We start from the raw sequence: 288358 nt of genomic DNA on the forward strand, positions 1-288358 counted from the left end.
TTCAAGACCAGCCCGGACAACATTGGGAGATTCCATTTCTACAAAAAGAAAATTAGCTGGGTGTGGTGATGCTGGCCTGTAGTACCAGTTACTTGGGAGGCTGAGGCTGGAGGACCTCTTGAGCCTGGAGGGTCGAGGCTGCAGTAAGCCATGATTGTGCCACTGCACTCCAGCCAGGGAAACAGTGAGACTCTGTTTCAAAAAAGAAACCCAAAAACAAACAAACAAAAACCCAACAGAATCCTGCTCTAAGAACCTACAGTTAAAAAAGCAGCAGTGTAGGCTGGGCACAGTGGCTCATGCCTGTAATCTCAGCACTTTGGGAGGCTGAGGTGGGCAGATCACTTGAGGCCAGGAGTTCAAGACCAGCCTGGTGAAACCCTGTCTCTACTAAAAAATACAAAAATTAGCTGAATGTGGTGGTGCACGCCGGTAATCCTAGCTACTATGGAGGCTGAGGCACAAGAATCACTTGAACCCAGGAGGTGGAGGTTGCAGTGAACTGAGATTGCGCCAGTGCATTCCAGCACTCCAGCCTGGGTAATGAGAGACTCCGTCTAAAAAAAAATAAATAAATAAATAAAAAAAACCAGGCCTGTAATCATGGCTGAGTAATAAAAAAGGTTTTGGCTGGGCGCGGTGGCTCATGTCTGTAATCCCAGCACTTTGGGAGGCTGAGGCAGCAGCAGATCACGAGGTCAGGAGTTTGAGACCAGCCTGACCAACATGGTGAAACCCCGTCTCTACCAAAAATACAAAAATTAGCTGGATGTGGTGGTGGGTGCCTGTAAGCCCAGCTGCTCAGGAGGCTGAGGCAGGAGAATTGCTTGAATCTGGGAGGCGGAGGCTGCAGTGAGCCAAGATTGTGCCACTGCACTCCAGCCTGAGTGACAGAGCGAGACTCCATCTCAAAAAAAAAAAAGGCTTTGACCAATGCAAGATCAGTGTGTGCTAGAGTGGCTAGAAGAAAGTCACAGAGTTCGGCTGGGCGCGATGGCTCACGCCTGTAATCCCAGCACTTTGGGAGGCCGAGATGGGTGGATCACAAGGTCAGGAGATCGAGACCATCCTGGCTAACACGGTGAAACCCCGTCTCTACTAAAAATACAAAAAAAAATTAGCCGGGCGGGGTGGCGGGCGCCTGTAGTCCCAGCTACTCAGGAGGCTGAGGCAGGAGAATGGCATGAACCCGGGAGGTGGAGCTTGCAGTGAGCCGAGATCGCGCCACTGCGCTCCAGCCTGGGCGACAGAGCAAGACTCCGTCTCAAAAAAAATAAAAAAATAAATAAAAAAAAGAAAGTCACAAAGTTGACCTTAAAGGCTGGGCAAGATTTGGAGTGTGCAGTAGACGGAAGGGAGCAGGGGGAGGGCCAGCAAAGGAGCAAGGAGGCAGACAGCATGAAATAGGTGACGGGCCAGCCGGAAGGAGGTCATGTTCATGGCAAGTCTGGGTTCGGACTTCACCTGATAGATTGACCAGGGTTTCTCCACAGTGACACTGCTGACATTTGGAACTGGACAGTTCTTTGTTGTGAAGGCCAGTTCTGTGCATTGTAAGATGTCCAACAACACACTTGACCTCTGCCCACTAGATGCCAGTAGCATCTCCCAAGTCATGACAATCACAAATGTCTCCAGACATTGCCAAAGATCACCCTATTTGAGTATGACTGTCACAGCATATTTGAGCTTGGCAATGTTTTCCAAAGTTTAGTCATTCAGGTATCACCTTCACGAATTTTGCCAGATCTTGGTGCCTCCTTCTTGGCTATCTCCTGTATTTATTTATTTATTTAGAGACAGAGGCTGAGGCAGGAGAATCTCTTGAGCCCAGGAGGCAGAGGTTGCAGTGAGCCGAGATCAGGCCACTGCACTTTCAGCCTGGGTGACAGAATGAGACTCCATCTCCAAAAAAAAAAAAAAAAAAAAAAGTAAGGATTTACTTCTCCTCAGATGTTGGCAAAAAAGGTGGATGCCAAAGACGATTTGCCTCTTCCTCCTACAGAGAGGCCAACTCATTCCCTGTGCCATCATCATGTTAGTAGCTCTCGGGGCAGATTGCAAGACCCCTCCTCTTTCAGGATTGAATTCCCCCTTGGCATGTGTCACATCTTCATTTGCCTTTCTTTTCTGATGAGAGGGTCATCACCACTTCCTGATCTCCTTTCTTGGCAACAGAAGGGTGATGTGAGATTTAATTTCTCAAAAAAACTAAAAAAGATGCCAAGATCCCCAGGATCCGTCCCACGTGGGCCAAGATCTTCTTTGGGTGCAGAGGGTCAGTGCAGACAAAGGCACTTGGATCGCTTGCCATGGTTCCTCTCTCTCTAATTATAGAAAGTATTTAGCTATTGTTCCCTAATTGCTCACTGCAGTTGGGTTTGAGCATTTTTTTTTTTTCTGACAAAAGGCTGGTTTCTGATGAGTTGTTCTTTTCTTTCCGCCTTGGTCCGCTGCCATACCAGTGCCTGGCTCTTCCACTGGAAAACTGCAGGAGGTGGTATGGTATTTCTGGGGAAGCCACTTTACCTCATCCAATTGCTTTCATGGCTTCCCAGTTGCCTAATAGGAAGGGAATTAACATTTACTGGGCATCTATTTAGTATGTGCCAGGCACTGTGCTAAGTGCTCACGTAGGTTGTCTTATTCAATCCTTGCAGCAAACTTGAGAGGCAGATATAATTATTCCCAACTTATAGATGAAGAATCTAAGGTGAAGGTAGTCTCAGTCAGTATGTGGCTGAGTCAGAATTCAAACCCAGGTCTTTGTGTGTGAGTCCTTTTTTTTTTTTTTTTTTTTTGAGACACGGTCTCACTCTGTCACTCAGGCTGGAGTGCAGCGGTGCAATCTTGGCTCACTGCAGCTTCAACCTCCTGGGCTCAAACAATTCTCCTGCCTCAGCCTCCCAAGTAGCTGGGACTACAGGTGTGTGCCACCACACATGGTTAATCTTGTTTTATTTTTTAATGAGACGGGCTCTCACCATGTTGCCCAGGCTGGTCTTGAACTTCTGGGCTCAAGCAATTCTCCTGCTGGAGTCAGTCTGGGCACAGTGGCTGAGGCTTGTAATCCCTTCCCAAAATGCTGGGATTGTGAGCTACTGTGCCCAGACTGACTCCATGTTTTCCTCTCTCAAAAGTTTTTCTAGACTTCTGGCTGATAAAACATTGGTGTTGGAGACTCCCGCTCTCTTGCCCTAAAAGTGCTTATTTCTAGGTCCTCTGCTAGTGGTAAGGCTTGGTGGGGATGCCTATAGGATGCTTAAAGGAGCTCTAGGTTTCCTGTTTTGGCTCATGACACATGAAGGAATTTCCAGTGTCATGGTAGCAAGGACGAGGAGGAAAGCCATCCCTCCTGGGGCTGTAGCAGTAAGGATCCTATGGGAAACAGAGGGCACATTCAGGGGTTTACATGCAGAACAGAACATTCAATGAATGGACTACTTAGCAGAGTTATGGGCAGTTAAAGGAACCAACAAGCAATGGGGAAGCTACCGGGTACTGGCAGCAGCAGGAAGCCATCACCACCCCTAGGTTTAAAGGGACATGGTGTGAGAATGGTGTTCCTGAAGCCCAATGACAGCTGGGGGTATGGCAGAAGCATCCAGACAGGAGCTGTGACAGGAGGGAAACCCAGCCACTGCCCGAACACCAGCAGGAAGGGCAGCAGCAGCTGGTGTGTGAGTGTGTATATATACAGACATCCAGGTCTCTCCCTCCTCTGCCTTCCCATCTGCTCATGCTACCACTGGCCAAACCCAGCTAGAAGACAGAGAGTAGGGGAGCCTAGAGATGCAGCTCTTGCAGGTCAGCCTCCTGAGGCACAGGGCAGGAAGGAAGGGTGGAGAGAGCACCTGGGAAGATACAGAGAGTGTTCAGCACAGGGGCTGACTCACCTGTGCCATCCACAGCAGTGTCTTTTTTTTTTTTTTGAGATGGAGTCTCTCTCTGTTGCCCAAGCTGGAGTGCGGTGATGCAATCTCAGCTCACTGAAATCTTTGCCTCCCGGGTTCAAGCGATTCTCCTCCCTCAGCCTCCCGAGTAGCTGGGACTACATAAGTGCACCACCACACCCAGCTAATTTTTGTATTTTTAGTAGAGACGGGGTTTTGCTATGTTGCCCAGGCTGGTCTCAAACTCCTGGCCTCAAGTGATCCACCCTCCTTGGCCTCCCAAAGTGCTAAGATTACAAGTGTGAGTCACCACACCTGGCCCAGTGTCATTTTTTTGGTGAGTGGAGACATACTCTACAGGAAGTGGGACATTGTTTACAGGCTCAAAGAATCATGGAATGTGAGAGTGGGAAGTGCCCTTAGAGCTCTACCTGTAAAATTCCTTTACTTTATAAAGAGGATCCTGAGGCCCAGGAAGGGGAAAGGACTGGTCCAAGGTCAGTTGCTAATTCGTGGCATGGGCAGGACTGGAAGCCAGCTTGCCTAACTTCCAGTCCATACTGCTTCTTAGTTTTGAGCTGTAGTCAATTAATGGTTGGTAATAAAGGATCACTACTGAGCCACTTGACCTATTTCCTGTTAAGACCTCAGGGTATAGTTTACTTTGGCCCCAGACATTTGCCTCAAATGATTCTTTCTCTAAATATATCTATGATCAGAGTAGGCTGCCCATTTCAGAGTGTGGGCTCTGGAGTCAGGCTCATGGGGCTGAATCCCAGCCCTATCCTTACAGAATGGTCTTGGACAAGTTATTTAACCCTCCACCTTATTTTGCTCAACTGTAAAATGAGGATAATAATGATGTCTATCTCATATCTCATGACGATTATATAAGAAGATATATTTAAAGCACTTAGACTAGCATCTGCCAATAATGAGTGCATGATAAATAACAGTATACATGTGGGGTGTGTGTGTATATATATATATGATGTAAACAAATGTGTGTGTGTGTATGTATATGCATGTATGTGTATATACATGCATGTATGTGTGTGTGTGTGTGTGTATATATATATATATATATGTATATATATTCTACCCCCCAAATTAGTTTAGAATTCTGGTTAAGAATTCACATGGTTTGGCTGGGTGTGGTGGCTCATGTCTGTAATCCCAGCACTTTGGGAGGCTAAGGTGAGCAGATCACTTGAGGTCAGGAGTTTGAGACTAGCCTGGCCAACATGGTGAAATCCTGTCTCCACTAAAAGTACAAAAATTAGCCAGGCGTGATGGTATGTGCCTGTAGTCCCAGCTACTTGGGAGGCTGAGGCAGGAGAAACGCTTGAACCTGGGAAGTGGAGGTTGCAGTGAGCCGACATTGCACACTGCACTCCAGCCTGGATGACAAAGCGCGACTCCATCTCAAAAAAAAAAAAAAAAAAAAGAGAATTCATGTGGTTGGCTGGGCAAGGTGGCTTATGCCTGTAATCCCAGCACTTAGGGAGGCCAAAGCAGGTGGATTGCTTGAGCTCGGGAGTTTGAGACCCACCTGGGAAACTTGATGAAATACCATCTCTATCAAAAATACAAAAAAAAAAAAAAATTAGCTGGGCATTGTGGTGTGTGTATGTGGTCCTAGCTACTTGGGAGGCTGAGGTGGGAGGATCTCTTGAGCCCGGGAGGTGGAGGTTGCAGTGAACCAAGATTGTGCCATTGCACTACTCCAGCCTGGGCGACAGAGACCACATCTAAAAAAAAAGAATTCACATGGCTGTGATTGAGGTCAGGCATGGTGGTGTGTGCCTATAGTCCCAGCTACTTGGGAGGCTGAGGCAGGAGAAACGCTTGAACCTGGGAGGTGGAGGTTGCAGTGAGCCAACATCACGCACTGCACTCCAGCCTGGATGACAAAGCGAGACTCCATCTCATGCCTGCACTTTGGGAGGCTGAGTAGGGAGGATGGCTTGAGCACAGGGGTTCAAGATCAGTCTAGGCAACATAGGGAGACACTGTCTTTGCAGCTACTTGGGAGGCTGAGGTGGGAGGATTACTTGAGCCTGGGAGGTCAAGGCTGTAGTGAGCGCGGCATGATTGCGCCACTGCATTCTAGCCTGGGCAATACAACAAGACCCTGTCTCAAAAAACAAACCAACCAACCATACTTTTTACCCTTATTGAAATATATCAGTTGTTCTTTTAAACATTTTTTTCTTTTAATTTTTTTTTTAGTAGAGACAAGGTCTCACCTATGTTGCCCAGGCTGGTCTCAAACTCCTAAGCTCAAGCTAACCTTCTACCTCTGCCTCCCAAAGTGCTGGGATTACAGGCATGAGCCATGGCTCCTGGCCTTATCAGCTGTTTTTCACATGGAATTTTTCCTTTCCCTATAACAGATAAGAACTCTGAAGGGCTTAGGTGATGTGCCTTTTCTGGGATTCCTCAGCAGTCAGAGGCAGATAAATCCTTGTTCTCAGGCTGGGCACTGTGGCTCACACCTGTAATCCCAGCACTTTGAGAGGCTGAGGCGGGCGGATCACCTGAGGTCAGGAGTTTGAGACCAGCCTGGCTAACATGGTGAAACCCAGTCTCGACTAAAATACAAAAATTAGCCAGGCATGGTGGTGCATGCCTGTAATCCCAGTTACTCGGGAGGCTGAGGCAGGGGAATTACTTGAACTTGGGAGGCGGAAGTTGCAGTGAGCCGAGTTTGTGCCGATGCACTCCAGCCTGGGCAACAGAGTGAGACTCCATCTCCAAAAAAAAAAAAAAAAAGAAAATACAAGTCTGACTCTTCACATCATAAGCTGGCTGTGGTGGCTCATGTCTGTAATCCCAGCACTTTGGGAGGCTAAAGCGGATGGATCATTTGAGGCCAGGAGTTTGAGACCAGCCTGGCCAGCATGGCGAAACTCTGTCTCTACTAAAAATACAAAAAATTAGGCGGGCGTGGTGGCAGGTGTCTGTGATCCCAGCTACTTGAGAGGCTGAGGCAGGAGAATCGCTTGAACCGGGGAGGCAGAGGTTGCAGTGAGCCGAGATGGTGCCGTTGCACTCCAGCCTGGGTGACAGAATGAGACTCGGTCTCAAAAACAACAATAACAACAACAACAACAAAGCAACAACAACAACAACAAAGCAAGTTTGATTCTTCATATTAAGCCTGTACCACTGTTGTAACATGGGAAGACATGAAGAAGAAATGATCTGAGCTTTAATCATTTATATTCGGACATAAGGTCCACCAAGATAAAGAACATCTGTACCAAACTGCCCCCTCCCCACAAAATTCAAGTATTGATAAGTGATTTTAAATAAATTTTATAAATAAAACAGTGTAAGGAGGTAGAGTGTGTCTCAGGGAATGTGGGGGTGAGTGGGGAGATAGGGGTAATTGGGGATGACCTCTCTGGAGGGTAACATTAGCACAGAGAACAAATTGCCAGGATGGAGCAGACCATTGAAGATATGCAGGAATAGCAAGTGTAACGGCTGCCCAGATAGCAGCCAGCTTGGCAGATTGAGAACAGAAAGGAAGCTGATGCAGTTGGAGTGGAGTGAGCCAGGGAAGAGAAGGGTGGGAAATGAGGCTGGAGAGAGGGAGTGGAGCCAGCCTCTGGGGAGCCAGGAGGGTCAGGCTGAAGGGGTGGGTTGCCCCTCCACACCTGTGGGTGTTTCTCGTAAGGTGGAACGAGAGACTTGGAAAAGAAAAAGACACAGAGACAAAGTATAGAGAAAGAAATAAGGGGACCCGGGGGACCAGCGTTCAGCATATGGAGGATCCCACCAGCCTCTGAGTTCCCTTAGTATTTATTGATCATTCGTGGGTGTTTCTCCGAGAGGGGGATGTGTCAGGGTCACAAGACAATAGTGGGGAGAGGGTCTGCAGACAAACACGTGAACAAAGGTCTTTGCATCATAGACAAGGTAAAGGATTAAGTGCTGTGCTTTTAGATATGCATACACATAAACATCTCAATGCTTTACAAAGCAGTATTGCTGCCCGCATGTCCCACCTCCAGCCCTAAGGCGGTTTTTCCCTATCTCAGTAGATGGAACGTACAATCGGGTTTTATACCGAGACATTCCATTGCCCAGGGACGGGCAGGAGACAGATGCCTTCCTCTTGTCTCAACTGCAAGAGGCATTCCTTCCTCTTATACTAATCCTCCTCAGCACAGACCCTTTACGGGTGTCGGGCTGGGGGACGGTCAGGTCTTTCCCTTCCCACGAGGCCATATTTCAGACTGTCACATGGGGAGAAACCTTGGACAATACCTGGCTTTCCTAGGCAGAGGTCCCTGCGGCCTTCCGCAGTGTTTGTGTCCCTGGGTACTTGAGATTAGGGAGTGGTGATGACTCTTAAGGAGCATGCTGCCTTCAAGCATCTGTTTAACAAAGCACATCTTGCACCGCCCTTAATCCATTTAACCCTGAGTTTGACACAGCACATGTTTCAGAGAGCACGGGGTTGGGGGTAAGGTCACAGAATCTCAAGGCAGAAGAATTTTTCTTAGTACATAACAAAATGGAGTCTCCCATGTCTATTTCTTTCTACACAGACACAGTGACAATCTGATCTCTCTTGCTTTTCCCCACATCAGGCAAAGAGTTTGGATTTTCTTCTCAGTGTCATGACACTCCTCTGAACAGCAACATTCAGCTTCCAAAGCACTTGCACCATTGCACTTGATCCTCACAAGCCCTTTGAGGTAGGTAGGACTGACAATAGTATTAACTCCATTTTATCAAGACAGAAACTAAAGCTCTGCCAAAATTAGAAAACCTGCTGTGAGTCACCCAGTTCAAACAAGATTCTTTGACTCTAAATCGGGGTTTTTAACCTCAGCTGTGCATTGAAATCCTACAGGGAGCTCTACAAAATACCTATGACTCAGTCCCATTCCCAGTAGTTGAAGGGGTGCTAGTGCCAGCTATGGCCCAGGAAGACTTTTAAAGCTCTCCAGGTGATTTTTTTTTTAGACTGGGTTTTTCTCTGTCAGCCAGGCTGGAATGCGGTGGTGGTGCAATCATGGCTCACTGTACCCTTGACCTTCTGGGCTCAAGTTATCTTCCCACATGAGCCTCCTGAGTAGTTGGGATTTTAGGCATGAGCCACTGTGCCTGGCCCTTATTATTTTATTTTCAATTTATTATTATTTTTTGAGATGGAGTCTTGCTCTGTCACCCAGGCTGGAGTGCAGTGACATGATCTCGGCTCACTGCAATCTCTGCCTTCTAGGTTCAAGCGAGTATCCTGCCTTAGCCTCTCGAGCAGCTGGGACTACAGGCGTGTGACACCACGCCCAGCCAAGTTTTGTATTTTTAGTAGAGACGGGGTTTCACCATGTTGGCCAGGCTGGGCTGGAATTCCTGACCTCAAGTGATCTGCCTGCCTTGGCCTCCCTAAGTGCTGGGATTACAGGTGTGAGCCACTGCACCTGGCCTAATGCTCCCTTTTTTCTGTTCCTAAGCCACTTTGTTCATACCTCAATCTTAACACTTCTCACATTATTTGGAAGTTATTAATCTTCTTATCTTAATGCCTATACATTGCAAACTTTAGATGGTGGGGGCTGTGTTATTTAACTCTATACTACTGCTACCTCTGTGCTGCAATTATCTTTTTTTTTTCTTTTTTAGTGACCGGGTTTAGCTCTCTCTCTGTTGCCCAGCTGGAGTGCAGTGGCAAGACCCATCAAAGCTCACTGCAGCCTTGAACTCCTGGGCTCAAGATCCTCCCTCCCTGGCCTCCAGAGTAGCTGGGACTACAGGCATGCGCCACCATGCCCAGCTAATTTTTAATTTTTCTGTAGTCTCATAGGGTCTGGCTATGTTGCTCAGGCTGGTCTCTAACTCCCGGCTTCAAGCGATTCTCCTGCCTTGGCCTCCCAAACTGTCGTGGTTACAGGGATAAGCCACTGTGCTCAGTCTATGCTGCCTTTCAATAAAGACAAGTGCTTAAATTTAATGTAGTTTAAATTTATCAAAGTTTTATTTACAGTTTGTGATTATGGCACTTAATAAACCCTACCCTGAGATCATAAGGATGTTTTCTTTTCTTGTAAAAGTTATAATTTTGGGGAATGATAGTAAGAAGAAAAAAAAAGTTGTAATTTTAAAATGCTTTAATTTCCCCTGTAAGTCTTTAACCTACCTTGAATTAGTTTTTGCATAGGGGATCCAACAGGTAACTGGTTGTTCCAGCCCATGTACTGAATACTCTATCTTCCCTCACTGAACTATAATTCCAGCCATACCTCATTTCATAGATGCCTGCATGTTTGGGCTCTGTAGGTGGTTCCATTTCCCCCTCTGCCTTTCCCTATTCCAATATCACATGGTCTTAATTTGTATAGCTTTTAATACATGTTGACATGGAAGGGTGCGTCCTTGAAACACATTTTTCTTCTTCAAGAGTGTTTTGGCTATGCTTTGCCTTAAAGTGGTGTTTTTTTTGTTTTTTGTATTTTGTTTTTTTTTTGAGACAAAGTCTCGCTGTGTCACCCAGGCTGGAATTCAGTGGTATGATCTTGGCTCACTGCAACATTTGTCTCCCAGGTTCAAGGATTCTCTTGCCACAGCCTTCTGAGTAGCTGGGATTACAGGTGTGCACCACCACGCCTGGCTAATTTTTGTATTTTAGTAGAGATGGGGTTTTACCATGTTGGCCAGGCTGGTGATGAACTCCTGACCTCAACTGATCCACCTGCCTTAGCCTCCCAAAGTGCTGGGATTACAGGCACGAGCCACTGCGCTGCCCTTTGTTTTTTCATACACACTTTTGATTAGTTTGTGAAGGTCCAGAAAAAATTATGTTGGAAATTTGATTGGAACTGCATTGGACTGATAGATTAATTCCCCCATGAAAAAAGTAGCTCAAGAGACGTTTATAGAATAAACAAACGTCTGAGGCCTGGCGTGGTGGCTCACACCTGTAATCCCAGCACTTTGGGAGGCCAAGGCCAGAGGATGGCTTAGCACAGAAATTCGAGACCAGCCTGGGCAATATAGTGAGACCACACCCCCCAGCTTTTCTTGAGAAAAAAATTAAAAAATTTAGCCAGGCGTGGCAGTATGTGCTTGTAGTCCCAGCTACTCCACAGACTGAGGCAGGAGGGTACCTTGAGGACAGGAGGTTGAGGCTACAGTGATGGAGCCTCTACACTCCAGCTTGGGCAACACAGCCAGACCCTGTCTCAAAAAAAAAAAGAGAAATGTTTTTGATACATGTCTTCAAAGTGCATCTTATAAGTCAACATTTGATAATGGAGATCAGTGAATGAATGAATAAGGGCCAAAGATAACTAAGATTAGCTAGCATATTATATTTATTTATTTATTTATTTTGAGACGAGTTGCCCAGGCTGGAGTGCAGTGGCCCAATCTCAGCTCACTGCAACCTCCACCTCCCGGGTTCAAGCAATTCTCCCACCTCAGCCTCCCGAGTAGTTGGGATAACAGGTGCCCGCCACTATGCTGGGCTAATTTTTCTTTTTCTTTTTTTTCTTTTTGGAGACAGAGTCTCACTCTGTTGCCCAGGCTGGAATGCAGTGGCGTGATCTCAGCTCACTGCAACCTCCGCCTCCCGGGTTCAAGCGATTCTCCTGCCTCAGCTTCCTGAGTAGCTGAAATTCCAGACGTGCACCACCACACCGGGCTAATTTTTGTATTTTTAGCAGAGACAGGTTTCACTATGTTGGCCAGGCTGGTCTCAAATTCCCGGCCTCAAGTGGTCCGCCCACCTTGGCCTCCCAAAGTGCTGGGATTACAGGAATGAGCCACCGCACCCGGCTTAATTTTTCTATTTTTAGTAGAAATGGGGTTTCACTATGTCGGCCTGGCTGGTCTCCAACCCCTAGCCTCAGGTGATCTGCCCGCCTCAGCCTCCCAAAGTGCTGGGATTACAGGTGTGAGCTACTGCGTCCTGCCCAGCCAGCATTATTATTATTATTTTTGAGACGGAGTTTCGCTGTTGTTGTCTAGGCTGGAGTGCAATGGCGTGACCTCGGCTCACCACAACTTCTGCCTCCCGGGTTTCTAGTGCCTCAGCCTCCTGAGTAGCTGGGATTACAGGCATGCACCACTAGGCCTGGCTAATTTTTGCTATTATTAGTAGGGACGAGGTTTCTCCATGTTGGTCAGGTTGGTCTCAAACTCCTGACCTCAGGTGATCTGCTAGCCTTGGCCTGCTGGGATTACAGGCGTGAGCCACCGCCCCGCCAGCATACATCAATTGTCAGTAAATTTCTTCTTCGCCTACTAGTTCCAATATCTTATTTAAAATCTATGGCCCGGTGAGGTGGCTCAGGCTTGTAATCCCAGCACTTTGTGAAGTCAAGGCGGGTGGATTGCCTGAGTTCAGGAGTTCAAGACCAGCCTGGGCAAAATGGCGAAACCCCGTCTCTCCTAAAAATACAAAAAATTAGCAGGGCGTGGTAGCACACTCCTGTAATCCCAGCTACTCAGGAGGCTGAGGCAGGAGAATCACTTGAACCCGGGAGGCGGAGGTTGCAGTGAGGCGAGATGGGCCACTGCACTCCAGCTTGGGTGACAGAGTGAGACTCTGTCTCAAAATGAATGAATGAATGAATGAATGAATGAATGAATAAAATCTACGAGGTCGGGCGCAGTGGCTCACTCTTGTAATCCCAGCACTTTGGGCGGGCGGATCATTTGAGGTCAGGAGTTCGAGACCGGCCTGGCCAACATGGTGAAACCCCATCTCTAAAAAAAATACAAAAATTAGCTGTACTGCTTGGGCGACAGAGGGAGACTCAGTCTCAAAAAAAAAAAAAAAAAAATCTACAAATCCACTTCATCTTTCATTAAACACGAACCTGGGACGTAGTTAGAATGTCTTGAAGAAAATATTTCAGTAAGATTCCAAGTCCGTCGCCCTGGCAAAGCAACAAGGCCACCTAACGGAGTAAGCCCGAGACCCCTGTGCCTCCACAGTGCTGCCCGCGGGATCGCGGCGTGGGGAACCAGGAACTACAAGTCCCGGCAGGCCGCGCGCGCCTCGGCTTCACTAAGCGCAGTCAGGTGGCTGTCCCCGCACGGTTCCCAGCTAATTCCCCGCTACCGGGTTGCGGCCGGAAGCCGGGCGCCGCGGCTCTGCTTCCCTCGGGGTGAGTAGGGGCAGCTCGCCGGAGGCCGGCGCAGAGCTCGGGCCGACCACCCTGGCAGGGCCGCACCGCGCCTGGAGCGCGAGGGAACCGGCATGGACACGCCGGGAGTCGGCCTCTGCTCCGGTTGTGCAGCCGCCCTGGGCGCCGGGAGGGACAGCCCCATGACCTTGTCACCTGGGCCCGGCGCGCGGCCACGTGGCTCGGGTGACTCGCATTGCCCCGCCCCCCTGCAGTGACTTCTCCAGTTTGGCACACCAGTGGGCTTTCATGTGACCTGTCCACTTCAGTGGCACAGTCTTGCAGGCACCCGAGTGGGCAGAGCTGGAGGAGGGCCGGAGGTGGCTCACCCAGACGCCTTCACCCCCTGGTGGCCCTGTGAGTTCCGAGGCAGAAGCAGCTGGAGCTGGAGCGAGGTCTGGGCAAGAGCAGGGGGCGATGCCCATATCCTGGCCCTCCACCCGGTCTTGCGAACGTGCCCCAGACCGCTGCTTATCTCCAGCATCTTGCAGGGCCCTGGGCTTCCAGATCACACAGTAGATATGTGCTAACAGCAGCCAGTGTGTGTGGAGAGCAACCTTTAGATAAGACACCTAGAACAGCCCTCTCCCAGGGTTAAGTGGCATTTACTTTCTACTAACAAGAAAGTCATTCAACAAGTATTTATTGATTACCTCCATGATACTTGGCACTTAGTAGGTGCTCAAGAAATATTTGCAGAGTTGAAGTGAATTAGACTTTATCTGTGGCTTCATATGTTTTATTTAATAATTTTCTTGGGGCTGGGTGTGGTGGCTGATGCCTGTAATCCCAGCACTTTGGGAGGCCAAGATGGGAGGATTGCTTGAGGGCAGGAGTTCAACACCAGGCTGGGCAACATAGTGAGACTCCCGTCTGTATTAAAAGAAAAAAAGAAAAATAAATAAAATAATTTTCTTACTACAGTGGTTCTCAAACTTTAGCATGCACCAGAGTCACCTGGAGAGCTAGTAACAACACACAGTACTGGACCCCATCCCCAAAGTTTCTGATTCTGTAAGTCTGGTATGAGGACCAAGAATTGGCGTTTCTAACATGCACCCAAGTGATGCAGTTGCTGTTGGTCTGGGGACCATACATTGAGTACCACTGCTTTATAGGAAAAAAAATCCTGTGAACTTAAAGCACTATCTCTTCACACCTGGTTACGGGTCTTTCTGTCTTTATTTGCCAGTTTTACTTTTTTGGTGATTGTAAATATGTGCATATTACTTTGTACACTGTTAACTCCCTCCGTATTGATTTATATACAGATTTTAATGTAGTCTATACTTGTCATTTTTCCTGGTTACATCATATTCTACCTTATTGGGTCATTCTTTGCTTGGCCATTTCTCAACTGGCCTCAGGGATGTGCGATTTGATCTGTACTAGAAGAGTGTGCATATTCTTACTTTCTGATATGCAGTCATTTTCTTGTCAGACAAAGGACCTGTAAGAATATTAGTTGGGGCCAGGTGCGGTGGCTCACACCTGTAATCCCAGCACTTTGGGAGGCTGAGGTGGGCGAATCACTTGAGGTCAGGAGTTCAATGCCAGCCTGGCCAACATGGTGAAACCCCATCTCTACCAAAAATACAAAAAAATTACCTGGGCATAGTGGTGTGTGCCTGTAGTCCCAGCTACTTGGGAGGCTGAGGAGGAGAACAGCTTGAACCCGGGAGACGGAGGCTGCAGTGAGCCGAGATCGTGTCACTGCACTCCAGCTTGGGCGACTGAGCAAGACTCCGTCTAAAAAAAAAAAAAATTAGTTGGGTCAGCCATCCATTTCTTCACCAGGGTAACTCACTAAATATGCCTCCTGGGTTAAGGTTTCCATGTTGCAGGGACTCCAGTGGCCTATTTCAGGGCCCAGCAAGCTGCTTGTTCTTGTGCACTTTTTGCTCTCTTGGTGGGAGCAGTCATACGTGGATTCAAGTTCTGCCTCCATCACTTACCAGCTCCTTGGCCAAGTTTTCTACCTTTTCTAAAACACCACTTCCTTATCCATAGATTGAAGCTCTAATAGCATGCACCTCGGAATCTGGTTGTGTGAGTTAATGAGCTAATAAGTGCTTGGTACTGTAGCTCTCCCATTGGAAGCTCACTCTCTTCTCTTACCTGCTGCTTGCTCTTTGCATCTGGCTTTGCCCTATTCTCCCTCAGTCTGCCTTTCCTAGGATGAACTGAATGGAGGATTTCTATTCCTTGCCTGGGTGAGAATTATTTTTGTTGTCTATTCTGGGACCTTGGCAACAGTCAGGGATTCCTTTTTTTATTTTTTGAGACAGAGTGTTGCTCTGTCGCCCAGGCTGGAGTGCAGTGGCACGATCTTGGCTCACTGCAGCCTCTGCCTCTCGGGTTCCAGCAATTCTCTTGCTTCAGCCTCCCAGGATTCCTTTATTTAATCAACATTGATTTAAGGACCTTGAGTGCTTGGGCATCAAACACTAGGAAAGGGAGTTTGATTAAAATTTGGTTCCTAGCCGGGCGCGGTGGCTCACGCCTGTAATCCCAGCACTTTGGGAAGCCAAGGCGGGCGGATCACGAGGTCAGGAGATCGAGACCGTCCTGGCTAACATGGTGAAACACCATCTCTACTAAAAAAAATACAAAAAAATTAGCTGGACGTGGTGCCGGGTGCCTGTAGTCCCAGCTACTCGGGAGGCTGAGGCAGGAGAATGGCTGGAACCCGGGAGGCGGAGCTTGCAGTGAGCCGAGATTGCGCCACTGCACTCCAGCCTGGGCGACAGAATGAGACTTCATCTCAAAATAAATAAATAAATACAATTTGGTTCCTGGACTACATTACTATCTTAGGGAGGGCAGACTGTAAACCTGCTCAGGCCAACTTCACACAGTCCCTTGCTATTGACTTGGTGTCTTTGGCGTCTTTCCAGACTTGAGGCATGATGGTATCATCCACTTTGTGTGCTTTCTATCCATATCAGGGACCAGGTTCTTCTGAAGACCCTATCAGTCTCTCCAAGGGTATTTTTGGGTCTTTTTTCAGTTTTGGGGGCAGACTAGAAGAAATAATGCTCATTGGTCTAATAGTCTCTCTAGGAAATGGGAGGAGGCCATGGTCACTTTTCATGGAACTAGAGACCTAAGTGCCTTTTCTCTGTGGTAATTCTCATTTGTGCACCAAACAGGGAGAGGTGATTCCAGGCCTTTAGTCCTGAAATGTAGCATAGGGAGAGGGCTGCCAATGGATGGAAACTGAAAAGGCCTAGCTAGTCACCGACTCCGATGAACAGTAAGTGCTTGGTTTCCCATTTAGTTCTGTCAAGGGGACAGACATTTCGTGTGACCATCAGCTTCCCATTTGTACGTCCCAGACTCTCCTGTTGCTTCATTTTCATAACCTACTGGGGTGTTTCCTGTGGTCCAGCGAGATGGATTCCATTCTTGTCATTGATTTGACAATAAAACAGCCATGTCAGCTTTGCAGCTCTCCTAAACATTTGATAGACTGAAATGGCTTGTTTCTAGTGGGAGGCATTGGTTGATCTTGTGACATCCTGTTGATTTTGGGGGCTCCAAACAGTGCCTCCCACATGCCTGGCACTGGGTCAGAAATCACAGTCTCTGCCCACAGCAACAGTTGCATTTACTTGAGAACAGCAGTAAGGACTTTAGTGAACAGGAGTCCAGGTGTTCCTATCAAAGACGTTACCTGTCATAAAGAGAAGGGCTGAATACTTGGAATGAGTGGGAAGGCCCTGCTCAAGCTCTTAGCCATTTTACTAGCTGAGCCACCTGGGACAAATCTCTCACCCTCTCTGCTCCTTGGTTTCCTCATTTATACCTGGGGATGGTAATAATATTTGTCTCTCCTCACTGGGTTGTGTGGAATATCTAATGAGTTGAGTGTAAAGGGCTCTATTTTAATATAAAGGCTAGTTCTTGCTAGTGTTATTATCTAGTGATTAGGTTTAAGGGTTTTGGTGGCCTCAGACCCCCTGTAAGGTATGTACTGTTAGGAGAGGTGACTCAGTTGAAAGTCAAAAAGGCTAGTAAGCAGAACAGGGCAGGTGATTCATTAACAAAGGGTTTAATAAGGAAAGATGTTTTCAATTGACAGACATATTTCACGCCTGACAGGGTCTTTTACAATACCCCGAGGGAAGCAACTCATTTGCATGTTAAAGACTCAGGGACACCTTATGGAAAACTCTAGCTCCAGTCTATTTAGATGCCATTCGGCTCCTGTATCATCTATTTTATGTATTTCAATTTCCATCTCTTTTATTACTGAGGACATTTGCACGAAAACAGGGTTTTGAGAGTTGTGTCTGCTTCGCTGTTACTTCCCACCCAGAGGTGGTCTTAAGGGTAGGGGTGGCCTCATTGCATACAGGGGACAGGTGTGGAGGTTGGTGTAACAGGAAGAGGGGGTTCAGGGGAGGCAGGGGCTGGGAGGTGGTGTTGGGGTGGGATGGGGTGTTGGTGATGAATTGTCAGCCCAGGGCATGTGGTTTTCACCTGGGGACCTGCATTGTTCCTTGCTCTTCACAGGTCTCAGGCCTCACTGGCTGTAGTTTGTCCATTCATTGATTCATTCGTTCAGTAAATGCTTTTGGAGCGCCCCCTATGTGCTAGGCCGGGGTTTGGCAAATGACAGCCTGAGGGTCAATTCTGGCCACACCTATTACTTTATACATCCTCTGTTTGCCTTGTGCCACAATGCAGAGTTGAGTAGATGCATCAGAGATGTTATAGAATGCAAAGCCAAGGCTGGGCACGGTGGCTCACGCTTGTCATCCCAGCACTTTGGGAGGCTGGGGTAGGCGGATCACCTGAGGTCGGGAGTTTGAGACCAGCCTGACCAACATGGAGAAACCCTGTCTCTACTAAAAATACAAAATTAGCCGGACGTGGTGGCGCATGCCTGCAATCCCAGCTACTTGGGAGGCTGAGGCAGGAGAATCGCTTGAACCCTGGAGGCGGAGGTTGTGGTGAGCCGAGATTGCACCACTGCACTCCAGCCTGGGCAACAAGAGTGAGACTCTGTCTCATTTAAAAAAAAAAAAAAAAAAAAAGAGTCATTTTTGGCTTTGCATTCTTTTTTTTTTTTTTTTTGAGACAGAGTCTTGCCCTGTTGCCCAGGCTGGAGTGTAGTGGCACGATCTTGGCTCACCGCAACCTCCGCCACCTGGGTTCAAGTGATTCTCCTGCCTCAGCCTCCCGAGTAACTGGGATTACAGGCACCTGCCACCACACTTGGCTAATTTTTGTATTTTTAGTAGAGACAGGGCTTCACCACGTTGGCCAGGCTGGTTTCAAACCCCTAACTTCAAGTGATCCACCTGCCTCGGCCTCCTAAAGTGTTGGGATTATAGGCGTGAGCCACTGTGCTGGCCCAAAAATTACTCTTATATGGCTCTTTATAGAAAAATATTTGTCAACCTCTGTTCTAGACAGAGAACAGCAAGTGCAAAAGCTCTGGGAGGTCAGAATATGCCTGGTATGTTTGAGGAATGGCACAGAGGCCAGTGCGTTTGGAGTAGAATGAGTGAAGGGGAAAGTGGTAGGGCATGAGACCCTAGAGGGAATTGAGAGTTAGACCATGTAAGAACTTGTCCAGGGGGCTCAGTCTGAAAAAAATCTCAAAAAACCTCCCAATCTTAGGTTCTACAATAGTGATGTTTATATATTGTATGGGAACAATTAGGAAAGTCACAAATCTTGTGACCTTTGATCACGTGACTCCTGAGCAGTAAGGGATTATAGAAACTATGCTACATGTTAGCAGAGTTCTGGTTCCTCCCATAATCCTATTCTTATGGCTTTTTTTTTTTTTTTTTTTTTTAAAGCGATGAGGTCTTGTTGCTGGGTGCGGTGGCTCACATCTGTAATCCCAGCACTCTGGGAGGCTGAGGTGGGCGGATTGCTCGAGGTCAGGAGTTTGAGAGATGAGGTCTCACTATGTTGCCCCGGCTGGTCTGGACTCCTGAGCTCAAGTGGTCTTCCCACCTCAGCCTCCCAAAGTGTTGGGATTACAGGTGTGAGCACTCGCTGCACCTGGCCTTGTTAGTTTTACAAAGGTGGTTTTAGGTCTCTGAGCAAGAGGGATTAGTTTTAGGGAGGGATGGTTATCATCCTTGCTTTCAAATTAAACTATAAACTATATTCCTCCCAAAGTTAGCTTGGTCTATACCCAGGAGTGAGCAAGGACAGGTTGGAAGTCAGAAGCAAGATGGAGTCAACTACGGCAAATTTTCTTACTCTCATAATTTTGTGAAGGTGGTTTCAATTATCAGTGGTATTGTTGTATTTGCTTTTAATTTGGTCTTGAGGTCTCTCTCCAGAGAGATCTAGCTCTGCCTTGCCTGGAATCCAAGGGCTTTGGTCGTGGACTTTTTCAGTGTGCCTTTCGTGGAGTACTTCTTTATCCTGCTGGACAGCCTAATGCCTGTGTCTGACTTGTGCCTAGGTGTCTCTCCCACAGTAAACTTGTTTAAACTGGCAGACGCCCTGTGGCTCATCTGACCTGTGTCCAGGTTATTCCCACCAAGATAGCCACTCTTTTTTTAGACAGAGTATCGCTTTGTCACCCAGGCTGGAGTGCAGTGGCATGGTCCCAGCTCACTGCAACCTCCTTCTCCTGGGTTCAAGTGATTCTTGTGCCTCAGCCTCCTGAGTAGCTGGGACTACAGGTGCATGCCATCACATCCAGCTAATTTTTGTATTTTTAGGAGAGATGGTGTTTCACCATGTTGCCTGAGCTGGTCTTGAACTCCCGACCTCAAATGATCCAGCCGTCTCAGCCTCCCAAAGTGTTGGGATTACAGGCATGAGCCACTGCGCCCGGCCTAAGATAGCCACTCTCTCTCTCTCTTTTTTTTTTTTTTTTGAGACAGAGTCTTACTCTGTTGCCCAGGTTGGTGTGATCTTGGTTCACTGCAACCTCCACCTCCCAGGTTCAAGTGATTCTCCTGCCTCAGCCTCCTAAGTAGCTGGGATTACAGCCGTGCGCCACCACGCCCAGCCAATTTTTTTTTTTTTTTTTTTTTTGAGATGGAGTTTCGCCCTTGTTGCCCAGGCTGGAGTGCGGTGGCATGATCTTGGCTCACTGCAATCTCCGCCTCTGGGGTTCAGGCAGTTCTCCTGCCTCAGCCTCCCGAGTAGCTGGGATTACAGGCATGTGCCACCACGCCCGGCTAATTTTGTATTTTTAGTAGAGATGGGGTTTCTCCATGTTGGTCAGGCTGGTCTTGAACTCCCGATCTCAGGTGATCCACCTACCTCGGCTTCCCAAAGTGCTGGGATTATAGGCGTGAACCACCATGCCCGGCAATTTTTGTATTTTTAGTAGAGATGAGGTTTTCCCATGTTGGCCAGTCTGGTCTTGAACTCCTGACCTCAAGTGATCCACCCGCCTCAGCCTCTCAAAGTGCTGGGATTACAGGCATGAGCCACCACTCCTGGCCTGAGAGTCACTCTCTAAGAGAGACCTGACCAAGACAGGAATTGGCTTCAGGTGTGTTGGTCAAGTGAAACACAGACACAGGCAGCACAACAAAACATACGAAATAACAGAAGCCTTTCCTGACAGATCCACTGGAGAAAAGGGTGCCCATGAGGGTGGATAGGAAGCCTGGAGACAGCAGGGAGTTCAACCAGCAGGTGGGTGGGAGCGAGGAGAGAGAGATCAAGAGAGGAGACCTGTGCACCAAAGCCTTTTTTGGGGTCAAGAGTGTTAAGCCAGGCAGATTTCTCATGGGGAGTTCTAATTGGTGGGTTTACAATAAGCAGGCATGAGTTCTGTAGAGTCACACAGTGACTGAGGGGTGGTCACTGTGGTATATCTGCACAGTCCATGGTGGGTGTGCAGGTTGGTGGGGTGATTAAAGTAGGTTGTAGGTAGCTGTCCCATAGTGGGGTGGTCACCAGGAGGCATTGTCTAAGGCAGATTTCTGGATCAATCACATTGAGGAACTGGGAGGAGGTAGAGAACTGAAACTGTCAAGGGTTTAACATGCCTCTGGCCTTAGAATGGATGCCAAGGCAACATAAAATTATAGACGTTCACTACATTTATTTATTTATTAATTTATTTTGAGACAGGGTTTCGTTCTTGTTGCCCAGGCTGGAGTGCAATGGCGCGATCTCAGCTCACTGCAACCTCTGCCTCCTGGGTTCAAGCGATTCTCCTGCCTAAGCCTCCCGAGTAGCTGGGATTACAGGTGCCCACTACCACGCCCGGTTAATTTTTGTATTTTTAGTAGAGACGGAGTTTCACCATGCTGGCCAGGCTTGTCTCGAACTCCTGACCTCAGGTGATCCACCCGCCTTGGCCTCCCAAAGTGTTGGGATTACAGGCGTGAGCCACTGCACCCGGCCCACTGCAGTTATTTTTTCATTTATTTGTTAACAGAGTCTTCCTTTTGGATCTAGTGGAGAGGGCAGATATAAGACCCAATCATTATCCATAAAAGCAGTATATAATTAGACTAGTGAGGAATGAATGAGGAATTCTGAGTGATTGGCTCACAAGAAGCTTCATGGAAGGATAATGAGGGATTGAGTGTGGAGGTATATTTTGGGAGAAAAAGGCTGGAAAGGCAAGTTGGGGTAAGAATTTGGTGGGCCTTGCAAGGAGTTTGGGCTTTGTGGTAGGTGGAGAGGTGATAAGAATGGTATGAATACACTTGAGGATGACCATGATAACTTGAGTGGCAGAGTAAAGATTAGATGGGATGTGGAGAAGTCTGTTTGGAATGGAGAATGGTTGAGTAGTTCAGGCAAGATATGATGGCCTACTTCCCCTGTTTATGTTTTATTTTTTAATACAAAAATTTTTTGAGATAGAGTTTGGCTCTTGTTGCCCAGGCTGGAGTGCAATGGCGTGACCTTGGCTCACTACAACTACCGCCTCCCGGGTTCAAGCGATTCTCCTGCCTCAGCCTCTTGAGTAGCTGGGATTACAGACGTCCACCACCACGCCTGTCTAATTTTTGCATTTTTAGTAGAGACAGCATTTCATCATGTTGGCCAGGCTGGTCTTGAACTCCTGACCTCAGGTGATCTGCCTGCTGGCCTCCCAAAGTGCTGGGATTACAGGCGTGAGCCACTGTGCCTGGCCTCCCTGTTTATTAATTATTTAACGTTATGCCAAATCCTGGTTCCTTAGGTGCTAGGAGTTTTTCATAAGCTCTTTGACTTTTGACTTTTCAGTAACAAATAAATGAGGTTTAAAATCACAAGAGAGGCTGGGTGTGGTGGTTCAGGCCTGTAATCCCAGCACTTTGGGAGGCCAAGGTGGGAGTATCACCTGAGGCCAGGAGTTCGAGACCAGCCTGACCAACATGGTGAAACCTCTTCTCTAATAAAAATACAAAAAAATTTAGCCGGGTGTGGTGGCACCTGCCTTTCGTCCCAGCTACTCAGGAGGCTGAGGCAGGAGAATCACTTGAACCCAGGAGGCGGAGGCTGCAGTGAGCCGAGATCATACCAATGCACTCCAGCCTGGGTGACAGAGTGAGACTCTGTCTCAAAAAAAAAAAAAAAAAAAAAAAAAAAAATTACAAGAGAGTCTTATTTACTGGGTATGTCAGGCATTGCCTTAAAGTAGTATTCAGTTAATTACTTTTTTTTTCTTGAGTCTTGCTCTGTTGCCTAGGGTAAGTGCGATGGCACTCACCACTACACTCACTGCAGCCTCGACCTTCCAGGCTCAAGTGATCCTCCTACCTCAGCCTCCTGAGTAGCTGGGAGTTCAGGGACACACCACCATGCCCAGCTAACTTTTTTATTGTTTGTAGAGATGAGGTCTTGCTGTGTTCTTCAGGCTAGTCTTGAACTCCTGGACTCAAGCAACCTTCCCACCTTGGCCTCCCAAAGTGCTGGGCTTAATGGCATGAGCCACCACGCCTGGCCAGTTAATTCTTACAATGAGCCTAGAAGGTGGGTACTCTCAAGAGCTCCCCTTCATAGATAATTATGCAGAAGCTGCAAGGAGTTGTGACTTACTCAAGGTGTTCAGAGGCTGGGTTCTTTTTTTTTTTTTTTTGAGACGGAGTCTCGCTCTGTCTCCCAGGCTGGAGTGCAGTGGCACGATTTCAGCTCACTGCAAGCTATGCCTCCCGGGTTCACGCCATTCTCCTACCTCAGCCTCCCGAGTAGCTGGGACTACAGGTGCCCCCCATCATGCCTGGCTAATTTTTTTGTATTTTTAGTAGAGACGGGGTTTCACCGTGTTAGCCAGGATGGTCTCGATCTTCTGACCTCATGATTTGCCCGCCTCAGCCTCCCAAAGTGCTGGGATTACAGGCGTGAGCCTCCGCGCCCGGCAAGGCTGGGTTCTTTACCCACGGTCTCTTCATACTGCCTTCCTAACGTGGGCTTCTCTGGATGCCCACAGGAAGGGTCCCTGGATCACTCTCATAATCTTGACTGAAGAAGGAAGCTGTGTAAGGAGCTTAAGTCACTCAGTCTAATTTAAGGTCGGTTTCTGGATCTGATTAGGAACCTGTGTCTCGGTGGAAACAAAGTAGAGGGTGAGCCTGTTGCCCCTTTCAGCAGAAAATACTCCAGGCTGAGGGTGTAGAGAGCAAGGAGAAAGGGTAGGGTTAAGTGGGGGCCACCTAGAATGTTGGAAGTAGGGTGTGCAGAATTCCTCTGGGAGCTGATAGGCAGGGGAGCATTTGTTAAAGCCTGGTACTGGGTGAGGAGATAATAATAATGATAATAATACTAATGCTAATAATGGAGGATAATAGCATCTGCCACTCTTGAGTTCTTACTGTGTAGGTGGCACCTTGCTAAGCATTTTACATGATTTATCTCATTTCCCACCACTCCATCAAGCAGTTATTGCTGTTATCCCCTTTGTGTATGGACGAGATCATGAGGTTCAGAGAGATTTAGCAGCTTGCCTATGGTCACCCAGTTCATAAGTGGCCATGCCAGGACTCAAACCTGGGCTGATTGGACTCCAGAGTTTATGATCTCCGTCAGTACACTCTCCTGTCCAGAAAGAATCCTTGCCTAGGTGCAGTGGCTCAACGCCTGTAATCCCAGCACTTTGGGAGACCGAGGTGGGAAGATTGAGTCCAGGAGTTCAAGACCAACTTGAGCAACATAGAGAGACCCTGTCACTACAAAATTGATACAAAACAATATTAGCCAGACATGGTGGTTTGTGCCTATGGTCCCAGCTACTTGGGAGGCTGAGGTGGGAGGATTGCCTGAGCCCAGGAGGTTGAGGCTGCAGTGAGCTGTGATTGCACCACTGCACTCCAGCCTGAGTGGCAGAGTAAACCCCTGTCTCAACAACAACAACAACAACAGCAAGAAAAACAACGATAACACCCAAAAATAATCCGTGGCTTATTAAAATATTGGCATAATAAAATGGGGACAGGGAAATTTTCATAAAATAAAGAGAAATATCAAGGAAATAAAGAGCATGCTAGAAAGCAAGGTTTTAATTTATTCTTTTAATTTATTATTTTCCAGCTTTATTGAGGTGTAATTGACAAATAATTGTATCTATTCAAGGTGTACAACTTGATGATTTGATATATGTGTACTGTGTAATGATTACCACAATCAATCAACATATCCATCACCTCAGATAGTTACCCTTTTGTGTGTGTGTGGTGAGGACACTTAAGATCTGCTCTCTTAGCAAATTTCAAGTAAACAATACAGTAGTATTAACTAGAGTTTCCATGTTGTACATTAGATTCCCCAGAACTTATTCATCTTGTAACTGAAACTTTGTACCCTTTGACCAATATCGCCTAATTTCCCTCAAACCCCCAGCCCCTGGTAACCACCGTTCTAACCTCTGCCTCTAAGAGTTTGACTTCTTTAGATTCCACCTAAGAGTGAGATCATGCAGTATTTGTCTTTCTGTGTCTGGCTTATTTCACTTAGCAAAATGTTCTCTAGGTTCATCCATGTTGTCACCAATGGCAGGCTTCCTTCCTTTTTATGGCTGGATAATATTCCATAGTGTGTGTGTGTATATATATATTTCACAATTTCTTCATCCATTTGTGGATGGACACTTAGGTTGTTTCTACATCTTGGCTATTGTGCATACTACTGCATATTCTTTTTTTTGAGACAGAGTTTCATTCTTTTGCCCAAGCTGGAGTGCAGTAGCGTGATCTTAGCTCACTGCAACTTCTGCCTCCTGGGTTCAAGCAATTCTCGTGCTTTAGCCACCTGAGTAGCTGGAATTACAGGAGTGAGCCACCATGCCTGGCTAGTTTTTGTATTTTTAGTAGAGATAGGGTTTTGCCATGTTGGCCAGGCTAGTCTCGAACTCCTGGGCTCAAGTGATCTGCCCGCCTCGGCCTCCCAAAGTGCTGGGGTTACAGATATGAGTCACCATGCCCGGCTGCATATTCTTTTTATTTACAAAGTCACAATCTCATTCTTGCAGAGGTAGGAACTGATCCCAGGAGTTGGGAGAGATTGAGCATTTCTGTTTAGGGAAAGAAATAAGTAAGTTTCTTAAAATTTTTTTTTTGAGACGAAGTTTCACTCTTGTTGCCCAGGCTGGAGTGCAATGGCGTGATCTTAGCTCACTGCAACCTCCACCTCCCGGGTTCAAGCAATTTTCCTGCCTCAGCCTCCTGAGTAGCTGGGATTATAGGCATGCGCCACCATGCCTGGCTAATTTTGTATTTTTACTAGAGACTGGGTTTCTCCGTGTTGGTCAGGCTGGTCTTGAACTCCCGACCTCAGGTGATCCACCTGCCTCGGCCTCCCAAAGTACTGGGATTATAGGCGTGAGCCACTGTGCTGGCCTTTTATTTTATTATTATTATTTTTTTGGAGATGGAGTTGTGTTCTTGTTGCCCAGGCTGGAGTGCAATGGCATGGTCTCAGCTCACTGCAACCTCCATCTCCTGGGTTCAAGCAATTCTCCTGCCTCAGCCTTCCGAGTGGCTGGGACTATAGGCGTGCATCACTACGCCCAGCTAATTTTTGTATTTTTAGTAGAGATGGGGTTTCACCATGTTGGCCAGGCTGGTCTCGAACTCCTGACCTTGTGATCCGCCCGCCTTGGCGTCCCAAAGTGCTGGGATTACAGGCATGAGCCACGTGCCCAGCCTGAGTTTCTTAAATTATTTCCTTAAAAATCGTTGCTTGCAGTTACCCTTGTAGAGTGAATATAGTCCTCTGGTGTTGGGGAAGGGGAGGCGTGTTTTTGGGGAATATTCACTGATGAAGTTGAACACTAAATTTCAGCAAAGCCTCTCTTTGTTTTCCTGTTTTTTTTTTTTTTGAGGAGTGTCATACTGTCACCCAGGCTGTAGTGCGCAGTGGTGCAATCTCGGCTCACTGCAACCTCTGCCTCCTGTTCAAGTGGTTTTCCTGCCACAGCCTCTTGAGTAGCTGAAACTACAGATGCATGCCACAACACCCGGCTAACTTTTGTATTTTTAGTAGAGACAGTGTTTTGCCATGTTGGCAAGGCTGGTCTCAAACTCCTGACCTCAGGTGATCCGCCTGCCTCGGCCTCCCAAAGTGCTGGGATTACAGGTGTGAGCCACCACGCCGAGCCTTATTTTTTTTTTTTAATTTTATTTTTCTGAGACAGGGTCTCACTCTGTCATTGAGGCTGGGGTGCAGTGGCGCAATCTCAGCTCACTGCAACCTTTGCCTCCCAGGCTCAAGTGATCCTCCCACCTCAGCCTCCCAAGTAGCTAGGACAAGAGGTGCATGCCACCACACCCAGCTGATTTTTGTATTTTTTGTAGCGATGGGGTTTCGCTATGTTGCCTAGGCTGGTCTTGAACTTCTGGGCTCAAATGATCCTCACATCTTGGCTTCCCAAAGTGCTGGGATTACAGGTGTGAGCCACTGCACCTGACCCCTTTTTTTTTCTGACCCATTGGTAGACAATGAAGCCTCTCTTTACTGAAAAAAAAACCAAAAACCAAAAATCCTTTCTGAGCATGGTAGCTCACATCTGTAATCTCAGCACTTTGGGAGGCCAAGGTGGGCGGATCGCTTGAGCTCAGGATTTGGAGACCAGCCTGAGCAAATGGTGAAACCCCATCTTTACAACAAAAATTAGCCCACTCTGGAGGCTGAGATGGGAGGATTGCTTGAACCCAGGAGGTCAAGGCTGCAGTAAGTTGAGATTGTGCCATTGCATTCCAGCCTGGGTGACAGAGCAAGACACTCTCAAAAAAAAAAAAAAAAAAAAAAAAAAGAAAAGTAGAAGTGTGGCTCTCAAACTTGAGCTTTCAGACAAATCACTTGTTATCTTATTAAAATGCACATTCTTGAATCTTACCCCTAGAGTTGGTAGTTCGGTGGCCCATGGGGTGGACTCTAGGAATCTACATTTATTTATTTTATTTTACTAAAAAAATTAAAAAAAATTTTTTTTTTTTGAGAAGGAGTCTCTGTCACCCAGGCTGGAGTGCAGTGGCACCATCTCAGCTCACTGCAACTTCTACCACCTGGGTTCAAGCAATTCTCTTGCATCAGCCTCCCGAGTAGCTGGGATTACAGAGGCACGTGACACCATGCCCAGCTAATTTTTTTTTTTTTTTTTTTAGTAGAGACGGGGTTTCACCATGTTGGTGAGGCTGGTCTGGCATTCTTGACCTTCCTGCCTTGGCCTCCCACCAAGCCTGGCCCAGGAATCTACATTTTAAAAAACGTTTTAAAATTTTGTTTTGTCTTTTTTTTTTTTTTTTCTTTAAAACAGGGTTTTACTGTGTTGCCCAGGCTAGAATGCAGTGGCGTGATCATGGCTCATTTCAGCCTCGAGACCTCCTAGGCTCAAGGGATCCTCCCACTTCAGCATTTTGAGTAGCTGGGACTTATAGGCGTAGGCTATCACTCCAGGCTAATGTTTAAAGTTTTTGTAGAGATGGGGTCTCCCTTTTTTCTTCCCCAGGCTGGTCTTGAACTCCTAGGCCCAAACAGTCCTCCCATTGTGGCCTCCGGAAGTGCTGGGATTATAGGCATGAGTCACTGCCCCCAGCCAGGCACCTGCATTTTTTTTTTTTTTGAGATGGAGTCTCTTTCTGTGGCCCAGACTGGAGTGCAGTGGCATAATCTCAGTTCACTGCAACCTCCGCCTCCTGGGTTAAGTGATTCTCCTGCCCCTGCCTCCCGAGTAGCTGGGACTACAGGTGCACACCACCATGCCTGGCTAATTTTTGTATTTTTAGTAGAGACAAGATTTCAGCATATTGGCCAGGCTGGTCTCGAACTTGTGACCTCGTGATCTGCCTGCCTCGGCCTCCCAAAGTGTTGGGATTACAGGTGTGAGCCACTGCACCTGGCTTGTTTTTTTTTTTTTTTTTTTGAGATGGAGTCTTGTTCTGTTGCCCAAGCTGGAGTGCAGTGGTGCGATCTCAGCTCACTGCGACCTCCACCTCCTGGGTTCAAGTGATTCTCATGTCTTAGCCTCCCAAGTAGCTGGGACTACAGGTGTGTACTACCACACCCAGCTAATGTTAATAGAGATGGGGTTTCACCATGTTGGCCAGGCTGGTCTGGAACTCCTAACCTCAAGAGATCCGCCTGCCTGGTCCTCCCAGAGTGCTGGAATTATAGGCGTGAGCTACCTCTCTTGGCCCAGGAATCTGCATTTTTGAAATGGCATCCAGGCTAATATTTTTTCAGGTGTTCCTCTGATTATACTTTAGAAATACTAGATTAGGAAATGAAGGTTCCAAAGGGAAGAGCAATGGAATTATAAAAAAGGACTATTGTGGTGTTATTATATATATTGGTTTTTGTCCGCTGTTCCTGGTTCATAACTCCCACAGCCCTTGTTACAGTTTTTGTTGGTGTGTGTTAGGCCTCAGGGCCAGGCCTTAGGAATCAGAATCTCTTTCCTGCCCTCCTCTCACCTGCCCCAAGGCAGGATCGTGGTCTTTCCCCACCTTTCTGATTGTGGATCTTAACCCTCCCTAGAGTAGGTTCTGCCCTATACACTGAGGGAAGGAATGCTGATATCATGAAGCTTCCATAACAACCCAAGAACCCAAGAGGGCTGATAGCTGAGCACTTGGAGATTTGCGGAGTGTGGTGCGCCTAGGGAAGTCCTGGAAGCTTCACGCCCTTTCCCTGTTAACTGACCCTGCGCATCTGTTAATCAGTATTTTTTGCAGTCTCCTTTATAATAAGCCGGCAAACGTAAGTGTGTACCTGAGTTCTGTGAGTTGCTGCAGCAGCTTGATCGAACCCAAAGAAGGGGTTGTGGGAACCCCAGCTTGAAGCTGGTTGGTCAGAAGTTCCAGACACCTGGACTTGTGACTGATGTTGTGGGGGGAAGTGGGGGATGCAGTCTTGGGGACTGGGCCCTCAACCCATGGGATCTGACACCATCTCCAGGTAGTAGATGGTAAATATATATATATATATATATATATATATATATATATATATATATATATATATATTTTAAAAATGTGGCTATATTATAAGGCATAAGTCAAAGTAGACTTTAAAGAAAATGAGTAGGGCGTGGTGGCTCACACCTGTAATCCCAGCACTTTGGGAGGCTGAGGCAGGCGGATCGCCTGAGGTCAGGAGTTTGAGACCAGGCTAGGCAACATGGCAAAACCCTGTCTTTACTAAAAATACAAAAATTAGCTGGGCATGGTGGTGGCCACCTGTAATCCCAGCTACTCGGGAGGCTGAGGCAGGAGAAACGCTCCAACCTGGCAGGCGGAGGTTGCAGTGAGCCGAGATCGCAGCACTGCACTCCAGCCTGGGCGACAGAGCAAGACCCTGTTTCAGAGACAAATAAAATGAAGATAAGCTTGTTTGTAATAATAGTTTCCATACAAAGGGGAAACAGGCACAGAGCAGGGAGGTGACAGGCACAGACTCATTCCAGAGCAGAGGGATGAGGGTACAAGGCGTGCAAGGCTGGTGCCTGCAAGTGGCTTGGTGGCGTGCCGCTGCTCTCGTGTGGCACTTCTCTCCTGGCAGCTGCAGCTGTGGTCATGGACTTTAGTCTGACATAAATTGCTCAGGAATTGAAGGGGAAGCACTCTGTTGGGTGCACTGGCCGCAAAGAGTGACTGTGCAGCCACCTGGTGGACTGAGCAGGTACAAGTAGGGTGGGGAAAGGTCACATTGACCAGGAGTATGAATTTGAACAGATCAAATCAGCAGGTAGGCATTAAGCCTCTAACTGTAAAAAACTCCACAGGACTGTGAGTGGGCAGAGTAGTGACAGTCATGGTGTCTGCCCTCAAGGATCCTCCATTCAAGACAAGGGGTAGTCTTCTTTTTTTTTTTTTTTTGAGACGGAGTCTCGCTCTGTCACCCAGGCTGGAGTGCAGTGGCGCAATCTCGGCTTACTGCAAGCTCCGCCTTCCGGATTCACGTCATTCTCCTGTCTCAGCCTCCCGAGTAGCTGGGACTACAGGCGCCCGCCACCACGCCCGGCTAATTTTTTTTTTTTTTTTTTTTAGTAGAGACGGGGTTTCATCGTGTTAGCCAGGATGGTCTTGATCTCCTGACCTTGTGATCTGCCCGCCTTGGCCTCCCAAAGTGCTGGGATTACAGGCGTGAGCCACCACGCTGGGCCTCAAGGGGTAGTCTTCTCTAACCAAAGTAAATGTTTTGAAAATCAACCATACACAGAGGGCTCACCTGGCTGCTCCTGAGTGGCCACCATTTTGGCTGTGGCCTGACCACTTTTGACCTGAGTGTAGTGGGCTAGTGATGCCTGTATGTGCATTGTGGTATCATGATAGACACAGTAGCGATGGTTAACCTGCTCTTCTGCTTTGCTTCTAAAATAACATTCTTCCTCTCTCCTGATCCCTTAGCCCTCTCTGCTTTTTTTTGAGACGGTCTGGCTCTGTCACCCAGGCTGGAGTGTGGTGGCACGATCTCAGCTCACTGCAGTCTCCTCCTCCCGGGCTCAAACCATCCTCCCACCTCAGCCTCCTGAGTAGCTGGGACCACAGGCACGTGCCATGATGCCTGGCTAATTTTTGTATTTTTCGTAGAAACGGGGTTTCGTCTTGTTGCCCAGGCTGGTCTGGAACTCCTGGATTCGAGTGATCTGCACACCTTGGCCTCCTAAAGTGTTGGTATTACAGACATAAGCCACCATGCTCAGCCTCTCTCTGCTTTTCTTGTCAGCATTTATACCAGCTCTGATATTCTATAGTGATCTATCTGTGTAAGCTCCAAGTGGGCAAGAACTTTGTTTTGTTCACTGTCTTTCCCCATGTCTAGAACAGTGCCTGGCACTGTTGAAGGAAGGACTTTGAGGACTGACTTGCCCTAGGTACTATGCTAAGGATTTTATGTACATTATTTCATTTTATCCCAACTACTTTTGAGGTAGGTATTATCCTGTTTTACAAACGAAGAAACTAAGGCTCAGTGAGATTAATGATCCAAGGTCATATAATCTAAGTGGTAGAGCTGGGATTTGAACTTCAGTTTGACTAACTATGAAACTCTTAACTGCTATTCTTTCTCAACTTTCCTTTTTTCTGCAGGATCTGGCGACATGGCCAGAAAGGCTCTCAAGCTTGCTTCCTGGACCAGCATGGCTCTTGCTGCCTCTGGCATCTACTTCTACAGTAACAAGTACTTGGACCCTAATGACTTTGGCGCTGTCAGGGTGGGCAGAGCAGTTGCTACGGTAGGTTTTTCCCTTTTGGGGGTAGCAGAGAAGCTGCAGGATTACTTGCAGGTGTTCATACATGTAGCAGATAGACATGCCTGCTATGCATATGTGGAGATACTTGTGTATCCTTACATGTGCAAAAGCTACATCTGCACGGGTGTACACATATGGATGTGTGTCCTCATATTCCTTTATTCCTGAACAGACAACCTCAAATTCCTTTATTCCTGTACCTCAGGGGTTCCTGTGATCCTGAGGTAACATAGAATGGGACTGCACTGGGTCTGTGTTCTGAAGCCTTTACATTTTAAGTTCTGTATCTTATTTTAACAACACACCAAGAGGGGCCGTGCTCTTCAGTAAATGCATGTGCAAGGAAGACTTTACAGTTTTGATTAAATTCTACTAGAAAACTCGATCTCTCTCCAGTGAGCTAGGATGAATGGTTCCTGATGCAGGACTCATACCCAGATGGTCTAGCCCTCAGACAACTTTGAGGGATCCCCTCCAGTCTCCAAACTGACAGAGAACCTGAGTTGAATATTTTATGTTTAGAGGTTTTCTCCAGTGGCTCAACAGGAACGTCATCCTGGTGTGATCAGGTCCTCTTAATTCTGCTGACAACAACTCTCCCAGACATTCCTATAGAATTGTCCCATTGGTGGGTAGATGGCCACATGCCTCATGCTTGCTTTCCTCCTTTATCTGCTGCAGGATGAGCTCAAGCTTTCTTCCCCTTCACGTAGATTCAATCTGATGCACAGTCTATTGTGGTTGTTATCTCACCATCTCCCTAATACTCAGTGTTGTCAGGTGTCCTTTGAGCCCTGGCTCACAGGGGAGGGCACTGATGTGCCTGTCTTCAAGGCTGAGCTGAGTCGTAGAACCAATACTGACAGATAGACTTTGGATAATCAGGCTACGGAACATGAAACAATTCCCAAGTGTTTACCGAATGCCTTTTTTTGATTGAGCATTGTCTTACATGCTTTGAGGGGCAGAAACAAACTGTCCCACCTAGACCCAGCTACAAAGTAGCTTCTGGTTGAGGAATGCCTACATGAATAGGTTAAAAAACAATCTAAATCCATGCATTGTGCCAAGGTGGGTGATTCAGATTGCCCGCTACTATGGTCAGACACTAGAGTGAGTGCTGTGGCCTGGGAGTCAGGATTGGTATCCTAGGGGTAGCAGGTTTTATTTTATGATATATATATATATATATATATATATATATATATATGTATATTTTTAAAAATCTTTATTTTTTTGAGACAGGGTCTTGCTCTGTTGTCCAGGCTGGGATGCAGTGGTGTGATACCCACTTACTGCAACCTCCACCTCCTGGGATCAAGAGATCCTCGTGCCTCAGCTTCTCGAGTAGCTGGGACCACAGATGCCTGACACCACACCTGGCCAATTTCTGTATTTTTTTTGTAGAGATAGGGTTTCACTATGTTGCCCAGGATTGTCTTAAACTCCTGGGCTCAAGCAATCTGCCCACCTTGGTCTCCCAAAGTGTTGGGATTATAGGTGTGAGCCATTGTGCCAGGCCAATTTTACGTGTGTGTGTGTGTGTGTGTGTGTATACACACATATATGGTTGAGTAATGCCTACAGTAATAGGTTAAAAAACAATCCAAATCCATGCATCCAAATCCATATATATATATATTTATTATTATTATTTTTTTGAGACAGAGTCTTGCTCTGTCATCCAGGCTGGAGTGCAGTGGTGCGATCTCATCTCAGCTCACTGCAGCCTTCACCTCCTGGGTCCAAGTGAGCACATCTGGCTAATTTCTGTATTTTTAGTAGAGATGGGGTTATACCATGTTGGCCAGGCTGGTCTCGAACTCCTGACCTCAAGTGATCTGCCTGGCTTGGCCTCCCAAAGTAGTGGGATTACAGGTGTGAGCCACCACACCCGGCCTGTATATATATATTTTTAGACTAGTCAAGTGCAATAGTGAGAAGGGGAGAAAGAGTAGAGCAAGGAGTTTGATCTGTGACTGACTGTGAACAATCAATTGAGATAACTCAATACCTTCAGGCCAGCCAGAAACAGGTTTTAAATGGAATCTTAGAGATTTGAATAGTTGGAAAGGAGGGAGGCAGATATGGATCAGGAATGGAATCTTAGAGATTTGAATAGTTGGAAAGGAGGAGGAAGATACGCTTTATAAACCAGCCACAAAGCTGTCCATTTTTTAAAGGCCAGAGCTCTGGTCTGGATTGTCCTTGAACACTACTCAGTGACCAAGTCTTGCTTGTGGTTGGTGTCCAGCAAGTATATGTCGAATAGGATAAAGCTTTGTAGAGTGCAAAGGAAGAAACTCTTCTTAATATCAACTTTGTAAGTCCCTGAACTTCTAGGGTCCCAGTTACTCAATTCTATAAAGGAAGGTTTGGGGTAGATAATCCCTAAGGCCCTTCCATGCCTAGGATATCGTGGAGATTGGAATTTTCTGATTCACTCTGGATAAGGGAACACAGAATCAAGACTTATGCTATTAGGGCCAGGCGCGGTGGCTCATGCCTGTAATCCCAGCACTTTGGGAGGCTGAGGTGGAAGGATCGCCTGAGGTCAGGAGTTCGAGACCAGCCTGGCCAACATGGCGAAATCCCATCTCTACTAAAAATACAAAAATTAGCCGAGTGTGGTGGCATGTGTGTGTAATCCCAGCTACTTGGGAGGCTGAGGCAGGAGAATTGCTTGAACCTGGAAGGCTGAGCCTGCAGTGAGCCAAGATCACCGAGATCATGCCAGTGCACTCCAGCCTGAATGACAGAGCAAGACTCTGTCTCAGAAAAAAAAAAAAAAAAAAAGACTTATGCTATTAGAGCAAACATACATATAAAATAATGTTTATTTGTGATGTGGAGAAGTGGGCTAAGTTTATGTAACAACTTTATTCAAGTAGCTTTGATTGAGCATTTACTCAATGTGCCTGGCAGTGTAAAAGGTGCTGTGGTAAGTGATGGACAGGAAGGACAAGCCCCCGTGCTTCTAGAGCTTAGAGTTTAAGCTTATAGGAAGAGACAGTTCATAAACAAGGAAACAAATGAGCAAGGTAATGTTGGATGGTAGTTTGTTATGATAAATAATTGAATGTTTCAGGTAAGAGGGGCAATTTTGGTGTGGGCCCCTGCAGAGGTGGCATTTGCACAGAGTCCTGAATAACAGGAGGAAGCTAGCTAGAATAAGATCCAGGGGCCAGGCATCTTAGGGGTGGGACTGGCCACTCCCCCAGACATAGCAGCTGTGTCAGGGACCTGTACTGCGAGGTTTGGGCAGAGTAGTAGTACTTAATGTCCAGGTGCTAAGCTTTTCTCCACTGCCTCGGTTCACAGACGGCTGTCATCAGTTACGACTACCTCACTTCCCTGAAGAGTGTCCCTTATGGCTCAGAGGAGTACTTGCAGCTGAGATCTAAGGTAAGTAACCCATGGGACCCATCTGAGCCAGGCCAGGACTGGATAACCCTTGAACTGCTATGCTCTAGTGATCCTCCCACCTCAGCCCTGCAAAGTGCTGGGATTAAAGGCATGAGCCACTGTGCCTGGCCTAGGATTGGATAAATCCTGAAGCAGCTGCCTAGCCACGAAGCTTTCTGTGTACAGCTGGAATTGGGCAGAGGGCAGTGTAGGGGATTGAGGCTGGGGGCATTGGCCACTGAGGGTTTGGAAGGAAGGAGAGGAGGACCACTTCCTCCTTCACATAGAGGTTTCAGTGCTTCTGAGGGGTGCTGTCAGACTGTCATCAAGCTGGATGCCATGGTACTGAGGTTATCAATTTGCAAGGTGCTGTGGGAGAGGCCAGTGTGTGTTTCTGGGGAGTACAAGGGTCTGGGATGACTCAGGAGGGATGTAGGCTCTGTCCCACAGATAACTCAGCTGGCTTCTAAACTGTTTTGTCAGGCAAAACCCAGTTGAAAGAGGTTACTTGCTGTCCTATCCTCTGAGGGATACTCTGGGGCCTCTCGTAGGCCTCTGAGTTGAGCTGTCAACCCCAAACTCTCTGTCGTCACTTGGAACAGGGTAGTTGATGTTGATATGTGTTTAGATATCCCGGAGACTTGGGAGATCAAACAAGAGGGCATTTTTTGTGGATGTAGGTTGAGTTTGAGGTCAAGTGTAGATACCTTTGGCTCCTCCAGAGAGAGGTTTGTGATAGATTGGCATGTCTGTGCTCAGGCAGTCCTCTCAGCCAGGAATGCAAAGGAACCCCTTTGCCCCTTAGAAAAGTCCTCGTCATCCTTCTGGACTCAGCTCAAGCTCTCCTCTGTGATGCTTTTCTTCTCAGTTTTCCTATGTGGATGGAATAATTAATTTCTAAATTTTTATTTAAACTTTTTATTATGACAATTTCAGCCATCCACAAGAGTAGAGAGAACAGTAGAATGAACTCTGGTGGAACTGTCATATAGCTTCAGAAACTATCAACATTTTGCCCATCTTGTTAGTCATCTTTCCCCCCTTTATTTATTTATTTATTTATTTATTTACTTATTGAGACGGAGTCTCACTCCATCACCCGGTCTGGGGTGCAGTGGTGCAATCTCGGCTCATTGCAACCTCCGTTTCCTGGATTCAAGTGATTCTCCTGACTCAGCCTCCTGAGTTGCTGGGATTACATATGCACACCATCACACTTGGCTGATTTTTGTATTTTTAGTAGAAGCACGGTTTAGCATGTTGTCCAGGCTGTTCTTGAACTCCTGACTTCAAGTAATCCACCTGCCTTGGCCTCCCAAAGTGCTGGGATTACAGGTGTGAGCCACTGTGCCAGGCCTGTTTCATTTATTTTTTTATTCATTCATTTATTTGTTTATTTTTTGAGACAGAGTCTTACTCTTTGGCCCAGGCTGGAGTGAAGTGGTGTGATCTTGGTTCACTGCAACCTCCATCTCCCAGGTTTAAGTGCTTCTCCTGCCTCAGCCTCCCAAGTAGCTGGAATTACAGGTGCAGGCCACCACGCCTGGCTAATTTTTGTATTTTTAATAGAGACAGGGTTTCGCCATGACGGCCAGGCTGGTCTTGAACTCCTGGCCTCAAGTGATCCGCCGCCTCAGCCTCCCGAAGTGCTGGGAAAACAGGTGTGAGCCACCATGCCCGGCTTCATTCACTTAATTTTTTTTCCCAAAATATTTAAATGCAAATCTCAGGCATCACATTGTTTTATCTGTAAATACTTTAGTATATACCTGCAATAGATAAGGACCTTTAAAAAAATATAACCAGAAGACCATGATCATACCTAACAAAACTGACAATTCCTTAATAATCTCTAATAGATAGTCCATATTCAATTTCCCTTGTCCCCAAAATGTCTTTTCCTTTCTTTCTTTCTTTCCTTTTTTTTTTTTTTTTTGAGATGGAGTCTTGCTCTGTTGCCCAGGCTGGAGTGCAGTGGTGTGATCTTGGCTCACTGCAACCTCCATCTCCCGGGTTCAAGCAATTCTCCTCCCTCAGCCTCCCTAGTAGCTGGGATTACAGGCACGCACCACCACGCCTGGCTAATTTTTGTATTTTTAGTAGAGACTGGGTTTCATCGTGTTGGCCAGGCTGCTCTCGAACTCCTGACCTCAAGTGATCCACCCACCTCGGCCTCCCAAAGTGCTGAGATTACAGGCGTGAGCCACCATGCCCAACCCCAAAATGCCTTTTTACAGTTAGTTTGTTCAAATCTGGATCAAAATGTCCAAATAAGGTAGATATATTAAGGTTGACATTTTCTACATCTTTAAAAATCTATAACATTTCGTCGCTCTCCCTCTTTTTTGAGTTGTTTGTTGAAGAAACCAGATAATTTATCCTGTAGAATTTCCTACCTTCAGGATTTGGCTGATTACATCTTCAAAGTGTTATTTAATGGGAAATACATTCAAATAGTACATAAATCAAAATATACGGTATTTGAAACATACAAAATGACCCTCCTACCCTTGTTCCTCAGGTACCCAATTTTCTTGCCTGGAGGCAATTATTATTTCTTGTGCATTCTTCCAGAGACGTCTTCCTATTTGAATTTAATCATTTTATCTTTATTCTTGCCACAGACGATAGTTGGTTACATGCCTTTCTTTTTAGACTATCTGTTCCTTTAGATCAGGGATTGAGTCTTTGATTTTTCGATCTGTATCTCTAGCGATGATGCGTAGGCCTGTGTTGATTTAATGTCTGTTTCAATGCCAGCCTGTATCTTGCCACCTCCCTACCTTTGGGGAGGTCCCAGACAGAGCACGAGGTTAATAGTTAGAAGACCCGAGTTTGTGACTTAGCTAAGCCGGCTTTGGGATATTCATTTAGCCTTTTGGAGATGCCATTTGTCATTAGAGATGGTTATGCCACTTACTCAGGATTATGTAGATAATATCTCAGTGCCTTGTGAAATAGAAAGCAGGTATCAAAAACAAGTCAGATGTCTCCTACAAGGTATGTTCCATGAGGACAGAGACTTGGTCTGTGCTGTGAATCTCCATGTCTGCAGCATCCATCATCAGGATGTGACAGGTCCTGAATAAAGGTTTGTTGAATGAACGAATGAATGAAATGTTAGTTCTTTTTTTTTTTTTTGAGACGGAGTTTTTGCTCTTGTCACCCAGGCTGGAGTGCAGTGGTGCGATCTCGGCTCACTGCAACCTCCGCCTCCCGGGTTCAAGTGATTCTCCTGCCTCAGCCTCCCGAGTAGCTGGGACTACAGACACCGAAATGTTAGTTTTTATGGAGGATCTCAAAGTCCCTGCTTCTGAGACATAATTGCCCACTGCGCTTCCCTGCCCCTCTTTCTCCAGCTAACCGGTGCTATGGGCCTTGGCATCCACTGGTGTAACATTCTACGGAGAGCTTGCAGGCTCGGACACAGGGGCAAGGCCTCTGCTTTACGGAATCTGCAGAGGAGGCAGGTGATGGGTGTCAAAAAGACAGTTGCCTGTCACGTGTCACATGTAAGTCATCTGAAAGGCAGTGACACTGTAGCTCCTAGAGAAGTTGACAGTTTTGGGGGATGTAGTAAGGAAAGTGCAGCCTGGCATTTGACAAGAGAACAGCACGTGGCGGCTGGCACCAGATAACAGGGTGTAGGCCCGTCTCTGGGAGTTGTGCCTGGGAAGGGGGAGCTGGCTGGCACTAAGAGCATGAGTAAATACCGCAGGAGTGTTTTCTTCCATTGGAGCGCTTATCCCTTCTCGTCAGCGTGGCTGATAAAGGAATGAGTGAAGGGTAAAACATAGTTATCTCAACTGTCAAGCCAGCATCTCCAGGTCTCAGAGTATGTCAGAGCCAGGAGGCTAGCTCGGCAGGCGGTGACTTCAGGAACTTTCAAGGTTGGCGCAGGAAGGCTGGGATCTCAGTGACTCAGATCTGGAAGCAGAGGGCTGAGAGCCAACGTGAAGTGTGTTCTAGAGGCATAGTGGCCCTTTGCTAGGCAGCCAAGGTGGTGGGGAGGGGCTCATGTGCTTTGGAGAACCAGATCCCTGGTGTTCAAGATGCTTATAAACTGAGATGTGTGTGAGCTGGCTTATTCATAAAGCATACAGAAGTCACTGCTGGTGTAGACATCCAGGAATGGGGCTGGAGGAGAGAAGATAGAATTGATTCTGATGAGGGTTTGTGATGTAGTAGATATTTGTTAATTTTTCAGTTTAGAAGCCATTCTCATTTTGGGGAACAGCATATAAACTTTCCTCTGGGGAGCCGCTGTATTGATGTCCACTCTATGAGTTTGGGAAGGGCTCACCCGACCCTTATTAGCCAGGTGATCAGCGGAGTCTATTCTGCTGGCCCTGGAGATTGATTCAGGAAACCTGAGCACCTGAGCCAGTTCTGGCCAGTGCGCAGGACTTTTCTGGGAAGAGCAGCTCTCTCTTTTCTGCTGAGTGAGCTGAGAATGTAAGATGTTGGCTTGGAGCTGTTGGCAGCCATCTTTGCCACCATGAAGGGAAAGCCTGTCTGTGAATGGAGCTAGTATTGCAAAGAAATGCATAATTTGGCTGGGCATGGTGGCTCACGCCTGTAATCCCAGCACTTTGGGAGGCCGAGGTGGGTGGATCACGAGGTCAAGAGATCGAGACCATCCCGGCCAACATGGTGAAACCCTGTCTCTACTAAAAATACAAAAATTAGCTGGGCGTGGTGGCAGGCGCCTGTAGTCCCGGCTACTCGGGAGGCTGAGGCAGGAGAATTACTTGAACCTGGGAGGTGGAGGTTGCAGTGAGCCGAGATTGCGCCACTGCACTCCAGCCTGGCTACAGAGTGAGACTCTGTCTCAAAAAAAAAAAAAAAAAAAAAAAAAAAAGAAATGCATAATTTGAGTCCCTAGATCTAGCTGAAATTGAAGCTAGACTACTGCTGGAATTTCAGTTATAGCTACCAGGAAATTCTTTTTTTTTTTTTTGCCCAAGGTGGTTTGAGTTAAGTTTGCTGTTTCTTGCAGCCGAATGAGTCCTTATATACTGTGGATTCTTGGAGAAGCATACTGGGGTTATTTTTTTTTCTTTTTCTTTTTTTCTATGGCCCTCAGTTTGCCACTTAAACATGCTGGGTCTTTTAAGCATAAGTGGAGTTTTGATAGTCACAGGAGGGCCCGTAACTCAAGGGAAGAAATGAAATTCAAAAATTTTAGTGCCTAAGGAGGGTGCAGACAGGTTTGGATGGTGCTGGGTAGAATTGAAGCCATTTTGGACCTGGAGCCAGGTCCCCTGGCACCTAATCCTACTCCACTGCCAAGCACCTCTGCTTTTATTTTTTTAGTTTTTAAAAGGCTTTTTTTTTTTTGAGCTAGAGTCTTGCTGTGTCTCCCAGGCTGGAGTGCAGTGGCGTGATCTCGGCTCACTGCAACCTCTACCTCCTGGGTTCAAGTGATTCTCCTGCCTCAGCCTCCCAAGTAGCTGGGACTACAGGTGTGTGCCATCATGCCCGGCTAATTTTTTGTGTTTTTAGTAGAGACAGGGTTTTACTGTGTTAGCCAGAATGATCTCCATCTCCTGACCTCGTGATCCGCCCGCCTCGGCCTCCCAAAGTGCTGGGATTACAGGCATGAGCCACTGCGCCCAGCCCAATTTTTGTGTTTTTAGTAGAGATGGGGTTTCACCATGTTGGCCAGTCTGGTCTTGAACTCCTGACCTCAGGTGATTCACCTGCCTTGGCTTCCCAGAGTGCTGGAATTACAGACGTAAGCCACCATGTTTGGCCAGCCTCTGCTTTTCTATCCGCAAAATGATGGTGGTAGCCTTTGCCCCTGTTCCGTTTATAAGAATGGAAATGAGAAGCTTTGCTTAGTTTAACATTGTGGATTATTTAAACCAGCCAGAGAGGAGATCCTGAGCATAGGGTTAGCCTTGATAGCTCCTTATCATTTTAATGAACATGTTAATGATATTCTATTTTCCTCATTTCTTCTATACATTTATTAATTGGAATTCTTCTGTGAGAAAGACCTTTCCGTTCTCCCCTAGTTATTTAATTATTGTTATTATTATTGAGATGGAGTTTTGCTCTTGTTGCCCAGGATGGAGTGCAGTGGCGTGGTCTCGGCTCACTGCAACCTCTGCCTCCCGGGTTCAAGCGATTCTCCTCCCTCAGCCTCCCTGGGCTTACAGGTGCCCACCATCACACCCGGCTAATTTTGTATTTTTAGTAGAGACGGGGTTTCACTATGTTGGATAGGCTGGTCACAAACTCCTGACCTCAGGTGATCTGCCCTCCTCAGCCTCCCAAAGTGTTGGGATTACAGGCGTGAGCCACTGCGCCCAGCCATTTAATTATTTTTATCACTGTGAACTCATGGATATTTATTTTATTCTATGGGGTCTATGTCCCATATATAATCCAGACAATACTTTTCCTTTATATCCAAAACAATCATTATTTTATTGCTCAAATGGTTCCACCTTTGGCCACTGGGAGCTCTTTCAGGTTGGCTCCTGTGTCCTTTTGATATACCCCCAACCTATTTTGAGCACTGCCTTACATTCTTGTACTGAAAGATACTTCAGGCTTATCCTGTATTTTCCTTGCCCTGGAATCAATTACTTCTCCAAGGAGCCCTGGTTCCTGTTATTGGAGAATGGTATTTAGAAACCAAGATGTAGAGGTTAGGTATATCGTTTTGCTACTGGGGTACCATTGCTTCTAGGCCCTTCTAGGAGACAGAGTGAGGATATATATGTGTGTACACTCACTCACACATACACACACTTCTGTCTTTCTACTAAAAAACTAAGATTTTTTTTTTTTGAGACATGGTCTTGCCCTGTCACGACCCAGGCCAGAGTGTAGTGGTGCGATCATGGTTCACTGCAGCCTCCAACTCCTGGGCTTAAGCTATCCTCCCACTTTAGCCTCCTGAGTAGTGGACTACGGGTGTGCACCACCATGCAGGGCTAATTTTTTAAAGTATTATTTGTAGAGACAGAGTCTCACTATGTTGCCCAAGCTGGTCTTGAACTCCTGGCCTCAAGTGATCCTGGTGCCTTGGCCTCCCAAAGTGCTGGGATTATAGGCATGAGCCACCGTATCTGGGCAAAAAACTATGAAATGATGCTTATATCTCCAATTTTAGTCCAACATCACAGAGTCCATATTAGCATTCTCCCTTTTTTAAATATCACCTCTTTCTCTGACAGTGATAAACCTGCCTCTTATCTACAATATATTTCCTTATTTGTTTGACTCTCTTACACTCTAAAATAGTTAAGACCACTGAAGCATTCATGAGCAGAGACAATGGTCTAAAATAGGTGAGGTTGAATGAGTTAAGTTGGTATGGGAGCTGAGTTTGGAAAGGTGGGTTGATTGAAACATGTAGCCTTGGGGACAGGGTGATTTTGGCTGAGCGTGATGGGTGAAATTTTGGGGGTTGTCTATAAGAAAAAGATTAATTCAATGTTACTGGAGACTAGGAGAGTGAAGGGGCATAGTGGCAAATAGGATTAGAGCTAGGTCACAGAGGGACTCAAGGCCAGGTTTTAAGCCATAGACAATAGGGAGCCATGGAAAATTCTCCAGTAAAGTTATTTATTAAGCCTTTGGTGATTGAGAATGCTTAAAGTTATTAAATTTTCTTTTTTTTTTTAGACAGGGTCTCGCTCTGTTGCCCAGGCCGGAGTGCAGTGGTGCGATCTCCGCTCACGGCAACCTCCGTTCACTGCAACCTCTGCTTCGCAGGTTCAAGCGATTCTCCCACCTCAGCCTCCCGAGTAGCTAGGACTACAGGCATGCGCCACCACACCCAAGTAATTTTTGTATTTTTTGGTACAGACAGGGTTTCACCATCTTGGCCAGGATGGTCTCGAACTCCTGACCTCAAATGATCTGCCTGCCTTGGTCTCCCAAATTGCTGGGATTACAGGTATGAGCCACCGTGCCTGGCCAATTTTTTTTTTTAATTAAATATGAGACAGAGTCTTGTCATGTTGCCCATGCTGGTCTCAAACTCCTGGGTACAAGTGATCCTCCCACCTCGGCCTCCTAAACTGCTGGGATTACAGGCGTGAGCTACTGTACCCAGCCAGTTATTGAATTTTTTTTTTAACACCAGTGCCACTTGCCAAAAATATTTTTTGAGCTTCTGTGTTGGACAGTGGGTAGAAGTGTGTGAACCTGCATGTTTATATGTGTCTGTGTGCTTATGAGAGAGAAAAAGAACAGGAACCTTTTCTTTTTTGAATCAAAGTTAAATGTCGGAGGTGACCTTGATTGCTACTTTGAGTGTGAAGTTTTTTTAGCTAAGCTCAAATTCTTGTTCCCAGGTAGGTCCCTGGGCTTCTGTGGTATCAGATGATTCAGGTCAGTAGTATGTGTTTGTTTGGTTAGTTACTATAGCGCCTAATATTTGGACTACAAGTAATGGTTAATATCTTCTTCCTTACCTGAGAAGCAGAGTCAGGGAGATGCAGGACCCTGCCAGGTGGTGATCAAAATTCATCCGCTTCATTACTGATAGACACAGGGCTGAGCATATAGTTTGGGGTCTGGAGGAGGTGGGCTTGCTGAACTTCACCCCTGAATTTGAGAGGCTTACCTACCCAGGCAGACATGGCTGGACAAGCCTCTCAGTTGGGGGACTGCCTCTTAGAGGAGGAAGGAGCTGAAAATCAATGCTTTGCAGATAAGCAGATCCCAAACAGAGAGGAGAGAGGAAGGGGTGAGATGAGCAAACTCTGTTTCTTCTCCTAAATTCCTTAATCTGATTGGTGATTATCTCTCCCACAAGGAGTGAGGGAGTGGGACAGAGAGGTCAGGAGTGTTATGCATATTAGGGCTCCCTCCGCATGGTTGTGTGAAACATAGGGATAGAATGTTCTCCTGTAGTACTGATTGTGGGAGGGGAGGTAGCTGTAAATTTGCTATAAGAACCATTTGTTTCTATCAAATTCTGCTAATCTTTACATCTAACTTTGTTTAGGAACATAGGGTGTTTTGGGTTGGAGTATGGGACAGCTATTTTGGCATTACTAAAATCTGCACTTAGAGGCAAGAGTCAGACACTGTCAACTTTTATTTTATTTATTTATTTTTTGAGACAGGGTCTTGCTTTGTTGTCCAGGCTGAAGTGCAGTGGTGTGATCTCGGCTCACTGCAGCCTCGACCTCCTGGGCTCAAGCAGTCCTCTTGCCTTGGCCTCCCAAACTGTTGGGATGGGATTACAGGTGTGAGCCACAATGCCCAGCCTCCTGCAACCTTTAGAACCATGGGATATGGTAGAGTGTTTTGGAGAAAAAGGGACTCAAATTTCTGGCCTGTGGATATTGGTTGGAGGGGCAGAGTAAGGGGCTAAGGTCGGGTGACAACTCTATAACTATTCCACTGCACTTGAGAAAGACATCTTGGGCATCAGCAAGCTCAAGCCTCTAATGTACACATGTGGAAGTAGAGTTCTGTAAAGGTGATGTGATTTCTTTTTTTTTTTTTTGAGACGGAGTCTCACTGTATCACCCAGGCTGGAGTGCAGTGGCATGATCTCGGCTTACTGCAGCCTCTACCTTCCGGGTTCAAGTAATTCTTCTGCCTCAGCTTCCTGAGTAGCTGGGACTACTGGCGCATGCCACCATGCCTGGCTAATTTTTGTATTTTTAGTAGAGACAGGATTTCACCATATTGGCCAGGCTGGTCTGGAACTCCTGACCTCATATGATCCGCCCGCCTCGGCTGTAATCCCCAAAGTGCTGGGATTATAGGCGTGAGCCACCGTACCTGGCCAGTGATGTGATTTCTTACATCCCCAGCAGGTGTATAGCACATCATGAACTTGATCTTGATGTTCAGATACTGCCCAATCTCATGTTCTTTGCACTTTATACTCTGTCGTTTCCCTGTATATCTGCTTCCAGTCTGGGGAAAAGCACCAAGTTGGACAGAAAGTAGACACAAAGATGCCTGTGCAGCAGCTCTTGCCAACTGGCTGCTGCTGCTGGAGTTGCTCCTCCTGCCTCTTCACCCTCCCTCCTCTGAGCCTGAGGCTCTGCTGCTGCCTGGGATGGATTTGGGAAACACCGGGGGAGGAAGAAGGGCAATAGAGCCACCTCCCTGAAGTTCCTTTACTCATTTAATCAATAAAACAGTTAACAAATATTTAGCATTCTCCTATGGAGGGGAGGGTAGACCCTTCAAAAGGAATTGATAGGTGCTGGCTCTTTGCTTCAGGAAAGAGTTTCAACTCTGAAGCTATTGAACAACTGCCAGTTTTGAGGATAACCATCCTACCAGTCTAGTGAAGATATAATTCACTAAGCATTTTAAAGATCCTGTTTGTCTGCAAAGGGAACTGTAGCAATGTCTGGTTCTTCAGGAATATTCCCTGAAACCTGGGATCTGGTCTGGCCAAACCAGGACATTTCTTCACCATCCTTCCATCCATCTATTACATTAGCTAACGTTAACTGAGCCTGCTCTGTGTCAGGTACAGGGTGAGGCTCAGAGGAGAAAATGGGAAGTAAGACTCAACCTCTGGCCTCAAGTTATCATAGTTGAGGGTCGGGGGTGGGGGGGCAGAAGGCATGAAATCACCAGCTACAGGACTGATTTGTCTATTAGAACTCTGGCCCCTGTTCTGGAATTACTTCTCCTGATCCCTGACAGCAGCTAACTTCCAGGCAAGGTGGGCATGTTCAGGGGTAGCTTTTCTTGGGAGATGGGGCTGGGATGTGTTCTTCCTGGAGTAGTGGTCTGGGTCTCATTGAGCTACAGCTCCTTTGCACGTGCAGCACCTGTCGACCTGGCATGGAATCTTTTCAGTGAGTTTTCAACACTGTGCGTCTAGACCCGCTTTTGCTGCTTTTGTTTGTCACCACGGAATGTTTGCCTGAGAGTGTTCTGCATAGAGGAGGAGAGAAATTGAATCCTTGCTATCTTGGTGACTGGCTTTCTCGGAGTTTGTGATAATTTCTGCAGGAGCATGAGCTGCATTTAATTCTCTCTGGTTGGGTCATCTAAGGACCAGTTCTTTGGAATTAGGGAGACAGAGTCTGTGAGTCTAGCACCTCCTTTTTAGCTTTCTGAATACTGCATCAAAATCTGTGCAGTTTTCTGCAGTGGCCCTGACCTCAAAACCGTTCTGATTCTGGAGGATTCTGTAGGAGTAGGTTCTTGAGCCTTGATGTGACCTGGGGAGAAACTTGGTAGGGCCCATGGCCATCAGTGGGAGTCCTGGGGGTAAATGTGGGCCTGGGAGAAAATGTGATTCTCCCTGGAGATTGGGCTCACTGTGTAGTGGCTTCTCTGTAGGTCCTAGGCAATCAGGGAAATGCCAGCTACCCTCTCAATTGGTCTAGACTTGTTAGTTACCTAGGGACCATGGCCAACACCAGCGTTTTATTTTTCCATATCTGTATACAGCTTGTATTTTAAAAAATGTGTAATATTTAAGACCTAAGACAAAGTGTAAAAAAGAATTCAGTGATCACCCTCATGCTTATTGCCCAATTTCAGAAATAGTACACTTTACCCATGCAGTTATAGCCAGTGGGTACTTCCTCCCTGACTCCAACTTTCTTCCTGCATATCCAGAATTAAGCAGTATTTTCAATTCATTGTTTATTATTCCCATACACTTCTTTATAACCAACTATTCAGGTATTTCTGTGATATTTTTCATCCTGTCAACACTTTTTCCTTTCTTGGCTTTGTTCTAAGCAAAAATATCTGTGAAATTACAGGTTTGATTTTCTCTCTCTCTCTGTCTATCTAATGCATATGCAAATAAATATTCTGGGTACCAGCTGAAATTGCCTCTTGTACCACCTTTTGCATACCATCACTGCTGCAAGGTCGTACTTTGAGAAACAAGGCTGCAGCATCCGTAGCAGATGCTACTGGGCTATGCCCTGGCTTGCACCCACTCTTGTCTCGATCTTTACCCCGCTGTTTTTGGCTACTCTCTTTCCGGCTCTTCTCTTTTCCTAGCTCACACCATTCATCTCCTGGGAATGCTTTAGGATTGGAGATGCCTGATGTGATGGTGTTTGCTGCTGTGGTTCTAAAGCAGTGATCTTTTCCAAAGGCCACAGCTATAATGAAACAAAACAACCCCCTGGGTTTTTGGTAGTATGAGCCCGTTGCTGTGTGCTGGGCATCTCTCCATTCTGATCAGCACACAGTTCCTCTCGTGTGCATGTCTGCAGCTCCCTCACCTATGTGGACTGCCTGGACACATGGGTGGGCTTCCTGCTACTTCAGAGCTGCCCTCCAGTTGCCCCTACCACCTGGTTCTACAGGGTAAGTGGAGCAGGCACAACACCCAGCTCCACAGAGAAGGTCCTGCATTGTGAGGACCTACACTTCTAACAAGGCCCTCTATGGGGCAGGAACTGGAGTAACCCTGGTTTCAGCCTGCCCTTGCCCATCTCAGACCCTATCCCAGACCAACCTAGGCTGGGCTTTTCATTGCTGATTGCTTTTCCCACTGAAAACCTCCAGCAGTTTTCTGACCCGCCCTGGACTGGGTGCTTCGGAGCTGTTTCCACCTCTGCTGGAAATGGATGTGGCAACATCATGAGAGATGCGGGGTAGGCATAAGCTAGGACTTCCCTGTGGCTGAGGCAATTTAGTACTGGAGTGCATAGAAGTATCCTCGGTCTAGACTTATTAGTTACCTAGGGACCATGGCCAATACCAGCATTTTATTTTTCCATATCTGCATACAGCTTGTATTTTAAAAAATGCAAAATATTTAAGACCTAAGACAAAGTGTAAAAAATAATTCAGTGATCACCCTCATGCTCATTGCCCAATTTCAAAAATAATACCTTACCCATGCAGTTGTAGCCTATGGGTACTTCTTTCCTGACTCCAGCCTTCTTTCTGTATAACCAGAATTAAGCAGTATTTTGGATTCATTGTTTATCATTCCCATGCAACAAAGCCAAATGTCCTTCACCCAGAACAGCTGTAAAGCAGCTTTCCAGAAACAGAAGAGATTTTATGTCTGTCATCAAGGTGGGAATGGGACAGCACCCAGGTGGTTCACAACCTGTCAGACAATCAGTCACCTGGGGAGCCTTATAAAGCACACATTCCTTGGTCCTGTACACTAAAGATTTATTGTCAGTGATTCTGAGGTAAGGCCTGGAAAGCCTCACTCTGGTGTCCAGGCTGGAGTATAGTGGCTTGATCATGGCTCACTGCATCACTGCATCCTCTACCTCTTGAGCTCAATTGATCCTCCCATCTTAGCCTCCCGAATAGCTGGGACTGCAGGCTTGCACCACCACGCCTGGCTAATTTTTGTATTTTTTGTAGAGACAAGGTTTCGCCATGTTACCCAGGCTGGTTTAGAACTCCTGAGCTCAAACAATTCCCCTGCTTCGGCCTCCCAAAGTGCTGGGATTGTAAGCATGAGCCCTGCCAAAAGCCATATTTTTAATGAGTTCATCAGGTAGGCTCCTACTAATGGGTATCTCCAAGTTCGTGTTTTAGAAACTTAATCTGCAAAGCAAGAGCGTTGAGAAGTAGGACCTTCAAGAGATAATTAGGTCATAAGAGCTCTGCCCTCATGAATGGAATAATGCTGTTACCGTGGGAATGGGTTCATTTTGGGTACCTTCCCTCTCTCCCTCTCTGTCTCCACCCACAACCCCCACCCTTTCATGGGCTCTCTGACTCTTCTACCTTCCATTATGGGATGACCCAGCAAGACGGCCCTTGCCAGATGCGGGTCTCTTGGTCATGGGCTTCCCAGCCTCTAGAACTATTTAAAACAATGTTTTGTTTTGTTTTTAAAAAGTGATCCAGTCTCAAGGATTTTGTTATAGAAGCACAAATGGATGAAGATGGCTTCTGCTGCACTGTACTTAGGGGTCTCTATTATCTCATTTAATTTTTACAGTAGCCCTATGAGGTAAATACCATTGTTATCATCCCTGTTTTACAGATGAAGAAAGTGATGAACAGACGGATGGAGTGACTTGTTCAAGCGTCCACAGCTAGCAAGCGGGTGTACTAATTTCCTGTGATTGCCATAACAAATTACCACAAATTGGGTGGTTTAAGGCAATAGAAGTTTATTCTCCTACATTTCTTAAGGCCAGAGGCCCAAAATCAAAGAACCCCCAGGACCATGCTGCTGGTGGGAAGCATTCTAGGGAAGAACCCTTCCTTGCCTTTTCTGGTGGCACCAGGCATTCCTGTGGCTGCATCATTGCAATCTCTGCAATCTAAGCCTCTATCTCCTCTACCTTTTCTTTCTTTCTTTCTTTTTTTTTTTGAGATGGAGTCTTGCTCTGTCATCTAGACTGAAGTGCAATGGTACGATCTTGGCTCACTGCAACCTCTGACCCCGGGTTTAAGCGATTCCCCTGCCTCAGCCTCCCGAGTAGCTGGGATTACAGGTGCCTGCCACCTCATCCGGCTACAGGGGAATCAACTAATTTTTTGTATTTTTAGTAGAGACAGGGTTTCACCATGTTGGTCAGGCTGGTCTCGAACTCCTGACCTTGTGATCCACCTGCCTTGGCCTTCCAAAGTGAGCCGCCGTGCCTGGCCTACCTCTTGTTTTTAATAAGGACAACTGTCATTGGATTTAGGGTCCACCTGGGCAATCCAGGATGATCTCATCTTAAAAATTCTTTTTTTTTTTTTTTTTTTTTTGGGACAGTCTGGCTCTGTTGCCTAGGCTGGAGTAGAGTGGTACAATCTCTTTTGCCTCCTGGGTTCAAGTGATTCTCCTGCCTCAGCCTCCCAAGTAGTTGGGATTACAGGCATGCATCACCATGCCTGGCTAATTTTTGTATTTTTTTGTAGAGACAGGGTTTCGCTGTGCTGGCCAGGCTGGTCTTCAACTCCTGGGCTCAAGTGATCTGCCTGCCTCAGCCTACCAAAGTGCTGAGATTATAGGCGTGAGCCACCATGCCCAGCTTCATCTTAAAAATTCTTAATTATATCTGCAAAGACCCTTTTTTCTGAATAAGGTTACAGTCACAGATTCCAGGGGTAGGACATGGACATATTGTTTTGGGGGCCACCATTCAACCCACTGCAGGAACTTAGAATTAATGCCAAATGGTGCAGCTCCTCAGGCTGTGCCTGTAACCACTCTACTCCCCGGCTCACTAATCTGGACTGGATGAGCTCCCAGGGTTCCTCCAGGCCAGTGGTCCATACAGCATGGGGTTCCGTGTTGTATCAGGGCATCAGAGCCATCTGTCAAGCCTCGAGACATCAGTGTTTTTTTCTCCACCTCTCTCCCATCCCCTCAGCCCTCTGCAATTTTTCCTGAAACCCTTTGGGCTGTTCATCTTGGACTCAGAAAATTCCCGTGTATTAACATGTTGACAAAGTTAGGCTGCAGGTGCTGTGAGGACAGACTCATACTGGCTTGGATGAGATGTGTTTCTCTTGCCTCAGTGGCCACAGCCCCAAAATGGGAATTGCTGGAATAGCAGGGCTAGATGGAAGGCCGTAATATAACTAATAAAATTGACGGAAGGCACTCCGCAGCCGTAAGGGTGATCGAGATGCTTGTTAACAGCAGTAATAATCTAATAGCCTGTTCTTGATTTCCCACTTCTCACTGTCTTGGCCCCAAGCAGCTATTTTCTACCAAATTAAAATCCACTCAGCTCTCTTCCTGTCCCTGAATAAAACTACTCTCAAAGCTCTTGCCTGTTACAGCAAGACTTTTTAATAGACTTTTCCCTGTAGAACCGTGAGACATATGTCCAATTAGCCGAATAACTTCACTTAAATATACAAATAAACTGTTGACTGATAACAGCAAGACATATGTGAAGCTAATTTAAGGCAAGGTGGTTCAGGAACTGGGGTGCTGTACCTCCCACAGCCCCAATCTGTCTTTAAGCTTCTCTTCCCTCCAATCTATTATTATTATTTTTGAGACAGGGTGTCACTCTTGTCGCTCAGGGTGGAGTGCAGTGGTGCAATCATGGCTCACTGCAGCCTGGACTTCCCAGGCTCAGGTGGTTCTCCCACTTCAGCCTCCCAGGTACCTGGGAATACAGGCACGTGCTGCCATGCCCGGCTAATTTTTTGTATTTGTAGTAAAGATGGGGTTTCACCATGTTGCCTAGGCTGGTCTCGAACTCCTGGGCTCAAGCTATCCACCTGCCTTGGCCTACCAAGGTGCTGGGATTATACTCGTGAGCCACTGCACCTGCCCCCGCTCCAGTTTTTTGCTTATGGAAAAGATCTTTACCCCCTAACCCCCAACATGTTATAGGATGAAGGGGGATGTCTCTCTGCTGTGCCTGGCCACAGTGCAGACTATCTAAGCCACTATTCATTCAGCCAATTGTTCAGTGATATTTATTGAATGCCTACTATGTTCCAGGCACTGTGTGGGGTGCTGGGTGTACAATGGTCTGTTCTTGGGAGGACAAGAGGTAATTCACAATGATGGGACTCAAAAGCACATCCGCTCCAGGAGGATAGGGGACTTGTTTGTATTGCTTGCTGCTGTGTCTGCAGCACTAAGAACAGTGCTTGCCACACACAGAGTGGTCTCAGTGTACACTTTTCAGGAAATCAATGTGGGTCTAAGTAAACAAGGTCATTTCAGCTCTTGCTGAGTGCCCTAAAGGAGATAAAATGTAGTCATGGGATAAAGAGGGGCTGAGGGAGAGTCTGGGAAGGGCTCTCTCGCATGATGTTTTTCAGCTGAAACTGAAGAATGATCAAAGGACTAGCAAGTGAAGGGCTGCGGGGAGACTGTTAGAGGAAGAGGCAGGGCTGGCCATGTGATTACGAGGACTAGTGCAAAATGAAAATGCTGGGCTCTGGCTGGGCGTGGGGAAGCCTCCCTTCCCATGGCCCTGCTGCCCCAACCTTCAAAGGATGGGCAGGTCCCGGGAAATGGCAAGCTGTGTGCTGGGGCGAGCTCAGGATCTGGATGGGGGTGGGTGAGAGGTGCCTGCCAAGCTGTGTGCTCAGCTTGCTGTGGCTGTTCTAGTTTAGGATGGGGCTGGATAACATGTGGCACCTGTGTGACCCCAACCCTCCCCATGCCTGTGTCAAGGCCACCTGCAGGGATAGAGAGCAGTGCACAATGCAGGCCTCCCCTTCCCGGTGCACTGCTTGCAGAGAGCAGCAGTGATGGCAGGTAGAAGTAGGGAGATGGGGCCCGATGTGGTGGCTGGCCTGTAATCCCAGCACTTTGGGAGGCCGATGCAGGTGGATGACGTGAGATCAGGAGTTTGAGACCAGCTTGGGCAACATGATGAAACTAAAAATACAAAAATTAGCCAGGTGTGGTAGTGCGCGCCTCCTCAGCTACTTGGGAGGCTGAGGCAGGAGAATCGCTTGAACCTGGGAAGTCGAGGCTGCAGCAAGCTGAGATTGCACCACTGCACTCCAGCCTGGGGGACAGAGTGAGACCCTGTCTCAAAAAAAAAAAAAAAAAAAAAAAAGGAAAAAAGAAGTAGGGAGGCGGGGAGGAGCTGGGGTACTGGGGGCAGGGAATGGTCAGCCAAGGAGGTGGGACTGTGTGGAGCTGAATCTCCTGGCGCACCTTCCTTTGTCCTATCAGACTTCACTTCCAAAACACAAATTCAAAAATTTCAAATTCAAGAATAGCGTGAACCAGGGAGGTGGAGGTGGCAGCTACTAATACAGTAGCTTCCTATGACTATTAGTTTCCTGTGACTGCTCTAACAAATGTTCACAAACATAGTGGCTTCAAACTATAAATTCATTCTCTTATAGTTCTGGAGGTCAGAAGTCTGGAACGGTTCTCACTGGGAGAAAATTAAGGTGTCAGCAGAGCTGCAATTCTTCTGGAGGCTCTAGGGGAGAATTCTTTTCCTTTTTTTTTTTCTATCTTGAAAAGGCTGTCCACATTCCTTGGCTCATGGTCCCATTCCTCCATCTTCAAAGCCTGTGACATCTGGCTAAGTCCTTCTCCCTCTCCCATCTCCCTGGCTCTCTTCTGCCTTTCTCTGCCACTTATAAAAGCCATGGTGATTACACTGGGCCAATCTGAGTAATTCTGGATAATCTCACTGTCAAGGTCAGCAGATTAAGAAATTAAACTGGCCATGTGTGGTGGCTCACGCCTGTAATCCCAGCACTTTGGGAGGCTGAGGGGAGTGGTTCACTTGAGGCCTGGTGTTCAAGATCAGGCTGGACAACATGGTGAAACCCCGTTTCTACTAAAAATACAAAAATTAACCAAGCATGGTGGTGTGTGCCTGAAGTCCCAGCTACTTGGGAGGCTGAAGCACGAGAATAGCTTGAACCAGGGAGGTGGAGGTGGCAGTGAGCTGAGATGGTGCCATTGCAGTCCAGCCTGGGCGACAGAGTGAGACTCAATCTGAAAGAAAGAAGGGCGGCAGGGAGGGAGGGAGAGAAGGGAAGGGGAGGGGAGGGGAGGGGAGGGAAGAGGGAGGGAGGGAGGAAGGAAGGAAGGAAGGAAGGGGAAAGAAAGAAGCCTTCATTTCTTCTGCAATCTTCATTCCCTGTGCCATGTAAGGTAACACATTCATAGATTCCAGGGAGCTGGAAAATGGACATCTCAGGTGGCAGGGGCATTATTCTGACTTCCACAGTGACTGCAGGGCATTAAACCACACACGCAGGCCTTCCCAAGTGCAGGGCAGCTGCATGCCCTTGAAGCCAGCCCTGGAGAGGGAAACTGCAAGCCTAAAAGCCCCGATGTGGCAATGAGCTTGGCTCACTGAAGGACATGGAGGGAGGCCCGAGTGATAGACTAGAGTGAACGATAGGGCATGTGGTACAAAATGAGACGAGAGAGACTGGCACAGGTCAACGGAACAACACGGAACCCCATGCTGTATGGACCACTGGCCTGGAGGAACCCTGGGAGCTCAGGTCAAGAACACAGGGCCTCCTAGGTGACAGTGAAGAGTTAGGAACAGCAGGCTGGGATCTGCTATTGGATCTTTAGGGGAAAAAAAACTCTATATAAAAAATTGCAAACGTAATTAAAAAGTGTGGAGAATAATAGGCTGAACCCCTATACCTGGCACCTAGATCTGAAATTTGCCAGGCCAGGCTTAGTGGTTCAGGCCTGTAATCCCAGCACTTTGGTTGGGAGGCTGAGGCGGGTGTGTCACTTGAGGTCAGGAGTTCAAGACCAACCTGGACAACATGGTGAAACCCCATCTCTACTAAAAATACAAAAAAAAAAAAAAAAAAAAAAAAAAAAAAAAAAAGCTAGGCGTGGGTGTGTGCCTGTAATCCCAGTTACTTGGGAGGCTGAGGCAGGAGAATAGCTTGAACTTGGGAGATGGAGGTTGCACTGAGCCGAGATCACACCACTGCACTCCAGCCTGAGTGACAGAGTGACAGAGTGACACTCTTTAAAAAAAAAAAAAAAAAAAAATTTGCCAGGCCAGGCATGGTGGCTCATGCCTGTAATCCTAGCACTTTAGGAGGCTGAGGCAGGGGTGTTACTTGAGGCCTGGAGTTCTAGACCAGCTGTAGTCCCAGCTACTTGGGAGGCTGAAGCAGGAAGATCGCCTAAGCCCAGGAGTTCAAGGCTGCAGAGAGCTATGATGGCACCATTGTACCCCAGCCTGGGCGACTGAGTGAGATCCTGTCTCTGTAAAACAATCAAAGATGACACACAAACAAACAAAAAATTTGCCATAATTCTTTCATTATTATTATTATTTTTTTTGCTGACAAATTTAAGCAAATTATAGAAATCATGGCATGTCACCTGTAATTTCAGTGTGCATCTCTAAAAACTGATATTTTTCTAAGTTATCATGTGATTATCTCAGCTAATGATATTAACAGGAGTTCTTTAATTTCATCTAATTTCTATGTGTGTTCACTTGTCCGCCAAATGTGCTGCCTGTTGGTCTTCACATTGTCCCTGAGCTTTGTGCCTATTTTAGCCGTCTCTCTGAGGTTAGAGTGAGGCCTTCTTCCCTGTATCTTTCAGGGTATTTTTTTTTTCTTTTCCTTCCTTCCTTCCTTCCTTCCTTCCTTCCTTCCTTATTTCCTCCCTCCCTCCTTCCCTTCCTCCCTCCCTTCCTTTCTATTTTTTTTTTTTTTTTGTTTGTGATGGAGTCTCACTCTGTCACCCAGGCTGGAGTGCAGTGGCACAATCTTGCAATCTCCGTCTCCTGGGTTCAAGCAAATCTCCTGCCTCAGCCTCCAGAGCAGCTGGGATTACAGGCATGCACCACCATGCCCAGCTAATTTTTGTATTTTTAGTAGAGACAGGTTTCACCATGTTGGCCAGGCTTGTCTTGAACTGCTGACCTCAAGTGATCCACCTGCCTTGGCCTCCCAAAGTGCTGGGTTTACAGGTGTGAGCCACTGTGCCTGGTCGAGGGTATTTTTTCTTTTTCTTTTCTTTTCTTTTCTTTCTTTCTTTCTTTTTTTCAAGACTAGGTCTTTTTCTGTCATCCAGGCTGGAATGCTGTGGCTGAAACATGGCTCACTGCAGCCTCCACCTCCTGGGTTCAAGTGATTCTCCTGCCTCAGCCTCCTGAGTAGCTGGGATCACAGGTGTGTGCCACTACTCCTAACTAATTAAAAAATTTTTTTTGTAGACATGGGGTCTTACTAAGTTGCCCAGGCTGGTTTCAAACTCCTGGCTTCAAGTGATTCTCCCATCTCAGAATCTCAAAATGCTGAGATCACAGGCGTGAGTAACCTTGTCTGGCCGGAGTTTTGTTTTCTATTCTTTCCCACCAGCCCCCAAGAGCCCCAGGCTTTGAGGAAATGAAAAAGACTCCTGTCCCACATTCAGGCCTGTGGCCTGAGCAAGCATGGTGGGGAAGGGAAGCAGGCTGGCTGCTGCATTCTGCTCGCGGCCTAACACTTGTTTTTCTTGACTGTAATTGCCATTCCAGAGATGCCCTCACTCTTCTAGCCGCTGAACAACTGTTGAGAACAAATTAATTATGCATCTTCTCAGTGTGTGTGATTAAGGGGCAGATGGAGGGAAGGGTCCTCTTCAGCTTTTCTGGCAACTGGGTTCCCAAATGGATGCTTTCCAGACCAAAGAGTACATGTCCTGGGCTCCTGTGGGCATCTGGGTTTGTCTGTGTGATGGCAGGCTTGCTCACTGGCAGGCAGAGTCACAAGTTGCCAGTAATAATATTATTAATCCCTTAAATTTGCAGCCCATTTGCTGTTTGCTGAGGGCTTGCACAGTCACATCAGCTCATTTGTTGGGATTTCAGGGATGCTGGAACAACTTTCTTTGCTTAATTCTTCCCTAAATCATTATTGATGCTTGTAATTCCACCATTAGAAAGTAATTCCTTTGGCTTAAACTCTGTTCTCTATTAAAATGCAAGTATCCTTGGCAGCTGTGTTGTATGTTTTATTCATTAAGCTTTCTTAGCACTAGCAACTGCCCTCTCCAGATACCCCCATCTGCCACCTTCCTTTTAGGATGGGCTTCTCTGAAACAGAACTTACATTTGGAAACTGTCCCATTTCATAGAAATCTGCTCTAGGTTACTTGCTCTGGCTGGAAAGAGACAGGTAAAGAAACTCCTGCCAGGATGTCAATGACTGATCATAATTTCTTTCTTTCTTTTTTTTTTCTTTTTTTTTTTTTGGAGACAGAGTCTCACTCTGTTGCTCAGGCTGGAGTGCAGTAATATGATCTCGGCTTACTGCAACCTCTGCCTGGAGGTTCAAGCAATTGGGTTCAAGCAATTCTTGTGCTTCAACTTCCCAAGTAGCTGGGACTACAAGTGCACACCACCATGCCCGGCGAATTATTTTTGTATATTACTAGAGACAGGGTTTCACCATGTTGGCCAGGATGATCTTGATCTCCTGACCACGTGTTCCAACCACCTCGACCTCCCAAAGTGCTGGGATTACAGATGTGAGCCACCACGCCTGGCCTGATCATAATTTCTTATGTTACCATCTCTAGGGAAGATTCTTATTTTGACTGGAACCTTCTGGAAACAGTGCTCAATGCAAAGGAACCGGTGTCCCTTCATCCTATCATGTCAGTGGCGTTGGTCTTAGCTCTCCCCTCTGTTGGACTCCCTTAGAGAGGCAGTGTGGGGAGCCGGCCCCGTCAGGTCCACCAAGAGCAGACTCGGTCTGTGTAACTCAGATTGGGCGTTGGCCTGGAGTGTAGTTCATTGGGACAGGGGAGAAAGTGGAGCTGACCACATAGATGATGGTGTGACAGACTGTCCATCTTGCAGAAGGAAGACTGAGGCATAGAGACAATAATCTACTTGGAGTTGGGGCTAGAATTAAAATTTTGTCTTTAGAACCCCAGTAACAGTTATAGGTTTTTAAGAGTCAGAAGACACCTTAGAAACATCTAGCTCTGGGAAAGCAAAGACATTTCATTTGCAAACTCCAGTTGATTAGTAGTGGTTGTCTGAGTGCAGGTTGGAGAATAGGCAAGTCGTCACCTGGACTCAGAGTGCGTGCTGTGGTTGATTAGTGATGTCTGATGTGTGCCAGGGCACAGTAACATAGGAGAGGCGCATATGCACTCACTTCCTATTCCTGACTCTGCTCAACTTCTCAATTTACAGATGAGCTGAGGCCCAACAAGCTGAGATGATTTGTTCAGGATTGCATAAGTAGGGGCAGTAATTGGCAGAATTGTCCCAGAATCCAGGTCCCTTGAGTCTTGATTCAAAACTTTTTCTTCTGAATTATACTGGTATTCTAAGAGGTATTTCATTATGGTCTTGGAGTTAGACTGCCGGGATTCAGATCCCAGCTCTGCCACTAATAAGCTGTGTGGCCTTAGCCAAGCCATTTAACCTTTCTGAGCCTTAACTTCATCTTTAAAAGAGAGGATAATAATTATGCCTACCATATAGGATGGTTATGGAATTAAATGAGAAAATACATGTATAAAGGGTTCAGAGTAGGGCCTAACACATAGTAAATACTTAATCCATGATAGTAGCTCAATTAAAATGTTCCTTTTTTTTCTTCCTTTTTGTTGAGACTGGGTCTTGCTCTGTCACCTAGGCTGGGGTGCAGTGGCACAATCTCAGCTCCTTGCAACCTCCATCTCCCGGGTTCAAACAGTTTTCCTGCCCCAGCCTCCTGAGTAGCTGGGACTACAGGCACATGCATCACCACACCCGGCTCATTTTTGTATTTTTAGTAGAGATGAGGTTTCACCATGTTGGCCAGGTTGGTCTCGAACTCCTGGCCTCAAGTGATCTGCCCACCTCGGCCTCTCAAAGTGCTGGGATTACAGGCATGAGCCACCGCACCTGGCCAAAATGTTCCTTTTTAAATTGCTTTATCTTTCTAGATTCTTGGTGGACACAGACACAAAATCATCCCCTGCTCACTCCCTCTGCAGCATCCCTCAGAGTTGCCTGTCAGAAATACCTGCTTCTCTTTCTTTTCCATGGTATGCTCTGGAATCATTTGGGTTTGAAGTGCTCCTGGAATTTGTAATTTCATAATGAAAAGTCCCACAGTACTAATAACCAGGTGTGAGATGGTGCTGGATCTGTAACTACCTGTGGCTCTGGGGCAGCTTTTGCTATCGTACTTCACACTCCAGAAGTTCATTTTGGTTTGGGTGTGTGATGCAGCCCTGGAGGCTTGGCTGTGGTTCCCCAAGAACCAGCTGCCACATGGGGCCTCTCTTGGCCATTTTGCTTAGTTGCTCCTCTGACCGGAACATCACTATAATATCTCCTTCCGACCATCTCTGCTCCCCTAAGCCAGTGTATCTTCTCCCACCTACCCTGAACCTCGTTCTTAGACTGGACTTCAATAGCCAGCTGGTGCCACCCCCGTCTTCTCACAGCTGCCTCTCCTATAGGCTTAGAAAGCAGGGCCTAGTCAAAGCCTAGACCCAAAGCTATGCTATGGTCCTCTCCCCATCTTAATCCAGCCATGCAGGACCCTGGGTAACAGTTCCCTTTGGGTGACCCTGAGGGGGACCCAGGGAAGCCTTGAGAAGCAGTAGGAGTCCATGACTGTCCTGGAAGCCAGGCCTGGTGTGATGGGGCTTTGAGCTGACCCCTGCATGATTCAAGACAGGACTGTGGAGGGCTTTCTGGGTGTCTTGTGATGGGCAGGTGGCTCTCATTGAGTGAATCATCTGTGATTCCACATCCTGACTGGTTTTTGGGAAAAACCCCTGTTCTGGATCCTCCAACAGAGACCCTCTTGTGATCTGCCCAGCTGATCCCTGCTGAGAAAGGGCAGAGTGGGGGCTGGTGGGAAGGAGGCCTTCCCACTGGGGAACAGTCAAGTCATTGTCCCTGACATTGGGAAGCTCTGTTGCTCTGGGTCTCTCACTGGGTCCCAGACTCGTTTGGTTGCAACCTGGCCATGTCTAGGGTTGCTCCCCTGCTTTTTCTTCTGTGGGCCCGAAGCGGAGAAGCTGATCATATCCATGGAGCTGCCGCATGGGCAGAAGCCCCATCTTCTCCAAGAGAGGCTCAGACAAAAAGAGGATTTTGAGCCACACTGGGGGGAAAGGAACTCCTTGCTCTGCCCTTCATCCTGGGATTGTGGAAGGCAGTAACATCACTTGTGAGAGGGGAGAGGTGTGGCACGGAGAATGGGTCAGGTCAGGACTAGGAGGAGGTGAAGGGAGGCAGGCTTGGGTCCAGGCTGAGAGGATTTTTCGCAGGTGAAAAGGAGAGTGGTGTGGTGAGATTATGGAGATGCTATGCAAAGGCCTGGGGGCAGGGGATGGCACAGGAGAGAGCTGATAACTGTGGTTGGAGGGTAGAGAGTGAGGTGGGGAGTGTAAGAGATGAAGCCGCAGGACAGCTGGGCTGCCTTGTATGGGCCTGTCAGGAGTTTAAACTTCATACCAGGCCGGGCGCTGTGGCCTACACCTGTAATCCCAGCACTTTGGGAGGCTGAGGTGGGTGGATCACTTGAGGTCAGGCGTTCGAGATCAGCCTGGCCAACATGGCAAAACCCCATCTTTACTAAAAATACAAAAATTAGCTGGACGTGGTGGCAGGCGCCTGTAGTCCCAGCTACACAGAAGACTGAGGCAAGAGAATTGCTTGAACCCAGGAGGTGGAGGTTGCAGTGAGCTGAGATCCTGCTAATGCCCTCCAGCCTGGGTGATGGAGTGGGACTGTCTCAAACAAACAAAAAACCCCACAAAAAACCCACTTCATACCAGGGCCAGTGAGGCAGTGAGGACCTTTGAAGGGTTATCGTTGAAGATTGTTTCCCTTTTCCCACTGTGGCCAGTGTGCTGCCCTTCCTGGCCCTGCCTTGTTGGGCTGCACAGTCCTCTAGTGTGGCCCAGTTGCTGTCATCAGAGACCCCATGCTTCTAGGGCTTCCCTGGCTTCCTTCTCACAATGATTCCCAATCTGTTTCTATAACGAGGCCTTCCAGATCCCCCTGTGTGTTCATGAATTTGTTCCCAATCTCAGAGTTTGTTTTCTGGCTTACTGGAACAGTTCCCGGGAGCCCAGACGTGGCCAGAGCCATGGTGGCCGTGTGGCCTAACCCTGAGACTTAGCTGGGGCTCAGCTGGGGACCAGGGTGAGTGGGTGTTGTGAGGAACCGGGGAGGGCAACACTGAGGGCCCCATAGTGGGTAGTGGCCACCTGGATGTTTTTCTTCTTCTTTAAAAAATTTTTAAAAATAAATAGAGATGGGGTCTCATTATGTTGACCAGGCTGGTCTTGAACTCCTGGCCTCAAGCAGTCCTCCTATCTTGGCTTCCCAAAGTGCTTGGATTACAGGCATGAGCCCCGGCCTGGATGTTTTTCTTCTCACTTACAAGGAATGTGTAATGGTGTGGATGGGCAGCAGAGTGTAGAGAAAGACAGATGTTTTGCAATTAGAGGGCAATGTTTCAAACCCTGAATCTACTATTTACTGGCTGAGTAAGCTTGGTAAGACCTCTAACTTTTTGGAGCCCAAGTTCTTGCATCCGTGCAATGAGGAGAATGATAGTACCTATCTCAAGGGCTTTTACCTGGGTCAGGTGAGATAATGTGTGTGAAAGACTTCATGCATTTTATTTTATTTATTTATTTACTTTAGATGGAGTTTTGCTGCGTGGCCCAGACTGGAGTACAGTGGTGCGAGCTTGGGTCACTGCAGCCTCCACCTCCTGGGTTCAAATAATTCTCCTATCTCAGCCTCCTTAGTAGCTGGGATTGTTGGCACGTGCCACCATGCCTGGCTAATGTTTTTATTTTTAATAGAGATAGGGTTTCGCCATGTTGGCCAGGATGATCTCCAACTCCTGACCTCAGGTGATCCTCTCACCTCGGCCTCCAAAAGTGCTGGGATTACCAAGGCATGAGTCACCGTGCCCGGCCTATTTATTTTTTTTGAGACAGTGTCTTACTCTGTTGCCCAGGCTGGGGTGCAGTGGTGTAATTTTTTTTTTTTTGAGACGGAGTCTCACTCTGTCGCCCAGGCTGGAGTGCAGTGGCATGATCTCGACTCACTGCAAGCTCCGCCTCCCAGGTTCACGTCATTCTCCTGCCTCAGCCTCCTGAGTAGCTGGGACTACAGGCACCCACTACCACGCCCGGCTAATTTCTTTTTGTATTTTTAGTAGAGACGGGGTTTCACCATGTTAGCCAGGATGGTCTCGATCTCCTGACCTTGTGATCTGCCCGCCTTGGCCTCCCAAAGTGCTGGGATTATAGGCGTGAGCCACCGCGCCCGGCCACAGTGGCATAATTATGGCTCACTGCAGCCTCAAACTCCTTGGCTCAGGGGATACTCTCATCTGTGGCTCCTGAGAGTAACTGGGACCAAAGGCATATGCCACCACGCCCAGCAATTTTTAAATTTTTTGCAGAGACAGGGTCTCTCTATGTTGCTTAGGCAGATCTTGAACTCTTGGCCTCAGCAATCCTCCCGCCTTGGCCTTCCAATATGTTGGGTTTATAGACATGAGCCACCTTGCCTGGCCAACTGGTACTCTCTAATTTACCTTTGATTCTTCTTTGCCCTATGAGTTCTTTAGAACGGTGTTATTTAGTTTTCTTTCTTTTTTTTGAGATAGGGTCTCGCTTTGTTGCTGAGGCTGGAGTGCAGTGACATGATCATGGCTCAGTACAACCTTGACCTCCCGGGCTCAAGCAGTACTTCTACCTTTCAGCCACTCAAGTAGCTGGGACTGCAGGCATATGCCACCATGCCTGGCTAATTTTTCTTCATTTTTATTTTTTGTAAAGATGGGCTCTCATTATGTTGCCCAGGCTGGTCTTGAACTCCTGGCCTCAAGTGATCCTTCCAGCTCAGCCTCCCTAAGTGCTAGGATTACAGGCATGAGCCACTGAGCCTGGCCTTGGTTTTCAAATATTTGGGAATTTTCCAGAGATTTCGTGGTTATTGATTTATACTTTGGTTCTACTGTGGTCAGTGAAAATATTTTATACATTTTGATCCTTTTAAATTTACTGAGATCTGCTTTATGACTCAGAATGTGGTCTGTCAGCTGCATGTGGTGGCTCATGCCCGTAATCCCAGTGCTTTGGAAGGCTGAGGCAGAAGGATCATTTGAGGCCAGGAGATTGAGACCAGCCTGGGCAACACAGTGAGACCAGCCTGGGCAACATAGTGAGACCCTGACTCAACAAAAAATTTTAAAAAATTACCTGGGTGTGGTGGTGTGTGCCTGTAGTCTCAGCTACTGGGGAGGCCAAAACAGGAAAATCCCTTGAGGCCAAGAGTTCAAGGCTGCAGTAAACAACGATGGTGTCACTATACTTCAGCCTAGGAGACACAGTAAAACCTTGTCTCAAAAAACAAACAGAAAGAATATGGTCTCTCTTGGCAAATGTTCCTCTTATACTTGAAAATAATGTATATTCTGCTGTTGTTGGACAGTGTTCTATAAATGCCAGTTCAGATTGGTTGATAGTGTTCAAGTCTTTTATATCCTAACTCATTTTCTATCTATTTGTTATATCATGTATTGAGAAGATATTGAAATCTCTGCCTATAATGTGGATTTTTCTGTTTCTCTTTGCAGTTTCATTAGTTTTTTTACTTCATGTATTTCGAAGCTGTTATTCGGTGCATAAATGTTTAGGATGGTATATCCTCTTGATGGATTGATCCCTTTATTGTTATGAAATAATTTTCTTTATCCCTGATAATATTCTTTTCTCTGAAATCAATTTTATCTGCTATAAATATAGCTGTTTCAGCTTTCTTTTGGTTAGCATTGGCATGATATATCTTTTTTGTTTGAGATGGAGTCTTGCTCTGTTACCCAGGCTGGAGTGCAGTGGCGCAATATCTGCTCACTGCAAACTCCACCTCCCGGATTCACGCCATTCTCCTGCCTCAGCTTCCCGAGTAGCTGGGACTACAGGCGCCCACCACCACGCCTGGCTAATTTTTTTTTTGTATTTTTAGTAGAGACGTGGTTTCACCATGTTAGTCAGGATGGTCTCGATCTCCTTGTGATCCGCCTGCCTTGGCCTCCCAAAGTGCTGGGATTACAGGTGTGAGCCACCACACCCGGCCCGATATATCTTTTTTTTATCCTTCTATTGGGTTGGTGCAAAAGTAATCAGTTTTTGCCATTACTTTTAATGAAGACAGCTATTACTTTTGCACCAACTCCGTACATTTAACCTATTTGTGTTTTTATATTTGAAGAGCGTTTCTTTTAGGCAGCATACATTTGGGTCTTTTTTTTTTTTTTTTTGAGACAGAGTCTTGCTCTGTTGCCCAGGCTGGAATGCAGTGGCACAATCTTGGCTCACTACAACTTCCGCCTCTTGGGTTCAAGCAATTCTTCTGCCTCAGCTTCCCGAGTAGCTGGGACTACAGGTGCGTGCCACCACGCCTGGCTAATTTTTGTATTTTCAGTAGAGACAGGGTTTCACCATATTGGCCAGGCTGGTCTTGAATTCCTGACCTCATGATCTGTCCACTTTGGCCTCCCAAAGTGCTGGGATTACAGGTGTGAGCCACTGCACCCGGCCATATTTGGGTCTTTTTAAGAGTAGTTTGACAATCTCTTACTTTTAATTAGGGTGTTTAGGGATAGTTGATAAGGTTGGATTTATGTCTTTGTTCTAGTTATTTGTTTTCTGTTTGTCCTATTTGTTCTTCATTCCTGTTTCCTTTATCATGCCTTCTTTTGGACTGGGTATTTTTCATGGTTGTATTTTACCTCCTTTGTTGGCTTATGAGTTATAATTCTTTTTGTTAATTTAATGATTGCTTTAGTTTATAGTATACATCTTGTCAGTCTATATTTAAGTGATATTATAGTACTTCAAAGAGTATAAGAATCTTAAAATCGTATACTTTCATTTCTTCTGAAGTTTTATGCTATTGATGTAATACATACTTTTATGTTATAAACACCACATTACATTGTTAATAATTTGGTTAAGCAATCATTTGTCTTTTAAAGAGATATAAAATATAAAAAAGTTCTTGTATATTTACTCATAAAGTTGCCATTTCTGGTCTCTCTGTTCCCTTATATAGATTCATATTTTTATCTGGTTTCATTTTTCTTCTGCCTGATGAAGGTTCTTTATTATTTATGTATTTATTTATTTAATTTTTTTTTTTTTTGAGACGGAGTCTCGCTCTGTTGCCCAGGCTGGAGTGCAGTGGTGCAATCTCGGCTCACTGCAACCTCTGCCTCCCGGGTGCAAGTGATTCTTCTGCCTCAGCCTCCAGAGTAGCTGGGACTACAGGTGCGCGCCACCACGCCTGGCTAATTTTTATATTCTTAGTAGAGGTGGGGTGTCACCATATTGTCTAGGCTGGTCTCAAACTCCTGACCTCGTGATCCACCTGCCTTGGTCTCCCAAAGTGCTGGGATTACAGGCATGAGCCACCAAGCCTGGCTGGTTCTTTAACATCTCTTGTAGTGCAGGAGATGTTATCTCCTACAGTTTTCCTACATCTGCAAGAACTTTTATACCTTTATTTTTGAAAAATTTTCTTTGCTGGGTTTAGAATTCTTTGTTTTCAGAGATGTTGCTATACTAACTTCTGCTCATATTGTTTCCAGTGAAAAATCTGCCATCATTCATATCTTTATTCTTCTGTCTGTATCTTTTTTCTCTGTATAAATTGTTTTAAAATATTATGTAGCTTTCTTCATGTTTCTTGTGCTTGGGGCTTGTTGAGGTCCTTGAATTTATTAGTTTATACATTTAAAAAAATCAAATTTGAAAAAATTTCAGCCATTATTTCTTTAAAAAAATATATATATATATATATTTCACTCCTCATCTCTTCTCCTTTGGGGACTTCAACTACATATTTACTAGGCTGCTTGAATTTGTTCCACAGTTCACTGATGTTCTTTTCAGTAAGAAAAAATTATTTTTACTTCTATGTGTTTCATTCTGAATAGTTTCTATTGCCAGGTTTTCAAGTTCACTAATCTTTTATATATATATATATATATATATATTTTTTTTTTTTAGAGACAGGGTCTTGCTGTGTTGCCCAGGCTGGTCTCAAAATCTCTGGCTCAGGCAATTCATCGTCCCCCTTGGCCTCCCAAAGTGCTGGGATTACAGGTGTGAGCCACCATGCCTGGCCTGATATTTTTTTCCCCCTGCAATGTCTAATCTGCCATTAATTGCATCTTGTGTGCTTTTCATCTCATGCATTACATTTTTAATCTCTAAAAGTTTGATAGGGTTCTCTTTCTGTCTCTTTTATGTCATCCATGCCTTGGCTTACTGCAACCTCTGCCTCCTGGGCTCAAGCAATTGTCCTGCCTCTGCCTCCCAAGTAGCTGGGATTTCAGGTGCATGCCACCGTGTCTAGCTAATTGTTGTATTTTATGTAGAGATGGAGTTTTGCCATATTGCCCAGGCTGGTTTTGAACTCCTGAGCTCAGGTGATCTGCCTGTCTCGGCCTCCCAAAGTGCTGGGATTACAGGTGTGAGCCACTGTGCCTGGCATTGTGCTTTTATTTTTAGGGTGGTAGATATTTTTGTATTCTTATAAATATTGAGCTTTGTTCTGGGACACAGTTAAGTTACCTGAAGTAGTTTGCTTTTTTTGGATCTTGCTTTTAATATTTGTTAGATGGGAATGGAACAGTATTTGTTTTGGGATATATGCCATTACTGACGCAAGGCCCTTCTGGGTATTGCCACAAATGTCCCATGAATTATGAGATTTTTTTCAGCTTGGCTGGTGGAAATAGGTCCTGTGTGAATGCTGGGTACTGTTAACCCTAAGCTTTTTGGGTTGTTCTTTTCCTGGACTCAGACAATTTTTGGATATGCAGGTGCTGATTGGTACTCAGCTGTATATGCGGTGGGGTCTCTGCAGATCTTTAGTGTTCTTTTTTTGTACAGCTCTCTCCTCACTGCTCTGTCCCTTGAACTCTTTCTGGACTCTCAGCTGTATCTCCTCAATTGAGGAGTCTTCTGGTCACTGCCTGGCTTCCCCTCCCTGCCACTTTAGCCTGGAAACTCCCAATGCAGTGAACTGGGGCATTCATCATGTTCACCTTGTCACCTTGTTTCTTTCTCATCTTTCAGGAATCACTGTTCTTCCTTGCCTAATGTCAAGTGTCTTGAACACCATTGTTTTATATATGCTGTCCAGTTTTTTCAGATGGGAAGGTAATTTTAGCTCCTGTTTTGGAAGAAATGTCAAGGTTGACATCATGATTTATGGCCTGAAAAAGTCCAAGTTTAGCCTTGCCATTTTCTAAGATGGAGAAGACTGGGAAGAACAGGTTTGGTGGTGTGGGAGTGGTGGGAAAGTCAGGCTAAGTTTGAAGAGCCTGTTGGATATTGGAGTAATTGATGTTAGAGAGGCAGTTGTAATCAGCAAGCTCCAGTAAGAGGAGAGGTCTGGGAAGGAGATACACATTTGTGTGTATCAATGTGCAGATGGTATTTACAGCCATGATACTGGATGAGATCCCCAAGGGAATATAGTTAGAGTATTGGATTAATCCTGTTTTTTATTTTCTATATTTTCTGGTGCTTTGACATCTTGAAGTTTTGCTGGCATTGGAGGGACTGCTCCTCCCAGGGTCAACTAATTCTTAGAGATAGGTAGCAGCTCTCTTCGGAGTGGGCTTCTTTTTTTTTTTTTGAGATGGAGTCTCACTCTGTCATCCAGGCTGGAGTGTAGTGGCGTGATCTTGGTTCACTACAACCTCCGCCTCCTGGATTCAAGTGATTCTTGTGCCTCAGGCTCCTGAGTAGCTGAGATTGCAGGTGCCCTCCTCCACGCCCAGCTAATTTTTTTATATTTTTAGTAGAGGCGGGGTTTCACCATGTTGGCCAAGCTGGTCTTGGACTCCTGACCTCAGGTGATCCACCTGCATTGGCTCCCCAAAGTGCTGGGATTACAGGCGTCAGCCACCCACTCACAGGAGTGTGCTTTTCATATGCAAATCAACAAATTCAGAGCCCTACCTCACAACCACCTACTTTATTAGGCTCTTGAACTCTGGACTACTATTCTCCTGCCCTAATTGCCCCATCATTAGGTAGTAGACAAGTAGGGAGAGCTCCCATGCCAACTAACCAGTCCTAATCCTGTTTACCCTGCCTTGACCTTTCCTTCGCATGGAATAGCAGCAAAGACTCTTGTCCACATTTTCCTGCTTTCCCCCTCTGCCTTTGACTCTGGTGCTTCTTTCCCCACGTGGCCTGGCATGGCATGCCATCATGCCGTCTATTTCTAGAGACTTGTGAGTAAAGGCTTCTGCTTTCATGGTAATCATTTCTGTGTTTGTGTGTCTTACCACGCGTGATTGAAACAAATCCCAATCCCCTTGTAGTAAGTATAGAAACACCAGCCCTGGCTAAATGGATACCCCATGTAATCTTCGTAGCAGCCCTATGAGGTGTAGGTACTATTATTATCTTACTTTTATAGATGTGAAGACTGAAGTAGGGGACGGTTATGTAACTTGCCCAAGTCCACCAGCTTCTATGTGGTGAAATTGGGATGTAGCCTGAGACACTCTGAAGTCCTGTGTTCTTAACTGCAGAACTATCCCATGTGTGGTCAGGGTGGGGTTCAGTCTGAGGTTAAACTCTTAATATGTTTACAAACTGCAACTTGTTTTTTCCCCTAAGACATGATAAGCTTTACTTTGCTGTCTAAATGACAACGTAAAGATTAGCATCTAGAAAAGAGACCTTGCGGACAGTGTGGGCCTGATTTCTTGGGGATGAGGGGTTACAATTTCATTTTTCTGATGGACAGTACACATGTGTGCCATGGGACCCTGCCAAATTAGGAAAGAGATGCTGGATTCTCTCTAATCAAAGCTGGTCTAGTCTGCGTGGCAGAATCTTGTCCATTTAGAGCTGAAAAAAGTAATCAGCTGGACTTTCCATTTTCAGAAGATGCTGAAAAGGGATGATAAAAAAATTTCCCCCATTATCATAATATTTATTATTCATAAGAAATTTGGGAAATACAGGTCAGGTGTAGTGGCTCATGCCTGTAATCCCAACACTTTGGGATTACACCCACCAAGGTGGGTGGATCACTTGAGCTCAGGAGTTCGATACCAGCCTGGGCAACATAGTGAAACCCCTTATCTACTAAAAATACAAAAATTAGCTAGGCATGGTGGCGGGCCCCTGTAATCCCAGCTACTCAGGAGGCTGAGGCAGGAGAATCATTTGAACCCGGAAAGCAGAGGCTACAGTGAGCCGAGATCACGCCATTGCACTCCAGCCTGGGCGACAGAGCAAGATTCTGTGTCCAGAAAAAAGAAATTTGGGAAATACAGAAAAACTTATATAGAAGAAAAAAATACTCTTATAATTTCACAGCCCAGAGATAACACTGTTAATGTTTCATTCCTTTAGGGCTTAAGTTTCTGACTAGAAGAATTAATCAAAGGTCAGTTTGGGGTCTGTTGCCTTCTCTTTCCATGTCTGCCTGTCTCTCTGTGTGTGGGGTGTGTATGTATGACTGTCTGATGGTCTCTTTCCACTCTGTCACTTACACACCCCTAAGCCCCATTGGAGATATTGCCCAGTTCTGAAGGGGAGTCCCATGGATTCAGTGTGACATTGATACCTTTCTGCCTAGCTTGGGGACTAGGGCCCCTGCTCTTGGGGCTTTAGATATGGGTAAAGGATTGCCCTCCTTGGGCTTTGACTCCATCTGACCTAATCAATAACTAATCAACACTGAGTTGATCTTATTAGCTATTCACTGCCTCCCTCCCAAACCCCAAACCAAGCTGGCTATGACAATGCTTTTAATTAATATGAGGCAGGTTAAAACTCATTACATAATCCTAGCACTTTGGGAGGCCACGGCGAGTGGATTACTTGAGGTCAGGAGTTCAAGACCAGCCTGGCCAACATGGTGAAACCTCATCTCTGCTAAAAATACAAAAATTATCCGGGTGTGGTGGTATGCGCCTGTAATTAGTTACTCAGGAGGCTGAGGTAGGAGAATCGCTTGTATCTGGGAGATGGAGGTTGCAGTGAGCCGAGACTGCACCACTGCACTCCAGCCTGGGTGTCTCAAAAAAAAAAAAAAGTCTAGCAAAGCTTGAAGTGGACAGGCCCCTGCGGGCCTAAGGATGGCCTGCTAGTGCCTGGAGTCTGAGGCAGCCCCTCTGCTGTGTCGGGAGGTGGGCGGATGGGCCCTCTGGCTGCTGGGTTGAGGGTGTTCAGGGCTGCAGCAGTCTCTTCTGAGCAGCAGTGATCTGGGCGTGGTGGCTCATGATGGTAATCCCAGCACTTTGGGAGGCCGAGGCGGGTGGATTGCTTGAGCCCGGGAGATGGAGACTGCTGTGAGCCATGATTATGCCACTGTACTTCACTCTGGGAGACACAGTGAGACCCTTTCTCAAAAAAAATTGTGCAAATTTATGGGGTACATGGGAAATTGTTACACATTTATAATGTGTGGTGATTAAGTCAGGGTATTTAGGGTAGCTATCACCTGAGTACAATACAGTTTTCTAAATATAGTCATTCTCCTCTGCTATCAAACATTGAATTTATCCTTTCAAGTTTACTCTATGTTTGTACCCTTTAATCCACTTCTCTTCATCCTCTGCCTGCCCAACACCCATACTGGCTGGTTTGTTATCTGTTTTTCCACTCTCTACTTCCAATATCACATGTTCTCTCTTACATGTGGGAGCTAAAACAAAAACAAAAACAAAAAAACTTCTTAATTTCTAAATTTCCTGTGTGGTTCACTTGGCAACTAATTATACAGGATCTTTGAATGCTTTTTCCACCTTTGTTGTCAACTGTTATTTAACTCCTTGCATGATTTTATGGCCCCCAATATGTGTTATTACATCAGCGTCCTACGTGGCACTGAAGAGTATAAGTCCATCCTCGTGGTTCACTCTCTTGGTTGACTGAGTTGGGAGAAGGCAGGTACCAGGTCCCCACAGGGTACTGGGGTCCCTTGTCTTCTGCATGTGCCCATGGCCCCATCCTGCCTCAGAGGCTTTAGCTCCTAGAAGGTAGGACCTTCATAGTACCAAGGCCCTCAACTGGGCAGGGGGGATGACTGTGGATATGCAGCCTGGCGGCAGATGGGGCCACCTCCCAACTCTGGAAGGACCGGTGAGCATCCGGATGTTAATTAAGGCTACTCTGTCCTAGGCAACCTGCCCAGATGCCTTCTCCATGTGCCTCATACCCCCCACTACAGTGACTCCTCCAGTTAATAGGAGACCACTGCTAAAGTTTGCCGCACTAAAGAGCCCTAGATTTTGGAGTGTTTTCTAGACCTTCCTTTGATATTTATTAGTGATTTCTTTCTTTCTTTCTTTTTTTTTTGAGACAGAGTTTCACTCTGTTGCCCAGGCTAGAGTGCAGTGGTATGATCTCGGCTCACTGCAACCTCCGCCTCCTGGGTTCAAGCAATTCTCTGCCTTAGCCTCCCAAGTAGCTGGGATTACAGGTGCCCACCACCATGCCGGGATAATTTTTTTTTGTATTTTTAGTAGAGATGGGGTTTCACCATCTTGGCCAGGCTGGTCTTGAACTCCTGACCTCATGATCCACCTGCCTTGGCCTCCCAAAGTGTTGGGATTACAAGCGTGAGCCACCGTGCCCGGCCTAGTGATTTCCTTAGCAACAAAACGACGGAGTTTATCTTCTTTAAAGATACCAAAACTTGCTTCCCTGAGGTGCTGTGAAGATTAAAAGATACCATACATATGACCATGTTTTATAAAACGTAGCAATCCAAACAAACAAAGCATAATTGGTATGTCTGAGGGGTGGGTGGCAAATACTTTAACTCTGTGTCCCTTGAATGAGTCATTAGTAGGTTAGACTTGGTTAAAAGCCTTGAATGCTTATTTCTAGGGAGTGGGACCCAGACTAGGTAAGTTTTGATGAAGAGGAGGAGATAGGAAGCACTGGGCCGTGTTTGAAGGGCGGCCTCTGTATGAGGTTGGAGTTGACTGCCCCGTGTACCAGGAAGCTGAACACCAAGGGAGAAGGTGTGTGTGTGTGTGTGTGTGTGTGTGTGTGTGTGTGTGCATGCACCTGCCCTGGGCATTGTGGGGTAATGAGGGTTTTCAAGCAGAGCAGGAAGGTGAAGGGAACAAGGTATAGGGAACAGTCTGCACTCATACCTCTCTGGTCCTGGCCTGTCTTCCTGCAGGTGCACCTTCGCTCTGCCAGGCGTCTCTGTGAGCTCTGCTGTGCCAACCGGGGCACCTTCATCAAGGTGGGCCAGCACCTGGGGGCTCTGGACTACCTGTTGCCAGAGGAGTACACCAGCACTCTGAAGGTACTGCACAGCCAGGCTCCACAGAGCAGCATGCAAGAGATCCGCCAGGTCATCCGAGAAGATCTGGGCAAGGAGGTACCCACCTTTGCAGGGGGGATGGGCCTGGGTTGGGATGCTTCAGAAAAGGCTCCGGCCGAATTCTTGCAGCCTCGGCCAGGGTGCTGGGGATCCACCAGTGACACAAAACCAAATGTCACAGCCACTCTCAGTGCTGAAATCAAAGAGGTTAGAAGGAATCTCAGTGGCCCTCAGTGAAACATACCAGTTCAACCATATGAAATAGTTCATATGAGACTGTTATTGACCTGAAACCTATATATCATTCATATGGTTCAACCTAATAATATCTGTCACTTACTGAAGGTTAAAGGCCTTATTGAAGCTTTATCCTCAGCAGGGCTTTGAAGCCCCATCCCATCTGGTTTCAACCTACCTGTCTGTAAGTTGGTGGGGCAGAGTGACACTGTGGTTTAGACTCTAGAGCCAAGAGCTTGGACCTTGCACAAATGATTGATCTTGGCACCTCACTTTCCTTATCTATAGCCCACCACATAAGGTTGCTGTGCAGATTACATGGGATAATGAATAGAAGGTGCTTAGTATAGTACCTGATGTAGAGCAAGTGCTCAACAAATATTAGCTATTATTTGTATAGTAATGGTGTTCTATACTATTGTGGTTGTTGTTTCCCTACGCTCTGGTCCCATTGTGCTACCTGTCTCAAACTCACTGTGTTGTCTTAGTCCTCAGTGCTTGTGCCGTGGTCTACCATCTGCCTGATGTCTTTGCTTCATTCTCTACTTGTCAAGTGACTTCAGGCCATCTGCCTATCTGTCCACCCAGCTAGCAAATCCCAGGCAGGGTGCTAGGTGCTGGGTTTCCCGTCCAAACCCCAGCTCTTCTAGGAAGTCTTCTGTGACCCTCCCTTGACCGATCTTATCCCTCCTTTGGGCTCTGCAGAACTTTGCTCCCTGCACTTGTGCAACTTGTGGCTTGATTAGTTGTGTCTAAGGATTTCCCTGCAAGTCATAGTCTTTGAGGATGAAGACCACGACAGTCCTTTTACTCTGTATTTACAGCTCTGGAACAGTACCTAGCAGGTGCCCTGGGTCTGCTTAAAGAGCCAATGGATGAACTAGAAATAGTGTCGTTAGGCTACTTGGCGCAGGGCCAGGAGAGTAGGGCAGAGGTTTGATAAAGACCAGTGGTTCCCTTTTTACAGGGAGCTGGCACTGACTATTGGTCCCTTAATGTGGAGCTGGCCCCAGGTACACAGCATCCATCCAAAGGTGTCCCACTTCTCAGTGATATCCTGGCCTGGAGCGGGGGTTGGATCACACAGCGGGTGAACATAGAAACATCTCTGAGTCCTCTGCCACTGAGGAACATGTCCTCCAAAGGGAGAGACATTGAGTGAAAGGTAAACCCGAACTGTGACTGGAGTCAGGGCGCAGGCTGCAAGCTGGGAGGAGCAGGGTCAGGAGAGAGGGACCCCAGGCAGAGGGGACTGAATTGGCATAGTGCCGGCCCACTCATGGCTTTGCCTCTTGCCAAGACTCTTGGCCCCCAGCTTCTAACAGCACGAGATTCACCCCCAAATTAAAACTAAATAAATCACGGTAATAACAGTGTGAAGTGCATCATTGCTGGCGTGTGGCAGCTCTCTGGGGGTGGAAACAAGGAGCAGGAGGCAGCAGGTTAACCCTTGGAGGCTGGTTTGTCTGGAGAGCTGGGGAGGGAGGTGGGACAAGGGCAGGTCAGTGGCTGTCCCCAAGCCAGGGTGGAGTGAGGGAGGTTTGGAGTGTCAGCAGTCATGGTGGCCCACCCAGCTGGCTAAAGAATGTTTGGGGTTGGAGGATGTTGCCTGCTCTTCAGGGCCCCTTCTCCAGTCCCCTCCACCCCCTGCCAATTAGCCCTGAGCACAGTGGCCATGTGGCTCCTGCCCCACAATGCTTCTTTAGACCCCTGAGGAAATGGGCTACTGTCCATGTCGTGGTTCTGAGGGGTGTCCCTCGCAGCTGGGGAGCTTCTTCAGAGCCCTCTGGGTTCTTACCAGGGCCCCACAGGCACACACTCTGTCTTCCCTGCCCTCTTCCTCCTCCTCCCCCTGGGAAGATGGCATTTGTTCCCTGGTGACACACTTTCCCAGTGTGTGGGTGGAGGGAGGGGAGCGGGGCCATGTGGGAAGAAGGGTGGGTGCGTGTGGGGGTGTGAGGGCGGGGTAATGTCACTCACTTGGCATTTCCAGCCTCCTCCAGCCCCTCCCATGACACTTCTCGGGGAGCAGTCTCGCCTCCAGGATGCTTGAGTGGGCCCCACTCATCCTCAGCTCCATGCCAGCCCTAAGACCTTCTGCAGAAAGCTCCATTTCATCCCTGGCTTAAAAGACGCTGTCAGTTATGCCTCACCACCTTCCTAGGTCCCAGTCCTCGGATAGGCTTTGAGGTTACCTTGAGCTCAGAGATTCCATAAGTGCTCCTAAAGCTCAGACTGTAGAGAGTGGTGGTGTGGTGAGGGAGGCGCTTGGATGGTCAACAGCAGTGTTAGAGGTCACTATGTCCTCAGACCCATCCCTGTTGCAGGCAGGTGGGGCCCAACCCTGTGGGGCATTCCCAGCATAGGTGTGGGGGTAAGATTGAGGGTGCAGTACTTCTGGACCCCACGGTTCATATGCATTTCTGGATCAGTCAGAATTTCTGCACATCAGCTGGCACCATCAGTGCAGAGGTGAGGGCACTCGAAGGGGCACTATCCTTGCATAGCATTGGCTCAGGCAGGGAGTGTGCTGGGGCCACATTGCTAAGGGAGGGCTGGTGACAAGCAATGGGATGAGACCTCATGTCCTCTAATTCCCAGGCTGGTGATTCGTCCCCTACATAACAGCTTCTGTTTGGCAGGAAAAAAAGCAGTTGTGTGTGTGTGTGTGTATCTTGGAAGTTTCTCAGCTAGTATTACCAGAAAGAAACTTACTTTTTTTCCTTTATTTGGATGTTAGGCTTATATCCTGAAAGACAGGTTCCAGGAAGCAATCAGGAGCCCAGCCTCTGGGAGGTGGGGTTGTTTCTGCCTCCTCAAAAGTGACCTCGTTCTGGACTGGGTCAGGGGTGGTCCCAGCCTTGGTCCCCTTGACTGCCCTTGGGGCTGTGGGTCCAGATGCAGTGCTGACCTTGGCCAGCAGATGGCGCCTGAGCTTGCAAGTCAGGGATGGTAAAGACCTGGCCCTTCTCTTTGTAGGGGGATCCCTGACCAGGTGGATGAGACTGGGGCTCTTTCTGCTCTTGGGCATGGTTCGTGCTGTTGAAGGAACGCAGGCTGACATCTCTACACCCTGAATGGGCATGCACAGCCTCAGCCACGAGGCTGTTGACCACCCTGGGTGCCTCAGCCCTTGACTCCATGTTGGAGGACGTGGCATTGGAGTCAGGAGTTCTCTGATGCTCTGCAGTCTCTGATGGCCAGTGATTCTGTGCTTCAGCACCTTTTCCTTCATTCCTTCTCTCTCCTGCTGGTCTACGCGGTTGGCATTTAGTGAAAAAGGACAGTGCCGGACACTTGGGTGTAGCCAGGGATGGGTACGACCTCATTCCAGTCCTCACAGTCCAGGGCCATGGGAGGTTCACTCATCATGGTAATACATGGCCACGTAGTGCCCAACGAGCTTGCAGAGGAGAGAGAGGTTGCCTTGGGCAGATGGAGGCTTTCTGAAGCAGGTGGCCTCTGACCCAGCCCCTTAGAGATGGATGGAATTGGAGGAGGTGGATGTTGGAGGAAGTGATTACTGATTAATAAGCTGGGTTCAGCAGAGGTGCAGGGACAGGAAAGCATAAAGCATGGAGGTGAACAGTGAAGTCTTGTTGATTACAATGTGGCGTTCAGCCGGTGAATAGTGGAGCAGAGGTTGTAGGATTGGGGCTGAGATCACATTATGAAGGGCCTAGAATGTTCTTTTCAGAATGTGAGCCTGAGGGAGAGGAGGACTTGGGGAGGGACCTGATCAAAAGAAGGATGAAGAGACTGAGATATACGGAGTGGGGTGGGGCATGTGGTCGGGTGGTTGAAGGAATTTGGCTAATAGGCTGAATTTTTAGTAATGTGGGAGATGAGGTCATCTTTGAAAAGTGGAGGAAGATATAGATGGGGAGGTTTGAAGTGGGTGGGAAGCTTGGGGATAGAGTTATTGTGGGAATTAAGGGATGATCTTTGAATTGTCAGCCACGCTGTGCTGTTATCTTTGGTCATGCACACACATGCACACACACACTCACACATCTATACCTGCCCCCATGACATACAGACAAGTCAGATCTTGTTACAGCCTATTTCAAGAAATGGTCCAAGCCGTGCATGGTGGCTCATGCCTGTAATCCCAGCACTTTGGGAGGCTGAGGTGGGCGGATCACTTGAGGTCAGGAGTTCGAGACCAGCCTGGCCAACATGGGGAAACCCTGTCTCTACTAAAAATAGAAAAATTAGCTGGGTGTGGTGGTGGGCACCTGTCATCCAAGCTACTTGGAAGGCTGAGGCAGGAGAATCACTTGAACCCGGGAGGCGGAGGTTGCAGTGAGCTGAGATCAGGCTATTGGACTCCAGCCTGGGCAAGAGAGTGAGACTCTGTCTCAAAAAGAAAAAAAAAAAGAAATGGTCCAGTTCTGTCCTAGAATATAGTTATATCAGATAAGGTTCTGTCCACCTCTGAAATCCCATGAGAAACTGAAGGAAATGAGGCCAGCTGCTGGCATGGAGCACAGAAATACCTCTGTTAGGGGCAATGCTTATATTGGTGTCTGGGTGGTGTGGTTTGGCTTTTGTACTCTGAAATTTGTTTTTATCAGTTTTTCACCCCCTGGTCTTTCCTCCCAGGGGACCTTATTTTTACAGCTCCCCATAGTACGTAGGGACAAGCATATGCTGCAGGTGCTCTGTGTTCTTGATGCACCATCTGACTGGAGTTTCAATGAGAATGAAGGAGAGAGAAGGTGCAGGGGTACCGTTGTGCAATGGGTAGAATAATTCATATCCAGTTGTTTTGTAAGAGCCTGTGGGTGCAGTGGGAGGGCAGCTTGTCTTGTTTGCTCAAGGTTTAAGCAAATGTTCAGAAAAGAGATAAAGAAGCCTTTCCTCCAAGAATATAAACTGTTTATCCAACTTGTTGGTGGTAGAGGCAGAGAGAAGGCACTGTAGGCGCAAGGACCAGCATGAACAAGGCAGAAGTGGAGAGATGAGGCAGGAGAAGGCCTGCCTGGGTGAGGGGCACACAGCACCTCTGCTGTCCCATGGAGAACTTGATGGGAGGGGGTAAAAGGCATCCTCTTTTTGCATCTCTTCCTCCAGGCTATGGCAGGTTGGCCAGGGCTGGGCTGGATTTCATTCCTGTATAACTCAGGGCTCTCTAGAGAAACAGAACCAATAGGATATGAATGTGTGTGTGTGTGTGTGTATGTGTGTTTGTGCATGCATGTGTGCTTGTGTGTGTGTATGTAGAGCTAGAGAGAGAGAGAGAGACTGATTGATGTTAAGGAATTGGCTGATGTGGGTTATAGAGGCTGGGAAGTCCAAAATCTGCAGAGTGGCCCAGCAGGCTGGAGACCCAGGAAGAACCAATGGTGCAGTTCAAGTCTGAAGGCTGTTTGAAGGTTACCTGCTGGCAGAATTCCTTCTTGCTTGGGGAAGGTCAGTCTATGTTCTGTTCAGACCCTTATCTGATTGCATGAGGCCCACTCATGCTATGGAGAGTAATCTGTTTTATTCAAAGTCCACTAATATAACTGTAAATCTTGGCTGGGCACAGTGGCTCATGCCTGTAATCCCAGCACTTTGGGAGGCTGAGATGGGAGGATTGCTTGCGCACAGTTCAAGACAAACCTGGGAAATATAGGGAGACCCCATCTCTGTTAAAAAACAAAAGTTAAAAAAATTGAATTAAAAAAACAAACAAACTGTAAATGTCATCTAAAAATACCCTCACACAGCTGAGTGCGATGCCTTATGCCTGTAATCCCAGCACTTTGGGAGGCTGAGGCAGGCAGATCACCTGAGGTTAGGAGTTCGAGACCAGCCTGGGCAACATGGTGAAACCTCCGTCTCTACTAAAAAAAATACAAAATTTAGCCAAGTGTGGTGGTGCACACCTGTAATCCCAGCTACTCAGGAGGGTGAGGCAGGAGAATCCCTTGAACCCGGGAGGTGGAGGTTGCAGTGAGGCAAGATCACTCCACTGCACTCCAGCCTGGGTGACAGAGTGACACCCCGTATCAAAACAAAAACAAAAACAAAATCCCTCACAGAAGCATCCAGAGTAATGCTTGGCCCAGTATCTGGGTGCTGTGGCCCAGCCAGGTTGACATGTAAAATTAACCATCATGATTCCCTATGTGGCCCTCAGCCAGGATTGCACATGTGTACCCTCGGTCTGCTTTCACACGGCCTGGAGCTTCATAGCGAGCCTTGGCGGTAGACAGGAGCCAAACTGCCTGTTGGTATATTGGCTTTGTGGCCTTGGGCATATTACTTACCCTCTCTGTCCTGTCCCTCCATTTCCCGATCTCTAAAATTGGAATCATAACACTACCTGCCACCTAGGCTTGTTGTGGGGATGGATTGAGTTAATGATTGTGGAGCATCTAGTGCAAGCTTGCTGCAGGGCAAGGGGCAGTAAACGTTAATAATTATTTCTGTGTATTGTGCTGTGTGCTTTTTATGAGCAGGTACTGGGGTTCTGAGAGACTCGTAAATGGCAGAGTTCCATCTTTACCTGGGCTTTCTGATAACTGGTACAGCTCTCTGTCCCATATTCAGTCATATGTTGCTTAATGATGGTGATATGTTCTGAGAAATGCATCATTAGGTGATTTTGTTGCTGTGTGAACATCATAGAGTACTTACACAAACCTAGATGGGACAGCCTACAATATACTTTGGATATATGGTATAGCCTGTTCTTTTCAGAATATGAGACTGAGGGAGGCTTGAATCTAGGCAATTGTAACACAATGGTGCTTATTTATCTGTCTAAACATAGAAAAGGTTCAGTAAAAATGTGGTATTATTAATATAATGGATCGCTTTTGTATATATGGTCCGTTGTTGACCGAAATGTTGTTATGCGGCACATGACTGTACTGTTTTGCTAGAATAATCCTCCTTTCTCTTCCTCTTCCTGATCAGTACCCAGCACTCTATCTGGTCAGCCTCTTCCCGCTACTTTTAGAAATCCCCACAGGCTCCCAGGCAGCCTGGGTTTCTAGGGCTCTGTCTCCCACTTTGGGGGGTTACCTGGGGGGCAGCTCAGCTGGTTAGGGTTAATTGCTGCAGTTTCCCAAGGCCCTTTGGCAGCTCTCCTCTGGATTAGGGACTCTGAAGTATGTGCTCTTGGTCTCCAGGCAGGGCTAATTCCATGGATGAGGGGTGAGAGGAGGTGGAAGTCTGGCCAGATCGCCAACAAGGAGTCACAGGTGCCCGTAGTCATGGAGTTGGTGGTTGTGCTGTATTTAGGACCCACTCACCTAACCCTCTTCACTTGCAAGGTGGCAGCCAGATTCAGCTTCCCTTACAGTGTCCTGGTGGGGCCGGGTGTGGGCTATATCCAGGGCTGAGCATGCCCTGGGCTGGACTAGGAGTAGGGAAGTGGTTAGAGCAGAAGCGGGGCAGGAGAGCCCCTCCTACCCTGGGGTCTGACTCCACCTGTGCCTGCAGCCCCCGCAGGGGAGAGATGCCTCCAGGCTCTCATATTGTTTGCTTCTTTCCAGCCCTGGCTATGCCCCTTGGAGTGCCATTCTCCCATGCTGGCAGGGTCCAGCTGAGGTCAGCTCACCTTCTAGCAGCCCAGGCTGCATCACGGGCCCAAAGCTACCTGGAAACCTTTGGCGGTCTGTAGACTTGCTTCTCCTGGTCCTGAGCACCACCTTTGTTTGTTCAGGCATCTAGTTTGTCTCCCCAGGCTGTCCCCAAGAAGGCTACCAAATGAATATTCTGGGAATGGAACAGAAGGATCTGGTGGCCATGAAGCCATGTACAGGAGGACTAGGGGCCAGGGAGTGGGATCACCTCCTCCCGGCTGGGCCTCATCCTGCCTTCCCAGCAGCTCTCAATAAAAAATACATTTGTATTAAAAACATAATGAAGAATAAAAAAACCCATTTCCCCCCCAATAATGCTGACATCAAAAGAAGATTTTTATCAATTATGAGAGAGATTTCAGCCATAAAATTGCAATTTAACTAGTGGGAGATGGATGGCAGGAAGCATTGCTGTCAGCACGGACGGATGGCCTGCCGTTAGTCACTGCGGGAGAGGCAAGGCAATGGTCGAGGTGGCCCTGGCTTGTGCTTCCTGCTGATGCCCCATCTGGCCCGACCTTCTCCCTGTGACCACTGCCCTCCTGCAGGCCTGTACCCTGTCTGTGCCCTGCTCCCAGCCTGTGTCCTGCACCTTGAATCCTGGTGTCACCATGTTCTATGTCATCCTGGGTAAGTTTTGTGATTTTGCTGAGCCTTGGTTTCCTCATGTTTAAACAGGGATGATAAGAGAGCCTTCACATGAATAGGGCTGTGGTGAGGATTGAATGCTATAGCCCAGCCAAAGTGCACTGCCTGGTGAATGGTAAATGCCAGTTCACTGTCAGCTGTGCTTGTTACGTGTAGAGTTGTTGCGAGAACGAAATTTGACAGTTAAGACCAGCACCCTCATCTTGTATCCAGCACCTTGCCTGGTGCCTCGATCTTCCTGAGGTTTAACAAATACTGACTCTGTTTGTTCACCTTCTGTTGTTCAGTGGCAAGTGCTTTGGACAACAGTTATCTGGGAGAATCACTCACGGCTTGTGAGGGCTTATAAATCATTTAGTGCAACCCCCACATTTCACAGGTGAGGAAACTGAGGCTCAGAGAGGGGCAGTCACTTGCTTAATGACACAACTGGTTGGTGGTAGAAACAGGACAAGAACCCAGGTCTCCTGATTCCTGATCCAGTGCTCTTTCTCCTGGACTATTCTGTTTCAGATGGAAGCTCAGTGCCCAGAAGAGAGGGCAGCACTCAATCGAGCAATCGGGCTGGCCTTGCTGTCAGAGCCACCCAGTGGGCCTCCGTAGCTTGCATTGTCCTTGGGACCTTGTAGTTTCCTGCAGACTTTGAGGAAGCCATATTTTCCTAAGTCCAGGATCCTATGGTTCTTTTTGTCCTTCTTCCAGTCTTTTGTCTTGCCAGTGGTTTGGGGTGATTATACTAATGTGCTCACCAGTTCACTCTCAGTCCACAGGCTGCACGTGGGGTGCCTCCCCTTTGTTGGGATCTAGTGCTCAGGGTCGTGCCCAAGCCCTCTGATCGGCTCGTGTGTCTGGATTGTTCCATACCCACTTCCTGCAGATAAAAGGCCTCAACCCATGGTGGCCCCATTCACTAACCCCGGGAAGGTTGGGACCCACCACTTGTTGGTTTGCTTACCTAGAGAATACAGATTTGTAGAGCAACTGCTATTCTCTTACCCATGTGCCACTGCAGTGGGGGATATACAGAATGTTAAAGCTGTGCCCCTCCCTCCAAAGCCAAGCAGGCAGAACCGTGCACAGAGGGAGTAATTAGAGAACAATTAAGCCCTCAGCTGTGGGGCTGATGGTTGGGAAGTTCAGGGGAAGTTCAGAGGCGGGTTCCTGGTGGTGGGGGTTTGGGCTTTGAACTGGTCCTTGAAGGGTGGGTAAGATTTGAGGAGGGGAATTCTGAGGGCACACAGGGTTGGCAGTTGGTGGTGAGTGATGACCACAGGTAATTCAATGCCCAGAGAGCCGACAAGCTGGCCTGGAGTGGCAGGGAGCTTTGGTTGGATGGCGTATTGGTTTTCTCGGGCTAGCTGCAAACCTGTGGCTTAAACAACAAATGTATTGTCTCACAGTTCTGGAGGCCAGAGGTCTGAGATCAAGGTATCAGCAGGGTGGGTTCCTTCTGAGGCCGCGAGGGAGGATCTGTTCTAGGCCTCGGCCCTAGCTTCTGGGGGGTTTGCTGGCAATCCTTGCTGTTCCTTGGTTTGGAGATGCATCTCCCCGATCTCTGCCTTCATCTTCACATGGTATCCTCTTTATGTGGGTGTCTGGCTCTGTGTCCAAATTTCCCCTTTTTATAAGGACACAGTCATGTTGGATTATGATTGTGCTATTCCAGTATGACCTCATCTTAACTAATTATTAATATATCTGCAATGACCTCATTTCCAAATAAGGTCACATTCTAGGCTGGGGTTAGGACTTCCACATATGAATATTTATGGGGCACAGTTCAACCCACAACAGATGGGTGCATTAGGTCTTCTGTGGTTGTAAGGATCTTAACTCCAACTTGAACTAGCTAAGGCAAAAAAGGAGATGTGTTACATTGTAGTTAGGGTTGGGCTAGAGTTGGGCCTTGGGGCGTCTTCTGGGACTCTTGTATCTCTCCCGGCAACTTCTGTCTGTGGGTCAGCCTCCTTCACAGCTGCTTCCCTCCATGACCAGCTGCCATTGACAGCTTTTAGCCTCACCTCTTCTCAGCTTCACACCTAAGAGGGCCTGACCCTGCTCCCCAATTTCAGGACTCTGATTGACTTAGCCTAAATCAGATGTTGTACCGGGTTAAATAGTGTCCACTCCACCCAGCCCCACTTTTCTTTATAAATTACCCAGCCTCAGGTATTTATAGAAACGTGAGAATGGACCAACACAGATGGGTAAAGGCAGACAAGATGGTAGGTATTAGTGTTGGTGGATAATAACATATGGTTGTGTTTATTTGGTACTTGTTATGTAGTGTGCATTGGCTGGATGTGTTACAGATATTGTTTGTAACCTTTACAATAACTCTGTAAGGCTGGTAGATTACCATTCTGGTTTTCCATCTGAGGAGGCAGAGGCCCTGAGAAGGTAACAGCTATGTTCATGTAGCCAGTAAGAAGCAGAACCAGGATTTGAGCTCTGATGACATCTCCACTCTTCCTGCTATGCAGCTCCTAGCCCTGCAGAAGGGCTGGTTTCTGGGGGACGTTAAAGAGAGCCATAGGCATTGGGTCTTGCTGTGGCAAGTTTTAGGGTATCTTCTTAGGCCCCAGGTCTTAGAAGTAAAGTCAAATCAGCTAATAGCCTGTGTGTTCTTGTGTGTGCCCAAGACTGATAAAGAGACATTTTAGGCAAAGTGAGCTAATGGTGTAGGACGGATGGAGGGAGCCAAAGGAGGGGCCCTGTGAGGAGGCTCTTTCCATCATCCATATCTTGCAAAGGTGAGCTCTCCCTATGGAACCTTTTTAGCTGTCTCCCTAAGCTGGGGCAGGTGCCATTTTTTTCTCCCCTCAACATCCCCCTGGAGCTCAGAGCGTGAGTGTCCCAGGTTGGGCAGTGAGTCAGGAGGCCGTAGCCTGGAGGACAAATGCCATGGTTATGGCTCTTGAAGGACTTGCCCTGGCAGTTGGCCCCATGCCTTCTAGGACTGCCACAGGGGTCACAGAGTCCTCATTTCCTCCCTGACTGGAACTCGTGGCCTTCCCTCTCTTCTCCAGGGAGAAGGGGAACAGGTCTCCCCTGCAGGCCACTCAGGGCTGGGGCTGTCAGTATGGGCAGGGTGGATGTGATTGCAGTGGCTTCTGATGCCTCTCCCTGTCTCCTCGTGACCCAGAGGTCTGTTCTTCCTTGTGGCAGTCCTGGGAGAGGGGATGGCTTTTTGGAGGAGCCTCAGGCCTGCCCAGATGTACAATGAACATACTGGCCAACATGGCCAAATAAGTGAGGAATACGTGCTTGTCTTAGTTTGGGCTTTCCTAAAAACAAACAATAATTTGAGTAAAAGTGATGTTGTGGGATGCTCAGATGTTGCCAGTAGGGAAGTGGGGACGTGGTTCAGGAAGGGGGAGGCAGCTGGTAACTCTCTGCTCTTAAACCAGTGGCTACTGTGGGCAAAATCAGGTTAGTCCTGTGGGCAGACTGGGAAATGGTGTCAAATACGTACCTTTCACCCATCCCACCCAAGAGCCAAGGTAGGATATTCATTCATACACCAACTTCCTAACTTCTTTTTTTTTTGAGACAGAGTCTCACTCGGTTGCCCAGGCTGGAGTGCAGTGGCATGATCTCTGCTCATGGCAACCTTCGCCTCCCGGATTCAAGCGATTGTCCCGCCTCAGCCTCCCAAGTAGCTGGGATTACAGTCATGCGCCACCAAGCCAGGCTAATTTTTGTATTTTTAGTAGAGGCAGGGTTTCTCCATGTTGGCCAGGCTGGTCTCAACCTCCTGGCCTCAGGTGATCTGCCCATCTTGACCTCCCAAAGTGCCCGGCCCTAACTTCTTTAACTGACAGCTGCTCCTGGGAGCTGATACTTCCTGAGACTTGGAAGTCCCAGGGAGTCTCTGGTACAGATGCAAATCCTGGGGATCATGCAGGAGCTGAAGGGGAGGTCTGAGGGGAGCAGGTGGAGCACTGTCAGGGCTAGGCCAGCATCATCTCAAAGAAGCCTCACAACTGCTCTGTGAGAGTAAGTACTGTTTTTATTATTCCTATTTCACAGGGGTGCAAACTGAGGCCAGAGATGTTAGGTCTCATGCCTAAGTCACTCAGAGAGCGTGAGCAGAGTCAGGTCTGGCTTCAGAACCCAGGCTTCTAACCCCGGCATTCCATGGCTCTTTGCAAAGGGTCCTGCGCTTTTCACAAAGTTTTCTCATCCTAGCAGCTTACGCCTTCTGTCAGCATTCCCAAGTGGGAGGCAGGGCAGGCAGATGAGGAAACCTCGCAGGTCAAGGAACTGAATATTTAGCATTTCCTCTGTCCTGGGCATGAATTAGATGTTTTCAAACACATGGTCTCATCTAGTCCTCACAACAGCTCAGAGAGATTGGCGTCCCTTTCCCATCACTTCCAGACATAGAAACTGAGACTCTGAGACGTTAAGTAACTTCCTCAGGGTCACACAGCAGGATGGTGGCTGAGCCAGGAACTGAGCTTGAGTGTCACCGGACTCCAGAGACACACACTTCAGTCACACAAGCTGCTTCTGGGAGGCGAGTGACCTGAGAGATCTGTCTGTGAGGTTGGGCGGGGCCAGCACCTTTCCTCTGACCCCACATCTTGCCTTCCGCTCCGGGCTGGCCTCTGACCTGTGTTCCCTAAAAGCCAATGATAAGGTGGCTGAGGAGGTTCTTGAAGAAGAGGGAAGTAGGGTGTTAGGCTCTTCCCTGTCTTACCCCTGGGAAAGGTGCTGCCTCTCTGTGCTCTCAGATGCGGGGCTGGCCTTGGGGGGAGAGTGGGGGTGCCCTCTTGCTCTCCCGCCTGCTTCCTTAGAGCTGGATCTTCTTGCTCTGCCGCCCCCAGGTCCCCTTTCCCCACTCCTTTTTTTTTTTTTTTGAGATGGAGTTTCACTCTTGTTGCTTAGGCTAGAGTGCAGTGGCATGGTCTTGGCTCACTGCAACCTCCACCTCCTGGGTTCAAGTCATTCTCCTGCCTCAGCCTCTTGAGTAGCTGGGATTACAGGCATCCGCTACCACGCCCAGCTAATTCTTTGTATTTTTAGTAGAGACGGGATTTTGTCATGTTGGCCAGCCTGGTCTCGATCTCCTGACCTCAGGTGACCTGCCGGCCTTGACCTCTGAAAGTGCTGGGATTACAGGAGTGAGCCACTGTGCCCGGCCTCCCCACTGCTTTTAAAAAAGTTTTAATGTTTATTTTAATAGTTTTTAGGGTACAGGTGGTTTTTGGTTACATGGGTAAGTTCTTTGGTGGTGATTCTGAGATTTAGTGCACCCGTCGCCTGAGCAGTGTACACTGTAACCAATAAGTAGTCTCTTATCCCTCACCTCCCTCCCCACCGCTTTCTACCTGCTGCTGCCACTTGGCAGCAGAGGGAGCTGAGCCCTCCATGTCTAGCTGATTTATGTTCACTGTTAAAACAATAATGTTTAATCTGGAAAGGGCTAATCAGTTTTTTATGCTGATTATGAATAGGCCAGCTGTGCCTGCTTCTTTATTCATGGAGCTTCAGAAACAAGCCCATTTCCCAGGCCAGGCCTCCTTGGTGATTTATGCCATGGGAGGCCCTGTTCAAGGGGAGCTCAACAGTGGCTTTACCTGTGCCACTTTGGAAGGGAAGCCTCGGCAACTGCTGGCATGTGCATAAGTGTGCGTGTGTGTGCCTGCATGTAACCGGGCAGTGTAGCCTGACCCCAGGTGGAGAACTGGACTTGAGTATGTACTTGTGTTTGAATGTGTGCACTTGTGTGTGTGTGTAGGTTGGCTGGGATGAGGCTGGGTGATATGCTTTGGCTGTGTCCCCACGCAAATCTCATCTTGAATTGTAGCTCCCTCATCCTGTTCTTGTGATAGTGAGTTAGTTCTCACATAATCTGATGGTTTTATAAGGGGCTTCCCTCTTCACTGGGCACTCATTCTTCTCCTTCCTGCTGCCATGTGAAGAAGGAAGTGTTTGCTTCCCCTTCTGCCACAATTGTTAGTTTTCTGAGGCCTCCCCAGCCACACCGAACTGTAAGTCAATTAAACCTGTTTTCTTTATAAATTCCCCAGCCTTGGGTATGTCTTTATTAGCAGTGCGAGAACAGAATAATACACTGGGCTACCATTAGGATGGAAGGTAGGAGTTACAGGATCATGGTATTAGAAAGGCTAATCAGGATCAAGTACTCTAACACTCTGCTTTTACAAGTGAGGAACTAAGACCCAAGGTGAGGTGACTTCGCTGAGGTCCCACAGCTGGGTGGTGGCAGAGGGGAGACTGGGACTAGACTGCCCCCCCATCCCCGTACTCTTACTGAGAGTGCAGAACTCTTTCCACAGTGGTACAAATGGGGCAAGAGGGTTGGGAAGGAACTGCATGGGCTGCTTTGCTTGAGTTCTCTTGATTCATCACAACCACCCTGATGCCTCTGAGGAGCTTACATTTTATGGTACAGAAAGAGCTATAGACTTAACTTTGAAAGAGGTCAGCACAAGAAGAGAGAAAGTTATCTGAGGTTTAGGTTACAGCATTTGGGTGTTCTTGGAATCCGCAAATAGGGTTGTAGGAGGGGTGGATGGGGCTTTCTGGAGGAGGTGAGAGGTGAGCAGGACTTTAGTGTGGTCAAGAGGAGAACGTACAGAAAGGCATGGAGAAGGCCTTTGGGGCAGGACTGAAGAAGTCCTTTATGGTGTCACCTGAGGGTGGGGTCTGAAACTTGAGGCCAGACTAGGGAGGCCTATGTCTCCCAGGCCGGGGTAGGGCAGGTGCTGGGCCTGGATGGCTTGGGTGTCCACAGGCAGGGGCTACTGTATGTGGACTCTGCGTGTCCCCTCTCCCTGCTGGGGCTTCACCAATCATTTGTGTATTCATTGTTTGACTTTGCAGGTATTTAGTGCGCTTCTATGTGCTGGCCCCAGGGGTTATGAGGGTGAACAAGCTACCATCAGGGCACTATGATCTATTTATAGGGGAATAGCAGCTGTTAAATGTGTGAGGAGAAAAATAAAGCTTTAATAACACCTGTGGTAAGTGCCCTAGACTTTTCCTCTTGGCATTTGAGTGACTGCAGGGAGGTTGCAGTATTGAAGCTGAGACCAGAGGATGGTTAAGGGACAGGTGGATGGGACAATGAGAATGAGAATGCAGAGACCTCAGGATGGGAAAGAGCCTGGGTCTGTCCAGGGACAGGAGGGGCTTGGTGGCAGCAGGGCAGACAGAGACCCTGAAAGATGAGGCTGGAGAGCTGAGCTGGGTGTGCTGAGGGGGTCTGAGGCTGGTGTGGGGAATAAGAGTAGAACTCACTGGAAGACCAGTTATGGGGCAGTTATGGTCATCCAGGCAAAAGGGGACGGTGGCTTGGACATAGGGAAGTGGAGGGGAGAGGACTGACATATTTGCAGATGGAAACCACAGGACTCAAGGATGGGTTACATGGAGAGGTGTGGAGGAAGTGGAGGTGCCACAGTCACCTCCCCGGGTTCTGGCATGGACGGTTGTGGGTGTTAGCAGGTCATCCTACTGGCAGTTGGGGAAGGAATTTTCTATAATGCTGGAATTTGCATAGTTGCCCCCTCTTTCCTCAGGGTAGGAGCGAGTGGGTTGTGGTCAGAATGTCGGCAGGTGGCACCGAGCAATGTGGGGTTCAGCATTGAGAGGCTGAACAGCCTACGGTCCCTGGTTTCTAGATATTAAAAAAAAAAGAAAACTCCTCAGCACCCTGATCTAATGAGAGCTCTGGGGTGTGAGTGTTTCCCTGTCACCGGATTTGTGGATGGAGAGGCTGTTATTTCAACAGCTAGAGCTGCTCCTGCACGTCAGCCACGAAGTCCTCATAGTGATGAGAGTCTGGCCTGGCCCCGCTGCTGTGTGTGAACTATGGACTGTTGCCTGCACATGAGCGGCAGAGGAAATTGGGCTCCTTGGGAAGAGAGGAAGATGTCGCTTCAACTGAGCAGGGCTGAGCATTTGGCCCTGGTGCTGGGAAGGAATGACATTGAGGAGGAAGCCCGGGAGGGAAACAAGGACTGGTTTCAAGTGTCCTCGCCTGGCATGGCAGAACTAGGAAGCTGTGATGTTCCCCTTCCTGGTCTCACATCTTGGGGTTCACACTTGACCTATGTTCCCCTCATCTCATTCCCCAGCTTTCCAGCCCCACCACGACCCTGCAAGATATTGCAAAAGACTAACACTAGTGCTGTAATCACCGGTCTGTAAAATTTGTAAAGGGCCTGTATGAGGCTCCTATTGGCTGCTGTCACAAATTACCACACATTGCATGGTTTCAGTCAACACACATTTATTATCTTATCCTGCAGGCCAGCAGTCTGAAAATTAAGGTGTTGACTGGGCTGTATTCCTTCTAGAGGCTCTAGGGGAGATTCCCTTTTCTTGGCTTTTCCAGCTTATAGAAGCCACCTGCCTCCCTTGGCTTGTGGCCCCTTCCTTCATCTTTACAGCCAGCGGTATAGCATCTTCCAGTCTCCCTCTGCCTTTTTTACCCTGTCACCTCTGCATCTGTCATGTCATCTCTTTCTCTAATTCTGCCCTTCCTACCTCCCTCTTGTAAGGATTCTTGGGTTGATATTGGGCCCACCTGGATAATCCACATTCATCTTTCCACCTCAAAAGCCTTGCCTTTGGGGCACCTGCAAAGTATCTTTTGCCACATAAGGTGAACATCTTTGGGGGGCTCATTTTCTGCCTACCACAGTGTCAGATAATAAATGTTTTAGGTGTTGCAGGCCATACCATCTCTCTGTCACAACTGGTTACCTCTGTAGTGGTGGCACAAGCGCAGCCATAGGCAACATGTCAACGAATGAGCATGCGCCCCAGTAAACCACAGGTCTACCAAGGCAGAGAGAGATGGGTCGCTGATCCCTGCGCTAGTGTTCTTAATCACTGCTCTGCTTGCTGAACTGAGCCAGTAGAGTTATGTTGACTGCCACCCCCCGACCTCCCAAGTGTGGACTTCGTCTCCCCAGTAGATCCATGGAGCCTGGGTTTACCTCCCTTTAAAATTCCTGGGCACTGCTGGTATCATATGCCAAGTGAATCCAGAAAGCTTTTTACTGGGTGCAACATCCTTGCGTGTACAAAGAGCTTTGGGGCTGGGTGCAGTGGCTCACGCCTGTAATCCCAGCACTTTGGGAGGCCAAGGCGGGTGGATCACCTGACGTCAGGAGTTCGAGACCATCCTGGCCAACACAGTGAAGCCCTGTCTCTACTAAAAATATAAAAATTAGCCGGGTGTGGTGATGCGCACCTGTAGTCCCAGCTACTTGGGAGGCTGAGGCAAGAGAATCACTTGAACCTGGGAGGTGGAGGCTGCAGTGAGCTGAGATCATGCCACTGCACTCCAGCCTAGGCAACAGGGTGAGACTCTGTCTCAAAAACAAACAAAAACACAAAGAGCTTTGGTATTTACTTGCTTTTGGCTCTGAGGCAAGCATCATAGCTTAGGCACATTTGCTGTGTGGCATTTTGCTACCTCCTGAAGCCCAGGACGTCTGTCCTGATAGCAAATGGAGCTGCTGTAAGTGAAGAATGCTATGCTTTGTGGATGCAGGAACAACTGAGGGTTGTCGGAAAAGGCCTTTGGGGTTTTGTGAGGGTGAGCTTGTCAGGTTTTAGAATTCACGGCTCTCATCAGAAATGAATGTGAGCCTTTGTGGCTGGGCGTTCACCTCAGTGGGCAGGAGCTGTGGATGGGGACCCCTTCCCAAGGGGGAAATGGGGAAACCAAGTCTGGATTCCTAGTTTGGGAGTTGCTGGCTTTTGTATTTCTGGCTCTCTCCAGTCTCTGTATCTCATTCTCCTTATTCGTGGTTCACACATGCTGTTCCCTTTGCCTGGAAGGCTTCTCTACCTCCTGGGTTCAAATGATTCTCCTGCCTCAGCCTCCCAAATAGCTGGGACTACAGGTGTGTGCCACCATGCCTGATTAGTTTTTTATTTTTTTATAGAGATGGAGTCTCGTTATGTTGTCCAGGCTGGTTTTGAACTGCTGACCTCAAGTGATCTTCCTGTCTTGGCCTTCCAAAGTGCTGGGATTACAGATGTTGAGACACTGCACCTGGAAAGCTTCTCCTTCCTTTCTTCAGCTAGTTAACTGGCTCCTCAGCCTTCAGATCTCTGCTGTTTGTCATCTTCTCAGAGAAGCTCTCTCTGCTCTCCCTGAGCAGGTTCAGCCCCTGAGCATAGGCTCTTATGGTGCCAGCTTTCCCTTCATTGCACTTGTCAGAGTTGGCCATTTTACTTTTATTTGTGATTATGTGGTTACTTTCTATCTCCTTCCCTTGACTTTTAAGTTCTAGCTGTAACTCCGGAGGCTGGTGGCTGTACCCACTTTGGATTTACTCCTCAAATGCCCAGTGATTAGCATCGTGCCCTGCACATATTAGTCACTTAGTAAACATATGTTGGATAGATAAATGAATGATCCATAGCGAATATATTCTCCTTTATAAAATGTAGGCAATAATCTCTCCTCTAACCTCAAGAGAGGGTTGAGAATTACATACGAGCATTTTGAAGGGACCAGACCTTACCCAGATATAAGGAACTACCCATGGTTGAGCATTCAGTCCGTGCAGGGCAAAGATATCCTGACATTCCCTTGTATTGACCCAAGCTCAAATTCAAGGGGGAGGTGGTGGGTTCTCACGTGGGCAGGCTTGCAGTGCTGGGTGCAGGGCCCATCTTGCCTGGGTCTAATCTCCTGGTACCACCTCTCTCAACTGTGGTGGGGCATAAGCACTTGGCCTCTGGGGCTCAAGGCTGGCTCATTGCCTCAGTACTTGGATCACCCAGGGGTTACCTGCCTGGCCTGGGCCCTGGCTCTGGGTGTCTCTGGCTTCATACTGTACTCTGTCCAGGACCTCTGGTCTCTTTTACCCTAGAGATCTCTGTTACAGGCAGGGACATAGATATGTCACCCTGTGAGGCTATAGATGTTATTAAGATGGGGAATGCTGAAAGATTAGATTTATGATAGCCAACAGTGGATTATGAAGAATAATTTATCAAATGTCAGTGCCTGTGGCCTACAATTTACAGAAGGTTTGCTTAAACTGGGAGGTCTGATTGGACTGTCCCTTCCCCCACCACGAATGAATGACAGCTCTACTGGATGGCTTCCCAGGCTGGCCAGCCACACTGGGTGTTTATCTGCTTTTTATTAATCATTATTATCACAACATTTCCATAGAGTCCCTTCATCCACAGCTCTCAAGGTACCCAGCACCTAGGAGGCTCCCTCAGCCACCGTGAAGGAACTGTAGCTACTTCTGGGAGGTGTTTCAGCTCCCCTGGATCAGCTGGAGGGCCCAAGGTCCCCTCTCCCTGATGAGGACAGGGGAAATCTAACCTGAATTCCATTCATCTGTTAGGAAATACTTACCGAGTACCATCAGGTGTAAGGTGCTTTTGATGCAGTGCTGAGCAAAAGCAGATGTCTATAGTCTAGAAGAGAAGAGGGAGATTAAGCAAATATGACGAGGTAAATGTGCAGCTGTGGCGATTGCTCTCAAGGAAGGTGCATGAACCCTGAGAATGTACGCAGGGGAGACTTCTCTGAGGAGGTGATGGTTCAGCTGTGATTGGAAGAATGAGTGGGGGAAGGGAGCCTTTTGGCCAGAGGGGACATTGTGTGCAAAGGGCCCATGGTGCATGCAGAGAGCATGCTGGTGGCTGAACGAGGTCATATGTTTCTAGCAGAGGGAGGAGGGTGGGGCAGGAGAGGTAGGCTGGGTCAGACCCCATGGGTCATGTTCAAGATTTTGGCTCTGGGAAGCTGGTGTAGTGACTTATGCAGAGAGAAGTGACATGATCAGCTTATGTTTGGGAAACTCACCCTAGCTGCATGTGGAGGCTGGATTGGAAGAGATAGGGCAGGCTGGTGAGGAGGTCATTGCAGTCTCTGGGGAAATGAGGGTGGTGGCTTACACTCACTGATGGAAGCAGACTGAGAGCCCGAAACTGCTGACTCTGTGCCCAGCACTCTTCACTGTAGCACTCTGCCCTCATAACTGGAGGTGTCATGTGAGGCACCCACTACTATGGCAGTTATTGGGGGGCTACTATAGGCTCTATTCTAGACCCTTTATGTATGTGGTTTCATATGACCCTATGAGGTCAATATTAAAATAACCATTTTACAGATAAGGAAACTGAGGTACAGTGGATTTGAGCCTTGGCAGTTTGACCTAGAGCCTGCTCTGGAATCACCAAGCCTTACAGCTTCTCAGGCTAGACTGTCCTGATGAGCTGATGGACGTGTCTCAGAGTGTGCACACAGCCATCCTGGAGTATGGGTGCCCCTGGCTTCTTTTCTTCCCTACCTGTCAGCCGCTGGTCATCATCTTGAGGGAAGAAAGAAGCTTGGTCTGACCTGTGATGCCCTTGACAGAGCCAGGTGGGTGATGGCCTTGTGCCAGGAGGCCGTTCAGCAATTGGCAAGCATTGTGCCAGCCTCAGTGCAGGAACAGTTTTGTAATTTCTGGGGTTGGCCCTTGTCAGGAGGGCCTCAGGTTCTGCTGCTGGCCCTTCATTTTCTTTTCGGCTTGGCAACAGCAATAGCTAATGGCTCTGCAGAACCAATAGTTTGATCTTTTGGAACCCCAGAAAGAACACAAACTCCATGGAAGACAAGGTCGGCGTGTCCTTGAGCTGTTATTGCCATTATTATTTTTATTATAATAAATTGCTCTGAGTGGGAAGCTGGTGGTGAGGGTATTCCCACCTTGAGGCAGAGCAGCTGTTGAGTGGGGCGGAGGCCCAGACAAGGAGTGAGGAGGGAGAGAGACACTTCATGCCTGTTCTCCCCTCTGATCACCATGGTCACATCAGAGGTCTCCTCTTCTTACCTTGCCGAACATTTCTTTCAGGATTGGAGGAAGCAGCAATGTGCAGGAAGCACTGTCTCCAGCAGGCCCTGCTAAAATACAAGTGTGTTTTTCTGAGAGACTGTTGCCTTTGGACGTCTCCTCATGGCCAGAGACTGTGTTAAGTACACCCTATGTAATTAACGTGGTTCCTGTCATATGATGGTCCTGCAGTAAATATGTGTTGACTGATTGGCTTAGGCTAAGGAATAGCAAATTGGTTTCATTTCATATATGAACTCTGGTCAATTTGTAGTGGCTGCCTGGAGCACTGTGTTGAGATTCCAAGGCACCATCTGGGATCATCAGGAATGGACTAGTGATGTCTGGCATGGGTGTGCTTGGGGTGTGTTAGTTAGCTATTTCCACATAACAAATTACCCACGTCCCACCTACAAAACTTAGTGACTTAAATCAATAAACATTTGTTATCTTACAGTTTCTGTGGGTCAGGAATTTGGGAGGCTCTGGCTGAGTCTCTCATGAGGTTGCAGTCCTATGGAGGCCTGGCAGGGGCCGGAGGATTGTTTCCGAGACGGCTCACTGTTGTCAGGAGGCCTTGGTTCCTTGCCACATGGACCCCTCTGCAGGCTGCACCAGTGTCACCATGCCGTGGCAGCTCACTTCTCCCAGAGCAAGCAGCTCACTTCTCCCAGAGCAAGCAATCCAAGGGCGAGTGAGAGGCTCGTCACAGCCTTTATGACTAGGTCTTGGAAGTCCCATGCTATCGCTTCTTCCATGTGTTCTTTGTTGGGAGTGGATCATTAATTCCAGCTCACACTCAAGGGAGGGGAATAGGTGCCCCCTCTCAAAGGGAGGAGTATTATTTAAAAGTTTATGGACATGTTTTATTTAGTTAATTAATTAATTTTTAACATCCAGTTGGTACTAAAAAGATTCTGTTAACACCTATCAGGGCATGTCACTTCCATGCTTAGGACACTGCAGTGGTTTCTCACCCTTTTCCCCCCTAATAATTAATTAATTGTAAAGACAGAATCTTGCTATGTTGCCCAGGCTGGTCTTGAACTCCTAGCCTCAAGCAGTCCTCTTGCTTCAGCCTTCCAAAGTGCTGGGATTACAGGTATCAGCCTCCATACCTGGCCATTGTGAACATATTTTAAAGCTATCACGGGGAAATGAGTGTGCTTGTGCCACTTGCTGTTACCGTCAGGTCACCTTGGAAGATACAGGAATAATTCTGAAGAGGTGGGTTACAAATCAGACATGTTTAAAGGAGAGGGGCAGGAACTGCAGCAAAAGCAGGTATTGGCTGGTAGGGCAATGACAAGATATAGGGGTATCTGGGGCAGGTCCCTGGGAAGTGGTACAGGGAGAACTGGATGGGTTCCAAACAGAGGTGTTGGAGAGGTGGTGGTGGGTTTTCTGCCCAAGGCAGACATCTGAGTTTTGCAGAGTCCTAGATAGCTGGAGTTATTGTGTCTGCCTTAGGCTGGGGGTGGGAAAGGGTGGGTGAAACTCTCTCCAACCACTTCCATTAGTGTGGACAGATACTTGTCTCTCTGCTCACCAGGCTCCAGTGGATGGCAGCTGGCACCCAGCCAGGTGTAGGGGGGGCCAGCTCGAGACTGCAGGAGCCAGATGTTGTTTGCTGCTGATGCCATGGTAACCTGCCCTGAGTTGGTTCTGCCCCAGGTGCCCTAAGTGGGAACTGCTTGGTCTTGGCATCTAGGCCTGGGCTTGCCTGCTTTGAGGCAGGCTTCCGTCTGCATCTGGAGCCAGGCATTTCAGTGTTTGTGAGACGCATTATTGATACGGTGATGTAGTTTCTAAAACCAAAATCGGCCTGACGTGACGGAGTATGGGAACAGCAGGCTGGAATATTTGAAAGTGGGCCATCTTGGAAGAATTCAGCCGTCCCCCATCCTGTGATTGGGGAGCCCCTTCCCTGAGGGCCCTGAGGCTGGCCACGCTGCGGCATCTGGAGGGGCTGTTTAAGGTACTCCAAGCAAAACTCCTCAGGAGGCGTCGTGTGGTTTCTCCAGAAGATCCTGACTTCCTGTCACCTTATTTTGGTCTTGGCCAGTGCTTGGCTGCTCAGTGTGGCAGTTTGGAAACATTGTCCAGTACCCTGGCTTCATGGGACTCTGCAGGGTGGAGTTTCTGGATAGTCTCTTACTCTGCCCTTTGACTCGGGTATGAGGTCACTTGGTCTCCTGATTCCCAGGCTCATGAAGCCAGACTGCTGAGGACTTAACTGCCCCAGATTTGTCAAGCCCCTAGGGGATGACACATTTTTTCTTACCCCACCCTCCCCGTGCTTTTTTGCTCATTAAATGACAAATACTTCCCCCCTTCGCACATGTGTGCACACACACATAGAGAAAGAAACCAAACGATAAAAAGCCAGAGAAACTCTTTTTCTGATTATTTTTCCTTTTCCAGACAGGGACATCGATATATTTGAATCACGGGCCGACAGTAATTAAAAAGCACATAACTAGTCATATTAAAACGCAGTTGTTTTACTTAACTGATTTTGCCGCTAGACCCAGAGCGGGGGGAAAAAAAGAAAAGGGGAAAGAAAGCCTTAGAAAAGGAGGCAAGTTTCTGTGAGTGACTGGAGGCAGCTGAGGGCCCTGCTTGAATCTAATTGCTGCAAATGCTGCAGTTTGTTTCTGGTAATGGTTTTCTGCTGAAAGGGCTGGGGGACGAGGCCTGATTGGAGGGGGGTGGTGTTTGTTTCAGCTGCATGGGGGGTATAATTCTGCTTTCGGGACAGGGTCTATTTTTCCTTACCATCTATCAGCATAAAGTACTTCCACTGAACACTTTGAATCAAGGTTCCATTTAGAGATACTTTATTCATATTTAATTACAGGCTGCAGCACCAATCTTTAATTACCTTTTTTATAAGCCAGCTAGGAACATCCACTAGCAATCAATTATCATGTGTGTGTATGTGTGTGTGCTTGCTTAAGCACAGGAGGGTGTAGGCGTGTGACTTGCTTCCTGATAGAGAAGGAAAAGATGGCTGCAGGGACACTGGGGAGGTGGTGGGGTGGGGTGTCTGTGTGACAGGTTTCTGGTGCCCAGTGAGGGGTGCATCCTCATTCCCCATGCCTATCTTTGCTTCTCCTGGTGGAACTGGGGATGTGGGCAAGTCCTCACAGCTGGCTCTTGTTCAGGGTGCTGAGTTGGCCACTGGGCTTGGGTGGTATCTTGGGGCCCCCTTGATTCCCCTGGTGGGGATGGGGAATTGTGGGAGGCCTCCTTCATGTCCTCTGGGGATGTGGTGGACCAGGCTTCCTCTCGCCCTGGAGATTAGGATCTGCTCGCCTCAGCTCTTTCTTTCCCTCACCTCCCTGTGGGGTGCTCTTGGCAGCTGTTCCTGCTACACAGCCCTAGTGATGCCATGCCACTCTTCAGTTGCAATGACTCTGCAGTGCCCCTGCAATGACACTGGCTTGAAGACTGGTTGTCCTTCTCAGACAATGAGCACATGTTCCTGGGAGTCAGGTGGAGGCTTGGGGTAAGGATTGATGTCAGATGACCCCCAAATCCCTTTTCAGTGGGAAGATTGGGCCATTTTAGCTGCTTGAGAGATGAGGGTGTGAGTTCACAGCTCTGCTCCAGAAAACCCTCTGCTTGGTGCTCCTTCAGGAACTCCAGAGGGCTTGCAAAGGGACTTGGTGTTGATCTCATTTTGTAACAGCTGGGGACATTGCCGAGGCTCTGCCTTCCCTTCCATTCCTGGGTCCCTGTCCCAGCAAGGGGGTGGGGAAGGGATGGAACTCACATTTACTGGGTCTTGTGGGGGGCCTGGGCACCAGGTCTGTGTTTTTTTCACTTATCCCTGCTGGGGCCTGAGAACACTATATCCATCAGAGACCCTTCAGTTGTGTGTGGCAGATAACTGAGACTGACCTAAGCAGGAAAAGGAATCATAGGGTGGGTACTCAGGCATGGCTGGATCAAGAGGCTCAAACACCGTGGCCCGGGTTCACTCCCTCTTTCTCTTGGTACTCTGCTTTCTTCTTTGTTGCTACTATGTGACCCTCAGCAGTTCTACCCCAGGCTTATATTTTTATGTTCAGGTTCAACTGAGAAAAACATCTATATCAAACGAAAGTAAAATGATTGAGTCTGATTGGACCAGTTGAGTTACCTGTACATCTCTGAACTAATGCATGTGGCCAGAGATATTCAGGGTCCTGATTGGCCAGGCCAGGGCCTCACACCTGCCTTGGAGGAACAGGTGTGCTTTTTCTATTTTGGAAAGCTCCATGTTTGAGGTCTTTGGATTCATAGGAATGTGGGGACAGGAAGGTCTAGCCATTTCAAAGGGAAGAAAAAGTTGATTCAGTTCTTCTCCAGTGGAATAGTGGATTCAGTCATTCAACAAATTTGTTTGGCACCAACTAGTTCCAGCCCTGTTCTAGGGAGTTGCAGGGAATTCAGCAGTGAACAGAACAGACAAAAATCTTTGCCCACTTGGAGCTGATGTCCTAATGGGGTTTATAGAGATGATGATCCCATTGTTTCCCCATCCCAAACCCAGGCCCAAGATAAAGGGTTCTTATGCTGAGAAACTCAGGGTGATTGGGTGGATGACAAGGGAAGAATTTTGCCATTGGGAGTCTAGAATTCACGAAGGAGGAGAAAAGACAAGTGTGTTTTTGGGGGAGCAGGGAGAACCAGACGCTGGGAGAGACACAAATAACAAACCAACCAGGATGAAGGGGGCCAGGGAAGCGAATCCCATACCCATCTCTCCTGACAGAGAAGCGTAGGCCTTTCCTCATGTGGCCTGGGCCTTTCATCTGGGCAGGTTGTTGATAAATGGGGATGGAGTTTAGTGAAAGCTACAACAATGATGACAGGGCTGGAGGGAGTGATTTATGAGATGAGATTAGGAAAGTGATGGTGTAGCCTAGCAGATGGGGTGGGATGGTGGCTGTGGGTCATGTGACATCTGAAGTCCAAGGAGAGGAGTGGAGGGGCAGGGCAGAGTGGCTGCTGCAGTAGCAGGGACAGAGGGAGGAAGGGCTGTGCAGACTGAATAGACTTCAAAGCATGAGGGCCTAGGAGGGTGGGCCAGGAGAGCAGGCAACTATACATGCTTGTGCATGTGTGTGCACATGTCTGGACTTTCCAGGATTGTGAGGCTGCACAGAGGCTTAAAGAAATGGAGAGGATTAGGATTTCAGCCTTGGCCAATCTTGGAAAAGACCTTTAGGGGCCTCTTTCCTAGTTGGCAGAATATTTGGATCTGGACCATGTAGGTGTGACCACTCAAGTCAGGGAATTTTATTTCCGTCAGGAATATTGGTATGGCATTTCTAAGAGGGAAGGAGGGAAGGAAGAAAGAAGAAGGAAGAGTGAGGAGTATATTTTCTACTTCATAGAAAAAGAAAATTAGGCACAGAAAAAGCAAGGGGCTTTGTCCAGGCCTACCTTCAAGTGGCATTGCAGGTGATGACCTAGAGCAGAGTTCTGGCTTGCAGCCCTGGGGTTGCTCAGGCCGGAACAAAAGGTGGTTGTTGGTCTGGAGCCTCTGCCCAGGATTCTTTGAGCTCCCCTGGTTGGTAGAATGGAAACATCCTCTGTCTGATCCCTGAGATACTGGGGCTGCCCCGGGCCCACATTCTGTTAATGCTGGATTGTCCATATGTAAGAGCCTAGAAGGCACAGTGGTGGATAGTTCAATGGGCAGATAAAGCTCAGTTCTGAAGAGCACTTCTTTGGCCTTTGATGGAGGTGCTTAGGGGCCCGTGCACGAGTATGAGGATGCGCCTTCCATGTACGTCTTCTGTCCCCCTCCCTCTGTATGCTTACCGTGAATGTCCAGCAGTGGAGGACCAGGCAAGACCCTGGGCTAGTACACAACTGATAAAGCACAAAAATCTGTCCTGGAGGCTGGGTGCAGTGGCTCACGCCTGTAATCCTAGCACTTTGGGAGGCTGAGGTGGGCGGGTCACTTGAGGTCAGGAATTTGAGACCCCATCTCTATTAAAAAATACAAAGATTAGCTGGGTGTGATGTCACATGCCTGTAATCCCAGCTACTCAGGAGACTGAGGCAGGAGAATTGCTTGAACCTGGGGGGCGGAGGCTGCAGTGAGCCAAGATCATGCCACTGCACTCCAGCCTGGTCGACAGCGTGGGACTCTGTCTCAACACACACACACACATGCACAACACACACGCTCTCTCTCTCTCTCTCTTTCTCTCTCAAATCTGTCCTGGGGGCACTAGGCAGCCCTGACTCTGGCCCATCTTCCTGGCTCCCTCTCACTGAACTGCGTCACCTTTTTCATTGCTCTGTTCTCTCCACTCCCGACAGATCCATGATTTGTTCCAGAGCTTCGATGACACCCCTCTGGGGACTGCCTCCCTGGCCCAGGTCCACAAGGCAGTGCTGCATGATGGGCGGACGGTGGCTGTGAAGGTCCAGCACCCAAAGGTGCGGGCTCAGAGCTCGAAGGACATTCTCCTGATGGAGGTGAGAGCCCTCCCTTTCTCCTTCCTGTGTCCTCAGTCTACATTTCCCTGGGATCCAGGCCGCCTAGGTGGAACTGGTTCAAGCTGGTGAGTGGAGTGTGGCCCTTCAAGCAGCAGAGGGAGAGGAGAGCTGAGATTATGACAGAGGAGGTGTTATGACAGCTCCGTGACCATGAAACCCTGTGGCAGCATGGGTTAGTTCTCGATTTGTCCCTGGAGTTCCCAGAAACTGCCTGTGATGGTCTCAGAACACACTAAGTGGCTGCTAGGGGCCAAGGGGACCTCAGGGAAGGGATGTTGTAGAAATGAGCTGAACCAAAGGTGTGTTTTTTGTCTACCAAAGGGATAGGCAAAATTACATCTTAATTTGTTAAATTGTAACAAAAGGGAGCATGTGGTCAACAGGGATATAAAAATGACATACAGATTACATAGAAACATCTCTGCAGGTTGCAGGTTTGCTTCTCTGGTACTTATTTGGAATGAAGAAATTCACGTGTCTGAACGGTCCTAGGAAAACCCTTAGTGGAGTTTTCTAGCTCTGTGCTCAGAGTAAGGGCGGAAGGGGCTGAGCAGCCACTGCTTGAGTCAGTAGCCATCACCCCCTATGGGGAGGTCAGCAATCTGTTTAATTTGTCAGTATGTCCCTTTTCTTCCTTTTCTTGTTTCCCTTCCTTTGCTCCACTTCCTCACTCTGGACTCTTAGTTTATTCTTTCAACTCTAACCAAACTTGATGCATATATTGAGGGTCTTCTGCACCCTATGCTAGGTGGGTGCTGGGGACATGAGAGTGAGTGAGCCCCATCTTCATCTTGGGGTAATCCTCATTTAGTGGAGACAGGCGTGTAAACAGTCACAGCGTGTTTGCACAGTGCCATGTAGCACTGTGCCTGGATGGATGGGGCACCAAGGGGGCTGCAGCAAGATGGTGACTCTTGAGATAGCCAGGCAGCGGAAGGACAGCCCCGCGGGTGTGAGGGCCTGACTGCTTGGAGGACAGAGTGTACTTGGATAACTTCAACCTGTTCAGATGGTATGAGCTCGAAGTGGAGATGAGGCTGGGAAGGTAGGTAGGACAGCACACGGGGGGTTTGTATTCCAGGCTAAGGCGTAGACTGGTATATATGGTCAACACTCACTACATATTTGTGGATCTGAGCAGATCTGATTTTTTTCCTGTAGTCAGTGGGGAACCATTTAAGAATTTTAATCAGGGGACTGTCATGATCAGATTTGCATTAGAAATAAAAATCTGTTGGGAGTCTGGAGAATGGATCGGAAGGCAGAAAGACTGTAGCCAGGAGACGAATTGAGCTGCTGCATGGGTCTGAGAGAGAAATGATGTGAAGTGAGGAGTGTAATGGGAGTAAGGGAGATGGATGGGTTCAAGGGGCAGAATCATCAGGATTTGTGATCAGCTTTACACATGGGGTGGGGGCAAGGACTGGTATGAATGAGAAGGAGACAAATATCTTAGGTTTCTGGCTTAAGTGATTACGTTTAGGTATATTTAACTATATACAGTAGTTCCCCCTTATCTGTGAAGATACATTCCAAGACCCCCAGTGGATGCCTGAATCCTCAGATAGTGCCCAACCCTATATACGCTGTTTTTTCTTATACACACTGGTATGGTTTGGCTATGTCCCCACCCAAATCTCATCTTGAATTGTAGCCCCCATAAGCCCCACATGTTGTGGGGGGGACCTGGTGGGAGGTAATTGATTCATGGAGGCATGTCTTTCCCATGCTGTTCTCATGTTAGTGACTAAGTCTCACAAGATCCGATGGTTTTATAAAAGGGCAGTCCCCCTGCAAAGGCTCTCTTGCCTGCCACCATGTAAGATGTGCCTTTGCTTCTCCTTGGCCTTCTGCCATGATTGTGAGGCCTCCCCAGCCATGTGGAACTGTGCGTCCATTAAACCTCTTTCTTTTATAAATTGTCCAGTCTCAGGTATGTCTTTTTAGCAGCGTGAGAACAGACTAATACACATACATACCTATGATAAAGTTTAATTTATAAATTATGCATAGTAAGAGACTAATAATAAAATATAATTATAACATATAATTATAATAAGAGTGAGGTGAATGTGGTCTCTTTCTCAAAATATCTTGTTGTATTGTACTTACCTATTTTCAGGACACAGTTGACCTTGGATAACTGAAACCTTGGAAAGCTAAACTATAGAGAAGGGGGACAACTGTTTATCAGTCAGGGTACAGTTGGGGAAAATACCTTGCTCTGTGTATTTCAAACAGGGAATTTAACACAGAAAATGGAGTTTACAAATGATGTAATTGCCAAAAAGCCAAATGGGATGGAGAGACAATTGCCAACAGCAGGAAGCCAAGGCCACCCTCAAGGCAGAGGGACAAAGAGAAGATGTAGTTCTCTAGTGCCCAGGGGCAGGGACCACCAGGTAGTAGCTGAGACTGTGGTGAACTTGTTCCCTGGGAGCCAGATCACAGACATAGGGCCCGTCACTTGGGAGTGGGAGCCGCAGATGCTGTTTGAGGCAGAAGAGTTTCCATCTCCTCTTGCCCCCCTAGTATGCCAGTATCCCTCAGTGTTGCCTCTGGGCAAAACCTAGCTGGCAGCAAGTTGGCAAGGGAGCCTGGGAAATGGAAGTTCTTATAAGAGTAAGGGGATCGGGATGCCTCTCAGAACAAAGTGAAATGGTCAATGCAGCAACCACGTAGGGTAAAATAATGCTCTTGGCAGTTTTGGATAGGGATATCCCTGTTGATCTGGAATCCAGGCTGGAATACAAATTCAGCATTTGTGAGTAAAGATACTTTTGATAGATGAATGTGGTGGAGTAGTTAAGATCACTAGAGAAGGTATATAGAGTTCAAAAAAAAAAAAAAAAAAAAAAACAGAAGAAGAAGAAAGAAGGCAAGGAAAAAAAACTGTGCAAAACATTGGGGGGTGAGCCCAAGAGGATAAGTTCATGAATCGGACTAAGAAAGCATGGTCAGAGAGATTGGAGGAAAACCAGGATTGAGCAATGCTGCTATATTCAGTGGAGAAAAGTTAAAGATGAAAGCACTATATTAGTTATCTAATGCTGCATAATGAGTCACCTCAAAACACAGTGAGCTTAAAACAACAGTCATGTGTTTTGCTCGTGAATTCGCAGTTTGGCCGGGGCTTGGTAGAGAAACTCATCTGTTTTATGCAGCTCTAGCTGGAGTAGCTTGACTGGGGGCTGGAGTGGCTCATTTCCTGGCTGGCAAGTTGGTGCTAGCTGTTGTCTGGGAGCTTAACTGGGGCTGTGGGCCAGGGCCTTAGTTCCTCTCCATATCAACCTCTACATGGCTGCTTGGTCTTCCTCACAGCATGGCGGCTGGGTTCTAAGAGCAAGTGGCCCAAGAGAATAAGGCTGAAAGTACATCACAGTTTTATGACTCAGCCTTGGAAACTACATAGAATTACTTCTTTCTTACTCTTTTGGATGAAGCAGTCACAAAGGCCCCCTTAGTTAAGTTCAGGGTTGGGGAAATAGACTCTACCTCTTAATGGGAGAGTGGCAAGGTTCTAGAAGTGAATTAGAATGGGAGGTACTGTTGCAGCCATTTTGGAAAACATAGTCTGCCAGAATTCCTCAACGTTGTCATATGGGAGATCAAATCAGTAAAGCACTGGAAAGGGTATTTTGGATCTGGCGATTTAGGGTGGTTAGAAGGAGCAGCTACAGTGGCCTGATCAGGGTGAAAAAGAATTGAGACTCAAGGAAGTGGAGACTCTTCATGGAGAATGTACTGTTTTCAAATATTTAGCTGTGGAAGGTTTGGGAGAGTTAGGGTAGTGGTCAGAGCAGAGCATAGGATTAAATACTGAGGAGACTTCAGTGGAATCGTAGCTGATGGGGAAGGGGGCAGGTTGGGGATTCAGCAGAGAGAAGTAATTGCTAGATCAAGTCCTAAGGGAGATTCAAGCGACTGGGAATGAAGAACACAGGTGGAAACCTTAGCCTTTGTTTCGAGCCCAGTGGAAGGTGGGAAGGCTGGGTACAGATGAGTGTGTGGGGCAGAGGAGAGGGGGAGGGAAAGTGGGCAGCAGAGTGTGTAGCAGCCTGATAGCCTCTATTTTTTCTCTGAAGTGGGAGGTAAGACCATCTGCTGAGAATGAGGGGGTAGAAGGTAGCATTGGAGACTCAAGGTGGGTGAAGGTTTGGAACAGCTACTGTGTGCAGTGGAAAGGGAGCTGACCAGGGCAGGAGAGCAGGATTGCCGGGTGGCCCTGAGCATCCACCTACAAACCTGATTTTTCTAGCACACCTGTCAGCAGCTGTGGAGCAGCCATAGCTAGGAGAGACCTGGGAGACTTGGAGGATCCCAGGGTTTCCTGAATCCCAGAAGCCACTCCTGAGTCAGGCAGGAAGCTGCCTCTGCGTAGTAAAGCCATCAGGGCTCACTTGGACAGGGAGGACAGCTGTCACTTTTTCTCTGCGTTTTCTTGCTGGCTCCCTAAGTAATGGTTGCTGTAAGGTCAGAGCAATAATAGCAGTAATAAAGATTTGGCATCTTCCTCCCTGAGATAAGCATCACATGTTTTTCTTGGGAAGCACAGCCTGGCAGGCTGTGTGCAGAGTACAGAGTGGCTCCTTAGTAGTGGCTGAGGCAGTTCTGGGGCTGGGACCACAAGGCAAACCTGAGACCCGCACTCATACCCTTCAGGAGAACAGCTGGAATGGAGGCCTGAGGCCACCACCCCATGGACCGTCAGGATTAGCAGCAGCACTGGGTAACACTGTCATCTCACTGGGCTTCGTCTCTGGTGGGAAAAGTCCTGCCTGGGTCTTTCTCTGGTACAAAACCAAGAAGGGCCCAACTGGAAGGCTCGTACTTGAAGTGAATATTTTGTTTTTCTGTGTTGAGACCGAAATGGTGTCTTATATTTAGGAATGACAATCCCAGAAAGGTATTAAGCATTCTTGGCTTGAAGAATGATTTCTAGGGGACATTTAGGGCTACCAGAAACTTAGGGACAGAGAGGAGGAAAAGCTACTTTTCTGCATAGCCTCTACGTCTCCTTTCATGCCAACTCCAGGTGTGGTGTGCCCTTATGCTTCTCTCCCACTGTTGTGCACTCTCCTCTGCCCCATAATTGATCACAGCCTGGTCTTAAGAGGAAAGCAATCTGATGAAAGCAATTCACAGTAAAGAGAGTGACTGATAGGCTTAACCTCTTTATATTTGCATCTTAAGAGGTGACCTTCTACACCCAAACTCATAACTACTGTGCATTTACAGGGTGATAGAGGTCTACAGGGGTGAGACTTTTGAGAGCAAGGGGGTGGTGACTACTGGTTGTGTCAGTTGGGATGCTTTCAGTTGGCTCTAAGAATCAGAAAATCCAACTGAAAGTGGTATAGCTAATACTAACCCATATTATCTCACATGTGAAGATGTCTGGAACTTGGGTCAGCTGTTCCAAGGCTGACAGCCCAGCACCTCATTGTAATGACTCAGACTCTTTCCGTGTTTCACTCTGCTATCTCAGCTTCCTGGCTCGCCCTCCTGAGCGAGCACCGCACATAGTCCCAACACAGCTGCAACAGTTCCTGGTGTTACAAGTAGGGGACATCCTCATATTCTTTATCAGAAAAAAAAAAAAAAAAGATCCCTATCAGAGTTCCCTTCATTTGTTATTGTCCAGAAGTAATGCCCACTCCCAAATCAGTCTTGGCAAGAAAACTGAGACCACCTTGATTGGCTTAAACCAATCATGACTCACCTTCTCAGACCTGCTATCCTTGAAGGACATGAAGGATGTACAAACTTGGGGTTGTGTTAGCCAGGATGATGGGGGAGATGGCTGTTGGTTTGGCCTCCAATAGCATGTACTACCCTAGAGTTTTGTGTCTACTGTGAACCTGGCAGTTTTGTGTCTCCTGTGAACCTTCTCCCTTGGAGAGGGGAGAGAGCCTCTAGGATAGACTGTTGAAGGATGGCAGGGAAGGGAGGCTGATTCTCAGTAAATGGTGTTCAGTGAATCTGATGGTGTCGATGACTTTGCACAAAAGAAAAAGGCAGAGCCAGGGATGTTTTTTCAGCTTTGTCATTATCACCTGATATTGTCCCTTTAATAGTTGGGGCAACTCTACTTCTAGATGCACGGCCAGTGACTCTTATTGATTTGAATGGCTGTCCAGAGCCAGACTAATTGGGCCCAGAGATTGGAATAATGATTCAGCAGGAGGGGGTGAACTGATGAAGCATAGTCCATCCGTCTGCTGGCGGGCTGGCTTTGCAGCAGTTCTTTTCTACCCACAATATTGGGGAGCTTAGCGGGCCATATCTCACTGCCATTCTCACTGCTTGAGGGCAGGGTAGGACTCAGATGATCCCTGAGCTGGGGGACTACCATAATCTCCAGGTCCTAATCACCCTGTATCACTCCCAGTTATTTCTCCAGCTTCTGAATTGATGAGGAACACTCCCTTGCCCTCTCACCCTAAGGAATCTAACTCATTGCCAAGTACTATGCCCTTCATGCACTACTGGGCCCCAAGGTGCTCGGCTATGTTGGGGTGGGACTCTTTGGCCTGAGCACTAAATCTGATCTATTGCTTGATGTCATCTGGCCCATCCCAAGGGTCTCAAAAAGTGAAAACCCATGGCAGTCATGTTTTTGACCTTTTCTGAGCAGCATTTTCAGTGCATTCTGTCTACCATCTTGTTTCTTCCCTTCCTTCCTTCCTTCCTTCCTTCCTTCCTTCCTTTCTTTTTTTTTTTTTTTGACAGAGTCTCACTCTGTTGCCCAAGCTGGAGTGCAGTGGTGCGATCTCGGCTCACTGCAACCTCCACTGCCTGGGTTCGAGTGATTCTCCTACCTCAGCCTCCCAAGTAGCTGGGATTACAGGTATCTGCCACCACGCCTGGCTAATTTTTGTATTTTTAGTAGAGACGGGGTTTTGCCTTGTTGGCCAGGCTGGTCTTAAACCCTGACCTCAGGTGATCTGTCTGCCTCGGCCTCCCAAAGTGCTGGGATTACAGGCGTGAGCCACTGCGTCCAGCCTCATCTTGTTTCTTTACTAAATGTGTTGTTTGAACAGTGGGTGGCTAGGCAATGTTTATGTCGGCACAGAATCCAACAGCGATTTTATTTTTTAAAATATTTATTAAAAAATATCCAGAGACGTGGGCCACCCAAGGAAACTTCTCTTCACCCTATAAATCTGTTTTCTAAAAAGCGTGTACTTTAATAACTTATCAGAACAAAGATAAACCCCGTGAATGGCAAGCTATGTACATCACTCTGAATTGATTTTCGATCCTTGTTGAACGTTCATTTTTACCAGTTTGGATCGGTACAGGCATTCTACTTAGTGTGCTGTTTTCCCATGGAACATTATTTCTTTTATAATGTACAGTAACTTGATAACAGTAACTTGCATTTCCAGTTGCATTTTACAGTTTACAAAGCTCCTTCTCTGCCTTATCTTGAGCTTCCTATTGTATTGTCCTATGTCGTTGTGTTGTGTTGCATGAGGCAGGGCTGCATAAAGAACGAACAAGAAAAGCCCAGGTCAGAGTTTGTTTTGACAATTCCTGTTTTCTACTATGTAAAATTGGCAAGAAAAGGATTAAATGAAAGTGTATGTGTAAAGTGTTCGTAGCACAGTGCCTGGCATGTAGTAGGAACTAAATAATGATAATTCCCTTTCTCTTTTGCTATTGTAAATAACAGTCAGTCGTTTTATTTCTTTTTCTTTTCTTGTTTTTTTTTTTTCTATTTATTTATTTATTTATTTATTTAGATGGAGTCTCACTCTATTTATTGCCCAGGCTGGAGTACAGTGGCATGACCTAGGCTCACTGCAACCTCTGCCTCCTGGGTTCAAGCAATTCTCCTGCTTCAGCCTCCTGAGTAGCTGGGATTACAGGCACATGCCACTACACCTGGCTAATTTTTATATTTTTAGTAGAGATGGGGTTTCCCCATGTTGGCCAGGCTGGTCTTGAACTCCTGATCTCAAGTGATCTGTCCGTCTTGGCCTCCCGAAGTGGTGGGATTACAGGCGTGAGCTACCACGCTTGGCCCATTGACTAGTTTTCAAACTTATGTGTGACTCTTCATTTTTTCCATTATATTTCTGTGTGGCCCATGATTGATTTTTCCTCCTGCAAGCCAATGACCCTATAGGAAGATAGTCTTATTATTTTACCTTGAAGGAAGTATTAATTTTTAAATATACCTTGATTGATTCATAAGGTTCTAGATCAAGTAGAGAATTCTCAGGCATTCTGAAATTACGATTCCCCCAAATTCAGAAGTTATGGCTCTTTCCACTAAAACCTCAGAAATAGAAAAACTCATTTTCTTTGGATAACACATGTGAACATATAATTATCTCAGAGAAGCAGACAAACTCTTTGAAATATTCATTTGTTCATTCATTTACTCATTCATTCATTCATGTGAGTATTCAATAAACATCTGTGGAGTGTTGAGTAGGTGGTAGGCACTGGTGAAAACATTGGCTGTTAGAAGAATTTTATGGAGAAGATGCATTTTGGGAGAAAAATCAAAAAGTCAAATTGATAACAACACCTGTTTTATTTTAGTTGATTGCATGTGTTGTCAAAAAGAAAAATTGAAATGAATCTGCTTAAGGTGGGCTAAGTAGATTCATTTAAGAAGGGAGTTGAATGAAACCAGACGGTGAAACTGAGTTTTATTTTACTTTCTTCAGCCAAGAAAAGTGTAAAATGGCAGCAGCCCGAACTACTTGAACCTGACGACTCTTAACCTGACCCCCTCCCCACCCACTGAATTTCAAGGGGTTGGTGAACCCCTTGAATTATGTGCAAAATTATGTATGTTCATTTTCTGGGCTTCGTAGCGGGTATCAAGTTTTAAAATTGGTGACCTCCTATAAAGGGGATGATGACATTCCATAAATCTGAGAACCACTGACTTCTATTCAAAGAACCCCCTTCATTTTAAGTAACCAAGGAAGTGACCCACAACCCACAGGATGCCTTAGAAACCAGTTCGATGAACACTGTAAAGTTTTCTGTGTTATGAATTAGCTTACTAATTAGTTACTAGCAATTAATATTAGTTAATATAATTGACTGCTTATGATTAATGATGTCAGGTATTACCAAGTGTTAATAATAATGAATAGTATTAATAATGACTAATTATGTAATTGATTAGTAACTGGAAAATCTTTAATGTGCCTTTCAGTGCTGCTTGGATATCAATGATAATTAAAAATTCCACAAAAAACAGTGACCATACAATAAATGATGAGGAATTACTGTTTGGCCAGAAGCTTCACCCCCAAGTAGAGACCTCACTGGGCTACAGGTAGCTCTCTGTGCATATCCAAGTCTGGCCTATGGTAATTACCTAGAGGGTAATCAGTAAATATTGATTGGACAAATGAGAGAGCCTCATTGTGGCCCCTTTCCTTGCCCCTCTCGGGCGAGACCCTCTGGAGTTGAGATTGGAACAAAATGCTGGAGAGCTTTTCTTGCCTGCATTCCAAGCCCAGAAAAGTGGAATTCAGGTGACTTAGATGGCATGGCTGGCCTCCGCCTGGGCCTGGGGGAATCACTTCTGTTTCCCGTTCACTTGCTCTGCATCTGCTCTGGTTGCTGCCAAGGGCCATCTGAGGGCACTGTGACGAGATGTGATGTCTGGAGGCTGCGGTGCCCAGGTGCCAGGGCTTGAGGCATACACTCCAGGCCTCTCTGTTGCCCCCTCTCCCTTCTAGTCTTGCGTGATACAAACAAAACATAAACTAAATCAATTATCATAAGGTCACAGGTCTAGCCCATGAAAGACCAGACAAAACTCAAAAGAAATTAAACTACAGCCAAATGTAATTAAAAGAAGTTTTGGTAGAAATTGAGCATGATAACACGGTGCGATGACTCTTTTTGGAATGGCGTCTGGTACATCACCCAGGACATAGGGCTTGAAAACAAAGCTGTAAATGCCTTGTAGTTAATAGTCTGGCTTTAGATTGATTTCTTTTGCCAACACAGCATTGGGCAAAATATCACAGAACAGGGCAAAAAGAAGCATGAGACAAGGCTTTTATTTGGGGCTCAGTAAGTCTTTCTGGAAAGATGGGAAGGGGAAGGTCTTTTGGTACCAACAGGCCCACAGCTTGTTAGTTCTTATTGCCATCTGCTATAGCCAGGGTTAGAGATGGTTGTTCTCAGGTAACTCGGACTGTCATTTATACTAAGAATTACTGGGTCAATCAGTCAATGTTCTCCCCAGGCCTGGCTTCGAATGCCAGCAGGAGAGCTTATGGGAGATCAGGGCCCTTCTGTTTCCCTCTCAGAATTCTGGAACACCTCCTATGTCCCTGGTATCACCCTTGCTCACCCACTACAGAGCCATCATCCAGGAACTTGGGCACCCATCTCAAATCCAGGGCCCTGGTGGTGGGGCAGCCTTAGGATTGTGTCCCTGCTCATGGCAGGGGCTGTGGTATGCTGTGCACAGATCACTAGGCCCTTCTTTAATTTCACATCATTAAACTGACCCCTGAATGCCAGATACATCTTCTAAAACACCCTCTTAACATGTCGTCACTCAAGAATCCACAGTGGAGTCAAATTGCCAAAAATCTAAGCTTTTCATCCAAGTGGTCAAATTCCTTCTCTCTGTCTCCTCTTGTCTTATCCAGCCTTGTTTTCTTATTCCAATTTAGTTTTTTATTATGAAACGTTTTAGACGTACAGAAAGTATAGAAAATAGTATTATAAATGTTCAAGCACCAAACATTCAAATTAAGAAATAAAGTAATGACAGTTACATTTGCAGCACCCTCCCAGTGCTTTGTGAACAGAGCAGAACAGATTGGGGAGCAGCCACAGCAGCAGTTGAGCTAAGTGTTTCAGAGCAAGGGCTGTGGAGTTGGCTGTGGAATTCCCAGGGGGAATTCTAGCTCGGTACTTCCTTGCTGGGCAGATTTTGTGAAAATCATATAACCCCTCAGAGCCTCAAATTCCTCATCTATAAAATGGGATAGCACTTTGGTAGGCTGAGGCAGGAGGACTGCTTGAGGACAGGAGCTTGAGACCAACCTGGGCAACACAGTGAGACTCTGTCTCTCCAAAAAAATTAAAAAAATTAGCTGGGCATGGTGATGCACATCTGTAATCCCAGCCACTCAGGAGGCTGAGGTGGGAGGATCAATTGAGCCTTGGAGGTGAACTGTGATCGATCAAACCACTGCACTCCAGTCTGGGCTACAGAGTGACAGCTTGTCTAAACAACAGAAAAGGGATGATAAGATGTGTATCTGTGTGCCTCCCAGAGTTGTTGCAAGGATTAAATTTAGTAGTAAGTAAAGTGCTTAGTTTACTATTCACAGTAGCAAAGATGTGGAATCAACCCAAATGCCCATCAATGAGAGACTGGATAAAGAAAATGTGGTAGATATACACCATGGAATACTATGCAACCATAAAAAGGAACGAGATCATGTCCTTTGCAGGGTCATGGATGAAGCTGGGAGCCATTATCCTCAGCAAACTAATGCAGGAACAAAAAACCCAAACACCGCTTGTTCTCACTTATAAGTGGGAGCTGAACAATGAGAACACATGGACACAGGGAGGGGAACAACACACCTGGGGCCTGTTGGGCGAGGGTTGGGGGGTGGGGGAGAGCATTAGGAAAAAGAGCTAATGCATGCCAGGCTTAATACCTAGGTGATGGGTTGATAGGTGCAGTAAACCACCATGGCACACGTTTACCTATGAAACAAGCCTGCACATCCTACACACATATCCCAGAACTTAAAAAATAAAATAAAAAAAAAATAAGTGCTTAGTTAGTGCTGGGCACGAGGGGAACCCTCAGCAAGTGGTAGTCATGGTTACCGATGCTGGCTGTTGGGCTATCATCATCTTGGACTTGGTGCAGAGTACCAAGCTTATGGGAGAGCAGGAGCCTACTATGTTTCCCTCCTGGAATTCAGAGGAGGGATGGGCCCCAGGGGAGCAGTTTCCCTTACTCTAGGGGAGAACCAGGCAGGAAGTAGGGAATGTCCCTTGGTGTGTGCTGTGGGCCAAATGACTGGGGTGCTTGTTGGATTTCAGGTGCTCGTTCTGGCTGTGAAGCAGCTATTCCCAGAGTTTGAGTTTATGTGGCTTGTGGATGAAGCCAAGAAGAACCTGCCTTTGGAGTTGGATTTCCTCAATGAAGGGAGGAATGCTGAGAAGGTGTCCCAGATGCTCAAGCATTTTGACTTCTTGAAGGTAGGTGGGACGATGCAATGCGGGGTGTGGTGGTCTGGTGGAAGAGTGTAGCGGTATATGGGTCCCTGCCTTGAGCATCCCTTTCAGGACATAATTGGGACATCTTCTTCCTGAGTCCTCTTACTGAGGATGAATGACGTCACTGGTGATGTGCATTAAATCCCTTGAAGGCAATTTGCAAAGAAATATCAAGTGTGATTGTTGACCCATTAGTCAATTAAACAGATGTTTATTGAATAATCGACAACTACAAGACACTGAGCCTTAGCCAAGAACCTACATGCCGTGGTCTCTGCCTCCGTGAGGCATGGGATGGTGATGATGATGGCGATGCTGATAGCTAACACTACTGTACGCTGGGACTGTTTTAAACACGTGTGTTTTACCTTGGCTCATACAGTTGGTTCTGCTATAACAAAACATATGTGTCCCTAGAAATACTGCAGTTATGGAAAATCACATAACAGAAACCACACAGCTTATGGGGAAAATAGAGTTAGGGGCACAACACTCAAAAAAATTCATCAGTGGCTGGGCACAGTGCCTCACACCTGTAATCCCAGCACTTTGGGAGGCTGAGGCAGGTGGATCATCTGAGGTCAGGAGTTCGAGACCAGCCTGGCCAACATGGTGAAACCTCGTCTCTACTAAAAATATAAAAATTAGCCTGGCGTGGTGGCGTGTGCCTGTAATCCCAGCTGCTTGGGAGGCTGAAGCAAGAGAATCAGTTGAACCCGGGAGGTGGAGGTTGCAGTGAGCTGAGATCACGCCACTGCATTCAAGTCTGGGCAACAAGAGTGAAACTCCGTCTCAAAAAAAAAAAAAAAAAAAAGAAAAAAAATTCATCGGTAATACAGTAATATAGGAAAGAAAAGAAGATAGGAATGAATAAAAACCAGTAGCATAGTTTTACACATGTTAAATGGCTAAGAAATACATAAGACCACAATACACATGGCACTTTACCTTGAGCCTGCTGTGGAAGTGGGCATCAGAAGGGTTGCTGCTTGTTAGTTTTGTGGGGTGGTGGGAGGAGTCCTTTGAAATGGGACAGAGGCCGGGCATGGTGGCTGATGGCAGTAATCGCAGTTCTTTGGGAGGCGGAGGTGGGCAGATCACTTGAGGGAAGGAGTTCAAGACCAGCCTGGCCAACATGGTGAAACCCTGTCTCTACTAAAAATACAAAAAGTAGCTGGGCATGGTGGTGCACTCCTGTAATCTCAGCTACTCGGGAGGATGAGACAGGAGAATCGCTTGGACCCAGGAGGTAGACGTTGTAGTGAGCTGAGATCATGGCATTGCATTGCAGCCTGGGCAACAGAGCGAGACTGCGTCTCAAGGAACAACAACAACAACAACAAAAAAGAAATGGGACAGAAAGTTGTAAGGCCAGATGTGGGTGACTCACCGACTCGCAGCGATGTCGAGGTGTGTTTGTTTTGTGTATTCCAATGTGGCACGGCTCTGCTGGATGCAGCTTTCTGCATTCACAGTGTTTCTCACAGATGATAGTACACATAAGCACATCCAAAATTTGCATTATGATCAAACTGTTCCCTAACATATCAATTGCATTGGAACAAATTTGTGTTTTCAAAACAAGTATTATAGCAGAACTGTTCTATGTAATAAGAGACACTTAATGTGGGAAACAATATCAGATAATATGAAGTCGCAGCTGTCAGTGCCCCATGAGAAGTACGGCTTCTACGTGCTCTGAGGATTCAGAAGTAGGGACTCCCATGGCCTACTGGGTCAGGGCAGGCTCTGCTGAGAAGTTGGCACTAGAGCTGGTGTTTTTTTTTTTTTTTTTTTTTGAGACAGAGTCTCGCTCTGTTGCCCAGACTGGAGTGCAGTGGCGCGATCTCAGCTCACTGCAGTCTCCGCCTCCTGGGTTCAAGTAATTCTCCTGTCTCAGTCTCCCAAGTAGCTGGGATCATAGGCATGTGCCACCATGCCTTACTAATATTTGTATTTTTTTTTTTTTAGTAGAGATGGGGTTTCACCATGTTGTCAGGCTAGTCTTGAACTCCCGACCTCAAATGATTTGCCCACTTTGGCCTCCCGAAGTGCTGAGATTACAGGTGTGAGCCACTGCTCCTGGCCCTGGAGCTGGTCCTTTTTTTTTTTTAATTAATTATTTTATTATTATGATTTTTCTGAGTCAGAGTCTCACTCTGTCACCCAGGCTGGTGCACAGTGGTGCAATCTCTGCTCACTGCAACCTCCACCTCCCGGGTTCAGGCGATTCTCCTGCCTCAGCCTCCTGAGTAGCAGGACTACAGGTGTGTGCCACCACACCTGGCTAATTTTTGTATTTTTAGTAGAGACACGGTTTTGCCATTTTGGCCAGGCTGGTCTCAAACTCCTGACCTCAAATGATCCGCCTGCCTCGGCCTCCCAAAGTGCTGGGATTATAGGCGTGAGCCACCGCGCCCGGCCGGAGCTGGTCTTTAAGGACCATCCTGGTGTTCTCTCAGGGCACACAGGAACTGGGGAGAGAGATGTATGCCACACCACTGTTCTTCCAACACATTTGTCCTTCCTGAGGTGTATGCCTATTAAAACAGGGTTACCCCCTTTATCCCAACAGTGCAGGGCTTGGAGGGCTCTTCTGGTTGTCTACACTGAGCTTAGCTTCCAACTCTAGGACGGATCACCCTTCCCTCTTCTTTACCAGGCCTGGAGAATGCACGAGAGGGGTCACCAAGCCCTCAGGAGCTCCATGTGCAGGTTCTAGAGCCAACAGTCAAGCTGTGCTATTCTTGGGGAGGATGGCTCAGAACATTGGATCAGGGAGAAGGGACTCTCTCATTCTTCCCTAACGTGTCCTTTTGGCTTTTGAAGACATCATGAGAAATGGAGGAAGTGTTTATATTTTTGCTCTCCTGATTGACTAACAGGGATGGAATGACTGAAGATGTGTCTATTCTAACCACTTGAGAATCCACAGGAGGAAGAACCGCAGCTGTGTTGATCAGTGCAGTGTATTGACACATTGACTGTGGTGGAAGATAGAGCCCATGAAGTTTAGCTCTTTGTGTGTGGTGAGGGTTGGGTACGTCTCCATACTCCCAGTATGCTTGACTGGCATTTTGTTGGCTGCCATTGTCGGTGTGGATGTACAGACCCTCTTGTGTGTGTAAATCCAGGAGTGCAGCCTAGATCTGGTGTCACTGCCCCAGCCTTGGAGCTCAAACCACCAGTTCAGTGAAAACTTGGCTCTTTGAGACAAGTGATAATGTTAACTAATTAGCATAATGCTATAGAGTCTAAGACATGCTTCTACTTGCTTATTCCATTTCTTTTATTCCCGAGCTTGTTGCTGTGCTGGGAGCTGAGGTTTGTCCCTGCTCTGGAAAACTTCTTATCTAGTGGAGGGACAGACACAGCAATGTGTTGTTGTAGTGCAGGTTTGTTAGCACCATGACAGGCATTCATCTGTGTTTCTGTGGATTCCCAAGAGGAAGTACGTAATTCTACCCAGGATAAAGGGCTCTGGTGAGTGCTTCTAAGAAGTATTGACTATAGGCAATATATATTGATTATTTCTTCTTCATCAGGAGCTGCTGCATTGAACAGTCTGCAGGTACTATGGTGTTGAGTCCTTCCAGCAGGCATCAGCCCATATTGCAGAGGACAGTTTGAGTAGAGGAGCTAGGGCAACATCCCAGATTTTCTGACTTCAAGTGTGGTGCTCCTCTCAGGATACTCTGCTGCCATTTACCGGCAGGGGTGCCCCTCAGAGCCAGAACTATGAGCCAGACAGAACCGTCTCCTCTACTGTTCCCATGGAAACAGCAAAATTGTCTCCTGGCTGGGGCCAACTGGCAAGTGCCAGACCAAGACATGCAATAATAACAATAACACACATTTTTCAAATGAAGATGCCAAATGGGTAAATAATGAATATACCAATTTGACCTGCTGTTTCCAAAACTTGCACACCCTTCCTAAGACAGTGGTGGAATTAAGGCTCTTGAGTAATTAATTTTGCCTAAACACATAACAAGGGGGAAGTGAATTTTGCACTGTGAACCCAGTTCAGCTCTTAAAACTGGAGATAGACTGCTTTTGCACACTGGCTCCCGAACACAACATCTGTGCATAATTAAGCCTCAGCAAAGACTTTACCTCTCAGTGTGTGAGGCATCTTCCGGTGCTTATGTGCGGTTTAAGAACCTCAGCCCTGTGCTATAAATCTCCCAGGCTCAGACAAGCACTGAATGCAAATATGGCGTCAGGGGGACTGGGAGAGGGTGAGGGGGCAGCTAGGCTGAATGATTAAGGCCAGGCTTAGTGGATCTGGCAGCAGAGCGTATGTGCCAGGGGATGGAAACAGGACAAGTGGTAGGGTTTGTGACTCACCTGGGGACAAGGTGGCAGGGGAGAAGCTTTATAACCACAGGGTTTGGGACTGGAAGTGATGAGAACATTTCTATATGTGTGGAGGTGGGGATAGGTGTGCAGGGCCATGCCAGGGTTCCTTAGTGTGAGGTAAGGAGCCCAGGACTCTAGAAATTGTGGACAAACCCTGAGGAGATGTGCATGCTTTTTGGGAAGTATGATAACTTCCCATGAATCTCACAGATTAGGAACTACAGATGGATAGTAATTAATATATAACTTTTTTTTTTGCAGAGTGCTTTATATTCTTTAATTCTTTAATTCTTACAACAGCCTCACAAGGGAGGTGCCATAATCACCCCCATATCATCAGTTGGGAGACTGAGGCTCAGAGCTATCAACCCTTTGGGCAGGGTCACAAGGCTTACCACTAAGGGGAGGGAATAGAGGTAGCCTGCTCCAGAGCCTGCATGTTCACCCTCCATATGGTTTTGCTCTGTGGGGAAGTTGTGAATTCCAGTGAACCGTCTAGAGCATACCTCTCAGCCCTGGTGTGTATCAGAGCCCTCTGTGAAACTCGATGTGGCTGTCCTAAGAGCAATCGATGTTTTTTCCAGCAGCTGCTAGTGTCTGGTTCCATGTTGAGTGCCAGTACTCTGCTCATAGTAGTGGGAAATGGGGGCGGAGGTGGGGTTGTGCTTCCACTGTAACCATTGTCACCATATTTTTGGTGGAGAAACTGGTGTTCAGAGAGGTTATATAACTTACCCACAGTCACACAGCTTTTAGGTGGCAGAGCCGGGGCTCCAGCCAGCAGCCTGACTCCAAATCTGCCGGTCTGACTGCAGGTCTCCAGGCCTTCTGCTGTGCTGGACTCAGGCTCCAGGAGGACTGTGGGCCTAGGGTGATGGGCGCTGTCTCAGACAAGCCAGGTGCAGCCTGTTTCGTGGGCACGTTGACCAAAGCATAGAAACAAAGCAGAAATGTGAGGTCAGGGCCAGACTGTGAGGCTGAGGCCCAGGGTCTTGGGCTAAAACTTCTCTAATTGGTGCCCTCCTTCTTGGGGTCCAGATTGGCATCCGTGTGGGAGGCAGGAGGAGCCCACAGGAGGGAGGCCTCTGCTCTGTGGCAAAGAGGTAGAACCTGGACCCAGGGGTCCTAATGGTCAGGGTGTGACCCTGCTGGTGGGGCTGCTGAGCACCCTGGCCATGAGCTCCTTAGAGTTTCAGTTTGCTTTGTTTGGGGGTGGGATGGGGGAGTGCGGGGTGCTTATTGACTCTTTCAAATTTCTCTTTTTCATTTTTTCCTTCTTTGATGGAAGAAGCATAGGACAGGAAATGTGGGCGCTCACTTCACCCCACACCCCCAGGTCCTCCTGCCCATCTGGTGATTTAGGCGCAGCTCACTTTTTTAACTGAGCAGGAGCAGTTTGGCATTTTGCAGTCATGTCCACGTTATGTCTGTCCAGGGGCACCTGTGGTTCTGAAGCTCCCATGACAAATTCCACTGTTTCCCAGGTTTGATATTTTAGTCATTTCAGATTTAAGCAGCAGAAGCAAGGGGCACATTCTGTGGTTAGACTGGAATGGTGATGTTTGCAGGGAGACCAAAAAGGGGGAAACCGCAGTACACCCAGGACCCTGATGCACAAGCACAGAGAAGCTCCAGCCTGTGGGTTTTCTGTTTCCACCTGTGACTCTTTACTAGCTGGTTTTTTTTTTTTTTTTTTTTGAGATGGAATCTCACTCCCTCTGTCACCGTGGCTGGAGTACAGTGGCGTATTCTTCACCCACTGCAACCTCCGTCTCCCAGGTTCTAGCGATTCTCTTTCCTCAGCTTCAGTGATCTGCCCTCCTCGGCCTCTCAAAGTGCTGGGATTACAGGTGTGAGCCACTGCGCCCAGCCCCTCGCTGTTTTTTAAGCTGCCTCTGGCGGGGCTGGCTAGAGATTTGACCTCTTGTCTCCAGAGCCTTAGGGGCCCACTGTCAAACGTAGGTTTACAAACAAACCCAAGGGAAGAATTTAACCCGAAAATATGTCCCATTCATTTGGAAGCCATGAACAAAAACAACAGGCAGGGCACGGTGGCTCACGCCTGTAATCCCAGCACTTTGAGAGGCTGAGGCAGGAGGATCTCTTGAGTCCAGGAGTTCAAGGCTGCAGTGCGCTATGATGATGCCACAGCATTCCAGCCTGGGTGACAGAATGAGACCCTGTCTCTAAAGAAACCGACAAAGCAACAATAGCAAACATGCACTCACTTTTTTAAAAAGAAACTTTTTGAAAAATGCCAAGCAAGTCTAAATTTTAAGTTCAAAGTATCAGTTTCACAGATTTCTCTATTGGCCCAGATTTTCAAATGGCAGAAACCGCAGTCAAGCAGCAAACCAAAATAACACCTTGCTTTCTGGTGGAAACTTTGTTCCAACTAGAGCATTTCACTTGTATGTACAGCCCCCATTTATCCTCAGAGGTCCTTACTGAGATAGGGCAGAAACAATTCTGCTTTCCAGTGAGGAAGACTGGGATGTAAAGAAGTTAAGTGGCTAGTCTAAGACACAACAGTATTAGCAGAATTAGGAACAGGAAATAGGTCTGTTGACTTGAGGGCCACTATGTTATTGCTAGATGAATTTGGGTGGTCAGGGTAAAGGAAAATCTTACTCTCCAAAACATTTGAAAAAGCTGCCCATGTTTCTTTATTTGTAAGAGGAAATAAACTCCTCACAATGTGGGGGAAACTCGGCATGCTGGAAGCCCAGTAACCCCTCCCTCCTGGCTGTGGGGGTACTGGTGGGTGTCCCTTGCTCACATGGCAGCCTGGTTGCATTCTAGTCTCTTGCCCGCTCCTGGAGAAATCTGTTCTCTTTTTGGTTTTTGAGTGTTGTGAGAGTCAGAGAGGGTTGGAGAGTGTATGTTAGTAATGCATTTGTCTGTAGGCAACTGAAAGCCTCATTTAGAGTGCCTTAAACAAAAGAATTTGTTGTCTTCACATAGCAAGAAGGTTTGCAGTGGTTGCCTACTGACATATGGTTTTGGTGGTTTAACAGTACCAGAGCTGGCTTCTCAGATTTTTAAATTTTTTTATTTTTCCTCATTGTTGCAAGATGGCTGCTACAGCACCAACAGTCACATTCACATTCACTTTTGAGGCAGGAAGAGAAGTGGAAGAAGAGTAGCACTATGCAAATACCCCCTTTTTTTTAAATCAAGGAAATAAAAACCTTCCCAGAATCCCCTAGCAGGTTTCCATTTTTGTTCATAAGTCAGAACTATGTCACATGGCCATACCTACTATAAAGCAGGCAAGGAAAGTATTTAGGTTTTTTATTTGTTTGTTTGTTTTCAGACAGGATCTTGCTCTGTTGTCCAGGCTGGAGTGCAGTGGTGTGATGTATAAGGTCACAGCACACTGTGGCTTTGACAGCGATCCTCCCACCTTAGCCTCCCAAGCTGGGATCACAGGCACGCACCACTATGCCTGGCTAATTTTTGTATTTATTGTAGAGACAGGGTTTCGCCACGTTGCCCAGGCTGGTCTTGAACTTCTGAGCTCAAGCAATCCACCTGCCCCAGCCTCCCAAAGTGCTGGGATTATAGGTGTGAGCCACCCCGCCTGGCCCCAGTATTTGGTTTTTTTCATCTCTAGGGAAGAGGAGGGTTGGGAATAGATGTTGGGTTAATATCCAATGTTGTCTGCCCCAGGAAACATGTTTTCCTACAGGAAACAGGCATGAGAAACAAAATTTATCATCTGGTTAAAACTCAGTCATTTGCTCAATACACACAATGCACCCATTACCTGGGTGAAATATTGGAGGCAGAGGGAGGAGTCCGAAGTAGGCCTGGTGGCGGGATGGGGAGAGGAAATATCCTTAACAGCAATGCCCAGGTGTGAGGTGTTCCAACATTTTCCTCCCAAGTCCCAACTTTAGTTTTGTCTCTTAACAGCATTAGAAGGCACTGAGGAGAGTTGGCAAAGCCGGTATCTAAAGGAGTGGGCGGAGGCCTGCTGAGCAGAGGTGGAGTAGCCGGCCTCCCTCTTGGCCTGGCTGTCCCATCCCCACTGTCACCGCTGAGGTCCCTCCCGGGCCTCTTCTCCCTTGCTCTGGGAGGAGCCTCTGTTGCTGTCTGGCTCACTGTGCTGCATTGTCATCCTTGCCCGATCCCCAGCTTCCCCAGACCATCTGACCTGTCCCTTCCTATCCCAGGTCCCCCGAATCCACTGGGACCTGTCCACGGAGCGGGTCCTCCTGATGGAGTTTGTGGATGGTGGGCAGGTCAATGACAGAGACTACATGGAGAGGAACAAGATTGACGTCAATGAGGTGAGGTCAAGAGCTCAGGGCTGCTGTGCCGGGGAACGTGGGCTTGGTCAAGGCTGCCCAGGAAGTGCCTGTGTGTCCAGGTGAGGCCTCAGAGTCTGGCCCCCTTGTCTTTAATGGGGCCCATTGTCTGGAGAATTATAAACTTTGAGCAAGAAAGATTCTTTCAGGTCATTTAGGCCAACCGTGTGCACACAGCGGCCTGCAGGGACATGCTGAGCCCCTTCTGCCATTACCTGCTTTTCCTTTGTACCATCTGAGCCCCACAAAGCTAAGCGGCCACAGAGAACAATGATGCAAAATCAGTGGGACTTAATCCTTTTGGCTCTGTGGGGCCTGTCTGTTGTCTCTTCCCTCTTCCTGCCCTTCTCTCTCCTTCCCACTTCCCAGATCTCAAGGGATCAGGCAAAAAGGGGACAGCAGCAACCAACTGCATCAGCCTCCTAGAGCAGGAAAAAAGAGGTGGGCTTTGTGTGTCCCCCCTCCCATCCCCCTTGTCCCAGGGAATACTGGCCAGTGGGTAGGACCTGTCCCTCACTTTCTGCTTCTTGGTTGCACAGGGTCCCACAGGAATGGGTGGAGTTGTACTTTTTCAACAACATTCATAATTTCATTTTTATGTTTTCAGAGATGGGGTCTTGCTCTGTTGCCTAGACTGGCGTGCAGTGGCACAATCATAGTTCACTGTAATCTGGAACTCCTGGGCTCAAGCAGTCCTCCCACTTTGGCCTCTCAAAGTGCTAGCATTACAGGTGTGAGCCACGTGGCCAGGCTCAACATTGATCATTTTAATAATGTCTGCTATATGCTAGGTATGGGGGCTCGCAGGGGGACCAGACCTAGTCCCCAGAGCTTAGCATCAGAGTCAGACACACATCTAAATCCTTGCTGTATCTCAGGCAGCGAGAGGGTGTGAGGAGAACCCCAGGGAGAGTGAGGAAGAGGCACTGAGGCCTGCCACAGGTTGGCGTCCCCAGCAGGATGAGTAGGAATTTTCCAGGGAGTGGCTTTGCAAGAAGGGGAAGGGAATGGGTGAAGTTTGGCAGGGCTGGGGCAGGGTTCCTTGGGGTGTGTGGGGAGATAAGGTAATGGTCTTGGGTGTGACCTTGAGGCACTGTGGAGTCACTTCAGGGTTTTGGGGAGTGCAGCAACATGTTCTGCCCTCTGGGATGGAAGGAAGGAAGTGGGCCACGCCCAGTGGAGGTAAATGCTTTTTTTTTTTTTTTTTTCCTGAGACGCAGTTTTGCTCTTGTTGCCTAGGCTGGAGTGCAATGGCGCAGTCTTGGCTCACTGCAACCTCCACCTCCTGGGTTCAAGTGATTCTCCTGCCTCAGCCTACCAAGTAGCTGGGATTACAGGCATGCACTACCATGCCTGGCTAATTTTGTATTTTTAGTAGAGACAGGGTTTCTCCATATTGGTCAGGCTGGTCTTGAACTCCTGACCTCAGGTGATCCGCCTGCCTCGATCTCCCAAAGTGCTGGGATTACAGGCGTGAGCCACCGCGCCTGGCCGTGAATGCTCTTTTCTATTCCACTCCCCATGTCCACAGGCAGTGCACGAAGATGAGCGTGAGCATGTGGTCCCAATGGGGAGTTGGCCCACAGGAGAAAGCCATACCTTGGTTCAGCAGATGAGCCCAGGGGGGTGGCAGGGGAGTGTGGTGGTTGCACAGGCCTCCTGGTGGCCATGTGACCGCTGTAAATGGGGTCAGTATCTGCCTCTAAGAGGGGTTGTGAAGACTATGTGAGTTAGGGTGCAAACAGTGCTAAGCACAGTGCCTGGTGTGTGGCTAGCGTTCCAGAAGAGTAGCTGGGTGGTGATTGTTGATTTCCTTATATTATCTTTGGGCTGTGTTCTTTCTTTCTCCTTTTAACATTAGCATTTATTGCATGCCTAACTTGCCTGTGCCAGGCCCTTTTCTCCATAATAAACTTATGAGGGTGGTCTCATTGTCTCCATTTTGCAGACCAAGAATCAGAGTCTCAGAGAGAGGTCACACAGCTTAGCAGAGGTGGGATTGAGACCTGAGTCTCCCTGATTTCACTCTTCCTGTTAGGCCACAAAGGAGGGGCCGCATCAAAGTGCACAGAGCTGCTGCCAGGAGCATGGTGGGAACGTTTCTATGTGGCTGGCTCAGGCCTTCTAGGAAAGCTGCTGTCCCCTGACTTAGGGAACAGTGCTTCAATAACCCATTCAAGGGCCTTGGGGTGTGTGGGGTATGGGCAGGCTACATGAAACAGATACCACTCTGTTTTACCCAGGGCAGCTTTGCCAATGCGTGAGCTGCCTATTGGACTTTTCTGGAAGAGTTCTGCTGCTTGGAGGGAAAGGGATGAGAAAAAGAGTTCATCCTTCTATTTTACAGATGGGGTGAAAAGTTCTGAGAGGGAGCAAATGTCTTTCCTGAGGTCACTTGGCCAGTGACACAAGTCAGGGCTTCTGACTCTGCTGCCTTCACTGGTGGCTTCTAGGGTGGTACATGGGAGGTGTTCAAGCAGAATACAGTCTTTGGTTCCAGTGGCGAAGGGATTCGATGGGATGGGAGGCCACCTCTGGCCTTTCCTGAATGGCCTTAAAGGGAAACAGGGTCTGTCACCTGCTGATCAGGAAATATCCCAGAGGCCTCATCCCCGCCAGATTCCTGGCATTTACTTACTACCAGCTGTGGAGGCATTTTCATTCCAGCAACACCCTCAAGTCCATTAATCTCTTTGGATCCAGTGAGCCCAGAGCCGTAATGGCGTTTAATCAGAGGCAACGTTGATTTTCCAAACAAATGCAAACACAGAAAGGTGCGCTCTGGGTAGTTGTTTGCTTATGGCTGAGTGCTGTGCCTGGCCAGAGGGGGCAGCTAGGCTGGAGCTGGGCAGTAGGAGCTGGGCAGGGCGTGCCCTCTGAGGGCTGGTCTCATCTGCTCCTGCCTCCCTGCTCTTTTGATACCTTGTAGATAAAGCCAGTGGTCTGTGCAGAGCAGATCCTTGGTAGACATCCTTAAATTAGTGAATGGGTAAACAAACCAGCCTCACACCCTAGATTGGCCTCTACCAGGCAGGCCTAGGGGAGAGTGTTGGTTGTTTTCTTGTGGACATGCAGAATGGGGCAAGCTGATATCAGAGTTATTTGGGGAAAAACAATAACTAATAATAATTATAAGCAACTAATATGTGCCAGGCATATGACACACATAATCTCTACTCATTACAGCTCTCCTATACAGTATATATTATTAACCCCATTTACAGATGAGAAAGCAAATGCTCAGAGAGGTTAAACAACTTGCCCCATATCACACAGCTAGCAGGGGTAGAACCAGGGTTTGAACTCAGGTCTGCATGACTCCAAAGTCCTTGCCCCTCTACCTTCTCCATTTCCCTGCCAGGGATCTATAGGTTGGTGCAAAGGTAATTGTGTGTTTTGTTTTTTATTTCGGGCCATTGCAAAAACCACAATTCTTTTTGCAGCAACCCAATACCTTGGGCTGCTGGAACCTGGAGCCACTTGGTAACTAACTACTCAGAGGAGCTGGAGCACCATCTGAGAAGCATTGCTCTGCCCCAAGGCAGTGTCTGAATGTAACACCTCTCTCTCTGGCTTACATCAAGGATCACTTCATAGAAACATTTTTCTGTTTTGTCGTACCTATCTCTAAGTAAGTGATTTTGTGAGGACTGTGTGAGTTAATGCACAAACAATGCTTTGCACAGTGCCTTGCATGTGCTAAGTAAGTTCCCCAAAATGATAGTGAGATGAATGTTGTTGTTGTTGTCATTGGGCTATTTTTTTCTCTTCTACCTCCCCAGCTTTCTTTTTTTTTTTAAACCATTAATGTTTACTGACTGCCTGGCTCTATGTACCAGGAGCTTTCTGCATTATCAACTTATGAGGGAGGTCTTATTGTCTCAGATTTGCAGATGAAGAATCAGAGACTCAGAGAGGGAAGATAACTTACCTGAGGTCACAAATTTTAATTGTATACCTCAGTAAGTTTCCATGTGAATATAATATGTAATCACTGTCCAGATAAAGTTACAAGTCATTTCTAGCTCCCTGGCAAGCTCTCTCACGTCCCTCCCAGAGCTAATGATCTTCTGAGTTCTGCCACCATAGATGACCTGCACCCATTATTGAACTTCACATAAATGGAATCATACAGTTTTGGGATCTGACGTCTTTGTCATCAATGTGGGGCTCTTCTGGAATCTATTTTGTTTCATTGGTCTATCCTTGTAATGCCACACTATGTTAATTTCTTGATCCCCAGTCCCTGGCTTTTAGGCTTTGCGTGACTTGGTAGCTCTTTGGCAGTCTGAGATGATGTTATTAAATACTTCTGCAGAAACCCCACAGTGGGCTATGGGCCACTGTGGTGCTCTAAGTACTGTCACTTACCATCAGTGGTGTTGGGAGTAGATTACGGACAGGCCTTACTCTGAATAAATTAATCTATCATGTCTCTTACCAACCAACATCAAAGCCACGGCCTTGAAGACTACGGAGGAGTGTGTGTGTGTGTGTGTGTGTGTGTGTGTGTGATGAAAGAGTCCACAATCCTGAAAGTTTCAGATAGACTCCTGAGGTTCTAAAGTCTCCCTAGGACTGTGGTACTCAGCGAGCCAGCCCTGGAGTGACTCCCTTCTGAGGGCAGCCTGGCTGTGAGCATTCCTTGGGGAGGGAGGTACAAGGGCTAGATAGGAGTGACAGGGGCGAAAGTCTTACTCTGAATCCTAGGGTGTAGTGTGATTAGTGGCATCTTAGCTGCTATAAGCAGATGTCTATCCTGGAAGATGGCTGTAGAAGGGACCCCTCTTGAGGTGGGTGGGGATGGCTCCAGAGCCCCCAACCACTTGTTGTATCAGCCTCACTCCACTTTGAAGAGGCCTCCTCACCCTACAGCATCCCAGTCCCACTCGGCCCAATAGACTTGGATAGGGAAACAACAGTTTAGCAGGCAAGAGGGATAGGTTCAATCTCTGTCCTGCTGGTAGCTTGCTGTATAACCTTAGGCAAATCACATCCTCTCTCTGGTCCTCAGTATGCTCATTGAAGGTGTGGAACTAGCTAGGCTCTAACCAAGAACATTGATTCTTCAGCTTGGTGGGAGCTAAGACTTGTTCACCAACCATCTCTTTTAGAATCACTATAGGGGAAAAAAAGGAATCACCAGGGGAGCTTATTTAACAATGCAGATTCCTGGGCCCTACTCCAAACTCACTAATCCAAATCCGGGGTGGAAAGGATTGTAGAAGTTTGCAAGAATCTGCATTTCAACAGACTGTCCAGGCGGTTCAGACACTCACTGAAGTTCAGGACTCCCCATAATCAAACATGAAGCCAGGGGCCCAGGCCTTTCCAGAAGTGCCATCTGCGCTCACCCTGCTGATCTGCACCTCCAGGCCCGAGACAGCCCTGCCCAGGGGTGCCCACCTGCCAGCAAGCACGGGCCTCGGGAGCCAGCAGCCTGCAGAGGCCCTCATTTGTTTGTGTCTGTGAGCCCAGAAGCAGATATTACCAAGGGCCTGACCTGGTGATCATATTTGCCAGCCACTTTAAGAGCTGGCGACAATGACTGTCATTGATCTCATTAAAAGTAAAGGTCGTGCAGGAGTCCTCTTTCCCGGGCTGGGTGGCGCCTCCCCAAGCCACAGAATGACTATTGATTGCTGGACCTTTATCGAAGGTTAATTGGATTTCAGTGAGTGTGTGTTTAAGATCCTGCCGAGGCTGAGGTTCAATGTAATTTGTGTGAAATTAGCCAAGAAAGAGGTGACAGAGACGGGAGTGTAGGGGCAGCAGGGACGGATGACTGGAGGTCTGGTGGGCAGACACTGCTGTCCGTGAAGATTGGGGGTAGACCTGGGATGGGGTTTTAGAAGGGACACCAGCCTGGCTGTCCCAGAGACGTGGGATCCAGGAGGCGAGAGTGCCAGAGCTCCTCAGTGGTCATTATGTGGACTTAGGTTCAGTCCCCTGTCCTTGGGTTGGTGCTGCTGGTGTGTGGTGCAGCCTGCAGAGCCTGTCTGTTCCCAGAGCATCAGTCTCCATCTTCTGTCAGGGTCGGGTGGGGATCTGGGGGTTTAGCTGGTACTTTTAAAGTCTTTCAATTAATCTTTCTTTTTCAGAACCCCCAAATCTCATTTTCAGAGGTGCCAGAGTCCCTCAGTTTCTGAGCCTGCTTGAGGCTCAGCAGTAATAATTATAAAGCTCTCCTATTGCCAGCTTAGGGGTCCATGTTTTCTAGCCTGCTGAGTCACTTCTCAGTAGCTCCCTGCAGCAAACACAATTTTGCTTATCTCACTTTGCCTTCTGTTGTTGCCTCTCTATTCTTTTCTTGTTGTGGTGGGGTCTTTGCCTTCTTTACTACTTTTAGAGTCACTTTAGTGGGGTTTGTGAAGGAGTAGAGTCAGTGGCCTGGGTTCCACCTGCCATGCTTAGCCAGAAGCCCTTGCTATGCTTCTTCTAGTAGTTCTTAATTCCATTCTGTGTCATTGCAGGAGCAGCGAAAAGGTCTCACATTTGCTTTCAGCAAATGATTTCTTGAGCAGCTACCATGTGCAAGCACTGAGTGCACTTGCTATAATAGAGGTGTGAGCAGAGTGTGGGAGAGGGTGGGGCTGGGTGAGGCTTTATAGAGGTTGGGTCCTGGGTGGGAAGAGCAGAGGGTTTCAAAGTTAGGGCTCCTGAGATTGTGTATTGGCTGGTGCCCTTGGGTAAGCAACGTCCTCTGAGTGTGAGTTTTCTCATCTATGCAGTTGGAGAGATAACATCACTTACTGCATAGGGTCATTGCGTGAATTTTGCAAACTGTGAAGTTTTGTAAAAACAATGTTACTGTTACTTATAATTCATGAGTTCATGGTTCACAGAGGCATGTCTTCCTCCATAGAATCTTCGAGAATCCTCTTTGCCCCCCTTCCTGCCCACTTACCTCTATTTTCTGAGTATAAAGACTTGGAGTTGGGTAATAGTCATCTATTAAGCATATGGTGAACCCCCCTTACCCCCACTGTAAAAGCCATGCTGAAGTTTCTACCTTTCCCCTTGTCACCACCTCCAGTTGAATAGGACATTTGCATTTTGGCTCAGTGTCATTTTTCCCCTGCTGGGCCTGTCTGGCTCTCTGGTAGAAGATGCCCAGTCCAACATAGAGCAGCTGCGGAGGCATGAAGACCTTCTACCAAAATCACCAGAAGAAAACATCTTCTTCCATTGTCCATCCCTTCATTGCTTCTTGGACCAAATCTTTTTTTTTTTTTTTAATACTTTAAGTTTTAGGGTACATGTGCACAACGTGCAGGTTAGTTACATATGTATACATGTGCCATGTTGGTGTGCTGCACCCATTGACTCGTTATTTAACATTAGGTATATCTCCTAATGCTATCCCTCCCCTCTCCCCGCTACCCCCAGCCTACAACAGGCCCCAGTGTGTGACATTCCCCTTCCTGTGTTCATGTGTTCTCATTGTTCAATTCCCAACTATGAGTGATAAATCATGCTGCTATAAAGACACATGCACACATATGTTTATTGTGGCACTATTCACAATAGCAAAGACTTGGAACCAAGCCAAATGTCCAACAATGATAGACTGGATTAAGAAAATGTGGCACATATACACCATGGAATACTATGCAGCCATAAAAAATGATGAGTTCACGTCCTTTGTAGGGACATGGATGCAATTGGAAACCAACATTCTCAGCAAACTATCACAAGGACAAAAGGACCAAATCTTTAAAAGAGCTCAGGGATATTAGAGGGGTCCAGGTGTATGAGATGAGTTCCTGGAAATTTATTTCCTCCACAGCAAAGGTGTCAGGAGTGGGTAACTGTGTTGTTGTGGAGTTGGCCTTCCTGGATTCAGGTGTTGGCTCTGCTACTTATAAGCTGTGCCACCTTGGTGAAGCTACTCACCCTTTTGGAGCCCCAGTTACCTTTTGTAAAGTGGGATACAAGAGAGTAACCCACTGAATCGTTTGATGACTGAAACAGAACGCTTGGTACGGTGCCAGGCCCAGCATATGTCCTCATCACATGTTGAATTATGCTGAATTCCACCCCTTGGAATTTTGTGGTGTCATGTGGTGCTAGTAGTACATTATGTGCCAAAAGACGGGGGAAACATGTAGGGAAGAAACCCTTTCCCCATTTTTCATATTGACCCAGGTAAGGTGGAAAGATAGGAAAGTATTTCTTTGGACTGAGTTGTTGTCCAAGGCCAGAGATGCCAGATGTCTCTGCTTTTCCTCCCTTTCTCTGTGTCTTCCCATAGCCAAGGTCCCTAGGACCCCTCCCACCTGCTCTGGTATCTGGGTAACTTTAATGAATGTCTCTGGCCAGAGACTTGAGGAGGCTCTCTGGCCAGAGAGACTCATTAAATACCCCATGCCGTGCCTCTCTGTGATGTTCCTTTTCAATCCTAACCTAGAGAAGCTTTCACTAGGTACCTAGAAGCTCCAAAATTAGAGTAACTTCCCAGTTTCCTGTGATTTTACTCAGCATCTCTTCTTTCTATTTATTTATTTATTTTTATATAGGTTTTCACTCTCACCCAGGCTGTGGTGCAGTGGCATGATCTCATCTCACTGCAGCCTGGATCTCCCCAGGTTCAGGTGATCTTCCCACCCCAGCCTCTGGAGTAGCTGGGACTACAGGTGCACGCCACCGTGCCTAGATAATTTTTGTAGTTCTTATAGAGGTTTCACCATGTTGCCCAGGCTGGTCTCGAACTCCTGGGCTCAAGCCATCTGACTGCCTCGGCCTCACAAAGCCCCTCTTCTTTCTTCCTCACTATCTCTCCCGACACCATGTGTGGTCGAAGAGGTTCCCAGCACCTTTGCGCTTACAGACTCCACCTCAGCGTTTGTTAGTCCAAGATTGCTCCACCCATGGACAAGTTTGGACGCCATGCTGGGCAGCTGTTTTTAATCGAGGCTTACAAATCCCAAAGGTGGTTCCTGGGGACAGGGGTGGAGATTATGGTAAAATGCTCTAGGGCCAGCACTAGTGGCTCATACCTGTAATCCCAGTGCTTTGGACAGGGCTGAAGTGGGAGGATCAATTGAGGCCAGGAGTTTGAGACCATCCCATCCTGGGCAACATAAAAAAATAAATTAGCTGGGCATGGTGGCACATGCATGTAATCCCAGTTTTTCTGGAGGATGAGGTGGGAGTATCATTCGAACCCAGGTGTTCGAGGCTGCAGTGAGCCATGATGTTGCCACTGCACTTAAGCCTGGGCTACAGAGTGAGACCCTGTATTTTTTTTTTAAAAAGCTCTAGGTCTGGTCTAGTCTTTCAAGCTGTTATGCCTCAAAAAGCCTGGGCAGAAACTGGAGGAAAGGCAGAGAGAGTTTGAATGATTAACCTCCTTATAGTTAATATCAGGCTACTCATGTGATTATCAATATCCTGTAACACCAACCCCCTGTTTCCTTCAGAGATCTTGGCCTTTCTTTTAAGACGCCCCCCAGGAACATGAATAGATTTTCTCTTGAGGGTGGGAATAAATTAATCCATGTAATTATAGAATAATTAAAGTACTTTTAGTCAATTCAAGTTTTGAGAAAAGTCCAAAAATAACTCATTGATTTAAATATTATTTACTAAATTAATTCTCTACTCAGTCTTTTTATAGATTCCTGGTTTTTTTCCCCTCCCTACTGTTAGAGAATAAAGGCATTGCATAATAACTGAAATCACTTATCGTGAAAGACACATTCTTTTTATGTGGAACAATTAAAAGATTTCTCATTGACTTTTTTTTTCTAAATGGCACTGTACTGTAGCTTTAGTTAACAGTGTGGTTTTGGTTAGCTGACAGTCCTGGATTTCCCACTGAGACTCTTTTTTTCAAAATGGAACATTTTGCCGGCTTCTGGGATTGGAGTGGGTTGGTGTTCAGACGTCTTTGGTGCAGTCTCTGTCTCCAGGAGGAGCTTCCCTGTGAGTGGAGAGGCAGGATAACGGGGCGATTGAGGCCCGTTCTCTGGAGCCAGTGCTCCTAGGTTTAGACTAACTGCCGACCAAGTGACCGAACTTTCTATTTTGTGTCCTGATTCCTTCACCTGTTTAATGCAGAGGATGGCGGTGAGTGCTGAATCTGTTAGTGTAAAGTGCCTGGCATGGTGCCTGGTATAGTGTGTTAGCCATCATTATTTGTCATGCTGGACCCCTGTCAACTTCAGTAGGGATGGCACCAGGTTCAAGAGGCCAAAGAAGAGACGGTGAGTGAAACATAGATTTAAACAAATGGTTTATATGGGGGAACTTACAAGACAGTTCAGTGGCAGCAGGCTGGACAGGAAAACCACCACCACTTGTAAAAAGCATGCAGTTCATATTGTATTTTCACTTAGTACCCTGTCCTCAGCAACCTTCACCTAGCAACCCATATTTCTGAAGTTAAGTCAGGTGTGTCTGCCTTAATTGTCTGCTTAAGTTAAGTTATTACTGTAGGATATGTCTATCATGCCCCATTCTAAAAAGATGGTGCATCCTGTCATTATGCAGATGCCACCGTTCACAGGGCATGGGGCAGTGTTAGGGACACAATGATCTGTTCTTAAGCAAGACACATACTGTATTATAGAAGGGAGAGAGGGTCGTGTGCCCAGTAATGGCCTTAGGTTGCTCCTCAATGCCTCTGAGTAGGAGGGGGCTGGCTTCCCTCTTCTGGGAAATTCAGTTCCTAGAAAGACTAACACAACTCTAAGAGCTGTTATCCAACACTTAGAAATAAGGCCAGGAGAGTGTGGTGTGACATTCTTGGGCATTGTTCAACCAGCTCCCTAGAGGATTTATTTTAATATCTAGGGAAATGTACTTTTGTTTGACTTTGCTATTGACAATTAATTAAAGGCACAGACTGGTCATACATCAACTTGAAGATCTTATCCAGTAGAGATGCAAATAATTTCTGTCTAGTATAAAAGATAACCTCAAAGGTTGTGACTTTTTTTATGCCTCATAGAACAGTAACCTGTTTTTCAGCTAATCCAGAAACCTTAGTCTCTTATTCCTGTTTAAATGCCCATAAACACCTACTTCCTCAAAATTCTCTTTGAACCAGCTCTACCATCTTACTTGCCCCCTTACTTATTTATTTATTTTTGAGATGGAGTTTCACTCTTGTTGCCCAGGCTGGAGTGCAATGGTGTGATCTTGGCTCACTGCAACCTCCATCTCCTTGGTTCAAGCAATTCTCCTCTGCCTCCCAAAGTGCTGGGATTACAGCCGTGAGCCACCGCGCCAGGCCCCAATGTGTAGTCTTTTATCCCTCACCCTTCTCCCCAAGTCCCCATAGTTCATTGTATCATTCTTATGCCTTTGCCTTTGTGTCCTCATAGATTAGCTACCACTTATAAGTGGAAACATACGATACTTGTTTTTCCAGTCCTGAGTTACTTCACTTAGAATAATGGTCTCCAATTCCATCTACGTTGCTGCAAATGTCATTATTTCATTCCTTTTTATGGCTGAGTGGTACTCCATGGTCTATGTATACCACGTTTTCTTTATCTACCTGTTGGTTGATGGGCATTTAGGCTGGTTCCATATTTTTGCAATTGTGAATTGTGTTGCTATAAACATGCATGTGTAAGTGTCTTTTTCATATAATGACTTATTTTCCTCTGGATAGACACCCAGTAGTGGATTGCTGGATCAAATGGTAGTTCTACGTTTAGTTCTTTAAGGAATCTCCACACTGTTTCCCATAGTTGTTGTACTAGTTTACATTCCCACCAGCAGTGTAAAAGTGTTCCCTTTTCACCACATCCATGCCAATATCTATTATTTTTGATTTTTTGATTATGGCCATTCTTTCAGGAGTAAGGTGGTATTGCATTGTGGTTTTGATTTGCATTTCCCTGATCATTAGTGATGTTGAGCATTTTTTCATATGTTTGTTGGCCATTTGTATATCTTCTTTTGAGAATTGTCTATTCATGTCCTTAGCCCACTTTTTGATGGGATTGTTTGTTCTTTTCTTGCTGATTTGTTTGAGTTCCTTGTAGATTCTGGATATTAGTCTTTTGTTCGATGCATAGCTGTGAATATTTTCTCCTACTCTATGGATTCCTTCCACTCTGTGGATTGTCTGTTTACCCTGCTGATTATTTCTTTTGCTGTCCAGAAGCTTTTTAGTTTAATTAAGTCCTGTCTACTTATCTTTGTTTTTGTTGCATTTGCTTTTGGGTTCTTGGTAATGAAATCTTTGCTTAAGCCAATGTCTAGAAGAGTTTTTCTGATGTTATCTTCTAGATTTTTTATGGTTTCAGGTCTTAGATTTAAGTCTTTGATCCATTTTCAGTTGATTTTTTATAAAGTGAGAGGTGAGGATCCAGTTTCATTCTTCTACATGTGGCTAGCCAATTATCCCAGCACCATTTGTTGAAAAGGGTGTCGTTTTCCACTTTGTTTTTGTTTGCTTTGTGGAAGATCAGTTGGCTGTAAGAATTTGGCTTTATTTCTTGGTTCTCTATTCTGTTCCATTGGTCTACGTGCTTATTTTTATATCAGTACCATGCTGTTTTGGTAACTATAGCTCTGTAGTATAGTTCGAAGTTGGGTAATGTGATGCCTCCAGATTTGTTCTTTTTGCTTAGTCTTACTTTGGCTATGTGGACTTGCCCCCTTATTAACGAGTTAAAAAAACTTTGACACATGTTCATTCTGTATTTATTTAGTTTTACTTTTTATTTATGTATTTAGAGAGAAGGTCTCGCTGTATCACCCAGGCTGGAGTATAGTGGTGCCATCATAGCTCACTGCAGCCTGGAACTCCTGGGCTCAAGTGATCCTTCTGCCTTAGCCACCCAAAGTAGATAGAACCATATGCATGCTCCACCACACCTGGCTGAATTTTTAATTTTCTTTAGAGATGGGGTCTTGGTATGTTGCCCAGGCTGGTCTGAAATGCCTGTCCTCAAGCAATTATCCCTCCTGAGCCTCCCAAAGTGCTGGGATTATAGGTGTGGGCCACTGTGCCTGGCACACATTCTATATTTATATGAGCCGTGCTTTAAACTTTGAAAATTAGGCTTTGAGGGTGATAGTGGGTAAGTATTTTTTCTAAGTTAAATATGATAGGCCAGGCGCGGTGGCTCACGCCTGTAATCCCAGCACTTTGGGAGGCCGAGGAGGGCAGATCAAGAGGTCAGGGAGATCGAGACCATCCTGGCTAACACGGTGAAACCCTGTCTCTACTAAAAATACAAAAAATTAGCCGGGCGTGGTGGCAGGCACCTGTAGTCCCAGCTACTCAGGAGGCTGAGGCAGGAGAATGGCGTGAACCTGGGAGGCGGAGCTTGCAGTGAGCCAAGATCGGGCCACTGCATTCCAGCCTGGGCGACAGAGCGAGACTCTGTCTCAAAAAAAAGAAAAAAGAAAAGAAAAAAGTTAAGCTACTGCATGAAAAACAAACTGTGGTGTGTGTCTTATAGTGTGTAAAGTGCTTTCTCATATGTGATCCTATTTTGACATTGAATCTCAAGGTTGCTCTGTGAGCAAGTAGAGCAGGTGGGGTTAGTCCCACGTAGTTGCTAAGGGAACTTGGACCCAGACTGAGAAGAGAGGTGCCTTATCCCCAGATCTCCCATGCCCAGAGTGACAGAACCATGCCATTGGCAGGGACTCCCCCTCCTGTCTCTGTCTATGCTGGTGAAATCTGGTTAAAACAAACATTAGGAACAGCCCCAAATGGAAAGATACGAGTTGGAGGCAGGTGGATTGGGGGTGTTGAGATGGAGCGGGCCACTCTGGTGGCTCTTCTCATGTGGATATGAGCAGCAATTGGCAGCCCCCACCCTTCCCAACCCCACCAGCAGCAGCTCACTCCTCAGAGGCAAGGGCTCCCAATCCGGAGCCCCCAGACCCTTAGGGGCCATCTTTCAATGTAGTAATAGGGGGCCCAGAGCGATTAGCAATATTTCAGAAAGCTTAAGGGAGATCATACATCTCCCCATGACAGGCCTGCCCAGACTAAATGAAATGTCATTTCTCTCATTTTTTGGCTGGAATTCTGTCAGCTCAGTCTGGCTGCACTGCTTATCTTGGGCTGATCAGGAGCCCTGATTGGACCTTATATGCGTCCTTGACAAATAAAAATGAATGATTACTTAATAAATGCAATTGGTTTGGCAGATACAGCCTTTCAAAGCATGGCTCCATGAAGCTCCAAAGAGCCTCACAGAAGAGGTTCTTGGTGGCATCGAGATGGGGACTGACTTGCTGGCCCACCCAGGACCAGCCCTGGCTGCGGGCCCCCTCTCCAAGGAAGCAGACAGTGGTGGCCCTGGGGCATCTGGCATCTCAGCCTGAGTCTGAGAACTTGACCTGGGGCAAAGTCCTGCTCCTAAGGCCAACAGACACTGAGTACTGGGATGTCTGTTTCACCCCAGGAAAATGGCAGGAGCTGGAGGGCTGGCGTGGTAGCGGGCACAGTGTCTTACATCTCTTCACCTCTTATAAACGTACAATGAAAGCTAGTCTGCTCACCTTCCAGGGGTGTTATGAGGAATCGGGGGCGCTTATGAGAGTCACCAGGGCACAGCACCGTGGCATTCTCGTTTACCTTCCCAGTGACCCCTGAGAGTGGGACTATTATTATTTCCATTTTACTGAAGCTGATGGCATAAGGAACTTGTTTAAGGTCACAGCGCTCAATTGAAAAGTGCAGAAGTGGGTGCAAGCCAGCGTAGAATAGCAGTTACTAGAAGGCTGCGGGGTCAGCTGGTGTGAATCTTGGCTCGACCCTTTTCTAGCCATGAGTAAGTTAAACCTTGATGAATCAGTTTCACATCTGCAAATGAGGATCATAATTGTCCCTACCTTTGGGAGGCTAATAAGGATGTCAGCTGGTTGTTACTAAAGTAGGGTCATTCTTGATGATTTAATTTGGGGCAAATTATAATTGATTGAGATTCAGAGGAGACGAATGGGGTTAGAATAAACATCGAGGCAGGAACCACAGCATCTTAGGAAAACAGAGAGATGAGGGTCTCACTCATGTTGAATGCAGAGTCGTAGTCACGTGTTTGCCACTGTTACAAGCAAGTGGATACATAATAGAGCCAGTCTGTGGTCCATAAATTATACCTCAACAAAGCTGTTTAATAAAGCAGAGCGAGTCCTTCCTATCTTGGGAGTTTATGATAGTGGGATAGATGGTCATTAATCAAATAATCACACAAATAGTGAGTTAGTGCCCCGAAAGAAAAGGCCTTTGAGAATGTATGGCAAGGGAACCTCATTTTGCCTGGGAGGCCGGGGAGGGCTTCCTCAGAGAGGTGATGCTGATCTGGGATGGGAAGGAAGAGAGAGGGTAAGCCAGGTGAAGGGGAGATGGCAAGAATGCTCCTGGCAGCAGGAATAGCATGTGCAAAGGCCCTGAGGCCAGAAAGCACAGGGATTGCTGGGGAAGAGAAAGAGTGAATATGGCTGGAATGTCAGTGTGGTGTGAGATGAGACCAGGCAGGAGGCAGGGCCTGGCCAGGTAGGACTTTGTAGGCTGGGGGAAAGAGGAGAATTTTTAAGATCCCAATCCTGTGTTCCCCACCCGTGGGCCCCAGCTCCTCTCCCCTCTGACCAGGTTAGGTTTGTTAATGACCATGGGGTCTAGCCGAGGCCGAGAGGGTTGCCTAGGGCAGCTTGTGTCCTGGCGTGTCAGCTTTCTGGGTCGAGCATCTCTTTGTTCCCTGGAAACCTGTCAACAGACCCTCTATGGGCCCAGGTCTGGCTTTATTCAGCAGCTGTTCCTTAGCTGGGAAGAGGCTTTTAGCTTTAATAAAAAAGGGACTAGAGATAAGAAGACTGCCTCGTCAGGGAGAGCAGCAGTGACAGGATGATTTAAACGGCTTCTCTAGTGTCATTTCTTCTGTGCAGACATCATAAATCAGATTAGCATTGGGCTCTGGCAGGGAGGGGAGCAGGGAGAGGGGAGGCGGGCCTGTGACTCTGGGTCCACCTAGCACAGGCCTGGAGCAGGTGGGGCAGCCCCAGAGGAGGCGGTGGGGTCACCTGCTCCTCATCCTCAGCCCCCTCACCCTGTTCTTTGGAGAAGGGGTGAGTGGAATGACTCCCTCAGCCCAGCTGTTCAGCCCATTCTCAGCTTTGGGGGAAAAATGGAGAAGGACTGATAAAAGGGTATGGAGGAGAGAAATGGGGGACAAGTGGAGGGGCGGGTGTGGGAGGTGGAGAGTGCAGTTCTCCTACCTAATCACATGTTCACATCACCTCGAACTTTAAAAAATACTGGTGCCTTGTACCGCCCACATGGTTTCATGATTCTAAGGTGCAGCTAAAGTTAAGAAATCTTAAACTCAAAAAGTATGTCATCTCAAACAATCACTCCCACCACAACCGCTCTGGCCCACCGATTTTCTCTGGCCTCCCCTTAAAAGTGACCACATTGAGAGACCAGACAGAGATCCCTCAGATAGATGTGAGTGGAGAGGAGCTCCCACCTGCCCCTCTTCTCTTTCAGATCTCACGCCACCTGGGCAAGATGTATAGTGAGATGATCTTCGTCAATGGCTTCGTGCACTGCGATCCCCACCCCGGCAATGTACTGGTGCGGAAGCACCCCGGCACGGGAAAGGCGGAGATTGTCCTGTTGGACCATGGGCTTTACCAGGTAGAAGAGGCCTTTGTTACCCAGCCCTGGGGCCTCTGGGGTTAGAGTCTGCTGACCACTCTAATTAGCTGCAGAACTGGGAGGGAGATAGCGAGGGTAGCTGGAAAGGACGCTTCCCTCTCCCTTGGAGCTGTCATTTTGTGCAAGTCACTGTCACAGAGCTCTCAGAGCTTCAGCTGCCTCCTCATGAAGGTGAGGGTGACGGTACCCCCTTTACAGGCTATTGTGAAGAGTAGATGGAAATAGGCTTGTATGTTAGATTATACTTTCCCATGGAGCCCCAGGCCAGCAAGGATCCTCAGAAGTGAGCTGTCCTCTGCATGAGCTGGGACTTTACGGGGAAGGAGTAACTACATGTTTAGGCCTACTGAGGATATACTACCTAGTGGGAAAGGGGGCAGGCAGCCAGTGGGGGCTGGAGGGCCTCAGACTGTGTCCTCAGGATGCAGATCTGGTTCAAAGGAGCCAGGAGCTCCTACTTGGAAGATGGGAAGTTCACTGCCAATCTGGGCCCCAGGGGATTCTGCTCCTTCTCTCAGTGACCTGATCCCACATCCCAGAATCTTGGCCTCTTCTGAAAGGCTTAACGAAGTAGAATGCATTAGTTTAGGGTAGGCTAGCTGTTTTCACATGTGGCCCCAAAATGATGGACCAGATACAGCAGAAGCTTAATTGCTTGCTCACATGCCAGTCCTGGATGGGTGGAGGAGACTGCCAGGCTCTGCCTCCCAAGCCTCACCAGAGGTGATGGTGCTGGCAGCTGGCGGCAGGGTGAGGGCTTGGAGGAGACTGCCAGGCTCTGCCTCCCAAGCCTCACCAGAGGTGATGGTGCTGGCAGCTGGCGGCAGGGTGAGGGCTTGGAGGAGACTGCAGGGGAAAGTTTCTGTGGGCCAGGCCTGGAAGTGGAGCTTCTGCCACATTCCGTCAGTTGGGCTCATGCTGAGGACCACATCTAACTTTGAGGGAGGCTGAGAAAGGAGGCTGTACCTGGGAAGAGGAGGAGAATGTAGACTTGGTTGGGCAGTTAATAGTCACTACCACCCAGGGTCAAGGCTTGCCAAAGAGTCGCTTTGAACTTGAAGCTTCAGGGATGGCAGAGCTCTAGGGGAGAAACAGATGTCGTGGGAAGGCACAGTCCTCACCGTCGTCTTTTGCAATGGTTGGCATCAGCCAGGGACTTGGGCCTTTGGTGGGGAGACGAGGCTTAGGTCCCACCGCTGCCGCCTCCACCCTAGGTGCTCACGGAAGAATTCCGCCTGAATTACTGCCACCTCTGGCAGTCTCTGATCTGGACTGACATGAAGAGAGTGAAGGAGTACAGCCAGCGACTGGGAGCCGGGGATCTCTACCCCTTGTTTGCCTGCATGCTGACGGCGCGATCGTGGGACTCGGTCAACAGAGGCATCAGCCAAGCTCCCGTCACTGCCACTGAGGTAGGGGGCCCCTCCAGGCCCTGCCTCTTCCTAAATGCAGAAGGCAGGGCTAGAGGTGGCCTGTGGACCCCTTCCAAGTAAGGTCTAAGAGTCTAGACTGGTGGGCTGTGTGTTGGGGGAGGGGAAGAATTGGAGCTATATTGGACAAGAAGAGAAAGACAAGGAGAAATAATGCCCTGGATGGAAGGAGGGAAAGGGGGTGATACCTCCCGAGCTCCCCTCCAAGTCTTATCAGTCTGGAGGAAACAGGGGCACATTAACCATAATAACTCAGACTTCTGTAGCTTTAGCTCTGACCTGCTCACACTAGATTCCAGGCCTTCCCCAAGTTCTCCCACAAGACCTCTGGGAATCCTTAGGGACTATCTCTTAAATAAATCTGGCAGTACTTCTGCTGTGTCCTGCCTGGCACTGTCTCCCATCACATGGCTCCTCTAAGGCACCAAGCTGAGAGAGCCCTTCACTTCTCAGGTGGCACTCAAGCAGGGGTGCTCGTCTCATTGCAGACTTTTTTTTTTTTGTTTGTTTGTTTAATGAGACGGAGTCTCGCTCTGTTGCCCAGGCTGGAGTGTAGTGGCATGATATCGGCTCACTGCAACCTCTGCCTCCGGGGTTCAAGCGATTCTCCTGTCTCAGCCTCCTGAGTAGCTGGGACTACAGGTGCACATCACCATGCCTGGCTAATTTTTGTGTTTTTAGTAGAGGCGGGGTTTCGCCATGTTGGCCAGGCTAAAGCAGCTTTTTTGTGGTCATTATTTGTAGCTCATTTCTCTATTTCACTAGACAAGAGTCTCATGGAGTCTGGGCTAGGAGACACATCGGGAGCACCTCCACCCGGTACTCAGACCCACCTCTGCTTGCACGACAGAAGCTTATGGGGGCGAGCTCATTCCTTCTGACTCAGGGTGGGCTCCCTTCCAGGGGGCTTTTCCAGCCTCCAGAATTGGCTGCTGTCTTCACAGCCTATTAATTTGCCAGACCCACTTAGACTTGCCTGAATCCACGTGGGGGATGGCCTTGGGCTCCAGCTGAGGCCCCTGCTCACCATCAGGGACAGGGTTCTGCCTGTGCAGTCAGAAAGCCCTGGGCTCCAGCGCCTCCTCTTCCTTACAGTGTGACCTTGGGTGGTCCTCATCACCTCTTTGAGCCTCAGGGTAAGCTGCTTACCCTGTAAGCTGCTTTGTGATAGGCAGCTTTGGGAATGGCTAGATCCAGATTCTCAAATGATGTCATCAAAGAGACCATCCGTCCCCATCTCTCGGCTCCGCTTTCCTCCAAGTTGACATCCTTCTCCAGCAAGCTTGGTGGCAAAGATGACGACCAACTCTCGGCTTCTACAGCCTTGAAGCCCGTCATCTCAAAGGAAGACAGACAATTTTCCTCTTTTGTAAAATAGGGATAGGGATGATAAGGATAATTTCCGCTTTATTGACAGTGCACGTAAAGTGCTTACCCATAGTTCCTGAAGTTCGTTCTTTTGACAAACATTTGTTTTTGTTGGGCTGTGGGTATGAGCTGAGGATCCCCTGATGAACAGGCAGACAGGCCTTCTGTGTAATTTACACTTTGGTTGAGGGAGACAGACAGTAAACAAGTGAACAAACAGGTGAATGGAATAATTGCAGGTTGTCAGTGCCCTGGACGAAACAAGTAGGGTGCTGTGAGTAAGGGGGTGGGGCAGCACTCAGAGAAGACCTGGCTTGAGGAGGTGACATTTCAGCTGAGGCCCAAGGACAGGAAAGGCACCAGTTCCAGGAAGAACTTGAAGGACACATTCCAGGCACACTCAAGCCAAGGGGAAAGAAAGCGTTTGGTATGGCCCAGAGCGTGGTGAGGAGGACGGTGGGATGAGAAGACGGAGGAGCTGTGGGCAGGAAGATCATCACGCAGGGTCTTAAAAGCCACGGGAAGATGTTCCAACTAATTCTCAGCACAAAACAAAGCCCTTCATAGGCTCTGAGCAGGAGAGGGAGATGCCCAGGCTTGCTCTTTTTAAGTATCTCTCTCGAGTGGGGTGAGATGAGTGGTGGCGATCATTTAGGAGCCTAGGCTGGGACTCCAGGTTGAGAGATGACAGGGGCTCAGGCTGCACTGGTGGCAACAGAGATGGAGAGAGGCAGTGGAGCCAAGGTGTGTTTTGGAAGTAAGATTGAGTTTCTGTAGGGTTGGATGTGGAGAGAAGGGAAAGGGCAGGGCCAAGGCTGCATCATAGCTTTTTGGGATGAGTTTTATGGTGGGGGATGGTGCTACTTCCTGTCGTAGGGAAGACTGGGAAGGACATATTTGGGGTGGGGTAGTCAACAGTTCTCTTGAGCAGGTAGAGATGTCATGGGCAGCTAAGACTGGAGTTCACAGAAGAGGTCTAGACTTAAAATACAAATTTAAGAGTCTTCAGGGTAAGGTGATATTTAAAACCTCAGGCCTGGATGAGGTCACGTGGCATGTACTAGGTTCTCAGTATATTTGTTTTTATTAACTAAGATAGAATTTTGTTTTTGCATTTTTTTTTTTTTGAGACAGAGTCTGTCTCTCTTGTCCAGGCTGGAGTGCAGTGGCACAATCTTGGCTCACTGCAACCTCTGCCTCCCAGGTTCAAGCCATTCTCCTGCCTCAGCCTTCTGAGTAGCTGGGATTACAGGCATGTGCCACCACACCTGGCTAATTTTTGTATATTTAGTAGAGATGGGGTTTCGCCATGTTGGCCAAGATGGTCTCGATCTCCTGACCTTGTGATACACCCATCTCGGCCTTCCAAAGTGCTGGGATTACAGTCATGAGCCACCGTGCCCAGCCTGTTTTTGCATTCTTATTTATTGATAAAGACTCAGTTTAAATGCCAGTCCTTTGAAAAAGTCTTGTCTCTTCCAGAAAGCCTGTTCTTATAACCTTTGCCAAAAGTCACCCCTTAATACTTGTATTACTAACAAGGCAAGTACACCATGCCCCTTGTAGTTATTTGTCTGCACGCCTTAACTCTCCAACTATGTGGTGAGTACTTGGAAGGCAAAGACCCCGTCTTGTATATCTTTTTATAAGGTCCCTGCCATCCTGGGACTGGGTCTGGTAGAGGGGCATTTGTGAACGTTCTGGAGACACTTCCTCCATTTGCTCACTTTGGACAACCCAGATAGATCATAAAGTTAGCTACTCCAGGTCAGCCTGGTCTCAGGGATCCACAGGCTCAGTCTTTCTGAGCCCTGCTCTCATTGAGGATTAGGGGAACCTCCAACATTGTATGAAGGAGAATGTTTTCCCCAACTAACTGTGGCTTAAACATAAGGAATTTGTTCTTTCTCCTACAAGAAGCCTGGAGATGGGTGGGTTAGCTCAGTGGATCAACAAATTCAGATCCCTGGGCTAACTTGTGATTCTCTGGGCTTTCCACCACAATTTCAAGATGACTGTGTGGTTCCAAGCTTTACATCTTCATTCAGTGTGGCTAGAGGCAGGAATAAGGCGCTATGTCTCCTTATATCATTTAAGAGCAAGAAAACCTTTTTTAGAAGTGCCGGCCTCCCTCCAACAGCTTCCTCTTGCCTCATTGGCTGACGCAGGTCACGTGTCCATGCCTAAACCAGTCATGTGGCAAGGGACTGAGAGCTCAGAGCTAGCCCTGGCTGAACTCAATCCAGATTCCCTGCTGGGGCCAGGGAGGGGCTGCACCTCCCTATGGAGCATGACCCCAAGGGATCAAGTGAACAAAAATTTTTTTTTTTTTGAGACAGAGTCTCGCTCTGTTGCCTAGGCTGGAGTGCAGTGATCTCAGCTCACCACAACCTCTGCCTCCCGGGTTCAAGTGGTTCTCCTGCCTCAGCCTCCTGAGTAGCTGGGACTACAGGTGTATGCCACCATGCCTGGCTAACTTTTGTATTTTTAGTAGAGATGGGGTTTCGCTATGTTGGCCAGGTTGGTCTCGAACTCCTGACCTCGTGATCTGCCCATCTTGGCCTCCCAAAGTGCTAGGATTACAGGTGTGAGCCTGGGTTCTTTTAATAAAGGAGATTGGGGTGAAGACTTAGGTAGATACCCAACAGGGTCTACTGCAGACACCCACCATCAGGATGTGTCTTAGCTGGAGACTCTGCTGCTCTGAGAGCTGTCCCCCGCTAGTAGCCTGGGTGACTGAAGGAGCTGAGAGGCTGTTGCCAGGCCAGTCCTGACCGTGCTGAGAGGGGGGTCCCTGTGGTGAGCAGGGGACTTGTAGCTGTGGCCATAGGTGCCTCTTGAGGTCTGGCATTGTGTTGAGATGTTCCAGTCTGATAGTTCCTGCCTGAGAGGCAGTTCAAGACATTTCAAGTTTTGCAGTGACTCTGTTCTCAGCAGCCCACACGTGCTCCTGAAAGGACTGAGAGCCCTGCTGCTTCGGAGAGGAGTGGGGTGGTAAAGCCTTTCAGCAGCACCCCGGGTCTCCTCATTATGACTTGGCACTGATTGCTTCCTCAGACCTTATCTCTGGTGACCTTCCCAGTGCTGCTGGGAGGCGGGCACAGAGGGTATTGGCATTCCCAATTTTTGGGTGAGGACACTAAGTTGAAAGAGATTAGAGGACTTACCCAGAGTCATGGAGTCCTGGAGTGAGGTGAGGAGGTGTGGTATTGCTAGATGGTGAGGGCACAGGCTCGGGAGCTGGACTGCCTGGGTTCACGTCCCATCTCACCACTTACTAGCACTTAACTTCTCAATGCCTGTGTTTCCTCATCTTAAATGGGGATAATACACTGATAGGGTTGTTGTGAGGACTAAATCAATTAATACGTGCCAACATTGTCAAAGTGCCTGGCTTCTTTAGTAAATGCTCAATATATGGTGCTTATCATCACCATCATCATCATATCTATGGAGACTGAAAAGGGGTCAGAACCACACTTATATTTAGGATTTGGCTGGGGGCATTTATCTGCTTAGAGCTGTGAAGAGTGTAGGGACAGGGATCGTGGGGAGGCCAGACCCCAAACTTAAAGACCAGGTAGGTCAAGGGCTGTGGTGATGACCAGCATGAAGGGCTAATCCTGGATCCTAGGCCAGGGCATCAGACCTTGGGCCACAGGTGGGATGAGACTGGCTCTCATGCGAGGACAGTGGTAAGCAATGGAGTGTGAGCAGCAGCATGGTCTGGCAGGGTGCAGGCTATGGGGCAGGACTTTGGAGTTGGGTTGAAGTCAGGTCAGCCTGAGCTAGGCTTGGAGGGGTAGGAGACCAGACTCAGCTGGTACTGGCTTCTGGGGGTCCTTCCAGACCTGATGTAAAATTGCGGCCAGTGAAAAAGCCTTGGAGAATAACCTGGTCTCTCGCAATGTATACTGTGTCACATCCAACGCTTTCCTAGAAGTTTGGCTGAGACATCCCCTTCCGGGTTTGTCAGGCTATACATTGCCTTGTGCTAGACATCTCTATGGGGAGTGCTCCTAGCAGTGCCAAGACAGCGGTGCCTGAAGCTCCCTCCTGGGGCTTTTTTGCAGCCCTCTGGTCACAGCCTGCCAGACCCCTGCCACCCCTGGCCCCACTGCCCATACCAGCCATCTGTTTCTGTTGCCCCATTGCTGCCTCAGGACTTAGAGATTCGCAACAACGCGGCCAACTACCTCCCCCAGATCAGCCATCTCCTCAACCACGTGCCGCGCCAGATGCTGCTCATCTTGAAGACCAATGACCTGCTGCGTGGCATTGAGGCCGCCCTGGGCACCCGCGCCAGCGCCAGCTCCTTTCTCAACATGTCACGTTGCTGCATCAGAGCGCTAGCTGAGTGAGTGTGGGCTCCTCCCTCTCCTCCCCTCCTAGCCCCCTGGCCTGCCCCAGGGGTCCTGCTTTTGCTGCCACCTTTCACCACCAGTCTACAGGGCCCTGCCTGAGCTTCCCAATCTCCAGATATCCCTGCAGGAAAAGTTAAAGTTTGAAATGTTTTCTGAGAGTCTCAGCCCCATCTAAGTATCCCAAGTTTGAAGTCAGGAAGCCCTGATGTGTATCTCTCCACTAATTGGTCCTGGGACTTGTCAGCCAGGCCAGTGCTCTTTGTCCTGTAGGTGAGACTGTGACTCAGGTTCTCTTGATCTCAGATCTTTTTATTTATTTATTTATTTAATTTATTTATTTTCTTTTTTGAGACACAGTCTGACTCTGTCCCCCAGGCTGGAGTACAGTGGTGTGATCTCGGCTCACTGCAACCTTCATCTCCCGAATTCAAGCGATTCTCCTGCCTCAGTCTCCCGAGTAGCTAGAATTACAGGCGCCCACCACCATATCCAGCTAATTTTTATATTTTTAGTAGAGACGGGGTTTCACCGTGTTGGCCAGGCTGGTCTTGAACTCCTGACCTTGAGTGATCCACCTTCCTTGGCCTCCCAAAGTCCTGGGATTACAGGCATGAGCCACCATGTCCAACCTCAGATCTTTTTAGATGCCTCAGCACCTTTGGACATTAATGAGGAAGAGAAGTGTGCTTCCTCAGGGAGCTAGTTCCAGAGGAAAGAGGGTTTCAGTTCTATTACTGAGTGTGACGAATACGTCGGAAGGGCCACGCTCTGAATGATTGTTCTCACTCAAGAGAGAAAGCCTAGATGATGCTCAATTTCCAGCCCTTCCATGCTGGGAATGGACCATTCTGGGAACCTATCTGGTGAAAGGAGATTTGACCACGTATATCACGTACCCACTATCAAATATTGAATTAGTTTACAGCATAATATACTGCATACTGAAAGGGCCAACTTTGATTTATTCTTCTTCTGAGGGTTCAGGAAATGAAGTCTTGAATAGGTCATCATCATAAACACCAGTTTTCATCATGTCCTTTTGTTGGTGCAGAAGGGATTGAGCTGGGCTGAATTCATAATGGCCTTAGCCTCCCAGGACCACCTGACCAGGTTTCCAAGTGATTCTTATCCTTAGAAAGTTTGGAAAGGCTTTGACTATTTTTGAGTTTGGGGGATTCTTGGTTGGCATACATTTACTATGCTTTTGGAGAAAGAAACATTGGAATGTTCTACCCAATGGGTTTATTAGACCATTGATGCCCTGTGAAACAACTGCTTTTGTTTATTCCACTTATTTGAAAAACTCCTTTGAAATATTTGATTTCCTCTGGCTCCCGATTGGGTAGTGGTATAGTATGATCCTGTATCCAAGAGTAGTCCCTAGGGGCAGGGAGCTGGTGGGTTGGCCAAAGCCACCATCTTTAGTTTTTCTAAATGATACAGAGCTAGTGTTTCTTGCCTCTTTATCTCTTTTCTCCTTTTTTCTTTCCCTTCTTCCAGGCACAAGAAGAAGAATACCTGTTCATTCTTCAGAAGGACCCAGATCTCTTTCAGCGAGGCCTTCAACTTATGGCAAATCAACCTCCATGAGCTCATCCTGCGTGTGAAGGGGTTGAAGCTGGCTGACCGGGTCTTGGCCCTAATATGCTGGCTGTTCCCTGCTCCACTCTGAGTGGAATTGCTCTCCCTGCCCCATTCTGGTGTCTTTCCACTCCTCAGCCCCTCATCTTGCCTCCACCCAGCTGCTCCATTTTTGCCACATCGTGGCCCACAGCCCCAGAGTCACTGTCCATGTCACCATCCTCCTCCTCCTTTGGAATCCTCTCCGCACACTGTGGCCCTTGTCTCAGGGCCCACAAGCTGAACTGTGGCATAGCTCTCTCTTCTTCTCCAAGAAGACTCAGCAGCCTACATTCCCATTCCTGGTATGTGCCATTAGGTTGTATGTCCCCACTACTTCCGTTAACCCTTCCCATTGTCAAGATGTGCCACGGGTGCCACTGGGGGCACACTGAACTTGTAGGGAGTGTGATTTTGTTGGAGGTGAACATGGTCTCTGAACTTGACAGAGAACACCTTCCCTTTCCTTGCCATGTCACCCTCCAGAGGAAGTCACACCTCAGCGAGGTGGTTTGGCATCTGGGGCCAACTCCATTATAGCTATGAGCTCACTGCTGTCAGTGACCTTTGGTGTTTTCTGTACTGTGTTTCAATAAAAACTGCTTCAAGGTTGCAGGGTTTGTCCATCATAACTCACTGGCCTCCCACCTGACCCCAGGCACGTGCCCTTCCAGAATGTGCTCATGGTCCTCGCCAAGGGCTTCTGGTTCCTCTTGGTTGCTGCTTCCTCAGGGTTTCCCAAGGAGATCTAGGGAACAGAAGGCCAGGGGCTGTTTGGTGGGATTTTCCTTATAGGTTGGGAGTTCACCTACAATGCCCATTAGGTCAGAGTGGACCTGAATCGAGTATTGGTGTGATCTTCTGCTTGGCTTCTTGCTCCTGTAATCCTTCCAACCTGTGGGGCCACTTCCATTATGGGGCCACTTCCTGCTTCTTGGGGGTTTCTCTTACCTTCCAAGACTCAGACTCTGGTTGGAGGAGTTAAGAAGCCCAAGGCCAGGAACTCAGAGGCTCAGCTGAAACCTTGGACCTTGTTTTTCTGTGACCTGGGTACCAACCTTGTTCTACTGTTTCCTGACTTATCCCTTTGGTTCTCATTCAGTGGCCCCAGTTTTAGGCCTGGAATTCTACTTGTCTCACCCCAGTCCTTCTGGAGACCTTAGTCCTCTTGCTGAAACCTCCGTCACTGTGGCTGGGTTTTCACTGGGAAACTTCTGTGTTTCTACCCCATTGCTTGCTGCCAGCACTGCCTCTCCCCCCAGCCTGGTTGTCTGCTTCTGTTTCTTGGACATCCCTAAGCTCCTGCTCTAATTCCCATGTCTTTGTCTTTGGCAGGTCCTACTGTCTGCTTTCACGGACAGTAATTGTATTTGAGCCTCTCTGATCTTACTTCACCCAATTCACAAGGGCAGAAAAAATCCTGAATTTGAGCCTAATTTTCTGTACTCTTTATTCATAGTACAGCAAGCAGATTTTTCAGTGATCAGTGACAATTCACAATCCTTTTATTTCCCAAAAGAATTAATTGTTCTTAGTGACCAGTTGGATGCACCAGGGACCTGAGAGTATAATTTGCAATATCTGATTATTAATCATGAGGATGTGTGCTGCATAGTATATTTTATGGTGTCTTTTATAGCCACTGAAGTAAATATAAATGTCCTTTCTGTTCAAGGTCATGGTTACTTGCTTTTTAGTTTGGGTATGTGTAATGGTTGGCTTCCTGCTGTCCTGGGATCTAAAACATCAGCATGGTGCCAGTGGGCCCAGCACCCAGAACAGTTAGCTGGGGTGAGCAGAGAGGCAAGAAGAGTTGGGAGTATGGGACTGTGTGAGGATAGCAAGGGAGGAGGTAGATGTTTACTGAGTGCCTTCCATATGTGAGAGTCTGTGTTAGGCTCTGCAAATATGTTACATCATTGAGTTGTCCCATCACCTCTGTGATGGAGGGGTTATTAGCCTCATCTTACTGAGGTGGGAACCAATGCTCAGAGAGGTTTAGTAATTTGCTTGTGGTCACACAGCTGCTGAGTAGTGGCCTGTGGTTTTTAGTTTTTTTCTTTTAAATTGTACAGTGCTGTAGAGATGGAATACATTTGCTCCTTGGGCTGTCTTATATGCCTGAGTTTGGGTCTCAAATGTCCTGAATTCAGAGGAAATTGGATTTACAGGAGTAGGGTAAGGGGAGGAAGTAGATGGGTAAAGAAGGCAAAAGCCCTGGAAAATGCAGACCACCACCAGATGTTACCCAGGGCCTCAGACAGGATGGACCTGGACCACTACATTTCTGCAGTGCAGTTCTGACACTAACCAGCTGCAGTTAGTGCAAACTCTGCAGTCTTGAGGACACAGTTCCCCACCAGACTGCCCTCACTTCAGCCACAAGCTTCAGGTGTGGGGGGCCCCAGACCACCTGTACCTCTGACCAACTACAAATTTGGGGATTCCCGTAGCCCCTTCGTGTTTGATAGTTTGCTAGAATGATCCACAGAACTCAGGAAAGCACTCTACTTGTAATTACACTTTTAATATAAAGGATACAACTCAGGACCAGCCACATGAGCCACACAGGGGAGATCTGGGAGGGTCTTGAGTGCAGAGCTTCCGTGTCCTCTCCCCATGGGATTAAGGGGCATCACCTTCTTGGCACATCAATGTGTTCACCAAGCTTCAGTGTTCAGAGTTTTTATTGGGGTCCCATTACACAGGCATGATTGATTGACTCATGGGCCACATTAAAGGAACTCAATCTCCAGTTTCTTTCCCCTCCCTAGAGGAGGCTGGGGTGATCTTGCCCCCATTCAAAGTCATCTAGTTAGTATAAACTTAGGTGTGCCACAAGGGGCACACCATGAATAACAGACATTCCTATCCCTTGGGAGTTTCCAGGGATTTAGAGGAACCAGCACAAAGACCAGGCAAATTCTTTATTATTTGACAACCACTGTGGTGTGTTCTTGACTTATCCTGGGGCTGTGGTAAGCTTTTATTGACTGGCTGCTGTCCTGGGCCTTCTACTTGGCTTGGGAGGAGTCATCTCTGGAGTTCAAATCCATAGGAGAACCCTCTCTCCCGGATCTTGTTCTGCAGTTCAGAAACACTCGGGTGAACTTTGCACTGATCCCTTCTCTCTCCTGTGGAATTTGCCACGAGGGCTGGCCATTGATTTGGGTTTGGTGCTTTTCAACAAAATTCTGCAACTTCCCCCACCCCCCAGCAGTGATAATGTCTCTCTGCAAGGCATCGCCAGTTTTGATGAATGTTTTCTCTTTACAGGTGGATACTTCTTATTTAATCTAGTTGTTGGCCTCTTTGATTTAGGCAACACAGCTATTATTCCTCCTCCCTCTTCTTAGGTGGAGGGAAGAGGAATTCTGACCCTGGCCCATTTTGTCCAGAGCCTCTCAGATATGTAAATGTAGATGTCCTGGCTTATGATACAGTGCTCATAAGCATGCAAGTATTTAGAATTGTACCATTTGGCTGGGCATGGTGGCTCATGCCTGTAATCCCAGCACTTTGGGTGGCTGAGGTGGGTGGATCACGAGGTCAGGAGTTCGAGACCAGCCTGGCCAGTATGGTGAAACCCCATCTCTACTAAAAATACAAAAATTAGCCAGGCATGGTGGCGCGTGACTTTGCTGTGGAAGCAAGGTCTATTATAAAAATACAAAAATTAGCCAGGCATGGTGGTGCCCGCCTGACACCTCCCCAGCTACTCTGGAGGCTGAGGCAGGAGACTCGCTTGAACCCGGGAGGTGGAGGTTGCAGTGAGCTGAGATTGTGCCACTGCACCCCAGCCTGGGTGACAGAGCAAGACCCTGTCTCAAAAAATAAAAATAAGAAACAGAATTGCACCATTCTTTGTGTTTTTCAGGGGTGTTGAAATCTGTGTATTTAAAAAGCGGCGCATGCTCTCATCTGTCATGAGGTGCTGCTTGGTCATCAGGTTAACTTCTGCAGCATTCCTAGCCTACTCTCAAGATCAGAGATGGTCTGTTTCAGCATTACAGGATGCCCAGGGCCCTGCTGCCACAGCTGCAGGGCTCTAAAACTGCGAGCATCTAATATTATCTCAGAAAACATAGTGGCTCCAAGAGGCACCCCAGCAAATCCTGGGCAATGGAATTTGTTGGGAGGTTTGGAGTAGCCCTCAGTTTAGGCAAATGTGTGTCTTAAGTGGAGTCACACAGAGTGGCACTTGGACTTAAGTGGTTAGGAAGAGTGTAGCCATGAGGAGCTAGGATCCAAGCTGGGAGCTGGTGATCACGTATGATCTCAACAGGATGAAAGAACCACAGAGGGTGGTGTCTTCCTGGCAGCCTGCCCCAGTGGAGCAGTGCTATTTCTTGGGCTAGATCAGGAGGGCCCATATTTAAAGAGAGGTCCTGAGTGCCGAGTGACCGGGTGCCACTGCCACTGGTAACTCGTCAAATGGGAACTGTGGGAAGACCAGCTCCCGTCACCCGCCCCCCACCACCCCCCGCCGCAGCCCACCCTACAAGCCTTAAGTCCACAAAACATTTCGGTAAAAGCTGTTTGGGGCTGGGGGTGGTGGCTGACGCCTGTAATCCCAGCACTTTGGGAGGCTGAGGCGGGCGGATCACTTGAGGTCAAGAGTTCGAGACCAGGCTGACTGACATGGTGAAAATCCGTCTCTACTAAAAATACAAAAATAATGAGCTGGGCATGGTGGTGGGTGCTTGTAATCCCAGCTACTCGGGAGGCTGAGGCAGGAGAATCGCTTGAACCCGGCAGGCGGAGGTTGCAGTGAGCCAAGATGGCGCCATTGCACTCCAGCCTGGGCAACAAGAGTGAGAAACTCCATCGCAAAAAAAAAAAAAAAAAAAAAGCGGTTTGGTAAGGAGCCATTTGTTCAAAAAGCCTCTGCCCTTCTTCCTGTTTTTCCTTTTTGTCCCCTTCCTCCTTGCTTCCTTCTCCCTGTCTCTCCCACTCTTTCCTTCCTGGGAAGCAAAGTCTATTATAGGGCTCCACAGGCTGACTTGGTTTTCACTCCTTTACTGAAGGAAGGACAGGATCAGCCCTCGGAAGGGTAAATGTCAAACCCCGGACTCTACCTGCCGTGTCCTTTTCCTTGCAGTCAGTACCTCCTGGCCTGGTTTGCTTGGTTTCTGCAGAAGCTACCTCAGCCCTGCCATCAGCTAGGTAGGACACCCTCCCAGCCAGGTCACTGTGCTCCTGGCCAGCACTGCTGGGGGCAGTGAAGGCTTTTTCTGCCCATTTCTGCTTTTGGCTTGATTATTGCAGAGTTCCTCTGATGTTTGCTCCTATTTTTCACTTTCCTGTGTGCGAGAAGAAAGGATAGACTCTTCAGACTGGTGAAATGATGGATATTAAGCCTCCCTGACCCCTACCATTTCAGCTCCTATTTTCTCATTCCCTCTCCCTGCACGTTCATTCTAGAGCAATCCCTCTCAGATTTTCATGCATAAATGCATAACTTGGGATCTTGTTAAAATGCAGGTTCTGACTCAGTGAGTCTGGGATGAGGCCTGAGGTTTTTGCATGTCTAACCAGCTCCCAGGTGATGCTGATGCTGCTGGTCCATACTTTGAGTTGCAAGGATCTAGGTCAGTGGTTCTGAACATGTGTTCCCAGGACCAGCAGCACACTCATCACCTGGGAACTTGTTGAAACATGCAAATTCTCAGGCCTCACTCCAGACTCACTGAATCAGAAACTCTGGGGGAGACCCACCCATCTGTTTTAATAAGCCTTCCTGGGGATTCTGATGCTCACACTTGGATTCAAAATCACTGATCTATGGTTCTCAACCCTCCCTGCCCAGAGCAACCACCTGGAAAGCTTCAAATGCTCACAATTCTGATTTAATTGGTTTGATTTGGGGCCAGGCATCTTTCTGAGACAGGGCCTCACTCTTGTCACCCAGGCTGGAGTGCAGTGGTGCGATCACAGCTCACTGTAGCCTTGACCTCCTGAGCTCAGGTGATCTTCCCACCTTAGCCTTCCAGGTACCTTGGACTACAGGCATGTGCCACCATGCCTGGATTTTTTTTTTGCATTTTTTTTTTTTTGGTAGAGATGGGGTCTCGCTATGTTGCCCAGGCTGGTCTTGAACTCCTGGGTTCAAGTGATCTGCCCGCCTCGGCCTCCCAAAGTGCTAGGATTACAGGTCTGAGTGGCTGCACCTGGCCAGGGGCCAGGCATTTTTTTATAATTGTGTTTTGTCTTTAGATTGCATCAATTTCCTCACTAATGTCCTCTGTGTCCCAGGACCCCATCAAGGATTCCCCCTGGCATTCCGTTGTCATGTCTCCTTAGTGTCCTCCTATCTGTGACAGTTTGTCTGACTCTCCTTGTCTTTCATGGCCTTGACACTTTTGAAGAGTACTGCTCAGGTGTTTTGTAGAATGTGTCTCAGTTTGAGTTTGTCTGGTGTTTTCTCATGATTAGACTGGGTTAGGGGTTTTGAAACAAACACAACACAGGTGAAAGTGGCCCTCTCATTGCATCCTATCCAGAGAACAAGATATCAACATGACTTACTGCTTTTGTTCTTTAATGCTCACCAGTCAGGGTTGGGACTCCTGCTTCAGGCTCTCACCCCTTCCAGGTGTCTTCCAGAGAAGGAAGAAATGCAGCTCATGAACCCCACCTGTGGGCATTAGGCAGCACCTCTTTGAGATTAGGAGAGGCTGGCTACTCCCAAATTAAAAGGCGCTCTGGAAACTAAAAGCTGCAGATATGCTGAAGAAGGTAATACAAAGGGTGGTGTGGCTTTCATATTTATATTGACCACAAATTCACTCTTTATGCATACACACAAATGTAATGACAAATGGATATAACATCAGAAACATGACCATTGAGCCCTTCTTCCCAAAAGGTAGGTCTGGCACTACGGATTTTGTTTTCCAGGCATATTTGCAGTTCTAGAAATGGGATTCCCCAGTGGGGTGTTGGCATGGAGCTCTCTGATCAGTCCCCATGAGTAGTGGGCTTGGAACCATCTGCACCAACCCAACCTGGCAGCCACCTGTTGGTGCCCAGCAGGGGCCAGCCAGCGTCTCACCTGAGCTGGTGGCCAGCTGTATCAAGCCCATGAGCCCCGGGTAATGAATGTTGGAAGTGGTCGGTGGCCCTTTCTATAGGAGGGTAATCATGGAGAGGGATGGCTGGAGTGACAGATGGTCAGCAGTGTGGACTTTTCTCTCCAAAGCTGACCTTGGGTGGGACATGAAGCCCTTCCTGTCTCCCCAGGCTGCTGAACTGGGGACAGAGGTCAGGGGCTCTGGCTGTTCCCCATCCTCTTGGAGCTGTCAGGACAACTCAGCTGTCAGGGCTCTGTAGTGGGTAGGAGGTCTCCTTTCCTGCCCACTGCTTGCTTGTAGTGGGTGGGCGGTCTCCTTCCCTGTCCACTGCTTGCTTTCTCTTGCTAAAAGTAAGCATGTACACATCAGCATCTACAGACCTCTGTTGATGGATGGTGAACTCAAGGACCCAGCCCTTAATTACGACCCCACACTGCCTGTCTCTGAGGCAGCATAGGGTTGTAATTAAGGGCTGGGCCCTTGAGTTGGCCTAAGCTCAAATCCTTTTGCCCTCAGGGTTCTGTGTGATCTTAGGCAAGTAACCCAACCTCTCTGGGCCTCAATTCCCAAATTTGAATGGTGGAGATAATAGTACCTGCCTCAGGGTACATTGGGAGGATCAAGTTAGATAATAGATACTGTGTACTTGGAGAAGTGTTTGGAGAAGTATTTGGAGAAGATAAACCATAGTAAGTCCTCCATAAATATGTTTTATTTTTATTATTAGCTCCTGTGGCAGACTATTTCCAACCCCCTTAGCTCTTGCTTTCCCAGCCTCCCTTGCAGCTAGAAGTGGCACATGACATGTGAGGTGAAGGGGAATCTTATGGAGGGCTTCTGGAGAAGTTGTTCTTTTCTTTTTTTTAATTAGAGATGGGGTTTCATCATGTTGGCCTGGCTGGTCTTGAACTCCTGGCCTCAAGTGATCTGCCTGCCTCAGCCTCCCAGAGTGAGCCACCATGTCCGGTGGAGTTTTTCTTTAGAAGTTGATAAAGGTATAGTTTGTTAGTGTTGCCCCTTGCTCTTTCTTCCTGTAGGGGAGACTGATGTGTGGTTTTGGACGTCTGGAACTACAGCAGCTATTTTGTGACCTTGAGGCAATAAGCACAGCATGATGTTTTGTTCGGCCACTGTATGGACTGAATTATGTTCTCCCAACATTCTTATGTTGAAGTCCCAACCCCAAATGTGACTATTTGATTAGGCCTTAAAGGAATTAATGAGGTTAGATGAGGTCATAAGACTGGGGCCCTAAACCAATAGGATTGGTGTCCTTGTAAGAAGAGGAAGAGACACCAGAGCTCTTTTTCTCTCCACACGTGCACAAAGGAAAGGCTCTATGAGGACATAGTGAGAAGGTGGCTGTCTGCAAGCCAGGAAGATGGCACCAGAAACCAACTGGGCTGGCACATTGACTTTGGACTTCCAGCCTCCAAAACTGTGAGAAAACAAATTTCTGTTGTTTAAGCCATTGTGCTTTATGGTACTTTGCTATGGCAGCCTGAGCTCATACAGGTACTTGCCTTCTCTGCTCAATGCTGGGTGGTCCCCCCTCCCAGAATTTATGGATGTTGGACTGAGGCCTCATAGGCACCAATGAATTAATGTGAAATAAATTTTATTACTTATGTAGTAAATAGCAAAAGGATTCCCCAAGGAGAAGGGCTCAGGTTCCGTCTGGAGTGAAACCTGAATGAGAGGTACTTGAGGTAGAATGGTTCTGGTTTTCTATTGTGGCTGGGGTGGAACCAGGATGGGGGTTCCCATGCATGGCCAGGGTTTGCCTGGCTTGAACTTCCCCACCAGCAACAAGTGGGAAGGCCTTGAGCTTTCTTATGGGCTGGCCAGACCTGGGCAAAAGGGTAAGTGGGAGAGGCGCAGGGCTTGAAAGCTGTCAGAGGTCAACATCAGAAATGGAGTCAGACTCTATTGTACATGAGAATCCAACAGGCTTGGGGAGCCCACCAGAAGGATGGGAAGAGCCTGGGTCTCTGATGATCCCTCCTGTCCTCTGTCCTTGCTCAGTGTAGCTGTGGGCATGGGTTACGTGCAAGAGTAGACACATGATAAATATCTGTTGAAGAAATGAACATGAAAGGGATGCTTTTAGATGTGAGGAGCTTCCTTCTGAGTGTTCTTTAATCAAATGCTCCCTACACCTATGGCTTGGAGGAGGTGGTCAGGAGGCCTGTGTCAGGACACAATGATCATTTGTATTAGTTTGTTACTGCTGCTAAAACAAATGACCACAAACTTAGTGAGTAGCTTAAGACAACACAAATTTATTTTCTTATAGTTCTGGAGGTGAGAAGTCCAAAAATTAAGGTATCAGCCAGGCTGCTTGCTTTCTGGAAACTCTGAAGGAGAATCTGTTTTGTTGCCTTTTCTAGTTTGTAGAGGCTGCCTGCATTCCTTGGTTCATGGCTGCATCACCCCAACCTCTGCTTCCCCTGTCACCTCTGACTCTGACCCTCCTACCTCCCTCTTAGGAACATCCTTGTGATTAATTTGGGCCCACCTGGATAATCCAGGAAAATCTCCCAATCTCAAGATTCTTAATGTAATCACTTTCCTGAAAAGTCCTTTTGATTTTCCTGTAAAGTCCTTTGGCCATGCAAGGTAACAGTTACAGGTGCCAGGGAATAGGAAGTGGATATATTTGGGGGGCAGGGAGGCTTTATTCTACCTGCCACACCACTGAATCCTGTGGTAGGCCTGGGAATGCTAAGGTAGGCTTCATTCTGAGTGGAAGAATTAGCTATCAACAAATGACACAGTAATAATAATAATAATCATGACAGCTAATACTTACTGAGCACTGACCACATGCTAGCTTCTTTGCATGGATTCAGTTTCAACTCATGTGAAACTCTGTGAAGTCAAGAGACCACCATTGTCGCCTTTGTACAGGTGAGTAAATTGTTTTTAGGAGGCAACACAGGCAATGAATGGCGGGCTCAGGCTTTGAACTGAGGCAGTCTGTAGCCAAAGCTTGGCCTCTCACCCTCTGACCACAAGCGATGTGTCCTTGACTTTCTATTTTCCTTTGCTGGAGTAGGCTGCTTCCACAGAGCCCAGTCCTGCCAAGGCTGCTAGAGGTTGGATGCTTTCTACCTTCCCACTGTGTCCTCAGTCTGGAGCTGGTGGGCTCCTGCAGCAGCGGTGGGCTTCTGTGGCTCTGCATGTTAAGTCTGTTCTTGCATTACCATAAAGAAATAACTGAGACTGGGCAATTTATAAAGAAAAGATGTTTAATTGCCTCATGATTCTGCAGGCTGTATAGGAAGCATGGCACTGGGCGTCTGCTCAGCTTCTAATGAGTCCTCAGGAAGCTTATAGTCATGGCTGAATGCAAAGGGGGAGCTGAAACGTCACATGACCAAAGCAGGAACAAGAGCGAGAGTGGGAGGGGAATTGCCATACCCTTTAAATGACCAGATCTCGCGATAACTCACTATCACGAAGACATCACCAAGCTATGAAGGACCCGCCTCCATGACCAAAACACCTCCCACCAGGCCCCATCTTCAGCATTGGGGATTGTAATTCAACATGAGATTTGGGCAGGGACAAATATCCAAACTATATTATTCCTACAGTGGGTGCAGCTGGTCAGGGGTACCCTGCTGAGCAGTCATCTCTTTGCACAGAGCAGGGGCCTGTATAGCCCAGAGCTCACCCAGCCAGCAGGGCATCAGACCCCCACCACCCTGGGCCTCTCTGGATGCTGGGACATGCCCCTTTCTAGGGAAATCTTTGTAAGGGGAGTTAATATTGGCAGAAATTCAATTCTGCCCAAAAGTAAGTAGGAATATAGAAGTTCTTCCTTTTTCTTCTATTTCTCTCCCTCCCAAGTGTTTAGGGAGAAGTGACAATACTGTGAAGGTATTTAGGGGAGAAATCATAAACATTCAGATGTTTTGATGAGCTGATTAGAAGTGAGTTCTGATTTGTAGTAGTTTATATCCAGAATAATCTGATGGCAGGAGGTGTCCCCAGTAGGCTCTGATCTTTCCCTACCTTTGGCCTGGAATGGATTCTCTGGGCAGTGGCCAGTGTCACCCACACTGGGCCAGGCTGCAGGAGGTCTGGTCCATCATCCTAGTTCTACTACCACTGGGAAGGTGGCTTTGTTCCCTGAGCCTCCACTTCCCCTGCTGTGAAATAGCCATGGTTATCTGCAGGTTGGCCTTCTCAGAGGGCTATGGTGAACATGAATAGATAGTGCCAGTGCCAGTGAGCGTGACGCTAAAAGCAACAGTAAAAAACCAACAGATACACAGCTTGGTAGTGGACAGTTTATCTACCTAGCATCCCTTGCAGCTTTAATAGGACTCCCTTCCATTCCTGCAAGTGTGCTGACCTCTGCATCTCCCACAGGCCAGGGGAGTATACAGACAGCCACCCCTCTGGCCACAGAGATTGATTTCAGTGTGGGCTCATGCCTTCAAGCAGAACTTCCTGTATCTTTCAGCTGGAGCTCTGAAAAATAATTAATTTTCTGCTGGTTGTGAAGATCCAGGGACTCTCTCACCTTCTTCATCGTTTGAACCTCTGGATGTAGTCATTCCTGCAGGCCAGATCCACCCCTATTTTTTCAATAATATGAACCAATAAATCTGCAATCTTTCCCACACCCCCATTTTTTTGTGTAAATTACTTTAAATTGGTTATCTGATTTTTAACTGAAAGAGCCCTGAGCATTGCAGCTATTATCTTTAAGGGCCCTGGATCCATCTGGGAACTGTAAGAGCCTGGAGAAGTCTAGAGGAAAATCTTCATATGTCTACAGGGATAGAAAATAAGAAGACATCAACAGACTGGACACTCTCCAGAGAGCTGAATAAGAGCAAACAGGGTTAAATTGCAATGAGTTCTTATTGCTGTTGTTGAGATTATGAGAGTAAGGGCTACTGATCAGTTACTTTATATTCTCCATTTTCTGGTCAAAAACAGCAGAAAGGAAAAAAAAAAAAAGCAGAAAGGCCCATGTAATTCTGGCTGGATGCCAGTTGTGTGGATATATTTTTGTCAAATCATGCCTGTGTTCAAATGACCCATAGGGTTCTTAGAGCTGGCTATTTAGCTGGAATAGGCTTACTTTCTCTTATTGATTCTGCTAGTTACTGTCCACACTGGTCACCCCCCAGAGAGTTGCCAGGAGCTGTATTCTTAATCACAGTATTACTTAGATATAGACATCCCTGGGAGCATGTAACATAAGGACAGTCTCACATGGGTGTTCTCTATCTGCCTACAAGCGAGGCTGGCTGGTTCGTAGGAGCCATACTGAACCAGGGACAAATTTGGGAACTTGGATTGTAATTGTGTTGTGTGGAAACCTCTCTTTCCCACTCTGTTCTTCTTAATCTCATATGTCTGGTTGAGTAAAGTGAGAGCTTGAGTGAGGGTGAGGGTTGTCACCTCTCTCTCTCTGTCCCCGGTTATGCCATCATTTAGAGATTCCTGAACAGGCTGGTCTTGGTGATTTATAGACACCAGGCTCACCCACATCTATGGTCTGGCTCTTTGCTTTCTGTACTGGTGACAAGTCTCAAATCCTGCCTTCTATGGGGAACCTCCAAGACCACTCTGCCCTTACTGCCTCCCATCCTGGTTCTCTGGACACTTCTTTCCGCTCCCACCTTCCACACTCAACTGTCTACCTGCCTGGTGCAGTCCTTGGAGAGCAAGGGTTGTTTCTTCCTTGTCTCTTGCATGCCTTTTTACACCATGATAGTGGAGGCTGTAGTCAGCCTTTCATTCATTGTGTGGCCATTTATGTATGCCTCAATCCATTTCAGTGCCCATTTATAGGAGAGGGAAGTGGAGAGACAGGATGAATCTGGCACAGTGCCTGCCTTAAGGAACTGTAGTCCCTGATGAAGGGATGCAGGGGTGAGCCAGGAGCCTGGAGTCTGGGAGGAGAGAAAGGGATTTAGACAACTCTTGGGGACCAGTGTGCTAGTCAGCAGCCCTATCTGGAAGAAAGATTTGAGGAGACCATCTCTATATTTCTCTTTAGTGCCAGGATCTCCCAGAATTTCATTTTGACCAGGAGACCTGCTTTCATTATCTCAGTGGATGGTGCCACCAGCAGTCATGTGGTCCAGAAGCCAGAAGAGTCAGTCTTTACACCTCTCCTTGACCTTTATAGCAACTGATATGGTTTGGCTCTGTGATCTCACCAAGATCTCATCTCCCTGACACATGTAAACCCTATGTGTCAAGGAAAAGAAGTGACTGGATCATGGGGGTGGTTTCTTCCATGCTGTTCTCATGCTAGTGAGTGAGTTCTCATGAGATCTGTTGGTTTTATAAGTGTTTGGAAGTTCCTCCTTCTCACTTTTCTCTCCTGCTGCCTTGTGAAGAAGGTGCTTTGCTTCCCCTTTACCTTCTGCCATGATTGTAAGTTTCTTGAGGCCTCCCCAGCCATGTGGAACTGTGAGTCAGTTAAACCTCTTTTCTTTGTAAGTTACCCAGTCTCAGGTATTTCTTTATAGCAGTGTGAAAAATGGGCTAATACAGAAAACTGGTACTATGGAGAGTGGGGCACTACTATAAAGATAATTGAAAATGTGGAAGCCACTTTGGAACTGGGTAATGGGTAGAGGTTGGAACAGTTTGGAGGGATCAGAAGAAGACAGGAAGATGTGGGAAAGTTTAGAACTTCCTAGAGACTTGTTGAATCATTTTGACCAAAATGTTGATAATGATGTGGACAATGAAGTCCAGGCTGAGGTGGCCTCAGATGGAGATAAGGAACTTCTTGGGAATTGGAGCAAAGATGACTCTTGCTATGCTTTAGCAAAGATACTGGTGGCATTTTGCCCCTGCCCTAGAGATATGTGTCACTTTGAATTTGAGAGAGATGATCTGAAATGGAAACATATGTTTAAAAAGGAAGTGGAGCATAAAAGTTGGGAAAATTTGCAGCCTGGCATGCAATAGAAAAGAAAAACACATTTTCTGGGGAGAAATTCAAGCTGGCTGCAGAAATTTGCATAAATAATGAGGAACCAAATGTGAATCACCAAGACAATGAGGAAGATATCTCCAGGGCATGTCAGAGATTCTGGTGGCAGCCATCCCATCACAGACCTGGAGGCCTAGGAGGAAAAAATGGTTTTGTGGGCCAGGCCCAAGGCCCTGCCTGTGTGCAGCCTTGGGATTTGCTGCCCTGTGTCCCAGCAGCTCCAGTTCCAGCCATGGCTAAAGAGGCCAAGGTACAGCTTGAGCCATTGTTTCAGAGGGTGCAAACCCCACGCCTTGCCGGTTCCATATGGTGTTGGGCCTGCGGGTGCACAGAAGTCAAGAATTGAGGTTTGGGAACCTCCACCTAGATTTCCTAGGACATATGGAAATGGCTGGATGTCCAGGCAGAGGTCTGCTGCAGGGGTGGAGCGCTAATGGATAACCTCTGCTAGGGCAGTGCAAAGGGGAAATGTGGAGTTGAAGCCCCCACACAGAGTCCCCACTGGGGCACTGCCTAGGGGAGCTGTGAGAAGAGGGCCACTGTTCTTCAGACCCCTGTAGATCCACCAACAGCTTGTACTATGTGCCTGGAAAAGCCATAGGCACTCAACACCAGCCTGTGAAGGAGTTGCCCAAGGCTGTGGGAGCCCACTCTTTGTATCAGCATGCCCTTGATGTGAGACATAGAGTCAAAGGAGATTATTTTGGAGCTTTTAGATTTAACGACTGCCCTGCTGGGTTTTGGACTTGCATGAGGCCTGCAGCCCCTTTGTTTTGGCCAATTTCTCCCATTTGGGACAGGAGCATTTACCCAATGCCTGTATCCCCTTTGTATTTAGGAAGTAACTAACTTCCTTTTGATTTCACAGGCTCATAGGCAGAAGGGACTTGCCTTGTCTCAGATGAGACTTTGGACTTGGAATTTTGAGTTAATGCTTAAATGAATTAAGACTTTGGGGAATTGTTGGTAAGGCATGATTGATTTTGACACGTGAAAAGATATGAGATTTTGGAGGGGCCAGGTGTGGAATGATATGGTTTGGCTCTATGCTCCCACCCAAATCTCATCTTGAATTGTAATCCCCATGTGTTGAGGGAGGGAGGTGATTCAATCATGGGGGTGGTTTCCCTCATGCTGTTCTCGTGATAGTGAGTGAGTTCTCACAAGATCTGATGTTTTATAAGCGTTTGGAAGTTCCTCCTTCGCTCTTCTCTCTTCTGCTGCCTTGTGAAGAAGGTGGCTGCTTCCCTTTTGCCTTCTGCCATGATTGTGGGTTTCCTTAGGCCTCCCCAGCCATGTGGAAGTGTGAGTCAATTAAACCTCTTTCCTTTGTAAATTACCCAGTCTTGGGTATTTCTTTATAGCAGTGTGAGAGCTGACTAATACAGCAACCCTTTCCCCACCCCCACCCCCTCCTTCCCTCCCCACTACCTGGCTGAGATCTGGTCTCCTTACAGGTCTCCTGGTCTCCTATCTTGTGCCCCTTATCCTCCTTCCCCCTCCCCCTTCCCCTACCCCTCTGCCACCAAATTGGTTCTTCTTCACCTAAAGGCAACTCGCCTATAAGCGCATTGCCAAAAACTTGTTTGCCTAAGGATCAATTCTCCCAAAGGCCAGTTTACTTAAAATCAAGTTTGTTTTTGTTTTTTTAAGACAGAGTCTTGCTCTGTAGCCCAGGCTGGAGTGCATCTTGGCTCACTGGAACTTCTGCCTCCTGGGTTTAAGCGATTCTCGTGCCTCAGCCTCCTGAGTAGAGGGGATTACAGGTGTGTGCCACCCCATATGACTAATTTTTGTATTTTTAGTAGAGATGGTGTTTTCCATATTGCTAGGCCGGTTTCAAACTCCTGGCCTCAAGTGATCCACCTACCTTGGCTTCCCCAAGTGCTGGAATTACAGGCATAAGCTACTGTGCCTGGCCAAAATAAAGTATTTTTGATTATTTTTAGAGCCATTCACCCTTCTATTACTTCTTGCCTTGCCTTTGTCCCCCCTTTGGCATTTTAAAGGTTTTAAAAACCAATTCATGAAAGAGCATTTGATTTAATTTTGTGTTTCTAATAAATATTTATTAAACATGCAGCTTTTGGTGAATGATTATTGTATATTCTGTTAGATTTTTTTTCTAAGTTAGCAACTTTAATGAACTTTAAAGATAACCAATATTTAGCTATTTTGTTTAAAGACACTTTCCTCAAAATATAGCTGTCCAAGCAATAAATATTCAAGACACTAATTATAATCAATTGTTATACACTGTCATTATTGGTCCCTTAACTGAGGGTATGTTAATTTCAGATAGAAAAATGGTGGGTATTAATGTTGAGTTTTGTGTGGCACATAATATTTTATGAATTAGCAACCTTGAAAAATAATTATTCTTATATGCAATACCACTGGTTTGCTAAATCTCTCCACTTCCAATGACTGGCATCTAGCGGACACTCAACTTGTGCGTACTGAGTGTATGAGTGAGTGAGATTCTGAGATGAGGTCCTAGTACCACCATACATAGCAAAGCAGTTTATCCCGCAGTTCAACAGTGTCAACTATCACAAAGGAGACATTTGCCTCAGATTTTATACAAGGAAACTGGTGGAATGAAACAGACTGGCATTGGTGGAATGAGTGAGCGTTTGTCCCAGGAAAGTAAATCAGATTTGTTTGGGGTTCTAAAAGAGACATGGCAAATGCCTGGCATGGTGCTGCCACCCTTACCATGGCCAAAGCAGACTCCACATATTGATCACTGCACCCTTTCAGGTTGAGCTAGGACAGGACCCCAGAATCCTACCTAACACAGCAGATCAGTCAACTGCTACTGATTGAGCAGGGTTGGCATGTAGTGCTTACTTGCTGTTTTTGCTCTCTAACTGGGAGCCTTTCTTTATCTGGGATAGTTTTAGGGCTCTCATAAATAAAGGTAGGAGGATGTTCTGCTTAATTTCTACACCATTCCAGAACATTCCTAGCTTTCTGATGATGTGGAGCAGACATCTTGGGCTCATTTAGGAAGATTAATTTAATGCGATAACATTTCCTAGTTCAGAGGACTTTCCCACCAACACTTATAGCTGTGTTTTCTTTTGTAAGGAGTTTGATTTTCTGGGGTATAGGAATCCTCCTGAGTCATTTGCACTGAAACCCAAAAGAGCTCTGAGCAAGAGTCCAGTCTCCTCCCACAGTGTTCAGCTTGGCAAGCTGCCTCATGGAGCTGGGAAGCATCCTCAGATGGGAGTCCAGAGAACTGTTGATGCTGGCACTTAGGGAAAATCTCCCCCTCGCCTGTTTTCTGATTTCTCACCTGCAAATTAGGAAGATTGGGTTAAATCAGTTGTTCTCAGTGGGGGTTGTACTGCCTCCAGGGACTTTCTGGAAATGTGTGGGGACATTTTTGGCCATCACAATGATGGGGAGTGCTACTCTCATTGAATGGGTGGGGTCAGGGATGCCAGATGTCTTCCTGTGGGCAACACAGCCTCACTCAACAAAGAATTTTCCTGTGACCTGTGTGGTTTCCAAATGCTCCACCGGATATGCATGTAGTGAAAAATCCTGGTTGTAATGAACTAAATCAACAACCTAACTCCATTTTACATGTAAAGGCAAAGGATTTTTTTGCATGGTTTTAGTATCTGTTGAAATTTTCAGGAATGCAATTACCATGAAAGTTGGATGATTTGTTTCTATGGGAGTTATTGTTCACCATTTTGGGAAACCACATAACCAATGGCAAGGCAGAGCCTACACACTTGAATGGCCAGTGCAACCTGCTGTATCAATGTGACTTTAAGAATTATGTGTAGCCAGTCTGGGTGCAGTGGGGCTTATGCCTGTAATCCCAGCACTTCGGGAAGCTGAGGTGGGCAGATCACTTGATCTTAGGAGTTCAAGACCAGCCTGGGGGACATGGTGAAATCCTGTCTCCACCAAAATTACAAAAAATTATCCAGGTGTGGCAGCACACAACTGTTGTCCCAGCTACTCAGGAGGCTGAGGTGGGAGGATCACTTGAGCCAGGCAAGTCCAGGCTGCAGTAGGCCATGATCATGCCACTGCACTCCAGCCTGAGCGACAGAGCCAGACCCTATCTTAAAAGAAAAAAAATTATGTGTAGCCAGGCACAGGCTACTGGAGAGGCTGAGGCAGGAGGATTGCTTGAGCCCAGGCGTTCAAGACCAGCCTGGGGCAACATAGCAGGACCCCATCTCAATAAAAAACTAAACAATTATGTGTGTGGGTACATTGCCATTTTTATGAATTTCACTTCAGGACCATAAGGGGACATTACCAAACATTTGTTGTAAAAATGGTGTGTTAGGTCTGATTGGGCTAAAAACTACTGGTCTAAAGATGCCTGAAGATCCTTTTTCACTCTTACATAGTCTGTGTCTGTGAGAGTGGAAGGGAGATTAGGTGGCATGAATAATGGAAAACATTCAGTGGTGGAAATGGGTCAAGGCACAGAGTGTCTCAGAAAACATATCTCCCATCATTAAATCCCTCCACAAACCAAGAACTTTAGAGACGATTGCCCTTAATAGGTGTCCAGGATTAGAGGATGAACTGAAAAAACATTTACAGGGGATTTGAGTGGCAGCTGACCCCTGAGGACAGTTTCAGAATAAGGTTGAAAAGTAAAAAACCCAAAATAAATAATTTTAATATGTCATTTTCATGATGTAAACTTCAGCATGCTATAAATTCTTAAGAATATTGGATGGTGGCTGGGCACGGTGGCTCATGCCTGTAACCCCTGCACTTTGGGAGGCTGAAGTGGGTGGATCACTTGAGGTCAGGAGTTCAAGAACAGCCTGGCCAACATGGTGAAACTCCATCTCTACTAAAAATACCAAAATTAGCTAGGCGTGGTGGCAGGCACCTGTAGTCCCAGCTACTCAGGAGGCTGAGACTGGAGAATTGCTTGAACCTGGGAGGCGGAGGTTGCAGTGAGCCAAGATTGCACCATAGCACTCCAGGCTGGGCAACAGTGAAACTCCATCTCAAAAAAAAAAAAAAAAAAAAAAAAAAAAAAAAAGAATATTGGATGGCAAAAATGAAAGAAATGTATCAATCGAAAAAAAAAAAAAGAAATGGGTCAAGGTAAATTTATGTTCCCAAATTGAGCACGTCCACTGCTGAGAGTGACCACTGCTGCATAACCCGGGTACTGATGTATTTGGTTTTGGACTTCATGTCTAAATGGGCTTCAGGATCAGAACTCCCTTGTTATGCAACTCTGTGAATTTTGTATTGTTGGCAAGTGTTATAGACTGAATGTTTGTGTCTTCCCTAATTTGTATGTTGAAGCTTGAATACCCAAAGTGATGGTATTTGAAGTTGGTGTCTTTGGGAGGTAATTGAGTTGTTAGAGTGGAGCCCTCATCAATGTGATTGGTGCCCTTTTAAGAAAAGACACAGGAGGCTGGGCATGGTGTCTTATGTCTGTAATCCCAGGGTTTTGGGAGGCCAAGGCGGGAGGTTTGCTCGAGGCCAAGGGTTCGTGACCAGCCTGGGCAATATAGTGAGACCCCATCTCTATATAAAGTTTAAAAAATTAGCAGGGTACAGTGGTATGTGCCTGTAGTCCTAGCTACTTGGGAAGCTGAGGAGGGAGGATTGCTTGAGCCCAGGAGTTGAAGTGAGCTATGATCGTGCCATTGTAGTCCAGCCTGGGTGACAGAGTAAGACCCCATCTGCAAAAATAAAAAATTAAAAGAGAGATGAGTTCTGTTTTAGACATACAATGAACAGGCTGCTGTCTATAAGCCAGGAAGCAGGCCCTCACCAGACAGTGAATCTGCTGGTGCCTTGATCTTGGACTTCCCAGCCCCTAAAACTATGAGAAATAAATATGTGTTGTTTCAGCCACCTAGTCTATGAGTTTATGTTTTTATTTTAATTTTTTAAACAGATGGAGCCTTGCTGTACCACCCAGGCTAGAGTGCAGTGGCACCATCATAGCTCACTGCAGCCTCTAACTCCTGGGCTCAAGTGTTTCTCCAGCCTTGGCCTCCTGAGTAGTTGGGAATACAGGCATGTGCCATCATGGCCAGCTAATATTTTCTGTAGAGATGGGGTCTCACTATGTTGTCCAGGGTAGTCACAAACTCCTGGCTTCAAATTAACCTCCTGCCTCAGCCTCCCAAATTGCTGGGAATACAGGTGTCAGCCACTGTGTCTGGTCTTAGTCTATGGTTTTCTTGTTATAGCAGCCCGAATTGACTAAGACAGCAAGGGATCCAATTCAAATGTGTGCCTACTGTGTGGAAGCATTACTGATAGCTTTTTTCCTTTTATTTGTAATCCTTCCTCATGCCCTGTTTCCATGAGGTAATTTTAGTGGAATTAAACTTGAACAGCCCCAAATTATATAATTAATTACATTCAGCTTCAATTACAGTCACTAATTGATCCGCGCCTGCTAGCACAACACTTTCATTATTTGGCACACAATTATTGAGCGCCTACTCTGTGCTGGGAATAAAGGAGGAAACGGTCAATTTCTCCTGTGGAGGGAGGATGGGGGTGAGGCTGGGGTTGTTAAGAAAAGCCTCCTAGGGACAGCTGGTAGTAGTCAAGGACTTAGTGAGGGAAGTGACAGGTAGATAAAGTCCCACTGGCCTTCTAGATCACCCGTGAATGTCTGTATGCTAAAAAGTCTCAAGTGCACCACACTGTGGGATTCAGCAGGCTGGTTTTGGCGCCAGATGTCACATGTACTCTAGGTCTCTCTGGTTTTTTCTTTCATTGACTCTTGAATAATAATTGGTTAAAGAATTAATAGATACAATGATCATCTGCCGCCCAAAGTACTTTCAATCTCCTCACTAGTCTTCTCACTGCTAACCCCCTCTCGGGGCTCTCCCCATCACACTGTAATCTGAGGCCTTGCTTCTCAGCCCTGAATATGCATTTGGATCATCCAGGCCTCTATTTTTCTTTTCTTTAAGACAGGGTCTCACTCTGTTACCCAGGCTGGAGTGCAGTGGTGTGATCACAGTTCACTGCAGCCTCCCAGGCTCCCGAACTCCTAGGCTAAAGCAATCCTCCCACCTCAGCCTCCCAAGTAGCTGGGACTACAGGTGTGCACCACCACACCTGGCTAATGTTTCCATTTTTTGTAGAGACAGAGTCTTGCCATGTTGCCCAGGCTGGTCTCAAATTCCTGGGCTCAAGTAATCCGTCCGCCTCAGCCTCCCAATGTACTGGTATTATAGGCATGAGCCACCATGCCTGGACTGGGCCCCTTGTTAAGTGCAGAGTTTCCTGCAGCAAGCCTCGGGTGGAGTCTGAGATTCTGCATCACTAGCAAGCTCCCGGTGCAGGATGCTGCAGTGTGCAAGTGATGTGGATGCTGTGGTCTGCAGACCACATGTCTAAGTCCCAAGGTGCTAGGGCCACTCGGTGACCTTTCCGGCAGGAGTTGTCATTCCTTGAGGGAGAAGTCAAAGCGAGGTTATTAAACACTGAGGGTCTTAGTCCGCTCAGAATGCTATCACAAAGTACCACAGACTGGGTGGTTTATAGACAACAGAAATTTATTTCTCACAGTTCTGGAGGCTAAGAAGTCCAAGATAAAGGCACTCACAGATTTGGTGTCTATTGAGAGCCCATTTCCTGGTTTGTAGATGGTGACTTCTCACCATGTCCTCACACGGTAGATGTGTCAGGCTAGCTCTCTGGGGCCTCTTTCTTTTCTTTTTTTTTTTTTAATGTATTTTTTATTATACTTTAAGTTCTAGGGTACATGTGCACAATGTACAGATTTGTTACATATGTATACATGTGCCATGTTGGTGTGCTGCCCCCATTAACCCATCATTTACATTAGGTATATCTCCTAATGCTATCTGGGGCCTCTTTCATCAGGGAACCAGTCTCATTCATGAGGACCACACCCTTACGATCTAATCATCCCCCAAAGGCCCTGCCTCTTAATGCCATCATTTTGGGGGTTAGGATTTCAACATATGAAGTTGTGGGGGTGGGAGACACAAACATTTAGACCACAAAACTGAGGTTCTGTTGTGGAGGAGACCGCACTGTCCTGATTCTCCAGAATGGGACAATTACTGTCTCATTGGATTGGGGATTACTTCCTTCTATCCTTCTATGTTCTCTTTTTGGAGGAGGGCATGCATTCTTACTTTTCTTGGTAGTAGTTCACCAAGTGAGTTCAGATGTGGTAAGAAAGGTGACATGTCCTAGAGATTGGCTAGGTTTTTTTTTTTTTTTGAGACAGGGTCTCACTATGTTGCCCAGGCTGGTCTTGAACTCCTGGGCTCAAGCGATCCTCCTGTCTTGGCCTCCCAAAGTGCTGGGACTACAGGCATGTGCCACCATGTGCTGGGCTTGGTTAGATATTTGTTAAGTAATTTATTCACGTAGTATTTATTAATACTTCCTGTCTACTTAGAAGGAGCTGGGCCCTAGAGAAAAAAAGGAGATACAAAAGAAAAAAAAAAAGATCCCCTCTGGAATAGGAGAAGTAGGCGTGTAACCAAACACATGGTGGTACAATGTGATCTGCATCCTACGTGGAGCAAACTGTCCTGGTCGCTCTGTTCCAAGGAACGTGAAGGGCCAGCTACGGCTGGCGCCCGGGTGATTGCATATCCACTTTACCAGGGATGCAGGCAGCCTGGGCTGTTTGAATGAGAGTCAGAGGACCCTCTGGGAACCAGCCAGCCAAAAAGGAAAAAGCCCTACTCCCAGAGCTCTTCCGCCTCAGTCTCTTTCACCTTTATCTCTGCTTTTCTCCTTGTCCTTGGTCCCCCTTCAGCTTCTAGTAAAACGGAGGAATCTAGCTGCTGGGCAATCAACAAAGAAAGGGGATTGGCAGTGGGCTGTTTCTCCAAGAGGAGAGAGGAAGAGCTGTAATCACGTCTATTGTCATCACAGCCTGGTCTGATAACAGCTCATCAGGTTGAGAATCCCAGGAGTGGTGGGACCCCCTTCTCCCGGCCTCTCCTCTCAGATGCTGCAGCACAAACAAGTGCTGCTTTTCACGGGGAATGCATTTCATCCCCCCACTCCCCTGCCTGCCCGGGCTCCCTAAGCAGTGCTACAGAGCCACGTTCTGAATCAAATGAGGCTAAGGCCACTGGATCTCCCCACTTCACAATCAAGTTCACTCAGCCAGGAAAGAGATATTCATCATTTCTCCCTGCTCTTCCCTTGGATGACATTCTGGTCCTGCAGGTTTCCATCTTGCCTTTGATGTTGTCCAGCCGTGCAGACATCCACTGGGGATGGTCTGGTTCTCAGTCAGATTGAGCATTGGTTTTGCCTTTCCTGGAGACACTTAGCTTGTAAACCTCTAACACTGTGCTTGCCTGGGTGATGTTCCTCATTCCTCTCTGCTTAACCTCTTCAGGGAAGGTGACTCTATTACGACTTCCGCGCACAGCAATCACAGTAGCACTGTTCCTGAACCATGCTGGGACACGGGGAAGCTCTGAGACCGTAAATCTACACATGCCACATAACCATTTCTTGTCTGGGGTCTCACCTCTAGTCCAGAGGCAGTTCTACCTATGAAGTGGCCACAGGTGTTCTAGGACTTCACACCCCTCTGGACTCCTGAGAGTGGGAGGGTAGAGAATTCCTTCTTTAGGATCCACTGATGTCCCAGCTTTCACAATTTTCCCCCTGACTGTCTCCCTCCTCCCAGCCTAGAAAAAACTATATGTATATTTTATATATGTTTTTGGTTGGAGTTGAGGATGGGAGGTGGTAGTGAGCGTGGGGAGGGGAGAAAGGAATCTCCATCGTGTTTTTGCCCAAATCTTTTGCTTCCATTATGAGTCTATTCCATTCTCTTAAGAAGGATCCAAATAAGTAGATTTTTGAAATCAAAAGCCAGTAAGAGACTCCTTCTTGTTCCCCCATCCCCAGCCTTCTGCAGCCTCACCTCTTCCTGAAGAAAATGCAAAGAAAGGCCTGGTTGCTGCTGGATAATGGGGGACAAGAAGAAGGAGGTGAAAAAGGAAAAGTGGGAGGAGGGGGTCTCATCACTGAGTTGTGAAAAAAAATCTGAATCTGTCATAATTATGTCAAGTCTTCCATTTGCTAAAGAATCTCTAGTGAGGTATTCCTGATGTTTTGGTTCTTTTTTGGCTTGTGGGAGGGTCCAATTGCCAAAGGGTGTGTCTCTCTTCCTTTTTGCCCTTTTTATCCACCAGATGATATGCCATGCTCTATTCTAGTGGGACACCCTTTATTGGTTTGCATTTTCATGCTCTTTTGACAGCAGTTTTAGATCAGCCTTAGGTTGGTCGCTGGCTCCCCCCTTCCTGTCCCCCAGTTTTTCAGGCCAGCCCATGCCCACAGGAAAGCCTTGTGGTGAGGCAGGATGGGCAAGATTGCTCACTGGGTCCTTCTTTCTTTTCTTTTCTTTTCTTTTCTTCCTTCCCTCCCTCCCTCCCTCCCTCCCTCCCTCCCTCCCTCCCTCCCTGCCTGCCTGACTGCCTGCCTGCCTGCCTTCCTTCCTTCCTTCCTTCCTTCTCTTACGTTATTTTGAAGCTTAGGCATTCCCTATCTTCACGTTATGCTGAGGGTGTGTTTTTTGTGTAGCTTTATTCTTTCATCTTGTTCTTGGTTGGTTTTGGAGGAAACATTGAGAGATGACGGGACATGGCAGGTGCCATCGTCTCCATGAGATGGAAAGGAGAGGTGTCCCCTGGAACTTGGGGATGAAGGGGACGAGAAACAAAAAGGGGCCATTTAAGATTCTACAAGACAAAAAATAACCCCCCAAATCAGATGGCATATAACCCTCCCTTCACCTCCAAAAAGAATCCACTAAAACCCTGGACTTTGTTATACTGGTAGAAAAGGTGCCATTGAACTAGACATCTGGTAAACCACTCCCAGATCACTGAAATGAACAGGGGGAAAATGAATAAATCTATACGGAGTCATTATATAAATCAGAAAACTAGATTCAACATGCCTGAACTCATAAAAATTACTCCCTGGGCCGGGCATGGTGGTTCACACCTGTAATTCCAGCACTTTGGGAGGCCAAGGAAGGTGGATCACTTGAGGTCAGGAGTTGGAGACCAGCTTGGCCAACATGGCGAAACCCCATCTCTACTAAAAATACAAAAATTGGCCAGGCGTGGTGGCGGGCATCTGTAGTCCCAGCTACTCAGGAGGCCGAGGCTGGAGAATCACTTGAACCTGGGAGGTGGAGGTTGCAGTGAGTTGAGATCGCGCCATTGCACTCCATGCTGGGCGACAGAGTGAGACTCTGTCTCAAAAAAACAAAAAACAAAATCAAACAAAATTACTCCCTGAAAAATCACCATGAGGCCGAAGAAAACTGTAAGACATTCCTCCAAACTGATTTAAACAGACTAAAGCCAGCATTTGGGGATATGAAAAACCACTATGAACCAGAAATTCAAAAACTAAGAACAAAAATGGACAAAAGCAGAAACTTTCTGTATAGCTTTGACTTTTAGAATCATGTTAATGGTTCACATACTCAAAAAATAAATAATTCAAACCTATCTGGATGTGGAGGAATCCAAATGGGATACTAACAGTAACAAATGAACCTAACTCTATCACTACTGAAAAATATAACCACACCAAAGGGAAAAAACTAACATAAATAACTTAGGGAAACAGAATTTTGACTATATACTTCAAGGCTACAGATGAAAAAGAACTCTACACAAATACTGTCCTCTAGTTAGTAAATTTATTTTTCAAAGGGGATATGAGTTAGTGATGCTGAAGCTAGTAGGATTGAACAAATAAATAAATATATTGGGGATAATGAAAGTCAGGTTTCTTACTGTCAGAGAAAGACATTACAAATGAAAAAAGGGAATGCTAAAATGAGCCCTGAAACTGATTGATGGTAACCATATTAACTAATAGTTGTTAATAGGTATATAGATATTGGTACATGTACATATACATATTTTTCCTGACTATGCTAATAAAGTCTAGAAGCAATGACATTCCAGTAGCAATGAGCACAGCTAATATCTAGATGCTGGTTTCTAAACCATTCTCCAGTTAAAAAAAACCCTGTACCTCTTAGAGTAATGGGTGATTCCAGGGCTGGGGTAGGGAAACTCTAAGAAAAGACTGGAACAAAATTGTGATGCTAAATAGTGAGAAGTTCTCTATAAAGTGATGGGGGCACATTGAAAGGACACAGAAGCCAACATGAAGGAGCTCCCAATGGCTAGATGTGGTCAATCTGAACAACCAAGTAAATAATGGCAGTATTGGATTATAATTTGTAGAATAAAATACATGTCCATGAGTGTGTACTGATATAAATAACTGAATGATATGGTTTGGCTGTGCCCCCACCCAGATCTCATCTTGAATTCCCACATGTTGTGGGAGGGACCTGGTGGGAGGGAATTGAATCATGGTGGCAAATCTTTCCCATGCTGTTCTCGTGATAGTGAATAAGTCTCACAATATCTAATGGTTTTAAAAAGAGGAATTCCCCTGCACGAGCTATCTCTCTCTCTTTGCCTGCTGCCATCCATGTAAAATGTAACTTGCTCCTCCTTGCCTTCCACCGTGATTGTGAGGGTTTGCCAGCCACGTGGAACTGTAAGTCCATTAAACCTCTTTCTTTTGTAAATTGCCCAGTCTTGGGTATGTCTTTATCAGCAGCATGAAAGCAGACTAATACACTGAACAAGAAATAAACGGAGGAGAAAGGACAGCTCTTACAGTAGAATTTGAATTAATTGTTATGGACTATTATCATTTTGGTATACTTTGGTCTTGATTTTTTTTCCCCTTAAATAATCTTTTACCTCCCCATCTCCCTCACTGTAACATAGGCACTTTTCTTTCTGGTCTTACAAACCTTTTATATACATGTTTATTTCTCATCAGATAGATGTAATACACAATATAAGTCTTTTTAAAAATAGATATTTCCCTCTATTCCAGAAATGCCAAAATTTAATCAAGTATATTTTTATCTTTTTTTTTTTAGATGGAATCTTGCTCCTGTCACCCATGCCGGAGTGCAGTGGTACGATCTCGGTTCACTGCAACCTCCGCCTCCAGGTTCATGCAATTTTCCTGCCTCAGTCTCCCTAGTAGCTGGAATTACAGGCCCAAGCAACCACACCCAGCTAATGTTTGTATTTTTAGTACAGATGAGGTTTTGCCACGTTGGCCAGGCTGGTCTTGAACTTCTGACCTCAAATGATCCACCTGCCTCGGCCTCCCAAACTGCTGGGATTATAGGCGTGAGCCACTGCACTTGGCCTGGAGCAAGTATCTTTAATGCCATATTTGAGCTATATTTCCATTTAAAAAGTCCAATTCCTTCCAAAAAATAAAGAGTCTATATGACTATTAGGGACTAAACTGTGTTCCTTCAAAATTCATATGCTGAGGTCTTAACCCTCTATGTGAGTATATTTGAAGGTAGGATCTTTAGGGACATAATTTAAGTTCAATGAGGACATAAGGGTGGGTCCCTCATCTGATAGGACTGATATCTTTATAAGAAGAGAAAGAGACATCAGAGAGCTCTCTCTGTCTCTGAGCACACACAGAAGAAAGACCCTGAGAAGACCCAGGAAGAAGGCAGCTGCCTGCAAGAAGAGAGGCCTCACCACACACCAACCCTAATGGCACCTTGGTCTTGGACTTTTGGCCTCCAGAACTGTGAGAAAATAAATTTCTGTTGCTTAAGCCACCCAGTCTGTGGGTAGCACAGACTCATGGTAGCCTGAGCCAACTAATATGGTGCTATTCCTCACTCCTATCCCTGTTGCCCATCAAGTTAAGATCTCGGCCTGATTTCAAGGCTCTCCAAATGGTCCACTCTACTTCTCCAGTGTCCACCTCCTAATACTCCCCTGGGATCGTCCTGCCCTCCATGAGGCCCATCTTCATGCTGCCTCCCTTATTCACCAAAGATGGACCTGCCTCTAGGCCTCTGGGTATGCGGTTCTCCCTTTCTGGGGTCTAATCCTCCACCGTCCAATCCCTCACACCCCATCTCCATGAAGTCATCTCAGACTTTCTGGTCCACACTACTACTGACCACCTCCAATTTCAGCCCTAACGCACAGTCTGGCCAGAGCGTTAAACACAGAGCGGCTGTGTCTGGTAGTCTGCTAACCATAGTGTGTGTTAGTCTTATCTTTATAATTGCTTAGTTGTAACTTAATAACTTTTGATATCTCAGCGCCTTCTAGGAAGGAAGGAGAGGGAAATTGGACTTTCAAAGCTTCTACTCCTGTTGCCAAATATGTGGCAGAGGTGACACCACAGTCTACACTTTGCTCTGAGTAGACGGCGCCAATTGATCATGGCACGCATCCATTAAGATGACAGCAAGAATAAGGAAAAACACCAAAAGATTCCGAATCCCATCTACCTTAGAGCTCCATGTAGCCATTACTGGTTGGTCCAGGCTGATGAGATGAAAACTTGTTTGCTTTCCCTCTTTTGTGCTGGACATTTTGCAATACACTGATTCAATGTCATCCTCCCATTTCACACAGAAGGAAGCCCAGCTTTACAAGTAATTGTTACTGTCCAAGAGTGTATGGCTTGCAACTAAATAGTGGACCCAGGATCTTATCTCTGGTCTCTCTGAGATAACCTCTGTTTTCCTCCCCTTTATGCTGTGTTGTCTTCATGGGCAGGGCCAAATGACTTACACTTTTGTTGAACTGCTCCCTCTATCGTATGTGCAGTATCTAATTATACAAAGTGTTGGTTGGTTAGTAGGCACTTTTTTTTTCCTTTTTTTTTTTGATACAGGGTCTCACCCTGTTGCCCAGGCTGGAGTGCAGTGTGCAGTGGCGTGATCTTGGCTCACTGCAACTTCTGCCTCCCGGGTTCAAACAGTTCTCTCGCCTCAGCCTCCCAAGTAGCTGGGATTACAGTCATGTGCCACCATGCCTGGCTAATTTTTGTATTTTTGGTAAGGACGTGGTTTCACCTTGTTGCCAGGCTGGTCTCGAAATCCTGTTCTCAAGTGATCTGCCTGCCTCAGGCTCCCAAAGTGCTCAGCCCCTGCACCCAGCCGAGTGGGCACTCGTAAGTCCTGCTTAGCAGGTGGTTCATCTGAACAATGCTTTCTGAATATGCCTTGCTTGGTCCTCCTGCCATACGTTTAACTGTGCATGGCCTTCCTGTTCCAAATCACTGCCTGTTTACATCTTATCCACCAGCCAAAGCTACCTCAGATCCCACCTGCTTCATGGAACCATTCCTGATTCCCTGTCACGCTTCTCCCCACACCAATAATGAGTATGACAGTTACTGGGGCTCAGAAAACAGTACCGTGAAGTGAAGGCCTTGGGAGTAACCTCAGAAGCAAAAGTTTTCTCTGACCTTCTCCTGCCCTCCTGTCTCTCCATCCCATTCTCTTCCAGGCCAGCTATAGAAACTAGAATCCCTCTATCCCCAAGGCGGGTCAGAGAAACCGGAACACTTTTCTTGAAAGCCAGCCATAAAACCTAGAAATGTTCTGTGTAAAAACTGGTCATAAAGAAATTATGTGACTTACATTTTTTGACTGCAGATTATTCCAGAGGTCTCATTCCAGAGAGGGCCTTACCCCATAACCAGAGAAAGAAATGCAGGCTCAGAGAGGCCAAGAAACATCTAGATAGACAGATCTTGCTGGGTTTCCCCTGTGTTTATTACCATTAGATCATAGTCTTTTCGTCCAATCATATTTCTACGGGGCTGTCCATGCTTTGTTGAACCTGAGCATAAAAATGAACAATTTCCCCTGTATCTTTGGGTCTTCATTCTGAAGGCTCTTGTGTCCACATTAAATAAATGTGTGTGCCTTTTCACCAGCTAATCTGCCTTTTGTGAGTTGATTTTTCAGCGAGTCTTTAGAGGGCCAAACCCTTGGCCCCTATCCTGTGCTCTCCTCTAAATGCCTGCACTCTGGGTGTCTGTCGAAGAGCATTTACTTCATTCCATTGTGTGTTAGTTATTCGTGTGCTTATCTCTTCTGGTGGATAGGGAGCTCTAAGAGGTTATGTTCCACATCTGGGTCTTCTCTGATTCTCCCACAGCATCTAGCATAGGATCTTAAACATAATAGGTGTTCAACAAATGTTTGCATGGAATTTGCTACACAGAGCTGGACTAAAATTCTGGTTCTGCTTTCTACCAGCTGTATGAGTCCTTGGGCAAATCACTTGCCCTTTTTATTCCTTTATAACATGAAAATAGTAATGGTCCCCACTTTCTACCCTCTTAGTGTTATTTGAATAAGGACTGAATGAGAAGAGGCACTTCAACTGCTTAGCACATTGCCTGGCACAAACTAAACACTTTAGATTGGCTATTATTATTATTATTACTATTAATATTATTGTTATTCATTCCCTAGCTCAAAGAAACCTTTATCCTTGACAAATATAAGCTGTGATAAGAATGATTTAAGGAGACCTTATATTTCAATGTTAACAATTTTCCCTTTAATTCTTCTGGGTAGTATCAGTAACATTTTCTGGTTCCTTTTCTTTTTTTTTTTTAGACAGGGTCTTGCTCTGTCACCCAGGGTGCAGTGCAGTGGCAGGATCATGGCTCACTGCAGCCTCAATGTCCTGGGCTCAAGTAATCCTCCCACCTCAGCCACCCTTGTAGTTGGGACCACAGGCATGCATCACCATGCCTGGCTAATTTTTAAAATATTTTTTAGACACAGGGTCTCCCTGTGTTGCCTAGGTTGGTCTTGAACTCCTGGGCTCAAGAGATCCTCTTGCCTTGATGTCCCAAAGTGCTGGGATTACAGTCATGAACCACCATGCCTGGCCTCAGTGTTGGTTTCAGATTCTGATTAAATTCCCAGTCCACTGCCTTGCAGGTACTAAGTAGATGCTTAATAAATGCCTGTTGAATGGATGATACTTCACGTTTTCAATCACAAGAAAACATGGCCATGTTTTTATTCATATTTTCTCTCTCTGTCTCTCACCCTTTAAGCAGAATTTAAACAGTTTTTAAGCAGATATAGAATGCATACTATTTTCTTTTTTCTTTTGAGATGGAGTCTCGCTCTGTCACCCAGGCTGGAGTTCAGTGGCACTATCTCGGCTCACTGCAACCTTCGCCTCCTGAGTTCAAGGGATTCTCATACCTCAGCCTCCTGAGTAGCTGGGACTACAGGTGTGTGCCACCACGCCTGGCTAATTTTTGTATGTTTAGTAGAGACAAGGTTTCACCTTATTGGCCATGCTGGTCTCGCACTCCTGACCTCAGGTGATCTGTGTGCCTCAGCCTGTATAACAAATTAGCAGTAACTCAGGGGCTTAAAATAGCACAAACCTGTCTACAGTGTCTGTGGGTCAGGAGATTGAGCACAGCTTAGTTGGGTCCTCTGATCAGAGAGGGTCTCACAAGGCTGCAGTCAAAGCTGACTGGATGTGCTCTTATCTGAGGTGCCAAGTTGTCTTCTGAGCTCATTCAGATTGTTGGCTGAGTTCATTTCCTTGTGGTTGTAGGATTGAGGTGTTCAGTTCCCTTTTTTTTTTTTTGAGACAGAGTCTTGCTCTGTTGTCCAGGCTGGAATGCAGTGGCGCAAACTTGGCTCACTGCAACCTCCGCCTACTGGGGTCAAGCAATTCTCTTGTCTCAGCCTCCCGAGTAGCTGAGATTACAGGCGGGCACCACCATGCCCAGCAAATTTTTGTATTTTTTAGTAGAGATGGGATTTCACCGGGTTGGCCAGGCTGGTCTCCAACTTCCAACCTCAGGTGATCCACCTGCCTTGGCCTAAGTGCTGGGATTACAGGTGTGAGCCATTGCACCCAGCGGGAAGTGTTCAGTTCCTAAATGCTGACCCCTCCATAGGCAGTTCACAGCATGGCTGCTTCTTCGGGGCCAGCAGGAGAGGGTCTCTCCAACCTCAGGAAGGACCCAGTTCCTCTCACCTGATTAAGCCAGGCCCACCCAGATAATCTCTTTTGATGAACTCCAAATCGACTGTGCAGCAAAATCTTTTCACTTTTGCCGGGTAACATAAGCCAATCACAGAGTGACATCCCATCCTATTCATAGGTTTGGCCCACATTGAAAATGAGGTGATTATACAAGATGTGTAGGGGTGGGGTGGGAGGGCAGTAGTGTGGGGATTTGGGGGGCCATCTTAGAATTCAGCCTTATCACAGGACATGTTTTCTACGTCTCTATTTCAGCCCAGCAGATATTTTTACAAACAGAAATTCCAAAATGTGTTTCTATACCTGAGTTGGTATAATAAACTCAGAAAAGGTAGCACCATGTTGATGGTAATTCCTGACTATAGCACCATAAAGTCAATAATAATAATAGTTAGGTGCTAAGTACTTTAACATACTTTGTAAAAACGACATTCTAATTTTCACAACTACTGTACCTCATTTCACCGAGGAGGAAACTGAGGCACAGACAGGCTAAGTACCTCGCTCTAGGAGGTGGCTGGGATGTGTGCAGTCCCACTCTGGGCTTGCTCTCCTAACTCCTGTGTCCCAAATATAGTTTAGAAAAATAGCATGCACCTGACAAACATGCATGTAAATGATTGAACGTGATGATGGTGACGGCACATTTTATGCCCATGCTTGATTTCTGTCTCTGCTCCCTCTCTCTCCCCCTTCCCCCTCTCCTGCTCTCTGACGTTAAATGCTTGGTTACTCAAGGCCGCAGTTACAGGATGTTAGGTAAACAGCCCTCCGTCCCTGCCCCCGCCCTTTTACTTTCAATACTGAGAAAATGGAACAGAACGTTAGGGAAGGAGGCTTCGCGGGCTGTGCCGGCGCCTGGCTCAGCCCCTCCCGGCGGCCACGGTCGGCTGCCCGGCTGCTCTGACCGCGAGCGGCTGGGTGTCGGTGCCCTGCTCTCCTCCGGGCGCCAGGATGTACCTGCCCAGTGCGTGTCCAGAATAGCCGCTCAGACACCGGCTCCAGGTTCAGCCAGGCGGGGCGCGTCCCTGCCTCCCTTCCCTTTGCATGCCACTGCCCTCCCTCTAACGAGGGCTCAGCTCCGACTACCCCAGGCCTCCGGGGACCCTCTCCAGATGCCCTCCCCGCTTTGCGCATTGCGCTTTGCGCTTTTTGCCTGTTCCCTGGGGTCGCGGAAGTCCCGCTTGCCGGGCCAGCGGGTACCACTCCCCTAGTCATCGGGTACCACTCCCCTAGTCAGCCTAGGGAAGCTACACACACACACACACACACACACACACACACACACACACACACACGTGTACACACTCTGTGTTCGCGTTCGCATACTATATATATATTTTTTGAGACGGAGTGTAGCTCTGTCGCCAAGGCTGGAGTGCAGTGGCACGATCTTGGCTCACTGCAACCTCCGCCTCCTGGGTTCAAGCAATTCTCCTGCCTCAGCCTCCTGAGTAGCTGGGATTACAGGCGTCCGCTACCACGACTGGCTAATTTTTGTATTTTTAGTGGAGATGGGGTTTCACCATGTTGGTCAGGCTGGTCTCGAGCTCCTGACCTCGTGATCCGCCTTCCTCGGCCTCCCAAAGTGCTGGGATTACAGGCGTCCGCTACCACGCCTGGCTAATTTTCGTATTTTTAGTAGAGACGGGTTTTCACCATGTTGGTCAGGCTGGTCTCGAACTCCTGACCTCGTGATCTGCCTTCCTCGGCCTCCCAAAGTGCTGGGATTACAGCCGTGAGTCAGCCTATTTTTTGTTTCTGTAAGGAAATATGAGCTTTCCCATTTTTCACCCCGGAGAAACAAGCAGTTCTCACTTTTATTAATTTCTTCTGAGTTTACAGAAGAACTAGGTAGCCTGTTCCCACTCAGAAACTCATTCCACGTGGTTTGGGTGGTCCTACCACTGCCCTCACCCGCGTCAACAAAGGAGTGGGAACCGAACTCAGGCCCTGCCCATCAGATCATCGAATTCCTCTGGCCACAGTGATTGGGTAAGGGATGATGCATGAGCTGATTTGCACCAATCAGAGACCTCCTGGAGACTTTTGTCCCCCAATTTCTGGGAAGAGGAGCTCCTTCTGGGGTTAACCTGGACTCAGGTTGCTGCTGCCTATTCTTACCTCTAGAGAAAGCTTGTGTGAGAAATGGCAATAGAGGCAGAGCCCTGGTGACATCATTTGAGCTCCTGGATCCTGCTATGCCTGAAGCCTATTTATTGTTGCACTTTGGGGGTTATATAAATCAATAAGTCATGTCCCCCCACTCCCCACCCTACTTTTGTGCTTAGGTTGTGATCAGTTAGGATTCTGCACTTGTGACTGAAAAATCCTTGTACAGGAACCAACCTTCTGGAAACTTCTCCCATGTGTCAGGTACTGTTATGTACTTTAAATATCTGTTTCAATCTGCTGTCTAAGGACCTGTGTCCTAAAGAGTTTAGTCCGTATCTTGCGTGGCAGACATGATTACCTGTCTTACAAACTGGGACACAGAGGCTCAGACAAATAAGTAGATTTCTTATGAACATATAACAAGTGGCAGAGGAGACATCCTGTGCTTTCTGCCATGGCCTCTGGTAACACTCACCATTTTTGCTGTTCAATGGTATTTGGGTTCATACCACTTGGCAGCATTATTCTACTTTTTATATGAACTTACATGTGACCAAACCATCTAAATTGGAAGATCCTTGATGACAAGGACCACAACCTGTGCTCTGTTTGCTGTCCCCACTGCCATCACCATCACACAGGCCCACAGCACCTAGCACTGGATGAGACACATCACAAATCCTGGACAAACTCTTGCTGAAACCATGACATGTCGATGGCCCTTCACAGAAGACTTCACAAAAGGCTTCCCATAACCCTATTAATGGAAAAAGGTGACGCGGGGCAGAGTATGCAGTTGTACCTGTTGAAATAAACATGCTCTTTGCAACGATCACAACCCAATTATTCCTTCCAGGAGCTGACCCCAGGGAGTCATTCATTCAATATCAATATCAATCCATTCTTGTTTTTTTTCTTTTTTTGGAGAGAGGGTCTCAGCCTGTTGCCCAAGCTGGAGTGCAGTTACGTGATCATAGCAGCTCACAGCGGTCTCATCCTCCTGGGCTCAAGTGATCCTTTTGTCTCAGCCTCCTGGATAGCTAAGACTACAGGTGTGTGTCACCATGGCTGGCTACTTTTTAAAAATGTTTTGTAGGCTGGGTGCGGTGGCTCATGCCTGTAATCCCAGCACTTTGGGAGGCTGAGGCAGGCCGATCACGAGGTCAGGAGTTTGAGACCAGCCTGGACAGCATGGTGAAACTCCTTCTCTACTAAAAATACAAAAACTATCCAGGCATCGTGGTGGGTGCCTGTAGTCCCAGCTACTCAGGAGATTGAAGCAGGAGAATTGCTTGAAGCTAGGAGGCGGAAGTTGCAGTGAGCGAAGATCGCGCCACTGCGTTCCAGCCTGGGCAACAGAGCGAGACTCCATCTCAAAAAAAAAAAAAAATTGTTTTGTAGAGATAGGGTCTCCCAATGTTGCCCAGACTGGTCTCAAATTCCTGGGCTCAAGCAGTTCTCACTTGGCCTCCCAAAGTGTTAGGATTACAGGCATGAACCACCGTGCCTGGCACCATCCACTCACTATTCATCTTAAATTCAACAAGTGTTTTCTGAATATTCATCACATACCAAACATATTGCAAGACTGGGATACTAAGATATGAATAAGATATGGCTCCTTCCCTCAATGATCTTGTTTGTAGTTGCCTTTTAATTACTCTGAAGCAAACTTCCCAAAGCACTGGCAAATTGCTGTTAGAACTGTTGACTATCTCCTGGATGGTCCATCATTAAGGCTCAAGCATTGTCCAGGAGAAGAACATTAGCTCTCATATTGGTCTTTATCAGTCAACTGGGCCCATTTCAACCAACAGGACTGCCACAATGCACAACTCCAGGGAGCATCATTCACATAGACTAATGACATTCTCAGAAGTTGAACAGTGCACAGTCTACGGCTGTAAATGGCAGCCCTGAGAACACAAACAGGACCCATTAATGCTATCCCCTCACATTCACAGTCACATTTGTGGAGCACTTTACAGTTTATAAGGAATTTCACCTACATTATCTCAGTTGAACTGAGAAATTCTATTTTGGTTCCCATAATGTAGTCTCTCTTCACTGCCCTTCACCCCATGAGACTCTCTGTTGGCTCCATGAGCTCCCGGAGGCCCCTTCTCAGATGGTGATGGCCCAGCTGAACTAGCGACAATTACCAAGCACCAAGTTACATTACAGCTCTAGGCTTCCTTCTACCCTGAAGCATTTACCTGGAATTAGCAGTGGTCGCAGCTCGGCAGAGGTGACTGTGCTGGTGATTATGAACGCATTCCTTGTTTGTCTTTTCAGCCCTGAAATCCTGTCAGTGAGGAGAAGTGATAATAACATGTTATTAAGTTCTTTCTGGGTAATGTAATTCAGGAGTCAGGAGGCAGTTTGGTCATTTATGTCTCTGAAAAGCTTAGAATAATTTCCAGTGTCATTATCCCCCATTTTAAAGAGCCAGGCTCCAATATGTGAATGTGTGTATAGGCATGTACACCTAAGCACGGGCATATGGCCAGATGTGTCTATAAACCAACACAAGCTTCAACTTATTTATAGATCCGTGTATATGCACGAAACTCTGCCTTTTTAGCATCATGGCTTCCTAAATCTAGGTTTTCAGGAATTAAGTTTATTCCTAGCCTTTTCCCTGGCATGTTATGGAGTCTACATTTTTGCTTGCCATTATCATAATTGTTACACAAAAAGAATGAGCACACTGGTTATAAACACATCTGTGAGGTGAGTAGTGCCAGCCTTTATGGACAGCCTTTCAGTCACCCAGTTCTCTTTATAACTCCTCCTTTCCAAGTAATTTTCTTAGAGCTTCTGCTTCTCCCAGAAAAGGCCTTTCTAGCAGGCACTGGTTATGTGTTTATTTTTCCTTTAACACATTGTACTGGTAACTCAGATGCTTTAGGCAGGAAAGGTGTGTCTATGATATGCACTTATCTCCCTTGTTAATGGAGTTGGCACCTTGATTGTCGATTGTGGAATTTCCAAGCTGGAAGGAACCTGTGAGATTATGTGAGCCAGCTGTGTCTCTGCACAATGAAGAAAGGGATGCTTGGAGCAGGCAATAAGTAGTTCAAGGTCCTTAGAGTTAGTGGCATAGCAAGGATGAGAAACCAAGTCTGCTGCTCCTACCCCGAGAGCTCTCTCTGTTATCATGGTTCAGTCCCTTGGAAGACCGCTTTGCTTCGCTCCCGGTATGCTCTTCCTGTTTTCTTTTATGAGCATGGAGATGGTAACTGGAGACTGGACCTGGCATAACCCTCAGATTCTGGAGAGCTTTGTAGGCCATTGCAAGAGCTGGCTGTTACTATAATATCAGATTCCAATGAAGGACTGTGATCGGATATGTCACATAGTGACATGATACGACATGCTTTAAGGAAATCATTCCAACAGCTGTGTTAAGAGTAGATTTAGGTGACGAGAATGAAAGTAGGGAAGACAGTTGGAGGCTGCTACAATAAGCTGGGGACGATAGTGGGGCTGTGGACACCATGTTCTAGATGAATTTTAAAGGTAGAGCCAATGGATTGCTGAGGATTGGATGGGGAGAGAGGGGTGCTGAGATAAAGAAATGAGTCAGAGGCTTGCTAGTTTTGTGGCCAGGGTGACTGGTAAGGCAGTGCTGTGCTCACTCGGAAACACCCTCAGAGACACATCCAGAGATAACATTTAATCTGGGCATCCCTTGGCTCAGTCAAGTTGACACAAAATTAACCATCACTAGGTACTAGTAGGCATTCCAAAGAATCCTCTGGGTTCCAGATGTACTCCCTCAAGTCACCACTGAGTAGCATCAGTCAAAATTTCCCTTGACCAGGCCGGGTGCGGTGGCTCACGCCTGCAATCCTAGCACTTTGGGAGGCTGAGACGGGCGGATCACGAGGTCAGGAGATTGAGACCATCCTGGCTAACACGGTGAAACCCTGTCTCTACTAAAAATACAAAATATTAGCCAGGTGTGGTGGCAAGCGCCTGTAGTCCCAGCTACTCGGGAGGCTGAGGCAGGAGTGAACCTGGGAGGCGGAGCTTGCAGTGAGCCGAGATAGCACCACTGCATTCCATCCTGGGCGACAGAGCAAGACTCAGTCTCAAAAAAAAAAAAAAAAAAAATTTCCCTTGACAATTAAGATCAGTCGAACTGAATTCTGCCTCCAACCTTAAAGAGGTTGGAAGAGGACTCCGAGCTCCAAATGAAAATGTAGGCCAGGTGTGGTGGCTCACGCCTGTAATCCCAGCACTTCGGGAGGCGGAGGCAGGCGGATCACATGAGGTCGGATTACATGAGGTCGGGAGTTTTAGACCAGCCTGGTCAACATGGTGAAACCCTGTCTCTACTAAAAATACAAAAATTAGCCAGGCATGGTGGTGCATGCCTGTAATCCCAGCTACTCAGGAGGCTGAGGCAGGAGAATTGCTTGAACCCGGGAGGCGGAGGTTGCAATGAGCCATGATAGGGCCACTGCACTCCAGCTGGGGTGACAGAGTGAAACTCGCTCTCAAAAAAAAAAAAAAAAAAAAAAAAAAATGTAGCTGCCAACACCCAGATTTTAGCTTTGTGATAGCCTAAGTGGGAACCTAGCAATGCCGTGCCTGCCTTCTGACCTATAGAACTGTGAGCTAATAAGTAGGTGTTGCTTTAAGCCACCAAGTTTGTAGTAATTTTTTGCATAGCAATAGAAAACCAACGCACATTCAGAGATCAGAAAGCTATAAGAACTAAATGTTCTAAATTAGTATCATTAATAATAGGACAACTAGACATCATGTGCCTGCTGATGTGATATGAAATCCAATAGGAAGTTCATAGCATCATTTAAAGTATTTGATCAATTGCATTAAATCTGAATTAAACCAAGTTTTTAGATTACATGACTATATGCATTTATCAAAACAAATAAAACTGTAAACTAAAAAGGATGAAGTTTACCATGCCTAAGTTTTACCTTAGTAAACCTGGCTTTAAAAAAACAAGCCATTAGATCTACCTGAATTTGTAGAAGATACTAATACTGCTTAAATGAGAGCATGAGAAAATAGATGTATTTAGAATGTGGGATATTCTACATGACAGTGGGCCTGATCTCTTCAAAGACTCAATGTCATAAAAAAAATGATGAAGGGGGATTGTCCTATATTAGGCAAGACTTAAGAGACATAATAAATAAACTCACTGTATGAAACTTATTGGATTCTGGTTCCAAAGAAAAGCTATAAAAGACATTTTTAGGACAATTGTAGAAATTTGAATATAAAGTGAGTTTTGGATGATATTAGGGGACTATTACTATTTTTGTTAGGTATAATTCTGGTATTGTTAATTGGAATTTTTTCTCTAGGTTTTGGAGATACATGTTGAAGTATTTAGGGGTGAAGTGTCATGATGTTTTTAATTTACTAAGAAATGATTCAGTTACAAGGCAAAAAATGGCCAAATATTAACAATGGCTGAGACCAGGTGGATGGTACATGAGTGTTCATTGTATTCTTCTCTTTTCTTTCCTGAATGCTAAAATGGAAATTCCATTAAATCAAACAAACAAACAAACAAACAAAAAACAGGTGAAAGCTGCTGCAGGATCCTCATAGCTGATTTACAGCCTATAGCTCCAAAGTAGGTGATGAACTGAGGAATATGGAGCCCAGTTGCCACTCCACAAACTCAGGTCTGCTGAAGCCAGCCACACCTACTACCGCTGCTGTGGAAGAAGGGCTTCTGCCTCCCTTCCACCTTCCAAATCATGCATGAGTGATTGACCAGACTGTATGTAGAACCCTGCTGGCCAGTGGCATCTAACACAGGGTAACGGCGCTTAAGCTGCTAAGCCCCTCACTTGCCTCTAGAAACCTCTCCCATGGCCTTGGGAGGGCCTAGCAAAGTATCACATGGTCATATGCTTTTGTAACCATCTTTGCAAAGGTATATTTCAACTGCAACTATTAAGACTGCTGTCTGTTTCTACCCTAATTTTCCCTGTATCGTACTTTCCTTATGTTGGATTGTATTGGAAGAGCCATGGGGATTTTTGGGATCCAGCTAAGAGGAAGTTGAGCTGGGATGCATTTAGCCGGTGTTTGGCGGGTGTTTCTGTAATTTGCGGTTATTTGCTAGTCATTCTCTCATAGGAATGGTTCTATGAGTACCTCTACTGCTTACAGTGCCAGCTCACCTGGCTTTATGACACAAAGGTGCAGGGCGAGAGGTCAGATCACAAGAAGAATGTGTTCTATGTACAGCATCAGAAGTATGTTGGTAGTGGAGGAGGAAAGAGATTAAAATGCATGATCTGGAAACCAGTCTGTGTAATATTCTCCACTTATCAGTTGTGTGAAATTCTAAGTAGACAATTTGCTACTCATTGATGCCTAGTCAAAATGGAAGCTTTTTCCTGTGAGAAATATGCCCAGTAGTTTAGCTTATACACTTATAAATATACCAGTTTTTTAAATGGGCATCATGAATTATAGAGTTGATCAGAATTCTTATATTTGTAAGGCACAAACCTGTCACGATACTATAAACAATGAATATGTCTCATATGTTTTATACATAACAGCTGTCAATAATAAAAATAATAAGCTATGCTAGAGGAAAACATCAATTGTCTTTCTATTTCTTCTCCAGAAGATAATATTGCAAAATCTTGTCCTGTGAAAAAGTGATCAAAGATAATATAACCCCCAAAGTGTGGGAAAAAACCCTATTATAAAGGTATATTGAGCAGCTGAATAAATATAACATTATTTTTCCTGGATTTTGTGATGTTTGTAGTCTTACAGCTTTTTAAAATTTATAATATGTTGTGATTTTTTTTCTCATTCCATATAACTATTTGCAATTTTGTATTTTGTTATTAGGTTGGTGCAAAAACTGCAATTACTTTTGCACCAACCTAATACTTAAAAAAGGCTTCTGCAGTTGTATAAACTTTGGACAGAGAATGGCAGGGCAAAAGGATAGAATTCTTGTCCCTCATGACATTGGGAAGCCTCATGGCAGCCCTGGATTGCCTACCTCCAGACTCCTTTTATTTGAGGGAGAAATAAACCTCTTTCTTGTTCAAGTGACTGTTATCTTGCCTTTTCTGTTGTGAGCAACCGAACAGAATCCTAACTGATATATGTATTTGTCCTTTGACACGGCAATACCACTTCCAGGAATTTGCCCTGCAGGTATTCGGGCACATAGGCAAAATGATGTATGGTCAAGGTCATTCGTTGCAGCAAAAGATGAGAAACAATCTATATGTCCATCCATGGGGACAGGTTAAATAAATTATGCATATCCACAGTGAAATAATATGCATCATATATTAGGAGGAAGCTTGTTGTATTGATACAGAATTATCTCTAATGCATATTGTTAAAAGAAAAAGTAAATGCAAAATAGTGTGAATGCCGTGCTAATATATATATAGTGTTGTATTCCTCTCTCTTATTTCCTGCATGCTAAAATGGAAATTCCATTAAATCAAACAAACAAACCAAAAACAGGTGAAAGCTGCTGCAGGACTCACATAGCTAATTTACAGTCTATAGCTCCAAAGTAGGTGATGAATTGTGGAATATGGAGCCCAGTGGCCACTCCACAAACTCATATCTGCTGAAGCCAGCCTCACCCACTACTGCTGCAGTGGAAAAAGGGCTTCTGCCTCCCTTCCACCTTCCAAATCATGCACAACTGATTGATCAGACTGTATGTAGAACCCTGCTGGCCAATGGTGTCTACCACAGGGTAATGGCGCTTAAGCTGCTAAGCCCTTCACTTGCCTCTAGAAACCTCTCCCAAGGCCTTGGGAGGGCCTAGCAAAGTATCACATGGTCATGTGCTTTTGTAACCATCTTTGCAAAAGTTTATTTCAACTGCAACTATTAAGACTGCTGTCTGTTTCTACTCTGATTTTCCCTGTGTCATACTTTCCTTATGTTGGATGGTATTGGAAGAGCCATGGGAATTGAGCCAAGCACATATATATGTGTGTGTGTGTGTGTATGCTTGAATATGCATTAAACATCTCTGGAAGGACCTGCAGGAATTTAGTGACATTGGTTGCCTCTTGGGGCAAGTGAATGGCTGAGGACAGGACTGGGAGGAGGAGTTTTCACTTTTGAATAAACAGTGAACTTTTAATCTATTTTAAAATAAAAGTAAAATGAAAACCAGAAAACATTTTTACATTTAAAACCTGTAGAGCAAAACCCATTATTTTCTTTAAAAAAAAAAACCCTTCTTTGTATTTTTAAATTTATTTTTCATAGAGACGAGGTCTTGCCATGTTAGCCAGGCTGGTCTCAAACTCCTGGCCTCAAGTGACCCTCCTGTCTTGGCCTCCCAAAATGTTGGGATTGTAGGCAGGAGCCATTGCACCGAGCCTCTCTTTTTAGATTAAAGAATAAATAAATAAGAATCCCTTAACTCACCTACCTGTGAAGATGGATGCCCTATGTGTGGCTTTCCCAGGACAATCTGTTTATGCCTCATCTTCTGGTGTAATTATTAATAGTGCCTCACTTCTCTCTCAGCAGTTGGATGATAAACTATCTGGTTACCCTACCTGTTAAATACATCACAGCCCATGAGAAGTCCAGTCCAGCCAGTGATGAAACAGATGCCTGATTCTTTGCCTGATTGCTGGATGCAGTAGTGCCTTGAGCTTAGGGACCCTTGTATGGAGAAAAAAATGTGTGTTTTCAATAATAAATGAATGTCAGCGAGGTGGGCAATGATCACACCAAGAGAGGTACATGGGAACTGGAAAATACTGAAGATACACAAGTTTCACCTTTGCTATCTCAGGTCAATGCTGGGACATTGCTTACTGAAAGGAATGGTAGATGAATCACTGTGTTACTTAGCTGATTGCTTTCTCTCTCTCTCTCTCTTTTGCTGTTTAATGCATGCACAAATGTTACATGCACTTATGTCATGACTGAACTCTGCAGAACTTACTGTGTCACGTTGGCATTCTGCATTTGCCTCTTGACTCTGAACTCTTGTCTGAGTTTTCCTGTGTCCCAGCAACAGTCACATTTACTAAATGTTTGCTGAATGAATGCATGAACCCCATGGAGACCTAGGCTGACATCTGGTCCTCTCTTCTGCACAGAGTCTGACTGTCATGGGTATCATCATCTTTGAGACTGTAATCTTTATGAAGGCAGAGACTAGGTTTACTTGAATCAGCAAAGTAACCCCAATGCAGAGTACTATGTCTGCTACATAGCAAGTGCTAATAAATATCAGTTCAGTAAATAAGTGGGTGAATAAATGAATGAATGAATGAATAAATGTTTGCATCAGTCACCTGAGGACCAATTGCACACTAGTCATTCCCATTGCAAGTCTACTTGGCCCTGGCATGTAATGACAGAATATAGAGGAAGATTTCATGGAAGATGTAGGGTCAGGGACCTTCTTGAATAAATACAAAGTGGCTTACCCACTGTCGGGGCTTCCTATATAGCTCAGCAAAGAGCCTTCTGTGCCTGCAGTTTTTTTTTTTTAGGGCTTCTCTTTCCAACGGCCACATGCATGATGGATGATGTTCCCATGTCAGGGAATATACTCCCGTGGGGATACTCAAATTTTGATAAAGTCTAAAAATATTGGGAGAAAGAAAATGCTATACTACTTTCTAAATGCCACAACTATTAATAATACACCTGTCATAATTACTCACTTGGATGTGCCATAATCAAAATGGGTTGTGGGTTATGCAGTTACCAGTGAACTAGCTGTCATGCCATCCTCTTGCTTCCACTCAAGAATACGTGTCAAATCCAAGTGACTGTGGGGTTTTAGAGAGGATCTTGAACTCACTCTAGTTTTCCAAAAAGCAGCTAATGCCCAAATTTTAGTTCCTTCGCTGTTAATAGTAACAAATTACAACTGGGACACTCTAAGGCAGAGAACCACCCATTCTTTGGTTAGTATTGCCTCTTTAGACATCCACTTTAAAACTGTAAATGCTCTAAAGAAATACACCCTACAGGACACACCACTAACTCCCTATCCACTTCTCTGCATAACAATGGGGTGTGTGTGTGTGTGTGTGTGGGTGTGTGCGTGTAAAAGAGAGACAGAGAGAGCAAGAGAGTCAGTCTGGAGAGAGGGGAGGGAAGTGGGGGTAGGGCTGCTAGGAAGGAGATGGAGCTTGATTTCTAATACTTTCACCTGTGAGCTGTGTGGCCTTGGGCAAGTCACTTAACCTCACTAAGCCTCAGTTTCCTCATAAGTAAATGGGGCTGATAATAAAAGTACCTACCTCATAGGATTGTTGCAATAAAACCAATATAGTGCTTACCTTAGTTCTTGGCACATACTAAGCCTTCAATACATGTGGGCTATTTTTTTTTTTCTGTATGTTTGCTCATTCTTCTGATACACTGAAGACAAAGTATAAGAAGACTGGTTGGGACACTTCCTAGTCGTCATTGACAATCTGCCATTCAGTTTGGGCTGAGGCTTATTTCTGGGACAAAATCCAAAAGAATGGGCAGAACCTTGTACACTGTCAATGAGGGAGGCTTGCTTTTATTGTCCAGGTCACATGTGGTATGCACAGACTCTCCTGGGGACACTGAGCTTTTTTGAGGAGCCCTAAATGTGGGAATAGGGCAAGAGTTTGAGAGGGGTTGTTGGAATCCAAAGCATAAGTTCTAGAAAGCAGGAGTCTCCCTAGAACAGTCTTTTGTGGGGAGCAAGGAAGGAGAAAGATGGCAAAGAGAGGGGTTTGCCATCCTATGAGTCACTGATTGCTGATGCATAGCCTGGAAGCCCTCTCCCCTGGAACAATGAACTTCAAATGGCTAAGGGCAGTGGCTTGAGAGGCTGTGCCTATAGCCCTATCTCAGTCCATTCCGGCTGATATAACCAATTACCATAGACTGGGGGGCTTAAACACCAAACATTTACTTCTTACAGTTCTGGAGGCTGGGAAATCTGAGCTCAGGATACCAGCACGGTTGGGTTGTGGTAAGGGCCCTCTTCCAGGCTGCAGACAGCTGCCTTGTATCCTCACATGGCAGAAAGAGAGCTCGCTAGCTCCATGGGGCTGCTTATGAGGGCACTAATCCCATTCATGAAGGCTCCACCTACGTGACCTATTACCTCCTGAAGGCCCCATCTCCAAATACCATCACACTGGGACCAGGGCTTCAACACATGAATTTTGGGAGACACAAACATTCAGTCCACTGCAAGCCTACAATGGACCACCTTGAGGCTCAGATTAGCAAGCCATGAGCTTAGAGTTTGGAAGCTTGTCACTAATCGTAGGCCCTTCACTAGGCCAAGGGGCCTGTAGCCTTGGTCTTCTCACCTGTGAAATGAGAGAATGGATGGTCTCTGAGCTTCCTTCCATCTCTGACATTCTGTGGCTGGGAGATGGTGAAGGAGAGAGATACGCTTTTGATGACCTGACCTTTCTGCATCTTGCTGTTTCTCCTTCTTGCCACTATTTCCAAGCCCTAGGGACATTCCTGATGCTACCAGATGGTCTAGGACTCCAAAATTTGTGGTCATCTCAGCCTTAGTGCTGTCCAAGTACTGGTCATTGTGAAATTTTCCTCCTTGACTGCCTCTCCTTATCCACTCATGAGGATGAGTTTCTCACTTCTCGTCTCATCTTTCAGTCACGACAATGGTGGCATTAGTTCGTTCATTCGTTTATCATTCCAATGTTTTCTGAGCCCTAATGGGGCACCAAGCATCATGCTAAGGGCAGAGGGTACAGTGGGCATTGGGTTACAGAGGCATAGCCCTGTGCTGATGGAGTCCGTATGGTGGTGACAGAATCATCACGTGACAGATACAACGTGCAAGTACTGAGCTCTGTGGGGGTAGTTATTAGGGGATGTTAGATGGGGGAGGGGCAGGACAGGTACAATGACTTTGAGGATGGGATGCTGAAGCTGAGACTTAATGGTAGATGGACACCCTCAGTTCCATGAGGGCAAAGATTTTTGACTCTTTTTTGCTGCTGTATCCCAGTGCCTTGAACAGTTGGCACTCCGTGAATAGTTGCTGAATGAAAGAATACATTGAGTCGCACAATTGAAGTCCCTGTGGCATGAAAGAAGCTGAGATAAGGCCAGTATCTCTGCAAGGCTGTCTTCTGGAGGCTCAAAGCAGCAAAGTTGAAGAGACGAGGCTGGGTACGGGGCTGGCCTCGTGCGGATTTCCCCAAACGCAGACACTGAGACACGGACTGGGGTGCAGGTGGTTGTTATTTGGGAAGCACAAGTGAGGAAATGTGAGAAAGGAGGAGAGAAGAGAGAAATGCCAGTAAATAAAGGGCAGATTAATGATGGGTTGCCGCTGTGGGCACCTGGGGCTGAAGCCCACTTTGTGGAACGTGAGGGATGAGATGGGGTATTTATCTATTGACTCTTGCTCCTGTGGGTTGAGGAGCGTCCCTAGGGGTGTTAAATCCCTAACCCTTGTGGGCTGCCCTGCTTAGAGGCTGAACAAGCTACTGTGGTGCTGGAAAACGCCCTCAAGTGGAGGAGCACTAGAGATGGGAGCTGCCCCCTAGGGGTCTCAGTAATCCTCCGCCGCAGCTGCAGGTGAGCTCAGAAGAGGGTGGAGGAGGTCTGGGGCGGGCATCAAAAGTGGCTGCTGCAGAGGTAAGCAGGGCACCAAACAAGAGAGGGTGGTGGCTTTGATTATGGTGGTGGCATTGGATGGGGAGAGAAGTACACAGATTTCAGGTACTTTTTGGATGTGGGAGGTGATCAACAATAAAGAGTCCTCCAATAAAGAGAAAGCCCTTTCTCCTCCAGCCCCCACTTTTATTCCACAAATATTTATTGCTGTGGTTTGTGGTTGGGCTTCCTGGGAAGCCAACTGAGACAGAGTTTGTTGTGCAGGCTGTTTGAGGAGCAGGGGACAGATTTAAGAGTGCACAAAGGGAGACCACGCAACAGCCTCAGCTAACCCCACAGAACGCTCGGGAGCTAGACCTGCTCCTCAAAGTTGTTCGGAATTGGAAACAGATGTTGGACCTCCATCAGTCCAACCTGGGGAGGATGCCGTGACTTGGGCCAGGCAGCTCTCTTCAGCGGAGGCAACGCTATTATAGCGTCCACCACAATGCTGAAGAATCTTTTGTATGTCAGGTACTGTTGTAGGTGCTGGGGGTGTTAGAAGGGGCCAGGTGAGAGAGAGGCAATAAACAAACAAATATGTACCATCAGGTAGTGCGAAGTGCAAAGCAGAAAACAAAACAGGGTTAGTTGAATGATGGCTGGACTGGGAGAAGGAAGGTGGGGGTGGTAGTGAGGGAGGCTTGGAAGACAAGAGCAACAGGACCCTGACAGTTTAGGGGCGGGGCATCCTCTCTTTGCACTGGGCTCCCTGGGAACTGCCCCTTGTGCGTGGTCCCATCTTTTGGCCACAGTTGCTGGCCTCTTTGCAGGAGGTAGAGGCAGCCCCTCTTCTCCCTGAATAAATTTGCTTTGATGTTGACCTGCAGCCTGGGGTTTCAGGAGTTAGGAAATTGTGCGACAGGCGGAGCTGGAGGTTAGCGCGTCTTCGAGCTGTCGCCTTCCACCCAGAACAGCTGGCCCTGCCTCAGGGCTGACTGTTAACCCTAGGAGGTGGGTGGATTGGCAGAGAGGGCGGCTGGGCCCAAGTCAAGGCCGGGCTGTGTGTGCGTGTGTGTGTGCGCGTGCGTGTTCCTGTGTCCGCGCGCACGCGCTCCTGCGTACTCGGCTGCCACGCGCTTCCTCCGCCCCTTTCACCTGGGCAGGTGCCTGCAGGGGCTATCGCGCCGCCCCAGATTGGGATCCGGGGAGGGCAGAGGCTCCCTCAGCCAGGCCTGGGCTCCGCCTGCTGCCCTCCCCCAGCCCAGGCCCTTGTGGTTGCCAATGAAGGCCGAGAGCCCTAGCTGCGGGGGCAGTTCCGCTGGGTGTCTGCGCCGTCCACGGCCCGGGAGCGCGGGAGCAGCCTCCGCCTGGGCAAAGGCTGGGCGGACCGGCGGGCAAGCGGCCCTGGAACAAACTCAGCCCGCCTGCGGTTCCCAGGCGCAGCGGCTCCCGGGCCGTCTCGCCGCTCTCGGCAGGGGAGGGCGCAGTCCAGGGGCCCCTAGAAACTCGCCTTGTTCTCAGCCCACGAGGAATTTAGCATTGATAAAGCCTCAAAAAAAAAAAAAAAAAGGCAACCATTTCCGCCCCTCCCAAAAACCTGAATCATCTGGCGACCATCCCCGCTGTTTCCCACCTCTGGTAGGCTTCCTGGTGACTGCAGAAATGAGGCAGCGGCAGGGCTGGATGAAGACCCTTGGAGGCCTCATCACTGAGACAGGAATGGCGCCCACAATACGAAATAAAAACAGCACTGACTTGGAAAATAAGTGTCAGGAGGACAACAAAAGTTCTGATTTTGGGTGAGGATGAGGGGTGGTGGGCTGCTTTGCTGCTGTCCCTCCCAAGCCAGAGCTCCTAAGCAGCCGTGGATTGAAGGTCCCTGCTCTTTTCCCCCTCAGGCTTTTGTATGGCTGTGTTGCCAGATTTAGCAAATAAAAAAGTACAGGGCACCGGGTTACGTGTAAATTTCAGATAAATGAACACTTTTATTTTAGCATATGGAAGCCTTATGCATTTGAAACATAGTAAAATAATTCATCGTTTATTGGAAATCAATGAAATTTTTAGTATAAAAATTTAGTATATCTTAATGCATGGGATATACTTATATTAAAAAATCAGTCATTTATCTGAAATTTATATGAAATACAAATTTAATTGGGCATTTGAATTTTATCTAGTAACCCTACTTGATAGTCAGCTGTCTTGGCCCCTAGTGTCCATAGAGCCAGGAAGGGTGGGCAGAGCCCTCAGGTGCCCCCTCCCCCTGTCCCTGCTTTTTTTTGAGACAGGGTCTGGCTCTTTCACCCAGGCTGGAGTGCTGTGGCCGAATCTGGGCTCAAGTGATCCTCCCACCTCAGCCTCCCCAGTCGCTGGGACCACAGGCATGTACCACCACGCTGGGCTCATTTTTCTATTTTTTTTGTAGAGATAGGGTTTTGCTATGTTGCCCAGATTGGTCTCGAACTCCTGAGCTCCAGTGATCTGCCTGCCTCAGCCTCCCAAATTGCTGGGAGTATAGGTGTGAGCTGCCGGGCAGCCCTCAGGCCTTTTCCATCCCACCCCACTGCCAGCACTGAGAGTGCTCCCTGAGCTGCTTCTGAGTCAGGCTTTTGCCCAGAGGTTGGTGAAGGGTGTTGAATCAGGAACCAAAGACCTGGGCTCTGAGGCTCTGCTCTTTCAACACTGAGTGAGTTACCCTTTCTGAGATCAGCTTCCTCATCTTTAAATGGGTGAATAGCAGGTGTGAGGCCTGCCAGGTGAATGTGTGGCTGGCACACCATCCATCCTAGTACATTCAGCCTGTGCATTTTAAAAAGCAGAAAGCAAGGGTCTCAAACTCAGATGCCTATGGGTGCTGAGGAGTTAAAGGAAATGAGAGCAACTCCCTAAAGGGCATAAACCATGGAGTGGGAGTACCCAGCTGTGATCCAGATCCAGCTCCAGCTAGCTATTACCGCATTAGGTAGAATGAGGGCAGATCTTATAACTTTTCAGAAGAATCTGGACGTCTGGATTTTCACACAAAAACCTGATTAAGAAATACTGGCAACTAATTCATATTTTTCTTTAAACAAAACATTTTAAGCACTGAGTAGCTATAACAAATGAATCGAAATACTTGCAGCCACGTGCCAGGTATTATTCTAAGAGCCTATGTGTATCAATTCATCCAATTACCCTATGAGGTAGATATTATTATGATTTCCATTTTACAGATGAAGAAACTGAGGTACAGAGAGGCCAAGAACTGATGCCATATTTGGGATGCAGGCAGTCAGTTTTTTGTCTTTGAAGACAACTTCCTTTCTGGATTTCCTGGCACTGAGCTTTACTGAGGGCAGCACTATGGCTAAAAGCACAGGCTCAGCAGCTCATGTGGTGCTCCTCTGTGGTTTGCCCTGCGTACTTTCCTTTGGAAAACTGTTATTCCCCAATACCTGTGTTTCAGGTGAGGCTCTTAACCAGAGAGCTCTGCCTGTCCCTGCTCTGCAGTGCACGAATGACCCAAGCTGGGGAGAATGAGTCATTTTCAGGGACCAATATGGAAGATGAGGGAGAGAGGGCCTCATGAGCTATGTGAATGGAGTAAGCCTGGGACTGCTTGGGATCATCGTCTTTGTTGCCACATGGAGAGTACCTGCCTGAAAATGGAGCAAACTCAATGGAAAGCAAAATAGAAAGAAAAGATCCCAGTGACATAATTTGAGCTCCTGGATGCAGCCATGCCTAAAGCCAGCAACCCTTAGACTTCTCATTTATTTGTACCAATATATTTCTCTCTCTTTATTATTATTATTTTTTAAAACAGGGTCTCACTCTATCACCCAGGCCGGAGTGCAGTGGTGTGACCACTGCAACCTCCAGGTCCTGGGTTCAAACGATTCTCATGCCTCAACCTCCCCAGTAGCTGGGACTACAGGCATATGCCACCATGCCTAGCTAATTTTTTGGTATTTTTAGGAGAGATGGGGTTCACCATGTTGGCCAGGGTGGTCTCAAACTCCTGATCTCAAGTGATCTGCCTGCTTCGGCCTCCCAAAGTGTTGGGATTACAGGTGTGAGCCACCACCCCCAGCCATATATTCCTCCTTTTGATGATTCCAATTTGACTTGAATTTCTACTGATTGCAGTGGACAGAGTCCTGGCAAATACGGTGTCAAAGAAATGTCGCATCACTTCAGGATGTTAGATCCTTTCTACTCAAAGTGGTTCAAGGACCAGTAGCATCAGCATCCCCTGGGAGCTTGTTGAAAATGCAGAATCTCAGGCCCGTCCCAGACCTACTGAACCAGAATCTGCATTTTTAACAAGATCTCAGCTACGCATATACACATTCAAGCTTGAGAAACGTTGCTCTAGACTAGTGTTCTCAGCTCTAGCTGCACATTTAGGTCTCAATACCCAAGTCACACCCCAGACCAACTGACTCAGAATCTCTGGGGGTGGGCCCTAGGAGCCAAACTTTTAAAAGCTCCCCAGGTGATAATGATATACAGCCAAGGTTGAGAACCACTGCTCTGATGTGATATGCTTGGTGGCAGCTGAAAGCCTAATTCTTTGCGATTTATCCTAGAGCCAAAGCTTGCTTCTGAGGAGGATACAGCAGAAGGTCTCTCTCTTTCTATCTCTGTCTCTGTCTCTCTCTCATCCCTTGGGAATGAAGAGGGAGATGCTGTATCCCACAGACAGAACCCACAGGGACCCCAAGGGGGATTTTTAAAAAATACCAAATCCTAGAATACTTTCATTTTCTACCATTACAAAACATCTTTCTTCCATCTGAGGTCACAACACTGGACTACATGAAAATCTTTTAAACTTTCAAAAATTCAAGTCACTTCTCCACAGGGCCTTGAACATAAGTACAATCTGAATCTCAAACTAAACTCAAATATGTGTTTTTTTATTAAACCATGAACTATCCCCAAAATATGTTTTGAGTTTTCATTTTCCTTCTAAAAATCTTCATTGTGGTGGATCAATTCACTCTGGAACTAATCCAGATGCTTTCTAAAACCAGTCAACTGGAAGAAAGTGGGAATATCAAAATATTCTCTGAATTGACACTGAGCAAAATTGTTTGCATTTTGGGATTTTGCTTTGTCTGGCCACTGTGGGAATTTGGCTGTGGTCTCATGTTTCCAGTGGTTCATCAGATGCTGTATTCTCCCATCTTTCCCTTTCTTTTTGAGTGAGGACCTCACCAGGACCTGTGGGTCACCAATTATAGATAGGTCCAGGTGGCATCATTAGGTTGTTAGCAGGTGTCCATGGACGGTGTGCATGAAAAAATGAGTAAGATGGAGTCTTTCTTCTCATGAGCAGGAGAAGGGGGACTGGGCTGAGGGTTGCTGGGGCTGTTTTGTGTTTGTTTTTGTGGTTTTAACTGCTGGCAAAGAACCCTTTCCTGCCTGGACCTCTGCTTGAGAACAGGAAGAGGTGTGGGCGGGGTTGAGGAGAGATCTGGAAGTCGGCCTTTCCCTGCTCATCATAGTCAGCAGCTCATTAGGGATTCTAATCAGGCAGAAATATTTTCCCGTCAGCTTATTACAAACTCTAACAAGGTCCCAGCTCCAGGTCATGGCTGCTTTTCTCCTGCTGGGGATAACGATGAGCAGCTTGTCGGAACCTTTGGTATCTCATTTGTTACAACATGTGATTCACAGAGGCAGGAGGGCTCTGGGGTGGAGGAAGTGGAGACAGCCAGGGAAGAGATGGAGGGAGAGTCCCTTTTGTGGAGGACCTGAAGACACAAATGCCCATTGCTTTAGGGAAGCCAAACCCAGACCTTACTGGACACTTGAAATCTTCTGAGAATCTGGGCCCAGCTATGTGTGAGGTACAGACTGGCTCCTTCCTTGTGTATGGAAGCAGATGGCCACTAGCTGGCCAGGAGATAAAGGGCAAGGTTTTATGTGTTTTATTTTATTACTTTATTTTATATTTTTTTGAGAAGGAGTCTCATTCTGTCACACAGGCTGGAGTGCAGTGGCGCAATCATGGCTCATTGCAGCCTCAACCTCCTGTGCTCAAGAGATCCACTTCAGCCTCTCGACTAGCTGGGACTATAGGCGTGCACCACCACACCCAGCTAATTTTTAATATTTTTTTTGTAGAGATGAGGTCTCACTATGTTGCCAAGGCTGGCTTCAAACTCCTGGGCTCCAGTGATCTGCCCACCTGAGCCTCCCAAAGTGCTGGCATTACAGGCATGAGCCACCACGCCCGGGCAAATGGGCAAATTTTTAACTTTGAATTTCACCTGGCCGGGCGTGGTGGCTAACGCTTGTAATCCCAGCACTTTGGGAGGCCAAGTTGGGTGGATCATGAGGTCAGGAGTTCAAGACCAGCCTGGCCAAGATGGTAAAACTAGAAATACTGTCTCTACTAAAAAGACAAAAATTAGCCAGGCGTGGTTGCGGGTGCCTGTAATCCCAGCTACTGGGGAGGCTGAGGCAGAGAACTGCTTGAACCCGGGAAGCAGAGGTTGCAGTGAGCCAAGATCGTGCCACTGCACCCCAGCCTGGGGGACAGAGTGAGACTCCATCTCAAAAAAAAAAAAAAAAAAAAAAAAAAAATTCACCTTTTGTATCTCCTGGATTGCGAGGAAAGGACTCAGCACCCTTGTTTTGCATGCTTCATGGCCCCAGAGGCCAATTCTTGAATTTAGTGATTTGAAAAATATTTGCATGCCATCATTTTCTAGTTGAAAAACTCTCAGTGTCTCCCTAATTCGCATTGTCTTAGCCTAAACTTCTTATTTATCTATCAAAGCTTTCCATAAAACCACCCTACTCAAACTAGTTCTACTTCAAGCATTTTCCCCTTCCAAAATTCTCCATTTGAAACTCTTGAGGGCCTGGTCTCTTTAATATCTCACACAAATTATTAATTGCACCTTTTTTATGATTGTTCTTGCTGCATATTCCAGTTCTGTTTTTTCATCAAAGCTTAACCAAAGCACTGTATCGTTTATAAATCTGTTCATGATTATGCTAGCTTTCACTGGGTGCTACAGCATGCCTTAAAACAGGGATCAGTAACTATAGCCTGTGGGCCAAATCTGACTCAGTGCTTATTTTTATAAATAAAGTTTTATTGGAACACAGCCATGCTCACATATTTACATATTGTCTTTGGCTGCCTTTGCATTACAACAGAAGAGTTGAATAGTTGCAGCAGAGATCATATAAACTGCAAAGCCTAAAATATTTACTATCTGCCCTGGCTTAAACCATAAAATTCAGCACTTAAATTTGTTTTATGCTTCATTGAATTCTTTCAAAAAGCCTTCTCAGATTCTTCTTCTTGGTTTTTTATTTTTATTTTTTTTAAATTGGGACAGGGTCCCACTGTGTTGCCCAGGCTGGTCTCAAACTCTTGGCATCAAGGGACTCTCCTGCCTTGGCTTCCCAAAATGTTGGGATTACAGGTGTGAGCCGCCATGCCTGGCCTTTCAGATTCTTCTTTATTCCTCCTCTTCTCTCTAGCCACTCTTTACCTTTTCCATCTTTTCCTGCTCTGAATTTCTGTCACAATTTATCTGTATTTTTTCTGTGCTTTTCTCCTTCTAAAATTGTAAATAGTCATTTATTTATGTATCTGTTTTGCATAATGCTCTAGCCTGTAAATGCTTTGAGGGCAGAATGTCTTTAGGATTATCTCTGTACCCTGTCAGCAATTAGTGCCCGAATTCAGTAAACCAGGATAGAACCTTGCTGGTTGTAGAGTCTAACATGGCTCCTGATTGGCCCCCCTGAAATTGCCACAAAGGGTATCACCAACTTCTGGAAGTTCTATGCAGGGGTATGGCATCACGAAGAGCTGTGTTTCTTCTGGACTAAAGCTATCTAATCCTGCCTTTGAACTGATAGCCAAATCCTGCTTCCTTAGTAGTAAGATCACCATCTTATGGAGGGAGAGAAACCTTGCAACTTTGTGGATGAATTATGGGGTCTTATTGACCCTGGTTCATTTCCATCCCTCCTGTCTTTTCCAACATGAGCCCATTTTATAGAATTCCAGGTGTAGGCCCATCAATTCCATGGAGATGTCCAAGAAAGGAACAGCTTTCCTTTCTCTCAATTCTTGTTATACAAAGATTCAATAATATTGTGGTAGTCAGGATAATGGACCCCCCAAAAAATATCCATGTCCTAATCCCTGGAACCTGTGAATATGTTACTTTACATAGAAAATTAGATTTTGCAGATGTGATTAAGGTTAAGGACTTTGAGATGGTGAGATTATCTGGGATTATCCAATTGGGTCCAATTTAATCACCTAAGTCCTTAAAAGTGGAACAGCCGAGGCAGAACAATAGGTCAGATAGATGTGATGTGAGAAGAACTTGATCCACTGTTGCAGGCTTTGACAATGAAGGAAACAGGTCATGAGCCAAGGAAGAAGGGCAGCCTCTGGAAGCTGGAAAGACAGGGAAACAGATTTTCCCCTGCAGCTTCCAGAAAGGAATGCAGCCCTGGTGACACCTGGATTTCAGCCCAATGAGACCCAGGTTAGACTTCTGATCTGTAGAACAGTTAGATAATAAATTCGTGTTGTTTAAGCCACCAAGTTTGTGGTAGTTTGTTATGACAGTGACAGAAAACTAAGACAGATACACTTATGTTTTTGGCTTGGAATGGCTGGCCCCTGCCACTTAATCCAAACGGTTCAGTGACTCAGAGGCAGAGTGGGGAGGTGGAGGCCAGATGGACATTTGCCCATCCATTACAGAAAAAAAAAAAAAAAAAAAAGGTGGTGTTGTCCAGAGTCCTGGAACTAAAGCTGGCTGGTTGTCTTGGAAATCATGACCTTTATCCCTAAGAAGAAATTAAACTGAGAGAATGTGAATGACGACAGCAGGCTTTTTGCTGGCAGTCTATTTGGGGAAGGGACGGACTGGTCTTGTGGGTTGCTTTTCTCACATGTGTATACAAGCTTCAGGCTTTTAGTGCCAGCTGGTAGAATTTTGGTCCTCAAAGAATCAGAAACCCTAAGTCCAGGGGAATGGCTCTGGTTACGAAAACAATCTGATGAACTCTGTATTAGTTATCTATTGCCACAAGAACGCTCAATAGAAAACTATCCCCCAAACCTCACTGACTTAAAACAATAATTATTTATCATGGCTCACGGGTTTATGGACTGGCTAGCCCTTTCTGCAGATCTGGGCTGGGCTCAGCTGGTCTCAGCTGGGCTTGCTCATGCATCTGTGGTCAGTTGGCAGGTTGGCCAGAGGCTGATTGGTCTAGGATGACCTCAGCTGGGGTGATTCAGATCTTCTCCACATGCTAGGTCATACTCCATAAGTCTAGTTGCTTTTGTTCTTATGATGGAGGCAAGGGGAGCTAGTGAGCGAGTGTGTGTATGAGAGAGAGAGAGAAGTGGGCAAAGGTCTTGAGGCCTTGGCTTGGAACTGACATGCTCTCACTTCTGCTGCATTCTATTGGTCAAAGTAAATGACAAGGCAGCCTAGATTCAAAGAACAGAGTAATAGGCTGAACCCCTTGATGAGAGGAACTATCAAGTCACATTGCAAATGCTGTGGGAGGGATGAAAGATTAGGGCCATTTTTGTAGTCAATCTGCCACAAACTCTCTGGGAAAGGAGAAGCCCTTAGCCCCAAATAGCTCCTGAAGGCTGAAGTGAATAGGCCACTGCCCACATCTGGCTCCTCTCTGCAGGCTGTGAAAACATCCCACGGCAGTCCTAAGGGAGCCATCCGAGCCTCCAAATCCTGTCCCCTCTTCACTGCCTGCCCCCACTGCCAAAGAAAGCTACAGTGTTCTCTATGAATTGCCAGCCGCAGTCCCCTCCCTTCTCTGCCTCTCTGTTCCAAGCCCGAGGGAGGTCGTGGGTGACCAGCTGGCTTGATGAATGCGGCTTCTGTAAACCTTCCCCTGGCCTCTGTCACTGCATCAGCGTGAAATGAACTTGCTAATACTCTAAGAGCCACAAACCTTTTCCTCCACCCCAGCACGACACATCGAATCGATCTGGCTGGGTGAGCCGCGACAAACCCCACAGAAAAAAGCATCAGCAAATTTAAAGCCTCATTCGAGGTCTTGATTCACCATAAACTAAGTTGCCGGCAGCAGGCATTGACACTTCCACTGCGGTTGATACTGCGATTTATTGACTTGCCGTTAAGATGTTGATATTGACCAAGACTGAGTTCTAAATGAAAAGGCCCATGGCAATATATCTTTATTGCTCAAGTAATCCGAGGACTTGCTAATCCTTTCCTGTCCGCCAAGATGGTCTCACTCAATGTTGCAGAAATTCTCTAGGAACACAGAAACCATCACTTAGATACAACAAGATGTTCTTTCCCCACAAGGCCTCCTGAAAGGGGAATGGTGGTACAAGCAGTGTGTTTAGTAACAGGACCAAAGTGTTGGAAATCTGTTCTTGCCCCCACAGCCCAAACCATTATATTTTTTTAACTTTTCAGAGACCTAACACCTTCCTTTTCAGAAACCCAGAAACAAATCACAAAGGACTTTGTATGGGACTTGCTCATGATGAGTATCTGCTTCCCTTTCTTCACCTGGCCCATGTTAGGGCTTCAGCCTTGCCTACCTCCAACCCAGGCAAATGAATCCTGGTCCCAAGGGGCACTATGATGTCACTTTTAGTGCTGGCTCCAACAGTGAAATTAATGTGACAGTTGGTTCTTGCTAATTTCAAGGCCCAATAGGAACACAGAGAAAGAACGGAAAATTTATTACCTGCTAATTTATTTTCTCATTGAAATGTCATCTGCCGCCTTCACTTTAGGGGAAAATATGTTAGCAGTAGAGTCATATAGGGCGCCTTTTGAATTATTTTGGGTGTCAGGGTCCCTGCGGAAATCAGCAGGGAGAAGAACCCACACAACAGGGTCAAGGAAGCAGCCCAGGGTGGCTGGGTTAGGGAGCGAGCCAGAGGGGCAGAATTTTCCAGCCCAGCTTCTTTACCCAGCTCTGCAGTGGGGAGAGGCCCAGACAGGTGGAACCACAGGAAGACAGAGCTTTCACAGATGTACTATCTGTGTCAGGAGAAGCAGGTGCACCCCAGACACTGATCCACAGTGTGGCTGTTGTTCTTGTCTCTCTAGAACAACTGATGACAGTCTCTGCTAGCCCTCCTGGCTTGCTGTTCTGGGGATGAAGGGATGGATCACAGCCTCAACCTCATCCCAAAGAAGCACTGTCACATAGAGATTCAGAGTGCAGGCATGGCAGTCACACAGTTTTGGGTTTGAATCCTGGCTTCAGTGCTTACCAGCTGGGTGACCTTGTCACTTATCCTTTCTAAGCCACAGTTTTCCCATCTGTCAAAAGGAGGAAATAATAACGACACCATGGCAGACACTGTTTATTGGCTCCTGTGTTCCTTGGCAACAGATGATCAGTTTTGCTCAGATATCACTTCCCACAATTTCTGGAGGAGGTGGGCTCCATTCCTGGTCCAGGAGTGATCCTGTGATAATTTCTGGCCAATGAGATGAAAAAGGAAATTTTCCGAGGTGGTTCTGGGAAAGATTCCCCTCCTGGTAAGAGAAGAAGGACAAGGAGTATCTTTTTGCTTTGTGTGACCCCAGTCTCCTTCTTGATATGAAGTCAGAGGGTGAGAAGAGTCTCCCTGCTGAGGTTGCCCCCTGCTGCCTACCAGGAAACTTTGCTGAGTTTATCACCAAGAGACCAAGAGAATGTGGGGACACCTGTCCATACTCCTGCCTTTGTAGGGCAGCTGAAACAAAGCCATTGACTGCCTATGTTTTATGTGAGAAGAATGGACCTCTGTTTAACTAATTAATTTTTTGAGACTGGGTCTCATTCTGTTGCCCAGGCTGGAGTGCAATGGCACGATCTTGGCTTACTGCAACCTCCACCTCCTGGACTCAAACCCACATCAGCCTCCCAAGTAGCTGGGACTACAGGCATGTGCCACCACCTTTGGTTAATTTTTTTGTATTTTTGGTAGATATGGGGTTTTGCCAAGTTGCCCAGGCTAGTCTTGAACTCCTGAGCTCAAGCGATTTGCCTGCCTCGGCCTCCCAAAGAGCTGGGATTACAGGTGTGAGCCACCATGCCAGCCACACCTATTTATTAAAGCCAGTGTGAACTGGTAAGTTTGTTCCTCATAGCCCAAATCATTCCTAAATGATACAGGTACCTATGTTGTGGCTGTGATTAGAGCATTAAATGAGATTGTCAGAGGCCCTTCTGGACAAAGACCTGAAAGTTTCTCTAGTTTCTCTGCAAAGACTTTTTTTTTTTTTTTTTTTTTTAAATTTCTTTATTTTTTTTGAGACGGAGTCTCACTCTGTCGTCCAGGCTGGAGTGCAATGGTGTGATCTCAGTTCACTGCAACCTCCACCTCCTGGGTTCAAGTGATTCTCCTGCCTCCGCTTCCCGAGTAGCTGGGACTACAGGCATGTCCCACCATGCCTGGCTAATTTTTGTGTTTTTATTAGAGATGGTGTTTCACCGTGTTGGCTAGGCTAGTCTGGAACTCCTGACCTCAAGTGATCCACCCACCTCGGCCTCCCAAAGTGTGGGGATTACAGGTGTGAGCCACCATGTCTGGCCTCTCTGCAGTCTTGACATAGGTTTGTGAGATCTGCTCCCTGGGAATAATGATGAAAGAGAGAGACTGGGGAAAAGGAACCGAGGAGCTGGGTCACTCCACTTTTCTCTTTCTGTTTTGGGGAGAAGGCAATTCAGGCCTTAGCTGGATGATTTTCCATCTACCACACATGTGCTTTCCGCTGGGTCAAGTATCTATTGAACACATCCTGTAGGTAATAACTGGATTTTAAAATCTGTAGACCTGAAATTTTGATAAATTTTATTTTGTTTTCTTATTGCTTTATCTTCTAATTTTAGAACTGTGGATGGCATCATTTTAGCTTGAGTTCATTAAGCAGAAGCTCCCATTGTTTTAGTTTTTGATTTCTTTACCATTAAGTCTGCCATTATGCTCTCAGGGGGACTAGATAGTTCTCTATGCAAAGGGAACCTTTGGCTAAGTGACAAATCATTTTTTTTAATGCCAAGAATCACCTTCCAATTAATTTATTTTCTAAAATTATTCCAATGATTGTCTGAACCCTGGAGCTTGCTGTGTGGTAACAGCCCATAACCTGATGGACCTTGCAGGCCTTTTGCAAGGATGATAAAGACAGGGGCTATGGCTAGGCATGGTGGCTCATGCCTGTAATCCCAGCACTTTGGAAGGCCGAGCTGGGCAGATCACCTGAGGTTAGGAGTTCAATACTAGCCTGGCTAACATGGCAAAAGCCCAGCTCTACTAAATATACAAAACTTAGCCAGGCATGGTGGTGTGCACCTGTAATCCCAGCTACGCAGGAGGCTGAGGCAGGAGAATCACTTGAGCCCAGGAGACAGGTTGCAGTGAGCCGAGATTGTGCCACTGCACTCCAGGCTGGGCAAAAGAGTGAGACTCCATCTCAAAAAAAAAAAAAAAAAAAAAAAAGACAGGGGCTACAAGGCCATGCATTCTCAGCTTTGAGTTGATAAAACTTGTTTGTCTCATAGGTTAAATTAATATATGATAAAGTTGATCTTTTGTGTGTGCACCGTTCTATTTTTAACACATAAATGGGTTCGTGCAACCATCATCACAAAAAGAAGTGTGGTGAAGTCTGGGTGTGGTGGCTCAGGGCTGTAATCTTAGCACTTTGGGAGGCTGAGGTGGGTGGATCACTTGAGCTCAGGAGTTCGAGACCAGCCTGGCCAACATGTTGAAACTCTGTCTCTACCAAAAGTACAAAAATTAACCGGGCGTGGTGGCACATGCCTGTAGTCCCAGCTATTTGGGAGGCTGAGTCAGGAGAACCGCTTGAACCCAGGAGGTGGAGGTTGCAGTGAGCCAAGATCACGCCACTGCACTCCAACCTGGGTGACAGAGTGAGACTCCGTCTCCAAAAAAAAGGACTTTGCAGAGAAACTAGAAAAACTTTCAAGCCTTTGTCCAGAAGGCCCTCTGACTATCTCATTTAATGCTCTAATCACCGCCACAACATAGGTACCTATTTCACTTAGGAATAATTAGGGCAACGAGGAACAAACTTACCAGTTCACGGTGGCTTTAATAAACAGGGGTGGCTGGACATGGTGGCTCACACCTGTAATCCCAGCTCTTTGAGAGGCAGAGGCAGGTGGATCACTTGAGCTCAGGAGTTCGAGACCAGCCTGGGCAACGTGGTGAAACTCTGTCTGTACCAAAAATATAAAAAGTAGCCGGGTATGGTGGCGCATGTCTGTGGTCCCAGCTACTCGGGAGGCTGAGGTGGGAGGATTGCTTGAGCCTGGGAGGCGGAGGTTGCAGTGAGCCGAGATTGTGCCACTGCACTCCAGCGTGGGTGACAAAGTGAAACCCCCATCTCAAAAAAAAAAAAAAAGTGAGATGATGAATATGTTAATCACCTTGATTCAATCATGCCACAATGTATAAATATATCAAAATAGCACATTGTATCTCATAAATGTAGACAACTATGATTTGTACATTAAAAATAATAATAATTCAAAATATAAAGAATAGTGCTCCTCATGCTAGTGCTTCCTTTTCGCATTCTTCCCTCACCTCTGCTCCCGGCACTCAGTGTCTGTTCTCCATCACAATAGTTTTGTGTTTTCAAGAATGTCATATAAATGGAATCATATTATATGTAACCTTTTGAGACTCTCTTCTTTCACTCAGCATAATGCCTTTAAGAGCCATTCAAATTGTGTGTATGAATAATTTGTTCATTTTTATTGCTGAGTGGTATTCCATTGCACGGCTGTACCACAGTTTGTTTATCCATTCAAGGACAGTTAAATGTTTTCCAGTTTTGGGCAATTATGAATAAAGCTTCTATACACATTTGTATTCAGGTTTTTGTGTGAACATAAGTTTTCATTTCTCTGAGGCAAATAAATGGGATTTGCAAGATCATATGGTAAGTGTCGATTTAACTTTATAAGAAACTGACAAACTGTTTTCCAGAGTGGCCACACCATTTTGCATTTCCAATTGCAAGGCGTGAAATTTCCGGTTACTCCACATTTCCATCAGCCCTTGGGATTTTTGATACACACACTACTTGCTGAAAAGACTGTCCTTTCTCCATTGCATAGCTTTTGCACTTTTGTTAAAAATCAGTACTTTTAGATTTTATCTTAGTCATTCTAATAAGTATGTAGTGGTATATCACCAAGATTTTAATTCGTATTTCCCTAAGGGTGAATGATGCTGAACATTTTTTGTGTGTGCGCTTATTCACATTCATATATCCTCTTTGGTGAAATGTTTGTCATAGTCTTTTTTCCGTTTAAAAATTGTGTTGTTTTCTTATTGTTGAGTTTGATAATTCTTTATATATTCTGGATATAAATCATTTGTTAAATATGTAATTTCAAAATATTTTCTCCCAGTCTATAGCTTGTCTTTTCATTCTCCTAACAGTGTCTTTTGCAGACCAAAAGTTTTTAATTTTGAAGTCTAATTTTCAGTTTTTAAAATATAGATTATGCTTTTGGTGTCATATCTAAGAATGTTTTGCTTAACTCCAGATCTAAAAGATTTTGCCTATGTCTTCTACAAATTTTGTAGTTTTACATTTTATATCTGTGACCAAGTTTTTATATATAATATACAATATTTGCTAGTTTTTATGTAATATGAAGTTTAATTTGAAGTTCATTTTTTTTTTAGCATATAGATGTCCAGTTGTTCCCATGCAAGTTGCTAAAAAGACTGTAATTTTCTCTATTGGATAGCTTTTGCACCTTTGTTAAAAATCAGTTGGCCATATTTGTGTGGATCTTTTTCTGGACTGTATTCTTTTTCATTGATATGTATGTGTGTATTTCTTTGTAACAGCATGTCTTGACTACTGTAGCTTTATTGCAAGTATTAAAATTGGGTAATATGATTTCTACAATCTTATTCTTCATTTTCAAAATTGTTTGGGCTATTCTAGTTCCTTTCCATACAAATTTTAGAATTATCTTGCCTAAATCTATAAAAAAACAATTCTAATAGAAATTTGGTTGAGATTGTATTAAAGATCAATTTGGAAAAAATGGACATCTTTATGTATTGAGGCTTCCAACCTGTGTACATGGTATGTCTGTCTCGCCATTTACTTAGGCAAAATTTGAATTGTTTCATCAGCATTTTGTAGTTTTCAGCATGTGGATCCTATGCATATTTTGTCAAATTTATGCTTAGATATTTCATTTTGGGGTTTCAATAGTATATGGTATATATTTTTTAAATGTTGAGTTCCAATTTTACATTGCCAGTATCTCAAAATATGATTGGTGATTGATTTTTGTGTGTTGACCTGCTGGCCTATGACCTTACTAAGCTCACTTATTGTTTCTAGAATTTTCTTTATTTGCTTGTTTTTTGTTGATTCCTTAGGGTTTTCTACCTAGGAAATTATGTTGTTTGTGAATGAATAAAGACAGTTGTGTTTCTTTTGAATCTGCATGTCTTTTATTTCTTTTTCTTGCTTTGTTATGTTAACTAGGATTTCTAGTATGATGTTGAATCAGACTGGTGAGAGTGTCTTCTTCCCAATCTTAGGCAAAAATAATTCAGTCTCTAACCACTGAGTATGCTATCAGCTGTAGGTTTTTTGTAGATGCTCTTTAGTGGACTTAAGAATTTCCCTATACCTAGATTGCCGGGGTTTTAAAAAAAGACGTGATCATTTGTTGACTTTCATCAAAGGCTTGTCTATATCAACTGATGCCAATGTGTGGTTTTTCTTTCTTAGACTGCTGATGTGATGGATCGCATCCATTGATTTTTAAATATCAAACCATCCTTGCATTTCCAGAATATGCTTCCCTTGTTTATGGTGTATTATTATTCTTTCTACATTTGCCTGGATTTAATTTGCAATATTCTTTGAATATTTTGTGTCTATGCTCATGAGGGCTATTGGTCTTTAGCTTTCTTTTGTCTTTCTTCCTTCTTTCCTTTTCCTGCTCCTTCTTTTTTGGTATTGTCTTTGGTTTTTTGGTATTGTTTTGGTTTTTTGGTATCAGGGTAATATGAGCTCCAAAAACTGAGACAAAATGCACCCCCTTCTATTGTCTGGAAGAGATCCTCTAGAGTTAGTGTTATTTCTTTTTTAAATGTTTGGTGGAATTTGCCAATGAAAACATCGAGCTTTGTGGATTATATTTTTGGGTAGATTTTAGCTAGAAATACAATTTCTTTAATAGTTACAAGACTATTTGGATTATCTATTTTATGTAAGATGAGTTAGGGTAGTTGGTGGTTTTTGAAGCATTGTGGTCCATTTCATCTAAGTTGTCAAATTTATGCATGTAGAATTGTTTGTATTATTCCCTTCCTATCCTTTTAGTGTCTGTAGGGTCTATAATGATAGCACTTTCTTCAATGCTGTTATTGATAATTTGTATCTCTTCTCTCTCTTTTTTCCTTTGTCAGGTTTTCTAGAGGCTTTTCAATTTGATCAATCTTTTCATATAATCAGATTTTGGTTTTATTAATTTCCTTTATCTTTCTGTTTTCAATTTCCTTGATAATATGTTTTCTTTATTATTCCCTTTTGTTTGCTTGCTTTCAATTTATTTTGTTCTTCTTTTTCTAGTTTCTTACTGTGGAGACAGATTATTGACTTGGAGCCTTGGTTATTTTCTAATATAATCACTGGATACTATAAATTTCTGTTGATGTACTGCTTTAATAATATCTCAAAAATTTTGATATATTGTATTTTCATTTTTGTTTACTCTCAATTCCTAATTTTTCATGGGATTTCATCTTTGACTTATATATTATTTGAAGTGTATTTTAAAATTTCCAACATTTCCAACAGGAGATTTTCCTGTTATCTCTTACTGATCTTGTTTAATTCTATTGTGGTCAGAGAACATACTTTGTATGATTTCAGTTATTTTTAACTTGCTAAGGTCTATTCTATGACTTGCAGTATCATCTATCTTTGTTAATCTTCCAAGAATCTGTATTTTGCTATTCTTCTGGGAGAGTATTCTATTGAGAAGAATGTGTATTCTTCTATTGTTGAATGGAGTGTTCTATAAATGTCAGATCCAGTCGTTGATAGTAATATTCTTTTCTTCTATATTTTTGCTGAATTTCTATCTACAAGTTCTATTTATCATTAAGAGAAGAATATTCAAGTCTCCAATTATAATTATAGAATTTCCTACCTCTCCTTTCAGTTATTATTTGTTTTTGCTTCAAGTGTTTTGAAGCTCTCTTGTTAGAAACACTTTTAGAATTGTCATTTCTTTTTTTTTTTTTTTTTGAGATGGAATCTCACTCTGTCACCCAGGCTGGAGTGCAGTGGCGCGATCTCGGCTCACTGCAACCTCTGCCTCTGGGGTTCAAGCAATTCTTATGCCTCAGCCTCCTAGGTAGCTGGGACTATAGGCGTGCACCACCATGCCCAGCTAATTTTTGTATTTTTAGTAGAGACAGGGTTTCACTATATTGGCCAGGCTGGTCTCAAACTCCTGACCTTGTGATCCACCTGCCTCAGCCTCCCAAAGTGCTGGTATTACAGGCATGAGCCACCACGCCCAGCCTGTCATTTCTTTTTGATAAATTGAGTCTTTAATTTTTTCATTTCTGCAATTTTTTGGTCTCATTTTAATATGGCTGCCACTGTTTCTTTTTTTGTTTTGTTTAATGTTTGCATCATATATCTTCCCCCCACCTTAATTTTTACCTACCTATATCATTATACTTGAAGTAGATTTCTCTACACAGCATACAGTTGGCTCACGGGTTTCAAAAAATCTATTCTAGGCTGTGTGTGGTAGTTCATGCCTGTAATCCCAGCACTTTGAGAGGCTAAGGTGGGCAGATTGCTTGAGCTCAGAAGTTCTAGACCAGCTTGGGCAACATGGTGAGACCTCATCTCTACAAAAAATACAAAAATTGCTGGGCACGGTGGTGTGCACCTGTAGTCTAAGCTACTTGGGAGGCTGAGGTGGGAAGATGGCTTGAGCCCAGGAGACAGAGATTTCAGTGAGCTGAGATGGTGCTACTGCACTCCAGCCTGGGCAACAGAGCCAGATGCTGTCTCAAAAAAAAAAAAAAAGTTCTGAAAATGTAACTGGTATGTTTAGACCATTTTTATTTAATGTAACTAATGATAAATTACAATTTAGGTCTACCATTTTATTACTCATTTTCTTTTTGTGTCCTCTGGTTTTTGTTCCTATGTGATATGGTTTGGCTGTGTCCCCACTCAAATCTCATCTTGAATTCCCATGTGTTGTGGGAGGGATTGTTGCGAGAAGTCAGGGACCCCAAACAGAGGGACCAGCTGGAGCCGCGGCAGAGGAACATAAATTGTGATTTCATTTTAATATGGACATTTATCAGTTCCCAAATTAATACTTTTATACTTTCTTATGCCTGTCTTACTTGAATCTCTTAATCCTGTTATCTCTGTAAGCTAAGGATGTACATCACCTCAGGACCACTGTGATAATTGTGTTAACTGTACAAATTGATTGTAAAACATATGTGTTTGAACAATATGAAATCAGTGCACCTTGAAAAAGAACAGAATAACAGCAATTTTTAGGGAACAAGGGAAGACAACCATAAGGTCTGACTGCCTAGGCGGTCAGGCAAAAAGAGCCATATTTTTCTTCTTGCAGAGAGCCTGTAAATGGACATACAATTAGGGAAGATATCGCTAAATTCTTTTCCTAGCAAGGAATATTGATATTAATACTCTGGGAAAGGAATTCATTCCTGGGGGGAGGTCTACAAACAGCTGCTCTGGTAGTGTCTGTCTTATGTAGTTGAGATAAGGACTGAAATAAGCCCTGGTCTCCTGCAGTACCCTCAGGCTTACTAGGATTGGTAAAAAACTCCATCCTGGTAAATTTTTGGTCAGACAGGTTCTCTCTTCTTGAACCCTGTTTTCTATTAAGATGTTTATCAAGACAATACGTGCACCCCTGAACATACGCCCTTATCAGGAGTCTGATTTTGCCCTTGTCCTGTTTCCTCAGAAGCATGTGATCTTTGTTCTACTTTTTGCCCTTTGAAGCATGTGATCTTTATACCTACTCCCTGTTTCTACACCCCCTCCCCTTTTAGAATTCTTAATAAAAACTTGCTGATTTTGAGGCTCGGGCAGTCCTCACAGTCCTACTGATACGTGATGTCACCCCCGGCGGCCCAGTTGTAAAATTCCTCTCTTTGTATTCTTTCTCTTTATTTCTCAGCCAGCCAGCACTTATGGAAAATAGAAAGAACCTATGTTGAAATACTGGGGGCAGGTTCCCCCGATAAGGGACCTGGTGGGAGGTAATTGAATCATGGGGGCAAGTCTTCCTTGTGCTGTTGTCATGATAGTGAATAAATCTCGTGAGATCTGAGGGTTTTGAAAGGAGGAATTCCCGGCCGGCCGCAGTGGCTCATGCCTATAATCCCAACACTTTGGGAGGCTGAGGCAGGCAGATCACGAGGTCAGGAGATTAAGACCTTCCTGGCTAACATGGTGAAACCCCTTCTCTACTAAAAAATACAAAAAATTAGCTGGGCATGGTGGCAGGTGCCTGTAGTCCCAGCTACTGGGGATGCTGAGGCAGGAGAATGGCGTGAACCTGGGAGGTGGAGCTTGCAGTGAGCCGAGATCATGCCACTGCACTCCAGCCTGGGCGACAGAGCAAGACTCTGTCTCAAAAAAAAAAAAAAAAAAAAAAAAAAAAGAATTCCCTTGCACGAGCTCTCTCTCTTTGCCTGCTGCCATCCATGTAAGATGTGACCTGCTTTTCCTTGCCTTTCATCATGATTGTGAGTCTTCCCCAGCCATGTGGAACTGTAAGTCCAATTAAACTTCTTTCTTTTGTAAATTGCCCAGTCTCAGGTATGTCTTTATCAGGAGTGTGAAAAAGAACTCATACACTTTGGTTCCCTTTTCTACCCCTGCTTTTTATAAGGGTTTAAAAATTGTTTTTAGTATTTCATTTTAATCTCTTTCTTTTGAGTCTATGTCTTTATATACTTTTAAATGATTGTTTTGAAGATTACAATATACATACTTAACTTCACAAACTGCTTGGAGTTTATATTTTACCATTTCAGGTGGAATGGAGATATCTTTCTGCATTAGTCACTTTATTCTCCCCATTTGATCTTCAAGTTGTCTTAGTAGTACATGTACATACATTGAGAAAGACTCACTAGAGGATGTTATAATTTTGCTTTTCATCATCAAAGACATTTTATGTATTTTAACGAACTTAAGAAATGAGGAATAGTTTATTATACTCTACCAGATTTTTACCTATTCTGTTGCTCTTTTAAAATTCCTGATGTTCTAAAATGTCATCAGTATTATTTCTCTTTTTTTTCCCAAAAAACTTATTTTAGCAATTCTTTTAGAGTAGGTCTGCTGGCAATAAATTCTCTTAGTTTTTCTTTATCTGAGCAGGTCTTTATTTCACGTTAATTCCTGAAGGATATTTTTGTTGGATATGAAAACTCGAGTGGACATTTATTTACTGTTAGAACTTTAAAAATAGTGTGCCACTTCTTCCTGGCCTCCATGGTTTCTAATGACAAATCCACAGTCATTTAAATTATTGCTGTCCTTTAGATAAGGTGTTTTTCTCTGGTAATTTTTAAGACTTTTACTTTGCATTTAGTTTTCAGCAATTTGATTATGATGTGTCTGGGCATGGTTTTTGGGGGTTTATCCTGTTTTCAGTTTACTGAGTTTCTTGAGTTTGTAGGTTTTTTCTTTTTCCAGATTTGACAACTTTTCAACCATTATTTCTTCAAATGTTTTTCAGCAGCTTGTTATTTCTTTTCTCTGTTTTATACTATAATAATACAAATATAAGACATTCTGGTAGTGTCCTCCAGGCTCCTGAGGCTCTGCTCATTGAAAAAAATAGTTTATATCTATTGTTCAGTTTGGATTATTTTTATTCATCTACATTCCGGTTTGTTGACTCTTTCCTCTGTCACTCCTATTTTGCTATTGAGGCCATATTGTATTTTTAAGTTCTCAACTTTCCCTTGATTTTTCTTAATGTCTTCTATTTCTTTGCCCAGACTTTCTACTTTTACATTAGTTTCCAGAGTATTAGTGATTATTTATTGGAGCATATTTATAATAGCTGCCTTAAAGTCTTTATCAGATATTTCCATCATTTCTGTCATCTAGGTGTTGACATCTATTGATTGTCTTTTCCCAAATGAGTTGAACATTTTCTGGCTCTTCACATGTCAAGTAATTTTTGATTGCATCCTGAATGTTTTGAATATTTCGTTATGAGACTTTGGGCCCTGTTATTTTTTATTTTTTATTTTTTTGAGATGAAGTTTTGCTCACTCTGTCGCCCAGGCTGGACTGCAGTAGTGCGATCTTGGCTCACTGCAACTTCTGCCTCTCTGGGCCCTTTTACAAGTCCTTGGAAAACATTGATATTTTTGTCTTAGTAGGCAATTAGTAGCTTGGTCAGGTTCAGGCTGCAAGTTCCAACTCACTTTTTGTGGGCTGTTGTTCCCATGTCAATTTAATTGTTAAATCCTTTGTGTGCTATTTGACTCTCATCCATGTGTATGCTACCCAGTGGCTAGTCTGGAACCTGAATGTTGGTCTAACTGTTAGCTCAGTGCTCACTGTCTTTGGTATGCTGATTGGGATCAGATCCATGCATCCACAGTTTAGGGGTGAGTCCAGGAGTTTATAATCAATTTAATGGGGCCACTTTCCTAACTTCTTTCCTTTCCACAACCTCCTTATTATTATCTGGATTCTTAAGACTCCCTTATCTATCCTCCAGGCAGAAATCTGGGGCTTTATCTATCCAGTTTTGCTACCCACTTTTATAAATGTGCCCATGCCTAAGGCCAACCAGTGGGTGGACATAGCGAGAAAAAAAGCAATGGGGATTCATTGCATTCTCTTAGGATCACATCTTCATTAATCATAGAGGAAGGTTCCCCTTCCTCTGAGTTTTGATTTCTTTGGGATTCTGTTGCTACCACTGGATTTTTTTGTGGTGGGTTGTGGGGGGCAGTGGGGGGGGGGCAAACTGGAATGTGAAATAATGGAGGGAAAAATTTAAAAATCTGGAGATTTCTGCATTTTCACTGAACATTAGGAGCCCCATTTCTTGATCTCTTAGCCAGACCAAGAGGCTTCTCCTGGAGCTCACTCTCTGTGCCCCACTGCTTCTTCTGAGGTTTGGGCTACATTAAGTTCAGGCTGGGGAATACTAACTGGAAAAAATGGTAAACTCACAAGCAATGAGATAGCTGCTCCATACATTCTAAGATTTGTAGCTACACTTGATAAGAGAAATAGGATGAAATGTGTTTACTTGATCTTCCCTGGGACTGGAACTCTAGTGTTCTCTCAAATATTTAATAATAATTACCATTTCTACACACCATGCTGAATGCTTTATGTGGCTTATTGTGTGTTTCTCCAAATTAACTCATATGTGGCCTCCTTTAAAAGGAAAAGTATTCTTTCATGGGCTGCTAAAGTGTATTTTAAAAATTATTTGTTCCTTAAATATGTATTGACACACTTTGGACTGATGTAGACCTATGGAAAAACAAAACAAAACTAATAAGTATTGACACACTGCTAGGTCAAAACTTCTTATGTTTACAGTGCTTAAACAACTATAAAACCAAATGAAATTTATAAATTAAATGCAAACAAAAGTAGGGCACAAAACAATGCAAATCAACATCATTTATTTAATGTGACAGATGACAATGTTTGTTGAAACTAAATAGCTGTTCAACTGTGAATTGCAGTGTTTGACTGTGGTGTGGGGTTTTTTCTTGCCATATCAATGCTTCCTCATGCTGAGTGATGACTCAATTCTCCCATTAATTCCTCTGCTTAACCACTGCCCCACCCTGAAGGCTTCATTTGTACAGTGTGCTATCACGTCATTTGGCCTATTGTTGACTCAAAGCAGTATTTACATATTAACTCTCTGTCTTTTAACATATTAAGATATTAGCACATTTACATATTAAATCTGTCTCTCATTAACATCCCAAGGTCATAAAAATAGTAGTTGCTGGTGCCAACACTAGTACAAATGCCTTTGAAAACTTTGATAATTAAATCTCCCAGCAGGACTTAGTTATGAGGTAGTCATTCAGATGATCTGCAATGTGTTAATATTAGATTATTTAGCCTGCTCTCCAAATGAAAACCTCATATTAAAAAATGTAGTTAAAAAATCCATAAGACTCAGAAAATGTATTTGTGGATCCCAATTGGAAAAACACTGCAATACTATTAAATTTAATCTTTTGACAAAAATCATTATCACCAGCTTACAATGAGGAAACTGAGGCTTAGAGAGGTAAGTTGGCCAAGGTCTCATAGGTGATCAGTGGCAGGGTCAGGGTACACAGAGAGCAGCCAAGTTTATCTCCAGAGCCTCCACTCGTAACTGTGACTCACCTAAGGCTACTGTTCTCCGTGAAAACTCGTGCCTTCATCTGGTTTTCCAAAGTGGGCAAAGGCTACATGGAACTCTCCAAACTGCCTAATAGGACCTCACTTTACTCTTTGATCTAAGACCTTTATGTTACCCTAAATTAAAGAATGAATTATGAATTGTTTTATTATGCCCTGAAGACAAGAAAGAATACAAGGAATATAGAACTGTATTCATTTTATTACTCTGAATTCCCTTTATATCCTTGCCACTGCATGAAATGTATTTTTCCATAGGTGTGATCAGTGTGCACATTCCTGTCACTCCCTGAGAAGCTTCTCTGTCTTCCCAGGCACAATAAAGCACTTCCTTTTCTTTTTAACGTATAACACTTTGCTCACAGGTCAAATGAACTACAGAATACATTTTGCATGTTTGCCTGTCCTCCCATAAACTGTGAGTACCTTGAGGACAAGGATCTTGTCTTCCTCATTTTTGTAGTATTAGAGAAGTACCAACACAGTTCGTTATGCATTTGCTATGTCGTGCTTTTGTATATTAACTGACCATATATTAAAATAAAACTGATCTCTTGGTTTTCTCCCTGAACATTTTCCTCCTTTAGTCTTCTCTTGCAGAAATAGGCATTACATCTGCTACCATCATCTCTTGCCTGAATGACAGCAATTGCCTCTAATTGGTCTTGCCACATCAATCCAATCCATGGAGAACCGTGACTTCCAGCTTTCCCTCTGTCTTTCATTTCTCCTTCCCTATGTGCATCTGCTCTATTGTCTTCTCTTTTCAGCGTGGCTTCCCTTTTCTTTAACCTTAGACTATGTATTAGTTATCTGTTGCTGTGTAACAAATCACCCCAAAACTTAGTGACTGAAGATAACATTAAGAATGTCATAGTTTCTGTAGATTGAGCATCCAGGTGAGGCTTAGCAGGGTCTTCTGTTTCTCAGAGGCTGCAATAAAAGGTGTGAGCTGGAACCGCAGTCATCTCAAGGCTCAACTGGGGAATGATCTGTTTCTAAGCTCACCACATGGTGTTGGCAGGATTTAGTTCCTGGACAGTTGTTAGACCAAGAGCCCCTTGCTGGCTGTTGGCTGGAAGCCATCCTCAGTTCCTGGCCATGTGGGCCTCGCCTTACAATATAGCAGTTTGCTTCATCAGTGCAAGTGAGAAGAGCCAGAGAGAAGGGAGCAAGATAGAAATGACAGCCTTTTACTTTCTAATCTCGGAGGTGATATCACATTTTCCATGTTCTATTTGTGAGAAGCAAGTGACTATGTCTAGCCTACACTCAAGGAGAGGAAATTACACAAGAGTGTGAATACCAGGAGGTGTAGATGACTAGGAGTCATTTTAAGAACAGCTGACCACAGACCAGACCATAGACTAGAAAACAGTGGCTGTCCCTGAGCTCTCAAATTTATATCTATACATGCAGTTTTGTGGAACAATCAGGTTCTGTCTTATGGTTTCAATTCCAGATTCTCAGAGGGATGTCTCCGATTGGCTAGCTAAAGTCATGTGCTCACCCTTGGTTCAATCGACTATGGCCAAGGTGGGTGAGTTAAGTTTCTGAGCAAAGATGGTGACGGGGAGTCCATTTCTGCCATGTGGATTGAAGGTGGGGAAGAAAGGGAGAGTGTCAGCTGTGGACAACTTGGCAGGTATCTATTTTATTTTATTTTTATTTATTTATTTATTTTTGAGACAGAGTCTTGCTCTGTCACCCAGGCTGCAGTGCAGTGGCACCATCTCAGCTCACTGCAACCTCTGCCTCCCAGGTTTAAGTGATTCTCCTGCCTCAGCTTCCTGAGTAGCTGGGATTACAGGCATGCACCACCATGCCCAGCTAATTTTTGTATTTTTAGTAGAGATGGAGTTTCACCATGTTGGCCAGGCTGGTCTTAAACTCCTGACCTCAAGTGATCGACCTGCCTTGGCCTCCCAAAGTGCTGGGATTACAGGTGTGAGCCACCACGCCCGGGCACAGGTATCTACTTTAGATGTCCTGGCCCTTGGGGTCTATAATCACTCTTTTTGCTTGTCTCAACTACCTAGCTTAAATGGCACCTAAACAGGAGAAACCTCAGACTTCTATTGGACTCCCTGATACACAGGAGGTCATTTGCAAAGCTTCCCAGAAGAGAAATGAAGAACATTGCCTTTAAATTGCAACATAAGCTCCTGGCTTTGGAGAAGTTTGCAAGTTGGCAGGTCACCCCTGGGCTAGGGTCTCTCAGGCCAGAGGAGTGAGGGCAGAAAGGCAGGGGCTGGTTCAGAGCAATGCAGCCTTTTGAAACACTTGGATAGAGATCCTTCTCCCTCCTGGTGTGTCAGGCCCATAGTAATGTGTCTTGTCCCAAGAGGATGATCCTTCACAAGCTAAGTGACAGCTACATTGATTTTAAGACTATTGGGCCAAGTCTGTATTAAGCTGGGGCACTTAGAGTGCTTTGTCCCTGGCCCTGTATTTTTTTTCTCACCTAATATTTTTGCACTCAGCTATGGTAATCATATCCAGGAAGGGAGTCCCAAGAATGCCCTCCGGGTGTCCTCAAGCCTATCTCTTGGGAGTAGAGCCTATCTCTGCAGCCTCTGCCCTGTGTTCCTGCCCTAGACACTGCCCTGGACACCAGGGCAGGCATAGGGTGGGCTCCCTATACTTGACAAGCTCACAGTTGCATGAACAAGCCTCTTAGGGTGGGTCTGGGGATCCTTTCTTTTATTTTTTAAAAAATTGAGGTGAAATCCACATAGTATAAACTTAATCTTTTTTTTTTTTTTTTTTGAGACAGGGTCTTACTCTGTCACCCAGGCTGGAGTACAGTGGCACAATCATGGCTCACTGCAGTCTTGACCTCCTGGACTTAAGCAATCCTCCCATCTCAGCCTCCTGAATGGCCGGGACTACAGATGCACAGGTTAATTTTTTATTTTTTATAGAGATGGGACCTCACTTTTTTGCCCATGCTGGTCTTGAACTCCTGGCCTCAAGTGATCCTCCTGCTTTGGCCTCCCAAAATGCTAGGATTACAGGCATGAGCTATCATGTCCAGCCATATTAACCATTTTATTTTTAATTTATTTATGTTTTTTTGAGACAGAGTTTTGCTTTCGTCGCCCAGGCTGGAGTATAATGGTGTGATCTCGGCTCACTGCAACCTCTGCTTCCTGGGTTCAAGCGATTGTCTTGCCTCGGCCTCTCAAATAGCTGGGATTACAGGCACGTGCCACCATGCCCAGTTAATTTTTGTATTTTTAGTAGAGACGGGGCTTCACCATGTTGGCCAGGCTGGTCTTGAACTCCTGACCTCAGGTGATCCACCTGCCTTAGCTTCCCAAAGTGCTGGGATTACAGGCATGAGCCACCACACCCTGCCCCAAATTAACCATTTTAAAGTGTACAATTCAGTGGCATTTTGTGCATTCATAATGTTGGGCAATGACTTTCTTTCTCTAGTTTCAAAACTTTTTCATCTTCCCAGAAAATACCCTTTAAATAATCCTTTCTCATTCCCTATCCCACCCCCGGCCCCTTGGAACCACTAATCTGCTTTCTGTCTCCATGGACTTGCCTATTCTGGATATTTTATATAAAAGGAATCATACAATATGTTGGTCTTTTATGTCTGGCTTCTTTCACTTAGCATAATGTTTTTGAGGTTCATCCAAGTTGTAGCATGTATTGGTACTTCATTTCTTTTTATAGTTGATTTTTTTAAGTGCAGCATCTGTACTAGTATTTTGACATATTGAAAGAGACCTCCTCTCCATTTCTCCTTCTCTTTAACCTTTCTCTCTTGAAGAGGCTGGGGGCAGTCTCTTTTATCTAGACAGGAATACAGAAATATTTTATTGTTGCTCTCGATCAAGATGCGTTCTTAAAATATTGGACTAGGTAGTACAGCAAGATTACTGTCAACACAGTGTTTCTGAAGTCCCTTCACCAAAAACTATGGAGGGTACAAGGCCCTCATTTGATTGTACATATGTACTGATATGTTTACTAGAGGTAGGAACCCACGTTGGTTGGATCACCAAGTGGAATAAAATACTAACCCTGCCCTCACAGAGCATGTAGCTCAGAGGGGTGGTGACAGAGACACCAACCAACCGTGACAATTCAATGCAATAAATGCTTCTGTTAGATGTTTGCTGAGGGTGCTGTGAAAGCAAGGAGCCAGGGCATTTAATCAAGCAGGAAGACTTCCAGAAGAAACTGATGTTTGAATTGAGTCTTGATGCCAAAAGAGAATTACCCAGAAGGAGAAAGCCAGGAGGGAAATAACTATAGGAAGGTTCAGAACATCATGGTGAACACTCTAGGCAAATGAAGATACCAAATGAAATACCTAATAAAAAGCAACAAGAAAAATGCCAAGCAGTTCTGATATCTCTGCAGCGAGACAGCATGGGGAGGCCCATTCATTGGCTGGTGAGCTTGTTTTCACCAGATAGGTCAGTGGGACAGGTGTGCTAATGTGCTTGATGGCATGAACATGGCTCTGCAATCACTAGTTGCTGGGGTATTCTACTAGATGTAGTGGAGCGTGGGGGCTTTGAGCTGGACTCTAGAGCCAGATGCCTGAGCTTGAATCCTGATTCTGTCACTGATTTGCTATGGACCTTGAGAGAAATATTTGCCATCATGGTGCCTCAGTTTTGACATCTATAAAATTGAAATCATAACGGTATTTACCTCTTCCAGTTGTTATGAGGATTGCATGAGTGAGCATGGTGCACTGAAGCACTTGGAACAGTGCCTGGCACTGAGTCAGTGCTGTTATTGAAGAAGTAATAAGTCAGTCAGTCTCAGCTTTTGTTGTTCCTCTGGGAACTACTCATCGGGGTGAGTACCCTATGGCTACCACGTGCTAGGCACTGGGTAATTTACACATCGTCTCATTTAACTCTCCTGACAACCCAGAGAAGGAAGTTAAAAAAAGAGACTTGGCAGATCAGTCATCAAGTTTGAAGAAACACTCTCCCAAGACCCACAGCTAATAAGGGATGTTGTCAGTATTTGGACCCGGTTTGCCTGATTGTCAGGGCCTGCTCTTAATCATGCCTCTATTCTGCCTCCCTTAGCTGGGGGTTCCTACAGAATGCAAATGGCTCACATGCCTTGGGGACTGGGGACTGTGTTGGAGAGGTAGGATGACTTCTAAAGTCACTTGCTATTTCAACACATGTTTAGGACATTTGGGGATTTATCCTCTTTCCTTACAACTCAAGAAAAATCCAGTTTGAATGTGCACCCTTCTGCACCCCACTCTCTCTGTGTATCAGTTTAGTTTTATGTTTTCTTGATAAACCAAAATGCAAGGAAGTGTCTTTCTTGGAACCAAATATAACTGGGAAGAAGTGCCATGTTTAGATTCTGGGAGGGTGGTGGGCCATGCCAAGTAGATTTACACTTACCCTTGGGATATAATCACATTTTAAGTGGGAATTCAACCTCAATCTGTGGCCGCAGAATTGTCCTGTAAAGGAGTGGCTTTAGATAGGAAACCAGAGGCAGTCACCTAACTGAAGAGCACACAGCTCTTCTGGGAAAGTTGTAGGAGCAACCTCTGGGGGTGTGGGCATTGGCGCCTTTTGGAACCTCAGGTTTCCCAGCTATTAGAGGTATGGGTCACAGATTGCGGGATCCCAAAGGTTAACCTTGCAGGCAATGTGCTGCAGCGGTTGGCACTCATTTGTAACTTCTGTTTCTGTCTTCATCATGATGGAGGGGTAATTTTTTGCTAAGAGCTATTAGAGTGCCTGAGCCAGTAATTGCCAGAGAGAGTGGTCATAATCACATTTCCTGCTTCTATCAGGGCCTTGGATTTTGCAAGGCACCAAAATACTCTGCTGGAGGCCTTCCCAAGTGGGAGCTCTTAGGAAAAAGGTTATAGGACTTTGCCTGCCCTCTTTTATGGGGTACTGGGTGGTGGCCAAAAAAATCCCCAAAGCTCTTTAGAAACTTGGAGGTTGAGTTCTCTCCATTTCATTACTCTTCGTTTTAGGATTGGAGAAGGGGAAGAAATGGGAGTTCTATGTAGGAAGCTTACGCCTGCTTAAAGATTGTCCACCCTGGTGGGGCATGAGCTGGGTGGGCAGTGGGTTCCTTTCGATGCTTGATATGAGCAATAAGGGATGAAGTGCTTCTGGGCCCTCAGAGGACACAGGTACTATGTGAGGAGTCTCTGCAATTAGAATAGGGGAGAAAGAGAGGTGAAACCAATCCTTCCTTCCCTCCCCTCTCTTCCCCTTCCTTCTTTCCTTCTTTCCTTCCTTCCTTCTCTCTTCCCTCCCGTCCTCATTTTATCTTCAAGAATTTATTAATCATTTACCATGTGCTAAGGTTGGGTGATATACACACCAAAGGGTTCTCCATCTAGCTGGCGAGGCAGCTGACATGACTCAGAGTGGTGATAAAGTCGGGGAGCACAGAAGAGGGAGCAGCTGACCCTGCTTAAAATGCCAGATGAGGGTCAAGGAGGAGAGGTCATAGGAAGGGTCATGGAGGAACTGGCATTTGAGATGGACATTGGAGGAGCTTTCCAGGTGGTGAAGTGGAAGAATGGCACCCAGAAAGCAGAAACAGTATGAGGAAAGGTTTGGAGATATGAAAGAGGATTGGATAGGTGTTCAGAAAATGGGGTATACAGTGCTTCAATAAAATGTATGCATTAAGAACACAAAATAAATGCTGCTCTGTTACAGACTGTTGTCAGCAATAGACTGGTGTTAGTTGTGGGCATTTTGAAAATGTCTGACTTAAAAAAAAACCCAAAATAGATATTAATTAACATCTTGTTAAAGTATGCATTACTAAAATCATGTATCTATTTTATTGAATAACTGTTAATTTTGGAGTATCTGGAATATAACATGTTATGAGGCTGAAAGAGAAAAGACTGAAATGAAGATAGAGCCAGCTTCACGTTTTGTGTCTGGAATTGGTGGGTTCCTGGTCTCACTGACTTCAAGAATGAAGCCGCAGACCTTTGTGGTGAGTGTTACAGCTCTTTAAGGTGGCGCGTCTGGAGTTTGTTCCTTCTGATGTTTGGATGTGTTCAGAGTTTCTTCCTTCTGGGGGGTTCATGGTCTCGCTGGCTCAGGAGTGAAGCTGCAGACCTTCGCGGTGGGTGTTACAGCTCTTAAGGCAGCGCGTCTGGAGTTGTTCGTTCCTGCTGGTGGGCTCTTGGTCTCGCTGGCTTCAGGAGAGAAGCTGCAGATCTTCGTGGTGAGTGTTATAGCTCATAAAAGCACCGTGGACCCAAAGAGTGAGCAGTAGCAAGATTTATTGCAGAGTGAAAGAACAAAGCCTCCACAGCGTGGAAGGGGACCTGAGACGCTTGCCACTGCTGGCTCGGGCAGCCTGCTTTTATTCTCTTATCTGGCCCCACCCACATCCTGCTGATTGGTAGAGCCAAGTGGTCTGTTTTGACAGGGTGCTGATTGGTGGGTTTACAATCCCTGAGCTAGATATAAAGGTTCTCCAAGGCCCCACCAGAGCAGCTAGATACAGAGTGTAGATTGGTGCACTCACAAACCCTTAGCTAGACACAGGGTGCTGATTGGTGTGTTTACAATCCCTGAGCTAGATACAAAGGTTCTCCACGTCCCCGTCAGATTAGTTAGATACAGAGTTTCGACATAAAGGTTCTCCAAGGCCCCACCAGAGCAGCTAGATACAGAGTGTCGATTGGTGCACTCACAAACCTTGAGCTAAACACAGGGTGCTGATTGTGTATTTACAATCCCTGAGCTAGACATAAAGACTATCCACCTCCCCACCAGACTCAGGATCCCAGCTGGCTTCACCTAGTGGATCCCGCAACAGGGCTGCAGGTGGAGCTGCCTGCCAGTCCCGCGCCGTGTGCTCGCACTCCTCAGCCCTTGGGTGGTCGATGGGACTGGGCGCTGTGGAGCAGGGGGTGCTGCTCGTCGGGGAGGCTTGGGCCGCACAGTAGCCCATGGAGTAGGTGGGAGGCTCAGGCATGGCAGGCTGCAGGTCTGGAGCCCTGCCCCACGGGAAGGCAGCTAAGGCTCGGTGAGAAATCGAGCGCAGCGCCGGTGGGCTGGCACTGCTGGGGGACCCAGTACACCCTCCACAGCCACTGGCCCGGGTGCTAAGTCCCTCATTGCCTGGGGCCAGCAGGGCTGGCCGGCTCCTCCGAGTGCGGGGCCCGCCAAGCCCACGCCCACCCGGAACTCCAGCTGGCCCGCAAGTGCTGCACACAGCCCCGGTTCCCGCTCGCGCCTCTCCCTCCACACCTCTCTGCAAGTTGAGGGAGTGGGCTCCAGCCTTGGCCAGCCCAGAAAGGGGCTCCCACAGTGCAGTGGTGGGCTGAAGGGCTCCTCAAATGCTGCCAAAGTGGGAGCCCAGGCAGAGGAGGTGCCGAGAGCAAGCAAGGGCTGTGAGGACTGCCAGCACGCTGTCACCTCTCAGTTTGACTTGCTACACGTGTTATGATTTTTCCTTTTTTTGCTTTTTATAATGGAAAATTTTCAAACACACAAAAATAGGACAATGAAGCCTGTGTACCCATACCCAGCTTTAATAGCTACCAACTTTCTCCCATTTTTGTTTCATGGTTTCTCTCAATTTTCATTTTAAAATTTTCTTATATTTTTAAATTTAGAGATGGAGTCTCACTATGTTGCCCAGGCTGGTCTTGAACTTCTGGCCTTAAGCGATCCTCTTTGGCCTCTTAAAGTGCTGGGATTATACGTGCAAGCCACCATGTCTGGCCAAATTTCTTTTTTAATTTCTGGAGTATCTTGAAGCAAATCCAGTACTCATGGACACTTCAATATAATTTCTTTTTTAAAAAAAATATAGCCATAAAAACATACCAGATAATTTCTTTTAAAATATACAACCACTGTTTCATTTTCACACCCAAGAAAATAAACAAAAATTCCTTAATAGCATTTAAAATACTGCATATGTTGAATTTTTCCTGTCTCAAACATGTCTTTTTACAGTTGATTTGTTTAAATCAGAATCCAAACACAGTGCACATACGGCATGTGGATGGTTCATCTCTTGATTCTCTCTTAATCTACATTCTCCACATTTCCCCCCATAGTTCCCCCCGCTTAAATTTTGTTATTGTTTTAGGAAACTAGGTTGTCCTGTTGTCTCCCAAAGTTTGGATTTGGCTAATTGTCCCCTCATGGTACTACAAGCTCCTCTAACTCCCTTACTTTCTACGCACTAGTAGTTAGAGCTAGAGGCTTGATCAGATGAGATTCTCTCTTTTGGCAGGAAAACTTCATCAGTGGTGCGATGTGTTTCCTGCAGAATCACATTTGTTCCATGATTAGTGATGTTACCTTTAGTCACTGAATTTAGATGATGTCAGATTGATCCATCCATGATTGAGTTTGTATTAAGCTTTTAAAGCAGGAGTGGCAAAAATAGATTGCTGTGACAAAGATCCCCCCTGGTGACTGTATATGGAGAATGAGCTAATGAAGTGACCTTGGAGACAGTGAGACCAGTTGGAAGCAATTGCAGTGGTCTAGGTGAAAGATGAAGACTTTGACTAAGACAGTAGTAATTGTAGGAATGACACAGGAGGGTCCACATTTGAGAGCTATGAAGAAGGTAGTGGGTGTCTACCAGATGGAGAGGTCAAGGAGTAGAACACAGTTAATTGGTTAGACTGTCATCATCTTTTCTTTACATGCATCGTAACTTAGGTGATCTCTTCCATTCACATGGTTTTAAATAGCCTCATTTGTTGATAGCTGTTAAAGTTATATCTCTAAACTTAAACTTTTCCCTGAACTTTACACTCTCATATTCAATTACCTGCCAAGCAGCTCCACTGGGATCTCAAACTTCCATGTTCCAAAACCGTATTCTTGTTTTATGTGCCAAACCTGCCCTCTCTCTGTTTTTCCCGTCCTAGTAATGGCGCTCCTCATTGTTCAGGCAAGAAACCTAGGAATCTCCTTGTTTCTTACCTGTCTGTCATACTCCATCAAAGTTCTATTAGCTTGACCTTTAAAAGTTATCTGAATCTGAACATGTCTCAGAAACTCTATCACCTACCAGCCTAGGACAGAATCTAGTCATTCTTCAAATCATCCTAAGATCTTGCTGTTTCCATTCTTACAGCAAGTAGTCCAGATAAGACATGCAGACCATCAGAGTTAAGTCTCAGAGGATGGTGCCGGTCATTATCCTCTTTGATTCTTGGCAAAGACAGATAGTGGTCATCTGTCTTTGCATCTTCTATACTTTCCTGTTAGTCCCAAGGCATTAAATACAATCTCTACACAGTTGTGATGTGGCAACTACAAAAGTGGCTCCATTTCTTCACCTCTTTGCCAAGTAGCTTTGCAATGCTTCCCCACTCTGGTCTCTGGGCGAGGCCCTGTGACTAGATTTAACCAGTGGAATATCAGCAAATTTGATGCAAGTAGAGGCTTGAAAAACGCTTGGACAATTAGGCTTGGTCTTTATCTCTTGCAGTTCTATCAATTCCATAAGACATCGTTGGACTAGTCTATGGAGGATGGGAGATATGCGAAGCAGAGAGGTGAGGCTGGCTTGGATAAACAGCCAGCTAGCTGACTCCCTGATGTGTGAGTTTAGCCAAGATTGTCAAAGCTATCTAGTCAGCCTTTCTCCATGCATGAGCAATTAGGGTTTTATAGTTGTTATGCAGTATTGTGGCAATAGATAACAAGGGAATTCCAAATCTACCACATGGTTCTTTCCTCTTAACTCCAGGCTTGTATATCTATCCAGCTACTTGTCAGACAACTCTATTTGGATATATGATAGCTTCCACAAAACATGATAAAATCTTCTATAAATCAGCTCTTTCCCTAATTGTTGCCATCTCATGATGGTACCACCAGTCCTCTAGCAGCTCGGGCCAAAACAGTAGGAGTCATTCTTTATTCTTTTTTTTCTTTGTATCTCTCATCCAACTAATCAGGTTGTATCTATTTTATCTTCAAAACGTATCTCAAAATCTATCTACTTTTCTCCAGCCCCACTATAGACCACTTTAGTCCATAATCCTATAAACTTTCCTCTGTCATTATAGACACTTCCTCTCTGTTTTCATTCTTGATCCAGTATAGTCAATTTTCAAAATGGCAGTCAGAATAATTTAAAAAACATTCCTTAGGTGGGAAACAAAAAGCTTAGACAACAAAATAAAAAATAGGTAAATTATACAAAAATTAAAACTGTGTTTTGTTTGTTTGTTTAAGACGGAGTCTTGCTCTGTTGCCCAAGCTGGAGTGTAGTGGCATGATCTTGGCTCACTGCAACCTCCACCTCCCAGGTTCAAGCGAGTCTCCTGCCTCAGCCTCCCAAGTTAGCTGGGACTACAGGTGCGTGGCACCACACCTGGCTAATTTTTTTATTTTTAGTAGAGACAGGGTTTCACCATGTTGGCCAGGCTGGTCTCGAACTCCTAACCTCAGGTGATCCTCCTGCCTCAGCCTCCCAAAGTGCTGGGATTATAAGTGTGAGCCATGGCACCTGGCCTAAAACTGTTAGTCATCAAAATAAACTGTCAACAGGGTGAAAATGCAACCCATGGAATGGGAAAAAATATTTGCAAACCATATATCTGATAAGGAGTTAATATCCAGAACATATAAATAACTCATACAACTCAAAAACAAAAAACCAACCTGATTAAAAAATGGGCAAAGGACTTGAATAGACATTTTTCCAAAGAAGATATACAAACAGTCAACAAGCACATAAAAAGCTGTCCAGCATTACTAATCACTAGGGAAATACAATCAAAACCAGAGTGAGATACCATCTCACGCTCATTAGGATGGCTACGATAAAAAACCAACAACAACGGAAAATAACAAGTATTGTTGAGGATGTGGAGAAATTGGAACCCTTGTGAACTGCTGATGAGAATGTAAAATAGCCACTATGGAAATCAGTCTGATTGTTCCTCAAATAAATTAAAAGATAGATTCAGCAATTCAATTTCTGAGGATATACCCCAAATAATTGAGAGCAGGGATATGAACAGATAATTGTACACTCACATTCATAGCAACATCATTCATAATAGTCAAGAGGTGGAGGCAACCCAGGCATTCGGTGAGAGGTGAATGGATAAACAAAGTGTGGTCTATACATCCAGTGGGATATTATTCAGCCTTGAAAAAGGAAGGACATTCTGTCACATGCTAAACATGGATGAACCTTGAAAACATTGTGAAATAAGCTGGTCACAAAAGGACAAATACTCTGTGATTTCACTTATTTGAGATGCCTAGACTAGTAAAAATCACAGAGACAGAAAGTTAAAAGAGGATTGGGGGTGAAATGAGAATGAGGAGTTATTGTTTAATAGGTTACAGAGTTTCAGTTTTGCATGACAAAAAAAAAAAGGTCTGCAGGTGGGTGATGGTGGTGGTTGCACAACACTGTGAAACTGCTTAATGCCGTTGAACTGCACACTTAAAAATAGTTAAAATAGCAGATTTTGTTATGTATATTTTACCACAGCTCAAAAAATAGCATAAAAAGTATTTCTCAAGGCATTTAAAATACATTGTAATATTTTCTTTTGAACTCGTCAACAATCTTGCAAAAAAGAAATGAATTCAAAGATTATGAAATAAATTATTGGCCTTTTATGGGCTTGCAAGGAACCATACCTGTTTTCAGACTATTATTCTAGATCCAGACCCTATTCTTTATTTAGAATATACTATAGCTAGTTAGCGCCTACTTATATTTAAATTATTTTCCCTGTCATATGAAGACTGACAATAGAAGTGTGCCTCATGGCTAATTAGTATTCCATTCGGAATATTTTGAGTTAAAACTTAGATTTTAAATTCCAAATTAAGTAATATTTGATATGTACAGTGGAATATATGTAAGTTATACATATATTAATATCTATAATATATGAATATATGCAAGTCATGAAAATATGTGTTATATAAGAATATACATTAGTCACAAGATATAATTATCTTCTAAAATGTAAGTCAGATCATTTCACTCCCTGATCAAAGCCTTCAAAGACTTCCAGTCTTAGTCCTTTCCCAGGTCTTTGGGCCCTGCAGGACCCTACTTGGCCTATCTTTCCAACCTCATCTCCTACTGTCTGTCTCCTGGTGCATTCTGCTCTGGCTATCTTGGCCTTCTTGTTTGTACTCAAACTTCCAAGTTGGTCCTGTCTCAGGGCCTTCATACTTGCCATCCCCTGGAATATTTTCCTTCTGAATATCTGAATATCTCATATCCTCCTCCAACTTGGTCTCTGCTCAAACGTCACTCCTCAGAGGGTCCTATCCTGACTGCTCTATCTAAAACAGACCCCTCCCTCCACTTCACACTCATCTCCCTCTACCTCCTTATTCTGCATAACTTTCTTTTTGTACTTAAACTACACAAAGTTATATTACATACTTATCTCTCATCTCCTTCTCATCCTTCATCTAACTTGTTTACCACAGTATCCCCAGCTCCAAGAAGAATGTCTGACACATTGATGACCTTCAATCAATGTTTTTGTTCAATGAATGAACTTAACAAGTGTTTATTGAATCCCTACTATGTGTCAGACACTGTGGAATTTGCTTTGGTGCCTGTGTGAAAGGTCATGCTATTGACTGAGACACTTTGGTTGTTTAGAGGGTTTGAGTTTGAGATACCTTGGGACTAGCAAGTGGAGATGGAGAAGGCAGTTGTTTTCCTGGCATGGAATTCAGGGGCTCTGAGAGATTGGTGAAGTATTAGTCCATTTTCACGCTGCTGATAAAGACACACCGGAAAATGGGAAATTTACAAAAGAAAGAGATTTAATTGGACTTATAGTTCCACGTGGCTGGAAACCTCACAATCATGGCAGAAGGCAAGGAGGAGCAAGTCATGTCTTACCTGGATGGCAGCAGGCAAAGAAAGGGAGAGCTTGTGCAGGGAAACTCCTTTTTTCCAAACTATCAGATCTCGTGAGACTTATTCACTATCATGAGAACAGCATGGAAAAGACTTGCCCCCATGATTCAGTTACCTCCCACGGGGTTCCTCCCACAACACATGAGAATTCAAGATGAGATTTTGGTGGGGACACAGTCAAACCATATCAGATGGGAATGCATAATAGAACATAATAGAATTCTACACTGGGACTGACAACTGGTTTATCCATCCTGGGAGTCCATCTCTGATGGGCATTCAGGGGCATTGTAAGAAGAATGGTTATAGTGGTCCATAATAGGAACAGTAAGGTCCATCCTAAATGGAGCCTGTAGGTGATGTGGCTTTGGCAACTATGAGAACATCTCTGCTCCCAGAAACCACAGGCTTCTTCAGCTCCTTGGTGTTGGGAATTCCCTTAGAAGGGAAAGCGATTCACTTGGCCTCTAGAGAGAAATTAGGAAGACAGGCAGTCCCATGAGAAGGCCCCTTCACTTCGGGTTACAGAGACATCTAGACAACTCATACTGGAACTTTCCAGGACCCAGAATTGGGGGCTTTTGTCGGAGAGAGAATCTGAGGTCTAGGGCAAAGAGCAAGGGAAGTGGGAAGAAGGGCCCAGAAATTTCACATAAAAATTTCCTAGATAAAAACTCCCCTTACATTTTTATGGTATTTTATTAAATATTGTATAAAAAGTCAGGTGCTCTTAAATTTAAATTCCACCTACTAATGACTTGTGGGATCTTTGGAAAATTTACTTCTGCAAATGTTCTCATTTGTAGGGTGCAGGTAATAATATCGTCCTTATGGGATTAAAGGAGATGGTGCACATAAAGTGCTTAGCCCACTGCCAGCACGGACACATTCGGCCATTAGGCTTCTTCCCCATTTCCTTGACCTGATCTCATTTGAGCCTTATACAACTCTGGAAGATAGGTTTGGCAGGTATTGTTATAATTCCCATTTTACAGATTAAAAAACTGAGACCAGAGAGATTTATTCTCACTTTCTGAAAGTCAGAGCTTTCAAATAGGAGAGTTAGGATTTGAATTCAGGTCTTTGGTCCCATGTAGTCTTCTCACACCATGTTGTCCCCAGCTCCTTTCTGATGGTGTCAGAGGGTGTCATTTCTGGGGAAACGGAGTCTAAACACTTACTGCTTGGCCTGCACCTTGAAGCCGGGAGGATACTGCTACCTTTGCTTTGGTCATAATATACTTTCAGATAAAACATATAGAAGCAGAATATCTGAAAGCTGGCCAGGCATGGTGGCTCACGCCTTTAATCCCAGCACTTTGGGAGGCTGAGGTGGGCGTATCACCTGAGGTCAGGAGTTGGAGACCAGTTTGGCCAACATACTGAAACCTGTCTCTACTAAAAATACAAAAATTAGCGGGGCATGGTGGTGGGTGCCTGTAGTCCCAGCTACTGGGGAGGTTGAGGCAGGAGAATCACTTGAACCTGGGAGGTGGAGGTTGCAGTGAGCCGGGATCATGCCACTGCACTCCAGCCTGGGCAACAGAGTGAGACTCCATTTCACACACACACAAAAAGAATGTCTGAAAGCCAAACGATACACTTACATGTTATCAAGGGTATTCATCAAATTATATAAGCCCTAGTTACTTCTTGCCTTTCAGATACCACATCTATTGCTCTATTTCTAGTACCCTAGAATGTCTTTAATTTCTCTTTTTGCCTTTACAGTTGAACACAGACTGGCTGGCTGGCTGGAGGAGCTGGGTGGCCAGTCAAGACTAATGATTCAACACTTTGGACAAGCCTGATGATATTCACCTTTGATTCTGTTGTCCTAAATTTGTAAGACTTTTTACCTTCTCACTTTCCTCTTTCTTTTCCCAGTTATTAAAAAAAATACAGCAAATTCAATACAATGTTAAGACAGTTGCCCAACTAAACATGGCTGTGCCAACAAGGATAGTGATCTTGTTGAATTTAATTGTCGAGTGGAGGCAGGGTCATCTTGTCATGGCTCAACTGAGTCTGCTAATTTCCAAGGCCTAAAAGGGGCCATGGGTGACAGTAGCATAGGGCAGCGAAGGTTGTGCAAAATTGCCCTGCAGTAGGTGTGACTTGGCTCATGAACTGTTGGTCCTAAACTCGTGTCTTGCCAGGAGGTGGCGCCCTTTCTCTGCCCAGTTGGTTGTGGCTCTTCATTACTGTGGGGAGGGAAAATGATGCGCTTCCTGCAGTTTGGGCAGCCATTTCAGAGGCTCTCAGATGCAGTGAACTGTGTTTCTTTCTTCTGAACAGTTACACAATTCCCATAATGAGGGAAATTGCATGGGAATTCACTTCTTCAGCTGTCAGAGCCACTTCTCAGCCCAGGGTTAGGCTTGCTTCTCTCTTCCCTTTAGAGGTGCCGCTACCACCTCTATTTCTTTGAGTTTCTGTCCCCTTAGGATAAGCCGTGGGTTCCAGGAGAATAATCGTAACAGGATTATAATGAGGGTAGAATGGAAATGAAAAAAGAGGACAGGATGGCTGAGGGGGCTGCTTTTGGCAGTGCTTGCTTCTCTCTCTCCCTATTAGGGGCAGCTCTTCTGCCCTTATTCCTGGAGTAACAAAGTTGTCCTGTATTTCCACACACACAGCTCAATCCCCGCCAATGGCAATGGGAGTTGGAATCGCCTTGGGCTGCTAATTACCCTAAGCCCCTTTTGTTTTAGATGGATTGTGGGGAATCCAAGGTCTGAACTAAGAAGAAAGAGAAAGGGAAAAGAGAAAGAAAAACGGCTGGGTGCAGTGGCTCATGCTTGTATTCCTAACACTTTGGGAGGCCAGGGCAGGTAGATCACTTGAGCTTATGAGTTCGAGACCAGCCTGGGCAACATGGCGAGATTCTCATCTCTACAAAAAATATAAAAATTAGCTGGACATGGTGGTACAAACCTGTAATCCCAGCTACTCGGGGGCTGAGGTGGGAGAATCGCTGGAACCCAGGAGGCTGAGGTTGCAATGAGCTGAGATTGTGCCATTGCACTCCAGCCTCAGTGATAGAGTGAGACTCTGTCTCTCAGAAAAGAAAAGGAGGAAGAAAGGGGGAAGAGAAATGAAAATTAGAGAAGAAAATGTGGGAGAAAAAGACAGCCAAATAGTCATCAAAAAGAAAAAGGGACAGAGAGAGACATAGAGAAAGACAGAAAGAGACACGGGGGACCAAATGAGACATACACATGAGAGGGCCATTGATTTGGGGGAAGAACATTGGGTTTGCTTTTCATCTCATCTGCATCAAGCTCTGTGAAGTTGGAAAAGTCACGTGACTGTTCTGATCCTCAGTGTCCCCATATGAAAAATGGGAATAATTATACTTCACACCACTGTGATGTGGGCCAAATGGACCATATGGAGGAGATCTTTTGTAAGTGATCAAGTTCTAGTTAAATGATGTTACTTGATATCAACCAGACTTGAAGAGAGAGGATGTGTCCTGGCCCATGCTGAACCCTAGGGGTGGGGCATAGGTGCCCTCAGTAATCCAGGGAGAAGACCCCTGTCTTCTGCACCGCAATCCTATTTTCTCAGAAGATTTTTTAAGAGGGAAAGTTTCCTTGCCTCCAGCTCCTGGAAAGAGAGGCCTCCCCTGCCCTGGGTAGCAGTGGGGGTGGGTGGGTAGAGGTGCTTCTAGATTACTCTCTTCAAGAAATAACAGTTATAGCTAACATTTTATTAAGCTTACTATGTGCTAGGTGCTTTCCTAAGTGCACTTTGTGGATTAACATTTAATCCTCATAATGAAGTAGGTACTATTAATAGCTTCATTTTACAGATGTGGAAACTAAAGCAAAGAGAGATAAAAGGAAATTGCCTAAGGTCACACAAGAAGTGGCAGAGGAGATGAAAACCCAGGCCATCTGTTGCCAAGTCGCTCGTCCTAATCACTGTGCTATACTGCCTCCCCAGTTAGGCCCATGTCCCTCACTTTTCCATGTTCTGAGCAGGAAGCAGGAGGCTGCCTGCTGATCTGTTTTTTTTTTTTTTTTTTGAGACAGGGTCTCACTCTGTCACCTGGGCTGGAGTACAGTGGCACAATCTTGGCTCATGGCAATGTCCGCCTCCTGGGTTCAAGTGATTCTCTTGCCTCAGCCTCCCAAGTAGCTGGGATTACAGGCATGCAACACCGCGCCCGGCTAATTTTTGTACTTTTAGTAGAGACAGGGTTTCACCACGTTGGCCAGGCTGGTCTTGAACTCCTGACCTCAGGTGATCTGCCTGCCTTGGCCTCCCAAAGTGCTGGGATTACAGGCATGAGCCACTGTGCCTGGCCTCTGATCTGTTTCAATGGTGGGTCAGTCAGGGTTCTACTAGAGAAACAGAGGAAGGAGGATACACGAACCTCGTGACACCCCTGCTCCCTGCTGCTGCCTGCCTCCGCGTTTGCGCACATGCTCATACACACACGAATATCCATGTTGATTTCTCTATATCTCTCTGTTTCCAAGGAATTGGCTTACATAATTGTATTAATAGGTTCTGACTGAACAATCCCAAAACATGTAGGGCAGGTGGGCAGGCTGGAAGACTCTCAGGTGGAAGCTGTGCTGCAGGCTATAGGTGGAATTTCTTCTTCCTTGAGGACACTTCAGTTTTGCTGTCAGGACTTTCAACAGATTAGAAGAAGCTCACCCATGTAATCAAGGCCAATCTTCTTTACTTAAAGTTGCCTGATCAGAGGTGTTAACTATTATATATCTACAAAATACCTTCACAGCGATATTTAGCCTGATCAGAGGTGTTAACTATTATATATCTACAAAATACCTTCACAGCAATATTTAGATTAGTGTTTGATTGGATAACCGGGTACTCCTACCTGTGTAAGTTGATACATAAAACTAACCACCATGATGGGAAGGGGAGAGTAAGAAAGGGGAAGGGCAAAATACCAGGAGTGGGCAGGCAATTTACTTCTTAGAATTTAATAGACTGAAAATATGTTCCTGCCCCTCTACAGACATGACTGACAGTGAGAACAGTCACATCACATAATTCACAAGGGAGTTCCTTGGAAATGCTTCACTATGAAATTGTGCACGAGAAGCTGTTCTATGGGCAGCTCTGCAAACCAGGTCTTCTGTTTGAGATTCATAATGCACATCACCACATTGAAAGCTCTGAGAAATCCCGCAGCAAAGAAACTTGTTTATAGTTTCTAATTAGGCTTTTCCCAAACTCATTTGACCACGAAACCTTTCCTTTCTTTTCCCATGTAACATCCATCAACAGAGCATGCTTAGGCTAAGGCTGGCTTAATCTCCTCTCCCTAAAGCAATAGACCCAGTTCACCGGGATACTGCTGAGGCTTCACTGATAACATAAAAAGAACAACGCTTTCAATCATTCCTTACACATAAATGCTTCCTGCTTTCCTGGTGTTCATGGAAAGTACAAGATTGGCTGATACTAGAAAGTAGAATTCTGTGGCTTTTGTCTTGTGCATATTAAAGAAAAAAAAACCCTTTTAAGAGATGAAGAATTCAAAACTATTTTCATCACATTTTGGAGCAAAATGGTCTCTAGGAAAGAGGTACTTTGCATATCACATGACATACTGCCAGCAGGTACCCTCAGGGGCATCAGAACCCTGTGGGAAAGATTAATCTTGCACACTTGGGAGCTGGTACCCCAGAGAGCAGGAAGCATTGATGCTAGTGACTGTGCCATTGATCTCATCAAACAACAAATTCTTCAGTTCATTCTCGAGTGTCTACTGGGAGATAGGGCACAGTGAGTGCGTGCGTGTGTGTGTGTGTGTGTGTGTGTGTGTGTGTGTTGGGGGAGGAGGGGGTAGGCATGCACACAGGAATAAATAGCTAATGGTTTAAGTTAATGGACAATTTTTGTTAGGAGTTGATTTAGTAACACAGACCCCTGTGATGGTAAATCTTATGTGTCAGCTTGACTGGGCCATGGAATACTCAGATGTTTGGTTAGACATTATTCTGGATGAGTCCCTCTGTGAAGGCGTTTCTGGAGGAGATGAACCTCTGAATTGGTAAACTGAATAAAGCAGATGGCCCTCTCCAATGTGGGTAGGCATCCTCCAATCCATTGAAGGGATGAACAGAATGAAAGGCTGAGGAAGAGAGGATCTGCTCTCTGTCTTGGAGCTGGGGCATGGGTTTTCTCCTGCATTTGGACTTGGGCTCAGATTTAGATTGGAACTTACACAATTATCTCTGCTAGTTCTCAGGCCTTTGGGCTTGGACTGAAACTTCCACTGTTGGCTCTCCTCATTCCTGGGCCTTTGGATTTGTGCTAGAACTACCTTATCAGCTCTCCTGGGTCTCCAGCTTGCCGATACAGATCTTGGGACTTCTCAGCCTTCGTAACCAAGTAAGACAATATACATACCTATCTCCTGTTGGTTCTGTTTCTCTGAAGAACCCAGACTAATATAACCCCTCAAATAATAGTGTCTTAAATAGGACAAGGGCTTATTTCTCTCTCATGGAATAGCAATAGTCTGCTGCTAGGCAGGCCAGAGCTGGAACAGAGCTCTAAGGTACGAGAAACCCATGTTTGGCCATTTCTAAGGCATTTCTTTCATCTGCATCATACAGAATAGCTCAATACCATGTCCTTATTTCAGGCAGGAAGGAGGAGGAAATGGTGTCAAGAAGGGCATGTTCCCTCCCTTTAAGGACACAACTCAAAAGTTTTATTTATCACCTACTATACATCTCATTGGCCAGAACTTGGTCATATGGCCACATATAGCTTCAAGGAGGGGAGGCTGAGAAATGTAATCCCTATTCCAGGTGGCCATGAAACCCAGCCAAAAAACACAGGGGTCCTGTTATTCTGGAGAATGGGACAGTAGATTTTTGGGGACAACTAACCCTGTCTTCCACAGGGTTATATAAAATGTAAAAAGATATTTATTAAGCCTGGACTGTTTCTAAGCAAGGGTGTACCACAAGCCTTTAGTTCTAGGGATTGGACTAGGGATTTAGATTCCAAGGGCTAAAAACCATGAGATGACATTTACACCTCTGAATGGATAGGAACCATCCCAGACTAAACATTTGAGATTGATACTCCTGACTGTTCCCAAAGTACCCCAAAACTTTTATTTTTAACAGCAACTTAAGTTATTGCATTATAATTACTTCTGAGTGTGGATGTGCCTGCCTCCCCAATTATACTGTGCTCCTTTAGGGCGGGGACTCTGTTCTGTGTCTGACTCATGGTAGGCACTCAGTAAACACTGGCTGAATCCCAGGTGGGAAATTGTCATCTGGAAGAGTTGATTTGTAGGATGTTCTTGACACCCACTCCCATTCCCACTTCCACCTCCAAATGGTCCTGAACTCTGACCTTTCCTGGTGAATTAATAGGAAATTCTGCCAAGTTAATCCAAATAATATCTGGAAACTATATAACAGGAGTATCACTTCTGCCATATTTTATTCTTTGTGGCAGTCACAAAGTCCTTGCCAGTCTCAAGAAATGGAGTCTACCTCTTTGTGGGTGGTAGTGGTGGTGGTGGCCAGGTTCTAAATAGAGAATGTGGGAAATACAGTCGCAGCCATTTTTGGAAAACACGCTCTTTGCACACCACCTATCGAGCTCATTCAGAGGACAGAAGAGCAAGACTCCTGGATTCACCAAGGGCTTCTGGCAGGACGAGGCCAGCAGTCACATTCCTCTCTTTCCAGAGGGACCCAAGAAGAGCCAGGGGCTTTGGGAAAATCCCCGGCATCCCCTTGGCATCCAAGAAACAGCATGGGGTGGTGGAAATCCCCCTCGACTCAGAGTCAAGAGGATTGTGGTCTGATTGTTGTGTGATATAGGACATGCCACTTGACCCATTTGAGCCTCAGTTTCTTATACCTGACAGATGAGATATTTGCATTAGATCAGTTGTTTTCCAATCTGTTGATAGCAGGGAATTCTTTTTCTTTTAGTTTGTATTATTTTCAAACAAAAAGGTTGTTGACAGGGTGTTGGGAGGATATAGGTACCCACTTGTCGTTCCCTCTCCCTTCCCCTTGGGGATTCCTCATGAAGCCTTAGAGCTCCTTAGAGCACGTTTGGAAAATCCTTGGACCCGGATTTTCCCTCCCCTCCTCTCCCCTCTCCTCCCCTCTCCTTTCCTTTTCTTAGATAGAGTTTCGCTCTTGTGGCCCAGGCTGGAATACAGTGGTGTGATCTCGGCTCACTGCAAACTCTGCTTCCCAGGTTCAAGCAATTCTGCCTCAGCCTCCTGAGTAGCTGGGATTACAGGTGCACACCACCACACCCGGCTAATTTTTGTGTTATTAGTACAGGCGGGGTTTCACCATGTTGGCCAGGCTGGGCTCAAACTCCTGACCTCAGCTAATCCACCCACCTTGGCCTCCCAAAGTGCTGGGATTACAGGTGTGAGTCACCACACCCTGTTGGACCTGGATGTTTTCTACGGGTTTTCAGGAGAGGGGACTGAATGAGAGAGGAAAGACCTACCACTGCTGTCTCAGATTTCTCCTTCCTGGAATATTTTCAGCTTCCATCCTGCTCTGTGTGTGACTTCCCCACTTTGGCCTCTCAGCCATCTGACACTGAAGTGTCTGCCAGGTGTTCTGAATGAGCCAAAGTTCCACAGATTCTTGGGGAGAGCAGTAATGAAGGAGCAGGGACATCCTCTGGTAGTGTTTGAACGCAAGCCTCTTTCCAGCTTCCTGTCATCTGTGCCAGGCTGGTGTAGGGGAGGAAGATTTCTCACCCATTACAAGATTCCTGGCTGAGGCACCCATAATAAAAGACAGACTAACAGGAGAAAAGCATACATATTTATTTAATATAAGTTTTATATGACATGAGAGCATTCAGAAATGAAGACCCTCCCCAAACAGGGACAACTCTATTTTTATGGATGGCCATGCAGAAGTATGGCTGGAGGACAGAAGGGTGTGATCTGATGGTGGGAAACTGGAGGGAGCTTAGCAAGGCCTGTTTATTCAGATTTTTCTTAGATAAGTGTCTTTGAGGATAAGAACATTCTTTTCTTTTTTTTTTTTTGAGATGGAGTCTCACTCTGTCACCCAGGCTGGAGTGCCATGGCACAATCTTGGCTCAGTGTAGCCTTTGCCTTCCTGGTTCAAGTGATTCTCCTGCCTCTGCCTCCTGAGTAGTTGGGACCACAGGCAGATGCCACCACGCCCGGCTAATTTTTGTATTTCTAGTGGAGATGGGTTTTCACCATGTTGGCCAGGCTGGTCTCAAACTCCTGACCTCAAGTGATCACCCACCTCAGCCTCCCAAAGTGCTGGGATTACAGGTGTGAGCCTCCACGCCCACCTGAGGATAAGAACATTCTTTTCTTCCAGGTACAGGGAGGACTCTGCTGGAATGAGTGGCTCATAGCTGGGTTTTATGGCCTCTTCTGGGGTGTAGGGATGAGAAGAATTCTTTCTAGTTTCGATGGCCTGCTTCTGCTGTGTCCTGAAATGCCAAGGTGCCATATTTTGGGGGAGCATGTCCTAAACCCCATCACTACCATCACTAGCCTGGGAGAAGTCGGGGGACTGAGCAGAAAGCCCAGAAGACCATGGAGAGTGTGGTCTCTGCAGTGCTACCTTCCCAGCCTCCACTGGTGACTCTGGGGTTCCCCCTGCCGTAAAGGAGAGGTGCTTTGCTGCTCCCAAGTCCTGTCCCTTCTCTGATGCTCCCGTCCATTTTTTCCACCACTGTATCTCCGGCGGGCCCCTCCCCACCCCCATCTTTTCTCTCCCACATTTTCTGCTCTCTCTCTTTGTTTCTCCATCCCCCTTCTCTCTTAAAAAAAAATTCAATCCCCAGAGCGATTAGATTTGCAAATGAGCGGGCAGGAAACTGGGAACAAAGGGAACCAGAGCCGAAGAGGGAGCAGGTATAATTACTGTAATTAACTCAAGCAGCAGGGACAAATCCCCTTGGCTGCGGCTGCTGTGAGGTGCTGAGAGGCACTGTAAGGGAGACTGAGGGGTGCCAGGAAACTCAGCGCCCCCTCCCCAGGGCTGGGGTGTCCTGGTGGGGGACCCTGGCGGGGAAGCTCCTCTTGGACCTCGCCTGTGTGAGGATCCATTTCATCTCCTGTCCCGGGCTCGGCGGGAGCAGGGAGGAGGGGACCCAGGTTCAGAGATAGGATGTAGTCTCTTGCCCCACGGAGTGGAGCCAGAGAACAGAACCTCCGTCATTTCTTAACTGGACACTTAGCTCTTTACTTGCTTTGTGACATCTTAGGAGCCTGCTCTGGTTTCCCTAAGATACAAATCCCATTACCGGGTATAGACCCAAAAGAAAATAGATCATTCTGCCAAAAATGTACTCATACGTTTATCGCTGTGCTATTCACAATAGCAATGACATGGAATCAACCTAGATGTTCACCAGTGGTGGACTGGATAAAGAAAATGTGGTACAAATACACCATGGCATACTATGTAGCCATAAAAAAGAGTGAAATCATGTCCTTTACAGCAGCGTGGATGGAGCTGGAGGCCATACCCCTAAGCAAATTAATGCAGGAACAGAAAACCAAATACTACATGTTCTTGCTTGTAAGTAGGAGCTAAACATTGAGCACACATGGGCATAAACATGAGAACAATAGACACTGCTGAGTACCAGCGTGGAGAGGGAGGGAGGGGTTGAAAAACTACCTACTGGGTTCTATGCCCACTACTTGGGTGCAATATACCCGTGTAACAAACTTGCACATGTACCCCCTATATCTAAATAAAAGTTAAAATTTGGCCAGGTGCGGTGCCTCATGCCTGTAATCCCAGCAGTTTGGGAGGCTGAGGTGGGCAGATCGTAACATCAGGAGTTCAAGACCAGCCTGGCCAATATGGTGAAACCCGGTCTTTACTAAAAATACAAGAATTAGCTGGGTGCGGTGGCACACGCCTGTAATCCCAGCTACTTAGGAGGCTGAGGCAGGCGAATCGCTTGAACCTGGGAGGCAGAGGTTGCAGTGAGCTGAGATCCCACCACTGCACTCCAGCCTGGGCAACAGAGTGTGAGACTCTGTCTCAAAAATAAAATAAAATAAAAAGTTAAAATTCTTTTTTAAAAGTCTAGAGGCCATAGAGGAGGAGCATGTCTCTGATCCCATGACACTGTCATATCTGTGTCCCCAAACATCCCTGGCATTTGAGGCCTTCTAATGCACCTTTGCAATCTTACCTTTCACGATGGCCTCTCATCACTTTGTCCTCTAGCCAAATCCCACCGCATGTGGCACCCTGAACATACTCTGTACTTTTCTATTTCTCTGCCTTCTCATGTGGAGCTGTCCTTTTCCTCCTGCATTACACCTTCCCCAGTGCCATTTGGTGAAATGTTTTGAGATACATTTGAAACTACAACCCCTTCTGTGAAGTCCAAAGTAGTCTCACCCTCCACGGAAGCCTTTTCTCTTTCATGGCCCTGTCAACCAAACTTGGAGAAATCATGGTTAGATTTATTCTTGAGGACTGAAGCCTGGGAACACTGACTCAGTACAGACTGAGAATGTGTCCTGAAGTTGGTTCCATGATGCACAGCATACACGTTTTCTAACAGGGGGCATGTGTGGCACAGAAGGTGGGAGAAGCAGGAGGTGTAGCAGGAGTTATGTTTTCATTGCTGGCCGGATGCGGTGGCTCACACCTGTGATCCCAGCACTTTGGGAGGTCAAAGCAGTGGATCACTTGAGGTCAGGAGTTCCAGACCAGCCTGGCCAACATGGTGAAACCCGTCTCTACTAAAAATATGAAAATTAGCTGGGCATGATGGTGCGTGCCTGTTGTCCCAGCTACCCAGGAGGCTGAGGCAGGAGAATCACTTGAATCCAGGAGGCAGAGGTTGCAGTGAGCTGAGATTGGGCCACTGCACTCTAGCCTGGGCAACAGAGGGAGACTTCCTCAAAAAAAAAAAAAAAAATTCTCGATGCTGCTCAGTGAGGCTGTACCTAAGATAGGGTGACTGTGAGGTTCAGTGGGTAGAGAGAAAGAAAGGTTAGGCATCTTAGGATCTGATGGAGGGTGACTAATTCTACTTTTTGTTCTACAATTGATAAACAGGTTTATAATCAGTACCAGTCAATGAAGTATATAACAAACTCCAGTTACACAGGCAAGAGGTCAGCTTTAGTTTACAGACCTAGGTTTTATTACCCATGTGCTTGACTACAACATCATGGGTCTTTGTTAAAATTTTCTTTTGCATTTTCCTTTTTCTGATAGCTTTTACTTCACTATACGCCCTTCCCCAACTCCTATCCTTTCAGTAGGGTGGACTGATGCTGGCTTGTTTCCTGGAGCATAATACCATCTTTGGGGTTCTGTGGCAACAAAACCCCTTTCACTTGCCAGTGACAGAAACCCTGACTTATACTGACATCAAAAATGAAGGGAATTTATTGATTCAAATAACTTCCAGGGATGTTTGCAGTCAGGTGTGGCTGGATCCAGTGGCTCAAACATTAGATCTCTCACCTTCCTCTCCCCTTTCCTCCATATGGGCCTTACTCTCAGAGAGGCCTTTCCACAACACCGGCCCAGCACCTCCAGGCTACCTTTACTTCTAGATCCAGCCATCCAGGAGAGAGGGTTTCCCCTTCTCCATGTTCCCAGCACCCACCTGAGTTTGAGCCTTGTTGGGCTGGATTGAGTCCAGAGCCAATCACTGGGTTGAAGGGAATGAAACCCAGTGACTGGCCAGGCTGGCATCTAGTGCCCACCCCCTGCACTCTGAGAGATGAATGAGGTCAGCCCTATCCAAACTGTGTGGATTCCCAGTTGGGCGGGACACAGCAGGGCTGCTGCAAAGGCAGAAACAGCAGATGCCCACTACCAAATCAGGGCACCTGGGGATGGCCCAGCCCAGGCAATCCCTGTATTTCCTTCAATGCCCCACCCATGTCTACCTCACCTGCCACCACCAGAGCACCGCCTTCTCACCTGCTCTAGGCACTCGGAGTCTGCACCACTCAGCCAGGTGCACACCTCTATGTTGCCTTAGCGCTATCCTAATGCTTTCATCTGCTCTCACCTCATTAGAGCGAAAAGATTACAGACCCACTGGGAGCAGAGGATGTGACCATCCTTGTATGCCCCTCTTCTACCCAATACATCCCTGGGGCCCTGGACGGCACTACAGTGAACTGAGCTTGGCACACAGGTCATATCCAGGTCACTTATTAGCCCTGAGCTCTCTGAGCCTCAGTTTCCACATTGCTAGGGTGGGGCTATAAAAACATCTCTTTCATAGAAATGTAAAACAAAAGAGAGAATATGTGAGAAAATACTTCCCACTCTTCCAAGCTAAGCCCAGCCTGTTTTTCTCCAATTACATGATTGGGTATTTAATTATACCTGAGTTAAGAAATAAGCTTTCTCCTTCCTTGTTTCAGTGACAATACACTGTCCAGGCTACACCCTGCCTCTTCTGTTGTTTTTATTCTCTTTTGCTAGCTCCTCTTATTTTTTGCCTACCTTTTAAACAATGGGCATGAGAAAGGCAGTAAGTGTTGTGGCTTACAGCATTGGCTGGGGTCCTGAGTTGCCACCATTCTGAATGCAATTACATCACTTGATAGAGTATAACCTTAGATTGGTTAATTTCACCTCTTAGTGGCCCAGTTCTTCATCTGTAAAGTAAGAAATCACAATAGTATTACCTCATGGGGCTGGATTGAAGGAGTTAATTTATGTAAAGCATTACAGCAGGACTTGATGGGGAGTAAGTACTATAAAAATGTTAATTATTATTCCTATTTTAATATTCCAAACATTATCCTTTAGCTCCAGGTCCAGTCAATTTTCCTCCTTAAAACATCTCAAATTCATTTTTTAAAACACTTCTTCATCCCTACTAATTTCTTAATTCAGTCCCTTTTAATTTTAAGCATGGATTACTCCCACCTCCTCCTAATTGGCCTCCCTTACCTGTGTTGCCTTCCAATCTATTCTCCACACAAAAATCTGATCTTATTTCTCCCCTGATTTAAATCTTTGAATGGCAGCCCATAATGATCAGAATATGAAGTCCACACTCTTGGGCATGAAGTATGAAGTGCTTCGTGATTTTCTCCTTGCTCATTTCATTAGCCCCTGTCTCTTCACTGCCCCCTTGTCTCGCCATCTTTCTCTCACCTCCTTGTCTGGTATTCTCTTACTTCCTCTTTTCTCCTGACTGCTTCTTCAGCATCCATTGAGCTTCAGTTTAGGCACCTCACCTACTGCACCAGGGACTATCTATCTCAGTAGTTGTCACTTTGCATTAGTGTCTGTTGCCTCCACTAAACCTCTTGAAGGAAAGGACCTCATGTTTGAATGTCTAGCTCTTAGCACAGTTCTGGCGTCTTGTCTGGGCTCAGTGTTTTGTTGAATGAATTGATTAGCGATAACTACTTCTAAAGTTGTCAGGCCTCTTCTGGTTGCAAATGACAGAAACTGGCTTTAGGCATGGCTGGATCCAGATACTCAAACAACATCATCCGGACTGTGTCTCCCTCCATCTCTTCTTCTTTTTGTTTTGTTTCGAGATGGAATCTTGATCTGTCGCGCAGGCTGGAGTGCAGTGGCGTGATCTCAGCTCAGTGTAATCTCCGCCTCCTGGGTTCAAGCTATTCTCCTGCCTCAGCCTCCCAAGTAGTTGGAGCTACAGGCATGTGCCACCATGCCTGGCTAATTTTTGTATTTTTAGTAGACAGGGGTTTCACCATGTTGGCTAGGCTGGTCTCGAACTTCTGACCTCAGGTGATTTACCCACCTCGGCCTCCCAAAGTGCTGGGATTACAGGCTTGAACCACTGCGACCGGCCCCCGACTTTTTTTTTTGAGAGGGAGTCTCTCTCTGTTGCCCAGGCTGGAGTGCAATGGTGGAATCTGGGCTCACTGCAACCTCCGCCTCCCAGGTTCAAGCGATTCTCCTGCCTCAGCCTCCTGAGTAGCTGGGATTACAGGCGTGCACCACCACGCCTGGCTAATTTTTGTGTTTTTAGTAGAGATGGGGTTTCACCATGTTGGCCAAGCTGGTCTCGAACTCCTGACCTCATGATCCGTCCACCTTGGCCTCCCAAAGTGCTGGGATTACAGGCGTGAGCCACCGTGCCTGGCGTCTCCATCCATCTCTAGGCTCTGTTTTCCTCTGTCTTGGTTTCATTCTTAAGCTGGCTTCCTGAAAATGACCAGCAGCAGCTTCAGTCTACTCATGTAGCAACCCTAGTGGAAAGAGGGTATCTCTTTCTCAACATTTTCAGCTAGAGTTTCAGTACCACGTTCATTTGGCCAATTTACTTCCTGTGCTGGGGCATGAAACGTGGTGATCGGTCAGGCCTGGGTAACACTCCTATCCCTGGAGCTGGGATGGAATCATGCCCTCCTGAAACATGTGGACTGAATGGGGCAGGGATGTTCCCCAAAATAAAAATGGGGTGCTTTTGCCAGAAACATGAGAAATGGATTAGAGGGAAGCAAAAACAGCATTTGTACAGAAGTGCCAGGCACTTCTAGTTCTTCTATGAATATTTCAATTAATCTTCACAACAATCCAAAGAAATCCACTCCACCAATGAGAAAACCGAGGCTTGGGGTGGTTGAGTGACTTGCCTGAGTGTACATAGCTCACAAGGACTGGAGCCAGATTCTCACCCTGGCAGTTTGATTTTAGAGTTTTCCTCCTGTAACATGTTTTTAAAAAGAAATGCACACAGTAAAAATTCCGAACAGCACAAAAGGATGTACAGTGACAAAGTAGTTATACTTCAAGTGCTGGCCGTGAGCACCCCCTTTCACTCCTGCCCCCGAATCATCCGCTCCTGAAATCCTACTTTGAAGCTTCATTATGCTGATCCAGAATAGTCTTTAGTCTAGGGCTAGTGTACCCCCACTTCTGAGTATTCTACCCAATGCCCCGCGTATTATGAGGTCTTTCATCTCTGGCTGTTGGGAACACAACCTATTTCCAGACCTATGTGATATCTGAAAATTGCTTGGCTTCCTGTTCTCCAGTGGTCCTTTCCCAGCTGCAGGTAGCTGCTTCTTACACATGTGCCAGTCAGCACCCAGGCCCAGACCATAGGGGACCCCTCTGCCAATCACTGGAGTGCTTCTGTACGCAACTTTCTCTTCTCTGATTCTTGGCTCTGCAAATTTAGCTGCTTTGGCCATGCTGAACTGCAATCTCTGTCTTCTTAATTCAGGGAGACCGCTGAGCTCTGCCTCAGTTCCTCCTCCCTGCGTCGTGGCCTGGAAGCAAACTTCAGGCCGTAAGCTGAGGTTATTGTAGGACTCTCCTCTTTTGTTTCCCTTCTTTTACCTTCTCTTAGCAGTCCTGTACTGTCTGACGTTCAGTGTCTTAAAACTATTGTTTTATTTTGTCTGTTTTTTTTTTTTTTAAGTTGTTTTGCTAGGCAAGGGGATAAATCTGTTCTCTATTATTCCATTGTGGCCAAAAATAGTGTTACTTTTACTAGGTTTTTTTTTTTTAAATTCTTCCAGAGATATTTTTACTTGGCAAATGGGCTCACTGCCCAATGTGCACAGAAGCTAATAACTATGGCACTGGCTTTTGAGAAAGGAAAGGCTTTATCACAAAACCAGTCAGCAAGGATACAAGAGTGGGCTTAAATCTGTCTCCATCATTTGGGGTCTAAGTTTTAAGGGATTAGAGGGAAAGAGAAAGGATTTAGGAATTATTTTATTGTATTTTATTTTTTGAGATGGAGTTTTTGCCCTTGTTCCCCAGGCTGGAGTGCAATGGCGCGATCTTGGCTCACTGCAACCTCCGCTTCCCAGGTTCAAGCAATTCTCCTGCCTCAGCCTCCCAAGTAGCTGGGATTACAGGTGCCCACCACCACGTCCGGTTAAGTTTTGTATTTTTAGTAGAGATGGGGTTTCACCATGTTGGCCAGGCTAGTCGCGAATTCCTGACCTCGTGATCCTGCCTTGGCCTCCCAAAGTGCTGGGGTTACAGGTGTGAGCCACCATGCCCAGCCAGGATTTAGGAATGTTAAATTGGCAGGGTCTGGTTGGAGGGCTTCAAATTTGACCATTTGTGGTAAGGGATGCTGAAGCAGATTTTAGCACCAGATCTTCCAGGCCAATGGACTCCTTGCTTCTGAAAGAGTTCTGGTGTTCAGGTTCTGGTCATGTCCCAGTTTCCTTGGTTCTGAGGGGAGGAATTGTTGATCTCAGGTGTTTTTAGAGGCAAAGTCTTTTTCAGTTGCATGCACTTGCAGTTTCTGGCTCTGTTTTACCTAAAAGGTAACTGGACATTTTGTTAACAGGATAGGTCCAGTTTGGGCTGGTCCCATGGTTACGATATTCTCTGCATAAACAAGCATATATATCTCCTGTTCTTTCTAGAAATACCCTTTGCTACAATACTGTTTCGCACCTAATTTTTGTCACTTATTATCTTAGAGATTGTTCCATATAGCTTGACCTCATTCTTTCAAAGGTAGAGCCTGCCCTCCTAACCCCTTATCAATTCTGCCTCAGGGAATGACAGCTTTGCTATTATTGGTTATAACTGATGCTTGGTAAATAGTTGACGAGTGGAATAAATTATGTTGAAACTGCACCCAGGTGGCTGGATTCTCATGTTCTGATGACTGGAGGAAACGTGTGCTCTATTTTCAGTTTGGGGTCCTTTGTCTTTCAGGTGGTTCAGTCCCCTCCTTTCACTCTTCTTCAGGGGTTTTTCTCTCATCTTGGTCTGTGGTAGACTAAGGCATAGAAATAGTTAAGCCTCAGTTCTTTTCTCCTTTCTCCCATTTCATAAGAATTCAATTTACAGGGCAAAATCCCATCCATTGTCTTAAAAGAGGTACAACTGTATGAAGAATCACTAGAAGGCGATATGAAAATGTGCCTGGGTAGAGCCTGGTGTCCAGATGCCCAGCAAATGCATTTTGGATAAATTTGGGGTTCACTTGTGTCTTGTGTGATTATTACCTAGCCCCTTGTAATGAATTGAATTATATTTTTCCCCTAAATTCATATTTTGAAACCCTAACCTCCAGTGTGACTGTATTTGGGGATAGGACCTTTGAAGAGGTGATTAAGATGATATGAGGGCTTAAGGGTGGGGCCCTAGTCCAACAGGACTGGTGTCCTTATAAGAAGAGGAAGGGGCACTAGGTATGCTCACACACGGAGGAAAGGCCAGATGAGAACACAGCCAGAAGATGGCCCACAAGCCAGGGAGGGAGGCCCCAGGAGAAACCAAAACTGCTGACACCCTGATCTTGGGCTTCCAGCCTCCAGAACTGTGAGAAATAAATTTATTATATAAGTCACCCAGTCTGTAGTAGTTTATTACGGCAACCCTAGCAAACTAATATTCTACCCACCCTAAAAGGCCCAACCTTTTAATACCATTACAATGGGGATTAAGTTTTGTGTTTTTTTTTTTTCTTTTTTGAGACAGGATCTCACTCTGTCACCCACGCTGGAGTGCAGAGGTGTGTTCTCGGCTCACTGCAACCTCCACCTCCTGGGTTCAAGCAAACCTTCTGCCTCAGCCTCCTGAGTAGCTGGGATTACAGGTGCACACCAACATGGCTGGCTTTTTTTTTTTTTTTTTTTTTTTTTTGGTAGAGACAGGGTTTCACTATGTTGGCTAGGCTGGTCTCTAACTCTTGGCCTCAAGTCACCTGCATGACTTGGCTTCCCAAAGTGCTGGGATTACAGGTGTGAACCACCCCACTTGGTCAGGAATTAAGTTTAACATGAGTTTCTGAGGGGACAAACATTCAAACCGTAGTACTTAGATAAGCTTGTTCTTCTTTTGCCTCAGTTTCCTCACTTATAAATACCCAGGGGATTTCTGGGTCATATAGTAAGTGAGTATTTAACTATACAGGAAACTGCCAGGCTTTTCAAAAGTGCTATATGATTTTGCATTCGTTTTTTTCTTTTTGTCGGGAGTCTCGCTCTGTCACCCAGGCTGGGGTGCATTGGTGTGATCTTGGCTCACTGCAACCTCTGGGTTGCAGCCTGGGCTCAAGCAATCCTCCACCTCAGCCTCCTGAGTAGCTGGGATTACAGGTGTGTGTCACCATGCCCGGCTAATTTTTGTATTTTTAGTAGAGACGGGATTTTGTCATATTGGCCAGGCTGGTCTTGAACTCCTGACCTCAAGTGATCCGCCTGCCTCGGCCTCCCAAAGTGCTGGGATTACAGGCATGAACGACCATGCCCAGCCCTGTTTTGCATTCCTACCAGCAAAGTATGAGATCTCCAGTTGCTCCCCATACTTGCCAACTCTTGGTACTGCTCTCTTTTTAATTTCAGCTATTCTAGTGGTGGTAGCAGTATCGTGTGGTTTTAATTTGCATTTTCCTAATGACAATGATGTTGAGCATGTTTTCATTTGCATATTTGCCATTTGTATTTCCTTTGTGAAGTGTCTATTCAAATCTTTTGCTTCTTTTTAATTGAGTTAATATCTTATTATTGAGCTACAAGAGTTCTTCGTATATACCAGATATAAGCCTTTTTACAGATGTAGGTATTGCACATATACTTTTTCTGTTTATGGTTTGCCTTTTTAAAAAATTCTGTCTTTCAAAGAATAGGAGGATTTTATTTTGAGCTAGTCTGATTTATCAAAAATTTTTTTCTTCTAGAGTACATGTTTGTATGTACTAAGAATTTTTGCCTTCACTAAGGTCACAAAATTTTTCTCTTACGTTTCCTTCTAGTTTTTAATTTAGCTTTTACATTTAGGCCTATGATCAATTTTAAGTAAATTTTCATTCATAGTGTGAAGCAAGTTTCAAGACGTATTTTTTGCTTGTGGATATTCAATTGTCCTAGCAACATTTGTTGAAAATCTTTTTCCATCGGATTACCTTGGCATTTTTGTCAAAAATCAATTGACCATATCTGAGTGGATCTATTTCTGGACTTTCTATTCTGTTTCATTGATCTATATGTCTGTCCTATGTTAATAGCACATTATCTTTATTATTGTAGCTTTATGGCAAATCTTAAAATAGCGTAGCTCTTACACTATTTTAGCATGCAGTGTAGGAGGTAGTCTGAATCCTCCAACTTCGTTCTCCTTTTTCAAAGTTGTTTTGGCTATTTTAAGTTCTGAGCATTTACATATAAATTTTATTATCACGCTGTCAATTTCTGATAAGGAAAAACCTGGTGGCGTTATGATGCAGATTACACTGAATCCCAATAGTTTAGGAAGTACTGGTACCCTAATATTGAGGTTTCCAATCTGTAAACATATATGTCATCACTTATTTGGGTCTTTTTTTTTCAGTGGCTATTTTGTTGTTTTCAGTGTAGAGGTTTAGCATACAGTAGCTCCCCCTTATCCACGGTTTCACTTTCCAAGCTCTCAGTTACCCATGGTATAATAAAAGATATTTTGAGAGAGAGAGAGAGACCGACCGCATTGATGTAACTTTTATTACAGTATCTTATTATAGTTATCCTGTTTTATTATTAGTCATTGTTGCTAATCTCTTACTGTGCCTATTTTATAAATTTAACTTTATCATATGTATGTATGGAAAAAACATAGTGTCTATAGAGTTCAGTACTATCCACAATTTCAGGCATCCCCTGGGGGTCTTCAACTATATCCCCTGTGGATAAGGAAGGACTACTGTATATTTTGTTAAGTTTATCCACAAGTGTTTCATATTTTTTGATGCTATTGTAAATGGTGTTTGTGGCAACCAGCCTCCAGATTGTCCCCCAGTGATCCTTCCCTCCTGATATTCATACCCTTGTATAGTCCCTCCTATCCCCCACATGGTACCAGGGTTGGTCTGTGTGACCAGGAGAATATAGCAGAAGTGATAGAATGCTACTTCTGAGACTAGGTGGTACTAAAAGACATAAAAGACATCATGTCTTCTTTGCTCTTATTTGAATTGCCTGTTCTAGAGGACACTGGGAGCAGCTCTATTGGAAGGTCTATGTGGAACTAGATTTTCCTCAATGAGGAAACTAGAACTTTCCTCAACGAGGAACTGAGGTCTCCATCAACACTGTGCAGGAGTCTTCTTGGAAGTGGATCCTCCAGCCCTGGTCAGGCCTTCAGATGTCAGCAGCCCTCGCTGACATCTGGACTACAACCTCAAGAGACCCTAAGCCAGGCCACCCAGTGAAGCTGCTCCCAGATTCCTGACTCTCAGAAGCTGTGTGAGATAAAAAATACAATGTTTATTGCTTTAAGCTGTCAAATTTTAAGGTAATTTATTATGCAATAATAAAGAACTAATACAGTATTGTAAAAAATTAATATCTTTTAAATTTTAATTTCTAATTCTTTGTTTCTGTCATGTAGAAATTATTAAAATATTGACCTCGATCCTGTGTTCTTTCTAAAATTGGCTCTTTTGCAGATTTTAAAGGATTTCTACATAAGCAATCGTGTCATCTGTGACAAAGATGGTTTTACTTCTTTTGATATCTAGATGCCTTTTGTTTATTTTGCTGCCTTATTAAAGTTGTCAGGACCTTCAGTATAATGTTGAATAAAAGTGGTGAGAGCAAATAGTCTTACCTTGTTCTTGATCTTAAGGGGAAAGCATCCAGTCTTTCCCCATAAGTATAATGTTAGCTGTAAGTTTGCCAGAGATATCCATTATCAGATTGAGGATTTTTTTTCCCCCTGTTCTTAGCTTACTGAGAACTTTTATTATGAACCATTTCCTAATATTTTTCTGAACCAATGGAGATAATCATATGGTCTTTTTTTTGGTTATGTTAATATGGTGAATTACATTGATTGACATTTGAATGTTAAGCCAGCCTTGCATTCCTAGGATATACCCCACTTGGTCATAATGTATGAATTGTCTTGGGAAATATTTGATGAATGCTTTTTTCTTTTCTATTATTTGGAACACATCTGCATTTCACTTATCTGTCAGAGCCCAGGAGACTTTACTCCCTATTAGCTGCTGCTTGGGATCACAGTGGTCCCATGGTGTCTGAAGTCTACATAAGTGAGCTTTGGTAACCCTCTGAGATCTTCAGGTGGGGTGCCCAGACTGAGACATGTGGGAATCTTGGTAGACTGGTGACAACATCTTGCCCTCCTTGAATCAGTATATTTGTTCAAATGAAATGTTCAACTTCAATTTGGGGGAGGAGCTGAAAACTGGGAGAGTGAGTAGAAGAGTGGGGAAGGAAGACTACTGGTGGAACATCAGTTTCCCTGTCCTTTAACCAATTTAGCCCCTGCCTGAGATGAATGTCCTGAAGATAACTGGCCCCATTGTCCTTAGAAGGCAGCTTCTGTTGATACTCAAATATTCTTCCAGTCTAGAAGAAGAAAAACAGAAATTTAAACAAAAATTTAAGCAAAAAATGGTTTTATTGATGGCAGTTTTACAGAATCTTGGGCATATGGTGGAGAATCAGAAAATGTATAGGAACCAGAGAAGGGTTACCTTAGCATGTCACTGTGGATCCTGCCATCCCCGGACCTCACCATAACATGTTGGGGCCCTTGATTCTGCGGTGGCTGGTGCATCATCTCTGACATCTTTGATTTGCTCCATGTCTTGACATCACTTTCTTCCATGATTCAGGGTCCCGTGTAGAAGCATCCAATTGGCCAAGCCTGGGTCAGTCTCTCAGGCCGTTGAAGAATGGGAGAGGGAATATCTGCCCCTCAGATTTCTATAGTGAGATATGGGCCCCTCCTTAAAATAAGGAGAATAGTTAGATAGCGGCCTCCCTAATTTGACAAATATCCACTATGAAAGCACAGCCTTTAGGGGTCTTAGCCACATATCCAGGATCATTTTACAATATTCCTTCAACGCTTACTCTACATTTCCTGAGAAGAGTTTTGAGAAGTACATTTTTCCCTCCATCTCCTTGTTTCCAGTGACATACTAGCACCCTTGTGATGTTTGGTGCACCTTTCCTTATGCGCTGGTGCTCCAGGCACCTGCCTGGCAGACTCGCCCCTTAATCTGACTCTGAACTATCTTTTCATAGTGCTTTGAGCTCAGTAGGGGTTTGATCAACATTTTTTGAAAGACAAGTGTCCTCCTTGGGACTCCAGGCAGATGGATATGAGATAGTACAATAATTAGTTTTCACTAAAGAGTGATGAGGCTATGGGGAGTCTGTCTTTGGCCTGCCTGTGAGCTGGGGTGAGTATCCACATGCTCTGAGTAGGGAGACTGAGCTCTGGGACTCTAGAAGGGAAACTGTCAATGGATGAGATGATAGAAAAGAGCCTGGGTGTCTCCACTGAGTCCCAAACAGCTGCCAACTTCTCAAGGTTAATGAGTTGAAAAGGACTAGAACCTCTGGGCTTTCTCCTGTGTGCAGTCTACTGTGGGTCTTGGAGTCTGTGAAATAGCTAGTGAGCTGACTAAAGAAATACAGTCTCTCTTCTGTTCTCTCCCCATTCCATTTTTTATTATCGTCCCTTATCTGCATCTCATCTAGACTGGGACAATCAGATGACAAAAGAATTCTACTTTAAAACAAGTGCACTCAGGTATTTATAGTAAGGAAATGTGACTGAATGAGCTAGCTACTAAAAATAGAAGGTCTGACTTAATCCATTCAAGAAGATTGTGGCCCAATGTGTTTAGGGATAAATCAGTTCAGATCTAATATTTAGAAAACTTATCCCAGATTTGGATGGTTGACCTCTTGTGAAAAAATGCTCTAGATTTTTCCAGATTGGTAGCAATGCTGGGATGGGCTTTGCATGAAAAAACCTTGACTCTTAGCCTGGGCACCAGGAGATCTAAAGTGTGTTCCAATTTTACTAGACAAAAATTGGTCCAAATACTCTAAACTTTGCACCATATCAATTTCAGTAAGGCTTGCTGAGATCATAAGGGAGATTTGGGGCTCTGACTTACATTTGGGGAATACTATCTCTCTGTCAATTTTCTGTTTGATGCTCATTTAATTTTCCCACATGTGTATATTCCTTGAACGTCTAAACAAATGTACAACATTTATTGAGCATTATAGATGCCATGCACATGCTAGGCCCTTCTCATGCTATTTATTTAAGCCTCACCATAACCGTGATACATGCTTTCAATTTTGCCATTATAGAAACTGAGTCTGAGCTAGGATTTTCCAAAGCCAAGTTACTTGTGAATATTAGATTGAGATCTGAACTCATATTTAGCGTTAGAGACAGACATCGAGTCTTGCCGTATTTCTTCAGACATTTTATTCTGGGCTGTGTACCTGCAGACCCTCAGTAAATGTTTATTTATGATGAAGGCTTTCTTGACTAATTCTCTCATCATTCCCTCCTCCTTTGAGCTCAAACAGCACAACTGTACTGTTCAACTTCATGTACATTTTATATCATCCATCGTATCAGTTAGGAATGTGTTAAGTTGCAAGGAAGAAAACCCCAACCAATGTTGTGGTTTAAAAAAAAGGATGCATAAAAACCAAATAGTCCAATTAAAAAATGGGCAAAGGGACCGAATAGAAATTTTCTTCCAAATAAGACATACAAATGGCCATAGGTCTAGGAAAAGGTGCTCAGCATCACTAACCATCAGGGAAATACAAATGTAAAGCATGATGAGATATCACCTCATCACTGTCAGGATGGCTATTATCAAAAAGACAAGAGATAAATATTGGGAAAAGTGTAGGGAAAAGAGAACCCTTGTATACTGTTGGTGTGAATGTAGATTGGTACAACCAATACAGAAATAGTATGGAAGTTCCTCTACAAATGAAAACTAGAACTACCATATGATCCAGAAGGCATATACATGAAGGAAAGGAAATTAGTACCTTGAAGAGACATCTGTACCTACATGTTCACTGAAGCACTATTCACAATATCCAGGATGTGGAAGCAATGTGTCTATCCATGGGTGAATGAATAAGGAAAATGTGATATATAAAATGGAATATTGGCTGGGCATGGTGCTCACACCTGTAATCCTAGCATTTTGGGAGGCTGAGGCAGGTGGATCACCTGAGGTCAGGAATTCAAGACCAGCTTGGCCAACATGACAAAACCCTGTCTCTACCGAAAAAAAAAAAAAAATACAAAAAATTAGCTGGGTGTGGTGGCGGGCACCTGTAATCCCAGCTAATTGGGAGGCTGAGGCAGGAGAATTGCTTGAACCTGGGAGGTGGAGGTTGCAGTGAGCCGAGATTGTGCCATTGCACTCCAGCCTGGGCAACAGAGCGAGATTCTGTCTAAAAAAAAAATAAAAATAAAAATAAAAAAATAAAAGGCCGGGCACGGTGGCTCATGCCTGTAATCCTTGTACTTTGGGAGATTGAGGTGGGCGATTGCCTGAGCTCTGGAGTTCAAGACCAGTCTGGGCAACATGGTGAAACCCAGTCTCTACTAAAAATACCAAAAATTAGCTGGGCATGGTGGCATGCGCCTGTAGTCCCAGCTCCTCTGGAGGCCGAGGCAGGAGAATTGCTTGAACCTAGCAGGTGAAAGTTGCAGTGAGCCAAGACTGTGCCATTGCACTCCAGCACGGGCGACCAAGCAAGGCTCCATTTTGAAAAAAAAAAAAAATTAGGTATATTATTCATCCTTAAGAAAAGAATTCTGCCATTTGCAACAACATGGGTAAACATGGAGGACATTATGCTAAGTGAAATAAGCCAGACCCAGAAAGAAATCTTATACAATCTCACTTATATGTGGAATCTAAAATAGTTGAATTCATAGAAGCTGCAGAGATTAGAATGGAGGTTGCCAGGGGCTGGAAGGTGGGGGAAATGGGGAGATGCTGGTCAAAGGGAAAAAACTTTCAGTCATAAGAGGAAAATGTTCTGGGGACTTAATGTACAGGATGGGTGGTAATGAATTTGACTGTGCTAATCATTATACAGTATACACATAAATCATTACATCATATACCTTGAATATATTTAATCTTTATTTGACAAATAGTTTAAAAAATGGCTGCAAGTTCTTTGACACCCCTCCAATTGAGAGGTGGGGGTCCATGTCTCCTCCCCTTGAATCTGGGGACTCATTGGCCAACTGAGTACCACAGAAACAATACTACATGACTTCTGCATGAGTCTAGGTCATAAAACATCATGGAAATGACTTTTTTATGTCACCAAGTTTTAGAGTAGCTTGTTACACACCAAAAGTAACTGGAATGCCCAAGGAACAGTAGTTTACAGCAAAAGAGGTACATGAATGTATGTATTTAATATAGCTGGAGATCCAGAGGTGGGCTCTTGTTGGCATTAGTTCACTGTTGAACAGTGTCATCAGGGACCCAGGCTCTTTCCACATGCTCAGGTTGTCATCCTTCATACAATGGCTTCTGTCCTCATGCTTGTTGCTTCATAGTTTTGCATAATTGCTGTAGCTCCAGGCATTGTGTCTGCATGCAAGTTAGAAAAAAGGACGGCCAGAGCTAGCCTCATCTCTATGATTTTATTAGGAAAGCAAAAGCTTTCTCAGAACTTCCCAGATGTTCACTTGCATCTAATTGGCTGGAATTTTGTCATATGACCGTCCTTAATGGGAAGGGAGGCTGAGAAAAATGAGTACTTACCTGGGCACATTGCTGTCCTAAACACAATCTGGGTTTGCTTAGCAAGGACACAGGAGAACATAAATATTGTGTGGGGAAGACCAGTGTCTGGCACATACCTCAAATGTTTTACTTGTTTTCTGGTTGGCTCCACTAAATGGCCAGTCTTTGACAGAGACAAACCCTGTTACTTCTCTGGAATGCTCGTTAGCATCTAATATAGCACTGAGAACGTAATTCCTGTTTACTGTGTTCAATTGTTGAAAAAAAGGATAAAAAAAGGAAGACGTTTTTCAGAGCAAAGGTCTTTACATTTTTTTCCTTGCATAGCTCTTGAAAAAATGTTGAAAGACAATGTACCCCCTTGCATATTTTAGACTTGATATCTACTTTTTAAATTGTAACTATGCATAGTTGAAAAGGATGTAATATTTGGCATATTGTAAATACTGACATTTAAAAATGAACCTATTACATTGTTCTTTTATATGTTCCTAATGAAGGCCATATATATGTATAAAATAGTAATTTGATACTGCTACCTTCTATTTAAAAAGACACAAACAAGCTTTTCTTTAGTAGTTATAAATTTTCCCATCATTCCTTTTTTCTCCTTGAACTTGTATTTTCATTCCACTTTCCCTACCAAATTTTATCCTAATGTAATATATTTTATGCTTGAAAGTGTTTTATTGATTTCTGCATCATTCTTCTCTGCAACAAAAATGTGCATATAAATTGAAATAACATTTTAAAACATTTCATGTGACTAAAAGGCTCTGAGTATTGAAAAATTTCTTCTGGATTGAATTATGAAAATTATTACTACTACACAATTGAGAAAAACAACATAACTATATTATATATTTTGATATATAATTATTAGACACAAAAAGTAAAATTACATTGGAAATGCACCTGCTATGAGATGGGTAGGATTTTTAAAAATTGTTTCATGTGTCTGTGGGCGAATATTACTTATTGCTAGAATGAGACAAATGTTGGCATCAATTACAATTCTATTTTTTGTTTATTGAGACACAAGTGCTGAAAATGTTGCTCACGTAAGTAGGTGGAAATGTTAGGCATATTGATACATTTGAATTATTTGAGCTGCTTTCAAGTCATATATTTAAAAATCACAGTGATCTATCATCAAAAATTATTTTTAATCATCTATCAACTTACAGCTCAATTAGGGCTTCCTTCAGTTATGTAGGAACCGCTTGACTTGGAAAAGAACTTGTTACCCCGTCATTTGAGCTGTTCACTTGCAAATGGATTTGCTATCTAATCATTGTTCACAACCTCAGTATTTCCGTTTATTCTCTGTTAGAGCCCTGGAAGTTTATATTCCATGATGCATCGTATTAAGATTTGGGATAGCTGAGAACTGTGGCTTTCTTCTGTTACGTGGGAGAAGGGCTCCTGTGGAAAGAGAAGGCAGGGAAAGAGAATTTGCTTCATGTCCCCTTTGCAGGCAGATCAGTTTCAGGAGAACCTGTAGGAAAACTGAGGATCTGGAAACTGAGCTTCACAAATCTATTCATGCCCCAAAACCAAGTCTGCTTGTACCCACTAGGGTATGAGTACCCCATTTAGACTGCTGTTCCAGAGGATGTTGAACTCATAGAGATGTTAACACTTTTGCAGAGGATGGATTTGCTTGAGTTTCCCTTCTGGTATAGTGGCTTTCACTTAATGTGCTGCTCTGTGCTAAGTGCCTAACAGATAAGGTCTTATTGAGTCCTTAGAACAACCTTAAGAGGGAGGAATCATTATCTCTATTTTGCAGATGCAGGGGCTAAGGGAAGTGGCAGCCAGCAAGTGTGAAAGCTGGGGTTCAAACCCAGGGCTGTGAGAATTGCAGAGCCTGAGCTCTTCAGCCATTGTATTAAATTGTACCTTTCTTTAGGTACTGTGAGCATGGCTCTTCAAACCAGGTGTTGCCTGGACTGTTGCTGCTGTTGCTGCTGCTGGTGGTTTTCTGTCTCTTTCTTGGCGAGTTTCTCTAAAGCAGCAGTTCTCAAACTGTGGTGTGCATCAGGATCAGCTGGAGGCTTTAAGACACAGATGGCTGGGCTGCGCGTCCAGAGTTTCTGATTCAGTAGGTCTGATTCAAATGCTGAGAATCTGCATTTCCAACTCCCCAGGTTTGGGAACCACACTTTGAGAGACACTTCTCTAAAGAATGTCCAGCCTCATGGGAGAGATTCCCTTTTCTAATGCATTTGGGGACTTTTTATATATATATATATATATATTTTATTATTATTATACTTTAAGTTCTAGGGTACATGTGTACAACGTGCAGGTTTGTTACATATGTATACGTGTGCCATGTTGGTGTGCTGCACCCATTAACTCATCATTTACATTAGGTATATCTCTAATGGCAACAAAAGCCAAAATTGACAAATGGGATCTAATCAAAGAGCTTCTGCACAGCAAAAGAAACGACCATCAGAGTGAACAGGCAACCTACAGAATGGGAGAAAATTTTTGCAATCTACTCATCTGACAAAGGGCTAATATCCAAAATCTACAAAGAACTCAAACAAATTTACAAGAAAAAAACAACCCCATCAAAAAGTGGGTGAAGGAGATGAACAGACTTTTTAAAAAAAAATTTCTTTTAGGGCTGAGATTTTCACCTGCCTAGAAATGAATATGTATATATATGCACATTACATGTATATTTCAACATCTGAAACAACTTTGGAAAAAACTCATGCTACAGGAGTTTTTGCTGGAGATTTTTTGAGTGATTTTGTTCATGGGCATGCCTGCATTAGGGGGAAATTGTGCTGACATATTTTTATTCATTTATTCTTTGTTATATATTTTATATATATTTTATTCATTTATACTTTGTTCATGAAGGTCCTCTTTGTCTTTGCCAAGTTATTCCCTCTATTTGGATGGAATGTCCTTTTTCCCATGCTTCACCCATTGGTTTAATCTTCAAGACTCTTTTCAAGGTAATATCTCCTCTGTGAAGTTTCCTGGTGGAGTTAAGTCTCTTTCCAGAACTCCTCCATTCTGCATAGCATTCTACAGGTGTGATTGGCTTACACATTCTCTCTCCCATTGGTTGAGTTCAGTGCTAGTAAACACTAAATAAATAATAACACTTTGCTGACATTAAGTGGGTGTTTACTATATGCTAGGCATTTGCTAAACACCTTACATATACTATTTCATTAAATGCCTACAACTACCTTATGAGGTAGATATTGTTGTCATCCCTCTTTCACGGTGGAGGAAACCAAGGCACAGAAGGGTAACTGCCAAGGGCACATAACTGTTGAGGGGCATTTCCTTGTTGCAGTCCCTGAGGTCCAGGACTGAACCTCAGGCTTACAGCTTCCAAGTACTGATCTATCAGCCCATGAAGCTCATTGACATTGAGGTATATAATTCCTATCAAGAGAATGCTAGTCCATCAATTGGTATAGGGAGAAATGCCAAAGGGAATGGACATTCTGGGCAGTGTGTTCTCTCTCCTATGGCAGGTTTCTTAGAAGCCAAACCATAGCCTCCATTTGACCATTCAGTACAAGTTCACACCAGGGAGTTAGTAATATGTGTCCAATCTGTGGTGGTCTTGGGTTCAGACGATCTACTACTGTGACAAGGATATTGCTGGGAGCCATAGGGCAAATCCTTGGGCATGACAGCTTCATGGAGAAGAGCAGGGACTCTGCAGCTAGCCTGGGCAGTTTCACATTTCAGCTCTGCCACTTACCAGCTGTGTGACCTGTAAGTTACTCAGTTGCATAGTACCTGTTTCCTCATCTGAACAAAGATGTTGATGATAACGAAGCCTATCTCATAGGCTTGTTGTAAGGGCTAAATTCTTTAGCACAAGTAAAGAACTTAGGAGAGTGTCCAGATATAACCAGAACTGTGAAAATACTATTCACTATTGTGACTCTTTTTTAAAATTATTTTTATTTTTATTTTACTTTAAGTTCTCGAATACATGTGCAGAATGTGGAGGTTTGTTACATATGTATACATGTGCCATGGTGGTTTGGAGCACCCATCAACCCGTTATCTAGGTTTTAAGTCCTCCCTGCATTAGGTATTTGTCCTAATGCTTTCCCTCTTCTTGACCCCCACCCTACAACAGGCCCCAGTGTGTGATGTTCCGCTCTCTGTGTCCATGTGTTCTCATTGTTCAACTCCCACTTGTAAGTGAGAACATGGGGTGTTTGATTTTATGTTTCTGTGTTAGTTTGCTGAGAATGATGGCTTCCAGCTTCATCCATGTCCCTGCAAAGGACATGAACTCATTCTTTTTTATGGCTGCATAGTATTCCATGGTGTATATGTGCCACATTTTCTTTATCCAATCTATCATTGATGGGTGTTTGGGTTGGTTCCAAGTCTTTGCTATTTAAATAGTGCTTCAATAAACATATGTGTGCATGTGTCTTTGTAGTAGAATGATTTATAATCCTTTGGGTATATACCCAGTAATGGGATTGCTAGGTCAGATGGTATTTCTGGTTCTAGATCCTTGAGGAATCGCCACACTGTCTTCCACAATGGTTGAACTAATTTACACCCTGACCAACAGTGTAAAAGTGTTCCTATTTCTTCATAGCCTCGCCAGCATCTGTTGTTTCCTGACTTTTTAATGATTGCCATTCTAACTTGCATGAGATGGTATCTCATTGTGGTTTTGATTTGCATTTCTCTAATGACCAGTGATGATGAGTTTGTTTTTATATGTTTGTTGGCCACATAAATGTCTTCTTTTGAGAAGTGTCTGTTCATATCCTTTGCCCACTTTTTGACGGGGTTATTTGTTTTCTTCTTGTAAATTTGTTTAAGTTCCTTGTAGATTCTGGATATTAGCCCTTTGTCAGATGGATAGATTGCAAAAATTTTCTCCCATTCTGTAGGTTGCCTGTTCACTCTGATGATAGTTTCTTTTGTTGTGCAGAAGCTCTTTAGTTTAATTAGATCCCATTTGTCAGTTTTGGCTTTTGTTGCAATTGCTTTCAGTGTTTTAGTCAAGAAGTCTTTTCCCATACTTATGTCCTGAATGATATTGCCTAGGTTTTATTCTAGGGTTTTTATGGTCTTAGGTTTTACATTTAAGTCTTTAATCCATCTTGAGTTAATTTTTGTGTAAGGTTAAGGAAGGTGTCCAGTTTCTGTTTTCTGCATATGGCTAGCCAGTTTTCCCAGAATCATTTATTAAATAGTGGAATCCTTTCCCCATTGCTTGTTTTTGCCAGGTTTGTTGAAAATCATATAGTTGTAGATGTGTGGTGTTATTTCTGAGGTCTCTGTTCTGTTCCATTGGTCTATATATCTGTTTTGGTACCAGTACCATGCTGTTTTGTTTACTGTAGCCTTGTAGTATAATTTGAAGTCAGGTAGTGTGATGCCTCCAACTTTGTTGCTTTTGCTTAGGATTGTCTTGGCTATACAGGCTCTTTTTTGGTTCCATATGAAGTTTAAAGTAGTTTTTTCTAATTCTGTGAAGAAAGTCAATGGTAGTTTGATGAGAATAGCATTGAGTCTGTAAACTACTTTGGGCAGTATGGCCATTTTCAGGATACTGATTCTTCCTGTCCATGAGCACAAAATGTTTTTCCATTTGTTTGTGTCCTCTCTTATTTCCTTGAGCAGCGGTTTGTAGTTCTCCTTGAAGAGATCCTTCACATCCCTTGTAAGTTGTATTCCTAGGTATTTTATTCTCTTTGTAGCAATTGTGAAGCAGTCTCTGTGGCACAACTGGTTAGTGTGTTCCCTATTGTGACTCTTAGCATTGTATCCCCAGTGTCCAGCAGAGGCCTACCACTGAGTAGGTACTCAATACATATTTCTGAATGAATAAATGAATGAATGAATGATTTATTTGACTAGAAATTTGTAAGAGTTTACCAAAGTTTACTTGAGAACAGTGGCTTTTAATTTCTTTTTGACAATAATCTGCAGTAAATGAATGCATTTTATTATTATTATTATTTTCCCTAGAGCTGACATATTTTTAAAAATATTATTTATCTTTTTTCTTTTTTTAAAAAATATTTTAAATTAAGACCTAGTATACACATAGACACAGAGACACTTCATGAAACAATACTCACCATTATTACATGTGATGCAGTCTTCTACTTTCTTTTCTTTTTTTTTTTTTGAGAGTGAGTCTCGCTCTGTTGCCTAGGCTGGAGTGCAGTGACAGGATCTCAGATCACTGGAATCTCTGCCTCTGGGTTGAAGTGATTCTTCTGCCTCAGCCTCTCAAGTAGCTGGGATTACAGGGGCATGCCACCATGCCTGGCTAATTTTTATATTTTTAGTAGAGACGGGATTTCACCATGTTGGCCAGGCTGGTCTCGAACTCCTTACCTCAAGTGATCCACCTGCCTCAGCCTTCGAAAGTGCTGGGATTACAGGTGTAAGCCACTGCACCCCGCCTAGTCTTCTATTTTCTGTTCTATGCTATTTTGGTTTTTAAAAAGGCTTTTAACCTGCTAGTTGATTTTACTACCTATTAGGGAGTCAGGATCTATGGATATGTTAATATTAGCAGGAAGACTTTGCATATTTTTGCTTCAACTTTCTTTTTTTCTTTTTTTAAGAGATGGGGTCTCATTACGTTGCCCAGGCTGGACTCTTGGACTCAAGCAATCCTGCCACTCCAGTCTTCCAAGTAGCTGGGACCACAGGCACGTGCACCATGCCTGGCTTTAAAGGACCTTAAAAGACAAACCATTCCTCTCATCTTTGTGTTCTTGGGCCCCATGTCCAGATCAATAGACTGTTTCTCATTTCTCCCATGTTGCGCATCTCATGGCCTGGGCTGGCCCTGAGGTCTGTACATCTTTCCAGGGCCCATGAATAGGACTCTTCCATGAAGCTCTGATTTTCCAGCACAGGATAGACTAGAGCTGTGGCCTGAAAGTAACTGCATCAAAGGCTTCGTCCCTATTTGGCAAAGTTTGGACTTGTCTGAAGAAGTGCCATCTTCTCTTTAAGACCTCTTGGTCTTCATTTGAACACTTTTGCCTAACAATGTCCACCACCTGGTGTGGAGATGGTCTTGGTCTTTCCCTGCCCCTCGGGCCACCCAGCTTTAATTTGCCACCACTTCTCCTCCTGCTGTGGGCTGCTGGCTCCTGGGCTCCAGTTCTGTGCAAGGAAAGCCTTTGGCTGCATTTAGCCCGGATTCCTGAGTTTTCTATGACTGGCAAGGGTGAGGAGGAAAATGTGTTCTGGGGCTGGAGAATGGTGATGGGGCAGGATGGGCTTTGGTTGTAGAGGAAAAGGCTGAGTGGAGTGTGTCCTGATGTGTGTTTAGATCTGTATAGGCCCTGGGCAAAGGGGTGCTCTCAAACCAGAAAAGCATGAGTTCCATTAGCCACCCGGCGTTGTGCTTCCCTTTCTCTGGTGCATGTTAAGGACAGAATGTTTAGAAATTTCCTATAGCCACCAGCTTGGTTCTTTTCAAGGCTTGCCTATAAATGTCATATGTGATCTTAGTTCAAGTCAAAAGAGAGGAAGGGAAAAGCCTGCAGGGCCAGGTGAAGCTTGCTTTGTTCCAGGTAACTCTTTTTTTTTTTTGAGACAGTCTCACTCTGTCGCCCAGGCTGGAGTGCGGTGGCGCAGTCTCGGCTCACTGCAACCTCCGCCTCCTAGGTTCACGCCATTCTTCTGCCTCAGCCGCCCAAGTAGCTGGGACTACAGGTGCCTGCCACCACTCCCGGCTAATTTTTTGTATTTTTAGTAGAGATGGGGTTTCACCGTGTTAGCCAGGATGGTCTCGATCTCCTGACCTCGTGATCCACCTGCCTCGGCCTCCCAAAGTGCTGGCATTACAGGCGTGAGCCACCGCGCCCGGCCTGTTCCAGGTAACTCTTAATGGGACAATAATAATATTATTAACTCCCTCTGCTATTTATTCAGCATCTCTACGCTTTGACACTGTAGATTCTGCTTGCTGGCTCAAACTGGTGGCTGTGCCTCTGCTCCATTGCTCCTGGTCCCACAGCCTCTATTCATCTTTGTTGTTTAAACATTTTAAACTCTATTTCATGGTTTCTTAGAAATGCCAAAGCCAACCTTCTTGAACCATGGCCATTTAGGGCTCTTGTTTTTTCTGCCTTAAGAGGGTGAATACCTCCACCTGCCTTCCTGCACACCTTTTGTCCCTTTGTTCTCCATCTCTTTTAAAAAATGTTAGAGTGTCAGCATATCCCTCAAAGACTCAGTAATGCAGACTCCTGTGATTTGTTGCTTTGACATGTGCTCACATATTCCAAGTATTCCCTAGCCTATTTGTTGTCAGTAGTTATTTTTGCAGTCTTCATTACTTCCTATTTGTCTAAAAGGTATTTCTTAGTCCCTTCCCTTCCCCTTCTCTTTTTCTATACTTTCCCTATTATAGCTGTGGGTCACAGACATTTGGATTTCATAGAGTAAAAGTTAAAAAAAAGGCTGAGTGCAGTGGCTCACACCTGTAATCCCAGCACTTTGGGAGGCTGAGGTGGGTGGATCACTTGAGGCCAGGAGTTCAAGACCAGCCTGGGCAACATAGTGAGACCCCTGTCTCTGAAAAAAAAAGATTAGGCAGGCATGGTGGTATGTACCTGTTGTCTCAGGTACCAGCTTCTTAGGGTGTTGAGGTCGAGGATCACTTAAGCCCAGAATTCGAGGCTGCAGTGAGCCATGATTGCACCACTGCACTCCAGTTTGGGCAACAGAGTAAGACCCTGTCTCAAAAAAAAGACAACTACCACCTACGTTTACCATCATTTCATAAAAGAAGCTGCTCAATGTGGTCCTAGAAGGATGTCAGTTGCCCTTGTGGAGATGTGCTTTCATTAAAGCTTTTTGGTTCTTTTGGTGTGATCCAGGTCTGCCTCTTCTGATCCCAGTTCAGTGCAATCTCTTGGCACCTACTGCATGCTCAGCATTGTAGTGGACACAAAAGAAGAACTGGACTTTTGTCAAAAGACTTTTGCCTTTACCCTCAGGGACACATGTGTTTCCTGAGAGAAGACACATGACAAACAGCTGTGCAAGACTGCAACTTTTCGGTATACCTTCCTATGAGACTGTGAACTTCTTTTTTTTTTTTTTTTTTTTTTGAGATGGTGTTTTGCTCTTGTTGCCCAGGCTGGAGTGCAATGGCATGATCTCAGCTCACTGCAACCTCTGCCTCCTGGATTCAAGCGAGTCTCCTGCCTCAACCTCCCGAGTAGCTGGGATTACAGATATGTGCCACCATGCTCAGCTTATTATTATTATTATTTTTATTTGTATTTAGTAGAGATGGTGTTTCACCATGTTAGGCTGGTCTTGAACTCCTGACCTCAGGTGATCCACCCACCTTGGCCTCCCAAAGTGCTGGGATTATGCCAAAGACTGTGAACTTCTTCTTCTTCTTTTTTTTTTGAGACAGAGTCTCCCTCTGTCGCCCAGGCTGGAGTGCAATGGTGCGATCTGGGCTCACTGCGAGCTCTGCCTCTCAGGTTGACACCATTCTCCTGCCTCAGCCTCCCGAGTAGCTGGGACTACAGGCGCCCGCCACCAGGCCCGGCTAATCTTTTGTATTTTTAGAAGAGACAGGGTTTCACTGTGTTAGCCAGGATGGTCTCGATTTCCTGACCTCGTGATCCACCTGCCTTGGCCTTCCAAAGTGCTGGGATTGCAGGCATGAGCCACTGCACCCAGCTGACTGTGAACTTCTTAAGGGAAAGGATGGTATCCTATATGTGTCTACATGTGGTGCTGCACCAGCACGGTGTCTGATATATCATACATGTTCTATTGATGTTTGCTCACTCAAAATGAATTACAGGACATGATGAGGTTTGGATCTGTACCCCCGCCCAAATCTCGTGTTGAATTGTAATCCCCAGTGTTGGAGGTGGGGCCTGGTGGGGGGGTGACTGGATCACAGGAGTGGAGTTCTCATACATGGTTTAGCACCATGCCCTCTTGGTACTGTATAGTGAGTGAGTTTTCACAAGATCTGGTTGCTTAAAAGTGTGTAGCATCCCCACCCACCCACCTCGCTCCCACCATGTGAAAGCCTTGTTCCCCCTTTCCCTTCCACCATGGTGGTGAGTTTCCTGAGGCTTCCCCAGAAACGAAGCAGATGGTCAACATCATGCCTCCTATACAGCCTGTGGAACCGTGAGTCAATTAAACTTCTTTTCTTTATAAATTACCCAGTCTGGCTGGGCATGGTGGCTCACGCCTGTAATCCTAGCACTTTGGGAGGCTGAGGCGGGTGGATCACTTGAGGTCAGGAGTTCAAGACCAGCCAGACCAACGTGGCAAAACCACATCTCTACTAAAAGTACAAAAAATTAGCCAGGCATGGTGGTGGACACCTGTAATCCCAGGTACTTGGGAGGCTGAGGCAGGAGAATTGCTTGAATCTGGGAGGCGGAGGTTGCAGTGAGCTGAGATTGTGCCACTGCACTCCAGCCTGGGCAACAGAACCAGACTCTGTCTCCCAGTAAATAAATAAATAAATAAATAAATAAATAAATAAATAAATAACCAACCCAGTTTCAGGGATTTCTTTCTAGCAGTGTGAGAATGAACTAATATAGGACAGTACAAGATAAAAGACATATAGCTGCTTAACTGAAGTCAATCATGTATCAATAATGGATAATACAGTACAACGAAAGGTAGGATAGAGTGGGAAGAGGAGGGATCATCACTGACTTAAGCTGGCGGGAAGACTTAACGGAAGCAGGTGGTGAGATTTGAGGTGGGCCCTCAGGAATGAGTAGAATTTGGCATGAGCTGGCAGTAACTAGTGGGTTCCTACTGAAAAGCAGCCTGGGGACCAGGTAATAATATTCAGGAACGGCTATGTCTTTGTTCTGCAAGCTAATCTTTCTGATTTGGAGATTATGGGATGATGACAGACACCAAATAACCATTTAGGCAGTGGTTTGAAATTGGGAGAGGACATTTGGCAATGTCTGGAGACATTTTTAGTTGTTACACCTGGGACAAGGGTGCTACTGGCAAATAATAGTGGCATATGGGAGAGGCTAGGCATGCTGCTAAACATTTTACAATGCAGAGGACAGCTGCTGCCTCACCCCCAAACAAAGAATGGACTGGCTCAAAATGTCAGTGGTGCCATAGTTTAGAAATCCTGATTTAGGGAGATTGATAAGAAAAAGGAAATAATTCCGGGCGCCGTGGCTCATGCCTGTAATCCCAGCACTTTTGGAGGCCAAGACGGTTGGATCATCTGAAGTTAGGAGTTCGAGACCAGCCTGGCCAACATGGTGAAACCTCATCTCTACTAAAAATACAAAAATTAGCTGGGTATAATGGCACGTGCCTATAGTCCTAGCTACTCGGGAGACTGAAGCGGGAGAATCGCTTGAATCTGGGAGGCGGAGGTTGCAGTGAGCCGAGATTGCGCCATTGCACTCCAGCCTGGGCAACAGAGTGAGACTCTGTCTCAAAGAAAAAGGAAATGAATATGGTGTTATCAGTAGCATTTCATGATCACAAATAGTACCTGGAAGCCAAGGCTGCAATGATAGGATAACATTGCCCCTCTCCTTTCCAGGGAACTTTTCCAACCATCTTCTTATTGTTCTCCTCCTCCTTCTCTTCCTCCTCCTCCTCTTCTTATTTTCTTATATTGCCATGTGCCTTTCCCCTTCCTTATCACCTCCTCTTTCACTTAATACCTCCTCCAGTACTTTTATTCATTGGCCTCCTGCAAGTCAAGGCCTCAGAGCTACCCAAAGAACTCTGGGAGGTCGTTTGGGTAAAGCATTTGGAGCTGAACCCAGAGGTCTTGGCCCAAGGCATATCTTTACCTTTATGCCATCTAGACTTAAACTCCTGTTAAGTCTCATGGATTATGAATCTATTCAGAGGGATACTTTTGGCTTTGTCAGTTCTAACATGTCAAGTACAAGTTAAGCTTATTTTTACAAGGGCATCATAATTGCATTTGTTTACCTTAGGGTTGACGGCAGGGTATAGAGGTGAGTTTTCCAAAATACAGTTTCTGTAACATTAGTTCACTATATCTGAATAAGTATTCCCTGAAATAAAGAGTTCAGAAAAAATATTTAGGTGGGCATTTGTAACATATTTTAAATTGTAAATAGATGTTTTATTGCGAGACTTCTTAGAGCCATATGGATGTTTTGAATTTCCTAGACAAAGAAGTACTATACTAAATTCTCAAACTTAATTGACCATGGGACACATTTTGCAGAACACGTACCAATAACTTCGTTTGGGAAACGTTATTCCACTGTAACTGGAAAAGTATGGATTCTGGAGCTATGTCATCCTGACTTGAAATTTCTACCTCCACCATTGAGTAAATTGTTTCTTTGGGCAAGATATTTAACTTTTTGAAGCCTGAGTTTCCTCATCGGGAAAACATAACCATAGGCAAATAATACTTCCCTCACAAAGTATTGGGGGTTACCTCCTAACCTCATGCTTCCATTGTTTCAGTCACATTGTTGTGCAATTTGTTGTTGACATGAAAGTCTTTCCGACCAAACTGAAATCATCCAGGACATGGATGGTATCTTATGATTTTTGTATCCTCAGTTCTTCCCCCAATTCCTGGCACTCGATGGCACTCTATAACAGCTTATTGAATTAGTCAATGGATAACATATGTAATGCACCCCGTGCAGTTCTCGTCCGGCTCCTTCCTTTATCCCTTCTCACTGGGTAAAAACTTATTGGAAGAAGTATGAAGGAGGCGGACATGAAGTGCTGGTGACATTGACCCTGATGATTTGGTTGGCTAAAGGCTGCATTCAGACCCATGCTTGATGTATGTGACCATTAGCCAGTGTGCACGTGAGGCTTGCTTAGGGATAGTGTGTTTATTTATTTGTAACTGCATGCCACAGAGTTACTACATTGGTTAGCTGTCATTTGCAGTATTCAATTTTGGGAATCAACCGTTAGGAGGGAGAAGATACTGGTTCCTTTAATATCCCTAACTCTGGTCTCTTCTTCTTCTTCCTTTTTTTTTTTTTTTTCTTCTCCTGGAATTTTTCCTTCTTATTTTGCTTTTTTAAAGGTTATTTTATTCATTAAAAAAGATAAGGGATATGGTGTGTGGGAGGGAGGAAATCAAATAATTAATCCAAAAAAATCTGTAGAAATTAAAAATCAGAGCTTGGGGGCAAGGTGGGAGGCCACACATTCTTTCCACAGAGCCATTACCCATTGCCCAACTGTCCTCAGAAGCAAGAATAAAACAACAACAACAACAAAAAAACCCAACAGACCTCAGCTGTGTAATGAAGCTGGGGTCTTGGTCTGTTAGCTTTTAATATCTTTAAAACTGGGCTGGGCATCAAGTGTCTTTTCTGGAATAGGCCAAGGAAGACAAGTCCAGTTTGGTTTTCAAGACTTCAGTGAGCTCTGTGGCCAGCAGCTCATGGAGGGACACGCTGTCATGGGAGTACATGCAGTTTTTCCCAGTCCCATCATAATTCTTGGGCCCACTGGATGGAGAAGATAACCAGATTTGCTTGTTTGGTGCCTGCCTGTTGATCAAATAGGTTCCTAGATCTCCACCCAGTTTAATAGTTAAGACACCACTCCCAAAGGAAACATCATAGTCCTCAAATGCATATGGCTCATCTGCAAGGTCTTCAAAAATTTCTGCTAAGGAGTCCAGCGTTTCCTCCGCTAGTCAGTTTCTTCTTAAAAATACTTGGGGGAGGGTAAGGGAGACATTCACAAGCTGACGAGGGTCCTCCTGGGAGGGTTCTGGAGCATCTGGATGTCCCAAATTATGATGAATGGTGAAGGAAATAGTGATGTGTACTCTCAGGAGCAAACCGGGGCACATGTTAACTTTCTTCTTATGAGCAGAATCTTCTAAAAAAGAGGGCTATAGACTGGTGTGAGCAAACCTGGGTGTCAGTGTCTGTATAACCATAGGTGAGTTTCCTGTTCCCTGGGCCCATGTTTCCTGTTCTAAAATGAAGGTTTGGGAGTGGAAGATGTTTGCAGGTCTTCTGTGGTTTGATGAGACATGACGTTGAAATATTTGGGGGCTGTGCTGGAGAGAAGTCTAGACTCCAGACTTTTTCTGTGGATTTTGGAGAGCAGAACTCAGACCATGGGTGGGAAGAGAAGGGGCCAGTGGCTGTTCAGTGTAAAAAAGTCATTTCAGAGGGAGGGAGAATGTGGACAATCCTGTTGTCACAAGTATAACCAGAGTTGCTGGCCAGGGCTGTTCTTCAGGTGACCCATAAGATCCTTGCCTTTAATTTAAAAAATGTTTTATTTCAGGATAGTATTAGATTTACAGAAAAATTGTGAAGATAATACAGAATTCTCATATACTCTAGGGTGTGGTCTGAATCTTGGTGACCCACACCCCCCAGCCCCGCCTTCAAATTCGTTTGTTGAAATCTTACCCCTGCAAGGTGATGGTATTAGGAAGTGGGGCCTTTTAGGAGGTGATTATCTTCTGAGGGCAGAGCCCTTATGGTTGGGATTAGTGCCCTTATAAAATAGGCCTGAGGGAGCTCATTCTCCCCTTCCACCAAGAGAAGACACAGCAAGACTGCACCATCTATTAACTGGGAAATGGATCCTCACCAGATGCCAAATCTGCCAGCACCTTGATCTTGAACTTCTTGCTTTTCTAATTGTGGAAATAAATTTCCTTTGTTTATAAGGTACTAGTCTATGATATTTAGTTATCACAGCCTGAATGGATTAAGACCTAAATACGATTTCCAGTAGTGTTAACATTTTACATTAGTATGGTACATTTGTTATAATTGATGAGCCAACATTGATACATTATTATTAACTAAAGTCCATTCTTTATTCACATTTCCTTATCCCTTGCTATCTTTTTTCTGTTCCAGAACCCATCCAGGATATCACATTACGTTTAGGCTCCTCTTGGCTGTGAACATTTCTTAGACTTTCCTTGCTTTTGATAATTTGACTATTTTAAAGAATACTAGCGTATTCTTCAGTGCAATACGGTGTAGTTGCTGACCAGTAGCTGCTGGACACTTGTAGAATGACCCTCAATTAAAGTTTGTCTGAGGTGTCATATGATTAGATTGGAGTTGTGTGTTTTGGAAAAGTAAATCACAGAGGTGAAATGCCCTTCTCATCACATCATTTCAAGGGTGCATGCCATCAACATGACTTATCACTGCCCTTGAGCTTGATCACCTAGCTGGGATAGTATTTGTCAGGGTTCTCCACTGTAAAGCTATTCCCCCAGCCCTTCCATCTTTCTGTACTGGACTTTTTAGAAGGAAGTCTCTATATGCATGCAGCCCACGCTTAATGAGTAGGAAGTTATGCTCTACTTCCTTGAGAGGAGTTCTCAGTTTTAAATGAAAAAAATTTTATTTTGCCTTTTGCCTGCCCTCCAAGTCTCATGCAGAGCCTCAGGCACAGTGAGTGAGCCCATTCTCATTTCTTTGTCAGCGTTGGACAGCTAATCAAGATCCGGGGATTTACTTAAGCTAACAGATGATTATTCTTCCCTGTAGAAGAGTTACCAGAATGCTGAATTTGCTAATTACTCTTCTCTTTGCTTCTCCCAAGCAGGGATTTGGAGAGAGATGAGACAAAGTTACCTTAAATGAGGACCGTGATTGAGGAACCTGGGAGCCTGAGGAAGAGGGAGGAGCAGCCCCTTACCAAAAATGGGGTGGGGGCTGATGGAGAACTGAAGTGGCCAGAAAGGAAGTGATGCCGGTAAGAGGGAATTAATGAGGGAGTTTGGTCCCTGGGTCCCATTGAAATTTCTCAGTTTGTGCTACCCATCAGCATCTCTTCCAAATTCCTGCTTGTACCCTGCTCGTAGGGGTGGAGGAAAAATGTTTATCCTGGGACCATGGCTGGAAGGAAAGGCTGCTTAGAGTCTCTGTGACCTTTTGTTCCCAACTTGCTCTCATTATCTTGCAAATCAGACCTTTACCAGTCTTTTTTTTTTTTTTTTTTTTTTTTCTGCTGCTCACATCCAGAGTTGAGTGTTGGAAGAGGTGGCTTTGTGCCCAAGTCAGGCACTAACTGGCTGTGTGATCTTTGATCTCCTGTTTCCTCATCTGTACAATGGTGTGTTAGTTTAGACCAAAGAGGGTAAGTGCAGGTACTAGGGATGCTTGATCCCCTTTCACATCTTTGCCAGACATTGCTAATTAGTCACACCACTCTCACCTAGTAAGGACAAATGTGGCCTCAGAATGCTTCTTAACACAGTGCCCTAGGCATTAACTACATATAAGTTGGAGTGGACAAACAAGTAAGTGATAAACCATCCCTAGACTAGATGCTGTTTTAGGGCCTTTTCATTGCTACAATTCTAAGATTTTATGATTCAAGTTTGCATAATTCATTTCGTCATTCAATCAACAAATATTTCTGGGTACCTGCATGTGCCGGGCATTGTACTAGATGCTGGGTGTACACTGGTGAACAAAATAAACATAGTCCTTGTCTCTGTGGAGCTTACAGATTGTAATTGCTTTCACAAGTGTCATAGATTGTATCCCAGTAATGCTTAGTACAGGGCAGGGCAATCAAAGTCACCTGATGGTGGGAGATGAAGGAAGTAGATTTTGTTAAGCACCTTGGGCAAGGTTCAAATATATGATCCCATTTAATCCTTACAACCACCTTATAAATTAGATAATATTCACAGTCCTGCAAATGAGAAAAGCAAGGCATACAGAATTAAGTTGCCCATCATGCAAGAGTGATAAGTGGTAAAGCTGAGATTGGGCCTGTAGCCAGTCTGATGCCAAAGGCAATAATTTTTATACCACATCTCACTATGGTACCCAACCTTTCTGTTCTTCAATAAAGAGAGAGTAACTCCAATAAGTAGGGAGGGGCAGATTAGATTCCATGTGAGGGAGAAGAGGAAAGGCTGGGACAATGTAGTTGCTGACCTGTAGCTGCTGGAGCCTCTGGGTAAGGATGAAGCTACTGTCTGGGGCTGATGCAGCCAGTCGGCCCAATTAAGCAGGGTAATGGCTAGAATGATGATATAAATGAGACCAGTCCAGAGGATGTGCCTCTTCCTGCACCCTTGGATCATTTATCATATCACATCAGCCTGATTTCTTCCTAGGCCTAAATTGGACTTGCAATGAAACCAATCTTTTCCCAGTTTCTACCAGCTGCTTAAAGCTCTAAGACAGGGGTGTCCAGTCCTTTGGCTTAACTGGGCCACATTGGAAGAAGAAAAATTGTCTTGGGCCACACATAAAATACACTAACACTAATGATAGCTGATGAGCTAAAAAACAAACAAACAAAAAACCCTGCAAAAAAAAAAAAAAAACTCATAGTGTTTTAAGAAAGTTTACAAGTTTGTGTTGGGCTGCATTCAAAGCCATCCTGGGCTGCCTATGGCTTGCAGGCCGCAGGTTGAACAAACTTGCTCTAAGACCTCTCCTTATGTTTTGTGCTACTTTGAGATGGGATGTGCCCTGGAAAGTAGTGTGCTATGGTTTAAAGTTTGTTTCTCTCCAAAATACCTGTTGAAGTGTAACTTTCAAGGTGATGGAATTAAGAGGTGGGGCACTTAGGAAGTTATTACGCCATGAGGGCTCCATTCTTATAGATGGGATTAGTGCTTTCATAAAAAGAAGTTGAGGGAGTGCCATGGTGCCTTTCTGCCCTCCCATCTCTTCTGCCATGTGAGGACAGTGTTCATTCCTGTTTGTCTTTACCACATGAGGACATGGGAAAAAGGCTCCATCTTAGAAGCATACAGAAGACCTCACTAGACACTGAATCTGCTGGCACCTCACCTTGATCTTGGATTTCCCAGTCTTCAGAACTGTGAAAAAATACATTTCTGTTGATTATAAATTACCCAGTTTATTGTTATAGTGGCAGAAATGGACTAGGAAATTGGTACTGAGAAGTAGGGTGTTGCTATAACAAATACCTGACAATGTAAAGGTGGCTTTGGGATTGGGTAATGGGTAAAGAATGGACCACACAGGGCTATTCTGGGGAGGGCTGAGAAAAAAGGAGAGCTATCAAGAAAGCCTTAATCTTCTTAGAGATTGCTTAAGTGGTCGTGATCAGAACATTGGTAGAAATATGGACAGCAAAGGCAATTCTGATGAGGTCTTTGAAGGAAATAAGGAACAAAGTATTGAAAACTAGAGGAAAGACCATCCTTGTTATAAAGTGGTGAAGAACTTGGCTGAACTGTGTCTGTGTTCTGGTGCTTTGTGGAAGGCAGAACTTAAGAGTAATGAACTAGGATATTTGGTAGAGGAAATCTCTAAGCAAAGTGGTGAGGGTGCTGCATAGCTTCTCTTGACTGCTTACAGTAAACTGTAAGGAGAGAAATGAATTAAACATGGAGTTCAGAATCAAAAGGAAAGCAGAACTTAAAGGCTTGGACAATTCTCAGCCCGGCCATGTAAAGAATAAAAAAGCATTTTTGGGAGAAAACATCAAAGTGTGTGGCCAAGTGAATATTTGATAAGGAGATTAGCATGAATAGATGAAAGTCAGATGCTATTCATCAGGACAATGGAAGAATGGCCCCAAAGGCATTTCAGAGATCTTCATGGCTGTCCACCCATCGCAGGCCCAGAGTGCCAGGACCTCGATGGCAGAATGATTTCAAAAGAGGGGGCCAGGGCATAACTTGTTTGATTGCATAGGTCCACAGCTGCAGGGCAGTTTGCCTCAGGCTGAGTTGTACCTTGAGTCTCACCCATATTTGATGTAGATGAGACTCTGGACTTTAGACTTTTGAGTTGGTGCTGGAGTGAGTTAAGGCTTTTGGGGCTAATGGGGTGGAATGAATGTATTTTGCATGTAGGAAAGACAAGAGTTTTGGAGGCCGGGGATAGAATGCTACAGTTTAAATGTGGCTGTCCTTCCAAAATTCATGTATTGGAACTTATACCCCACAGTGATGGTGTTAGAATGTGGGGCCTTTGCGAGGTGATTAGGTTATGAGGGCTCCACCCTTGCAAATAAAATTAATGCCCTATAAAAGGGATAGAGGGAAATAGGTTCTTTTTTGTCCTTCTGTCTCCCATGCTACCTATGAGGAACAGGCCCTCACCAGACCCCTGACCTGACAGTTCCTTGATCTTGGAGTTCCCAGCCTTCAGAACTGTGAGAAATATATTTCTGTTATTTATAAATTACTGAGTCTAAGGTATTTTATTATATCAGCAGGAATGAACTAAGACAATGTGTCTAGGAAAGAGGAGGAGAAAGGCAAATATGAGGCACAGTTGGATTGAACTTGCCTTCATGGATGTAGTTCCACTCCAAGCCTAGACCACTATCAGGGCCTAACCACACAGCCTGGCCTTGCCCTGTTCTTATGTATAGTAAACCTTTACATGAGAACTTTGGAATTTAATTCCTCAATGACCAGCATTCTGTTCACAGAGATTGATGTTCAGTGTTTGGAGGCCCAGAGAGTCCTCCTTGAGTGAGTATGTTCAAGCTGGGTGAAATAAAGGACTTTCCTGGAAAAGAAATATAGAAAAGAGTCCCAAAGGTTTCATGCATTTCTTTTCTAAATAACAATTTAGTGTACTATGGGAATTTCTCCTGCCTTATGAGTGAACTGTGCATCCCAAATGTTTGCAGTTGTTCTTGTTTCAGTTTCCCTGAGAGTAAAGGCTGAAGCCAGCACTTGGGTGCAGGTAGTTTATTTTTGGGAAGAGTGGTGGATGCTGTGACATGCTCAGCTGCCAGCCCTCCTGGGATGGCCTCAGTTGCAGAGAGCTGCCTGGTTCAGCGTCCGACCCAATTTCTGGGGTGGCTATATCCAGTGACTGATGGAAGCCAGGGTATAAAGCTCTGGCATCCTCCCCCCAAGTCAGGATAACTCAGAAGTGTCATCGTAGTCTCAAAACTGACCTTGGAGAGTCAGCAGAAGCCTGCATTGAGACTACATCCAGATTCAGCTGCTCTGTCTGCCCAAGCTGCCTCTTTCCCCTCCCCTCCATGGGTGTTGATTCTAAGTGCCTCCTATAATAAACTTCTTGAGTGCTAATCTCCATTTCAAATCCTGCTTCTCAGGGAAGCTAACCTGTGACAGTAGGTACCAGAGATGGTCAGGGAAAGCAGATGCTAGGATGAGATTTTACATATTTATTTATTTTTTCACCTGCTATTTTTTAAACCTTTATTTTAGGTTCAGGACTACATGTGTGGGTTTGTCATATGAAAACTGTGTCATGGGGGCCTGTTGTACAGATTACTTTGTCACCCAGGTAATAATCATAGTACCTGATAGGTAGTTTTTCAATCCTCACTCTCCACCCTCAAGTAGGCCCTAGGTCCTGGTGTCTTTGTGTTCATGTGTACTCAGTGTTTGGCTACCACCTATAAGTGAGAACATGTGGTATTTGGTTTTCTGTTCCTGTGTCAGTTCACTTATGATAATGGCCTCCAGCTCCATCCACACTGCTGCAAAGGACATAATGTCATTCTATTTAATGGCTATCTTTTAAATGTCTTAGGATCCATAGTGATGTCAACTCTTTCATACTTGATATTGGTATTTTTTTTGGCCTTTTTCCCTGATGAGTCTCTCTAGAGTTTTATTACTTTTATTGATTTTTTAAAAAAAATCTATTTGTGATACTGAATTTTAAAAATTGATTTTGTTTTCAAATTCCTTTATTTCTTCCCTTAACTTTGTTGTTTCATGTAATATTCCATGGTGTATATATACCACATTTTCTTTATCCAGTCTACCATTGATGGGCATTTAGGTTGATTCCAGTCTTTGCGATTGTGAATGTTGCTGTAATGAACGTACATGTGTCTTTATGGTAGAATGATATATATTCCTTTGGATGTATGCCCAATAATGAGATTGCTGAGTTGAATAGTAGTTCTAAGTTCTTTGAGAAATCCCCACATTGCTTTCCACAATGGCTGAACTAATTTACATTCCCACCTGCAGTGTAAGAGTGTTCCCTCTTCTCTGCAACCTCACCAGCATCTGTTATTTTTTGAATTTTTAATAATAGCCATTCTGACTGGAATGATATAGTATATCATTGTGGTTTTAATTTGCATTTCTCTAATGATTAGTGATGTTGAACATTTTCTCATCTGCTTGTTGGCTGTATGTATCTCTTTTGAAAAATGTGTATTCATGTCCCTTGTCCACTTTTTTAATGGGATTGTTTTTTGCTTGTTAGTTTGTTTAAGTTCCTTATGGATTCTAGATGTTAGACCTTTGTTAGATGCATAGTTGGCAAATATTTTCTTCCATTCTGTAGGCCGTCAGTTTACTCTGCTGATAATTTCTTTTGCAGTGCAGAAACTCTTTAGTTTAATTAGGTCTCAATGTGTCAATTTTTGTTTTTGTTGCAATTGCTTTTGGTGTCTTTGTCATGAAATCTTTGACAGGGCCTATATCCAGAATGGTATTTCCCAGATTATATTCCAGGGTTTTTTAAAATAGATTTTAGGTTTCACAGTTAAGTCTTTACTCCATCCCGAGTTGATTTTTTTTTGAGATGGAGTTTCATTCTTGTTGCTCAGGCTGGAGTGCAATGGCATGATCTCGGCTCACTGCAACCTCTGCCTCCTGGGTTCAAGCAATTCTCCTGCCTCAGCCTCCTGAGTAGCTGGGATTACAGGCATGCACCACTATGCCTGGCTAACTTTTGTATTATTAGTAGAGACGGGGGTTTTTCCATGTTGGTCATGCTGGTCTCGAACTCCTGACCTCAGGTGATCTGCCCGCCTTGGCCTCTTAAAGTGCTGGGATTACAGGAGTGAGCCACCACGCCCGGCCCTCAGTTGATTTTTATATATGATGTAAGGAAGGGGTCCAGTTTCAATCTTCTGCATATAACTAGCCAGTTATAGGATGGAATTTTAGAGCTGCCTAGATGACCATTGCCTGGGTGGCAGTGAGGATGGGGTTACTGGTGGTAGGTGGAGCACAGTGGTACAAACTTTAATTTGTGGTGACTTGGTATGGTATACCAGTGGACAAGAATTAATTGGTATTTTCTTTGTGGAAAGTCTTTACTTCAATTTTTTAAATTGAATAATTTAGTTTTATTAACAAGAGTAGAATGAAAACAGTTCAATTTCTTTAATAGGTGTAGGGATATTGGTACTTTGTGTCTTTTAAGAAATTTTTTCTTTTCATCTAAGTTCATAAATTTATGGCATAATGTTCATATTTCCTTAATATCTTTTAAATGTCTTAGGATCCATAGTGATGTCAACTCTTTCATACTTGATATTGTTTTTTTAAATCTTTTTCCCTGATGAGTCTCTCTAGAGTTTTATTACTTTCATTGATTTTTTTCAAAAAAATCTATTTGTTATATTGAATTTTAAAAATTGATTTTGTTTTCAAATTCCTTCATTTCTTCCCTTAATTTTGTTGTTTCATTTATTCAGATTATTTTAGGTTTAATTTTTTTTCTTGTTTCTTAAGATGAGTAGCCTAGATCATTAAATAAAGCTTTTCTTCTTTTATGCTGTAAGCATTTAATGTTGTAAGTTTTCCTCTAAGAACTCCTTTAGCTATAAGGTATTTTCATTTTTATTCAGTTCAAAATATTGTCTAATTCACTTTTGATTTTTTATTTGACTTGTGTGTTATTTAGAAGTATATTATTTAATTAATTTCTAGATATTTAGGGATCTTCCAGATATTTTACCATTTTTGATTTTGGTTTAATTCCATCATGATCAGAGAACATTTTGTATGACTTCAATCTTCTTAAACTTATTGAGACTTGTTCCATGGCCTAGAATACAGTCTGTTTGGTGAATACACCATATATAATTACAAAGAGTCTGTATTCTTCTATTGCTGGGTGGCTTGTTCAATAAATATCAATTAGGTCAAGTAAGTTAATAGCATTGTTAAATTATTCTATATTCTTACATCTTTAAGCAATCTTACTTTACTTTCAAGCAACATTATACCTCTTGACATATAGCATAAAAAATGTATAATAGCACTGTATTGGGCTGAATGGTGGCCCTCCTAAAATATGTCCACGTCCTAATCCCTGTACCTGTGATTGTTTAGAGTGAAAAAGAATGAATGATTACCTTTTGTGGCAAAAGTTATGATTAAGGTAAGGACTGTGAGGGGAGGAGCTTATCCTGGATTATCTGGGTAGGCTTTAAATAGTCCCATACATCTTTATAAGAGTGAGGTAGAACGAGTTTTGGGACAGGCACACAGGGAAGACATACAGAGGAAGAGGTCATGTGAAGATGGAGGTAAGGAGATTGGGCTGATGCTGCTAGGAGCCAAGGAATGTCAAGGACTTCCAGCAGCCACCAGAAGCCAGGAGAGAGAATCATGGAATGCATCTCCCTCAGAGCCTCGGGAGGCAGGGTGGCGGCATGGACACATTTCTCTCAGACCTCTGGCCTCTGGAAGTGTGAGAGAATACATTTCCGTTGTCTTAAGCCTCTCAGAATTTTACATAATTGGTTTCTGGATTTTGTTTTGCTCCTTTAAATAATATTTAATTTTGTGTTGGCACTGATAAGTTCCTTGGATTCAATTGGATACTTTTGATGCCTTTGAAAGCTGCATTAGGGTAGATGTAGAGCAGCCTTTAGGGCTAATTTATTCCTGCTATTAAAGAAATCCCCCAATGCTCCAGGTCTCACTACAGTTTTCTTCTCTGGCTGGTTGGAACATGAGCTATTTCAAGACCTTTGGATATTTTGACTGCTCTTTTCCAGTGGGTCTTTCTCCAATCTCAGATAATTTCCTCTTCCAGATGTGCAGATCAGTAGTCAGGAACCTACTCATGGTGGCCTTTTTGCAGTACTTCTTTTCTGGTACTGTACCTCACCATGGCATCCTGAACTTGGATTTCCATCTCCTCCACTCAGAGAGACAGCCAGGCTTTGTGAATGTACCCTCTTTTCTTGTGGTCAGAAACTGCCTTTATGCAGTAAGCTGGTGGAGTGCTAGGGCTCACCACGTTTCTTTTCTTTTCTCAGCAACTGCAGTCTGATCTCTGAACACTGATGTTCACATGTTCTGTCTGGTTTTTTAAGTTGTTTAGGGTGGGAGGGTAAATCTAGGCCCTGTTTTTCCATCTTTTCCATAAGGACCAGCAGGATTTCTAAGAACTTCTAATGTAATAGTGACTCATCATGATGGAGATGCAGAATGCAGTGTTTCCCACACTTATTTGATAAAGGAGGGAAACCACCTCCCAGGACTATGCTTTAAGAAATTCACTTCTGGAAGACCAAGCTACACTGGTTACAGGAATGACACCTTTCCCAGCCTCTTGGGGAAGTCCAAGCTGCTTCAGAGGCTTCTGAACTAAAGTCAGTGCTCTCTGGGAAAGCTCAGACTTAGAAGGAAAAAGATAAAGGATGTCCTCAAGCCAGAAGAGTCAAACCCAGCTCCTCAGGCCCACCCTTCCAGCATCTCCCTGACCCTGCATCTTTAACAGGACTCTCTTACCCTCCCAGGAAGAAAGAACCTCTGGAGTTCCAGGCCTGGGCGAGGCAACAGTCATACAGCCTCTGTCCCTGCTCCCTGCCTCTGCTCCGGCCACCTCCTTCCCTCCTGTGCCTACCTGGCTCCTGGCCATTGGGTTTCATTTCCTCTTGTATGTCCCACACTCACCTCTGTGGCTTTTTCAGTTTTAGATACACTTTTGCTCCTGCTGCTGCTGGGCATCCTTTGTAGCTACTACTCAGACCAAATAAGTCCCAGCCCCTGAAATAAAACTGAGATGTCAGCACATTCAGCTGCCACAATGGAGGTGGGGTGGGGGGTACTGGACATACCAACGGGGATACTCACTCCAACCACAGGGACACCAGCCAGTCTCCGCTGATGTCCATTATGAAAAGAGAGGTGCGCTTCCACAGGGCAGAAAAATCATCCATTTTGGTTGAACAATTCCAGCATGTCTTGGTCAAGTTAATGGCTAAGCCACAGAACTCTGACTGCTTTATTGTCTGAGGAATCACTCACCACAGACATTAACCATTTTATTTTTCTTTTCACTTACAATCCTTTGTGTTTGTTGATAGAGTTGCGTATAAAGTTTTTAAAAAAAGTGAAGAAAGCCATCCACTTCTACCTAGCTCTTTCTCAGTTTACATTGCCAAAGGAAACCAGGAGCCCCTCTCTGATAAAGATCTTTAAAGGGGACATTGATTCTGCATAGAAAACCTTGGGCCAGATGTGTTTAGGGATTCAGAATTTTTTAGATTTTAAAAAGGTAATACAGTCTACATACCATATCCTCTAATACCCCAGCAGGTTCTGGGTCAAAAAAGTGGGTCAATAGTTCATCAGTGAAATGTACAAATATTCACATAAAATTGGATAAGTGAAGAAAATAAGTAGCCTCATATCAGGTCAGGGCAGGTTTGTTACTAACTGAGTTTGTCCCAAGCTGATAAAACACTTTAATTATTTTTCAGAATTTTTGGTTTTGGAATTGTATTACTCTTGCTCCAGCTGCTATAACAGAATACCACAGAACTGTGTGGCTTAAACAACAGAAATTTATTTCTCGCACTTCTGGAGGTGTAGGAAGTCCAAGATCAAGGTGCCGGCAAGGAAGGTTTCACTCTGGGGCCTTTTCTCTTGCCTTGGAGATGACCATCATCAATCTGTGAGCTCAAAGGAACTCTTCTTTATGTGCCCGATGGGGTTGGGGTAAGAATACTCTCTGGGTCTCTTCTTTTTTAATTTTTGAGACAGGGTCTCACTCTGTCACCCAGGCTGGAGTGCAATGGCATGATCACGACTCACTGCAGCCTCGACCTCCATAGGCTCAGGTGATTCTCCTGCCTCAGCCTCCTGAGTAGCTGGGTCTATGGGTGTGCACCACCATGCCTGGCTAATTTTTGTATTTTTTGCAGAGAAGGGTTTTGCCATTTTGTCCAGGCTGGTCTCAAGCTCCTGGGCTCAAGTGATCCACCTGCCTCAGCCTCCTAAAACGCTGGGATTATAGGCATGAGCCACCATGCCCAGTCTCTCTGCATCTCTTATAAGGACACTAATTCTATTACATCAGAGCCTCCTCCTTATGACCTCATTTAACCTTAATTACTTCTTTAGGTCCCATCTCCAAATACAGCCACACTGGAGCATTAGAGTTTCAGTGTATAAATTTTTTGGGGGGATGGGGGGTAGAAGGGACAGACACAAACATTCAGTCTCTTACAGGAATTGTGAGTAAGAGCTTGCGGGTCAGTCTTCATATCATGCTCACTACCAGTCCAGCCATCCTGGTCTTTTTGTTTCTTGAATTCCCCTACCTGTTCTAGTTGGAGAGTCTCATTGCATGGGCCTGTTCCTGGTCCTAGCACACCCTGTCCTGGCACCCTGCTCACCTCCACACACACCTGCTTCTTTAATGGCTGGCTCATTTTTGCCTCCACCCTCAGCTTACCTGCCCATAGAGGCTTTTCTGACCACCCTGTCTAAAGATGGCCTCTGCTAGTCACTTTATTTGTAGTGCTTCTCTTCTGAAATGATCTTCTGAACTTCTTTACTTGTCCTTCAGCTAGAATGAAATTTTCAGGAGGGCTGGGATCTTATCTTCCCCCTCATTGCATGCCCACAGCCTAGACCTGTATCATGGTGTGCGTCAGGCATGATAATAGCTAATGGCTGTCAGGTGTGATGGAGCAATCTCATGGGACACTCACTGGGTCTTGGAGTTTTGTGTAATAACATGTTTTAGGTTTTATTGGATAAATTAAATAGAGGGGCTCTCCCCCTCTCCCCTAGACAATTCTGGCCAGGTCTAGCCCTACCTCAACTGGAAAACCTTCTGTAAGTATTCTGGCCGACGAGTCCTCTGTCTCTACCACATCATTCACCCCATGAGAGACCCACATTTCACATGCAGCTCATAACTCACCTGCTATTGATTCCTTTGTTACCAATGGTTAAAATTAATTGGACTTTTTTTTTTTTTTTGTAAATACTAACTTTACAGCCTGTTTTGTAAAGTTTATTATGGTAGCTTTGCTGGAAAATTTCTGAACTGTGCTGCAACGTTGCTGAAAAGGCCCTCACTGAGCTCATCCTAAATATAGACTCCTTGGCACTAACTTTCATCCATTCAACTCCACCACCAGGTATTCCCAAAGCATGAGATATGTGCCAGGCCAAGTGCTGGGGACAGTGTTTAACAGGGCAGGCAGTGCCCTGGACCCCATGCACACACATTCCAGAGGACTCTTAGGGTTCTTCTGCATATGTCAGGGTGCTGACACCTGCTGGGCATTCATTCATTCACCTCTTTACTCATTTACCAATATTTATTGAATACCAATCAGGTTCCAGGCACTGTGCCTGGTGTAGAAATACAACAGTACAACAGTGAGTTTCTTTTTTTTCTCTTTCTTTCTTTCTTTTCTTTTCTTTTTTTTTTTTTTTTGATAGAGTCTCTCTCTGTTGCCCAGGCTGGAGTGCAGTGGCGCGATCTTGGCTCACTGCAGCCCCAACCTCCCGGGTTCAAATGATTCTCCCACCTCAGCCTCCTGAGTAGCTGGGATTACAGGCATGCACTACCATGCTCAGCTAATTTTTGTACTTTTAGTAGAGACTGGGTTTCGCCATGTTGGCCAAGCTGGTCTCAAACTCCTGGCCTCAAGCGATCTGCCTGCCTCAGCCTCCCGAAGTGCTGGGGATTATAGGTGTGAGCCACCATGCCCGGCCATAACAGTGAGTTTAAACAGAATCATAACTCACAGGACAGTGTATGGGGAAGGAACATATTGTCAAAAATCACAACAGTGATCAAGCCGTATGAGGGGATTTGGTACCGTCTGGGGTGCAAGGGAGGGCTTCCCTGATCAGAAAGATGAGGAGGTATTCAGTAGACACAGGGGGACTCTTTTCCACACAGTGGGACAGAAGTGCCCTGGGGTGGACGAAGCAATGATATTCTGGAAACCAAGAAAAGGAGGCCAGGGAGCTGGGTGCCAGGGAAAATGGGTGATCTAGTGGGTGCCTGTTTAACATTGGAAGAATAGAAAATCTAACCATAGCTTTCATTTAAACAAATATGTTTTCCCCTCAATGTAACTCAATCCCAGGCCTGCAGCAAATGGTTCCCCTGCCCAAAGTGAGACAGACATGCCAAGGGCCCTTTAAAGCCAACCTGGCCTGTGGCCCAGTGTGCTTGGTGTCTGCAAGGAGCCCAGGGCTAGTGCTGGAGCTGACACTGAACACCACAGGCTCGTAGGGAAATACCACCTAGTAATAGATTTTTATCCATGCTCTCCACTGAATCCTTTCTAGATTGTAGTGGGGCGGCTGTTGGTACAAGTCAAACATGGATTCAGCTGGCAGTGGGAAGGGATTCAGAGATGGAGAGGAGGAGGCCACAGGCAGGGATGGGGAGGAGAGGGGGCGGGGAAAAACCTTTAGGGAAAGAGAGATGGGGGAAGGCCCATTGAAGGGTTAAATCTTCCTGCCAGCATCTCTGCCCCTTCTCTGCTGAGAGGCTGTATTTATAGATGGGATAATTGAGGAGGCTTTGAAAGCAGTTCTGAAGTGTGGGGCTGGTGTGTGGGGGTGGGGAGCCTGGGTTCCACCTGCTCCTGGGAGCTGGCCTCCCCCACCCTCTTTGCTTCTCAGGCCTCCTAACAAGATCCAGCGTGGTGATGTGATGGCACCACTAGCAGCATCCTGCCCAGGTGCGGGACATTGTGCTTGTGAAGTGCTTCACTTTTAATCCCCAAACAGCCCGGGAAGTGAGTACAACCACTTTCCCCAGCTTTTTCCTGACCCCCTTAGCTAAAGTGGCCCCTGCAACCCAGACCCCATCACTGACTCTCTGGGACCTCACCTGGTTTATTTCTTGCTAGCGAGATCACAACCGGTAAATTATCTTGTTTATTTTTTCACTTGTTTAATGTCTGCTTTGTCTATCTTGTTTGCTAAATGCTTGGCCTAGAATGAGCATTCAATAAATATTGATTGAATAAATGAATGCTTATTTAATAGACTGGGAAACAGGCTCAGAGGGGTGAAGTAATTCTCACAGTCACAGGGTCAGTGGTAGAGCCGCAGTGAGCAACCAGGTGCAATTATCTTCAGAGCTTAAGGTCTTAGCACTGAACCAGAAGGCCCAAACTCAGATACACGGAGGGGCCAGGCCACTCAGATGAATGAGTGAAGAGGGCTGTGTGTGTGTATATGCGTGTGTGTGTTTGTTTGCACAGAGGAAGCCTGTGTGTGTAGGGCTCAGAGTGCAGACACCGTCTCCGGTGGTGGACTGGAGCTTCCTCTCAGCCCCGGTTGAAGGGGCAGATACTGTTCAGCTGTGGCTAATTGTTGCTGGATCTTCTGATTTTTCAGGACAAGCCAGAAATCTGGATTTTTATGTGAAATTTCCTGGTTTTTAAATGCTGGCAACAAATCTATATTTTTAATGAACATACCACACAAAGCACAGGCCAAACACAACACAGCTGTGGGCTGCGTGGGGCCTACAGATTGCAACCTCTGCCCTCAGTGCACTCACTCTGTCTTGAAGACCAATGTGGATGACACTTATCCTTTCCAGGGACATGGCACTTTGGGGATTTCAAAGCCCTTCCTTGACTAGTATTTCTTTTAATATTCACAATGTTCCAGGAGGGATGTCGGTTAGACTACTACACTCGTTTAGTTTAAAATTTTTTTTAAAGAGATAGGATCTTGCTCTGTCACTCAGGCTGGAGTGCAGTGGCACCATCATAGCTCACTATAGCCTCAAACTTCTGGGCTCAAGTGATTCTTCCACCTCAGCCTCCCAAGTAGCTAGGACTACGGGCATGCACCACCACACCTGGATAACTTTATTATTATTATTATTTTTGTAGAGACAGGGTCTTGCTATGTTGCCCAGGCTGGTCTTGAACTCCTGGCTTCAACTGATCCTCCTGCCTCAGCTTCCCAAGTAGCTGGGACTACAGGCATGCACCACCATGCCTGGCTAATTTTCATTTTTTGAGATGGGCTCCTGCTATGTTGCCCAGGCTGGTCCTGAACTCCTGGCCTCAAGTGATCCTCTCAGCCTCCTAAAGTGCTGGGATTATAGGCATGAGCCACTGCACCTGGCCTATGCCTGTTTGAGATTAGCAACAGAGACCCTAGTGGGTTCCTGTGAAGCCATGGGGAAGTGGCAAAGAGCCCTTGCTCTCAGGCCTTTCCCTTCTGGCCACTGTTGTGGTCCTGCCCGGGGCCCCCTCTCTCCAGGCCTTCCATTCTTCCCCCTCTACTTGGAATATATATGGGGATGAAGAAATCCAACTTGGTGCCACCCACAGGTTTGGGGTGCCCCCAACAGAATTTATTGCCAGCTCCATGGAGCGCCTATGCTGGTTCTTGTTTGGAGATACAGTTATCAAAATATTGTCACACTGAGTAATGATATAGCTCTGCCAACACATTTTAATTCTGGTTAGGCTTTAGCAGTCATTTATCAGCCCAAAAAGGGAAGGGGAATGCTTGGCTAGTCTGCAAGCTCCTCTATAGCATAGTGCCTCCCCTATTCCAGCCTGGGCCACCCCAAGGTGGACAGGTGACAGGTAATTGCTGAGTGAGTAAATGAATGAATGAATGAATGAATTCCCATTTTCCCATGGGGTGAGGGGAAAAGGGGGCTGGGCATGATGGCTCACGCCTATAATCCTGGAACTTTGAAAGGCCGAGGCAGGAAGATCACTTGAAGCCAAAAGTTGGAGACCAGGCTGGGCAACACAGCGAGACTCCGTCTCTACAAAAATAAATTAAAAAATTAGCTGGGCGAGATGGCATGCACCTGTAGTCCCAGCTACTCAGTAGGCTGAGGTGGGAGGACTGTTTGAGCTCAGGAATTTGAGGTTGCAGTGAGCTATGATAGTGCCACTGCACTCCAGCCTGGTTGACAAAGTGAGGCCCTA

General features: G+C 45.7%; 1 protein-coding gene across 7 annotated transcripts; it reads left to right on the top strand.

Annotated features, from left to right (window-relative positions):
* Positions 1-12880: 12880 nt before the first annotated feature.
* ADCK1 (aarF domain containing kinase 1) lies at positions 12881-146499 on the top strand. Of its 7 annotated transcripts, none has more exons than XM_054666194.2 (12): positions 12881-13024; positions 31504-31649; positions 34989-35072; positions 71600-71803; positions 99372-99530; positions 111615-111773; positions 120332-120528; positions 126940-127030; positions 136935-137084; positions 138320-138517; positions 144067-144260; positions 145768-146499. In XM_054666194.2, exons 2-12 carry the CDS (start codon positions 31515-31517, stop codon positions 145937-145939), a joined length of 1743 nt encoding a protein of 580 aa, XP_054522169.1. In that variant the 5' UTR covers positions 12881-13024; positions 31504-31514; the 3' UTR covers positions 145940-146499. The 7 variants fall into 7 exon arrangements, with proteins under 7 accessions (XP_054522169.1, XP_510098.3, XP_009426480.1 ...); XM_063793019.1 differs by lacking the exon at positions 126940-127030 and adding an exon at positions 68815-68848 and having other exon boundaries at positions 12937-13024; positions 120332-120448; XM_510098.8 differs by lacking the exon at positions 126940-127030 and having other exon boundaries at positions 120332-120448.
* Positions 146500-288358: the final 141859 nt, after the last annotated feature.

The sequence above is a fragment of the Pan troglodytes genome, chromosome 15 (genome assembly GCF_028858775.2).
Source record: "Pan troglodytes isolate AG18354 chromosome 15, NHGRI_mPanTro3-v2.0_pri, whole genome shotgun sequence".
Lineage (NCBI taxonomy): Eukaryota > Metazoa > Chordata > Mammalia > Primates > Hominidae > Pan > Pan troglodytes.

Excerpts from the sequence above, each read along its gene's own strand:
- ADCK1 (XM_054666194.2), top strand. The coding sequence starts at position 31,515 with ATGGCCAGAAAGGCTCTCAAGCTTGCTTCCTGGACCAGCATGGCTCTT. Across the intron at positions 35,073-71,599 it reads ACTTGCAGCTGAGATCTAAG|GTGCACCTTCGCTCTGCCAG; the intron begins GTAAGTAACCCA and ends GTCTTCCTGCAG. Across the intron at positions 120,529-126,939 it reads GGAAGTGCCTGTGTGTCCAG|GAGCAGCGAAAAGGTCTCAC; the intron begins GTGAGGCCTCAG and ends GTGTCATTGCAG.